At 42.8% G+C, this 235,979-nt stretch overlaps 3 protein-coding genes across 5 annotated transcripts; 2 read left to right on the forward strand and 1 right to left on the reverse strand.

Moving 5' to 3' along the window:
• Positions 1-25,427: 25,427 nt before the first annotated feature.
• On the forward strand, positions 25,428-31,934 carry LOC115136324 (transmembrane protein 26-like). The gene is made up of 6 exons (XM_029671910.2): positions 25,428-25,671; positions 26,395-26,491; positions 26,593-26,682; positions 27,662-27,870; positions 28,282-28,361; positions 29,461-31,934. The coding sequence occupies exons 1-6, from the start codon at positions 25,478-25,480 to the stop codon at positions 29,853-29,855; spliced, it is 1,065 nt and encodes a 354-aa protein (XP_029527770.1). The 5' UTR covers positions 25,428-25,477; the 3' UTR covers positions 29,856-31,934.
• Positions 31,935-34,931: 2,997 nt separating this feature from the next.
• On the reverse strand, positions 34,932-40,797 carry LOC115135037 (cyclin-dependent kinase 1). 3 transcript variants are annotated; one of them, XM_029669233.2, is made up of 8 exons: positions 40,589-40,797; positions 40,082-40,124; positions 39,713-39,869; positions 37,799-37,922; positions 37,095-37,265; positions 35,917-36,080; positions 35,545-35,686; positions 34,932-35,300 (listed from the first exon to the last, which is right to left on the reverse strand). In XM_029669233.2, exons 1-8 carry the CDS (start codon positions 40,610-40,612, stop codon positions 35,187-35,189), a joined length of 939 nt encoding a protein of 312 aa, XP_029525093.2. In that variant the 5' UTR covers positions 40,613-40,797; the 3' UTR covers positions 34,932-35,186. The 3 variants fall into 3 exon arrangements, with proteins under 3 accessions (XP_029525093.2, XP_029525094.1, XP_029525095.1); XM_029669234.2 differs by having other exon boundaries at positions 40,627-40,796; XM_029669235.1 differs by having other exon boundaries at positions 40,615-40,796.
• Positions 40,798-69,335: 28,538 nt separating this feature from the next.
• LOC115135038 (ankyrin-3-like) lies at positions 69,336-233,362 on the forward strand. The gene is made up of 51 exons (XM_065023142.1): positions 69,336-70,030; positions 167,792-167,893; positions 168,407-168,505; positions 169,220-169,318; positions 172,059-172,157; positions 173,605-173,790; positions 174,317-174,340; positions 176,269-176,367; positions 177,002-177,100; positions 177,716-177,814; positions 178,047-178,244; positions 181,048-181,146; positions 181,357-181,455; positions 181,758-181,856; positions 181,982-182,179; positions 183,932-184,030; positions 185,048-185,146; positions 187,061-187,258; positions 188,081-188,179; positions 188,923-189,021; positions 189,322-189,420; positions 189,768-189,863; positions 190,935-191,007; positions 191,238-191,294; positions 196,765-196,888; positions 199,547-199,558; positions 202,384-202,486; positions 203,545-203,595; positions 204,123-204,229; positions 204,983-205,015; positions 205,983-206,207; positions 206,331-206,485; positions 206,629-206,840; positions 207,320-207,527; positions 207,702-207,798; positions 208,493-208,721; positions 208,839-208,964; positions 209,382-209,504; positions 210,011-210,040; positions 211,108-211,189; positions 212,130-219,290; positions 220,131-220,205; positions 221,701-221,832; positions 223,647-223,790; positions 226,965-227,895; positions 228,161-228,347; positions 228,666-228,737; positions 229,223-229,306; positions 229,489-229,611; positions 230,510-230,580; positions 231,425-233,362. The coding sequence occupies exons 1-50, from the start codon at positions 69,965-69,967 to the stop codon at positions 230,558-230,560; spliced, it is 13,461 nt and encodes a 4,486-aa protein (XP_064879214.1). The 5' UTR covers positions 69,336-69,964; the 3' UTR covers positions 230,561-230,580; positions 231,425-233,362.
• The last annotated feature ends 2,617 nt before the right edge of the window (positions 233,363-235,979 follow it).

The raw sequence follows: 235,979 nt of genomic DNA on the forward strand, positions 1-235,979 counted from the left end.
GTTTTCTCAAAGGTAGTCTAATGTGGGAACAAAGTCGTTCGGTTGTGCTCTCGAACGAAGTAGCCTATAAATAATAAGTGACAAGTGTTCAAAGACAAATTTGGCCGAGTTGGTAAATCCTAGCGTCACGAGTGCCTACGGACATTTATGAAGCATGCCATTATACTGAAATAACAAGCATAGCCTCTCTTATTAGGTTACAGGCTGTGCATAGACTATAGGCTAATCTCAATTGTGCTGAGGACCGATATGCAATAATCGATTAGGAGGACTATTATTATTTGAAATGTGAGACTTGTAAAACATGCCTGATATTTTTCTACGGTTTTAAAATCAGTTGAACCTTTAAACCGAGAACTGTGTAGGGGAGAGACCGGGGGTAACAATTTTGGGATGCATGTCTTACACTGAGGTAGATATTTCCTACGATTTGTGCAAGTTTCAAACAAATGTAGCTAAAGGCACTCATACTAGAACCGTTTGTTAATTAACACGATTGTCAATGGTGATTTGACTTAAGATCATGAGAAGTGGTTATTGCTGATTGAATGGGTCATTCATTCATCGACTCCAGCTGCCAACTGTTTTTTCATTCGTTATCCACCCTTGCCCCCCTCGCCGGGAATAAGATCAGAGCAACAGCGACATATGACAACGGCTATTTTTAAGCGCAGTTTTATGCAGTAAACTCTTTGAAATTATGGAGGCAGGGCGTATTGATCCCATTCCAGTTATCAGCATTACTTTTGTCCTTCTCAGAAATTGACTGATTTGGGGAAAGTGACGTAAAGCTTTTAGTCAGTGAGTGGATAAAAAAAGACACCAACAGATAAAATGACTGACATTATACAGTATGCAGTCCTACTTGTACTGTTGTTGACTCACAATTACATTGTTCCCGTGACACAAAATTATTTTTTTAAAGTGTTGCTGTTAATTAGACAATAATAAACGTGTTTATGACTACTTTTGATTTCAATGAAAGTTTTCAACTTCTCTGGGAAGACATAATGTGAGTTTTTTGCAGTATGTTTTTACTACAGTGTAGGTTTAGATTGAATCATGCCCTCAGTCTCACTATTCACTATTATCTTTCCTGAATCTCCAAACTATTTAAATGACAAAATCAATGGACCTTTATTAACGACAGAGGACATAATGAAGTTCCTGGTCAATCAATGAGACTACTTTGCCCCTTATCTAGTAATTGAATGTGCCTGTTGTCAATAGAGATGACTCAACAGTGATCACCACAGTGTAAGACAAATTCCCAGTTTGATTTGCTTTGTAATGAAATTAGTCATAAATGTAAATCTTTAATCACAGTAATTATGAATAATGACTTGAGAGGCAAGATACATTGAAGGGTACAATGCTGCCTTATAACACTTTTACTAATAGGATACATTCCAATCCTATTGTATTCACACTGCCCAGGGGTGGCATAGCGTTTAAGACAATCCCAGAGCCGACTAGGTGTAAAATCTTTCGATGTGCCCTTGAGCAAGGCACATAACCCTAATTGCTCCTGTAAGTCTCCCTGGATAAGAACATCTGCTAAATGACTATAGTGTAAATGTTTTTAAAAATTGTAACAACACTAATGGTTATAGAGACTAATTGAATTGTGGAATCACCATTAGAGACATTGACTTTTGGACATTTCTACCATGCTGGCAGAACGTATGATAGCAATCATACTGTATACACAGTGCATTCAGAAAGTATTCAGATCCCTTGACCTTTTCCACATTTTGTTACAATATTATTATTATTCTAAAATAGATTTTTTTTTAAATCCTCATCAATCAACACACAATACCCCATAATGACAAAGCGAAAACAGGTTCTTAGACATTTTTGCAAATGTATTAAAAATGCTAAACATAAGTATTCAGACCCTTTGCTATGAGACTCGAAATTGAGCTCAGGTGCATCCTGTTTCAATTGATCATCCTTGAGATGTTTCTACAACTTTATTGAAGTCCACCTGTGGTAAATTTAATTGATTGGAGATGATCTGGAAAGGCACACACCTGTCTATATAAGGTCCCACAGTTGACAGTGAATGTCAGAGCAAAATCCAAGTCATGAGGTCGAAAGAAGAGACAGGATTGTGTCGAGGCACAGATTTGGGAAAGGGTACCAAAAACAAACTGTAGCATTGAAGGTCCCCAATAACACAGTGGCCTCCATTGTATTTCCATGTCCTTGAGTGGTCTAGCCAGAGCCCGGACTTGAACCCGATCGAACATCTCTGGAGAGACCTGAAAGTAGCTGTGCAGCGACGACCCCCATCCAACCTGATAGACCTTGAGAGGATATTCAGAGAAGAATGGGAGAAACTCCCCAAATACAGGTGTGCCAAGCTTTTAGCTTTTACCCAAGAAGGCTTCGAAGCTGTAATCGCATCCACAGTACTGAGTAAAGGGTCTGAATACTTATGTAAATGTGATATTTCCATTTTTTTGTGCAAAATTTCTAAAAATCTGTTTTTGCTTTGTCATTATGGGGTATTGTGTGTAGATTGATGAGGATTTTTTAAATGAATTTTAGAATATGGCTGTAAAGTAACAAAATGTGGAAAAAGTCAAGGGGTCTGAATACTTTCTGAATGCACTGTATTTTCTAGAATAGAGTATGGGAGCTACCGAACCTCACAGTACCTTCTTCAGCATGTTTCACTACAATAAGATGGCACCGTACATACATGGCTTACAGAGTGGTTTATAAAGACGCATGATTTGATAGCCTACTTTATAACACATTTGGGAAGTTATTGTATGGTCTTTGTAGTGCCTATGTATTTTAGATTGCACAACTCTTTCATTCAAGGACCCTACAGAATCGGAACATAACTTTAAATCACTTATGTCAATAACGGCGAATATGCTACTGCTACTGCATCTGTATCTGTGCTGGGTGTTGGAATAAGCTGACATTTGCATTCATGAATTATGAATGTGCGAGGTAGTTTAGGGCCATGCCCATGACACTAAATTGTTTGTCATTGACAGCTAGTAGCTGTTATTATACCAATAATAAGCATCACATAAATCACATACAGTACATTTACATCAATCTCGATAGTGATAGTACTGTGTTTACATGCATTGTGATGAATGTCAAATTATAGCATTTGACAGGTCTCCTCTGTGAGAATAGGTTTATATTGGAGTTTGGTTTATAAGTATCTCCCTCTCCACACAGCCTCATTTATAAATGCACGGCTGATTAGATATCTCTTTACAATGGGCGCCTGTTTTAGTTTAGGACTATCATTAAAAATCCATCAGGCAAATTTGTTCCTCCACACACGTTCCAGCTGTAACCATAGACTTGGCTTTGTGCTTGCATAATTAAATGACAATGGCATGGGTCAGTAAGATGCATTCAGAACAGGTAACAGGAGACCTGAATAGCGTTGCAGGCTAAGTTTAGCACATAAGAGCTTCATTATGAGGTGGTCTAGCATTTCTTACTTGATCATATAAGACCTGTGCATACAGTCTCACATTCCCCATCCTTTGCTTTGGGGGCAGCATGATGAATTGGATTGATATAGCTAGCATTTTCCAAGTGCTAAACATGTTTTGCACTGGGGTAAGGGGGGTGGTCTCATCTATAGAAATATAATTAGTTATATTTCTATGGTCTCATCCACCACCAAAGTACATTGCTACATCTGTGTGTTATCCATTTTTACCAAGTCCTTCAACATACAAACACAAACCCACTCACAATCAAGTTGAATTATGTTTTGCCATTTTAGATTGTGTTTAGGTTGTGCTCCTTGTACAGGTGTTTAACCTTGGTTGACATTACATCAGTACACAGATTCAAACAACTTTATCTACCATTTCCTACCCTAAATAATACGATTATACATTACTTCTGCTTGCATTTCCTTTTCTTAATCATATAAATCCATCTCACTATATTTCTCTGTTAAATCCACCCTTGGAAGTCAACATGGACACGCTCCAGCCACATTTTCACCAACATGTGACCTTGGGTCTATAATGTTCTATCTGTGCAAAGCATAGTCCTGAGATATTGAGAATCCAAGTTCTCACATCTCAGAACTGTTTTGTAGTGAATTATTTTTTTCATAACCCATTAAGGTACTCACTTTTTAATGGTACCTAAAGTACAGAGTATCCAAATCCTGAGACATTTGTAAATCCGTTTTTTTAGAGGGTGCAGTAGCAGATTGACATTTCAGAGCCATAAGGTTCTATCTGGGTTCAACCAAAAGGTTCTATGTACAATGATCATCAGATGAATTACTGTCATCACTGAACAACGATGTGACAACATCATTTACTTTAAGATTTCTGCCGGTGTTGTTTTTTGCTTGCATGTCATTATTGCTGGCTAGGTTAGCCTAGACCATACGTAAGAGGGAGATGGTGTAACGCCCGTCCTCTTCTTCTGACAGAGAGATCGGACCAATGTGCAGCGTGGTAAGTGTCCATAACGATACTTTATTTACATGAACACTAAACTACAAAATAACAATGTGAATAACCGAAACAAACGAAACAGTCCCGTGTGGAAACAAACACTGACACGGAAAATAATCACCCACAACTCAAAAGTGAAACCAGGCTACCTAAGTATGGTTCTCAATCAGGGACAACGATTGACAGCTGCCTCTGATTGAGAACCATACCAGGCCAAACACAGAAATCCCAAATCATAGAAAAAGGAACATAGACAACCCACCCAACTCACGCCCTGACCATACTAAGCAAAGACATAACAAAAGAACTAAGGTCAGAACGTGACAGATGGCAAAGACATGTGTTCTGATTGGTCCGTCTGTATTTGTTCAGGATTGTAATTGGATTGCAGATATAACTTTTTTTCTTTTTTTTTACTTAAAATGTACTTTAAAAAAATATATAACTTCACAGACATACGAATAGCTATTATATGTGACTAACTCTTTCGACACAAATATCAGATAGAACCTTGTAGTCCTAACATCTCAAACAGGTCATTGCATCCCCATTAGGATCCGTAGTCAATGTTGTACGTCTAAATGCATCTTACTTATCATCATTTATAACATAAACATTGGATGAAATTATTCTCAAATGTGGTCTGAATGGCTGCCATTATAATGAATTAATTGACTGCAAAATGCAATTTAATATTCACAGCCCTTATTACAGCTGAATTGTTTGATAATGTCAAGTGAGTCATTTTATTAAGCGTCACAGGAATGTAATCATGCATCACAAAACACATATTCTAGTGAATATAAGTGTTAACATCACTGCAGATGTATTGCAGCGATATAATATGCAAATTACATCAGGAATGAAAGCACTGCGTAAATCTGAATTTGCTAACTACCTACAGAATACTACCCAACCATACACACTATCTCTCCATCTGAAATTGGGATTAGCGGAATAATGAATAATGTATTATGCAAATATCTGGTGTTTAACTCTAGAAGAGGAGAATGATTGAAGAAGGTTGTTGCCTTGATTTACAGCTGCTGGTAAATTGATAATTTACAAGACCCTGATGACTCAAAGACTTCTACTGTGAAAACATAATTAAAAGGAACCATCAAAGTTGACTTCTGAATGCTGCCTTAGTTGTATATATTTAGCATTTTTATTACTCTCTGGCAGCTAATATAATACAGTATACTGTGTATAGATCGTCAGTAGTAGTAGAACCAAAGTCCTGGTGAACTGGGAGGTTGTGGGATTTGAATTGGACTTTAAATGTGGTCACTGGTGGCGAGATTCAATGTCTTTTCATTTCTACACTGAGTGTACAAAACATTAAGAACACATGCTCTTTCCATGACATAGACTGGCCAGGTGAATATAGGTGAACTATATGATCCCTTATTGATGTCACTTGTTAAATCCACTTCAATCAGTGTAGATGAAGGGGAGGAGACAGGTTAAAGGAGGATTTTTTTAATCCTTGAGACAATTGAGACATGGATTGTGTATGTGTGCCATTCAGAGGGTGAATGGGCAAGACAAAATATTTGAGTGCCTTTGAATGTGGTATGGTAGTAGGTGCCAGGCACACTGGTTTGTGTCAAGAACTGCAACGCTGTTGGGTTTTTCAGGCTTAACAATTTCCCATGTGTATCAAGAATGGTCCACCACCCAAAGGACATCCAGCAAACAATATGTGGGTGATGTGAAATGGCTAGCTAGTTAGCGGTGGTGCGCGCTAATAGTGTTTCAGTCGGTGACGTCACTCGCTCTGAGACCTAGAAGTAGTTGTTCCCCTTGCTCTGCAAGGGCCGTGGCTTTTGTGGCACGATGGGTAACGATGCTTTGTGAGTGACTGTGGTTGATGTGTGCAGAGGGTCCCTGGTTCTTGCCCAGGTTGGGGCGAGGAGAGGGACGGAAGCTATACTGTGGGTAGCATTGGAGTCAACATGGGCCTTGTAGAGGAGTCCATGCCCTGACAAATTAATGCTGTTCTATGGACAAAAATATTAGGAGGGTGTTCTTAATGTTTTGTACACTCAGTGTATATTATACAGTATGTTCAATAAAGTACAAGTGATAAAAATGAGTGGCCTCCTCAACTTCAATAGTCATGTCACACCTCTGTAGGAAGTCTTTATGCAGAATCAATTAAGGTTTTTGTAATATGTTTAATCAAGGTGGTACATTTCATAGGGAGTGACAGTGATGAGGAAACAAATTATGAATTATAGCTATAGTCCAAATGCAGAGGAAATGTGAAAACAGTGTTCAGAACAAAGCACATAAGCAAACCACTCAGCATTAATAATTTATCCATTTTATATGGCAATTTAGAACTCACTTGAAGTTGCTATGGTGACAGGGTATTTTGAGACAGCTAATGACCTATGCAAAAACCATTCACTGTAAACTTCACTCAAGCTAAATTAGATGGTAGTACTGCTGTCTAATTGGTTGAGAAGAACATAATCCCTGCTAAGCTTCGGTTTTTCAACAGAGGGCAAATTTAGATCGTTAATATCAATGTTAAACATCTGTGAGCTGTTTACTGTGAGGGAACATGAGCCAAGTAGCAACCCTGAGCCTTGTTTTGATTTCTAATGCTGACAGTATAAGAGTTGTCAAATTCATAATGATTCAACAAGGAGTAAAGGAAAAATGTACATGGAACGAAATACATGGAACACTATTCTTTACAGCAAATCCCCTCTCTGTCTCTTTATTTCATATCCCACATTTGAAAAGCTTTGAGGAATAGCTTTGAGGCAAATTATATTTGTCCAATAACTCTGGAGCCAATGCAGCTGTAGGGCTCGACGAATGAGTCATGTGTTAACCATTTATGTCCAACTTCTCCCATGCAAATGCTTGACATGTGTTACTTTATACAGTTTAAACAGAGCCCTGTGACTAGGCAGAAGATCAAGGCCAGTGCAATCAAACCATTAATGCCACCTGCTCACCCTTGACCCTGCTGTTTAAAGAAAGGTAATATAGAAGCAGCCTATTATCTTTACGATGTTCATTTCGGGACATCTATCATGAACCTAGTTCATATACAGCTAGACAAACGGATAGATGGTTCACTGTAAGGATCATCATTATGACAGGGTCATGTGATCCTTTGTAGCTCAGTTGGTAGAGCATGGCATTTGTAATGCCAGGGTAGTGGGGTTCAATTTCCAGGACCACCCATACATAAAATGTATGTATGCATGACTATAATTCGCTTTGGATAAAAGTGTCTGCTAAATGGCATTTGTTGTTATCATTTTCAAACGTGTGCTCTAATCTAGATGTCCTTCCCTGAGAAACATATGTTGTTCATAAATATGTCCTCAGAGAGCTTATTGCTGGCACAACAAATTCACATCAAACCAACTGGCAAATGTGTTGTGGAGTGCTTTGCTGACTATTACATGACAATCAATAGAATTTAAATGAAATACCTCCCATTTAACAACCACTCAATATCTACATGTTTCAAGCAGACAGACCGTCATAGTCCCTGTGCCCAAGAACACCAAGGTAAACTGCCTAAATGACTCTCACCCTGTAGCACTCACATCTGTAGCCATGAAATGCTTTGAAAGGCTGGTCATGGCTCACATCAACAACATCATCTCAGACACCCTTGACCCATTCCAATTCGCATACCGTCCCAACAGATCCACAATGACGCAATCACTATTGCACTCCACACTGCCCTTTATCACCTGGACAAGAGGAACACCTATGTGAGAATACTGTTCATTGACTACAGCTCAGCGGTCAACACCATAGAACCCACCAAGCTCATCACTAAGCTAAGGTCCCTGGGACTGAACACCTCCCTCTGCAATTGGATACTGGACTTCCTAAGGGGGCGCCCCCAGGTGGTGAGGGTAGGCAATAACACATCCACCAGCGTGGTGCCAGGACAACAACCTCTCCCTCAACGTCAGCAAGACCAAGGAGCTGATCGTGGATTACAGGAAATGGAAGGCCGAGGATGGCCCATTCACATTGAGGGAGCGGTAGTAGAATGTGTCAAGAGCATCAAGTTCCTCGGTGTCCACATCAATAAGCATCTATCATGATCCATACTCATCAACACAGTCGTGAAGAAGGCACCACCATGCCTCTTCCCCTTCAGGAGGCTAAAAAGATTTGGCATGATCCTTGAAAAGTTGCACAGCTGCACCATTGAGAGCATCTTGACTGGCTGCATCACCACTTGGTATGGCAACTGTTTGGCATCTGACCGCAAAGCGCTTACAGAGGGTAGTGCGTACAGCCCAGTACATCACTGGGGCCGAGCTCCCTGCCATCTAGGACCCTCTATACCAGGACATGTCAGAGGATTTCTCTAAAAAATGATCAAAGACTCCAGCACCCAAGTCATAGACTGTTCGCTCTTCTACAGCATGGCAAGCAGTATTGATGCACCAAGTCTGGAACCAACAGAACCCATAACAACTTCTACCCTCAAGTCATAAGACTGTTAAATAGTCTGTTAAATAGTTAATAAAATAGCTACCCAGACTTTCTGCAATGACCCTTTTTGTAAAAACGTCTTAACTCATCACATACGCAGCTACTACTGTTTTTGATCTATCCTGTTGCCAAGTCACTTTATTCCTAGTTATATGAACAGTACCAGTCAAAAGTTTGGGAACACCTACTCATTCAAAGGTTTTTCTTTATTTTTAATATTTTCGACATTGTGGAATAATAGTGAAGACATCAAAACTATCAAATAATACCTTTGCCTTGATGACAGATTTGGACACTCTTGGCATTCTCTCAACCAGCGTCACCTGAAATGTTTTCTACCCCTACCTTCTGTATACCACATGTACCTTGTCACAACAAGGCACACCTGCTAATTTAAATGCATTACAGGTGACCTAATGAAGCTGGTTGAGAGAATGCCAAGAGTGTGCAAAGTTTTCCTCAAGGCAAAGGGTGGCTACTTTAAAGAATCTCAAATATTAAATATATTTAGATTTGTTTAACACTTTTTTGGTTACTACATGGTTCCATGTGTTATTTCACAGTTTTAACATCTTCACTACTATTCTACAATGTAGAAAATAGTAAAATAAAGAAAAACCCTGAATGAGTAGTTGTGTCCAAACTTTTGACTGGTACTGTATGTAAATAAGGTATTTCTGTCTTGCATTTTTTATACATTTGCAAACATTTCTAAAAACCTGTTTCTGCTTTGTCATCATGGGGTATTGCGTGTAGATTGATGAGGAACTTTTTTTATTTCATGTGTGTTATTTCATAGTTTTGCTGTCTTCACTATTATTCTACAATGTAGAAAATAGTACAAATAAAGAAAACTCCTTGAATGAGTGTATCCAAACTTTTGACTAGTACTGTACATATCTACCTCAATTCCCTCTGTATGTCAATTACCTCTGTACATCTCTATTTTCTGTCTCTCTGCATTGTTGGGAAGGGCCCGTAAGTAAGCATAAAATGTTTCTTGATTTGACCTTGCAGGCCCCTTTCCTAAAAGTCAAGGAAATCACTGCCAGCTGTTTGATCACAGAACAGAATTGTATGCCTACCGAGTGGCGCAGCGGTCTAAGGCACTGCATCGCAGCGCTTGAGGCGTCACTACAGACCTGGGTTTGATCCCAGCTGACCGGGAGACCCATAAGGCGGTGTACAATTGGCCCAATGTTGTCCGCTTTAGGGTAGGGTTTGGCCAGACAGGATTTCCTTGTCCCATCGCGCACTAGCGACTCCTGTGGTGGGCCGGGCGCATGCTCGCTAACTTCAGTCGCCAGTTGTATGGTGTTTCCTCTGACACACTGGTGCGGCTGGCTTCCGGGTTAAGAGAGCGGTGTGTCAAGAAGCAGCGCGGCTTGGCAAGGCCATGTTCCGGAGGACTCATGGCTCTCGACCTTCGCTTCTCCTGAGTCCGTAGGGGAGTTGCAGCGATGGGACAAGACTGTAACTACCAATTGGAGAGAAAAAGAGTACATAAAATAAAAATGAAGAGAATTGTGTGTATTTTTTCTATTAATAATTATGTAGTTACATTCTCCAATCATAATCGGATATGCTATTGAGAATTTGTCATCAGAACTCTCCCTGTAATACACCAAAATATAATCATTTATCAGTTACACAGTTATAACATCAATACAAAAACATGCAGATTGATACATTCTACTGTAATTCAAACCTCAACAAGTATATTTTTCTGAACTACCCTGGCCAATTCCCCAGAGTTCTAAAACCACACAGTATCCCACAAGACCTCAATAAGGTGGAATCTCCTAGTATTTTTTCCTTGAGGCAGAAGCCCTTGCACACAAAACAAGTTAGGTGGATGCCCTTTGCTCCTTTATGCAAGATCATTCAGTTTTTTTCCCTGACACAGCAAATGACAATCTTCATTAGTGTCATTATTATTACTAAATGAAGCACAGAAGCCTTGTTATTGCAGGCGGGAATGTGGCAGCTGGGAAACCTATCTCTGTTTACATGTCAGTGGTTTTGTTTCTTTGCTCCGCTCCCGATCTCTCCCAAGGAATTATCTGGACCATTCCAATGGAAAGTACATACCAGTGCTAAGTAGCTACCAGACAGGGAATGGGATATCACTTTAGACTAAAGCTAGATGGAGATTTTGTTCACTAAACTGTAACATACAGTACATTTCACAATCCAAAAAGAATCTTGCTGAGATCCTCTATGCAAAACAAATTGGAGCTTTAATATTTATTTTCATTTACAAAGCATTTTACATTTATTCTCAACCCTGTTGTGAATATTAGCAGATGGGTAGTTTGAATGCTCCCATCCTCGTGGTGTTGCAATTATCATTGTAATGTCATATTATGGAAGTTCAAGTAGACAGACAATTTGGAACAAAGACAGGAAAAGTCTGTCCCGTTTCCAAGGTCACTACCCTTCCTACTGTTTCCTCTTTCACTGGCAGGGAATTGATTTGAATTAGAATCAGCTCTGCAGCCAAATAGGCAAAGAGAACATTGCATCCTGTGTGTCTTACCATCCCTCGCTGAATTGAAAGTGGTGAATAATTTCCTTGGGAGCTCTACCGATATTGAATTTGTGTTTGAATATATAAAATTGTAATCACCGTCAGAAATATCCATTTGTATATATTATTCAAATTTTGCTTCAAATATTAAAGGTTCAGATAGAGACATATTTTGTTATTGGAGGAAAACCCATCTAACCAAGGGTATATTTGTTGTGTTATAAGTGGTTTAAATATGTAGGCCGTATACAGAATGTTCATGCATAAAAAAATCAAATTAATGCAATGGACCAAAGGGACTTCATCACTTTAAAATAAGGATTGCAAGCCGTTGATTTGAATCAAAAGTCTGTGTCTGGTGCATATATTTATGGATGTCTCAGTCTTGCATGTTGTATTTTGATGAATGATTGTATTTCAGGCCCTCAAGGCTGGATATTCTTGCACTGTAACGGTCGTCGTATGAAGAAGGTGTGGACCAAAGCGCAGCGTGGTAAGTGTTCATGTTATTTTTATTTAAACTGAACACAAAACAAAATAACAAAGAGAATGAACGGAAAACGAAACAGTCCTGTTAGGTGCAGAAACACAAAACATAGAATGCCCACCCCAACTCACGCCCTGACCAAACTAAAATAGAGACATAAAAAAGGAACTAAGGTCAGAACGTGACAGTACGAGAGACTCCTGCGGGGCCGGAGTGAAGGGTAACTCTGGCAGCTCTGGAGTGAAGGGCGACTCCGGCAGCTCTGGAGTGAAGGGCGACTCCGGCAGCTCTGGAGTGAAGGGCGACTCCGGCAGCTCTGGAGTGAAGGGCGACTCCGGCAGCTCTGGAGTGAAGGGCGACTCCGGCAGCTCTGGAGTGAAGGGCGACTCCGGCAGCTCTGGAGTGAAGGGCGACTCCGGCAGCTCTGGAGTGAAGGGCGGCTCCGGCAGCTCTGGAGTGAAGGGTGGCTCCGGCAGCTCTGGAGTGAAGGGCGACTCTGGCAGCTCCGGAGTGAAGGGCGGCTCTGGCAGCTCCTGACTGACGGGTGGCTCTGGCAGCTCCTGACTGACGGGCGGCTCGGGCGGCTCTGGCAGCTCTGGACAGGAGGGCGGCTCTGGCAGCTTCGGACAGGAGGGAGAACCTGGAAGCGCCAGACAGGCGGGAGAACCTGGAGGGAGGAGACGGAGAGACAGCCTGGTGCATGGGGCTGCCACAGGACCCACCAGGCTGGGGAGACCTACAGGAGGCCTGGTGCGTGGAGGAGGCACCAGATGGACCGAGCTGTGGGGGAGGACTGGAGCTCTGGTGCGCAGTCTTGGCACCACTCCTCCAGGCTGGATGACCACCTTAGCCCAGACCCTCCAGAGTGCAGGCACAGGTTGAACCGAGCTGTGGGTGAGCACTGGAGATCTAGTGCATACCGCTCGCACCTCTCCCTTAGGCTCAATGCCCACATTTGCCCAGTACGGGCGGAGCGCAGGCATAGGGCGCACTGCACCCTCCCAGCGCCCCGGAGACACAGCACTCGGAGCCGGTGCAGGATACCCTGGGCCGAAACGGCATACCGGAAACCAAACACGCTGAGCTGGCACAACATGCCCTGGCTGGATGCCCACTCTCGCATGGCACTTGCGGGGGACTGGCCTATAGCGCTCCGGGCTATGAGCGTGCACTGGTGACACCGTGCGCTTCACCGCATAACACGGTGCCTGACCAGTACTACGCCTCTCCAGGTAAGCACGGGGAGTTGGCTCAGGTCTATCGCCTGACTCCGCCAATCTCCCCATCTCCCCGTCTCCCCGTTTTTTGGGGGCTGCCTCTCGTGCCTGTTGCGCTGCCTTACCTCATATCGCCACCGCTCAGCTTTCGTTGCCTCCAGTTCTTCCTTGGGGCGGCGATATTCCCCAGCCTGTGCCCAGGGTCTCTTAACCGGCCAATATCTCCTCCCAAGTCCAGGAGTCCAGAACCCTCTGCTCCTGGTTACCTGGTTACTTGGTCCGTTTGTGGTGGGTAGTTCTGTAACGGTCGTCGTATGAAGAAGGTGTGGACCAAAGCGCAGCGTGGTAAGTGTTCATGTTATTTTTATTTAAACTGAACACAAAGCAAAATAACAAAGACAATGAACGAAAACGAAACAGTCCTGTCAGGTGCAGAAACACAAAACATAGAACTCACGCCCTGACCAAACTAAAATAGAGACATAAAAAAGTAACTAAGGTCAGGACGTGGCATGCACATCATGAGCTGGGCCGGCTGCAGGTGTAAGCAACATCAGCAGTCGCTTAGGGCCCTATTTTCACATAGTATGCTCAGATAGCAAATACAGCCTGATGGTCACAACGAGATCCAGTTGTTTAAGTCGTTCATTTCATAATTGAACAGTAAATAGGCCAGTTATTTTCTTCATTTATAAAGGCATTGACTGGAAAAGGCAAGCTTAATCACACACACTAAAAAGGCATACTGTGCAAACATCTTCATTAGATTATTTTAATAAGTCTGTAATACCAACATGTTTTAAGCAGACCACCATAGTTCCTGTGCCCAGGAACACTAATGTAACCTGCCTAAATGCCGACTGACCCGTAGCACTCAAGTCTGTTGCCATGAAGTGCTTCGAAAGGCATGGCTCACACCATTATCCCAGAAACCCTAGACCCACACCAATTTGCATACCACCCCAACAGCTCTAAAGATGATGCAATCTCTATTGCACTCCACACTGCCCTTTCCTACCTGGACAAAAGGAACACCTATGTGACAATGCTATTCATTGACTACAGCTTAGAGTTCAACACCATAGTGCCCTCAAAACTCATCAATAAGCTAAGGACCCTGGGACTAAACACCTCCCTCTGCAACTGGATCCTGGACTTCCTGACGGGCCGCCCCCAGGTGGTAAGGATAGGTAACAACACATCCGCCACGCTGATCCTCAACACAGGGGCCTCTCAGGGGTGCGTGCTTAGTCCCCTCCTGTACTCCCTGTTCACTCATGACTGCACGGCCAGGCACGACTCCAACACCATCATTAAGTTTGCCGATGACACAACATTTGTAGGCCTGATCACCGACAACGACGAGACAGCCTATAGGGAAGAGGTCAGAGGCCAGGACTACAACCTCTCCCTCAACATGATCAAGACAAAGGAGATGATTGTGGACTATAGGAAAAGGAGGACCGAACACCCCCCATTCTCATCGACGGGGATGCAGTGGAGCAGGTTGAGAGCTTCAAGTTCCTTGGTGTCTTCATCACCAACAAACTAACATGGTCTATTCCCTCTCAGGAGACTGAAAATAATTAGCATGGGTCCTCAGATCTTCAAAAGGTTCTACAGCTGCACCATCGAGAGCATCCTGACCTGTTCCTGGTATGGCAAATGCTCGGCCTCCGACCGCAAGGCACTACAGAGGCGAACGGCCCAGTACATCACCGGGGCCAAGCTTCCTGCTATCCAGGACCTCTATACCAGACGGTGTCAGAGGAAGCCCCTAAAAATGGTCAAAGGCTCCAGCCACCCTAGTCATAGACTGTTCTCTCTGCTACCGCACGGCAAGCAGTACTGCAGCGCCAAGTCTAGGTCCAAGAGGCGTCTAAACAACTTCGAAATCCTGAACACCTAACCAAATGGCTACTCAGACTATACCTCAACTAACCGGTGGCCCCGCACATTGACTCTGTACTGGTACCCCCCGTATATAGTCTCGCTATTGTTATTTTACTGCTGCTCTTTAATTACTTGTTACTTTTAGTTTTTATTCTTATCCATATTTTTTTTTAACTGCGCTGTTGGTTAGGGGTTCGTAGGTAAGCATTTCACTGTTATATTCAGCACATGTGACTAATAAAATTAGATTTGATTAGATTTTTATTAAAGCACAATAATGTATGTTTATATGGTCATATCCAAATACTTCAAACGTTCACTGCTAGAATCAATTACTTGTGGGTTGAATTGTCTGTGCAGTATATATCATGTGTCTGCCTCAATCTCCCAAAGGTCCTGAAATATTCAGGCCTCAAATTATTGCAATATGTCTCACAGAACAGCTTGTCCTTTAATATAGTCCAATGCTTTTTCCTGTATATAACATTCTAAGTCACAGGAAATGAGCACATCTCTATTTCATAGTTGAATGTATCAGTGACTAATATATGGAATATAGGCCTAATAATTTCTTAAGAACGCCATACTGCAGATGTAATCAGATAAAAACTTACATTTGGTTATTATGTTAGGTCTTTCTCAATGTCCTCTCTTCCCTCTGTCCATAAATATATTTCAAAATACACAGACATGGTCACCTTGAGGGGGCCTAGGCTATCTCACTGGAGCAGAGACCATGGCCATCGTTAATTAAACTCGTAGATGCCAAAGTTTAATTTACGTTCAGTAGTGTGTCTGTAAAGTGGTAAACAAGTCAATATAGATGTTTATTTATTTATTTTTATTGAATGTTAATTTTCAAAATCATCTGATAAGCCATTCCAGTGAATATCTTCTGTGTTATCGTATTTTCCTTTGAGCCTGTGTATAGCCTAATTGAAATACATCTATCATAATCAAATAATTTATTGCCTAATATAAAAAATATATATAACAGTAGGCATTTTTTACATTTTAAACCCTGCAATGCTGCCCTCTTCAGTACAAAGTTGCACATTTAAATCCCTGACAATTCGATCAAATAAATAAATAGCCTTTTGGTTGTGTACACAACATGTAGCCTAATTGTGTTTGGCTGCATTGGATGTCACTATTGTCATGCAACACGTAAATCAAAAACGAAACCCCATTTTGGGGAGGAGTGTAAACTTTGGTCGCTGTGTGATTACCGTACTCCTAGCAGCAGGATATTATGCTGGCAGCACGATCGTGGATTTTTTTTTCTCAAAATAAGAGTCCCACAGCAAAGACATGGTAAACGTAGGAAATATCGATATTTTTTGCACTCTAGTTTTTCAGAGCACTGCAACTGTCTTTAAAAAAAATGAATGGATAATTTGACCCAATTCTTTTTATATATTGTATCAGCATTTCTTTTGTAAGTTGAAAGCTATTGTGTAGGCTATATTTAAAGAAATACACTTCTAATAAAATACAAATATATGTTATTAGAATTACTCAATAGAGTCTGCAAAACTTAAATGAGTCTCTGGTGACTCCTTACTTCCACCCACACCTGTCAATGCTTATTGGCTTGTAGAGAGAACTTTTCTACAGGTCTCAACTAAAGCGGGGTATGACATACTCAGTAGGGTCTCTACTAACCAAATATGGTTCATTTTTTAAGGGGGCTGTGTTGCACATCCACAGCAGCACTTTGTTCTCCAACCCCTCCATACAGACCCCAATGCAATACACTTTAATACACTGAGTATACCAAACATTAGGAACTTGTAGAAAATAGTAAAAATACCTGTCTCACTTAAAGTGGGGTGGGAAATACTCAGAAGGGTCTCTACTAACCAAATATTGTTAGTTTTGGAAGAGGACTGTGTAGAACATATCAAAGGCTAATGACTATCAAATCTCTATAGAATCTACAAACATTGAGGACACAGCAGGAGTTTTTATGAATAATGTAATGACGGCTTTCACAGAAGCTCTGAAATCAGTGCGCAAGTACAGTCCTGTGAGTCAGATTAAGATATTTATGTCATGCATTCGGAAAGTATTCAGACCCGTTGACTTTTTCCACATTTTATTACGTTATGGCCTCATTCTAAAATTGATGAAATAAAAAAAGTTCCTCATCAATCTACACGCAATACCCCATGATGACAAAGCAGAAACAGGTTTTTAGAAATGTTTGCAAATGTATAAAAAATGCAAGACAGAAATACCTTATTTACATACAGTACTAGTCAAAAGTTTGGACACAACTACTCATTCAGGGTTTTTCTTTATTTTACTATTTTCTACATTGTAGAATAGTAGTGAAGATGTTAAAACTGTGAAATAACACATGGAACCATGTAGTAACCAAAAAAGTGTTAAACAAATCAAAATATGTTTTGTATTTGAGATTCTTCAAAGTAGCCACCTTTTGCCTTGATGACAGCTTTGCAAACTCTTGGTATTCTCTCAACCAGCTTCATGAGGTAGTCACCTGGAATGCATTTCAATTAACAGGTATGCCTTGTTAAAAGTTAATTTGTGGAATTTCTTAATGAGTTTGAGCCCATCGGTTGTGTTGTGACAAGTTAGGGGTTGTATACAGAAGATAGCCCTGTTTGGTGAAAGACGAATTCCATATTATGTCAAGAACTGCTCAAATAAGCAAAGAGAAACGCCAGTCCATCATTACTTCAAGACATGAAGGTCAGTCAATATGGAACATTTCAAGGACTTTGAAAGTTTCTTCAAGTGCAAGAACCATCCAGCTCTATGATGAAACTGTCTCTATTGAGGACCGCCACAGGAAAGGAAGACCCAGAGTTACTTCTGCTGCAGAAGATAAGTTCATTAGAGTAACCAACCTCAGAAATGGCAGCCCAATAAATGCTTCACAGAGTTCAAATAACAACAGACAAATCTCAACATCAACTGTTCAGATGAGACTGCGTAAATCAGACCTTCATGGTCAAATTGCTGCAAAGAAACCACTACTAAAGGACACCAATAATAAGAAGAGACTTGCTTGGGCCAAGAAAAATGAGCAATGGACATTAGACCGGTGGTAATCTGTCCTTTGGTTAGATGTTTTTGTTACCAACCACTGTGTCTTTGTGAGACGCAGAGTAGGTGAATGGATGATCTCTGCATGTGTGGTTCCCACCGTGAAGCATGGAGGAGGAGGTATGATGGTGTGGGGATTCTTTGCTGGTGACACTGTCAGTGATTTATTTAGAATTCAAGGCACACTTAACCAGCAAGGCTACCATAGCATTCTGCAGCGATACGCCATCCCATCTAGTTTGCACTTAGTGGGACTACTGCCAAGTTGATTCAAAATACGACATTTCTGAATTTTAACAACGAAAATCTGAAATAAACCTTTTTTCTCATTTATCGTGTCAAAATTGGACATGTAATAAACAGCAACAAAATCTATTACATTTTTGGATTTTTGTGTTTTGTTTTGTTCATAACTGGAAGTACACAGCCCCTCATCAAATATTCACGAGGCTTGAGGAGTGTGTTTACTGCTTAGTTTTGCAGCACAAAGAATGGATTCGATTGTGGGAGTGTCATAGGAAGATAAAAAATACTCATGTTATCTAAGATGCAGGAGTTTTGAAGCAAGTTCTTAAAATATGAGCAAATTCACTGCCCATTTAACAAAATTCAAGCAGAAACTCACCCCCAACCTGAATTAGCATTTCTTTGCACTTTGCTAATAGAAACTAAAGACAGGAAAACACACCCAGATACTAATCTAATCAACTAAATTTAAATGATAGGCGCGTACCCCTGTATTGCTCCTCTTTGAACTATCCACCGTCCAACTAACAAAATAACACAGTTTCCCTGTAACAATACATCCATAGCACTCACTGTACAATAAAACATATCAAAATGCTTCCATCTGGCCACTCTACCATAAAGGCATGATTGGTGGAGTGCTGCAGAGATGGTAGTCCTTCTGGAAGGTTCTCCCATCTCCACATAACTCTGGAGCTCTGTCAGAGTGACCATCGGGTTCTTGGTCACCTCCCTGACCAAGGCCCTTCTCCCCCGATCGCTCAGTTTGACTGGGTGGCCAGCTCTAGGAAGAGTCTTGGTGTTTCCAAACTTCTTCCATTTAAGAATTATGGAGGCCACTATGTTCTTGGAGACCTTCAATGTTGCATAAAGTTTTTGGTACCCTCCTTCAGATCTGTGCCTCGACACAATCCTGTCTCGGAGCTCTAAGGACAGTACCTTCGACCTCATGGTGTCACACCCTGATCTGTTTCACCCGTCTTTGTGCTTGTCTCCACCCAGGTGTTGCCCATCTTCCCCATTAACCCTTGTGCATTTATACCTGTGTTCTCTGTTTGCCTATTGCCAGTTCCTCTTGTCTCGTCAAGCCGACCCGCATTTTTCCCCCGTACTCCTGTTTCTTTTTAGTTTCTGTTCTCTAGTTCTCACGGTTTTTGACCATTCTGCCTGCCCTGACCCTGAGCCTGCCTGCCGTTCTGTACCTCTTGACACTGCTCTGGATTACTGACCGCTGACTGCCCTGACCATGAGCCTGCCTGCCGTTCTGTACCTCTTCACTCTGCCATGGATTACTAACCTTTACCTGCCATTGATCTCAGTAACCCAGCTGTCATCAGCGCGTCTCTCCCGGCCACCCTGGCAACCCGGCTTACCTCCTCCGGAACACTTCGCTGGAGAGTCGGGAACCTGTCGGGCGTTTCTCGCTCAGTGTTCCCTCATCTTCGAGCTGCAGCCCTCCTCCTTCCCCTCGGACTGCTTGAAGATGGCGTACCTCATCACGGTGATTCCCGGGAGCTCCTCCAGCAAGACTCCCGCAGTGCGGCAGACTATGCTGTGGATTTCCACACATTGGCTGCTAAGCCTGGAACCCGGAATCTCTGTTCGACATGTTCCTGCACGGATTGTCGGAGGAAGTTAAGGACGAGCTAGCAGCCTGGGAACTACCAACGGATCTCGATCATCCGGATCGATGGGCGGCTATGGGAACGTAGGAAGGAGAGGAGGTCTGGACTCTGCCCTGGATTACTGACCTCTGCATGCCCTTGACTTGTCATTTGCCTGCCCCCTGTATCATTATAAACATGTGTTATTTCAAACTGTCTGCATCTGGGTCTTGTCCTGAGGTCTAATACATGGCTTGGTTTTTGCTCTGACATGCACTGTCAACTGTGGGACCTTATATAGACAGGTGTGTGCCTTTCCAAATCATGTCCAATCAATTGAACTCAGCAAATGGTCTGAAATACTTATGTAAAAAAGGTATTTCTTTTTTTTAACTTTAATACATTTGCTGAACTTTCTAAAAACCCATTTTTGCTTTGTCATTATGGGGTATTGTGTGTAGATGTAATGGGTGCGTTTTGGTGGCAGAGAAGTCAGGCGCAGAAGAATCGAACTTGGTATAAACGGAGTTGTTTAATCAGTGTTTCACAAAACTCCAAAACTAAAATACAAAAATAATAAAAAGTGGGTACAAAACCCACACATACTACACAAACATTCAATCAAACAATCTCCAACAAGGACATGAGGGGAAACAGAGGGTTATATACACAACATGTAATTGATGGGATTGGAACCAGGTGTAAAGGAAGACAAGACAAAACCAATGGAAAATGAAAAATGGATCAGTGATGGCTAGAAGGTCGGTGACGTCGACCGCCGAACACCGCCCGAACAAGGAGAGGGACCGACTTCAGTGGAAGTCATGACAGTAGATTAATGAGGATTTAAAAAATATATATTTTAGAATAAGGCTATAACATAACAAAATGTGGAAAAAGTCAATGGGTCTGAATACTTTCCGAAGTTGCGTTTCATATGGTATGTATTCCTTTGCGGATGTCAATCATTCCTTATGATATGCTAAGAATTGTAATTTGTATGAATGCTTACGAATTCTCAAAACATACAAAATGTTAGGAATTTGCTAAACTTACGATATGTTAAGCTAAACATACTATTTGTTATGAATTTGCTAAACATATGATATGTTATGAATTTTAGTTAGGGGCAAACATTAGCTAGCTTGCTAACGTTAGCTAGACTATCGGTTAGGGTTAACTTTAGCAGTTAGGCTAAAGGGTTTAAGGTTAGGGTTAGGGGAAGGGTTCGCTAAAAGGGTTAGCTAACATGCTAAGTCGTTGCAAAGTAGCTAAAAAGTAGTGACTAGTTGAAAAGTTGCTAAAATGCGAAAGTAATTAGATTCGACCTCGCAAATTTGGGTTGATCAACATTTGCGTAATACTCAACCCATTCACCTCTACTGCCCACTCTACATTCGTTTTTGCCTTATAAAACTTCTTATGGCTTAGATCCCGCTAACAGGATCGATATGAGCCAGTGAAAGTGCAGGGCGCCAAATTCAAAACAACAGAAATCTCATAATTAAAATTCCTCAAACATAGAAGTATTTTACACCATTTTAAAGATACATTTGTTGTTAATCCCACCACAGTGTCCGATTTCAAAAAGGCTTTATGACGAAAACACACCAAACGATTATGTTAGGTCTGCACCTAGTCACAGAAAAACACAGCCATTTTTCCAGCCAAAGAGAGGAGTCACAAAAAGCAGAAATAGAGATAAAATGAATCACTAACCTTTGATGATCTTCTTCATCAGATGACACTCATAGGACTTCATGTTACACAATACATGTATATTTTGTTCGATAAAGTTCATATTTATATATAAAAATCTAGGTTTACATTGGCGTGTTACGTTCAGTAATGTTTTGCTTCCAAAACATCTGGTGATTTTGCAGAGCCACATCAATTTACAGAAATTCTCATAATAAACATTGATAAAAGATACAAGAGTTATACATGGAACTTTAGATAAACTTCTCCTTAATGCAACCGCTATGTCAGATTTTAAAAAAGCTTTTCCCGAAAAAGCACACCATGCAATAATCTGAGTACAGCGCTCAGACAACAAAACGAACCATACAGATATCCGCCATGTTGTGGAGTAAACAAAGTCAGAAATAGCATTATAAATATTCACTTACCTTTGATGATCTTCATCAGAATGCACTCCCAGGATTCCCAGTTCCACAATAAAAGTTTGATTTGTTCGATAAAGTCCATCATTTATGTCCAAATACCTCCTTTTTGATCGCGCATTTAGACCAGTAATCCAAATTCATGAGGTGCGATCACTAGGTCCAGACGATAAGTCAAAAAGTTCCGTTACAGTCCGTAGAAACATGTCAAACGATGTATAGAATCAATCTTTAGGATGTTTTTAACATAAATCTTCAATAATGTTCCAACCGGAGAATTCCTTTGTCTTCAGAAATGCAATGGAACGCAAGCTAACTCTCACGTAAAGGCGCGTGATCAGCTCATGCCACTCTGGCAGACCTCTGACTCATTGAGCTCCCATTCCCCCCTCCTTCACAGTAGAAGCATCAAACAAGGTTCTAAAGACGGTTGACATCTAGTGGAAGTTTTAGGAAGTGCAATATGACCCCATAGATACTGTATATCCGATAGGCAATGAGTTGGAAAAACTACAAACCTCAAATTTCCCACCTCTTGGTTGGATTTCTTCTCAGGCTTTTGCCTGCCATATGAGTTCTGTTATACTCACAGACTTCATTCAAACCATTTTAGAAACTTCAGAGTGTTTTCTATCCAAATCTTCTAATAATATGCATATAATTAGCAACTGGGCCTGAGTAGCAGGGAGTTTACTCTGGGCACCTTATTCATCCAAGCTCCTCAATACTGCCCCCAGCCATAAGAAGTTATAAGTAACTATCTGTCTTAATGTCTTAAGTAACCATCCCAAACGTAAAATATTATCATACTAATTTGATTGTCTCGGATTTACGGTTGCTATAAGACCAGGCTGTCCCAGCAGCTAATGTTAGGCTGTTTTTAGCTTGCTAAATAAATAGCTGCATAAATAAATAGTTTGATTTGTATTGACATTCGCAGCCTTAGTTAGCTAAAGTTACATTAATCAGTTTTGTCCATAATATTGAGTGAAACTGAAAGTGCATACTGAATGGCTGGAGGACGCAAACAATGTACCATGCCAGCTGTGATTTACAACCTGATAGCAATATTTGTTAGACTACCAAGAAATGTATTGGTGAATTATATTGATCATGCATTGAACTGCATCCATCTATTCTGGCAACAATGCCTTACTATACATCATGGACTTTTGAGTAAAATATAACCTATTTTTAGAACCTCTTGCAAAGTTTGTTTTGTAGCATAAACTGGGATTTTGATATTTTTTTACTGATATTATGATTGTCTGTTTCATATCTGTAAGTACACTGAAAAACAAATATAAATGCAACATGCAACAATTTGAAAGTCAGTTTATATAAGAATATCAACAAATTGAATACATTCATTAGACCCCAATCTATGGATTTCACATGACTGGTATATATATGAATCTGTTGGTCACAGATACCTTAAAAATATAGTTAGGGGAGTGGATCAGAAAACCTGTCAGTATCTGATGTGACTACCATTTGCCTAATCTCCTTCGCATAGACTTGATCAGGGTGTTGAATGTGGCCTGTGGAATGTTGCCCCACTCTTCTCAATAGCTGTGTGAAGTTGCTGGATATTGGCGGGAACTGGAACACGCTGTCGTACAATTTTTTTTTTTAAGTTGACTTTTTACAAATGTAACTAGGCAAGTCAGCTAAGAATGGGCCAATTGTGCACCACCCTACGGGACTCCTAATCACAGCCAGTTGTGATACAGCCTGGAATCAAACCAGGGTCTGTAGTGACACCTCTAGCACTGAGATGCAGTGCCTTAGACCACTGCGCCACTCGGCCCAGAGCATCCCAACATGCTCAATGGGTGACATGTCTGGTGTGTATTCAGGTCATGGAAGAACTGGGAAGTGTTCAGCTTTCAGGAATTGTCTACAGATCCTTACAACATAGGGGTGTGCGTTATCATGCTGAAACATGAGGTGATGGCAGCGGATGAATGGCAGGACAATGGGCCTCAGGATCTCATGACGGTATCTCTGTTCATTCAAATTGCCATTATGCCTGCCCATACATAACACCACCGCCACCATGGGGCATTCTGTTCACAATGTTGACATCAGCAAACCGCTCCCCCACACAATGTCATCTGCCCGGTACAGATTCATCCATGAAGAGCATGTGGCCATTGAAGGTAAGAATTTGCCCACTGAAGTCGGTTACGATGCAAAACTGCAGTCGGGTCAAGACCTTGGTGAGGACGACGAGCACTCAGATGAGCTTCCCTGAGACGGTTTCTGTGCAGAAATTCTTCAGTTGTCCAGGTGGTTGGTCATAGATGATCACGCAGGTGATGAAGCCGGATGTGGAGGTCCTGGGCTGGCTGGGTTACACGTGGTCTGTGGATGTGAGGCCGGTTGGACGTACTGCCAAATTCTCTAAAACAATGTTGGAGGTGGCTTATGGTAGAGAAATTAACATTCAATTCTCTGGCAACAGCTCTGATGGAAATTCCTGCAGTCAGCATGCCAATTGAACGCTCCCTCAAAACTTGAGACATCTGTGACATTGTGTTGTGTTCCAAAACTGCACATTTTAGAGTGGCCTTTAATTGTCCCCAACACATGGTGCACCTGTGTAATGATCATGCTGTTTAATCAGCTTCTTGATATGCCACACCTGTCAAGTGGATGGATTGTCTTGGCAAAGGATAAATGCTCACTAATGGGGATGTAAACAAATGTGTGCATAAAATTGGAGAGAAATAAGCTTTTTGTGCATATGGAAAATGTCTAGGATATTTTATTTCAACTCATGAAATATGGGACCAACACTTATCCTGTTGCGTTTATATTTTTGTTCAGTGTAGTTAAAACGCTGTCACTTCCACTTTACGTATTGCTTTTTGCGCTTCAGAGGGGGCAGAGTGAAAAGCCAGCAGCAGGCCGTGCAACACAACCCCTCTCCAAAACTACACATATTGGTTAGTAGAGTCCCTCCTGAGTATTTTACACCCCACTTTAACTGAAACAGGTAGAAAAGTTTTCAATCTACAGACCAATATCCTCAACATGTATGTCAACATTGTATTTTTTCATTATTGGTCTATTTTGAAAGACATATTTTTTAAATTTGCTTTCATAAATTACCTATAGCATTTTCTTGGCACAATTAAAGTGGCCATTGATTAAAATGCAATATAATTTGAATGCGTTATCCACATTGCAATGTTTTGGAATGCAGGCTTTTATTTTGAAGTTTTTATATTCCCATACTAAAATGACGTCAATGTTTGTGCTGCTACTGGAGTACAAGTGGCTGTGTGTGGGAGTTTCAGGAATAACGGGACACTAGCTGTCGAATCTTTATTCTTAAGTATTATGGCGTTTGTGGTCAAATTTTCGTGTGCGGTAGTTACTAGGTTGCTTTTCATTCTTATTTCACTCATCGGAGTTTGGAGAGTGACATTGGTTAAAGATGACAATATCTACTGGTTTATGACATTTCTCTTTCTACCTCTCGTTGTCGAAATGATAGTAACTTTGAAAAGAAGAAAGGGAAAAGATTATAAATGGTAAGATGTTGTTCATTTATTTAGTCTTCTGAGTAGGCTTCGTACACTATTTTGCACATCATCATACTGTGCGTAATTTGTCATGTGAAGGCTATCCAGATATTTTAATCCTAAAGACATAACAGACAAATTAACAAGATAAAGTGATAAATTATTTTTTTCTGGGGAAGAATCCAATTCATTATTTTTTTTACTGTACAACTGACTACATCCCCCTTCCCCCTCCCTAGAGAGTCCTTATCCAGCTGCTTATCCCATTGTGCTAATAAAATGTCCTGGGACAAATTAGGATAGGGTGGTACCCCTAGACTGAAGAATGACATGTCTGTCTGCCACATCTCCCTCTGAGAGAACACTTCCTGTGCTCCCAAAATAATATTTGATTGTTTTGTCAAACATTATGATAAAGTCATAAAGAGGATAAAGTGGTTAGGAATATTTTCATTCTGGCATGTGTTGGTTCTATTTGGTGTTAATTGTTTTACCACTGTGTTTTTTTGTTTGCACTTCACATTTTTTGTTGTAATTTTACATGCATTTTTTTTTTCTCACTGCGTTATCATTTTTATGCTATTCTGTGGGCATAAGATATAAAAAAATATATATCCACAGAATATTGACCATGATTTGTGGATCACTTTGGGTAGGTGTGTGAATCTCTAAAATGCATGTGAATGGAATAAAGAGTTCATAAATAAAGTTCCTTTTCTCCTCCAACCCGAGGTTCTCGCCAGCCATTATGTTGTTCCTTGTCAGTATCATTCCATCCATCTGGATTCTGGAACTACATCATCAGCATCACAACTCTAGTGACCTCCAGGTACAGAAAACAGAGAAGGAGAGAAATCCCACAACTCCATGTTCATGGTATGCATGACAGTTATCAAACATTTACTTACAACTTCATTTATCTAATTTCAGTGCAAGAAACTGGACTCATGGGAAAATGTGAGAAGCATGATTTCTCGGAACGAAACGGTGGGGAATTTAACGGTTCAAACCTATCTAAAGGTAAATACTGGAACTGGTTTTAATTTCTTGACTATTTTGCCTTTTACCCTTTTGTATATACGCTACATGACCAAACATGGGCCGGCAGGGTAGCCTAGTGGTTAGGGCATTGGACTAGTAACCGGAAAGTTGCAAGTTCAAACCCCCGAGCTGACAAGGTACAAATCTGTTGTTCTGCCCCTGAACAGGCAGTTAACCCACTGTTCCTAGGCCATCATTGAAAATAAGAATTTGTTCTTAACTGACTTGCCTAGTTAAATATATGTTGACTTGTTGGAAAGGTGTCATCCTGTGACGGTGCCACTTTGAAAATCACAGACCTCTTCAGTAAGGCCATTCTACTGCCAATGTTTGTCTATGGTGATCGCATGGCTGTGTGCTTGATTTTATACACCTGTCAGCAACGGGTGTGGCTGAAATAGCCAAAAACCACTAATTTGAATGGGTGTCCATATACTCTTGTATATATATATATATATATATATTCAGTGTATATTCTGACCATTCACTCAATATTTCATCATAGCATGAATCAAGTGACCAGAGTCTTATTACATTTATGTTGTTGACTGTATAATGGAAAGCCCCGTGTTTGTCATGATTTCTAACCAAATGTTTTTTGCCATTGTGCGTACCCAGAAATGCTTGTCTAGTGCAAATGTTTCCTTGCAATTAGGGCCAGGACCCTTGACCTTAATCGAGAAATAAACATGCAAATATTCAGAAGACAAGTCCTTATGAAATCTATTCAGAAGGCCTTTCTGCACAGATGTATTTGGGAATACACGGTCAACGAGGGTGACATCTAAGTATACTTTTCGTTATTAACATATAAGGTTATTTCTATGGCAGTGACATGGCTCTTAGGGGGTAATTAGCGGACTCTTCTTCCCTTCATATCCTGAGGCTTTCCAAAAGTACATTTTCTAGTGCTTATTATCTGTGGTTTGAACCTCTGTTCCTTCTCTTGACATTCAAGGGTCTTGACCAACTCTTGTCCACGGTTTGTCCCAACGACTGGATCCTGGCCCTCCATCAGGTCCTTCTAATCCTACTCATCATAGGGAAGTGGCTCCTCCCACTGGGGGGTGGGGTCACACGGGAGGAGCTCTCCCAGCTTCTGCTCATCTTCGTTGGCACAGCAGCTGACATCTTGGAGTTCACCAGTGAAACACTGTCTGATGTCAAGTAGGTGTCCGACCTTTCGATTGACTTTACTGACTGAGGCTAAAAGCTTGTCAGAGTATTTAAGAGCCTTTAGCAGATCCCAGTGTTCTCACATTAATCTGGTGACCTAACTGCCTTTAGTGGTGTGTTGAGTTTTTGACTCCATATAGACTTTTGTATCACAAGGAACGACAATACTGCAGTGCTACTTAAATATTTACTAGTTACACACTTACTAAGTTACTACTAAGTGCGCATGCAACGTTTTACTTACTAGTTACTAAATTGTAGCAGTAATGTAGTGGAATTCTCTCAAAATCACTCAGAGAATTCATCAATGTAAAATCCTAGAATGCACCTAAAAAACTAAAACCGTTAACAACAGTGGACATGCATTGACTTGTTGAGCTGTATGTTCCGTATTCCTCCCAGGGAAAACAGCCCTCAGCTGGTGTACATCATCTTGGCGGTGTGGACCTGGAGCATGTTACAGTTCCCTCTCCATCTGGCCGGTGGGTCTCTACATTTCATAATATTATTAATATCAGCAGTGAACTTAACTATCCTTGACTTTTGGCCAACAGACACAGGCTATCGGTATCTGTCTGAATGTTGAGGTTCGTATTCTTTAGGGTGAATTACAGATTTGATGTATTTTATATGCTGATGCCAATACTTTCATGGTGGATTTGAGGGTTCATTTTGAGTGGTACAGCCATATCATAGACAACATTGTGGATGTCACATCTTTGAAGGCAAACCTTTCCTTCTCTGTTGTAGACATAGACCTGCAGAGAGCCTCCCCCCATGGCCCCACCAGCTTTCTCAAGTTATCTGTTTGTAGCATGACTGTGGCCAGAAAATACTCTTGTCAGTGGAGTATTGATAATGTTTTAGGTAAACTCAATATGGGATCTGTTTAGACTTTGGCTAAACATTTGAAAGGAGGCAAACTAGCTCTATCGTGGCCATGTTGCTACATAAACAGTTGAGCAGATTTGTTTGCTATCACCATTTTTACTTCCTACACAAACTGCAATGATCTCACCATTGGTTAAAGCAAACTTTATTTAGTACAGTTGGAAACTCAGTTTTATCATCAGTATGGCTAAAATTGGAAAATGCAGCAACACATATGGACTCTTATATTGCGTACCGTACAGTGATTTGATCTGTCAGCTTTATAAACAGATTAAGGCTCACTTCTTCTTCGGTTCTTCATTGCTTGGCGGATGGATTAGGCTATTGACAGGCAAACTGCCAATAACCCAGACCTCCTGAAATCCATTATAGCCATGTGGCGAAACAATTCAGTGTTGAGGATCATAAAGAGTTCATTGCAGCCTCCCTTGTTCTCAGACCACACCTTATCTACTGAATTATTCACAACCTGAAATGATTTACCAGAAGCGGATATGTAACCATCCACTCAACACACATAATATTAAGAGGATGCACTTAGAATATGTAATTCTATATATCTACAATTAGCCTGTTGAAGACCTCAATGGAAAATACTTCAGGCCTTCAGCCCTAGTTTACAACAATATGTGAAAATAGTTTTTGAAACTCAACTCGCGTGTGTGTGTGTGTGTGTGTGTGTGTCCTTAGTGGTGAACTCAAAGCCAGAAAGTGAGGGTGAAGGCCAAGGCGATTCCCTCCTGACCAAGCACAGCACAGACATATGGAGCATCATTGAGAGCCTATTCATCCAGGATGGCCCTTTCCTTGTGGTCCGGCTCACCGTCATGACCTACTTTGATGTCTTTCACCAGATGTTGGTGTTCTTTACCATTAAAAACTTCCTGGTGGTCATCCTGAACTTCTACCGGCTGGCCGTCATATGCCAGAACTACAGACCTGTAGTCAGGTCCAGAAGCAGCAGTAACATCCCTGATTGTAGTAGGGTAGAGGTGGAGAGGAAGTATGGGGAGGGGAGGTTGGAGAGAGACATGGTTCCTGCCTCTGCTTTGGAGGAAGTTAATACAGAAAGTACCATTACGTAGTGCACTGTTTATACAATGCACAAGTTCAATATTGGACAGGATTTGTGAGTTCAAAAGCTGGAATTAATTATCTGACTTGACATTTCCATGCGTAAAGAGAAGGAGAGACAGAAACCGTTTAAAAGTCACAAGCATATATTCAATTTCAGCTCAGCTGATTTTCTACAGTATTTTAACATTTTTTGTAATGTTTTTACCCCTTTGACAAAAATGACATGGCTTAGAAGTTTACCCCCAAAGGTATGTGAAATAGAAAAAAAAAATTGTTAGCAAACAAAGAGTATGACTGAAAAGGTAGGCAGCCAAATGTAACTGTCCACAGCTGACAAAATCTACCCAATTTTGTTTTCCAATGGGTTGCTTTTGACGATGGGAAAAGGTGTGATTATGCAGTGGATTCGGAAAGTATTCAGACCCCTTCCCCTTTTCCACATTTTGTTACGTTACAGACTTATTCTAAAATTGATTAATTAAAATGTGCCTCATCAATCTACAAACAAAACCCCATAAGGACAAAGTGAAAACAGGTTTTTGGGAAATACCTTATTGACATAAGTATTCAGACCCTTTGCTATGAGACTCGAAATTGAGCTCAGGTGCCTCCTGTTTCCATTGATCATCCTTGAGATGTTTCTACAACATGATTGGAGTCCACCTGTGGTAAATTCAATTGATTGGTCATGATTTGGAAAGGCACACACCTGTCTATATAAGGTCCCACAATAGACAGTTCATGTCAGAGAAAAAACCAAGCCATGAGGTCAAAGGAATTGTCCATAGAGCTCAGAGACAGGATTGTGTCAAGGCACAGATCTGGGGAAGGGTACCAAAACATTTCTGCAGCATTGAAGGTACCCAAGGTACAATAGCCTTCATCATTCTTAAATGGAAGACGTTTGGAACCACCAAGACTGAGCAATCGGGAGGGAGGTGACCAAGAACCCGATGGTCACTCTGACAGTGCTCCAGAGTTCCTCTGTGGAGATGGGAGAACCTTCCAGAAGGACAACCATCTATGCAGCACTCCCCCAATCAAGCCTTTATTATAGAGTGGCCAGACGGAAGCTACTCCTCAGTAAAAGGGACATGATAGCCACTTGGAGTTTGTCAAAAGGAACCTAAAGGACTCTCAGACCATGAGAAACAAGATTCTCTGGTCTGATGAAACCATGCCAAGCTGAAGTAAACCTGGCACCATCCCTACAGTGAAGCATGGTGGTGGCTGCATCATGCTGTGGAGATGTTTTTCAGCGTCAGGAACTGGGAGACGAGTCAGGATCGAGGGAAAGATGAACAAACAAAGTACAAAGAGATCCTTGATGAAAACCTGGTCCAGAGTGCTCAGAACCTCAGTCTGGGGTGAAGGTTCACCTTCCAACAGGACAACAACACTAATCACACAACCAAGACAACACAGGAGTGGCTTCGGGACAAGTCTCTGAATGTCCTTGAGTGGCCAAGCCAGAGCCGGTCATGATCTCAATCGAATATCTCTAGAGAAACTTGAAAATAGCTGTGCAGCGACACTCCTCATCCAACCTGACAGAGCTTGAGAGGATCTGCTGAGAATGGGAGAAACTCCACAAATACAGCTGTGCCAAGCTTGTAGCGTCATACCCAAGAAGACTTTAATTGCTGCCAAAGGTGCTTCAACAAAGTACTGAGTAAAGGGTCTGAATACTTATGTAAATGTGATATTTCAGTTTTTTATTTTTAATACATTGGCAAAAAAATGCTAAAAACATGTTTTTCTTTGTCATTATGGGATATTGTGTGTAGATTGACGAGGGGGGAAAAAAACAATTTAATCCATTTTAGAATAAGGCTGTAACATAACAAAATTTGGAAAAAGTCAAGGGGTCTGAATCCTTTCCGAATGCGCTGTATGTTACTGTACTGTAATACGCCTGGTTGAATTGAGCTTAGAATTTCATAGGGGTGAAATGGCAGGCAGTTTCATTTGTATTTTCTTCGTTTAAATGTATTCATATTCTTTATTTCCATGCAGGTAGATGTTTTTTTGTATTTTACGTTATTTCAATCATTGAATAAAATGTATTCAGTGTTTTATTCAGTGAACATATTTTAGACTTGACCATTTGTACTATCTGGGTAGTCAACATACAGCAGATTTGGGAAGTCTTTATTGTTTGCATTCATTTTTAACAAATGCTGCAAATCAATTCAAAGTCAAGACCTTATCAATTAAGCCTCATTGTTGGGCATTGTTTCTGGGTGCTTGTAGGTGTCTGTCCCTATTCTTCCACATCACCTAAGAGCCTGTACGTTATTTATGATGAGGGATACCTGGAGAATGTCAGACCTCTCTGAAATAATAATGTATGGGCTAATAATTCAAACATAAACTGGACAGCAAAATGCATGCCTACTGTTTACCCTCAACCCTAGGACAGACCAGAGCATTAGATATGCAGTTTTAGAACTGTTTTTGTTTTTTAAGCATTACATCGCAAAGTAACCAGAAGGTTGTGGAGCTGGGACACCAGGTGGGTGCAATTCATTACCAGGTAGAACATAAACCCTATGAGGGCTGGAGCCTGCTGGTTAAGAGTTGAATACACATGGCCTATAGCATCGGGCACACATTGAGATATAATAAGCAACTTTGAGCAATATGACATTTAATTGATTACAAATTACACGACCCTCCCCCTCCTCTGACTCAAATTGAGAAAGCATGACATCCCCCATTTTCCTCTGGGTAACAATGTTGTACATTTCGACCACTCCCTAAATGGGGTCACAGCCTGGGTTATCTTTACATCACAGAATGACTGTACTCTCTCTATGGTGTCCTCAGTGAGAACATTGCAGTCAAACTAGGGGCTCTAATTCAATGCATATCACGGAAGTTCAGCGTTACAGCGTGATTGAAATTTAAAGGCAATGTTCTCGGCAAAGGCTGTATTTGTCAGCTCAATTGGAAATGATCTTAAAATATCTATCGCGCAATCTGTAACGCTTCTGGGTCTGAAGTCCAGATACTGTACGATAAATGTCACGTTGTAGATATCGCTTCACATTACATTCATGTTAACGGCTCTCGTCAGAATGTAGGTCAATGTATAAATGGCATTTTATTCTGGGTGAGGATGATTTATGAAAAACAAACTGAATATATTCAATAGAAATACATGATTCTATCCCTCATGCAGCAACCTTTTGTTTTTAAATTGAAAGCTGTTTTATTTTCAACACTTACCATTTATAAACAATGAGTGACAGGCCAAGAATACAAAAGACCAAGCATCTAGAATGCCACATAACAAATCAGTATTCATGTGAATTCACTTCACTCCCACTCAACTGTGCTTCTTTGTTGGATGTGCCTGCAGTTTAGCCCAATGCATGAAGGAAACGAAGAAAATACCTCTTCCTGCACAACAGTGATCAATTAGGCACAAGAAGGGGAGCGTTCCAGAAACAAATTCTGAGGAAAATCAGAGATTATTTTATAAAATTCCTACACTTCTCTAGGCATTGTCCGATAACCTGCCCAGTCATGCACAAAATGTGTATCTGGAAGAGACTATTTCATGTATCCTGATATCGGAATTACACTAGCATTACTTAACTAAATATGGTAGGATACAATGAGCTAGTCCACTTTAGAACATTGCTTAACCCATTGCAGTCAACATTCTGTATCATATTGTACAACAGCTGATGAAACACTGTAAAAGTGTGAAAAAAATGTGATCTGTGTTATTTTGCATGGATGGCGTTTTGGCTTGCCAGGTGACATCACCAGGTGGTATAAATTAATAGGCTAACAACAACTACAGTTCCAAACCGCTCTGCCAATAGAACAATTTCACGGCCGTGTCATGAAAAGTTGCACCAGAAAGGGGTTTACATTGAAGTGAATAGAGAATCCTCCAACCTCAAATGCAGCTGGTGTAAATTAACACTTAATTCGATGGTTATGGTCAACATCGCAGATGTCATCGGAGGATTGATTACCTAGCAAGTTAGCAAGCCAGCGAGGCAAGAAATCACTAACAGAGGTAGATAAACCCAGAAAAATAATATACTTGAACATACTGTAGCTATTGTCATCACTCACTTAAGTTTGTCAAGGTCCCGCAATCAGCATTCACTATCCTGCTAGTTTAGTGAGAATGCGTGCTTGTAAACAATATTGCTATAAACAGCTGGTTTTCAGGTTACATATGCCTCCTCCACTCAGAATATTGATTCACACTGGTTAATGCACCGCTTTGGTGCCCTTCCCCCTGAGAAATATCACATTTTTATAAACAATTACGGAAAAAAACTATTAGAGTAAGGCACTTGTCATCCAGAAACTATTTGATATTGAGAACTGGTACAATGGACATTTAATGTTATTAAAATCAAATGGTCATTTCCTAGTCACCAACGCATCCTTTTAACATAGCAGGAAGGGGAGGTTCCCCCTAGGGAAGACATCCACAACTGACCACCCTATTTACATTTGAGTCCTGTAGCAGATGCTTGCATACAGAGGGATTCATAGTAGCAATTGGGGTTAAGTGCATTGCTTAAGGGTACAGACAGATTTTTCACCAAGTCAGCTCATGGATTCGAACCAGCGACCTTTGGGTCACTGGCCCAACACTCTTAACCGCTAGGCTATATGCCGCCTCAATGGAGGACCATGTATGACATCAAGTAAAACCAGGCCGGATGCACACGGACTTAATTCCAGTTTGGGAATATATGCAACTGTCAAGAAAAGCATTACACAACTTTAAAACAAATGCAGTATAGGTTGGCCAACTAAAACTCACTCTAAAAAGGAATCTAACAGAGTCTCCTTCTACCAGCCAGACAAAATACTGTGTTGGAGGAACGGGTTAGTTTTTAAAATCCCAGTATAATACATTTTCTCACTCCAGCTCTTAAAACAAATGGTTTGGTACTGGTTTTAAACAAGTCTAGAGGAAGAATTATGTTAAAACCTGATACGGCATGCCTGGCAAAAAAAATACACTTGAAAGCATCAAACGACGCAGGAATCCTGCAACAGTAACAGTTATTATTCCCCAATAAAAGAAATTACAAACACACAACTTAAAAGTAACGGATCTAGAAAAGTGCACTTTATTGAAAATATACTACTTTTGAATGTAACCTTTAGTACGTGTCACTTTAGATCCAAACCGGTTTCGTTTTTTAAACGCTATTTACAGAATAATGATTAATATTACCGGTAGATAGAAAAAGGACAAACAAAGAAAAAAAACATACAAAAACAAAAAAAAGACGATCAATATGCTTCCATAATTGTACTATTTTTCAGGTCCTTTGAGTCGAGCTGTGTGGCGTTTACAACTTGACCGTGCTGGCAGGTAGAGTGGTTTTGTCCAGGTCGTCAAAGTATGGATGGCTCATTGCCTGTCTGGCAGAGATCCTCTTGGGTGGGTCATAGATTAGTGTTTTCTTTAAGAGAGGGAAAAAAAAGAAAAAAAATCACTTCATAACCTTCTACAGAAGGTAGGACATGGTCATATGTATCCTAAAGGCTACTGCTGGGCTGACGGAACAATAGGTCACGTCAATATCACTAATGCTACCCCCCCAAAAAAACACAACCAGCCGCTTGAAAAAGACATGTGAGCACAGGGCTTCTACAGCAACAATGTTTCAATCTAAATAAAAATCAAGGAGAATGGTGAAAGCTTACAGCGAGCAGATCAATGCCTTTCTTGTCCAGGTTCTTCACCATGGAAGACAGGTTCCCAGACTTCCACTTGGGGAATGTGTTCTTGTAGTCAGGCAGAGACTCAACCTCTGGCCAGATGTCATTGTTGGGAGTACCAAGGGTCCTGAAACAGGAGGAGACAACGATGCTTGATAAATACTTCACTCAAGCCAATGTGGTATGTCCATCATGGAGCAATTGTCTGTTGACTGTCAATAATTTGGGATGGCTTGTTGCTCACAACAGATCAAGCAAATGTCCTAATCTAGCATCAAACATTGATTAACCAACCTAGATATTGCTACTAGTAGGATTGGGTATATTACAGATGTGTATACTATTATGCAAATAGACCTGAAGATCCTGAAAAGCTGGTCTATCTCTGAGTCTCCGTGGAAAAGTGGTTTCTTTGTAGCCAACTCTGCAAAGATGGTCCCAATACTCCAGACATCCACAGGGGTGGAGTACCGTGGGGCCCCCAGCAGCACCTCAGGAGCCCTGTACCACAGTGTCACAACCTGGAGACAAAGACACAGTTAATGACCTTATTAACATGTGCATACACACCCCTTATGATAGCTTAACTTTACAATGCTATCTGCTAATTAGTGACGTGCAGCTGGCGGACAAGTAATTATTTTTGAACAACTTTTTAATGACTCGAGACTCCAAATACATTTTTCAGAGTAACTTGTTCGTTTCAGTTTTTTCGTTGGACCTGCTGGACACAATGAATTCTACAACTGGGTTAATATGGGCTCCTCCGCCTCAGTGGCTCCGGAGACATTGCTCCGACCAGCAAATGTCCATCATGCGCGCTAGGGAAATTAGATTATGATGCAGGCAGCATAGAGGAGAGAAACATATTTAGAACTGATAACTTATAGCATGGAGCAAAAATGTATGATATTAATTGATTATTGAATTTTAACTCGATGGACACAGCTTTGTAGAACCAAAATTCACAGCCTGCCTTTGCGCAACACTCGGTTAAAATCTATAATAATCTGATTGCGGACACAACTAGACCTCGTTTAAAAAAAGGTATCAGTAAACAATATGTTTTGTATGCCTAGCAATCACAAATGTACATTGTCTGAAGCAAAGATATACAAGTCTGTCACAAATGACAGGTCCAATAACAAGCCACCTATGGTGAACGAGAGGCTTGTAGAATCATGATTATATCTAGTTTTTTTGTTCATCCTTTGCCAGTAGGGGCTTCTGCGTGCTCTGGGTATTACTAAATCAAAATTGTATTTATTTAACTGACTTGCCTACTTAATTAAAGGTTAACAAATTCTTATTTACAATGACCGCCTACCCCGGCCAACACTGGGCCAATTGTGCGCTGCCCTATGGGACTCCCAATCATGGCCGGATGTGATACAGCCCAGATGAATGAAATGAGTCGAAAGATCTGTTATTTTGACAGAATGAGTTGAAAAGATCTGAGTCAGTAAAAATAGCCCAACTTCCCATCACTACTGAAATTGCTCTTTGGTAATGAACTACGTGGTGTTCTGGCTTACCTCGTGGGTATATACCCGGACTGGCACCCCGAAAGCCCTGGCCAACCCAAAGTCTGCCAGCTTGATCACTCCCTTGTTGTCAATCAGCAGGTTCTGAGGTTTCAGGTCTCTGTGGAGGACCCTTCTACAGTGGCAGAACAGGATGCCTTCCAAGATCTGGTACAGATAGCTCTGGATGGATGGGAGATTGCAACAGAGGGTTAAAATGAACCTACGAGCAAGAAAACAATTTGTTTAGTCTGACAACTTGGACTAAAACACTAAGTTGGTATACCGTAAAACTTTCAATGAATAGCCTGGGCATTTATTTGCTTCAATCACTGAGCACAACCGGTACCTATTTCAACAGTAGCGTGCAGTCTGAGTGAAAGCCCAATTTGTCAAGCCTGTACTAAAAGCAAAGTCGGAGGCCCTACGGTCACTTAGTGTTGTTCCATCTCCTTCGCTTTCACCCTAATCATTTTGTGAGAATATCAGAACTGTGTCCATGGTAACCCCGTAAACAATTCATTTTGACTCTGTGTTTATTTGCCGAATGTGTGCAGATACCCGGCTATTAAAAGGGTCAGGTGGCTATTTGAGACTTTGCGTTTAATTGAAGTTTCACAGTACTCAGTAGTATTAAGAGCAGATCGTGAAAAAAAAAGGACATCAAAACAGGGTTGTGTGCCTCATGACTGTCATGCCCTCAGTGGGGCCCATACCTTCACAAGCATGGGGTCCATGTACTGGCCCGAGGGGATAGAGTCTAGGTATTTCTTCAGGTCCATGGACAGGAACTCAAAGATGAGGTACAGTCTGGACTCCTGCATCAGCACATCTAGAAGCCTGTTTGGAAACAAAACACATGGGAAACAAACAGGCTATTTATTTACAGTTGAAGTCAGAAGTCTACATACACTTAGGTTGGAGTCATTAAAACTGGTTTTTCAACCACTCCACAAATGTCTTATTAACAAACTATAGTTTTGGCAAGTCGGGTAGGACACAAGTAATTTCCCCAACAATTGTTTACACAGATGATTTCACTGTATCACAATTCCAGTGGGTCAGAAGTTAACATACACTAAGTTGACCGACATTAAACAGCTTGGAAAATTCCAGAAAATGATGTCATGGCTTTAGAATCTTCTGATAGGCTAATTGACATCGCTTGAGTCAATTGGAGGTGTACCTGTGGATGCATTTCAATTCCTACCTTCAAGCCCGCTTGGCTTGACATCATGGGAAACTCAAAAGAAATCAGCCAAGACCTCCGAAAAACAATTGTAGACCTCCACAAGTCTGGTTCATCCTTGAGAGCAATTTCCAAATGCCTGAGGGTACCACGTTCATCTGTACAAACAATAGTACACACGTATAAACACCAGGGGACCACGCAGCCGTCATACCGCTCAGGATGGAGACGCGTCGCCTAGAGATGAATGTACTTTGGTGCGAAATGTGCAAATCAATCCCAGAACAGCAAAGGACCTTGTGAAGATGCTGGAGGAAACAGGTACAAAATAACCTATATCCACAGTAAAACGAGTCCTATATCGACATAACCTAAGTCCCCTCAGAAAGGAAGAAGCCACTGCTCCAAAACCTCCATAAAAAAGACAGACTGCGGTTTGCAACTGCACACGGGGACAAAAAAAACATACTTTTTGGGGTAATATCCTCTGGTCTGATGAAACAAAAATAGAACTGTTTGGTCATAATGACCAGCGTTATGTTTAGAGGAAAAAGGGGAAGCTTGCAAGCTGAAGAACACCATCCTAACCGTGAAGTACGGGGGTCGCAGCATCAGTCCCTCCTGCTTTGCTGCAGGAGGGACTGGCGCACTTCACAAAATAGATGGCAACATGAGGAAGGAAAGGTATGTGGATATATTGAAGCTACATCTCCAGACAGGAAGTTAAAGCTTGGTCGCAAATGGGTCTTCCAAAGGGACAATGACCCCAAGCATACTTCCAAAGTTGTGGCAAAGTTCCTTAAGAACAACAAAGTCAAGGTATTGGAGTGGCCATCACAAAGCCCTGACCTCAATTCCATAGAAAATGTGTGGGCAGAACTGAAAAAACATATGAGCAAGGAGGCCTACAAACATGACTCTGTTACACCAGCTCTGTCAAGAGAAATGGGCCAAAATACACCAAACTTATTGTGGGAAACTTGTGGAAGGCTAACCAAAACATTTGACCCAAGTTAAACAATTTAAAGGCAATGCTACCAAATACGAATTGAGTGTATGTAAACTTCTGACCCACTGGGAATGTGATGAAAGAAATAAAGCTGAAATAAATCTATTATTCTGACATTTCACATACTTAAAATAAAGTGGTGATCCTACCTGAACTAAGATAGGCGATTTTTACTAGGATTAAATGTCAGGAATTGTGAAGAACAGTTTAAATATATTTGGCTAAGGTGTATGTAAACTTCCTACTTCAACTGTATGTATACACTAGACAGATAAATATGATATGACAAATACTAGACTTGATCTGGCCTTTTTTGGCATAACGATGTCTAAGTTTTGAACTGATAAGACAAACCACATGTTTACTTCTCTTGCTGCCTGACTACTGTAAACACTTTAAGAACCCCACAGACACAAACAGACTGTTACATACTGTACAACATTAGGGTGCGCTAGCTCTTTGAGAAGAGAGATCTCTCTAACAGCAGTGCTTGGCACTCCCTCCTCCTCACTCTCCAGACGGATCTTCTTCATTGCCACCACCTGGCCTGTCGTCTTGTGTCTGCCTTTATACACAACCCCATAGGTACCTGGAAATCACAGGCACAACTCATTCTTTACTATGGTGTGTAGCAAGTAATTGACGTGATGAATAAGGTATAGTGAATAGGTTGTCATAACTAAAGGAAGACAATCAAATGACATGCACATAAGTCTAACTAGAGTTGACTCCGAGTGGAGTTTTGGGGAAAACAAACGAAAGCTTCTTTTTTTAAACGAACCAAAGTTATACATAACTTACCCTCTCCGATTTTCTCTATTTTCACGTAATCGTCCATTGTTCCCTGAAAAAAAAACAGATAAGGTTTGCTACAAAACAAACCAATTATGCCATTTCAAATGAACGACAAGTCAAAAATAGCAAACTGTTTGTTTTTGTTAACACGTTTCATAGCTAACGTTAGTGCTAACTGTCCATCTTAAAAGTGATAGGAAATTAAGCAATACGTTCAGCGATTGTAAAAAAAACAGATCTAGCTAACGCGTTAGCTGGCTAATTTAACTAACGTCACCGTAGCTAGCTAGACAACTGAACTAGATAGACATTTCATTAACTAGCATCATTATTCGATAGCAAAAACTAAACAGTAAAACCATGCATTACTTTGTGACGTGACACCTTTAGTAATAATTTTAAATATCCTTGTTTTTACATGCTGTGCAAATGTTTCCTCAATGCAAGCGAGTTAACTAGCTAAATTGTAAATGGCATGATGACAACTGCTACAATACATTCGACCAAACAAACCTTGTAGCTAAAAATGTGACACATACATATATAGCTACCTTCCAATATCGTTGTGTAACTTGACTGTAGCTAAGTTAACTAGCTGGGTGGAAAATGAGTGTGGCTCTCTTGCAGTCAGCTACGTTTACAGTACTGAAGTGGGTGCATTCTTTTCGAATTGGCCGCGGCGCTTCAGGCTTTCAAAACCAAGCAATCACGTCGCTCGCTGTCTTTCAAAAGCACCAATCGGGAGGAGTCCAGCTCGAAGCGGGATTTTATGGTTTTAAAGCGCGGTGGTGTCGGGAAATGTTTATGGATGAATAAATAATTAGGATTTTTTTTTAGGGGAATGTACCTTCATTTGCCTGATTATTGAAAGAACTTGTTAGCAAAACAGTTTTCACTCAAAAGCATTTTGTCAGACATTTAAAAAATAAAAATTCCATATGGGTTCAACTTAAAATCGTTTGAAATGTAGATTGGTTACCAGTATATTCATTAATTGTTTAAAAATATATATAATAATCAACCCTGGTCAAAGTAAAATCAAATATTTTTTTATAAATAACCTCACTATTCTATTAGTGGTAATAGGCTACAACAGCGTTTCCCAAACTAGGTCATTCCACATAATATTTTCAGTAGAGGACATGTTGGTTCACTGGTCACATGTATTTAGAGCACACAGATGACCCGGAAGTAGGCATACTAGGGATGCACAGGTATGAAGAGCACAGAAATAATTTTATGCTCTGGGATGCTTTTATGGAATTTTTACTATGTTACTATGTTTATATCTTTGCTGCTAATAAATGAACAAAAGACCCAACCAAACAGCTACTTGCATTTATGAACATTTGCAGATTGAAATTCCGTGCTAGAGTGGCTATAGGAGCTTTTGACTAGGTAGCCACTGCAATACCAATTAAATTCCCCCTGAGCTCTTTTGGGTTGACCCTTTTTAGACTATGCACCCTTTTCAAGTAGTCAAACCTATGGGTCAAACACCCGGGGCCATGTCCTAACTTGTCAAAAATGCCTGGCTTCAGGAAGTTTAACAGTCAACAAATGGAGAGAGAAAAATGTGACCTGAGTTTCCCCCCATATTTTGAATAATTATTAATCTCTTACAATGACACAAAATGTGAACAATTACATGAAAATAACACTCCATCTGCAAATAAATTTTGTTATGCATTTTAGAACGAAGGAAAACATCTTAGAGTTAATTACAAAAGAAGATGAATAAAGGAGTTCAACAGAGCATAAATTATTGTTGCTTTTGGGGTTACATTAATTATGCATAGTGAAGTGCTTTCTAATAACTCATTATGCAAAATGCTCAAGGATAAAACATTAGCTAATGATTAAAACACTCCACACTCAGCCGTATGAATAATGGAGATTAATCTTCTGGCTGGGAGCATAGTTAGGAAAGTTCACAGTGGAACGTAAATGATTGTCACTGGTTACCACAGCCACAAAGTCATAAACCCCACCATGTTGTATTTGTAGAATTGATCTTCTTAAAATCCGTTTTTTTTGCCTAACCATAAATTAAGACCAAAAGGTACATTTTTGTTTTCAGGAATTTGTACGATTTAGCCAATTTCGACTATGACTGTGCTATCTAGTGGAAACAAACATCACATCTGTGTACTCATCAATTGTTCCAGTGACTTTCAAAGTATAAACAACAAGATGGAAATTCAATCAGCAGCATTAGTAGGGTAGTGATCAATTACTTCCAATTATCTGCTTGTTTCTTTATGTAATATGCAGTATTCCTAACCATTGATATAGGTTTCAATGTGTCATGTTTCAGTGGGGATATGTCATATTTCTCACATTCGATGATAACTATCTTATAGGAGGGAAGGACCAAGTATAGCTTATAGGCTAGTGGCCAATCCTCAAAAAGCACAACCATGTTTTTCCATATCTCGAAGGTCTCCCATATATGAAATGGATGTTTGTATAACAATATTTTACTGCAAAAGTGGTTCAATTGATAGATATTTTTGGCACACTCCATTAACTCAAAACGTGCACAATGATGACTGGCTGGAAGGGGGTGGGCAACCTAAGCTCATGTAACACAATATTGTAACCTCTGATATTGCTCAAATGTAGAATACAAGTAGTCAGTTGTCTGCCCTACATACACATACAAACATTAGGATATCTTAATGCACCTTGGAAATGTAGACCTGTAAAAACATCGATACAATAGTTAGAAATACCAACTATGAATATTTATGATGAATGTAAACTTCACTTTTTGGTAGCTGTTCAATAGACAACTTTCCAAGTCAAATTTGCTCTCAATAAGTGCTGTATGGTCCTGCCTGACAAAAATGCATACATTTATTCAACTAGTGTGCCCAAAGACAGAATAACACAATCAAAATGAACAAGGGCTACTTATATGCAGGCTAAGGTGTTTGAGTGCAATCATGTTGGCCATATTGGATTCAGGATCAAATTGATTAACACCAACAGTCTTTAACCTCCATCAAATGTTATTATGGCAGCCATATTTGATTTTGGACAACATATTAGATTTGAGGCAAAATATGAAGAGATTTTATGATTGCCCCTTTGCCTTTATTGCAAGACTAGGGGCTAAAGATACAAAATCCTTCAAAGAACCATGGACCCCAAAACATTTCATTTCGATGTCTGAGCGAACCGTGTACCGTTCATTCAATCAATATCCCAACTTAAACAATGAAGACAGATAATCATTTTTACTGCATTAATACATTTTTCTAATGTCATCCACAATATTTAATTAATGAATAGAGACGTATGGGCGTTGAGAGGAAGGGCTGCAACTGGATACGTGTGCTAGTGGTTTTCAAAGTAAAAGCTGTGTAACCATCTGACTATACCTGACCATCACTCCAGCTAGTTAGCTTTCGCCGGGTTAGTTATTCCCACTGGGAATGTATAGTTATAATAAGGACCACTAACAAGTGGGAGGAGGTCAGCTTATAGGGAGGAGGTCTAGGTCCAAAAGTTCTAGGTCCAAACAGTGTCTACCCTCGAGCCATAAGACTCCTGAATAGCTAATAAAGGGCTAGCCAGACACCTCTTTTACGCTGCTGCTGCTCTGTTTATTATCTATGCATGGTCACTTTAACTTTACATACATGTACATATTACCTTGACTAATTACCTCGACTAACCGGTGCCCCCACACATTGACTCTGTACCGGTACCCCCGCTATATAGCCTCACTATTGTTATTTTACTGCTGCTGTTTAATTATTTGTTGCTTTCTAGTTTTTACTTACAGTTGAAGTTGGAAGTTTACATACACCTTAGACAAATACATGTAAACTCAGTTTTTCCACAATTCCTGACACTTAATCTTAGTAAAAATTCCCTGTGTTAGGTCAGTTTGGATCACCACTTTATTTTAAGAATGTGAAATGTCAGAAAAGTAATAGAGAGAATTATTTATTTCAGCTTTTATTTCTTTCATCACATTCCCAGTGGGTCAGAAGTTTACATACACTCAATTAGTATTTGGTAGCATTGCCTTTAAATTGTTTAACTTGGGTCAAACGTTTTGGGTAGCCTTCAACAAGCTTCCCACAATTAGTGGGTGAATTTTGGCCCATCCCTCCTGACAGAGATGGTGTAACTCAGTCAGGTTTGTAGGCCTCCTTGCTCGCACACATTTTTTCAGTTCTGCCCACAGGATTGAGGTCAGGGCTTTGTGATGGCCACTCCAATACCTTGACTTTGTTATCCTTAAGCCATTTTGCCACAACTTTGGAAGTATGCTTGGGGTCATTGTCCATTTGGAAGGCCCATTTGCAATGAAGCTTTAACTTCCTGACTGATGTCTTGAGATGTTGCTTCAATATATCCACATACTTTTCCTACCTCATGATGCCATCTATTTTGTGAAGTGCACCAGTCCCTCCTGCAGCAAAGCACCCCCACAACATGATGCTGCCACCCCCGTGCTTCACGGTTGGGATGGTGGTCTTTGGCTTGCAAGCCTCCCCCTTTTTCCTCCAAACATAACGCTGGTCATTATGGCCAAAGAGTTCTATTTTTGTTTCATCAGACCAGAGGACATTTCTCCAAAAAGTATGATCTTTGACCCCATGTGCAGTTGCAAACCCTAGTCTGGCTTTTTAATGGCGGTTTTGGAGCAGTGGCTTCTTCCTTGCTGAGTGTCCTTTCAGGTTATGTAGATATAGGACCTGTTTTACTGTGGAAATAGATACTTTTGTACCTGTTTCCTCCAGCATCTTCACAAGGTCCTTTGCTGGTGTTCTGGGATGATTTGCACATTTCGCACCAAAGTACGTTCATCTCTAAGAGACAGAACGCGTCTCCTTCCTGAGCGGTATGATGGCTGCGTGGTCCCATGGTGTTTATATACTTGCGTACTATTGTTTGTACAGGTGAACGTGGTACCTTCAGGCGTTTGGAAATTGCTCCCAAGGATGAACCATACTTTTTTTCTGAGGTCTTGGCTGATTTCTTTTGATTTTCCCATGATGTCAAGCAAAGAGACACTGAGTTTGAAGGTAGACCTTGAAATGCATCCACAGGTACACCTCCAATTGACTCAAATTATGTCAATTAGCCCATCAGAAGCTTCTAAAGCCATGACATAATTTTTTTGAATTTTCCAAGCTGTTTAAAGGCACAGTCAATTTAATGTATTTAAACTTCTGACCCACTGGAATTGTGAAACAGTGAATTATAAGTGAAATAATCTGTCTGTAAACAATTGTTGGAAAAATGACTTGTGTCATGCACAAAGTAGAAGTCCTAACCGACTTGCCAAAACTACAGTTTGTTAACAATACATTTGTGGAGTGGTTGAAAAACGAGTTGTAATGACTCCAACATAAGTGTATGTAAACTTCCGAATTCAACTGTATCTATTTTTTACTTAACACTTATTTTTCTTAACTGCATTGTTGGTTAAGGGCTTGTAAGTTAGCATTTCACTACACCTGTTGTATTCGGAGCATGTAACACATAAAATTTGATTTGATTTGATATTGACCCCACGCACAGTGAGGAGGAGGGTTTAAGAGGCCAAAAAATCTCCAAGCATCACAGCTGGATAATTGCAGATGTTAGTTGTGTCTTGTGGTTAGAAAGTCTCCAAAACTACGATCAGACGCCACCAACATAACCACAAGTTATTTGGGAGAGTTGCCATAAAAAAGCCTTTGATGTCATCAAACTACAAACTCAAGCTCCTACAGTTTGCCAAAAGCTACTGGAACTTTCAATGGAACCGGGTTCTATGGTCAGATGAGACCAAAATAGAGCTTTTTTAGAAACAAACACCAGAGGTGGGTTCGGCATAGACAGAAAGATATCTATGCAGAAAAGTACCTCATCCCCACTGTGTCACGCCCTGGTCTAAGTATTTTGTGTTTTTATTCATGTATTGGGTCAGGCCAGGGTGTGGCATGGAGTTTTTGTATTGTGGTGTGTTTTGTCTGGGGGTTTTGGTGTGTAGGTTAGTGGGATTGTAGCTTAGTGGGGTGTTCTAGGAAAGTCTATGGCTGTCTGGAGTGGTTCTCAATCAGAGGCAGGTGTTTATCGTTGTCTCTGATTGGGAACCATATTTAGGCAGCCATATTCTTTGGTTGTATTGTGGGTGATTGTCCTTAGTGTCCTTGTTCCTGTCTATGTTAGGTTACACAAGTATAGGCTGTTTCGGTTTTCTTTACGTTTATTGTTTTTGTAAGTATTTGTATTTAGATTCGTGTTACGTTTGTTTATTAAAACATGGATCGCAATATACTCGCTGCATTTTGGTCCGACTCTCCTTCACCACACCTAGAAAACCGTTACACACTGTGAAGTATGGTGGTGGATCTTTGATGTTGTGAGGCTGTTTTTCTTCCAAAGCCCCTGGACAACTTGTTAGGATACATGGTATCATGGACACCATCAAGTACTATCAGATATTAAAACAAAACCCGTGGTTGGATCTTCCAGAAGGACAATGATCCAAATCACACCTCAAAATCAACACAAAAATGTTTTCACAGAATCAAGGTTTTGCCATGGCCATCCCAGTCCCCTGACCTAAACCCCATAGAAAACCTGTGGGATGAGCTGAAGAGGAGAGTCCACAAACATGGACCTTGGAATCTTTAGGATCTGGAGAGATCACTTGCCGTGTGTTCTCCAACCTCATTACGCATTATAGGAGAATACTCAGTTGTTATCTTGGAAAAGGGAGCACAAAGTACTGAACATATGAATTAATTTTTCCATTTTTTTTGTTCAACTTTAAAGGTTTGATTTTTGTATATATTTTGAATGAAAGACCAAGAGGATAAACAATAAAGAAAACATTTTCACAGCCGTTTTGCTCATATTTACCAAGGGTGCCAATATTAGTGGAGGGCACTGTAGACAGGTGTGTGCCTTTCCAAATCATGTCCAATCAATTGAATTTACCACAGGTGGACTCCAATCAAGCTGTAGAAACATCTCAAGGATGAAAGATGGAAACAGGATGCACCTGAGCTCAATTTCACGTCTCATAGCTATGGGTCTGAATACTTATGTAAATAAGGTATCTGTTTTTTATTTTGAATACAATGCAAAAATGTATAAAAACCTGTTTTTGCTTTGTCATTATGAGGTATTGTGTGTGGATTGATGAGGATTTTATTTTATTTGTAACATAACAAAATGTGGAAAAAGTCAAGCGGTCTGAATACTTTCCGAATGCACTGTACATACCCTCTAACAGAGAACATCAGAAAATACACAGAAATAAAGCTTGTTATATTCTCTGTGCAGACTTTAAGCTTTTCTATGTGGAAATTATGAATGTGTGTGTGTCTGTGTGTGTCATCCATGGCTATGGATGTTACCTGTAGGAGGTGGTCTACCTGCTGCAGCAGCTCCATGTCTATGGATGTTACCTGTAGGAGGTGGTCTCTCTGCTGCAGCAGCTCCATGTCTATGGATGTTACCTGTAGGAGGTAGTCTACCTGCTGCAGCAGCTCCATGTCTATGGATGTTACCTGTAGGAGGTGGTCTACCTGCTGCAGCAGCTCCATGTCTATGGATGTTACCTGTAGGAGGTGGTCTCTCTGCTGCAGCAGCTCCATGTCTATGGATGTTACCTGTAGGAGGTGGTCTACCTGCTGCAGCAGCTCCATGTCTATGGATGTTACCTGTAGGAGGTGGTCTCTCTGCTGCAGCAGCTCCATGTCTATGGATGTTACCTATTGGAGGTGGTCTACCTGCTGCAGCAGCTCCATGTCTATGGATGTTACCTGTAGGAGGTGGTCTCTCTGCTGCAGCAGCTCCATGTCTATGGATGTTACCTGTAGGAGGTGGTCTACCTGCTGCAGCAGCTCCATGTCTATGGATGTTACCTTTAGGAGGTGGTCTACCTGCTGCAGCAGCTCCATGTCTATAGATGTTACCTGTAGGAGGTGGTCTCTCTGCTGCAGCAGCTCCATGTCTATGGATATTACCTGTAGGAAGTGGTCTACCTGCTGCAGCAGCTCCATGTCTATGGATATTACCTGTAGGAAGTGGTCTACCTGCTGCAGCAGCTCCATGTCTATGGATATTACCCGTAGGAAGGAGTCTACCTGCTGCAGCAGCTCCATGTCTATGGATATTACCTGTAGGAGGTGGTCTCTCTGCTGCAGCAGCTCCATGTCTATGGATATTACCTGTAGGAGGTGGTCTCTCTGCTGCAGCAGCTCCATGTCTATGGATATTACCCGTAGGAGGTGGTCTCTCTGCTGCAGCAGCTCCATGTCTATGGATGTTACCTGTAGGAGGTGGTCTACCTGCTGCAGCAGCTCCATGTCTATGGATGTCACCTGTAGGAGGTGGTCTACCTGCTGCAGCAGCTCCATGTCTATGGATGTTACCTTTAGGAGGTGGTCTACCTGCTGCAGCAGCTCCATGTCTATGGATGTTACCTGTAGGAGGTGGTCTCTCTGCTGCTATGGATATTACCTGTAGGAGGTGGTCTACCTGCTGCAGCAGCTCCATGTCTATGGATATTACCTGTAGGAAGTGGTCTACCTGCTGCAGCAGCTCCATGTCTATGGATATTACCTGTAGGAAGTGGTCTACCTGCTGCAGCAGGGAAGGCAGGGAAGGGCAGCAGTGTTGTGCCAGCCTATATGTCACTGAGTGCCAACACTGCCAGCTTCAATCTCACCCAGTCGTGCAGGTGTAGTGGTGGCCATACGCAGGCATGCGCAGTATGTCCACCTACAGTAATTCTCTACAGATATACTCACCTATACTAACTAATTGCCATTGTGAATGATTGAATGATTGGATGATTGAACATCCATCTTAATTCCTTTAATCTCTGCCATTATTAGGTGGAGGGAAGGTCCAGCTATAGCTAGCTACCGACACCATAAAGACAATTGCTGATAATGAATTAGTTCTTACCTGGTGGCAGAGAGATGGTTATGGTCAAAACTTGGTACAGTATGTCAAGCCGTGTTAGCTGGGGCTGGATAGGCTTGAACGATCCTTGGACAGTGTGTATATATATATATATATATATATATATATATATATATATATGTACACACACGCACACGCACACACACACACACACACAGTTACACACAGTTACACATTTTTCCTAAATGCTTTAAGATATCATAATGTTGTTTGTTTCTGTTTGTAGGGCAGTCACCTGACTACTTGTTTTCCACATTTTAGCAATATCAGAGCTTGCAATATTGGATTACGTGAGCTTATGTGGCTCCTCCAGCCAGGCATTACTCTGCACTCTGAGTTAAAGGGGGTGTGTCACAATACCAATATATTTAACCACTTTTGCAGTAAAATATTTGACACAACCATCCATTTCATATAGGGAAGATCTTAGAGATATGGAAAAACATGGTTGTTTTTGTTATACCTCGGGTAGGGTTATCAAAAAAATTGTGGGCCTTGCCAATGGCCTATTCTTATCCAACACTGGTTTCTTCAGTTATCAGTACAACTTTCTAACACATGGTGTCACCATTGTACCATCAGGAGTTTTGTGACATGTCTGATGTATCATGCTCGATTGGCTATCACTCAGCCATAGCTGATATTACTGTCCTATAAAGGAGATTATAAATTGGGTGGTTCAATCCCTGAATGCTGATTGGCTGACAGCCATGGTATATCAGACTGTATATCACGGGTATGACAAAACATGTATTTTTATAATTGCTATAATTGCTATAACTGCTATAATTGCATTGGGAACCAGTTTATAATAGCAATAAGGCACCTTGGGGGTTTGTGGTATGTAGCCAATATACACAAATATAAGAACAGCCCTTAGCTGTGGTATATTGGCCATATACCACACCCCCTCGTGCCTTATTGCTTAAATATAGCATGTCTTTTGTGCCCACACCTTTAATTAAAATGTGTTTTATAACAGTCTATTCAGTTTTATAATAGCCTAGCAGACTATTCGTTTTGTAGGCGTACATATTGTCATGGGAGAGGGAGGAACCTCAACACAAATCCCAAGGTAAAATGAATATTCTCTACTGTCCTATTATTGTCCTATTAAAAACAACAACCCCAACCCTTTACAATACCTTCATGTGTTATTTCTACCCTCCTGACAGGTCAATTCACTGTTTGATGGAGCCCTGCTGGACAAGCCTGCTAGAGAGAGATAGAGTTTGTTTACCTAATATCCTATTCAGAGAGTGTGCTGTACCTCTCCATCCTGACAGAGTGGATAGCCTTTGGTTAAAGCACAGCTAGAGAGCAAACATAACATTATGCTGAAGCTAAAGGTTGAGCTGTCAGGAGATAAGATCATTAATGAAGACACAATGGGCTTTGTGTACACAGACAGAACAAAAAAACGCCACATTTCCTACCAAATGTTACTTTTTTCTTGTTGATATTCTATGGTAATGAAAGACGCATGAGAAATTGAACGATCAGGAACCAAATGTTGTCAGCCAGACTGCATCCATGTTACATTTCATAGACATTTCACAGACAGGTGAAAATAAAAACACAGGAGTGTAAAAAACCGCCCCTCGACTGAAACTATGTGAGCTCCTCATCTATTGAATCTCACAGACTGGGACCATGTCATTCCCTCCTCTTTGGAGCTATGTGCTTTTCCTGTTGAGGCAGTAAATCTCACAGACAGCAACAAGTGAAAAGAAAACATGATTGTTTGGTCTGTGTTTTGATCTGCTATTTCACACATTGACCTCTCCACTGGTCCTCTTGTACTGTTCAGCCTCTTACAGCCTGTGGTGTTTGTCCTATTCCTCTTTCCCTGGAAGACACTTAGTAGTCTCCTCTTGAGCTGTCTGAGGGCCGCGTCAGAGTTTTCTTGCAATGTTGTGTATTGTTTTTGTTTTCTATTTACAGTGTGAGTAGGTTTTTCCACTGTGTTTCCAGATACTTATAGCATATTCATATGGAAAGACCTTAACAGATAACCCTTTCAACTATTAAAGGGATGAACCTCTGCTGATATCTTCATGATCAAAAATGTATTAAAACAACATGTAACTTAATGTTAAACTCAAATAAAAAATAAATAAATTCAGCAACAGTCCTGCGCTACATCATTGAAGGGTGAATAACTGCATGTTCAGTTACTCTCTGTTTTATGGCATAGATTTTCAAGACCATGTTCAAGATTAAAATGGAAAATGTATTACTGCCAAGTGAGAGCCCATTAGTTACATTGAAATGGTACAGTCTTGGTAAAAGGTGACTAGTCAGAGCGATTAAGTCAACAAAACTATTTTCCCTCGCTAAAGCTAGATGGAGACATTGAGTCGAGTTGGCGTTGTTGTTAAAGTAAGCTGGGCTCCCGAGTGGCGCAGCGGTCGAAGGTACAGCATCTCAATGCAAAAGGTGTCACTACAGTACCTGGTTCGAAAACAGGCTGTATCACATCCGGCTGTAATTTGGAGTCCCATAGGGCGGTGAAAATTGGCCCAGTGTCGTCGGGGATTGGTCGGAGTAGGCTGACCTGCCTAGTTAAATAAAGGTGAAATAAATAAAAAGGTACCACACCCACTCAGTCACTACACTTAAGCAAAAAGGCACAAGGGGGTGTGGTATATGGCCAATATACCACAGCTATGGGCTGTACTTATGCAAGACGCAACACAGAGTGCCTGGATACAGCCCTTAGCCGTGGTATATTGGCCATATACCACAAACCCCCGAGGTGCCTTATTGCCATTACAAACTGGTTACCAACGTAATTAGAGCAGTAACAAGAAATGTTTTGTCATACTTGTGGTCTGCGGTCTGATATACCACGTCTGTCAGCCAATCAGCATTCAGGGCGCGAACCACCCAGTTTATAATAATGTATAAACCCTTACGTTATACTAGGGAAATTGTGTTTGTATAGCTAGGGCTGACAGTGAGACTTGTGAAGAGCAAAATCAACAACCTCTGCATAAAAAAACAACTGCTTTGTAAGAAGGTGTTAAGTTAACCATTGTTATGTAAATCTGAAAAGTACCAGTAGCCTGGCTTTGGCCCCAAGTGAGAGCAAGTCCACTGGTGCCAGCCCACGTAGATGTAAAACACCGGGGTCAATCATGTATGGAAATGCACCTCTGTAGTGTGGCACCAGACACTTGCTCCACAGTGACTGTAGAATAGATCAGAGGAGACTTAAGCATTCTAGCACCTCCTCAGATCTCTTCTTCTACCTGTGGAATGGAAATGGCACTTGGAGTTTGTTTTATTTTATTTGTTCAATGATTCTGGACTGAAAAGATGATAATGCTATCCAAATTGAAGATAATGGACAAAAATAACCATTTGTACTGTACCTGCAATGTGGTGGTGTAGAATGTTGTAACCTTATGCTTTGCTTGTAACCTTATGTTATGTAACTTTCATTCTTAACTCATTACTTAGCTAATCAGTCACCTTTAAATGCAGGTGTTTTTGTGCTACTGCGAGTTTATGCCGTACACTTCAAATTACTCAAGAAGACAACTTCATCCCAGCTTTACTGACAATGAACTCAGCCAAGCACTACGAGCTTTAATGACTGTTAAATTGAACAGGCTTAACTAAGGCTGATAATATCTCTTTGTTTAAATGTGCCTCTTCTGTATTCTGTTGAATTAGAGCTATGGTTAAAAAGCCTTAAATACAGTCATGCTCATTATGAGTTCTCTTTAAATGGAATGTCTGGTTGATATGAAACTAAAAACGCAAGTCATTGCAGGTACTCTAAGTAACCAATGGAAGGAGCTTTTTTAGAGGGTGGGGAAGTATTTTGACATGGAGGTACAGGATGTGCCTGTATAGAACAACAGTTGGGAGCTTTTTGAAGTGGTGGATTGGTGTAAGGGTTATTGCAAAGACCATTGTGGATTTTTAAGCCTGATCGGCAGCTTTATGAGTGTGAGATATTGTTGTGATTGTAAACATGTCTAGGCCACTCTGTGTTGATATACACTGAGTGTACAAAATATTAGGAACACCTGCTCTTTCCATGACATAGACTGAACAGGTGAATCCAGGTGAACGCTATAATGCCTTATTGATGTAAGGATCCGTCCCTTTTTTAAATTTTCACCTAAAATGACATAACCAAATCTAACTGCCTATAGCTCAGGACCTGAAGCAAGGATATGCATAATCTTGATACAATTTGAAAGGAAACACTTTGATGTTTGTGGAAATGTTACAATGTAGGAGAATATAACACATTAGATCTGGTGAAAGATAATACAAAGAAAAAAATGTGTTTTTTTGTATTTGTTTTTATACCATCATCTTTGAAAGGCCATAATGTATTATGCCAGCCCAGGCACCTGTTTAGATAAAGTCCACTAGAAGGCAGCAGTGTATGTGCAAAGTTTTAGACTGATCCACTGAACCATTGCATTTATTTTCAAAATGTTATATTAAGTTTATTGATATATTTTCAAGTTCTTTCAAGTAACTGTGCACTCTCCTCAAACAATAGCATGGTATTCTTACACTGTAATAGCTTCTGTAAATTGGACAGTGCAGTTAGATTAACACAAATTTAAGCTTTCTGCCAATATCAGATATGTCTATGTCCTGGGAAATTTTCTTGTTACTTACATCATCATGCTAATCACATTAGCCTACGTTAGCTCAACCGTCCCGCAGTTGAGAGGTTTTAAATCCACTCCAATCAGTGTAGATGAAGGGGAGGAGACAGGTTAAAGAAGGATTTTAAAGCCTTGAGACAATTGAGGCATGGATTGTGTATGTGTGCCATTCCGAGGGTGAATTGCAATGCTGCTGGGTTTTTCACACTCAACAGTTTCCCCGTGTGTATCAAGAATGGTCCACCACCCAAAGGACATCCAGCCAACTTGACACAACTGTGGGAAGCATTTGAGTCAACATGGGCCAATATCCCTATGGAACACATTCGACACCTTGTGGAGTCCATGTCCAGACGAATTTAGGCTGTTTTGAGAGCAAACGTTGGTGCAACTCAATATTAGGGCAGTGTTCTTAATGTTTTGTATACTTACTGTATGTTATAGGGGTTTCTCCTTACCTGCATGAAGAGTGTACTGCATACAGTAGGACAGCCTTGAAGCAGCTCTTCAATCAGATGGGCTCTTTCTTCCAGGCCCACTGTCTGTAGCTCTATTAACCAAGACCTATCATGATACATTGTGTCTGGTGGACAACCAAGGCTGTGTGATTATGTGCCTGTATTGTTATTGTAAATGATTTTACATGATTATAAACGTCACTTGTAAGCATTCAAAGGTATATTTGGACTCACTTTTAGTTAAACACCCAGTCATGTTTATAATTTCCTCACAAAACATGTGACAATGGTAAAATGTTTGAGTAAATATTCTTTATTCCTGTGTTTCAGAAAGCCAGAGGCCAGATGGCGTGCACCAGTATTCCCGAGTCGTTTTAGTTGCCATGGAGAGTGCATGCCTTTGAAATGGTTAACCGTTACCATGGGGACTCCCTATCACAATATACCTCAAGCAATGTTTTTTTTTTCATTTGAATTTTTATGCCTCTCTTGTTGCTCATGACTCAGGGGACAGTCATTTGAGATCAAATGGGGAAAAAACTCTGTAGGCTTCCCTGACACTGATTTCACTATTCACTCAACGCAATGACACATTCTAATTTCCATGATACGTTTAGGAAAGCTGATGAACAGTTATTCAGAACAATCTGCCTCATGCTTATTAATGAGTAGTTTGCCGGGGGCTGCCAGAAAGCTATAAACCCCCACTAATATCCAAGATAATGATTTCATTTAGCTTGTTGTTCCATCCAACAATACTCGTCTGTACATCTCTTTCATATTCCCAGGTTACTGTGTGTGTGTGTGTGTGTGTGTGTGTGTGTGCGTGCGTGCGTGTGTGTGTGTGTGTGCGTGCGTGCGTGCGTGAGTGTGTGTGTGTGTGTGTGTGTGTGTGTGTGTGTGTGTGTGTGTGTGTGTGTGTGCGTGCGTGCGTGCGTGCGTGTGTGTGTGTGTGCGTGCGTGAGTGTGTGTGTGTGTGTGTGTGTGTGTGTGCAGCTGTGGTTGTGTAGGTGTCATAATGGAATGTGCTGCTCTTCAAACAGAAAGCACGCAAAAAAAAGTGATGTTTTCTCCAGTCATTTCAAAAGGACTGCACTGATAATGTGGTAGAGCAATTCCCTTCAGATCTGGGGCTTGACATTTACTATTGTCTGCTAGCTTCTATAGTATGTCTGGGTTAGAATGAAGTTTCTGTCAAACCTAGCATCAATAATTAATACTGTACAATCTATTTCTTATTTTGAAGACTACATTGATCTTTAGATAGACCTACATGGTTTATCGCAGTTCTTTGAAGGACCTGACCAGTTAATCCTTCCTTATTTTCCTGACATCTCTCCCCAGTCCTCTGTTCCAACCTGTTACGGCCTAATTAAACAAGCCCGAGTCCCCAGAGGCCTTGTCAAACCTAGCACTTATATGTGCCTCCAATCAACAACACTGACAGGAGAGAGATACGGATCTGGGCTTCACTTTCTTCAGGGTTTCGTTGTAGACCATCCTACAAGTGTTCTTCTTCCTGAAGTTTGCATGTTTTACGTTGTGCTGCATTCCTGGCCTGGTTCTTTTTTTAGAAATGGCCATGTATAGAGTAAGTGAACCATGAAAAGCCATTTCTGTTGACAGGAATGAACATGGCCCTGTATGCCCTTCTCCAATATAATTCCCCTACTTAAACAAGCTCTTACACACAATGGAATGTCCTCATGCCTTCTGACCTATTTGAAAGGGTGACTTCCTGTGTAATAGTACACACGCGTGGTATGGCATGCATGCATGTTGAGTGTGCTGGTAGATGTATTTATATATGTGTGTATGTATATGAGTGGCTGAAAGGGAGCGTACAGTTTCCTTCCTAGGACTCCTCTTTAAGGCGAAGGTGCTAAGCTGACGAGGTGTGGCTTTCCTCTCTCTACAGTGAAGTTGATAGTATCTTCTACCTGCCACACGGCCATTACATCCTCACTGACCACTCTAAACACTTTCCAACATTGACTTGACTGTGGAATTGTCCAGCTGGTAGACATTTATCACACAACTTATAGCTGAGTCCCACTGGCTTTCTGCAGTGTTGACATGGCAAACCACAGGATTTTTCCTTGACTCAACAACTGGGGTCAGCCCATTATCAGAACCCTAGTCTCTCCCTCTCAGACCATTGCTAAATCATGACCCCCCCTTTCTCATTAGCGTTAGCTGTGCTTCTCCTCTGTGGCTGCAGTTCTATTCCGGTCAGCCATAGTGGACAACACTAGCTCAGCAGTACTGCAGCTTAGATTGGGGGAAATGGTCAGGCGCCAATATTGTTTATGGTTTTAAATGGAAGGTCTCGCTGCTTATGATTCCCTTGAGTAAGGTGCTTTACCTGGAATGGCGTCAGTGGATGGATATATCCAGAAATAGAATGAACAAGGGTGTAAAATGTGAACCATGTAAGTGGCTTTGGGTAAAGGCAAGAGGGAGCGCAAGGGAGAGATATAGAGGGACTGAGTTAGTGAGAGATAGAAAGGGACTGAGTTAGTGAGAGATATAAAGGGACTGAGTTAGTGAGAGATAGAAAGGGACTGAGTTAGTGAGAGATAGAGGGACTGAGTTAGTGAGAGATATAGAGGGACTGAGTTAGTGAGAGATATAGAGGGACTGAGTTAGTGAGAGATATAGAGGGACTGAGTTAGTGAGAGATATAAAGGGACTGAGTTAGTGAGAGATATAAAGGGACTGAGTTAGTGAGAGATATAGAGGGACTGAGTTAAGTTAGTGAGAGATATAGAGGGACTGAGTTAGTGAGAGATATAGAGGGACTGAGTTAGTGAGAGATATAGAGGGACTGAGTTAGTGAGATATAAAGGGACTGAGTTAGTGAGAGATATAGAGGGACTGAGTTAGTGAGAGATATAGAGGGACTGAGTTAGTGAGAGATATAAAGGGACTGAGTTAGTGAGAGATATAAAGGGACTGAGTTAGTGAGAGATATAAAGGGACTGAGTTAGTGAGAGATAGAAAGGGACTGAGTTAGTGAGAGATAGAGGGACTGAGTTAGTGAGAGATATAGAGGGACTGAGTTAGTGAGAGATATAAAGGGACTGAGTTAGTGAGAGATATAGAGGGACTGAGTTAGTGAGATATAAAGGGACTGAGTTAGTGAGAGATATAGAGGGACTGAGTTAGTGAGAGATATAGAGGGACTGAGTTAGTGAGAGATATAGAGGGACTGAGTTAGTGAGAGATGTAGAGGGACTGAGTTAGTGAGATATAAAGGGACTGAGTTAGTGAGAGATATAAAGGGACTGAGTTAGTGAGAGATATAAAGGGACTGAGTTAGTGAGAGATATAGTGGGACTGAGTTAGTGAGAGATATAAAGGGACTGAGTTAGTGAGAGATATAAAGGGACTGAGTTAGTGAGAGATATAGTGGGACTGAGTTAGTGAGCCTGGGTGAGAGAAGTCAATAAGATCCTGCTTCCGTAATGGAGCGGAGATGAGAGTGGGCAAATTGTTAATTTCTCTTAGCCCCAATAAACTATACAACCAATACACAACCAACTATAAAAGAAGAATCCTATTTCTGCCAGAAATAATCTGCTGTCTAATAATGTGACTACTGAATAATTTGGGCAGTGACCACAATACACACTCTTTCATGTTATGGAAACCAACATTACAATGTCCAGAGGCTCTATCTTCCTCTGTCTGGGCTGTATGACCCCTTCTTTCCCATGAAGCCCCTCTTCCCAGATTCTGTGTGCTCATTCACAGCGCTCTAGAACCCAGCCGGCCCTCTGGATGCCCGTCTCCATGGAGACAGGGGTAGGAAGGAGAGTGATGATGTCGTGTATAACAGCACAGCAGCCTGCCTGCGTCTGAATTAACTGTGTTGTGTGATTGCTTCGCTTCTCGCTCAAAGAGGGCCGGATAATTGGCCCATGGTTGTCTAGCACCATATGTAAGCTACTTCAATTCAAAGACAATTGTTTAACTTGTGAATGCTTGAAATTGAAAACTGAATCATTTTGATAAGCACTTCACAATTTCTGTCATTGCAGACATGACTGGTGACCCCAGGCATGAAGTAGCACTCATTTTGAAATAATTCTGTATTCTGAGATCTCAATGCACCAAACAAAACAAGATTGATCAACTGTGTCTTGACGGACCTACCGTGAAGAAGAGCTGTCAACACAACAACACACGCAGTATTAATTTCAGTACCAGCTCTCCCACTGTCATATTAAACAGTGATGACACAGATACAGGCAAAGATGTGGTTTAGACACGGTGCACCAGTAAGTACCAGAACACAAAGCCCAGCCATTATGTGGGATGATGATGCTCTTCTGTCTTCATTCCTATAATATATTGTGGCCATCAAACGCAGTGCAGAGGAGTCTGAGTCACATAAATAACAACCTGAAATTGTTGTCATTGATGACCTACCCTCGACCCAGACAACCAAACTGAGGCACTGGATACCATGGCGACAGTGGCTCTGTACATAGAGAGAGGTGATAATAGAGATTAGAGAGGTGGGGTGAAGGGGGAGAGAGGGGGGTTACTGGCAGGAGTGGACTGGGACCAGGAATCGTCCCTGGCATTTCTAACACACCGTTCCATTTTTTCCTCCAAGGCTCCCACACTCTACGAGTAATTTCCTCAAGGCCCCCATTATTAGCCAGATAATGATAATTTTGCACAAAAAATCTAAACAAGTTAGACAGACCCACTGGGCAGAAAATGGACCAGCCCACCAGTCCGCCCCTGGTTACAGGGAATTGGTTAGTCACACTGTCAGAGGTGTTTCTCAAAGGACTGAAGAGTGTTGGGGGGTATAGCTGTGAAAACGTCCACTGATCAGAAATGAGCCAGTCAAATGTCTGAGTTACAGCAATGACAGACTTATGGTTACAGCAACACTATTGAATGTAGCCTCTTCTGTACCATTTGGCTCATTGTCAAAAGATTTGTATTAGAGTCCCATGATATAATGCATTTCATTATTATCATTACCAAACCAGAGGAATGTCATGCTGCCAGTCAGGGCAACAGCTGCGGTTAAGTTCTTGCTGGTTTGTGGTGGATCATTTTTGTAGCGTTCCGATGCTGTTGAAGAGATGAAACCTGGAATGATGTGTTGTGATTGCTGTAGTTTGTCTTAGTCACTCTCATTACTGGACTGTATTCTGTCTGTTTGATCACAACTTATTTATGAATACCACTGTCCTCACTATCCTCCGCTTCCCCTCATCTCTCCTCCATCTTACTAAAACAGTTGACTGACATTAATGTTCCACTTTAGAATGTAAATGTAATGTTGTCAGTTTTCCAAATAAAGTTATGTAAAAATGTAATAGCACATAATGGGTTGTATGGCATGCTGAGTCAGAGTGAGACGTAAATCTTTTGTTTCCCAATATAGCATGCCAGGAGGAGTGGCCTAACATTGCCTGATATTTCATGCAATGAGACGAGTAGGCGCTAGGCAACAATAAAGTATCCAATAAATACATAACGCCTTGGTTATTATTGGACACACCAAATTGTTTTGACCAATGGTTTATTGGTTTAAGCATTAAAAAGCCCTAACATGAGTGGCTGGTATCCAACAGACATCAACAATAAAGCACTGCAGCTCGTTAGCCCATTTTGTAATTATTATTTTATTTTGGGGTGGTAATGAATTATCACAGCAGATTCTCACTGTTTTACAAGTTTACATGAGGAAACTGGTGGTGACTCACACTTCCATTAGATCGTGAAGCAGATATTTTGGCTCAACAGTGATTGAAATTCAAAAAGGCTTAGTGTGCTGTTACCTTTCTCTCTCAACAGAGCTCAGGGCCAAAAATAAAATAATGCTAAGCCATTTGTCTGTCTGTCTTGATTATGATCCCTCATTTGGTTTGATAGAATGTGTTGTCTGTTTGTGTTGCTGACTTGTTTGTTTAGAACTGTGAGGCGAGGGTGGGGTTGCCAGGAGTTAAGGTTGTATGTGCTGAGTGATAGCAGTTGCATTACAGCTATTATTTTCTTCCAGAGCTTCATAAAGAAACTCTAACACATTAACATTACCAGGGAATGAAAAACTAAAAACCAAGAGAAAAGCTTCACTGATCTCATGAGCTACTGCATCTAGTGCTGAAAAACAACACAAACATATCTCAGATGAATGCACTTCAACTGCATGCCGTTGCATTTGTCAGTTTCGCAAGGCCACCTGCACGGTCCGAGAAAATGTCCTTTGCCAAATGTTTTTTTTTTTGTATTTTTGGAAACCAGTTAATAACCTCCTGCAATTCTACACATTTTGCCATGAGGCTGAGAGAAAATGTTGCAGTTTTAAAGTACATTTCCTGCTATTCTACACATTTTGCAATGAGGCTGAGAGAAAATGGTTGTAGTTTTAACCCTTTAACTGTCGCTTCTGGCCACATCGATGCGTGCGCATCATTTCCGTGACGTTGTCAGCCAATACCGCAATGTCCCCCCCAAAAGTGTTTTCTTGAATTTCAAATGATCCAGGTTCAATCGCATTGAAGTACTACATTTTGAGATAAGAAATGACAGTGTTTTTAATACTATTATAAGCATGACTTTATATGCATTTTTACTATTACAGGCATTGCTTTATATGCAATCTTTAGTCTGAATATTGATTTATTCACCCCATGGGGAATTAAATGAGTTTTAACCCATTTATGTTGCATAATAAACAGTAGTATGTTATCAACAATTCAATCATATTTTTCACCAAACTAAATATTTAACAAAGGAAATACCTCGGGGGTGCTCCCAACCCTGATCCTCGGGGCCCTACGCCTTGCGGGGGTGTGTGGTACACCAGTGACGGTATCAAGTGTTTGCTCCTGTTTTCCTGTGGAGGTAGTGTTTATGAATGGCTATAAAGGTTGTCGTCTAGCCCAATCAATACATTGAGAACTAGGAAATATATCTCAGCGTTATCTAGCCCAGTGGTTCCCAACCAGGTCTACTTGGACCCCTGGGAGTACTTGGCCTAAAATGCACATGAGGGGGTTAGTGGTGGTCAGTGCCATTTAATATGAGGGAGGACAATTTATTTTTCATGAGCTTGGCCTTATTTTTTTCTATTACAGCAGATTGGATGACTCTCATTCATATTCCATTCACCCAGTTCAATGTAACAGTGATTTAGGCTGCTACATGATCCTCAAATTTTCCCTATACCAATCATGAGGTTGCTACAACCTAACCTATGAATGAAAGTTTACAACGTAGGTGCACACTGGTTGAGAGACAAATTTAAGTTGACAGACAGTGACATTCAATACATCCTTGCACACTCTTGCCTGCATCTAGCTGATATAGAGTGTAATAATTAGTTCAACAGTTGTAAACAAGAGTTTCAATTGGACATATTCAGTTATGTTTATCCCCATTTTGTTCCGTTTGCTTCCGTTTAAGAAAAATTTTTTCAACAGGAAATAAATGTATTTGTTCAAAACTGTTCAACTATTGCCTTTCTCTCTTTTTGAGTCAACTGCTCACCACATTTTATACACTGCAGTGCTAGCTAGCTGTAGCGTATGCTTTCAGTGCTATGTTAATTCTCTGATTCTTTGACAACATGTCAGTTCATGCTGCAAGAGCTCTGATAGACTGGAGGACGTCCTCCGGAAGTTGTCATAATTACTGTGTACGTCTATGGAAGGGGGTGAGAACCATGAGCCTCCGAGGTTTTGTATTGAAGTCAATGTACCCAGAGGAGGACGGAAGCTAGCTGTTCTCCGACTACACCATGGTGCTACCCTACAGAGTGCTGTTGAGGCTTCTGAAGACCCTCTTTGCAAAATAGTGTGTTTTAATCAGTTATTTGGTGACATGATTATATTTAGTATAGTTTTACCTAAAAAGGATAACTTTTTAAATGTTTTACAATTTATATTATGAAATTGACTGAGGTGGATGGTCCTCCCCTTCCTCTGAGGGGGTAATTCAGGGGTACTACTGGCAGAACAAATTAATTTGGTGGTACAGTAACCGAAATGTTTGGGAACCCACTGGTCTGGCCCAATCAATACTTTCAGAACTAGGAAATATGTCTCTGCGTCGTCAAGCTATACTCAATAGTTACTCAATACTTTCAGAACAGCAGGAAACCTCCTCACCCTAACAGTGTTCCGTATTTTTTCAATTCTCAGACAGTAGGTAGTTGGATTTATCATCAATTTTCACCTTTTTGGCATCCCAATTATTTGCATCTGGAATATGACTTCCTGTTTCTCAGCTGTCAAGGGATACTCAAAATAATAGTTTTTCTACCACAGCTGGAGTTGTTCATATGCCAATATCCAGGAAAGTACCTTTTTGGTTACTTTTCCCCTTTGTTTATGGAACTTCAGTACACGTTCCCCAGGCCTGTCTAATCCCCTCACCTGCTGCCATTTTGGAAGGCAGTGAGGCAGACAGTTCTATGCTGTTCCTCTTGGCACCTCTGACACTGGGAGACTGTAGAGTACAGTCAGTGTGATGCTGGACATTGCTGAGTCAGCTGAGTGCACGGTTTTCCTGGTCCCAGATCTGTTTGGATGATTTAGGCATAGAGATCCTATTGAAGTGTTCTAATTCCTAATTCTATTGATTCAGCCAACTCCTATGATCATTGTCATTGTCACATCCTGATCTGTTTCACCTGTCTTTGTGATTGTCTCCACCCCCTCCAGGTGTTGCCCATCTTCCCCATTATCCCCTGTGTATTTATACCTGTGTTCTCTGTTGGTTTGTTGTAAGTTCGTCTTGTTTGTCAAGTCAACCAGCATTTTTGTGTTTCAGCTCCTGCTTTTCCCAGTCAAGCTTTTTCTCGCCCTCCTGGTTTTGACCCTTGCCTGCCCCTGACCCTGAGCCTGCCTGCTGACCTGTACCTTTGCCCTTCCTCTGGATTATTGACGTCTGCCTACCCTGAGCCTGCCTTCTGTCCGGTACCGCTGTCCCTACTCTGGTTTACTGACCCCTGCCTGCCTTGACCTGTCTATTTCCTGCCCCTGTTGGATTATTAAACCACTGTTAATTCGACGCTGTCTGCATCTGGGACTTACCTTCATACCTGATAGTACGAACTGTCCATGACTGACCCAGCAGACCCGGGCAAGCTGCGCAGCGCCATCTCCTCCATTGGTAGGCACAAGGAATTGCTTCAATGTTTTATGGAGGAAGGGGGGGGGGATTTTCGAACTTCATCCCTCCTCCTTCTCCTCGGATCGCTCCAAGATAACCTACCTCATCACGCTGATGTCTGGGAGGGCTCTCACCTGGGATACCACTCTATGGGAACAACAGCTGGCCATGTGCGTGAGTCTGGAGGGGTTCATAGGAGTGACGAGGAAGGTTTTTGATGCCCCGTTCTCTGGGAGAGAAGCCGCCCGGAAGCTAATCCGGCTCCGTGTGTGCTAAGACGCACACTGCAGGTGTGGCCGAATATGCAGTGGATTTCCGCATGTTGGCAGCGGAGAGTGAGTGGAACCTGGAAGCACAGTTCGACATGTTCCTGTACAGCGTCTCGGAGGAGGTTAAGGATGAGCTTGATGCACGAGAGTTACTCACGGATCTTGACTCCCTCATCGCTTTGACGATCTGCATTGATGGGCGATTGCGGGCAAGGCGGGTGGAGAGAAAATTTGATTTCGCTCGCACGTCCAGGGATTTCACCTTGCCTCTGAGTCATCCCAGAAGTCCCTGACAGTCCCATTGCCGAGAGCAGGTTGAGTTGAGTCACCCATAACACCACTCCCATCAACCTACATGTGTCACGGAATAACCACTGCCTGTCTTTCACCATTCCTGGTCCCATATATGTCTGGATTTCATCACAGGTCTCCCCCCGTCTGAGGGCAACACTGCCATCCTGACTGTGGTCGACCAGTTTTCCAAAGCCGCCCACTTCATTCCTCTCCCCAAACTACCCTCGGCCAAGGAGACGGCCCAGCTTATGGAGCAGCAAGTCTTCCGGACTCAAGGTGGACATGGTCTACGACCGGCATCCGCAGTTCTCGTTCTGGAAGGCGTTCTGCACGCTCATTGGGTCATCTGCCAGCCTGTCCTCTGGATTCCAACCCCAGTCCAACGGCCAGTCGGAGCGAGCCAACCAGCACTTAGAGATGACTCTTCCCTGCCTAGTCTCCGCCAACCCTACCACCTGGAGTCAGCAACTGGTATGGGTTGAGTACGCTCACAGCACCCTTCCTTGCTCTGCCATGGGTCACTTGCCCTTCAAGTGTTCCTTGGGATATCAGCTTCCACTCTTCCCGAGCAAGAGGAGGAAGTCAGCAATCCCTCTGCGCAGATATTCATCCGCCACTGTCGCCATACCTGGAAGAGAGCACGGGCCTCTCTGTTGAAGACCACTTCCAGGTATAGGCGACAAGCGGATCACCACTGGACCCCTGCTCCACGCTATCAGCTCGGGCAGAGGGTGTGACTCTCCACCTGGGATCTGCCTCTCCAGGTGGAGTCCCGTAAACTTTCCCTCCTTTTCATCGGCCCTTTCCCCATCTCTAGAGTCATTAGCCCCACTGCTGTTTGTCTTTTGTTACCCCGTACCCTCCGTATTCACCCTACTTTCCATGGGTCTAGAATTCTAGGGGTGGCAGGCAGCCTAGTGGTTAGAGCGTTGGGCTAGTAACCGAAAGGTTGCAAGATTGAATCTCCGAGCTGACTAGGTAAAAATCTGTCATTCTGCCCCTGAACAAGGCACTTAACCCACTGTTCCTAGGCTGTCATTGAAAATAAGAATGTAAAATGAGAAGTCATTTTGAAGGCTGCTCAGGAAAGCAGTCTTTCTGCATGCTGAACATAATAATGCATGACTGTCCTATGGGGAAATACAAGAAAATCAATGGTACCTTTTTCATGTTTGCTTGTTGTATTAATTTACACATTACAGCCAGAACCTTTTTGATTCATACAGAGTGACGAACCAAAGTCAAGTTTTTAGAACAATAGTCGGAACAATGACATACAACAACAGATCAACTTGTCGAGAAATATGTTTTATAGGCTCATATTTACTGGCTTTCACGTTGGGATGAATTTCATGAGCAGCTTATATGATCTTATAACTGACTATAAATGTTACTGAACAGGTTCTTAACCACCAGGAATTGTGTGGAGGATTTTGCAGAGATCTGAAGCTCAGGGGAAGCTCAGTATGGCGAGAACTGGAGATGTTTGTACTTTGACCATTGTGTGTATGCATGTGTTTATGTGTGTGTTGATCTGCATGCATTTGTGTGATTTTCTCAATTATGTAAGCTACTGTATGATGATGCGTTTTGACCCTTGTCAGTCTTCTGTGCCGTGCAGGCTTGGAGGGAACTTGAAACACAACAGTACATGGTGAAGCCTCCTTTGTGCCGATGCCAAAAGCATAGTCGTGGGTTACCATATTGTTCATCAACCAGTCTTGAGCAAATGCATTCTGACTTATTAGAACATCTAAGGTGGCTGCAGGTTTCCTCCTCTCCTCTCTAACTATTATGTAGCTCATCATGTATCATTAATGAGTGCGTACATAAGTCATCCAGTATCGTTGAGAGCTGAGCTAATGGTCCTCAGGGTGCTCCTCTAACAGTCTGTAACTGTACCTTTTTATCAGCAGGGAAACACTTGTCAAGGAGTGACTTCCTTAGTGGGGAAAGTAGGTCTGAGTTTAACCTGCCTTGTGTTTAACTCTCAGTGAACTGACAGAGGCAAATGAACTCCTCGGCTGTAAAGAGCGCTAGCAGCTACAGTAATAGAGCTGTGTGAAGGGAGTGGGAGAGAGGTAGGCTGTACCTCTCTGGAGGAGCTGAGGAGCTGTGAAGGTGTGGAGGTGATGGAGTATGTGGGGGGTCTACCTGTCCTAATATTGTTAGACTATATCTGGAAGCCTTTCTGTCCCTGCTAGCTCTGCAGCTGAACCGTTTCCAGGGTTTCCAAGGGAAGTGCCATCAGATTTGACTTGAACTGCCATTTTCTTGGTCAAAGCCCTTTTCCCTGATTTCATTCACATTTACGTCGCTTAGGTTTTAACACCTCACGAAAGAAACACAAGGTCTTAGATCAATGTGTGCACCATGTCAAATCTTAAAGACATGCCATCTAATCAATACAATAAGTACCGTACAGATATAGGATCTTAATTTGATCACTCTTTTGCAGGAGAACTTTCCTGAAAGGCAGGACATTTTAAACTTGTAGTGTATTTGAGGTTTAAAAAGGCTTATATAGTTAATAATTTCCACTTTGAAATTTCAGTCTTGATTTCCCCTTATGAAAACTGTGTCCACCACTACAAACATGTCCATTATTATAATCCACATAATAATTCACATTTCCTGTTCCACCTGGATTATTTTCCTGCTGTAGGAGACTTGTTCAAATTAAGATCCTAGATCTCTATGTACTGCCAATAAGTCATTCATCTAAGTAAAAGGACACAATGTCTCTGCCAAACAGCAGATAAAAGAGTTAACTAATTAGTGCCAATGAAGTGCCACCTTGGCCAATATTTGAGGTTCTCAGTACAGCTTTATGGGTCTTTTAAAAAGGGAGATATTTCATTAATTTGCTTACGAAGCCATAATAAACAAGATGCAGTGGTTGCAGTTGCCTTTAGAGAGCCATCTGCTTTTCTATGTTAACACAGAAAAATTATAGTAGCTGAACAAAATTAATCAAAAGAAATGTCAGATTAATATGGATTTCAGATAAGTGCAATTTAAGTGGATGTTAAACAAGCCATCTAAATATGAGATAGTTTTGTTGTTGATTGTGCACTGACATCCTCATTGGCTTCAGGTTAGGTGAGCTGATTCATTTGAGTTTCATTGGGAGAATACAGTTCATCTTGTGTGATGATTGATTTGTAGGGAGAGCTTTGATTGTATTGAGCCCCTCCAGTCAGTGTTGACTTCAGGCGGTGAAATCCCCTAGTGGGATGTCTGCACCAATCTGCCTGAGTATCCATGGATCGATCTCTGGGCTTCGTTCTAAGCATGACGGATGGGAGAGGAGACTTCCTTGGAGTGGTATGGCTAAGTTTAATGATAACAGCGCACGCTCACAGCTTATGGGATACCTGCATTCAACTGAAATGTGTCCTCCACATTTAACCCATTCCACATTTAACCTTTGGTTACTGGTCCAACACTCGGACCACTAGGCTACGATCATATGGATGCACTGTTCGATTGGAGTAACTCTATGTCTCTATCAGACCTACAGTATATGAGTGTTGTGTTTTGGTGCGTGGGAAAGACTGTATATTCTATATAGGGGTAAAGAAAATGATGAAAAACTACAATGGCCTCCCGACAGGCTAAGATATGTAGTGAGGATGTTTTGTTTGTGTGATGGCACACTGTGACCAGTAGAGAGCAGACAGGAGAGTCAGGGCACTCCCATCCACAACCAGATTTAAAGAGCAGCAGTACCATGTGACTGAATATATATAATAAATGATCATGACTACTGTAATCAATTACACATGTATTTAAACATTACGCAATATTTTAACATGATGATCCCCTTTCATTTGTGCCACATCATACAATCCACATGTAATGACCTCTAAATCATATACTGGTCGGTCAACTTAAAAATGAATATTTCCATATAGATAATGTACCATGTAGTTTTGATCATCTCCTTCCTTTTGAGCAGAGAGGAGTCAGTCTATATTGGAGGGAGTCGTTTAGAGACGGCCTACTCAGTCTGTATGTAGATTAGTCTCCCTGTCTGTCTCTGTATTCCTTTCCAGCCTGCCACGTTATCTGAGGGTGCTACGCTGATTCCGCAACGCCAAGCTCTCACAGGATTACTGCTGTGGGGAAAAATCACCCTTTTGAAATGGAAATGAACATGAAAAACATAAAAGCACGTGAAATCATGGGATGCGTATATGTGAGTGCCTGCAGGTAAACTGCCAGATGTATAGTTAACATGCATCTTCTGCCAGTAAAATACAATTTGCTTTAAGAACTGGATGTTACTCAATAAGAGTAATTACTGGCCTTACGGCAAAATCAATAACCACTAGTCCGTCTCCCTTGGCATGGACTCAGTAAGAGAGGCCACGCCCTTTGACATTAAAACAGTGACAGAGGTAAGAATATCGTCCAAAACACGGTGTAACCCAACCCCTTTTCCTAATTCTGTCTGTCTCCCTTTCCACCTGAGCTCAGGTCAGCCACAATCTGGATGTAGCTGGCTCTGTGGGTAGAGGAGCGAGGTGGAGAGGGAGATGCTAGTGGTTGTGGCATTATGTCTGGTGTTGTTGTTGAGGGATGGCAGCTCGGTGTTGGCACACTCCCTCTGCTGGTGTAGTGTTTGTGATTAGGGGAGCATGGCTGGTGGCCGACGGTGGAGACTGTAGTAGAGTCACAACCCAGAATAATGAACCTGCTCTTTTACTGCCCACTGAAGGAGAACAATCACAACAAACCTATCTCTCTTGCTATCTCTCTTGCTATCTCTCTCTCTCTCTCTCTCTCTCTCCTTTTCTCTCTCACTCTGTCACTTTCACTCTCCTCTGAGCCTGTGTATTTTTCTCCCTACCTTTTCTCTCTCACTCTGTCACTCTCACTCTCCTCTGAGCCTGTGTATTTTTCTCCCTACCTTTTCTCTCATCACGCTCTTTATTTCTCTGTTACCTGGGACTTTGTTTTCTCCTTTCTCTCCGTTTCTCCTGTCTTATTAGATGTTTAACTGCTCAAATATGGCCTTCTTGAGGTTAAGAGGGTGCGGCCCCTCTTTCTTTCTCTTTCACTCTCTCTCTGTCTCTCCCTCTCTCTCAAGATGTTTTGTTATATGAACATTGCCTCCTGTTGTGGTCTGAGAGAGGGTGGGCTGTCTCTCTCTCCAGTGCTCTCCTCAGTAAGCTGATCCTGCTGGCACAGGGTGTGGGGAGACTTCCTTTTCTGGAAGGACCTGATGCGTCATGTTAATGATCCGCTTCTCACTCCTCTCTCCCCAGCCTGCCAAAGGAGCAGGGTTCTCATTTGATATCGCAGCCCCGTCTGGGAACAACATAAGCAGCCTCTTACCGCTCAGGAAGCACTCAACGCTGGAGTCAACCGTCCACTGATCATTTGGCTCTCTGTGTTCTCTGTCTAGCTTTGTTTAGCTCTCTTTCCTCTCTCTCTCTCTCTCTCTCTCTCTCTCTCTCTCTCTCTCTCTCTCTCTCTCTGTAACTGTGTGGATCACGCCCCCACTTCTCTCTCTCTTGCGTGAGCTCTCTGTCTCTCACTAACTCCCTCACTCCCTCACCCATCTCTCTCTCTCTCTCCCTCTCTCTCTCTCTCCCTTTCTCTCTCTCACTCTCCCTCACCCTCCATCAGTTTCTCCATCAGCTTCAGTCAGACTAGAAGGGAGTTGGAGGCTACTGGGTCTACTGTCAGATAGGCAGCACTAGATCCAACAACCCACAGGATTATTTACCTTTAAAGGAATATACTATTTTCCTTGATTCTACCTCTTGCCTTTCTGTCTTCCTTCATCAACATCCACATCCTACTCTTACTCTTCTTCCTCCCCCTCGTCCTCCTCCTGCCTTTCTTTCTCCTGCTTCCACACCCTGCCTCTGAGTGTGTTGGAGAGAGGCACCGTTCGCGCGGCAAAGCGGTTCGAGTGGACCTCAGTGTGAGTGTGAGTGTGTGAGTGTATGTGTGTGTGTGAGCCTCTCCAGTCCACTCTCTCTCGCTCAGTGGAACAGCCCTTTTTAAATGGACTTTTATATTGGTTTGAGACTTTATCACCATTGAAAGCAACACCACTGCCGAAGCACTACTGTACATGTTGGAATAAAAACAGATCAGAAAATCTTTAGTCCCAAGATGAGTGAGGAAGCTAAAGATAAAACCACTGGCAAACCAGCGCATCGTAAGAAGAAAGGCAAAAAGGTATGTAAAGGAACCAGCTTTTGGCTGTCTTTGTAAAAGCTGTGAAATGTGTTTGCATGCAGTGGTTGGTTTACACAAATGACTCCTGCTAGTTGTTTGTCTGGGATTTTAGAGTAAGTTTAAAGAGATCAAAGTGGTACGTTTCATAAAAAAACAAGCCTCAAGTAGGATGGTGTGTGTGTCTTCACGCGTGTTCCTGCACGTTAACTTTGGTTAGACATTTGGAGAATGGAAAAATACTTTTGTTTGTTTCTTGTTTCTTCAATGCAGAGATCATAAAATGTTAATAAATACATAGACGTATTCAACAACAGAATATATTGTACAAAGCAGTTCTGCATATAATTGTTTTTGTGTGTGTGTGTGTGTGTGTTTGTTGTAGTGTGTATTTGACTCACCAGGAATGCAAAGCCATCATGAAAGGTCTGACTCACAAATCACTCATTGTGACCACTGGTTGCTCTGGTATTTCCAGTGCACCTGATGATCTAAAGCAGCCTCATTATTACCTAAGCAGCCACTGTAAGGATGAAGGGGTAGGGACAGCCTCAGGGTTTGGGTGGAGGGAAGAATCCGTTGTTGTTTCTCTTCAACGTCGTCAATGTGAGTCCACTGCTGTACTTCTGACACTGTCCTTCTGTCCCCAGAGGCCGTGATCAAGCCTTTGGATTAAAGGTGTTCTTAGGCACAGCACAGTGTTTCTGTCATGAAAGACAATATGTTTTTGCGAGTGTGTGTGTATGTGTGTTTGTAAGCAGTACTAAGTTCTGTTGTGCTGTGCTTCTGGGGCTTTGTTGTTTTGTCAATGGGGTAAGCCCATGATAAATAGGATGCAGCAGGTTCCACTGATCCCTACAGGGCAGGACAGAGACAGAGATCCCTACAGAGCAGGACAGAGAGGAGGCCTTGGCCCGGGGCCGGAGGCAGGGGACTGGAGACCAGGATAGGGGAAAGGCTAGAGGATTAGGGAAGCTTTGAGGGTATGGCTTTGAACAGGGGAGGGTTATCAGGTTGGGGTAATTGTTTTGGTATGAATCTTTTGGCAGGGCCATGGCTGATACTGGGATGAAGTAAGTTCCTTTGTTGCCCCCCAATATCCCTTAGTGTGTGATGTGAGAACTGATATCACTCTGCTTTGGTTTAATCATACATCAAATTGTTGTTTTTGTCCCCAAAATACATGCAGCCACATGGGAACAAAATTCGGCTGGCATTCTTCTTGCTCCCTCTAGGATGCACATATCAATTGCAGACACACACACACACACACACACACACACACACACACACACACACACACACACACACACACACACACACACACAGAAATCAATGGCCACAGCTCAAAGGGTTTCTAAAGCACAGAAAGTGAAAGAGCTGGTTACACAACTGAATCACAGGAAAACTCTAACCTCTCCCTTTTGAATTTCATAAATGTACCACAAAACTTTCAAAAAAGAACAGATGGCTTGTCTGCCTAAATTCCTCTGGCCAGGTATTTGATTTGTTTCATATAAGCAGTGATGTAATGTGTAGTAATCATCACAGGAAATACTGCCCTCACAGGAAAAACACATGATTTAGTTCCGTTTTTATTGTTATTGTTTAGTTTCTTATCCTCTTATGTTTGTTGTGTACTAAATATAAAAAAACTATGAAAATAAAAACTTTCATGAGTTTTTTTTCCTGTGAAGCATATTGCGTTGCATTCCATTTCTGAAATGTGCCGTATAAATAAAGCTTGATTTGATTTGATCACATGAAAACATGTGTTTTTGGAACACTTCACATGTGAAATTCATGTGGTTTTGCAACACTCCACATGTGAAATTCATGTGGTTTTGGAACACACCACATGTGAAATTCATTAGGTTTTTCTGTAAGTGTGGTGTTCTATGGCAAGGAAATCCCTTTACCTCTTGCCAACTATGCATGTCAGTCGTGCTTTGGAGACACGAGCACCTCCCTTATAGCTAGGTTGGCGTCTCTATTCAGCTACTGCATTCCACTCATTGCCACTCCTGTCATTTGCCAAAGAGACTGAGATTGCCGAAAGGTCAGCCTCTTTGGCAAATGAAAGGAGTGGCAAGGAGTGGAATGTTAGCTAAAACTGTTACCCAGACTCAGTGGCGACCAGTCATTCGGAGCATTGCACTGCGTTTGGCTCAGTGTTCTGTCACTCATGGGGACACTACATCACCACCAAGTCTAAGGGTAGAGCTCGAAAATTCTAGTCCCTTGGGTCCCTTTTGCGATTTCCAACTTGTTGTGTAATGTTTATGTCCAATGGCCAATGAGCACCGATACGTTTTATCTATAATTTCTCTTCATTATTTATCTTTATATGAAAAGGATTAAAAATTATTTGCCAGTAGATTGTCGACTTGATTCATGATGATGACTGCTAGCTAAGATTTAGGAAGTATGATGTTGACATGGTCAGTCCAATCAAAGCTACTGTACATAACATGATTTGACGTCATTTTATCTGTGGACAATGATCTTGAGCCTTCTTGGATAGAAGGCTCAAGGCCCATGTTCTGAATTCTGTCGCTGTACATTTTAAAAGTGTAATATTGACTGTGTCTGTCCTAGCTCGCTCATTAATGTCTTAATCGAAATTACGGATGGCCTCTTATCTGCTTGTCATCCCCTTATGTCATAGTTTGTACGTCTCAATTGTCATTAGAAGCCACATTTGTTTAAGCAAGTCAGCCATATCAGCTATGTTTTTTTAAAAGGCAGTAAATTAGGCTGAATGAACAGACAAGGCTTCGCTGATAGCCAACTGTAGAAGCGGTAAGATGTTGGGACTGCTGTTGGGACAGCTTTATGTAGGCCGTTTGTGGACACTGTTTGTTACTGTTAAAGTGCAATTCATGTATTTTTTGTGTTGTGTAGTGGCTTTGCTGGCATGCATCCCACTTTTCTTTTTTGCCCCACCAAGATATAAGATGCTAAAATCGCCACTGCCCAGACTACCTCCCCTACTGCATCTAACCAGACCCGTCACTCCAAATCAGTGGAGGCTGCTGAGGGGAGGATGGCTCATAATAATGGCTGAAACGGAGGAAATGGAATGGCATCAATCACATGGAAATTGTATGTTTGATGTATTTGATACCATTTTACTCATTCCGCTCTAGCCATTAGCACAAGCCCATCCTCCCCAATTAACGTCCCACCAACCTCCTGTGCTCCCAATGTATTCTATGGTACAAGCAAACATCCAGTAGAGCATTGATAACATCAGGACCTAAATCTAGAACATTGTCAACATTAGTCACCTCACACCTCAGGATCCACAAATAGGCTCTACCATTGGGAGGATAATCAGTACAACTACTGGTGAACGATCTCTGATGAGGGCATGATACTGAGAATACCTTCTCTACCATATGCATACAAATGTATTCCTGTGATGGAATGTTAAAGTGTGTGTGAGCAGCAGATAAGCATGCCAGATGTGTTAATGATTGTAGCCATGGCAACTACTGTTCAGAGAGCGAGGGATGTAGAGGGCGAGAGTGAGTAGAGGGAGAGTGAGCAGAGGGGGCCGGTGTTCTAGTCAACCCTGTAGCGATCAGGCCAAATATATATTTCATGAGACTCCTGATGGGAAATATTCAAGGATGCAATCAAGTACAGTATATTTTAAACAAAGGCTGCTGACTTTGACGATTATGGAAATGTTATAAATCAAACTGAAATGTAATTTGTGTCTGTGTTTATGTGCAGCTTCAGATCCCAATGCCTGTCATTCAAATTCAAATGATGTAGGATCCTGGAGAGAACTTCAGAATACAGTAAAATAATTTGATTGATAAATGAAGATAACTAATATGATACTCCTCCCTTCTTCAGCATCTAGTTAGCATTTATTCAAAGTATATTCAATGTATTTCTTCATGTAAATATACTGTACATAGGTGAAGGATGTACATACAGCTGTGGGTTTGCTCCAGACACAGCTCCTATCATTGGAGGACAGTGGGGATATCCACTGTCACCTCACATTGCAAGAGGGGACAGCAGGTAATCTGTCTGTCTCCGTTGTCATGGCAATGACCCAACTCTGTGATGCTAAACTTCTGCAACTCAGTACTAGAAAGGTGTTCCTAATGCTTGGTATACTCAGTGTATAATAATAATATAATAATAATATAATAATATATGCCATTTAGCAGACGCTTTTATTCAAAGCGACTAACAATCATGCTGTATGGTTGGTTATTGTCTGACTTTGACAAAGGCAGTGACACTTGGAAATATGGTTATCTATGTGAGACAAAATTACGTTATTTTGTAAGGTCAAAGGTGAGGCATTGGTTTATTTAGGAAGGACAAATATGATGTAGGGGACTGGAATTACTCTGTAGAGTTTTGCCATTTCTTTCTTCCATCTTTTGTTTTAAATGATGGCCCAATGCCTTGCTCCGTGGCAACGGGACTGATAGTGCAGTGCTCTGGTATTTGTCTTAGTGAAATAACTCTGACAGTGACTAAGAGCCCTGTGTTTAGAAGATTGGTGATATAATCCCATATCAGAGCATTGTCGATAACAACACAGTCTTTCTGAAAGTGCTGACAGAATTCTCCCATGCAATACGTTGAAGTACCAGTCTGTGTTTTTTCTTCTAGATTAAGTTAATGGATCTGGCACAGAGTGTATCCTTAAGCAGAATAGGTTTACGCTTTAGATTACAAAGTATATCAAGAGGAGCAGGATGTGTGTGTGTGTATGTGTGTGTAAGAGAGAGACAGAGAGAAAGACAAGACAAGAAGAGAGAGTAGCCCAGACCAATGAGAATAGAAGAAACAAAGTGGGGGGGGGGTGGGGGGGGGCGCACTGTGACATACTGATGTATCAAATTAATATTTGGAGATTTTTTTAATGTGTAATGTTAGTAATGTTGTGGGAAAACATTGTTGGTGTCTGTGAGAGATTTTCCTTTTCCTTCTCCTACGTCACCCCTCCACCTCACATTTTTGAAGCTCATGGGTGTGGCATGATAATCATACACCACCGTCCTTAAACGTGTGCACGCAGACACACACACACACATCTTCTTCTGGGATCTTCCTTGTGCTCCTCCAGGCAGATGGGCCCCAGCACAGCTGCATGCCCTGGGGAGAGGGCAGAGGGATCAACCTGTCAGCCAGTCAGAAGAAAATCAGACACAAATGAACTGTATCCGTCTCCCACAGCGAGAGAACGAGAAGGAAGGCAGAGCATGGAGAGAGACAGAGATAGACAGACATAACGCACATTATATGGAGAGAGGGAGAGAGAGAGAGAGAGAAAGAGAGAGAGAGGAGGACAGCAAGATCATACGAGAGAGTGAAATAGAGTGAGAGAAAGAGAGCATAGAGCGAGAGAGAGAGAGAGAGAGAGAGTATTTATACAGCAGCAAACTGGCACTAAATCATCGTCACGGTGTGTGGGTCTGTTGCCATGGTTGTGGAAGCGTTTCTCTGAAGCGAGGTAGGGGGAGTTAAATAAATCAACATTAGCCTGACCCCCACCCAATGGCATTAGTGCCATTTTCCGCTGGTGATGTAAACCAATTCTAGAGCAGCAGGATGGCTCTTTCCTTCTCCTGCACCCCAGGCCTTTAGGGCAGGAAGTGAACATGAGGCGCCGTCGCTGGTAGCTCTAGAAACCAAACCCCTGGACCAGAAATATGATTATTGTCACACACAAACATACACATATGCACAGAGACACATATCAGACACTCTTGGAAAAAAGGGTTGCAAAAGGGTTCTTTGGATGTCCCCATATGAGAACACTTTTTGATTCCATGTAGAACCTTTTTTGGTTCCAGGTATAACTATTTTGGGTTCCATCTAGAACCCTCTGTGGAAAGGGTTCTACATGTAACCCAAAAGAGTTCTACCTGGAACCAAAAAGGGTTATTCAGAGGGTTATCCTATGGGGATTGTTTTGGTTCTAGATGGCACCTTTTTTTCTAAGAGTGTAGGTATCCAAGCACATACAATATCAGATATAATGAACCAGGAATTCCAGGAACAGGTGTCTTCCACCCACAACAGTCCACCTTTTTAACCTGGTCTCTGTTCTCTTCTCCATCAGTGTAGAACAATTCTGAGAAAATGTCACCCTTTTGTAAGTTTCATGGTCAGCACCTGAGAGAGTGAGTGTACCAGCTTGTACTCAGCTCAATAGAAACCAGTGTCTTTCTGTTCCTCTCTTTGTGCATGGTCACAAATGAATGCCGTGTCAAGGTATCCCCTGAAATGTTGCTGAATGCTTTCCAAATCCGAGTGCCACAAGGCAACTGAAAGGCCCACATTTCAACCTGTTCTGGCTCAGGCTTTGATGTCTTTGAGCCTATTCCAGAAAGCTCTTTACAGATGTAGGATCTTAATTTGAACCAGTTTGCTACAGCAGGAAAATAATCCTACAGCAACAGGAAATAGGAACTATTGTGTGGATAATAATGAACGGATATTTTTGTAGGGGTTGATACATTTTTTGTAAGGGATAATCGAGTGTGAAATTACAAACTTCAGAAGCCTTTAAAAACCTCAAACCAGGAAAGTTCTGGGTGATCAAATTAAGATCCTATATCTGTATGTGGTCCTTTGGCAGAGTTGCTGAACCTCTGGCATTGCCTCCGTAAGATCATTCTACAAAAATGTCTTCATGTTCAATGTCTTGCTTCTTGCTCACTCCGCCTGCCACCTCATCGACTCCAAAGAACTGTCAGTCCTGGTCTGAGTCACCAGGACGCAAAAACCCTTTTATCAAGTCTGAGATCTTCTTTAAGCTCTCCTGAGTGTCACCATGGCAACTGTAAAAGCTATTGAAAAGAATATACTGAGCTCTACCAAAAGTCATTTATTAAACGCTGTACATTGACAGTGAATAATTTCAGCTTCAGTATAATTTAGCAGGGAGCAATGTATGTCATGATATTAGTCAACCTATGCTTTTTTTTAAATAATTGCTTCCAACACTCTATGCCCCCCTCCTTTGGGGAAGAGCACATTTGGTTAATACAGGAGTAATATAGGAATGTAGCTATAATCTCGCAACTCTTCCCTGGGGGAAGCTCTTTGCCGACTAGGCCAAGGCAGACAGGTCCCTTCGCTCCGTCCTCAGGTTGAAGGATGGCTGTAATCCCGGTGGATCCCCAACCCACTCCAGAACATCACGTCACGTCTCTGCTTGGAGCCACAGCGTTTTTCCCAGGCTCTCTGGTGTCGGCGTAGGAACCCGATAGGCTGCTCCTGAGACAGGAGGCTGGGGGTGGAGAATGTGGTCTGGAAGAGCATTTAAATGTCCCAGCGCTCCCGAGGGACGTAGATCTGGGGGTGACAGCGATGTAACATGACCCCACAGGGAATAACATCACCTGGGACAGCCAGCTCCCACACAGTGAGGGAGAGAGATATGGTGGAGGAAGGAAAGTAGGGACAGAAAGAGAGAGAGACAAGCATACAGACAGAGAGAGAGACAAGCATACAGACAGAGAGAGAGACAAGCCTACAGACAGACAGAGAGAGACAAGCATACAGACAGAGAGAGAGCGAGAGAGAGCGGGGGGGGGATAGGGAGAGAGAGAGAGACAAGCATACAGACAGAGAGAGAGACAAGCATACAGACAGAGAGAGAGACAAGCATACAGACAGAGAGAGAGACAAGCATACAGACAGAGAGAGAGCGAGGGGGGGATAGGGAGAGAGAGAGAGAGAGAGAGACAAGCATACAGACAGAGAGAGAGACAAGCATACAGACAGAGAGAGAGCGAGAGAGAGCAGGGGGGGGGGATTGGGAGAGAGAGAGAACATCTTAAGCAGAGAGGGATGTCAGCATATAGAGAGAAAGGAAGCCGTGAGAGAATGTGAGTTCAGAAGTTGAATTGGAAAGGGGAAAGATAGTGAGAGGTCGATACTCACACCTAAAAAAAAACTCCTCAGTCATGCGATTCAAATTCCCATAGGATTTTATACAGAGCAATGACATGACCAGCTAATGACACAGTAATGTCACAATATTCATAGTGTTATTATTGCAGACTGGCAGTAGTGATGCTGTTATGATATTTTTAGCTCTCTGAAAACTGAGTAGAACAGGAGAGGAGGTGCCCCTTGTCATAATTTATGGTGTAGTCTAAGTGACCGTTTTGAAGAGCCATACTGAGCCTTCACTGATTCAGCTACTTTACCCAACACTGTGTTTGGCCTGGGTTCACAGACACACACACTCACTCATGCATTACAATTATCTTCACCTCACTATTCATAATATAATGTGTGTGTGTGTGTGTCTGTGTGTGTCTGTGTGTGTCTGTGTCTTTAATATTCTTTAAAAGGAAATGGATATTCGATTGGCAGATCCAAAAGTTCACTTACATAGCTAATAGAGGAATGAGAAACAGGATGAGAGAGAAAGTGAGTTCTCTGGTAAGCAGAGATGGTGGAGAAATGAAATGAGAAATCAGAGTGATAGGTTCAGGGTTAGGGTGAACACAGTGAGCTACATCCACTCTATGCTGACATGCTTTTAGCATATAGATGTGATTCATCAGATTTTCCTTTGAGCCTGGGATAGTCCATTCCCCCACCATAGGCTTTAATGAGGAACCCAGAGGCGGTTTGTTCTGTTCTGTCATTACTTCCCTCTTTTCACAGCAACAAATTTGAGATTGTATTGCTTCTGTAAGAGTGCTTTGCAAAAAACTTACCATTACAAATCTGTTTTTAACAATAGAAACATGCAATACTGAATTAAAGGCTCAATCACAGAATAGATCACTGAGTACTTCTCCTTCAGTTTATTTTATAAGCCTGTTTTGTGTGACATAGCAGCCTTTTTGAAGAGGAGTAGTCGAGGTTGGAAGGGGGTAGTCTCAGTCAGAGGGGGTGTGAAATTACTGCAGGGATAGAAGGCTAGGCCAGGGAGGGCTTTGGGGGGTTTGTAGAGGGCTAGTTTGGTAGTTCGTTGTTGTTGTCAGTGACACATTTCTGGAGCCTGTGGTCAATAGGAGTGTGGAGTGTAACAACCTCCCACCAAGACTGTGTGAGACTGTTAACGAGAAAGCAAATCAACAGTGGGTGTAAATGTATGTGTGTGTGCTTGCATGCACGTGTGCGTGCATGTGGTGTGCCGAGAGCATGTGTACATGCGTGAGTGTTGTATGCGTGTGTTTGTTTGCTTTGAGGACTGTGAGGAGTGTGAGGACTGTGAGGATTGTGAAAACTGTGAGGAATGTGAGGAGTGTGAGGAGTGTGAGGACTGTGAGGAGTGTGAGGACTGTGAGGAGTGTGAGGGTGTGTGCTTCTCTATTTATATGTGTGTGTGTGTCAGAGAGACAGGCATCAAAAGCAAGAGGCCCCTTTTCTAGGTACAAAGAGCACACCATAGATCTATCCTACTTAACAAATATGGATGCATGTTGCATGTTGGCGTCTTCTGTCAGTGTTCACTACGTCTGTGATCTTACAGACTCATAGATACAGTTTCATCTCTGGGTGGAGAGGCCCGCCCATTACCCTACATATAGAACAGGCCAGGGTGCCGGCAGGAAGGCATTAGCCCGGCCAATCCCTCAGCCAGACACTAATTGAAGACAGAGAGTCAAGCTGAAGCCAGAGCAACCAGAGCAGCCATCGTAGCTTGTTGCACCAAATGTCTTGAGTTGTGCCTCACACACACATACAGTGAAAATGAATTCTCTCTGACACTTAAAGGGATACTTTGGGATTTTGGCAATGAGGCCCTTCATCTTCTTCCCCAGAGTCAGATTAAGTGATTTATGCAATGTTTTGTCTGTGGGTCCAGTATGAAGTAAGTTGCTAACAATTGCTAGCACAATTTCAAACTAGCGTTAAAGCAATGAGTGGAAGTCTATGGGTATCTGTAGCACAATGATTGGAGCTCTATGGGTATCTGTAGCACAATGACTGGAGGTCTATGGGTATCTGCTAGCACGGTTGCAGATACCCATAGACTTTCACTCATTGCGCTAATGCTAGTTTGCAATTGTGCTAGCACTAGTTAGCAACTTCCTTCAAACTGCATGCAGAGACATACAAAATCTGACTCTGGATAAGTAGATAAAGGGTCTCATTGACAAAATCCTGAAGTATCCCTTTAATGATATGTGATTAATGCGAGCGGAGAGAACAGGGAGGGAGGGTTGGAGGAAACATCAGAGGGGTCTGAAGATGATATAATGGAGGCCGGGAGGGTAGAGTGGATGGGTGAGAACTGGTGGGGGAGGGAGGCTCTTATCCATTTGTGTCATGAATAAATCTCAGCAGATAGGAGCAGCAGCAAAGCCCAGTTTGGAAGAGAATGGTGGCCTTTTCCCCCTCAGGATACTGATCACTTCTTAGACCGGCAAGGTCAGCTTTGGATGTCATCTCTTATTGGGATTGGGATTTGGGTAGGATAAACTGATCCTGGATCTGCATTAGACAGGTGACCTTTCCCTTAAGGAAGAGGCTATCCCTTTCCACAGGCAGGCCAAAGGGAGATCCTGGTGGTGCCCGTCTATGAACCTGGTAGAGCTCCAGAAGCGCTCCAGATCTGATGGGTGGCTCTCCAGACTCTGGGCAAAGGCGGTTGGTCCATGGGGACAACAAAAAAAGTGAGAGGTGTCAGTGTGGCTGAGTAACAAGTGTAAAAACCTGAGTGGGAACATAGGGAGAGATCTTTGCATTTAGAAGACCTTCTTGTCCAGTGTGATTTACAAAAATAAGTGCATTCAGGGAGGAGACAACCACAACACAAAGCTTAATAATCACCCTCTTCAATATAACACAGAGGAAACACAATGGAAATCTCTGATCTCTGGAATTACCACATCGAAAAGGTGTTACATAAAGCTGTGTGGGAAGATGTGATCAACTCTGAAAGTCAGAGTCCACATGATGAAATACAGTCAGCTAGGAGTACTGCTGTGGAGGCTGGGATTTGACTCTGGGTGTGTGTGTGTGTATCTTTGTGTGTGCACGTGCAAGTACAAAATATAGTTGGATCTCTCCCTCTAGATTCTCCAGACACGAACACTTTACTAGTGGAATTCTACAGGCTCCAAGTCTGAGCACTTAATAACACACTTCCTAGACCAGCAAAGTCAGCACAGCCCAAGATCACTGTCCGGAGGCTGAAACCCCAACAGTGCACAATACAGCCACGACTGTGAGAACCATCTCATACACGCATGCACTCACTCACACACACACACACACACACACACACACACACACACACACACACACACACACACACACACACACACACACACACACACACACACACACACACACACACACACACACACACACACACACACACACACACTATTTCTCTATTACACTACAAACAAGCTTATATTATACCTATTCTATTGAGTCAAGTACTGTATATCTAGACATGTGCAAATAAATCATGTAAAGGAATAATATGGCAGAGAAACCTCTATGTGATATGTTTTGGATATCTTGGTTTAAGAAAATCATTGTAATAATGGGTGGTTTTGTAATCCAAGCCACAGCTGCGATTAGCTGAAAACCACATTGCTATTGATGGGGCTTCGTCCTGTGAATTGGTAATGTAATGAGATGGTACTGATACTGAGACAGCCAGAGAGGAAATTGAGTTAGCATGAATTCTGCTCACTTTAAAATCAGTTTTAAGTTGGGTTTATGCAAAGAACCTAGGCAGATATCATCAGATCTTCAGACAAGGAAATGTGTCCTTTTAGTGGGTGCTTTGTAAAAATGTCTGTCTATTCCATAATGCTATCTGAACTCTTCCATCATCCTCTCAGCCTGTTTGGGAGGGGATATACTCTGGTCTTTCCAGGGATAAAGGAGGAGAGTGGATCCAGCTTCTATAGTGGGGATTTACCTTATTATTCTGCCTATAATGCCAGCTAATTAGAGCTGTCGAGCTGCTGATCATTTGAATTAAGGAACACTGTCTGAAGAGCCGAACAAATGTCAGATTTTCTATAGAGAGATGGTTAGGTCCCAGTTGAGTGTGCTGCTGAGTATCAGGAGATCACGCAAACACTGTTTCACTGTGGATAAAGGCAACCCCAGAATGAGCCTGACAGAACATGTTATGTGATAGAATTAGATTTCTCCAAACAAATTCTTAGAGTTGACTCTTTCAAAGGAAGAAAAAGAGACACGGAAAACAGCTGACGCCTTACGAATATTGTCGAATCTTATCTTAAAACCCTTCTCACCACTTATCTTTGGTCTTTCACTGAATACAGTAAAAACAATCATCTAAACCTATACCCTCATTCACTGTGTGGTGAAATAAGGGGCAGGTTGCTTCACATCTTGTATATAGACCATGTCATAGAAATACAGTATAATTGACGTATTTATATGGACCATGTATCTCTCTGCTCTGAGTAGTGCACTAATGAACCAGCATAGTGTTATGAGTCAGGGTCATGGTAGTTGTAATGTAAGGAATGAAGCTGGATTAGAAGCAAACACTTCATCTATCACCCATCCGAGTGCCTCTGCCCTACTCACATTGACAGATAAAAGACAGGTGGAACATTCAGCGGTTCTCACATGGGTTCTCACTCTCCCTCATCTTCATCCCTCTCGCTGTCTCTCTTGCTCCCTGCATATGTTTCTCTATGGTCCTTTCTCCCTCGATCACTCCATACGTCTCTTGCTTTGTTTACCTTTCTGCTCTATCTGTCAACCTCTTACTTACTGATGACTGGGTGACAGACACTCCAGCCACCCTAGTCATAGACTGTTCTCTCTGCTACCGCATGGCAAGCGGTACTGGAGCGCCAAGTCTAGGTCCAAAAGGCTTCTAAACAGCTTCTACCCCCAAGGCGTAAGACTGCTGAACAGCTAATCAAATGGCTACGCAGACTTTTTTTTACGCTGCTGCTACTCGCTGTTTATTATCTATGCATTGTAACTTACCATTACCTACATGTACATATTACCTCAATTACATCGACTAACCTGTACCCCCACACATTGACTCGGTACTGGTACCTCCTGTACATAGTCTCATTATTGTTATTTTATTGTTGATCTTTAATTTTTTACTTTAGTTTATTTACTGAATATTTTTCTTAATTCTTATTTTTCTTAAAAACTGCACAGTTGGTTAAGGGCTTGTAAGTAAGCATTTCACTGTAAGGTTTACACCTATTGTACTTGGCGCATGTGACAAATAAAATGACATTTTATTTTATTTGAGGCGGGTAGAGATTCTACACACAGTCCTCCCTCTTTGTACACATGTACAGCACACACTGGCACACGTCTGTACATCAAAGCCTTCATTATCCTCTGCCTGCCAACAAGTAGGATCAGTGGCCTAGAGAGTGAGAGAGACAGAGAGAGCAAGAGAGAGAGAGAGAGAGAGAGAGAGAGAGAGAGAGAGAGAGAGAGAGAGCAAGAGAGAGAGAGAGAGAGAGAGAAAGAGAGAGAAAGAAAGAGAGAGAAAGAGAGGTACCCCCCTGAGTGTGTTGATAGCTTTCATAAAGCCTGAGCGGAAGCAATGAACACTTGCTGTTATGTCCGACTCTACATCTATTTCCTCTCCTGGAGACGTGCCACTGAACCCTGCATCTGGAGCATTTCCTGGAAATCTGCTTTAACAAGCTCCCAAGAGTGTGTGAAAGTATGATTGTGTATTTACAAATGTGTGTGCCTGTTTATGTGAGTGTGTATGTGCTGAGAGGGTACACACTGTGTGTGTTAAATGAGCCCTTAATTAAAATGAAGTGAATAGCTTGAGGAGTGATTTGGGTCAGACAGAGAATGGGCTCTCCTGCTGTTGACGAGGGAAGTCTCTCTCTATGACCCAGATAATGATAGTTCAGCTCAAAGCACCAATCAATGTGGGAGTGTCTCATTGCAATGGCATAACCCCATTAACAGCCTGTTTGAGTTGGATAAGTCATCTCTGAACCAACCAACCTCCCCAAATGGCACCTTCTTAATTTCTAACTGAAAGCACATGTCAACTATAACTATACGCATCAGTCTCAACTCTGGAGCAGACAAAAATACCTTAACATAATGTTGAATGTTAATAAGCAACAATGCTCTTTATTTAATCTCTGTGTAGACAGACAGACAGTCATGGCAGAGAAACACAAGCAAATAATCCTTTATCATGCCATCCAGTGTGTCTCTCTGACTGTGTCTCAGTACAGATAATCTTCTAACAGAACTCAAAAGCTGGAAATCTCAGACATGAGTGTAGTTCCAATATCAATGTCTGTCGCTGAAAAATGCCAAACACACTGGAAAAGTCCGTTTGACTAAGAATAAGAACAGACTCTTTAAAACAAATCTGTAATCACAGGAGATTAAAATGACTGGCAGCCGGGCAGATGCATTTCAGATGTTTTTAAATCTGGTAGGTTTAGCTAAGAATGTGTGCCAAATATGTGTGAATGTGTTTTTTGTAGCTCAGTAGCCTGCCATTGAGGTAGTCTACTCTTCTGTCTTCTATTTGCGGCTCTGTGCCTGCGCGCCCCTGTCAGTTGCCTAGGAGACCGCGCCAGGCGCGCTGACCCCTCCAGACCAAAGCAAGCGCACGCAGAACGTCGGTGTAAGCTACAGGTAGCCTAACCTCAAATTGATATGAATTCACAGAGCGACACACGGCGCATGGATTCAAACTGTTTTACTATTTCTCAACATCTCCTTTTAGTAGATAAACAGGTGGGTCAACTGATTTGTTCTATTAATTAATGTATTTTATCCCCCTACTGCCCATTGCTTCATTCATCTGACCCACTGTTGTCTCATGGGTTGCATCCTTTCAGGGTGAAGCTCATTAGTTGATCTCCTAACTAGATTATCTGAGCCTTTGGGTGATTAACTCACTGTAACCCTTATGTCACTTGTTGCTAAAGTGTGCCGAACAGCCTGCTTTTTCCATAATGCCATAGTTGTGTAGGCCTTCCAGGTTAGGTAATTGTTCTGTTTGTAGCCTTGTAGGTCTAACAAACGTTGGTGTTGCTTTTCAGTTCTGATATGTCTGATACTGTTGTAGGGGATGTTAGATTATTGTCTTATCTTTTCAGATTCTATTCCCGAACAGAAATTCTCCCTTTCTGTTGTTAGTTTATCTATAGGCCATACTCAACGGTAGAAGAACCAATGAGATTCCTCTGTGGATCTGTATTTGAATGCTCAACTTTGACCTCTCAGCTTTTCATTTCCCCTCTGGCTGAGTAGCAATGACAGTATGGGGTCAGTGGAGAAGGTGAAGATACAGCCAGGGTGGCTGCGGTTATGGGGATTTAGAGTGATATACGCATCGGTGCCCAAATGTTATCTCAGCGTTGAGGTGGAGATGATGACAGCTTTCATGTGGGGGTGGGAGAATGAGAGGGGGGGGGGGTCTTATCCCCCACCCCCACAAGGACTCCACTGGAGTGACATTTGAAATTTCCATTTATGTGTGACTGAAGTAGCAGCATTTGAAAGGAGTAAGAGAGGGGGATGGCATGAGGAAAGGGAGGGGATGAGGAAGGGTGTTGCTTATGAGGTTCGCCCTGGATCTCATCTCAGCGCTATAAGGCTTGTAGGGAACATTGATAAGTGCCTGCATCTTCTCTCTCTCTGGGATATTGTGTTTCAGAGATGGAGAAGATGATTGCATCTCATTGATGTATGACTTGGTTTAATGTTGTTGCTCTGAAATCCCAGCTAGCACATTTGGATCCTTTGAAGTTGTGGGAACATATGTTTTTCATTTCCCATTCAGGTAGTGACACTATAAGTTTCCTGACCGGTAATAGAATGTTCTCTGAATGTTACTAAAGTTCTTGGTACAATTTGAGAACATTACTTGAAATAGAACCATGAGGTAACCTGTAGGAAACATTATGCTGAAGTACTGAAATTTCCAAATGAAGAACCTTGTTTCTTAACGTTCTCTGAACTATTTGAGAAGATTCCCAATGTCAAACCAGTTGGAGAACGTTCCTAGAACATTACCGTAATTGAAATGAAATGTAACGGTGTTTTGAACTTTTAGGAAACGTTCTTTTTAAGTAATGAAATCAAGAAAATTATAATATTTTGCTAAGTTCCTTAAATGTGCTGAGAATTTTCCAAAGTCAAGCAACTATCCAGGGCTGAGTTTCCCAAAAGCATCGTAGCACTAAGATCATCTTAATTCCATTTAAACTAAATGGACTGGACGAAAGATGATCTTAGCGCTACCATGCTTTTGGGTAACCCAGCCCTATTCCATTCCCAGAAAGTTGTATGCAAAATAAGAAACCGTTATGTGCTAGCTGGGATGCATCGATCACACATTTTTGATCGACTGATGTTTACTTTAGGTCCGTTTTCAGATCCACGTAATGTGAAAACTAAAGTAGAATTGACAGCAATGTGTTTCTTGTAGACCTCAGAGAAGAGGCTATGCTGATTTGCAGTCATTTCTGGGGATCTCATGTCTGGAACTCCTCACTGTGTTTTTCTCGATTAAGGAAGTTGTCTGTGTGGAGATCCATAATTAGTTACCAAAGTGCATGCTGGGAGTTTATCCAATCAGCAGACTCCCTGATTAGGAGTCTTGTTTATCAGTTTTCAATCGTCAAGGAACAGGATAGTCAGGTAACGATTGCTGTTACAATTCATACCACGGTAATTCTAAGCATAGCTGTCCGTGCTGATTGATGCATGATTACTGTACTTGAATCCACAAGTGCATCGCCCTGTATTTCATTAGAATAGACCTCTATGTTGATGCAAGGTCTTGAGGCGAAAAGAAGCCCTGCCTGTTCGATCAGAGGCAGAAAGGCAGTGAAGATTTTAACGCACACACACCGCTGCATGACTTTGCGATACAGCCGGATTAACTTCTCAAAATTGAATTTACATGATTAACTGTTACAATTTATGATATTCTCATTTGTCGTCTATATGAATTATATGGGCAGGAAGAGGCATAATGGATCCGTATCAGCTACAGTTGCATCAATTCAGTTTGTGTGGATTACAGCTGCAACTGGCATTAATTGCATTTTCCCTTCATCTGAGTAGTGTTGATTGACTGACACACACACACACTGATGTTTGTGTGTGTTATAAATATGGCCCTCATCCATGGCTCAGCTCTGCCTCCATGTAGGGCTGTGTAGGACAGGGGCTAGAGTTCATGCGAGGCGTGTCAAGTCCTTGAGTCTGGAGGAGAGGGCACGACATTTATGCCACTTCTTGTCTCTCCTCTTATCTCCGTCTTAGTGTGAATATGAGAAAGAGGGAGTGTGTTAGAATGTTTATCACATAGGGTATGCATAACCTTACCCTTCTTAAACGTTGGGCTTGATTGTAGTGTGTTATGGCAACAAATGCATTTTTTTCAAAGAACCTGTTACAATATTGGAATGCATTTTTGTATGCGATATCATTCATTGGACCCTGTAACCTTATCCCTGTCAACGTAAGAGCTAACGTAGTAGTGGAAAAACTACAGCCAGCCTTGGATGCCCAATGTGTCCTTCTTGCCAATCAGTGAAAACTAAACCTGCATGCCATAGGCTGTCCTATGTGAACAGAAACTAGAGTACCGGCATCTTATGAAGCCTTGGAAGACTTGACATGGCGCTAGTTGGGTTGAAGGTTGCAGGAGTTACTGCCTGGCTGTATTTTAGATTAGTTTGAGTGGTGTCTACCTGCATGTCATCTGCCAAAGACTAACACACAGAGTGATGACTCAATTAAGATCCTCGTTCTCCTACTGCAAATTTGGGGCCAAAGTGAAATCTTTAGGTACTCCCAACTTCTGCTTTCAACTCTTAGTCCAATAACATCACCCCACCCAACACACCCTTAATGGGAGCAGAGCTTTCCTTTATGGAGAGGAGTAAATGTGTGTGTGTGTGTGGTTCAGGAGTTCTCTGTGTCCCTACAGTGCTGCCCAGCTGTTTGCTGATACGCTAATAAGGGACAGGACGGGAGTGGTACTTTAGAGGGGAGGGAGTGCGAGAGGCTCCCCAAGCTCTCAGGACTTGGCACCCCTCTGTGAGCCCATCGTGATGGGAAACTGGACACTCAGGATATTCCACTGGCCACTGGCTTAAGCACGCTTATAAGAGTAATAGGTTTGGTAAGGGTACGCCTGCACTTACACATACGCTCTGACATTTTCACAACCGCACACTCTCACAAACTAGCCTGTCTGCAATCATGCACAAGCACCTGCATAAACATGAGCACATGCTTACACGTACATTTGTCAAATAAGCGTAGGTGCTTACAATTTGAAACACATTCAGACACACACACCATTCTGATCTCGTGACCACACCGTACGAATGAAGTGTCCCATCCACAAGCAAGATGATTGGCACAGAGAAAGCATTACACCAGCAGCAAAAGACATATGGCATTGCAACCCAGTGGTGGGCATATGGCGCTGGTGGCTTTTGCTACACACAGTATGCAGGGAGGAAGGTTCTTGTGTTTGATGAGCATCCAAAACCCAGAACAGCGTGGCTAAAATCGACACGGTTTTACAGTATGTCACGTAGCTACCAACGATAGTTATCAATTCAAAATGAATGCATTTGCACAGCATACATCCTCCCCTTTGCAATAAACTGTGCCCTACAGCTTGACTGTGTCCAAAGGATTGTTTGAGCAACGGTATTCTACTGTATAAATTGATTGTCTGAAATGTTTTTGCTATACTCAAAATAAATATTTTCCAGAAGGTTATTTGCGTAACAGATGTCTTGTTGATTGTTGTGGAACACTAGCTGTATTTCTACATCCACTGGATGGCTGGACTGGACTACGGTCAGTTTTAATATGGATTCCATACAGTGGAGCGGAGGCGGTAATGGATAGATAGACTGGACTACGGTCAGTTTTAATATGGATTCCACACAGTGGAGCGTTGGCGGTAATGGATAGATAGACTGGACTACGGTCAGTTTTAATATGGATTCCACACAGTGGAGCGTTGGCGGTAATGGATAGATAGACTGGACTACGGTCAGTTTTAATATGGATTCCACACAGTGGAGCGTTGGCGGTAATGGATAGATAGACTGGACTACGGTCAGTTTTAATATGGATTCCATACAGTGGAGCGGAGGCGGTAATGGATAGATAGACTGGACTACGGTCAGTTTTAAATATGGATTCCATACAGTGGAGCGGAGGCGGTAATGGATAGATAGACTGGACTACGGTCAGTTTTAATATGGATTCCATACAGTGGAGCGGAGGCGGTAATGGATAGATAGACTGGACTACGGTCAGTTTTAATATGGATTCCATACAGTGGAGCGGAGGCGGTAATGGATAGATAGACTGGACTACGGTCAGTTTTAATATGGATTCCACACAGTGGAGCGTTAGGCGGTAATGGATAGATAGACTGGACTACGGTCAGTTTTAATATGGATTCCACACAGTGGAGCGGAGGCGGTAATGGATAGATAGACTGGACTACGGTCAGTTTTAATATGGATTCCACACAGTGGAGCGGAGGCGGTAATGGATAGATAGACTGGACTACGGTCAGTTTTAATATGGATTCCATACAGTGGAGCGGAGGCGGTAATGGATAGATAGACTGGACTACGGTCAGTTTTAATATGGATTCCACACAGTGGAGCGGAGGCGGTAATGGATAGATAGACTGGACTACGGTCAGTTTTAATATGGATTCCACACAGTGGAGCGGAGGCGGTAATGGATAGATAGACTGGACTACGGTCAGTTTTAATATGGATTCCATACAGTGGAGCGGAGGCGGTAATGGATAGATAGACTGGACTACGGTCAGTTTTAATATGGATTCCACACAGTGGAGCGTTGGCGGTAATGGATAGATAGACTGGACTACGGTCAGTTTTAATATGGATTCCATACAGTGGAGCGGAGGCGGTAATGGATAGATAGACTGGACTACGGTCAGTTTTAATATGGATTCCATACAGTGGAGCGGAGGCGGTAATGGATAGATAGACTGGACTACGGTCAGTTTTAATATGGATTCCACACAGTGGAGCGTTGGCGGTAATGGATAGATAGACTGGACTACGGTCAGTTTTAATATGGATTCCACACAGTGGAGCGGAGGCGGTAATGGATAGATAGACTGGACTACGGTCAGTTTTAATATGGATTCCACACAGTGGAGCGGAGGCGGTAATGGATAGATAGACTGGACTACGGTCAGTTTTAATATGGATTCCATACAGTGGAGCGGAGGCGGTAATGGATAGATAGACTGGACTACGGTCAGTTTTAATATGGATTCCACACAGTGGAGCGGAGGCGGTAATGGATAGATAGACTGGACTACGGTCAGTTTTAATATGGATTCCACACAGTGGAGCGTTGGCGGTAATGGATAGATAGACTGGACTACGGTCAGTTTTAATATGGATTCCACACAGTGGAGCGTTGGCGGTAATGGATAGATAGACTGGACTACGGTCAGTTTTAATATGGATTCCATACAGTGGAGCGGAGGTGGTAATGGATAGATAGACTGGACTACGGTCAGTTTTAAATATGGATTCCATACAGTGGAGCGGAGGCGGTAATGGATAGATAGACTGGACTACGGTCAGTTTTAATATGGATTCCATACAGTGGAGCGGAGGCGGTAATGGATAGATAGACTGGACTACGGTCAGTTTTAATATGGATTCCATACAGTGGAGCGGAGGCGGTAATGGATAGATAGACTGGACTACGGTCAGTTTTAATATGGATTCCACACAGTGGAGCGTTGGCGGTAATGGATAGATAGACTGGACTACGGTCAGTTTTAATATGGATTCCACACAGTGGAGCGGAGGCGGTAATGGATAGATAGACTGGACTACGGTCAGTTTTAATATGGATTCCACACAGTGGAGCGGAGGCGGTAATGGATAGATAGACTGGACTACGGTCAGTTTTAATATGGATTCCATACAGTGGAGCGGAGGCGGTAATGGATAGATAGACTGGACTACGGTCAGTTTTAATATGGATTCCACACAGTGGAGCGGAGGCGGTAATGGATAGATAGACTGGACTACGGTCAGTTTTAATATGGATTCCACACAGTGGAGCGGAGGCGGTAATGGATAGATAGACTGGACTACGGTCAGTTTTAATATGGATTCCATACAGTGGAGCGGAGGCGGTAATGGATAGATAGACTGGACTACGGTCAGTTTTAATATGGATTCCACACAGTGGAGCGTTGGCGGTAATGGATAGATAGACTGGACTACGGTCAGTTTTAATATGGATTCCACACAGTGGAGCGGAGGCGGTAATGGATAGATAGACTGGACTACGGTCAGTTTTAATATGGATTCCACACAGTGGAGCGTTGGCGGTAATGGATAGATAGACTGGACTACGGTCAGTTTTAATATGGATTCCACACAGTGGAGCGGAGGCGGTAATGGATAGATAGACTGGACTACGGTCAGTTTTAATATGGATTCCACACAGTGGAGCGGAGGCGGTAATGGATAGATAGACTGGACTACGGTCAGTTTTAATATGGATTCCATACAGTGGAGCGGAGGCGGTAATGGATAGATAGACTGGACTACGGTCAGTTTTAATATGGATTCCACACAGTGGAGCGGAGGCGGTAATGGATAGATAGACTGGACTACGGTCAGTTTTAATATGGATTCCACACAGTGGAGCGTTGGCGGTAATGGATAGATAGACTGGACTACGGTCAGTTTTAATATGGATTCCACACAGTGGAGCGTTGGCGGTAATGGATAGATAGACTGGACTACGGTCAGTTTTAATATGGATTCCATACAGTGGAGCGGAGGCGGTAATGGATAGATAGACTGGACTACGGTCAGTTTTAAATATGGATTCCATACAGTGGAGCGGAGGCGGTAATGGATAGATAGACTGGACTACGGTCAGTTTTAATATGGATTCCATACAGTGGAGCGGAGGCGGTAATGGATAGATAGACTGGACTACGGTCAGTTTTAATATGGATTCCATACAGTGGAGCGGAGGCGGTAATGGATAGATAGACTGGACTACGGTCAGTTTTAATATGGATTCCACACAGTGGAGCGTTGGCGGTAATGGATAGATAGACTGGACTACGGTCAGTTTTAATATGGATTCCACACAGTGGAGCGGAGGCGGTAATGGATAGATAGACTGGACTACGGTCAGTTTTAATATGGATTCCACACAGTGGAGCGGAGGCGGTAATGGATAGATAGACTGGACTACGGTCAGTTTTAATATGGATTCCATACAGTGGAGCGGAGGCGGTAATGGATAGATAGACTGGACTACGGTCAGTTTTAATATGGATTCCACACAGTGGAGCGGAGGCGGTAATGGATAGATAGACTGGACTACGGTCAGTTTTAATATGGATTCCACACAGTGGAGCGGAGGCGGTAATGGATAGATAGACTGGACTACGGTCAGTTTTAATATGGATTCCATACAGTGGAGCGGAGGCGGTAATGGATAGATAGACTGGACTACGGTCAGTTTTAATATGGATTCCACACAGTGGAGCGTTGGCGGTAATGGATAGATAGACTGGACTACGGTCAGTTTTAATATGGATTCCACACAGTGGAGCGGAGGCGGTAATGGATAGATAGACTGGACTACGGTCAGTTTTAATATGGATTCCATACAGTGGAGCGGAGGCGGTAATGGATAGATAGACTGGACTACGATCAGTTTTAATATGGATTCCACACAGTGGAGCGTTGGCGGTAATGGATAGATAGACTGGACTACGATCAGTTTTAATATGGATTCCATACAGTGGAGCGGAGGCGGTAATGGATAGATAGACTGGACTACGGTCAGTTTTAATATGGATTCCATACAGTGGAGCGGAGGCGGTAATGGATAGATAGACTGGACTACGGTCAGTTTTAATATGGATTCCACACAGTGGAGCGGAGGCGGTAATGGATAGATAGACTGGACTACGGTCAGTTTTAATATGGATTCCATACAGTGGAGCGGAGGCGGTAATGGATAGATAGACTGGACTACGGTCAGTTTTAATATGGATTCCACACAGTGGAGCGTTGGCGGTAATGGATAGATAGACTGGACTACGGTCAGTTTTAATATGGATTCCACACAGTGGAGCGGAGGCGGTAATGGATAGATAGACTGGACTACGGTCAGTTTTAATATGGATTCCATACAGTGGAGCGGAGGCGGTAATGGATAGATAGACTGGACTACGATCAGTTTTAATATGGATTCCACACAGTGGAGCGTTGGCGGTAATGGATAGATAGACTGGACTACGATCAGTTTTAATATGGATTCCATACAGTGGAGCGGAGGCGGTAATGGATAGATAGACTGGACTACGGTCAGTTTTAATATGGATTCCATACAGTGGAGCGGAGGCGGTAATGGATAGATAGACTGGACTACGGTCAGTTTTAATATGGATTCCATACAGTGGAGCGGAGGCGGTAATGGATAGATAGACTGGACTACGGTCAGTTTTAATATGGATTCCACACAGTGGAGCGTTGGCGGTAATGGATAGATAGACTGGACTACGGTCAGTTTTAATATGGATTCCACACAGTGGAGCGGAGGCGGTAACGGCCAATTCGGGCTTGGATTGTCATGGCAACCATTGTTTGCCTGCTGCTTCTTTGTGAGTAGGTTCCGGAGTATCCTGGTGACAGTGTCTGGTCCCTACAGTGACTCTGGGGTTTTGTGACAGTTTGTTTGGTGACTCTCGTCATAGAGACAAGTCACCATGGAGACATGCTCTCCGTGAGGTTCCTGAGTGCAGAAGTGAACAGCGCTCCGCTGGGGTGTTGGTCATCTGTCGTGAGTGGCTGGAGTGGCGGGGGGTGTGACCCACCTCTCTACTGTACTCCACTCTAACCACTATACCCTTCAACCTCCCCATCGCACCCCTCACACCCCAGTGGCCATTTGGTCCATATTTAGCTTGCCTCCGCTCTCTCCTCTCTCGCTCTCTCTTCCTCCATCTCTTGCTCTCTCTATGAAAAAACCTTGAGCTCCTTGTCTCACAGCTTTTGTCCTTTTGTGGTTCCGACTCTAGTCGAAAAGCAATCAGACAATCTACTTTATGATCGTCATTAGGACAATGACTTGGGTTTTAATGCACTCTGATGGTTTCTCATCTGAATCATCTCATCCTGGTCTGAGAGCCTGTCCCGGACAGTAGGCTATGATTTAATTGGACCCAACACATTACTTCTGTGCCATATGGAAATAAAAGTTGTGTAGATGACTTGCGGTTGACTACCACTTTCTCTCAGCCTATTTGATGTTGTCTCATGTTTTATGCATTCAGGTGGTGACAGATTATAGCCGGATTACTTTATAATGATCCAAGGTATTGGTAATGAACCTCTGTTTCACTGCAGTAGGAATCGTTAAATAAACCCGTGTTTGAATTGGAATTCGACCGTGAAATTGTTTATTCTTTTGCCATTTTCATGTGAAACAGACACAATTACCTAACATGCACAGCTAGCAGCAATGGATGTGTCATTTATATGGGCCAGAAATGAGCTTTTTGAAGAAACGCTTAATCGAGGAACAATTCCAATGTTTTGTTATTCATTGACTATCCCTTGGGATCCTATAGCATCGTACAGATGCCTGGCTGCGCTAGGGGGGAAACATCTACAAACGGGAAAGGTCTTTCACCAAACCCATTAGACAGTATGACCCACCATCCACTGTCAAAAGACAAACTGTGCTGCTTCAGTTGTTCTTCTCTTCCTATTGACTCATTCCACCCACAGGAGTACTAGTACTAGGATGTGGATAGTAACAGAAATCATTCACAGCTAGGCTATGACTTATTCCCCCCCATCTGTCCTGTTGACGACAGCAGAGGAGCATCTGGGCTTTCAGACTGTCTGCGACTGTTGCAAATAAATAAGTGAATTCCGTGTCATGTACAACTAAAGATCACCTAAGATCACCTGATGTTATGTTACACGTGTTATGTTACACATCTCCAATATCTTCTTAACACATCTTTTGATGGTAATAATGCTTCAAGAGCCCTTGGCACTGACTACACTCTTTAGAAAAAAGGGTTCCAAAAGGGTTCTTCGTCTGTCTCCTTAAGATAACTATTTTTGGTTCCAGGTAGAACCCTTTTGGGTTCCATGTAGAACCCTCTGTGGAAAGGGTTTTACATGGAACCCAAGAGGGTTCTACCTCGAACCTAAAAGGGTTCTTCAAAGGATTCTCCTATGGGGACAGGCAAAGAACCGTTTTAGGTTCTAGATCAAAAAAAATTAAAAAGGTGCTAAGACTCAGTCTGAAACCTGCTGGAATAATACATTTTTAAAACTCTTCTTTTGAAGATGAGTACTTGTTTCATCTCATTGATATAACAGTGCTGAACTCCAGGTATTACGTATCCAAGTATACTAATTCTCTTAGAACATCCACCAATGTGTACATTTGGTCATTCTCTTGAATTATTCCTTGGGATAATAAGGCTATACAACTGTTAGTTCTGATCCTGGATGCTGACAGTCTAACTGAGAGTCGATATGTCGGCCGGTCATTTTCACAGACAAACAGAATGTATATACCGTGCCTTCAGAAAGTATTCACACCCCTTTTTATTTATTTTACCAGGCAAGTCAGTTAAGAACAAATTCTTATTTTCAATGACGGCCTAGTGGGTTAACTGCCTGTTCAAGGGCAGAACGACAGATATGTACCTTGTCAGCTCAGGGATTCGAACTTGCAACCTTTTGGTTACTAGTCCAACGCTCTACAGTTACAGCCTGAATTTAAAAATGTATTAAATTGAGATTTATTTAACACTTGCCTTTACAAAATACCCCATAAAGTCTACGTGGAATCATGTTTTTCGAAATCTTGACAAATGAATCAAAATAATTCAGCTGAAATGTATTCAACCTCTTTCTTATGGCCTAAATGTAACCTTTATTTATTTAACTTGGCAAGTCCGTTAAGAACAAATTCTTATTTACAGTGACGGCCTACCCCAGCCAAACTCTAATCCGGACGATGCTGGGCCAGTTGCGCGCCCTATGCGACTCTCAATCACGGCCGGTTGTGATACAGCCTGGAATCGAACCAGGGTCTGTAGTGACACCTCTAGCACTAAGCTGCAGTGCCTTAGACCACTGTGCCAATAAGTTCAGCACTAAAGAATTGCTTAACAAGTCACATAATAAGTTGCATGGACTCACTCTGTGTGCAGTAATAGTGTTTAACATGATTTTTGAATAACTACCTCATCTCTGTACCCCACACATACAATTATCTGTAAGGTCCCACAGTTAAGCAGTGAATTTCATATACAGATTCAACCACAAAGACCAGTAAGGTTTTTCAATGCTTCACAAAAAAGGGCACCTATTGGTAGATGGGTAAAATAAAAAAGCAAGCATTGAATATCCCTTTGAGCATGGTGAAGGCATTGATTGGTGTATCAATACACCCAGCCACTACAAAGATACAGGTGTCCTTCCTAACTCAGATGCCAGAGAGGAAGGAAACCGCTCAGGAATTTCACATTGAAGCCAGTGGTGACTTTAAAACAGTTTAATTGCTGTGAGAGGAGAAAACTGATGATGGATCAACAACATTGTAGTTACTCCACAATACTAACCTAATTGACAGAGTGAAAAGAAGCCTGTACAGAAAGAGAAAAATCCTAAACATGCATCCTACAAGGCACTAAAGTAACACTGCAAAAAATGTGGCAAAGCAATGAACTTTTTGTCTTGAATACAAAGTGTTATGTTTGGGGAAATTCCAATACAACACATTACTGAGTACCACTCTGGCTGCATCATTTTATGGGTATGCTTGTAATTGTTAAGGACTGGGGAGTTTTTCAGGATAAAAAGAAATGGAATGGAGCTACCGTAAGCACAGGCAAAATCCTAGAAGAAAACCTGCTTCAGTCTCCTTTCCACCAGACACTGGGAGATGAATTCAGGCCAAATTTACATTGGAGTTGCTGAGTGGCTGAGTTACAGTTTTGACTGAAATCTGACTGAAATCTGCTTGAAAATCTATGGCAAGATCTGAAAATGTTTGTTTAGCAATGATCAAAAATCAATTTGAGCTTGAAGAATTTTGAAAAGAATAATGGGCAAATGTTGCACAATCCAGGTGTGGAAATCTCTTACCCAGAAAGAGCCACAGCTGTAGTCACTGCCAAAGATAGAATAGGTGAATACTTATCTAATAAAGATATGTGTTTTATTTTTCAAAAATGTTAGTTTTTATTCCACTTTGACATGAAAGTATTTTGTGTATATCGTTGACAAAGAATGACAATTAAATCCATTTTAATCCCACTTTTTAACACAACCAAATGTGGAAAAAGTTGTGGGGTTTGAATACTTTCTGAAGGCAGTGTGTCTAAGGAGCTGACTACAGTGGCTGTGTGTCGGCTATACTGTGTGGCTGCCACTCTGTGGGGAAACCTGGGAAATACATTTTGGTCTGATTTCAAAGAGGCCAGTTGTGACATAAATGTAGGTAGGTTACTGGCTTTTAAATGGGTTACATTTCAATTGCATTATTCCAAACGGAAAGGCTCACATTAATAATTTGATATATACATTTGATATATGAAGCTAAGAATGGACTTCAGGAGAAAAAAACACTTTTAGTAGAAGTGGACCCTGACCTACATTTAGTTCAAGATGACCACAGTGGAAGTGTTAATCATGGGAAAACAGCATAAACAGCAGTTTGTCCTCAGCATGGAGATGACCTGAATGTTTCTACGTAATGTATACTTCGTCACTGCAAGTGTTGCACCAGAGAGTTGGGGCTGACTGAGTTTTGATTAGGTTTTGATAAAAAATATATATATATTTCTGTCTCTCTTTGTTAGGTCCCTTCATTTGTCATCTGCCTCTTATTTTTGTGTCCTTTTATTTATTTTATATTATCCCTTGTCATTAACTGCCCTCCCCCCACCCCCCCATCCTTTTTTTTCTCTCTCTACCAATCAGGTCAGAGTGGTTAGATGTCTAGGTGGATCTAAACTCAGCAAAAAAACAAACGTCCTCTCACTGTTAGCTGCATATATTTTCAGCAACTTAACATGTAAATATTTGTATGAACATAAGATTCAACAACTGAGACAAACTGAACAAGTTCCACAGACATGTGACAAACAGAAATGGAATAATGTGTCCCTGAACAAAGGGGGGTTCATAATCAAAAGTAACAGTCCGTATCTGGTGTGGCCACCAGCTGCATTAAGTACTGCAGTGCTTCTCTTTGTGGACTGTACCAGATTTACCAGTTCTTGCTGTGAGATGTTACCCCACTCTTCCACCAAGGCACCTGCAAGTTCCCAGATATGTCTGGGGAGAATGGCCCTAGCCCTCACCCTCCGATCCAACAGGTCCCAGAAGTGCTCAATGGGATTGAGATCCGGGCTCTTCGCTGGCCATGGCAGAATACTGACATTCCTGTCTTGCAGGAAATCACACACAGAACTAGCAGTATGTCTGGTGGCATTGTCATGCTGGAGGGTCATGTCAGGATGAGCCTGCAGAAAGAGTACCACATGAGGGAGAAGGATGTTCCTTGTAATGCACAATGTTGAGATTGCCTGCAATGACAACAAGCTCAGTCCGATGGTGCTGTGACACATCGCTCCAGACCATGACGGACCCTCCACCTCCAAATCGATCCTGCTCCTGAGTACAGGTCTCGGTGTAACGCTCATTCCTTCAACGATAAACGCAAATCCGACCATCACCCATGGTTAGACAAAACCGCGACTCGTCATTGAAGAGCACTTTTTGCCAGTCCTGTCTGGTCCAGCGACAGTGGGTTTGTGCCCATAGGCGACGTTGTTGCCGGTGATGTCTGGTGAGGACATGCCTTACAACAGGCCTACAAGCCCGCAGTCCAGCCTCTCAGCCTATTACGGACAGTCCGAGCACTGATGGAGGGATTGTACATTCCTGGAGTAACTCAGGCAGTTGTTGCCATCCTGTACCTGTCCCGCAGATGTGATGTTCAAATGTACCGATCCTGTGCAGGTGTTGTTACCCGTGGTCTGCCACTGCGAGGATGATCAACTGTCCGTCCTGACTCGCTGTAGCGCTGTCTTAGGCGTCTCACAGTACGGACATTGCAATTTATTGCCCTGGCCACATCTGCAGTCCTCATGCCTCCTTGAAGCATGCCTAAGCACGTTCACACAGATGAGCAGGGATCCTGGGCATTTGTCTTTTGGTGTTTTTCAGAGTCTGTAGAAAGGCCTCTTTGGTGTCCTAAATTGTCATAACTGTGACCTTAATTGCCTACCTTCTGTAAGCTGTTAGTGTCTTAACGACCGTTCCACGGGTGCATGTTCATTAATTGTTTATGGTTCATTGAACAAGCATGGGAAACAGTGTTTAAAGCCTTTACAATGTAGATCTGTGAAGCTATTTGGATTTTTACGAATTATCTTTGAAAGACAGGGTCCTGAAACCGGACGTTTCTTTTTTTTAAGGGTCAGTTTTAGATTTTGGTTTTACAGGTCAGGAGTGTCCCTATAACGTCTTGCTCTGTGGTGGTGGTATAATTACAGCATACCTGAGTAGTGGTTGCTTCAAGCCAACAGCTGAATCGGTTGTTGAGTCTGAGCCAAACTAATTAATTAAGAAGAGTTCTGTTGAAAAGCCCAGTCCAACACATATTATATAAATGAAATTGGCCAAATTACCAAGTGTGTAGAACTTCAGTGCTTTCCTGGATATCAAAGACAAAAAAACAATCTGGCAGCAGACAGACATGCTGAGGATGTTTACTATTTGCCAGCCTTTTTGACCTTTGACCACTAGAGGGACTCAGAGAACAGAGAAAGAACACAAACTGCCTTGTTTCAAGGAGCAAAATGTAGTATTTGCTATTACTCTCATTATGTAGTTGACATAACAATAAAAGTCAATGACCACAAAATATGGTGAGGCATAACAATAGCCATTTAACTTATTTGAATTGAATGGAATTATTTAAATGAATCACACATTTAGTGTGATTCATTTTCAATAAATGTATGGCAATATTCAAGTGTACTTAATTTGATTTTAAGAAAGCTGGTGGGGACCTGGAGTTTTTCCTCATGACCTGGTCAGGTAAAACTTTGCGTCCTATTCATAGGCTATGACAAAATATTATTATTTTAGATAGCTTCCCTTTTCATCAGGTCATGTGAATTGGAAACACTCCTGGCCTAAGGTGGATCAAACCATCACAAACCTTGTTACTATTCATTCTGAATCTGATATCAAACGAGCTAGAGACAACAACTTCAATGGACAACATACTCTGTAGTTTAGTGAACTACTATAGCAGGGCTGAGCGTTATGCAAAGAATGGTTACAATGTCTTTAAATATTAATTTCACTCTATACACACAATGTTAAGCAGTTGACTAGATAAACAAGACAGACGGGTTTCAATGTAGAAAAGTATTTTTGTTTTTTTATAAAACCTATTATTTGTTCCTCAGATCAGTGCTCTTCTGCAATTATTAATCCTGTAAGCTTTATGTAAGACAGGGTTACATTTAACACTAAACACAGTAGACTTTGTAACAAGGCAGAGTTACATTTAACACTAAACACAGTAGACTTTGTAACAAGGCAGGGTTACATTTAACACTAAACACAGTAGACTTTGTAACAAGGCAGGGTTACATTTAACACTAAACACAGTAGACTTTGTAACAAGGCAGGGTTACATTTAACACTATACACAGTAGACTAACAAAGCAGGGTTACATTTAACACTATACACAGTAGACTTTGTAACAAGGCAGGGTTACATTTAACACTATACACAGTAGACTTTGTAACAAGGCAGGGTTACATTTAACACTAAACACAGTAGACTTTGTAACAAGGCAGGGTTACATTTAACACTATACACAGTAGACTAACAAGGCAGGGTTACATTTAACACTATACACAGTAGACTTTGTAACAAGGCAGGGTTACATTTAACACTATACACTGTAGACTTTGTAACAAGGCAGGGTTACATTTAACACTAAACACTGTAGACTTTGTAACAAGGCAGGGTTACATTTAACACTATACACAGTAGACTAACAAGGCAGGGTTACATTTAACACTATACACAGTAGACTAACAAAGCAGGGTTACATTTAACACTATACACAGTAGACTAACAAAGCAGGGTTACATTTAACACTATACACAGTAGACTTTATAACAAGGCAGGGTTACATTTAACACTATACAGAGTAGACTTTGTAACAAGGCAGGGTTACATTTAACACTATACAGAGTAGACTTTGTAACAAGGCAGGGTTACATTTAACACTATACACTGTAGACTTTGTAACAAGGCAGGGTTACATTTAACACTAAACACAGTAGACTTTGTAACAAGGCAGGGTTACATTTAACACTATACACAGTAGACTTTGTAACAAGGCAGGGTTACATTTAACACTATACACAGTAGACTTTGTAACAAGGCAGGGTTACATTTAACACTATACACAGTAGACTAACAAAGCAGGGTTACATTTAACACTATACACAGTAGACTTTGTAACAAGGCAGGGTTACATTTAACACTATACACAGTAGACTTTGTAACAAGGCAGGGTTACATTTAACACTAAACACAGTAGACTTTGTAACAAGGCAGGGTTACATTTAACACTATAGACTTTGTAACAAGGCAGGGTTACATTTAACACTATACACAGTAGACTAACAAGGCAGGGTTACATTTAACACTATACACAGTAGACTAACAAGGCAGGGTTACATTTAACACTATACACAGTAGACTTTGTAACAAGGCAGGGTTACATTTAACACTATACACAGTAGACTAACAAAGCAGGGTTACATTTAACACTATACACAGTAGACTTTAACAAGGCAGGGTTACATTTAACACTATACAGAGTAGACTTTGTAACAAGGCAGGGTTACATTTAACACTATACAGAGTAGACTTTGTAACAAGGCAGGGTTATATTTAACACTATACAGAGTAGACTTTGTAACAAGGCAGGGTTACATTTAACACTATACAGAGTAGACTTTGTAACAAGGCAGGATTACATTTAACACTATACAGAGTAGACTTTGTAACAAGGCAGGGTTACATTTAACACTATACACAGTAGACTAACAAGGCAGGGTTACATTTAACACTATACACAGTAGACTAACAAGGCAGGGTTACATTTAACACTATACAGAGTAGACTTTGTAACAAGGCAGGGTTACATTTAACACTATACAGAGTAGACTTTGTAACAAGGCAGGGTTACATTTAACACTATACACAGTAGACTAACAAAGCAGGGTTACATTTAACACTATACACAGTAGACTGTAACAAGGCAGGGTTACATTTAACACTATACACAGTAGACTTTGTAACAAGGCAGGGTTACATTTAACACTATACACAGTAGACTTTATAACAAGGCAGGGTTACATTTAACACTATACACTGTAAACCATGTAACAAGGCAGGGTTACATTTAACACTATACCCAGTAAACCTTTTTATGTGTAAATTTTTACTTTGTGTTGTCCTGGTCTCCATCTGACCCATCAGAGGCTTGTTCCCAGGCACTCACTGTAGGAACTGATTGCCTGTAAAATCCATATATTTAATCATTAAAGGAACTACTTTCAACATTTTTATTGAGAATAATGTCCCCCTTTTCACGAAGTATATTTTATTGAATGTCACTCATTCTATTGTGTGCTATTCTAACAAACCTGCATTACCAGCTCTTATCAGTAGGTGTCACTATGCACTAGGTAGTCAAAAAAGACTGATGCCATGATAGCGGTCTGTCTCTTTAATTATGGAAGTTATGGTGGTTCTAGAATCCATCAATTTTCTCTTTCTGCATTAGCCATCCATCTTATGGTTGGACAAGTGTGTTCATGTTGTCTGTATAGACTGCTCTGTGGCGGGATTTGTAGTTTTTTAAACTTTTAAGACGGTGAAATTTGCGCCACAGACATTTGTGAATAATCACCAGCAGTGGAAATAAAATAATATTCAAACATTACTGGACTAACAAACTGACTGACTAACCTTTTCAGGAACTTCAGTATCCGTTGGCCTTGGGCCTTGGGTGGCAGCAGTAGATTGTTTCATCTTCTTTATCTTGTGCTAAACCCATTTATTCAGTAGCTAGGTTTCCATCCAATTGGCAACCGATGTTCATGCGAATATTCTAAAATCTGCATAAAAACAATATGCGCATTTTTCCACCAGAGATGTTTTCATCAAATTTACTTACTGATAAAAGGCTGTGCGTGATGACGTAGTGCACATGAAAATACATTTAGCGGTTAAATACCCATGTACCGAATAACAAATACAAGTGAAATGGGTTTCCATCGCATTTTCAACTCTACTGATGGTTATGTAGTCGAGTGTTCCCACTCTGCTATTGGCACGTGTGCTCTAGCCAACAGTTCACAATACACCTACATTAGTGGTTTCCAACCATTATTGGTTACTGTACCACCAACTGAATTTTACTCTACACAGAGTACCACCTCATGTGAATTTTACCAGTAGGTCTATGGTCTCATGAGTCTTCGTCAAGTACCCCCTGTGGATAGGCCAAGTACCCCTGATTGGGAACCACTGGCCTACACAAGGAGATTATTATGGACAAAAGAACAAGATAATTTTTATTTGTCAAACGGTAGCCAAGCATTGATGATCATGTCACAAGAATAAGACCCTCAATCTTTATTGGAAAGGAGCATCAAGCTCATCACCTTGAAGTTAATAATAATTTATTTCATCTGTAGCCTAATAAAACTCATGCTTTCCTGACCAGTCATGGTGGGACTACACACAACATCGCGTGACTCCAAGCTTGCTTCGATATAATGGTTATTATATCAATATTTGTGCATAAAAACATTTCAACCGACATTTCTCGCATAATTCATTTTACCAACACAAAAATATCCCACCTTGTCGAGTGTATTTTGTTTTTAGACATTTGGAAAGTTTACCAGTAAATGTTCTATTTCCATCAGGCAAGTCCATGAGATGTTTTTATCTGACATGTACTTTACTCACATAAAAAGGTTGGATGGAAACCTGGTTTATGAGTCTAAATCATTAACGTTAGCTGTTTGATTGCATCAACCTAACTTGCCAATGTTAACTAGCTGGCTATCTAGCTAGGCTACTAAACCTAACTTTAGTAGTTTTGTTAGCTAGCTTTAGATTGGATCATTCTACCTCATTTTAGATTACTAAACTGCTTTTATTGATTAACTGCTTTTATTAACCCATACCTTGTTGTCCATGAAAATGTGTGTTTGCTCTGTCATGAGGCAGGCAACCAGGCAGGCAGGAGAGGAGTGTGAGCGAAGAAAGAAACCAAGTGGAGTTCAGTCAAACAACATGCTCGTGCAACCAAACATACACTGCTCTAAAAAATAAAGGGAACACTTAAACAACACAATGTAACTCCAAGTCAATCACACTTCTGTGAAATCAAACTGTCCACTGATTGACAATAAATTGCACATGCTGTTGTGCAAATGGAATAGACAACAGGTGGAAATTATAGGCAATAAGAAAGACACCCCCAATAAAGGAGTGGTTCTGCAGGTGGTGACCACAGACCACTTCTCAGTTCCTATGCTTCCTGGCTGATGTTTTGGTTACTTTTGAATAGTGGCGGTGCTTTCACTCTAGTGGTAGCATGAGACGGAGTCTACAACCCACACAAGTGGCTCAGGTAGTGCAGCTCATCCAGGATGGCACATCAATGCGAGCTGTGGCAAGAAGGTTTACTGTGTCTGTCAGCGTAGTGTCCAGAGCATGGAGGCCAAGATTGGCAAATTCGCCACTGGCGCCCTGTGCTCTTCACAGATGAAAACAGGTTCACACTGAGCACATGTGACAGACGTGACAGAGTCTGGAGACGCCGTGGAGAATGTTCTGCTGCCTGCAACATCCTCCAGCATGACCAGTTTGGCGGTGGGTCAGTCATGGTGTGGGGTGGCATTTCTTTGGGGGGCCGCACAGCCGTCCATGTGCTCGCAAGAGGTAGCCTGACTGCCATTAGGTACCGAGATGAGACCCTCAGACCCCTTGTGAGACCATATGCTGGTGCGGTTGGCCCTGGGTTCCTCCTAATGCAAGACAATGCTAGACCTCATGTGGCTGGAGTGTGTCAGCAGTTCCTGCAAGAGGAAGGCATTGATGCTATGGACTGGCCCACCCGTTCCCCAGACCTGAATCCAATTGAGCACATCTGGAACATCATGTCTCGCTCCATCCACCAACGCCACGTTGCACCATAGACTGTCATCAGGAGCCTGCCTAGGCGTTGTAGGGAGGTCATACAGGCACGTGGAGGCCACACACACTACTGAGCCTCATTTTGACTTGTTTTAAGGACATTACATCAAAGTTGGATCAGCCTGTAGTGTGGTTTTCCACTTTAGTTTTGATTGTGACTCCAAATCCAGACCTCCATGGGTGATAAATTTGATTTCCATTGATCATTTTTGTGTGATTTTGTTGTCAGCAAATTCAACTATGTAAAGAAAAAAGTATTTAATAAGAATATTTCATTCATTCAGATCTAGGATGTGTTATTTTAGTGTTCCCTTTATTTTTTTGAGCAGTGTAGTTGTTGAGAGGCGTGGTTGATGAGGCTCTGTAGGTTGTAGCTAGGAGACCACTGTGGCCAACAAGTGAATCCACAGCGAGCGTGGGGGCTACTGTGTGAAATCCCAGGGACAGGGGCTGTGGTTCAAACCCCTTGTCCACTTACCCTCGCCTTATGCCCTTGGGGGAATCACCGTCACCATCTTGGAGCGCAGTCCAAGTGATTAGCCAAGCAAGGGAAGTTTGCAATGTTAGCCCCTCAGCCCTCATTTTTAGTCAAGTTTGCGAGTGTACAATTATGTTCAATTCGGGGCCTGAAACTCCTGTGATTGAATTCGTGCCGATTGTACATCCGCTAAGAAAAGCAGACAAAAATTAAAACCTCAATGTCAATATATGGAGTCAACATACAAGTGTAAGTAAAAACGAATGTAAATAAGTTTGAAATTGTGCCGTCATGTGCATTTAGTAACACAAAAAATGTCTCGTAAAAGTAATTATGTTTTTGTTTGGTTAGCTTTTGGAAATTGTAACAATATATATTTTTTCCTTTATCAGAAGTTCCAGCTAGGCAGGCTAACGTTATTTAGCTAATTAATTTGCTAGCTATCATACAGTATGCATATATTAATAATTATATATTTAATGTAAGTAGACATGCAATCATAATTGACTGTAGCGCATATAAAGCACCCACATTCCTTCCTCCCTCGCCCCAAGCTACCGGTGGCTGAAAACATAATGAACAAGTGACGAATTTCTGGGCAAGGGCAGTCCGTTTAAAAATCATTCTTTCCTCCCTCGTCCCTTACCCTGCAAGTGTATACTCGTCAGACGTCATGATACGTCATCAGAAGTGTCCACTTAATTTGAGGGCTGAGGTGATAGGGTGTGTCTTTTAAGTGTTTGGACTGCAGCCAGCGTTCTATTCACTAGACAAAACAGAGGCAAAAGGGCTGAAATTGGGGAGGGTACAGTGTCAACTTGTCCAATAAGAAACGTCTGCTTTCTTTTCCATTTTTCTCAGTTTTTCTATGATGTGAACTATTGAATATGTCTGGTAAACAAGTTTGGTGCTGCTGCTTTGAAAGTGGTGTAAATGCTGTCTCGCTGCACATTTTCTGTCGGCTCTGCACAGGCTGTGCAATAGAGTTCCTGAAAGATAATTTCCCTCTGGAGACAAAGGAAACCTGTCATACTAAAGGACTAATTGAACATGTGTAAATGTGCCAGTTATCAACCTGTAGGTCTGTGCTTTAAGAGTTCTGGCATTAGACCAGAGAACAATGACCCTTTCTTCCTTCAATTAGACCTTGTGAACGTATTCAGTGTCAGAAACAAACTTTCTGCCTTTGAACAGTGTCAGCACCACTTTCTATTTAGAGAATGTCTCTTAACCTCAGTTCGACCTACTTCAGTCTCTAACAGATGCAGTGTTGTTGGATTTATCTTAGCCTGTGGGCTTGGTGTCAACCAGGACAAAATGTTGTGGAGGTCAAAAGGTCAATGCGACTGAAAACAGGGAACAGGGAAGGCTTCTGTTACACCCAGGGGAGAAATCACACGCATTCATTATTAATCAAAAAAAAGGGGGAAAGCAAGCTACGGCCTAAACACCGCTGTCACTCACTGAGGTGCATGTTCCAGTAAGCCTAGATGGTCTAACTTATTGGCTTAACCCATACTAAATGACAGGCTGGCACAAATTGTGTCTAGCTCATCAATGGGGGTGCAACTAGTACTTCAGCTGGACACTTTAATTTGAGATCCATACTAATGTTGCCAAGGAGGGGTGTAAAAATATGCACTCATTTATAACTGACTTTCCTGATGTTCAAATCAAGAGATTTTCTTCAAATGATTCTTTAAAGTTTTTCTGTACATCAAATTTATGTTTTCTGTCATAGAGATATTTAGCTGTTCATAACTTCTAGTTTAACTGGCAAAACATGGCATCATTGATTATCCACAAAGCAGCAAGTATTTCCTGTATTTTTGTTTAGTCGTTTACTGTCCTATTAAAACTCTTCATTTCAGTTGCTGTATTGATATGGCTTGCTGCCTGGAACGAAGGTGAAATGGGCCTTTTAAAAGTCCATTCCTGGAATCAACCCAGCTCTGTCCAAGGTTGTTTTAGTCTGGACACATTTAGTCTGATGCCAACTATAAACTAATTGGGATTATTGGAGGCCCTATGTGTGACTTTGACCACTGAATACGGGTCTGTGTAATGGTTATGGATGTCATTGTCGATGGTTGTGAAATGTAGGCTAATACAACATTAAGTTCAGTTATTGACTTTTAGCAAGCATTGCATTCAGCAATATTCCTCTTTACGCTGTATTAGACTATATTACAAAATATCCGTACAAATGTTATTTATGTTTCATATATCATTCCAGCGCAAGGTTTTCATTGTATGGATGATATTTTCTTCTCCATTGAGAAACATTTTATTTTGTGGCAGGATTTTTAGGAATGGCGGTTGGTTGTCTTGTGATTTCCAAAATGCAACCCCCAACTAGTGTTGTTACCTTTCCACCAGCCTCCCCGAGCAACACCATTGGTCCTCACCTAGCAACAACATGATGATTTGACACCCCCTGATGCATGATGGGGAGTGAGGGCCCCGCCCCTGAAACTGGTGTCTGCGTTGTTGTTTAAAAATAAAAACATTTTAAAGGGATGAAAGAAAAATAGATTTCACACTCATATCATTACATGGCTGGTGTCTAGAGAATAAACCTGTTCTGTGTCCCATGTGTGTGGCAGCTCTTTCCTTGACAAGAAAGAGGAGTGATCCTTTTCTCTCTCTTCTACTCATCCTCTCGAATACACATACGGTCACACACACAAAGCAGAGGCAGAAACTGCCAGGCATGCGCCGGCGCAAGACCCATGCAGCTACTCAGGTGCTGAAGCACAGACAGAGAAAACAAAGATGGCCGTTCCTTTTCCACGTTGCCATGTTTGACGTGAGCAACGGACGTGAAAAACATTGTAAATAAGATGTGACTGTACTCACTCACTCACTCTTTTTGATCCCTGAAAAATCTAACCCAGTCTATTGTCGTTTCTTACACTACTCTGGATATCCTCCTCTTTTATTCCTTTTCTCTCCCTCCCTCTTCCTCTCGGTCTTTTTAAACAAAGAGCCATTCGATTTGGTGAAACAAATGGCCCCCTGATACCATTTGACCCCTCCATCAAAATGTCACTGGCCTCAGATGAAATAATGACCACAGTATAGGGACCGAGAATCTCAGCTATTTTATAAGCACATTTGATTAACTGATGTAGTTAACTGCTTTCATCAATTTGTTTTCCTCTCAGCATTACCATTAGTATGTAGGTTTTCTCTCAGCATTAGTGTGTTAGTTTCCTCTTAGCATTAGTATGTCAGTTTCCTCTCAGAATTAGCATATTTTGTCAGTTTCCTCTCAGCATTAGCATTGTTATGTCAGTTTCTTCTCAGCATTAGCATTAGTATGTCAGTTTCCTCTCAGCATATGTATCAGTTTCCACTTAGCATTAGCATTAGTATGTCCGGTTTCCTCTCAACAGTAGCATTAGTAAGTCAGTTTCCTCTCAGCATTAGTATGTCAGTTTCCTCTTAGCATTAGCATTAGTATGTCAGTTTCCTCTCAACATTTATATATCAATTTCCTTTCAGCATTAGTATGTCAGTTTCCTCTCAGCATTAGCATTAGTAAGTCAGTTTCATTTCAGCATTAGCATTAGTATGTCAGTTTCCTCACAGCATTAGGATTAGTATGTCAGTTTCCTCGCAGCATTAGCATTAGAATGTCAGTTTCCTCTCAGCATTAGTATGTCAATTTCCTCTCAGCACTAGTATGTCAGTTTCCTCTCAGCATTAGTATGTCAGTTTCCTCTCAGCATTAGCTGATGTAGTTAACTGCTTTCATCAATTTGTTTCCTCTCAGCATTACCATTAGTATGGAAGTTTTCTCTCAGCATTAGTATGTCAGTTTCCTCTCAGCATTAGGATTGGTATGTAATTTCCCTCACAGCATTAGTATGTCAGTTTCCTCTCAGCATTAGCATTAGTCTGTCAGTTTCCACTCAGCATTAGCATTAGTATGTCAGTTTTCTTTCAGCATTATTATGTCCGTTTCCTCTCAGCATTACCATTAGTATGGAAGTTTTCTCTCAGCATTAGTATGTCAGTTTCCTCTCAGCATTAGGATTGGTATGTAATTTCCCTCACAGCATTAGTATGTCAGTTTCCCCTCAGCATTAGCATTATTATGTCCATTTCCTCTCATTATTAGTATGTCAGTTTCCTCTCAGCATTAACATTAGTATGTCAGTTTTCTCTCAGCATTGGCATTATTATGTCCGTTTCCTTTCAGCATTAGCATTATTGTCAGTTTCCTTTCAGCATTAGCATTAGTATGTCAGTTTCCTCTCAGCATTAGCATTAGTATGTCAGTTTCCTCTCAGCATTAGCATTATTATGTCCGTTTCCTTTCAGCATTAGCATTAGTACGTCAGTTTCCTTTCAGCATTATTATGTCCATTTCCTCTCAGCATTAGTTTGTCAGTTTCCTCTCAGCATTAGCATTACACGGAACCCAAACCGGCTGCATGCATGAGCCATTGTGCATACATTTATTTTGTCCCCCCACATAAAATGCGATCACGACATGCAGGTTAAAATATCAAAACAAACTCTGAACCAATTACATTAATTTGGGGACAGGGCGAAAAGCATTAAACATTTATGGCAATTTAGCTAGCTAGCTTGCACTTGCTAGCTAATTTGTCCTATTTAGCTAGCTTGCTGTTGCTAGCTAATTTGTCCTGGGATATAAACATTGTGTTGTTATTTTACCTGAAATGCACAAGATCCTCTACTCCGACAATTAATCCACACATAAAACAGCCAACCAAATCGTTTCTAGTCATCTCTCCTCCTTCCAGGCTTTTTCTTTTTTGAACTTATATGGTGATTGGCATCTAAACTTTCATAGTATTACCACGACGACCGACAACAGAGTTCATTGTTAAATCACCCACGTGGGTATAACCGATGATGAGATGGCACGTGGATATCTGCTTCTATAAACCAATAGGGAGATGGGAGAGGCAGGACTTGCACAGCGATCTGTGTCACAAATAGAACTGACTTCTATTTTAGCGCAGACCAGTGTGGGTGCAATAATTGAATAATATAGATTTCTACATTTAATTTGCAATGCTCATGCACGCGACGTGAGCATTGTAGTCAGGGTGTTAGAGTGTCAGTTTCCTCTCAGCATTAGCATTAGTATGTCAGTTTCCTCTCAGCGTTAGCATTAGTATGTCAGTTTCCTCTCAGCATTAGCATTGGTATTTCAGTTTCCTCTCAGCATTATTATGTCCGTTTCCTCTCAGCATTAGCATTGGTATTTCAGTTTCCTCTCAGCATTATTATGTCCGTTTCCTCTCAGCATTAGCATTAGTATGTCAGTTCCCTCTCAGCATTAGTGTGTCAGTTTCCTCTCAGCATTAGTATGTCAGTTTCTTCTCAGCATTAGCATTAGTATGTCAGTTTCCTCTCAGCATTAATATGTTAGTTTCCTCTCAGCATTAGTCTGTCAGTTTCCTCTCAGCATTAGTATGTCAGTTTCCTCTCAGCATTAGTATGTCAGTTTCCTCTCAGCATTAGTATGTCAGTTTCCTCTCAGCATTAGTATGTCAGTTTCCTCTCAGCATTAGTATGTCAGTTTCCTCTCAGAATTAGTATTAGTATGTCAGTTTCCTCTCAACATTAGCATTATTGTGTCAGTACTCAGCAGGACCTTTTCTAGTTTTTTTCATAATGTATGACCCAATGGAAGTTGTCATTCTTTAATAGACACAGTCAGCAATTAGTATTCCAAAGTTATAGGATCAGCCGTCTGTTGTACATTAACAGATTTTATAGAAAAAAAGGATGGATAGGTATTTTGCCTCTTCCCTTCCCACCTGTGTGAGAGAGATACAGAAAATTACCATCAGCACCATCCAACCTCCCCCTTCAGTCCGTCCTCTACACTTTCTCCCCTATCCCATCTCTCACTTGGGCACTTCCAGCTGGTGGGTGGGGGAGAAGTACACACACACACACACACACACACTTATAGCCGTACGATCCCTCACATTCCCTCTATCCCCCCCTCCCTTCCTACCCCAGCTGGCTCCCTCACACCATTCATACACACAGACACTCACTTACACTCTCTTTCTCTCTCTCTCACACACACACACACACACACACACACACACACAGACAGATCCACGCGGAGCACCGGCCCAGGTACCGCCATGGACCAGGAGGGGAACCTGAAGAGGACGGCTAGAAACAGAGCGTGGTTACCGTAGTAACCGTTTCTCTTCTCTCCACCTCTGTGCCTGGTGATGCTCGTGGCTCTCTTGCTCCTGGATTCTACACTGACTGAGGTTGACACAGAAACAGGAGGAGACGTTTCCTCATCATTTCTCCTGCCTACCCTTATCCTCCGACACTCTCCTTGTCAGCAGGACGGAACTCTTTTTCCCTTTCCTTATCTTTTTCTCTGAGATCGTTGGCTTCCACTTCCCTGGGATTTCTACCGTTTTTTTGTATTCCGCCATGGCTCACGCAGCCTCCGCATTGAAGAAGAACCGAGACGTGGATGTCAATGCTATCGAGGATGAGAAAGAAAAGAAAAGGAGAATTAAGAAACTAGCGTCCCGGGAACAAAAGAGAAAGGTACTTTCACTGGAGCGAGACTCCCTGCTCAGCCACATCCCCATTGTGTTCATATGGGCAGCACACACACACAGAATTCTCTCATGTCGCTAAGCTGCCATGCATTCAATGTAGTGTGTGTGCGCTCGCGTGCACGTAACCTTGTTGAATTTCACCTGTTAGTTAAGCATCAGCCTGGGGCCTTGTTCGTGGTGCATAGTGGTAAGGTCGTACTTGGCATCTGGCACTTATGCTGTCTAACACTATTGTCTAATCTACAGCTAAACACGGGGCTCCCCCAAATACTACAGCATCACCGCCACTGTTATACTCCAAAATCAGCATCTCTCAGTGTGCGGATTCAAAAGCCTTGATCTTACAGCTTATCAAATGGACAGGGGTATGGTACTGATACAAACTACTCCTGGTTCATTAGTGATCCAAAGAGTTCTGTACTGTTCCTGGCATGTGGTTATGTTGTGGTCCAGTCGAGAGCATCTGTGTGCAGCTGGATACACAGACGTCCATATATAATGCATATTTCTGTTATTTATTGATGGAAAAGCTTTCCATATGATGGAGGAGAATACATGTGGTTTAATGCTTGCTCTTTTATCTGCTATATGCACATAGTTCTGGTTTTGCTGGACAAATAGGTTGAAGTCATAAATATCTAGAGAATGTCTTGCTGGACGTAAAGCATCCACTGCTTGATGTTTACTGGATGCAATTATTTCACCCATGAGATCTATTCAATAGAACTGACATTTATTGTCTTTGCTTCTATTTATGCACAATAGATTGTTATTTGACAATGTATTTTTTACATCTATGAAAATATTATTTTTGAACAAAAACCTTAAAGGTGACTGATTTAATTTACTTGATCGTGTACATTATCTTTGTGTGTGTGTGTGTTCCTGGCGTCCATGAGGGATATTATTATTATTATTATTATTATAGAGACTCATGTTTCATGTCGGGCTGAGGGAGCTCTTCTCCATTTATTGATTGCCTGCAAGTATAGCACGCTCCATTCAGATAATCAGTTTCCCCTTTCTCCTCTGAGCTGTGTCCTTCCTCCTGTCCTCATGCTTCTTCCTCCCTCCCTCTCACAAAGAAATGCACAGACACCTCACATGCTCCTTTTGTTGCTAGGTAGAAATGGAAATGTGTTTAATGCACATGTAATTTTATAATTGTATTTTAGTCATTTAACAGACACTCTTATACAGTAGTGAGTGCAATACATTTTTCATTTTTTGTACTGGTCCCCTGTGAGAATCAAACCCACAACCCTGGCATTGTAAGCTCCATGCTCTACCAACTGAGACACAGAGGACCCTCATAACAAACACACAGGACCCTCATTACAAACGCACAGGACCCTCAAACCTTTGCTTTTCTACACTACAGTATTAGCCAGTCTATCTCAGATCCTGTTCTATTCTACATTATAAACTGGTTGGTTCGAGCCCTGAATGCTGATTGGCTGACAGCAATGGTATATCAGACAGTATACCACGGGTATGACAAAACATGTATTTTTACTGCTCTGATTACATTGGTTACCAGTTTATAATCGCAATAAGGCACCTCTGGAGTTTGTGGTATATGGCCAATATACCATGGCTAATAGCTGTATCCAGGCACTCTGCGTTGCGCCGTGCAATATAACCTCCCTTAGTCGTGGTTATATTGGCTATACCACACCCTCTTGTTCCTTATTGCTTAAGTACCTGATGGGCTTGGCTGAGCTTGGCCTGCATCATTTACTACTGTCTGGTGGCCCTCCAACAATACCTGATGGGAGAGAGAAAAAGAAGGAAAGAGTGGGGGAGAGAGAAAAAGAGAAGGAGCGAGAGAAAGATTAGGAGAGAGAGAAAGAAGTAGTGAGAGAGTTGGTGAGATAGAGGAAAATTGCTGACTGAGGAGCCCGTCTGCCTCTCTTATCAGCCTTCACTCAGTGCTGTACGGGCCTAATGGAGTGGAGGTGTCTGGAGGATTGCTTTTGGCGGAGGGGACCACTAACCTTCCTCACCCCAGAAGGAGCTGCTGTGCATGGAGGTATAGTAGCCTGCCAGTGGAAAGAACACCTCCTACTGACACACTGAGGGGGATCAGGGGAGAGGTCAGGGTATTCAAGCCCAGAGCTGGCACTAGGAGCTAAGGAGGTAGGAGAGGGGTCACCGTTTCCTTATCATACAGGTTATCATACCACCTTTACTTAAATTGTTATTATCTCTGAGACATAGCAAAAAGCTTGCGGATTCCATAAGAGCTTGGCTACAGCAACAGTAGTAAGAAGAGACTGCTGTAGGTGTTAGAGAGGAGAAGGAGAGGAGGAAGCAGTCTTGAGGGACGACTGGAGGCACTCATCGTCCTCTTACCAGACTAAGCACGTGTAGCTCACAAAATGGGAGTCTCCAATCCTCTCTCTGTCTCTCTATCAGGAATCAAGGTAAGACCCAGATGCAGACTGTCAAAGTAACACTGCTTATTGTAGCAAACGGGGCAGGCAAAGACAGGTCAAGGCAGGCAGGGGTCGGAAATCCAGGGTAAGGAAAAGGTACAGGACGGCCGGCGGACTCAGGGTCAGGGACAGGCAGGGTTCAGTAATCCAGAGGTGGAGCAAAGGTACAGGACGGCAGACAGGCTCAGGGTCAGGACAGGCAAAGGTCAAAACCGGGAGGACTAGTAAAGAGAGGCTGTGAAACGATAGGTGCTGACAGGAAAAATGCTGGTAAGCTTGAACAAACAAGATGAACTGGCAACAAACAGACAGAGAACACATGTAAAAATACACAGGGGATAATTGGGAAGATGGGTGACATCTGGAGAGGGGTGGAGACAAGCACAAGGACAGGTGAAACCGATCAGGGCGTGACAGATTTCTTGAGTTATTTTAGATTAATTCAAACTATTTTCTGTCTACGGCATCTCAAAATGGACAAAGTACTATTCAGTACAAACTGAAGCATGCTGATGCCTTTACTCGCACACATTTCTCTCTGTTCTGGAACAAGCGAAACAAAGGCAGAACGAGCATTCATTCCTCTCTGTCCCCCTCCCCCTCCCACAAGAGACTATAATATGTGTAGAGCGAGAGAATGGTCCATCCTTAACCCGCTATGGAGAATTGCTGTGTGTGTTGTGGCTGATCGAGGACCAGTCCCAGGGGGGCAATTGTGACCAAGAGAAAGCCCTCATCAGTCAAATGGGCAGGCCACTCATCAAACTGAAATGCTAAACTGAAACTGCCCCACAGGCACACAAACCTCTGTCCAGCACTGCTTTTCAGAAAGAGTCTACTGTGCTAGTGTACTTCAACAATTCTGGTTAAAACGAAGGAACCCCTTTATTTGATCTCATCATTGATTGCTTTTGTTCAGTTGCATTCAATATGCTGACACCTCCAAAGTCCTTTAGCCATTTCTTTACAGCGAACAGTAGACTGTTACCCATTGGTCCTTGAAATGCTGTTCCTCAATCCTTCAATCTACAATACATCACCCTATTCTGTATATGGCTATCTATCTCACTGCAATATATTCCGTCTCCAAGGGGCCTGTGAGACGCTGTAATAGGGATAATTTTAATTATCGATCGAGCGGCTCAGTCGTCTGAGGGGTCCTGGAGAGCTGAGTGCTGGGGTGATTTACCAGTAAAGATGTAACTGGATCTACACCAGTGTGTTTGTCCTACTGGGATGGTACGCCATAACCCATGTATTCTCTGTGGTACACTCGAGATTGGAAGTGACTAGAATTGGTTCTGGTGTAGTGGAATAGAACACAGAATATGTTACCATAAAAAATGGTCTATTGTGTGGCTTTCATGTTGTTATCAAAATCCGCCATGTTCTGGGTCTTGCCTCAGAGATGGACAGTGAGAGAGAGGGAGAGCGCGATGTTACTAGGCCTTAAGGTCATTTGAAGGTGATTGGCGTCCTCTTCTTTCTTATTTTCTCTGCTCCGTGGTACGTTGTTATTCTGTTTCTGCTGTCATCACTCTGTCTTGTAGAGGCTGCCTCTGTCTTGTAGAGGCTGTATTGAGTAGGAGATGCTGATGCTGTGTGCACATAAACTCTGGATCTCTGATGTAAGTCTGGTATGAGCTGTAGCAGATTTCTGTCTACACAAGAGAGCTTCAACTGCAAGATTCTCCATCTTGTCTTTTTTTCTTGTCATTTATTAAGACTTCAGCTTCCTGACATTTTCTCTGAAGAGTGAAAATACAAACATGAAGTCTTGGCATAATCCTTTAATGATGTGCCCAGGGTCGGACATGATGGGGGCAAGAAAGGAGGGATGGCTGAGGAGATGAGAAGGCAGGACAGAAGAAGAATGGAAAGGTGAAAAGATGAGGAATGAGGAAGGAGGTGAAGCAAAGAGAAGTACTGGTGCGGTAGTGAACTGAGGAGAGTAGAAAATGTGGTAGAGGAAATGACTAGAACTGGGGAGTAAAGAGCTGGAGGCAGGCATTAGGAGGGGGCTGCTGAAGTACCATAAGGATGTTCTGCATTTGAAGAGTTGAGCTCCCACACACCACACTCGCACGCACGCACACACACACACACACTCACACACATGAATTCAGTGATGAACCCCCATCAACAGTATCTACCAGCTAAACCCACCTCCCCCACAGCCTGTCTGCCTGCGCTTCCCGGCACGGGTCCCCCAACCCCCCTTTCTCCACTCGCCCTGAAACCCCCTCTCGTCTTCTCTCTTACAAGGACTGTCCTCCATATGCACTCGCTCATACACACACACATACACACACACACACACACACCCATACAGAAAGTAAAATCCCAGATCTTGGGGCCATTCATCAGCACCCACCAAAGATAGAAGCAGGGCATGTGCACCGATGCTTGTGTTGTAAGTTTCCCTTTCTTCCCCCGCCCCACCATCATCACAAGCATTAATCCCCCATGGTGCATCAAGGCCGCCTCCATCAGGCTGCTAAACATGCTGGCCCAGCCCCAAACACACAAATGCCCTCGACCATGCTCCCCCATCCCCCTCACTCTCCAGCCAAACCCCTCCGCTCTATTGTGTGTGTGTGTGTGTGTGTGTGTGTGTGTGTGCGTGTGTGTGTGTGTGTGTGTGTGTCTATGTATGTGTGTACAGAACATGATAGTCCCATGCCCTCACCTCTCTAATAACCCCTCCTGTTGTAGTTATACTGTCCCTCACACCAGTATTCTGACCCATGGGACACATTCTATGTGCCTGCATTGGTAGAGGCAACTCTATCCACCCCCTCCCCACACAACCACCCTCCCCACACATACCCTATCCTCCCTCCCCACCAACACCCCACCCTGCCTCCCCACACATACCCTATCCTCCCTCCCCACAAACACCCCACCCTATACTCCCTCCTCCCCACATACACCCTCCCCTCCCTCCCCACAAACACCCTCCCCTCCCCTCCCTCCCTCCCAACACACACCCTCCCTTCCCACACACACCCTACCTGACCCACCCCACACACCCTGCCCCCCACACTCACCATACCTTCCCTTCCCACACCCACCCTACCCTACCCTCCCTCCCCACACATACCCTACCTTCCCTCCCCACACACACCCTACCCTCCCTCCCCACACACACCATACCTTCCCTCCCCACACACACCCTACCCTCCCTCCCTCCCCACACACCCCTACCCTCCCTCCCTCTCCACACACACCCTACCTTCCCTCCCCACACACACCCTACCCTCCCTCCCCACACATACCCTACCTCCCTCCTCACACATACCCTACCTACCCTACCTTCCCTCCCTCCCCACACACACCCTACCCCCATCTGGCCTCTGTCTACCTCAGCTTCATTTGTAGCTAACCACCTGCCAGTATACCATCAGTAGCACTACTAAAGCAAGACTGTTTGTCTTGTAGGTTTTCCTTTACATATTTCATGTGTTACAGCATAATTGGCTTCTCAATTGATCTGTTGTACCACAAGGCGGAGGGAGAAAAAATAATAATAATTGCACTCGCACCATAATACTTGACTAGCCGTCTGTGTTAGAGCCATGCAAGATGATGACAAAAATCCCTAAATATTTTCACTATCTTTTGTATCATTTGAACATTATTTAGACTCTAGACCTATATTTGATCATTTGACCTTGTGCTTCTAAAACCCTGGTTCTACCACCCACTCTTGGTGTCCTTGGTCACCAGAAAAGGCCTCTATTTGTGGGCAGAGTCAGCCAGTCGGAGCCTGACCCTGTGTCCTGACCGGGGCTGGAAATGGGTTGTGTTGAGGGCAGATCGATGATAATCATAGAGCAGACACTCCTCCACAGTCAGCTCCCTCTGGGGGGGATCAGAGACTTTCATGCTTAGAGAAAAATGCATTCTGTCTCTCCAGCTACCTCCTTATCTATTACTCCCAGGTGTTTGTGTTGCACAACACTCAGGATGTCTCACACAATGGCATCCATTTTTTCAGTATTTATTTGGTTTGTCTTTGTTTCTATTTTACATATGAAGAGATTGCTTTTCAATTTGATTCTGTGATCCTAGTTCCTCCTAGCATTTGACAGCTTTAAAGGTCCATCCTATTAATAGATGTTTATTTTTGTATCTATTTGTACCACCTTATTCGTTGGTCCTTGATAGTCATGTTGAATAGAGAGCTGGGTCCATTCTGCTTTACATCTATCATGCCCTGCTCTTCACCAGACTGCCTCAATTGATTGGACATTTTTAGGCTATATCATTACCTGGTTTTGAGTTTGTCTCAGACACAAACTTCTGTATTACTGCATGGACAAAAGCTGCCTTTTGTGGACGACAACCCCCTCAGGGAATAAATCATGTTTTCTCTTGGATACAATTGAGCATGGAATGGACAGAGTCTTTGTAGCGGAGTAATTTGATACAGCATGGAAATTGTAACATTTCTAGAATATGTGTCACATGAGAGTACAGCGATAGGTGGAGAAAGAGAAAAGCAGTGGGTTTTGTCGATCAGCAGATAACACTGACCACAGAACTACACTGTGCTTTTCTGTGCTGTAGTGTAGAGTCCCTGGCCAATGCTCAGATTACAACGTTTAAACTTCTCATTCTGTTTTAATGAGCACCAATCTGGTTTTAGCACTTTTCCAGCAGCTACGCTTGTCTATGTTGTTTAGACCATAAAAATCATTGTGTTTCCTTATTTATTGACCTGTCGAAGGCTTTTGATACGGTTGACCATTTCTTACTTGTTCATAGATTGTCTGAAATAGGCCAAGATCAGGCATCTTGCAATTGGTTCTAGTGCTATCTGCTTTAAAACGTTTAGATTCACTCAGCACTGTTTTTTTATCACTGGGGACAATTTTCATACACATCACTGCATTTTGCACAGTTCTGTTGGCTAGAAGTCTCTGACTGCCATAAGGGCCCAGCATTTATCTACTTTGTGTATATTAAGCAGTTCTTCAGAGAACCCCCCCACTACCTCAGCTCACCTATTAACTGGAAATCCAGACATTTTCAGTCCAGCTCTCTGGACTTGCTGCTTCTGGAGGTCCCGCGGGTCCCCACTGACCTGGGGAAAAAATGATTGAATAGACTTCAGGCCACCTTGAAATCAGACTCGCTGGTCTCCATTGGACAGTTTAGGTGGAGGTCAAAGGAGGTGATATGTGAGAGTTGTTTGTTTTGGTGAATCTTGTTGTATTTTCTGTATTGATATTCTTTATTGTATGCTCATGTTCACAGGGCTCCTTTGCAAATGAGACCCTGGTCTCGTTGGGGACCCACCCTGTATCAATAAAAGTTCAATAAAATAAAAAGGATTTACTGTTAGGGAAAGGTTGATTATGGCTTCAAGGTGGGAATGGTATTACCATTGTTGTGTATAAAGTATTCTTCCTTATGTCATATATCAGTGAAATGAGCCTGTGGTGACTGCCGTGTTTGAGTCCTTACTATGCACACGCGCACACACTCATTCTCACAGTACAATGACCGGCGGGGCTGAACAAATTTAGACAGAGCCTCAGTCCAAGCCTCATCAGTTGTGTGGGAACAGCATCTGCCAGAGAGAGAGACAGAGAAAGCAAAGCACTCAGGCTAATTCATGTTTGATGCTGAATTATTCAATACCAGCACTTTCAACAGATGCTACAGAGCCTCTGGTCAACAGTCAGTGCTTATTGTTTGATGGTGTTGTATTTAAGAAGTGCAAAAACACAGTGAAATAGATGTGTGAAATGACTGTACAGAATCCTTTCTACAAAGTAATGACTGTTACTGAGTATTTACTAAGGAAGGGTATAGGTTCATCTTTTTTCTTTTCTTTTCATTACAGTAGTTCAAAACAAAGTGCCTGTGTAGACTGGTTCTCTGGTCTCCATAGGCTTGATGGATGTTTGGTTCCTTTGGCTTTACAATGACCAGAATTTATCTTTTGTCTTTGAGTTCAAATGCCCTCTGAGCTCACTGGTCTGTGTTAGGAATCAATCAATGATAGCAAGGGCAAGTATAGAGTGTGAAAAGAGGCAGAGGAACATGAAGGAAAAGACTTGGCAAGAGAAAGGATAGAGAGGGGAGAAACAGATGAAATACAGAGAGGGGAGATGGATAAAGGAAGGGAACCAGGTTGATACAAGGAGAAGGTGAGTATCCAGTATTGGACACCCATACATATCTGAGGACATTGGGAGATGACATGGAAATCGGCCACTAGGGGCAGCAGTGAATGCTGTTACCTTCAAGTAGGTTTCAGATTTGCTAGGGTGTTGGGGATGGCGGATGGGCGTAAGCATTTGCCTCTGATTCCAAAGGTTGCCAGTTTAAATCCAGCAATATCACTTTTTTATATATATATATATATATATATATTTTTTAAGCCGATCCCAAACCTTAATCCTTACCTTAACCATTCGGAGTTAATGCCTAACCTTAATATTAGGGAGTTAATGCCTAAACTTAATCCTAACCTTAAACATTTGGAGTTAATGCCTAAACTTAATCTTAAACACTCTTGAAATTTGACATTTGGAACAACTGTGAAATTTGAGCAACATGGATGAACTTCTAATTCTGATGTGAGACTGTGAGAGCTTGTTGAACTAAGCACATAGCCAGGAGTAACATTTACAGAAAACCACTCACTATTCCAGCATATAGGCGTAGATGGTGCATCATCTCAGAATGACAATCATGGATGCTATTTTCGGCTCATTCTTTGAGAGTGTGCTGTTTTGGGTGCTGTGGTGTAGCTGTTCATAGTAATGAGAGGGGAATCCAGTGTGAGGAATATTTTAACCCTGGGCTCATTTATTTCCATTCTGTCCTGTACTCTTACATTGTATTTTCTGTTCCTCCCTCTGGTTATCTCTCCATTAGCCCATGAGTCTTAAAGGGGCACACACTCATTTAACATGAACATCACAGTTAGACTGTATTGTGACTGCTACAGCTCTGCCATCATCAATGTACAGTAGCCTATATTGAGTGACACCTTGCTGTGAGAGAAACAACCGTAGGCTTGGACAACAGTCACTACTACTGTAAGTATGGATGTCGTTCATACAGTGAGATTTGAGTGAAGGCGTTAGTGCGGACTCTGTCCGTGTCAGCTGTCAGCCATCTTGAGAGTGTGACGGCTCTTGACAAGCAAATGGCTGGGCCAGTAGCAAGGGTTGCATTGAAGATGCTTTAATCACCTAGGTCCTTCTAAATTAAAACACTAACCAGGTTTCCAAGGGTAGAAGAAACACTATAGCCCTCGTGCTGCCAGGAGTTTCTTTTTGATCATTACTGTTGGCCTACTTTGTTGATTATATGAATTTCAAAATGGACCCTATTCTTTCAGGGCAATAATTAAATAATGGCCTAAGATGTAAGATATGAAGGCTGAACTGAATGACGGGGTAATGATCCTCGTGCTCCATGAGTGCCAATGAAACTAGTAACGTTGTTAGCCAGAAGGCTGCCATTTTGAGCACTATGTGTCTGGGGGCTGCAAATGGCTGATTGTATGCGAGGGTGCTGCTGTGTGTATTTCCTATAGGAGACATTTGAAGGTGAGCTGCGATAGGGGTGGGGTAGAAAACAGGACGTGACCTGACAGTTTGAGTGTCTGTTTTTCTGACAGTGGCATTATGGTACCTATCTTGATTTAGCAATGATTGTTAAAATGTATGATTTATTGTCATTTCGTTTCCGAATTATGTAGTTTTGGTGAGCAGACCCATATAGGCATATGAAGGACAAAATAAACCTGATGTCAAACGATAGGCTTCATGTGATTCAGCTGTACAATTGCATGCTTGGCTGGCTGTCTGTTATTAACATGTGAGGTAGTGTTTCATTATAGGCCATTACTCTTCCCTCTCTGCTGCGACCTTGCCAGTGTAACATGCTATAGCAGACAGAGCAGGCCATATGGAAGCACATATGCACACACACACGTACAGAGGCATCATACCCATAGAGGGCACCGGAGCATGTGCCCCCTCAGATTTGTCCTGTGTGTGTGTGTGTGTGTATATATGGCCTAGAATAAGGCTGTAACGTAAAAAAAAATGTGGAAAAAGTCAAGGGGTCTGAATATATTTATATATATTTTTTTTTTTATATTTACATATATATATATATATATATAGTGCATTCGGAAAGTATTCAGACCCCTTGACTTTTTCCATATTTTGTTACGTTACAGCCTTATTCTAAAATGGATTAAATAAAACATTTTCCTCATCTACATACAATACCCCATAATGACAAAGTGAAAACAGGTTTTGAGTTTTTTTTTAAATGTTTATACCTTAGTTACATAATTATTCAGACCCTTTGCTATGAGACTCGAAATTGAGCTTAGGTGCATCCTGTTTTCATTGATCATCCTTGAGATGTTTCAGAAATTGTAGCCCAAATAAATGCTTCACAGAGTTCAAGTAACAGACATCTCAACATCAACATTTCAGAGGAGAATGCGTGAATCAGGTCTTCATGGTCGAATTGCTGCAAAGAAACCACTATTAAAGGACACCAATAAGAAGAAGAGACTTGCTTGGACCAAGAAACATGAGCAATGGACATTAGACTGGTGGAAATCGGAACTTTTTTGCTATTTTTGGTTCCAACCGCAGTGTCTTTGTGAGATCCAGAGTAGGTGAACGGATGATCTCCGCATGTGTGGTTCCCACCGTGAAGCATGAGCTGGTGTGATGGTGTGGGGGTGCTTTGCTGGTGACACTGTCCATGATTTATTTAGAATTTAAGGCACACTTAACCAGCATTGCTACCACAGAATTCTGCCATCCCATCTGATTTGTGCTTAGTGGGACTATCATTTATTTTTCAACAGGATAATGACCTTAAACACACATCCAGACTGTGTAAGGGCTATTTGACCAAGAAGGAGAGTGATGGAATGCTGTATCAAATGACCTGGTCTCCACAATCACCTTACCTCAACCCAATTAAGATGGTTTGGGATGAGTTGGACCACAGAGTGAAGGAAAAGCAGCCAACAAGTGCTCAGCATATTTTTATTTTTTTATTTTACCTTTATTTTACTAGGCAAGTCAGTTAAGAACAAATTCTTATTTTCAATGACGGCCTAGGAACAGTGGGTTAACTGCCTGTTCAGGGGCAGAACGACAGATTTGTACCTTGTCAGCTCGGGGATTCGAACTTGCAACCTTCCGGTTACTAGTCCAACGCTCTAACCACTAGGCTACCCTGCCGCCCCATATGTGGGAACTCCTTGTAGAAAATTGTAAAAATAAATAAAAACCATTGAATGAGTAGGTGTGTCCAAACCTTTGACTGGTAGTGTACATACAGTTTGTTTTTACATAATGATTATGCCTCTAGATTGCAGGAAAAAGCTGTTTGAGGTGTTTGTAAAATGCAAAATTCTCCAACTTCCGGACCGGGGCCCAGCCACCCTCACGCACTTTGTGCTCCCTCAGATTTTTGGGTGTAACACACAACACACACACACAGCTCAGCCTTGGCGACCAGTCAGTTCCCTGGGATGGATGAACTCTCCCAGGGTTATGTTGGGGCAATCTCTGCTCAAAGAGAGAGGGTGTAGCCTGTTGAGGATGTTACTCAGTCTCATAGACATACGGCAGGCAGTGATCCTAAATACTGTAGGCAGTCTCACAGAACCGACCCCTACTCTGGCTGAAGAATGGTACTTTCCACTCCTGTCTTATGCCATGCTAGAGACAAGCGAGTGACTGACGTCATCTAGTTAGCACCATTATTAGGCATAGGCTAGTCAGCAGCATGTGAGCCTCCGCTTTACTGTGGATCAGGTCCGCTTTGCATTGTCTGTCTGCAAAACAACAGCCAAACAAAACATTCAGGAGAGACTATATTCCTGTATCTCTGTATCGATTTGATCTCAAGTATCCTGAGCTAAACTTGGCACATTTGCAGAAACATTGAACACAAGGTGTACACAGATTAGGCAGACGGATGAAGCCAGCAGAGAGAGCATTAATAATGTGAGACAGGAAGATTCATCCTGACCAAGGCTGTTTCCATTGAAGCTGATGGTCTGTTACTGTCTGGCTGTGGAAATGCTGTTCAACTCATTGAGTTTCTCTAACTAGATGGAATAGATTGTCGTTTTGGTGCATCCTCTTCAACATATCAGAGTGAAGCTTAGTAGCTTCTTGACCTGACAACCCCTTGACCTGTCGACCCCAGGAATTGTTTGTGTAGCTATGATGAGACATCACTGTTACCTCAATGGAGATTGACTGTAGCTGTCGTTTTTATTTGATTTTTTATTGAACCTTTATTTAACTAGGCAAGTCAGTTATGAACAAATTCTTATTTTACAATGACGGCCAAACCCGGAGGACACTGAGCCAATTGTGCGCTGCCCTATGGGACTCCCAATCACGGCCAGTTGTGATACAGCCCGGGATCGAACCAGGGCCTATAGTGATACCTCTAGCACTGAGATGCAGTGCCTTAGACTGCTGCGCCTCTCAGGAGCAGCCAACCAATCAAGGTCTTCTCATATACAGTATGTAAGACCTTTGTTCAAGTCATGCTCAAAATAGCATAGGAATGGATCAAAATATATATCTCATGATATGCATATTTGTTATGAGGACAATGCTGATGGAATCCCTTAAAATATATTGTTGTTCATTTTTTTCTGCTCTTTTGCACACCAGTATTTCTACTTGCACATCCTCATCTGCACATCTTTCACTCCAGTGTTAGTGGTGAAATAATTACAATTTAGCATTATGGCCTATTTAATGCCTTACCTCCTTACTTCATTTTCACACACTGTATACTGATTTTCTATTGTGTTATTGACTGTATGTTTGTTTATTCCATGTGTAACTCTGTTGTTGTTTTTGTCACACTGCTTTGCTTTATCTTGGCCAGGTTGCAGTTGTAAATGAGAACTTGTTCTCAATTGGCCTACCTGGTTAAATACAGGTTAAATAAAATAAAAAATAATAATAATAAAATAAAAACGACTTCTACCCTAATTGAAGACATGATGTTATTACACCTTTGTGCCCCTCCCATCCACAAGCTTATGTTTTCTGTAGCTTAGGGGCAAACTGTTACAGACAGCCATTATCATACTTTTGTTGCTTTCTGTCCCAACCAGCACTCATTTCCGTCCCAGGTTAATAAAAAAGGCTGATAACCTTGCCTATGCATTTACATTGTCATGTAAAGCAAAGTATATGGAAGGTGTGGAGGATACGGTCCTTGTGATCAGTTTACAGGAAGGAACAGATAAAGAAGATCAATAAGAGAGGTGAAAGGAGAGGTTCACCACAAGTTAATCATCTGTAGTCTGGATGCACAGGAAAAGCAGAGCTCAGGGACAATGCACAGTTGTGTTCACAGTGTACCTATTCTCTCTCTCTCTCTCTCTCTCTCTCTCTGTGTCTCTCTCTGTCGGTCCCTCCCTCCCTTCCTCCCACTGCCCCCCCCCTCTCTCTCCCTCTCGCTTTCTATCTCACTCTCTCTCCCCCCTCTCCCACTCCCTCTCTTTCTCTATCTCGCTCTCTCTCTCCCACTCCCTCTCGCTCTCTCTCACCCACTCCCACTTACTCTCCCCCCGTCTCTCTCTCTCTGTCTCTGTCTAACACACTGAGATAGTATGCTAAACTCACACAGACATGATATAGTAATTATCTAAGACTAGGCCTAGTTAAGAGCAGTTGAGCTGTTTTGCTCTATGAAATGATTAAATATATCATGGTTTAATATTGGATGCAGATTTTTTCAGCCATTTTGAATGTGTCTTTGTGACGGTAGTGTTAGTCAGTGAGACCGAGACAAAGCAGATTAACTGTGGTGGTGTTGTGGTGAGACAGAGGGGGACAGATGGCTCACAAACCGCTCCCGTCTGCTGCCATATCCCTGCCAAAGTTCAGGGAGAAACACTTGCACACACTCCACTTCATTCACTTTCACTGATCCACATAAGCAGATTTCCACATAGTCGCTGACATGTGTAGGGCCCTATAAAATCTATGTTGTGGACGGAATCACGGAATCCAAATATTTAATTCAACAATATAAAATACATTTTTTGAAATTACTAGGAAATCAAATAAATTTATTGAACTTAATAGAAAATGCATTAATTTGCCCAAGTTAATAATAAGACATGAACCAAATGCATCAGTGATTTGTATTTTCCTCCATCTTTCTCAAACTCTGCAATCACACGAGTGCTACAGAAACATCGCTAACCCAACAACAGTCTCTAGCTGGTGCGCACTTGAGTTAAAGGGTAACTACACCCAAAAATCTAAATGTCAAGAGTTGTCTCCTGATGTGGTTTAAGCATTGTGTACTTAGAATATCTAATGTTGTTGTTTTTCTTTTTAAAAAAACGTGTGATTTTGAGAGTGAAAATCTGAAAAAAACGGAAAAACGGAAACCTTCAAAATCTCAACAGAACTGAATTTTGGAAAAAATGCAACAGATATTTTAGGGTCCTAGGTGTGCGAAGATTAGCCAGTGTTAAAAGTGAAAGGGTTTTTGGTGGTGGAGTTTCAATGTTCCTATTCTGCTATTATAAAATGTATTAAGCAGTAATTGTACTCAAGGAAAAAGCCTTCAGTCTGTACCTAGATTTTTAGACTGTCAAAATCTCAGTGCTGCGCATCTATTTGTCTACTCGATGCCTGCCTTATTTTAGTGGGGAGGCAGGTAGCCTAGTGGTTAGAGCGTTGGGCCAGTAACCGAAAGGATGCTAGATCGAATCCCTGAGCTGACAAGGTAAAAGTCTGTCGTTCTGCCCCTTTTATTTATGTTTTATTTCACCTTTATTTAACCAGGTAAGCCGGTTGAGGACAAGTTCTCATTTACAACTGCGACCTGGCCAAGATAAAGCAAAGCAGTGCAACACAAACAACAACACAGAGTTACACATGGAATAAACAAACATACAGTCAATAATACAATAATGTCATTCTGCCCCTGAACAAGGCAGTTAACCCACTGTTCCTAGGTCATCATTGTAAATAAGAATTTGTTCTTAACTGACTTGCCTAGTTAAATAAAGGTGAAATCATTTAAAAATGGTGCTGTCTCACAAGAGACTGCTGTTCTGCAACTCCAGACACAGTCGCAGACTTGACATTAAGTCAGAATGCTTCTCATCGTGGCAGTGAGAAGCACGTTCTTTTATGTTGTCCGCATTTTTTTCCACCCCCACTTTCATGCTGGTAGATTCAACCAGAGAATCGCTTTCATTTTTCTGTTTTCCAAAAGGACCAATCATCTGCAACATCACACAGGCTCAAAACAACACAATGACACATTTCTGCATGGTCATTATAAGCAGAGGGTTGATTTTTCGCAGGCTCTCAAAGTTTTTGAAGTTCCTTTCATCCTTGTTTCCAAGTGGAATTTCAAACAGAGGAAAATGTCATGCTCTGATGTGGCGTCCTAGACAGCTGTTATGCTCGATGTGAGATGATTGACAGTAATGTGTGATTCGGCACATCTATTTAGCGAGAAGTGATACTCTTGCTTGGCTCTCCCAGTTTGAGTTTCCCCATTAAAATGCGCCAGAGAGGAGCTTTCTTGTTGGCGAAGGTCTTTAAAGGACAAATGATTAGCACCAGACAGACACTCTCCAATAGGAGATAATGGGTGTATGTTGCACAATTAGACTGAAAGCCTTTAGGTTATACTCTAGTCTGTATGTAGTTAAGTTAGTTCTCTTAATGAGTCTAATGTACAACACTCGAGAGTTAAGGCTGTACTCTACGTCAACTCCAAGAGGTAAACGGTCTGTTGTTTGACAGAGACGAGAGAGAGCGAGACAGAGAGATACTGTCATCCTATAGAGCAGGTATTCCCAAACTGGGGTATGCGCAATGCCATTTCGATTTTCTAACAGGGCTATACAGTACATTTGGGTGAGTTTTTTTCTCTCGCCTGAATAGCCTTGTTTCTCGGCCAAAAATACAATTAAACCGTCTAGTGTTCAGCAAAATAACAACACAATGTCAAATACGGGTAGCCTAGTCAAATGATTAACATCCAATCACATTAACCGTTACTCTCTCGCTGGAATTCCACTAACGGTCGGTATGTAGCCAAACGTAGCTGCTGCTCATTCCGTTTGCTCAAATGGATAAATGGTTAAAAAAAAGTAAGGCTCGAGTCCATAGAAACGCATACCAGCTCTACTGGTAGTACTGCTACACCTGCACCTGTCGATGACACAAGTTGTTCTGCTTCCACAAGCACATCCAATGCTAGCATCAGTAATTCTACATTTGTTGTAAACCCAGCTAGCATGGACACGGACAGTTGTGAATCTGATGCAGCCGAAGAGCTACTGCCCCCTTACCCGGGAAAGCACCGAACAACAGACAGGGACGTTGGACCATTGAAGAGGCACGAATATAATGAGAACTATATTAATTTGGGGTTCACTTATATTGGGAGTAGTGCCTTTCCTCAGCTACCGTGTGTTATATGTGCAAAAGTACTATCTCACAACTCGATGAAACCTTCACTCTTGCACAGACATTTAGAAACGAAACATGCCAATTGAAAAATAAGCCACGCAATTTTTTTGAGTGAGAATTAAGACAACTTTCGAGTAGTAAGACATGTATAAAAGCAACAGATACCATTAATAAGAAGGGGCTAGAAGCATCTTATATGGTGAGCTACTGAGAGGCTAGGACAGGCAAGCCCCATACTATTGTGGAGAATTTAATTGTTCCTGCTGCCGCGGTTATGGCTGGGAGAAAAGGCCCAAAAAACTATACAGACAATAACTTCATCAAACAACACTGTTTCACGACGCATCAGTGACATGGCAGGAGATGTTTTGAAACAGTTACTGCTTCTCATACAAGTCAGTGATTTCTATGCGTTACGGCTGGATGAGTCAACAAACGTGGCGGGCCTGGCACAGCTTCTGGTATATGTCCGTTACATTTATGGGGGGTCAATTAAAACATCCTCTTCTGCAAACCACTAGAAACCAAGACAACAGGAGAGGATATGTTTAAAGTACTGGACAGCTTTGTGACATCAAATGAACTTTGGTGGTCAAGATGTGTTGGTATCTGTACTGATGGTGCAAAAGCCATGACAGGGAGACATAGTGGAGTGGTAACGCGGGTACAAACAGTTGCTCCTGACGCCACTTGGGAACACTGCAGCATTCACCGAGAGGCTCCTGTTGCCAAAGGAATGCCTGACAGCTTGAAAGATGTTTTGGACACTACAGTGAAAATGGTTAACTTTGTTAAAGCAAGGCCCCTGAACTCTGATGTATTTTCTGCATTATTCACTGATATGGGCAGCGACCATGTAACACTTTTACAACATACAGAAGTGCGCTGGTTATCAAGGGGCAAAGTATTGACACGTTTTTTTGAATTGAGAGACAAGCTTAAAGTTTTCTTTACTGACCATAATGTTCACTTGTCTGACCGCTTGCATGATGACGAGTTTCTCACACGACTGGCCTATCTGAGCGATGTTTTTTCTCGCCTGGTTGATCTGAATCTAGGATTGCAGGTACTCTCTTCAACTATATTCAATGTGCGGGACAAAATTGAGGCTATGATTTATGAAGTTGGAGCTCTTCTCTGGCTGCAGTAACAAGGACAACACACAGGTCTTTCCATCATCGTACAATTCTTTTTGTGGCAGCAGTTCAATCTGCTGCCACATGTTGCTTGGTAATAAAGTCAGAGAGACGGATGTGGCATCCTGTGTAGGTTAGCTACTCTACTGGAGCTGGGACCATTATCCACACCTCACTTATCGCAGACATTTTGCTGATATCGTTCATTACAATAAGAAGTAGCCTAAACTAGAGAAATGTGAAGTTTGAAATGAAATACATTTGCTAATATGGGTGATTTATTAATGGGACAATTAATGGCTACAACTATCAACTATCAAACTAGTAGTAGATTAAAATATAAAAAATTTCGCATCAATTCGCGATTATGGATTTTTTATTTATTTTAATTTTATTTGTACTTTTTCTCCCCAATTTTGTGGTATCCAATTGGTAGTTACAGTCTTGTCCCATCGCTGCAACTTCCGTATGGTCTCGGGAGAGGCGAAGTTCAAGAGCCATTCGTCCTCCGAAACACGACCCTGCCAATCCGCACTGCTTCTTGACACAATGCTTGCTTAACCCTGAAGCCAGCCACACCAATGTGTCAGATGAAACACCGTACAACTAGTGACTGTGTTAGCGTGCATGAGCCCGGCCCGCCACAGGAGTCACTAGAGCGCGATGGGACAAGGATATCCCGGGACGGCCAAACTCTCCCCTAACCCAGACAACGCTGGGCCAATTGTGCACCGCTTCATGGGTCTCCCAGTCGTGGCTGGCTGCGACATAGCCCGGGATTGAACCCGGGTCTGTAGTAATGCCTCAAGCACTGCGATGCCTTAGACCGCTGCGTCACTCAGGAAGCCATGCGATATGGATTTTTGTCCATATCATCCAGCTCTATACTCTACTGTATTTTATTGCACCTGGTCCATCTATTTTACCCTGACCTCTTCCTCCCCACAACATACTGACAGACCCTCAACATCACCCTCCACCACATCACCCTCCATCACCTTCCACCACCCTCCACCACATCACGCTCCAACACCCTCCACCACATCACCCTGCATCACCCTCCACCACAAACTAATCAGCCTGAAGTTATCATATGAATACTACTGATGAAGGACTACTATTGCTGTACTCTAACTCTGTCTTAGGAGTGAATTGTGAGAAAACACTATGTCTGTGAGTGTTTTAGAGTTTAATGACCTTATCAACTCCACAGGGTCTCAGCTGTGTTGAAGACTGAGTCCATAAACAACGAATGTCCCTGACAGATTGGTGTGCGTGTGTATGTGTGTGTGTTTGTGTGCATGTGTATGTGTTTGGGAGGTGGCCTCTTGTCTCCACCCCCTATCTTCCATAACCTCCCACTGTCATCATCCTGGCTGTGCCCCATCGGAGAGGCAGCCGTCTAGGACAGAGAGTGCCAAGAGGGCCCTGGATAGAGACAGCAAGAGTGGATCCAGGTGTGCCATCTGTGCAGATAGGGCCGGGGTGGGTTGGGGGCGTAGTTAGGGCATCATCTGGAGTTGGGCACATCACTGATACACCACTGCACTTCCATTCGGGACAGCCAATCAGCTGGGGGATGAGTAGCAGGGTATCTCTAGGCTTGTAGCATATCTGAATGGCGAACTCATCTGCTGTGTTCTTGTCATGGCAAACATATATGGCAACGAGTGGAAAAAGACTTGGCAAATGCACACATACAGATCTGAGACCAGGCTAGTTTATATCTGTGATCTTGATTGAAGTTGTCCGTAGGTTCAGATCTATAGGATCAAGATACACTTAATGATATCATGCTTAGATCACTGTCTAGAGGCATCTTCTTCCAACTCCTGTCTCAGCTAGAGGGATATCGCACCTGCTGAACATTATGATTTTAGGATGGCCACGGTGTTAGAAAGAATAGACAGTGAAACCTTTATTTAAATACATTTTTCCAAACCTTAGATTTTTTTGTTAAAAAAAAATCCCTCTTTTTCTCCCTAATTTCGTGATATCCAATTGCGATCCAATTACAATCTTGTCTCATCGCTGCAACTCCCCAACTGGCTCGGGAGAGGCAAAGGTTAAGTAATGCGTCCCCCGAAACATGACCTGCCAAACCACACTTCTTAACCCGCTCGCTTAACCCGGAAGCCAGCCGCACCAATGTGTCGGAGAAAACACTGTTCAACTGACGACCGAAGTCAGCCTGCAGGTCGCCCGGCCCACCACAAGGAGTCGCTAGAGCACGATAAGCCAAGTAAAGCCCCCCCCCCCCCGGCCAAACCCTCCCTAATGAATGCTATGCCAATTGTGCGCCACCCTATTGGACACCTGGTCATGGCCGGTTGTGACACAGCCTGGTGTCAAACCCGGGTCTGTAGTGATGCCTCTAGCATCTTAGACTGCTGCGCCACTCGGGAGGCAGTGAAAAGCTTTTGATCAGAAGTTAACCACAGTGCTCCATCTAAGCCCTGCTAAAGTCTGGCTCTGCTGTGAAGTTATACAGGCATGATAATGGATCTGGGAGTGAATAGATGAGTACACCTGGAAGATGGTCTTCTTGCTGTGGAACACATAGTGTTGATAGATATTACAGTCCCCCACTGTAGTGCTGTTTTGGTATAGCGCAGTACAGCAATCCCCTCAATGGCTCAATTGACTTTTGATTCATAATCATACTGCCATTAGGAAATACAGTCAAATGTATGGGTCAAGATTTATGTAACAACAGGCCATTCCAGTTACCAGACTGAAAACAAAGTCATGTGTTGTGTGCAGTTGTTGGCCTCGCACCAGAGCGGACAGTAGTGTAGAGCAAGGGTTCCCAAACCTTTTCACTCTGGGCCCCCCTCCCAGAATTGGGGAACATCCGGCACAGTTTGGGGAAGGCCCTGTCCTGTTCCAGCATGACAATGTACACGAAGCAAGGTCCATAGAGAAATGGTTTGTTGAGATCGGAGTGGAAGATCATGACTGGCCTGCACAAAGCACTGACTTCAACCCAATCAAACACCTTTGGTATGAATTGGAACGCTGAATGTGAGCCAGGCCTAATTGCCCAACATCAGTGCCCGACCTCACTAATGCTCTTGTGGCTTAATGGAAGCAATTCCCTGCAGCAATGTTCCAACATCTAATGGAAAGCCGATGTAGAGAGCAAATGGGGGAAAAGGCAGAGAAGGGAGAGGATGTGTGATTCTCTGAGGTGTGTCATGGGAAAAGCAGTCGGCCGCTGCAGCTGTGTGATAGCAGAAGGACTCTGTCTTTTTCACTGTCTCCTCTCGCTCTCTCCCACACGCGCTCGAACAGACACATACGCACAAACACATGCTCAATTGCTCCCTTACACTCCGTACTCACCCAAGATTGGGTGTAATTATTGTCCCTGGTTAGGAGTAATTTCCTTTTATGTAGTGCACCAAGCCTTCATGGTTTTGCAATGTTATCGTCACAGTTATGTGTGGACCTTCTTTAAAAAGATAGTGTTACAGAAAGCTTGTTTGCCCCCTAGAGAGTATCATCCATGGCACCATCAAGCCTAGTAGGAGCAGTCAACAGCAGCTTTGTTACTTCCGCATGGTACCTGGCTGACTGGGAGAGGATGATGCATTTCCATTGGCAGGTTGTTATGTTATGTTAATGACGGCATTGTCATGGATCCTCCACTAGAGTCCGGTGTTCCTCCGCTCAGCACACACACTGCCCTGCAGGTCACTGCACTGAATGTGATGATGTCACTGGATTCCTGCCATACCGTACCACTATGCATTCTAGGCTAAATCTTCTCTTCCTTTCTCTCCGGCTCCTGATAAGAGTCCAAAAATGCAGACCATCCATTCTCAGTTCTCTCTCTCTCTCTCTCTCTCTCTCTCTCTCTCTGTCTGTTTCTCTCTGTCTCTCTCTCTGTCTCTCAATTCAATTCAATTCAATTCAAGGGCTTTATTGGCATGGGAAACATGTGTTAACATTGCCAAAGCAAGTGAGGTAGACAACATACAAAGTGAATATATAAGGTGAAAAACAACAAAAATGAACAGTAAACATTACACATACAGAAGTTTCAAAACAGTAAAGACATTACAAATGTCATATTATATATATATATATACAATGTACAAATAGTTAAAGGACACAAGATAAAATAAATAAGCATAAATATGGGTTGTATTTACAATGGTGTTTGTTCTTCACTGGTTGCCCTTTTCTCGTGGCAACAGGTCACAAATCTTGCTGCTGTGATGGCACACTGTGGAATTTCACCCAGTAGATATGGGAGTTTTTCAAAATTGGATTTGTTTTCGAATTCTTTGTGGATCTGGGGGAAATATGTATCTCTAATATGGTCATACATTGGGCAGGAGGTTAGGAAGTGCAGCTCAGTTTCCACCTCATTTTGTGGGCAGTGAGCACATAGCCTGTCTTCTCTTGAGAGCCATGTCTGCCTACGGCGGCCTTTCTCAATAGCAAGGCTATGCTCACTGAGTCTGTACATAGTCAAAGCTTTCCTTAATTTTGGGTCAGTCACAGTGGTCAGGTATTCTGCCGCTGTGTACTCTCTGTTTAGGGCCAAATAGCATTCTAGTTTGCTCTGTTTTTTTGTTAATTCTTTCCAATGTGTTAAGTAATTATCTTTTTGTTTTCTCATGATTTGGTTGGGTCTAATTGTGCTGTTGTCCTGGGGCTCTGTAGGGTGTGTTTGTGTTTGTGAACAGAGCCCCAGTACCAGCTTGCTTAGGGGACTCTTCTCCAGGTTCATCTCTCTGTAGGTGATGGCTTTGTTATGGAAGGTTTGTGAATCGCTTCCTTTTAGGTGGTTGTAGAATTTAATGGCTCTTTTCTGGATTTTGATAATTAGTGGGTATCGGCCTAATTCTGCTCTGCATGCATTATTTGGTGTTTTACGTTGTACACGGAGGATATTTTTGCAGAATTCTGCGTGCAGAGTCTCAATTTGGTGTTTGTCCCATTTTGTGAAGTCTTGGTTGGTGAGCGGACCCCAGACCTCACAACCATAAAGGGCAATGGGCTCTATGACTGATTCAAGTATTTTTAGCCAAATCCTAATTGGTATGTTGAAATTTATGTTTCTTTTGATGGCATAGAATGCCCTTCTTGCCTTGTCTCTCAGATCGTTCACAGCTTTGTGGAAGTTACCTGTGGCACTGATGTTTAGGCCAAGGTATGTATAGTTTTTTGTGTGCTCTATGGCAACAGTGTCTAGTTGGAATTTGTATTTGTGGTCCTGGTGACTGGACCTTTTTTGGAACACCATTATTTTGGTCTTACTGAGATTTACTGTCAGGGCCCAGGTCTGACAGAATCTGTGCATAAGATCTAGGTGCTGCTGTAGGCCCTCCTTGGTTGGTGACAGAAGTACCAGATCATCAGCAAACAGCAGACATTTGACTTCGGATTCTAGCAGGGGGAGGCCGGGTGCTGCAGACTTTTCTAGTGCCCGCGCCAATTCGTTGATATATATGTTGAAGAGGGTGGGGCTTAAGCTGCATCCCTGTCTAACCCCACGACCCTGTGTGAAGAAATGTGTGTGTTTTTTGCCAATTTTAACCGCACACTTGTTGTTTGTGTACATGGATTTTATAATGTCGTATGTTTTACCCCCAACACCACTTTCCATCAGTTTGTATAGCAGACCCTCATGCCAGATTGAGTCGAAGGCTTTTTTGAAATCAACAAAGCATGAGAAGACTTTGCCTTTGTTTTGGTTTGTTTGGTTGTCAATTAGGGTGTGCAGGGTGAATACATGGTCTGTTGTACGGTAATTTGGTAAAAGCCAATTTGACATTTGCTCAGTACATTGTTTTCATTGAGGAAATGTACGAGTCTGCTGTTAATAATAATGCAGAGGATTTTCCCAAGGTTACTGTTGACACATATTCCACGGTAGTTATTGGGGTCAAATTTGTCTCCACTTTTGTGGATTGGGGTGATCAGTCCTTGGTTCCAAATATTGGGGAAGATGCCAGAGCTAAGTATGATGTTAAAGAGTTTTAGTATAGCCAATTGGAATTTGTTGTCTGTATATTTGATCATTTCATTGAGGATACCATCGACACCACAGGCCTTTTTTGGGTTGAAGGGTTTTTATTTTGTCCTGTAACTCATTCAATGTAATTGGAGAATCCAGTGGGTTCTGGTAGTCTTTAATAGTTGATTCTAAGATCTGTATTTGATCATGTATATGTTTTTGCTCTTTGTTCTTTGTTATAGAACCAAAAGATTGGAGAAGTGGTTTACCCATACATCTCCATTTTGGATAGATAATTCTTTGTGTTGTTGTTTGTTTAGTGTTTTCCAATTTTCCCAGAAGTGGTTAGAGTCTATGGATTCTTCAATTGCATTGAGCTGATTTCTGACATGCTGTTCTTTCTTTTTCCGTAGTGTATTTCTGTATTGTTTTAGTGATTCACCATAGTGAAGGCGTAGACTCAGGTTTTCCGGGTCTCTATGTTTTTGGTTGGACAGGTTTCTCAATTTCTTTCTTAGATTTTTGCATTCTTCATCAAACCATTTGTCATTATTGTTAATTTTCTTCGGTTTTCTATTTGAGATTTTTAGATTTGATAGGGAAGCTGAGAGGTCAAATATACTGTTAAGATTTTCTACTGCCAGGTTTACACCTTCACTATTACAGTGGAACGTTTTACCCAGGAAATTGTCTAAAAGGGATTGAATTTGTTGTTGCCTAATTGTTTTTTGGTAGGTTTCCAAACTGGATTCCTTCCATCTATAGCATTTCTTAATGTTACTCAGTTCCTTTGGCTTTGATGCCTCATGATTGAGTATTGCTCTGTTTAAGTAGACTGTGATTTCGCTGTCTCTCTCTCTCTCTGGCTCTCTGTGTGTGCGTAAAGCTACATAGTGAGTGATGTGTGAAGTTTTGAAATGATATGACGCCCATGTCAGCATATTTCCCCTCTACTCCCACTCAGCCTGGATGCGTAGTGACAGTAGAACAGTTCCTCCTGACTTCACGTTTTCTCCTGATACAGAATATTATTTTGCTTCTCTATCATTTGCTCTCTGTTGTTTTGCTGTGTTGCTTTGTACCCCTCCAGCTTAGTACAAAAGGAAGATAAATCAACATAGGTTGTATTTACAATAGTGTTTGTTCTTCACTGGTTGCCCTTTTCTTGTGGCAACAGATCACAAATCTTGCTGCTGTGGTATTTCATCCAATAGATATGGGAGTTTATCAAAATTGGATTTGTTTTCTAATTCTTTGTGGGTCTGTGTAATCTGAGGGAAATATGTGTCTCTAATATGGTCATACATTTGTTAGGAAGTGCAGCAATGTTTCCACCTCATTTTGTGGTGCACAATCTTCATCAAACCATTTATCATTGTTGTTAATTTTCTTAGGTTGTCTGCTTGACATTTTTTGATTTGATAGGGAAGCTGAGAGGTCAACTATACCGTTTAGGTTTTCTACTGCCAAGTTAACACCTTCGCTATTACAGTGAAACCTTTTGTCCGGGAAATTGTCTAGAAGGGATTGATTGGATTTGTTGTTGCCTAATAGTTTTTTGATAGATTTCCACACTATTTTCCTTCCATCTAAAGCATTTCTTAATATTATTCAATTCCTCTGGCTTTGATGCCTCATGATTGAGCATAGCTCTGTTCAAGTACAATGTGATTTTGCTTTGTTCTGATAGGGGTGTCAGTGGACTGACTGTGAATGCTTTAAGAGACTTTGGGTTGAGGTCAGTGATAAAGTAGTCTACAGTTCTACTGCCGAAAGATGAGCTATGTCGTGTCTTTACTATCATTAACTGAAGACTGATAGTTTTTATCAAAGATTCTCTGTAATTAGTTATTACGCTAGGAAGTCGGGGCACCAAGGAAAAATATTCAGATTACAAAGTGAGCATTTCCTAAAATACGTTTTCAGATATTTATCTGATCAATTAGTCTTCGAATTAATGAATTATTTACTTTACCTCACGTTAGTCTCATTCCAAACGTCGTAAATTGTTGGTTATCTGCACGAACCCAGTCTTCACTATGAGTCATCCAAACATCAATTGTCTTAAATTATTTATTTATTACTAACTAAGTAATTCACAGAATTGAAATGATAGGAGAATGTGGGCTAAACCGGCATGGCGGCTTGTTAGACAAAAGGGGAAATGGAGGTCGACTAAGAAGTCACTACAGAGTGATAATTCTAACAATTGAAATGCTAACCCTTTGCACATGAACGCTCACTCATTCGGGAACAATTGCAATCAATATATATATATTTACGTTCAGTGTGTCGTCTTGATCGCTGGTGAAAAGTTCATTTATTTTGTAGAATTGTCCGTCTCTCTCCCTCTCTCTCTCTGTCGTGGTTATAGTGGATAGTTCAGAGTGACATTTGTTATAGAATGGATGTTTCGTCGGTTGTCGTTCTTCGCATTCAATGATACCGAATTCCTAGCTGCAGACTAGTAATTAATATCAAAGACTTGTTCTTATTCAGTCGGTATCGATAGTCTAACCACGTGGTATGGTTAAAAGATTCAGCAATGGTCTACAACCTTTGTCCCTCCTAATTGAGGTAAGCTCGGTCTGCTGATAATTTCTCAAAGTTGGGTTTTATTCGGAATGGCAGAAAAGGTGCTGTCCCAGGAGGCCTGACCCTAACTGGGCTCAGGGGCGGTCCTCTGATTTAGTTCAAATCAAAAGGGAATTGTATTTTTCTTCATTAAACAGTCCAAAATCATATTACACAATTATACAAACGGTATCATACTCACTCATTCATATTATACAACAATTAGATGTAAACCTCATATCTGAGGCTATTATATAAACAGCGTTATGGTAATGTGGCCACACCGTCTCCCATGAGCTTTCCCAAGTTGTGACTAACGGACCAGTTCGTATCTGGATTCTTCACCGGTCTTTTCTACTTTCTCCGGAACATGAAATTTGTTCGTACCTCAAGTTCTGTGGGGTGGGATTTCCTTTGTTCTGCATGAAAATCTACTCTCTCTATACTGTGTGTCCATGAGGAGATTATCAGGCAATTACAACGTCTCTCTGACCACGAGCAACCTAGTTTAAGGAGGAAAGGGGGAGGCAGGGAGAGGGGGATGGGCTTGCTATACCCAAAGAGGCCAACGTCATGACACCTACCATAGGAGTCCCCTCGAAGCCTACCATTGACTATGTACATACCCAACGTCCAACAGAGCTGCAGGAGTTGTGATCCGTTTTTGTTGGTTATGTTGTCGCCTCCAGGTAGGTGTTTGTCCCCCTGTGTGCTGAGGGTGTCTGTCGGGTTCTTGTCCAGTTCTGCCATTTAGATCGCCACAGACTAGTACATGTCCCTGAGCCTGGAAATTGTTGATCTCCCCCTCAAGGAGGGAGAAGCTGTCATCGTCAAAGTATGGGGATTCTATTGGGGAGGATATAGGTAGCACACATGTGGACATTTTTCTCTGTTGAGATAATTTCCTTATTAATTTCTAACCAGATGTAAAATGTTCCTGTTTTGACTCATTTAATAGAGTGGGTTAGTTCTGCTCTATACCAAATTAGCATACCCCCTGAGTCTCTTCCCTCTTTCACACCTGGTAGTTTGGTGGATGGGACTACCAGCTCTCTGTAACCTGGTCTGTCCATGTTTCTTGTAGGATGACAATGTCTGTATTTCAATAAAATTAAAAAAATTGAAATAGCTCTGCTCTTTAGGCCAAATGCAGATGACCTCAGACCTTGTATATTCCAGGATGAGATAGTAAAAGCTTTGTGTTCCATAGTGCCTAGTGTTGTTTGTGTGTGGTTTAGGCCCAGACCATCACAGTAGGTGTGAGCAGAGCATGTTGAGCATCTGATACATACCTCCTAAGGTTGTAGGATGGGACTTGGGCGGGTTTAATAGTGGGGGTTGGGCATGTTGCTCTGCTCACGGCTTGGGCATATGTCCTGCTGTCATGTTGAGGTCCTTGCCACAAGGGCGGGGGGAATGGGGTGGGCAGAAGGGACATAGGTCTGATATGGGGGTATATAGGGTTTGGCCAGGGTTTGGTTGGGGTGTGCTGGTGATGCTATTGTCTGGGTGTAGGTCCTCTTGGCGTGGGTTCTCTCGGTGCAGGTCCTTCGGGAGGGCGTCTTTCAGGTCTGGACCGGGTGTCCGTTGCTCTGTTGCTCCTGTGTGAGGTGCTGAGGCTACGGTTGAGGGTGACGTCCTTCAGGGTCCTGGCAAAAGTTGGGATTGCTGCCTTGTAGAAGTGGACCTAGTCGTAAAGGCTGTTCAAGTTCAGGGTGGAGTGGTGGGCCAGGTAGACATTAGGTTTTGAGGCACAGTCTCGCAAAATGCTTGCTTTCACCTAATAACCTGCCCAGGGACTGCGGTTGAAAATTAGCCGGCTGGCTAAAACCGACACTTTTACTGAAACGTTGATTAATGTGCACGGTCCCTGTAAAAATAAAATAAACTCAACCTGCTGTATGGAGGCAGGGAGAAAGTATTTTTGTGGTAACAGGGTGGAGACAGGAAAGTGGAAGAAGCTTTTTCAATCACTCCCTTGAGTGCTGTTGCCACCCTTTTCCTGCTGGGCCCTCAGGTCATTTGTGCCCGTGTGAATTATGATGTGGCTGGGGGACGCTAGTCTGTCCTCTGACAACAGCTCCAGGGCATGCCTAGTATTTGGGCACCAGAGTGTAGCCACTTTGTGTTTGGGAAAAAGTTTATTCTCTTGAATGTAATTACCATTTGAGTCAATGAGGAGCACGATCTCTGGCTTTTGTGTGTCCTTAGTGGATGTCGGGGGGGTTGTCAGAAGGGGGGGGGGTTGTGCTGGTCTGTTTTGTTGGTTTTGTCCTGTCTGGATTGTGTGGACTCCTTCACTGAGCTCCACCATGACTCTCTCTAGCTCTGTGAATGTATCCCTCTCAATGATGGAGGAGCAGTCAGTTGTGGGTCCTGGGTGTGTTCAGTGCTGGGGGGGGGGGGGTTGACTATCCTCGTCTGCAGGGCAGTTTGAAGAGGTGTGATCAGAGTGACTCAGGATGGGGGAGTCGTCACACAGAGAGAGAGCGTTTCCTGCTGTGTTCTCTCTTTGACCCCGTACAAGTCCTGCTGGAACTGCATGAGGATTCCCTGCACCATTACTGTCCCAGACTTGTACACGTTGAGGAAATTGAAACAACCTCTGTCAATGTCTAGTGTTCTGAGTTTCCTCTCTCTTGAAATAGGGGTTGTGTACTCTTATAGCACTGAGCCATGCCAAGGAATGGTCTGTGGCTTTCTCCTCTCCTCTCCACCCCCATTTCTCTGATGGGTTCATGTCCCTGGTGTATTAGTGTTGTTGTGCCCTTCAGCCAGATCCCTGCATTAAATATATTGGTCCTCTGGTTGGTTCTCTACACAAGTCCTGTCCATGAGTATTCCTCCTGGATGGCTTCTATATTTAAAATCTAGATTTTGTGATGTTTTATTTTATAGCCTATATCCCTTTCTATAGTTTGGATTCATGTTTGTTCATCCGAGGGGTAAAAAGATCCCTATGAACAATACTATAACTGACTGATGTTTTTCACAGATGCTGTGTTCTAGAATTCAATGATGGACTTTCTGGAAGACCACACTGGTAGAACCTTTATTAAAGGAGGTGCTTTACGGTGAGGTTAATATCATGTTGGGTATTCTCATAGTTTGGGGTTTTGTTGTCTTCATATTGAGCTGCTACCAGTGAGATCCAAGATGGCGTAGCAGTCAGACGTCTTTGTCCTGTCGTGTCCCTTGTATATATAGTTTTTTACATATTTTTCTTTGCATATCTTTTAAAATATTTTGCTAAACCTCAACATCTAAATACTCTCCTGCAACACGCCTCACCCAATGTAGCGTGGATCTGCTTTTTTCCCCTAAAGTATCTATATTTACTTCGGATCTGGAATCCCTCAACTGAAGCTAGCCAGCTAACTACCAGCTATCAGTCAGCAAACCATTGCCAGCGGTCATCAGCTAACCTTCAGCTCGAATAGCTCTCGCCAGTTCGAACAACGTGACTCTAACAGAGCATAACGGACCTATTATTTTTATCCCCGGATTCCCACCGCAAACTGAACATTTTCATCTGGATCTTCACAACTAGCTAACCGCAACCCCGGATGACTACTCCTGGCTAGCGTTTCCATCCACTTAGCTTGAAGCTAGCCCGGCCAGAGCTCCTGTGCTACCACAGAAGCATACTCCTGGGCTACAATATCCGGACCCCTTCTACAGCCGGTACGGAGCATGGAACCCCGCAGATTCCCTACGACTGGAATACCATCATAATCTGCCCGAGGACTCCAACAGGCCCCTCAGGCGCAACGCTCGCTGAAGGCCCATTATGCTAACCAGCTAGGCCTGCTAGCTACCTAGAGCTACTTGGAACCCTACTAATTCCACGACCGGTCTATTGACGTCACCGCATGTAGAGGCAAAAACAGACTTAACCCCATCGCGACGTCCCCCAAAGGCTAACTTTATAGCCCCTGCTATCTGCTTGCTTAATAACCCGGCCTGCTAACTGCTAGCCTGCCCCGGTCTACTAACTGCTAGCTTGTTTAGCCCCGGTCTGCTAACTGCTAGCTTGTTTAGCCCCGGCCTACTAACTGTTAGCTTGTTAGCACAGGCCTGCTAACTGTCTGAAACGCCGTGTCCCCAGCCAGCCCAACAACTCACTGGACCCATATTTATTTTCAATCTCTTTCCGATTTTTAATTTGATTAAACCTTCCGGTAACCTGCCTCACCCAATGTGATACAGAATCGCTATTATTTTTAATTTTAGAATACATTCAAGAACCTCCAGAAGCTAACCAGCTAATTAGCTACAAGCTGTTTAGTCATTGTTAGCCACTGCTAGCGGCTTTTACCTTCTGCACAGCCAGCCCTGTTTTTAGCCTGGATAATACTCGTCAGTCTACCAGTATCGAACTGTCTCTCCAGAACAACGCCGGATTCCTACCCTAATCCCTGGACCACTACTTCTGATCTTCACAGCTAGCTTGCATCCAGTACCGAAGCTATCCCTGAGGCCCACCTCCCGGCCTACTCAGCTGTTCACCCGAACCCCACTCATACACGGCTAGAGCCCAATACTCCACCGGATCCTTGCTGTAAACTCTGGACCTTGGCTAACGCCACTGCCACGAAGCTAGCACCAGTTAGTCGTGAGCCAGGCACATCTCCCTGCTAGCAAACTAAATTCTACAATACCTCTTTCGCCATCTGGCTTGGATTCTCTGTCGACACAGCCCCCCGCCGCACCACCACGACTGGTCTGCCGACGAATACTCCATCCGCTGTGTCTTCAACCGGTCCCGTCTGAGCAGACCCCCCCTACCACCCCCGGGCTACTAACTTTAAACTTTGTGTCGCCCGCGTCCTAGCATAGTGGCGGCTTCCCTGTTCCATCTGCTGCTGCCCCCTGGACACTATGATCACTTGGCTACATAGCTGATGCCTGCTGGACCGTCCATTAATCACGGTACTCCATTCTGTTTATTTATTTTTTATCTGTCGGCCCCAGCTGCGAACTCAGGCTCTGTGTGTAGTTAATCTGACCCTCTCTGCCTAGTCATCGCCATTTTACCTGCTGTTGTTGTGTTAGCTCACTAGCTGTTGTTGTCTCACCTGTTGTTTCAGCAAGCTCTCCCAATCAAGACCTGCGATTACTTTATGCCTTGCTGTATGTCTCTCTCAAATATCAATATGCCTTGTATACTGTTGTTCAGGTTAGTTATCATTGTTTTAGTTTACAATGGAGCCCCTAGTTCCACTCCTCACACCTCTGATACCTCCTTTGTCCCACCTCCCACACATGCGGTGACCTCACCCATTATAACCAGCATGTCCAGAAATACAACCTCTCTTAACATCACCCAGTGCCTGGGCTTACCTCCACTGTGCCCCCCCCCACCATACCCCTGTCTGCACATTATGCCCTGAATATATTCTACCACGCCCATAAATCTGCTCCTTTTATTCCTTGTCCCCAACGCTCTAGGCAACCAGTTTTGATAGCCTCTAGCCGCACCCTCATCCTACTCCTCCTCTGTTCCTCGGGTGATGTGGAGGTAAACCCAGGCCCTGTATGTCCCCAGGCACCCTCATTTGTTGACTTCTGTGATCGAAAAAGCCTTGGTTTCATGCATGTCAACATCAGAAGCCTCCTCCCTAAGTTTGTTTTATTCATTGCTTTAGCGCACTCTGCCAACCCCGATGTCCTTGCCGTGTCTGAATCCTGGCTTAGGAAGGCCACCAAAAATTCTGAGATTTCCATACCTATAACTATAACTATAACACTTTCCGTCAAGATAGAACTGCCAAAGGGGGAGGAGTTGCAATCTACTTCTGGCCCTTCCTTGGACACTGTGCTATCTAACCTCCAAACAAGCTTCAATGCCATACAACACTCCTTCCGTGGCCTCCAACTGCTCTTAAATGCTAGTAAAACCAAATGCATGCTTTTCAACCATTCGCTGCCTGCACCCTCACGCCCGACTAGCATCACCACCCTGGATGGTTCCGACCTAGAATATGTGGACATCTATAAGTACCTAGGTGTCTGGCTAGACTGCAAACTCTCCTTCCAGACTCATATCAAACATCTCCAATCCAAAATCAAATCTAGAGCCGGCTTTCTATTTCGCAACAAAGCCTCCTTCACTCACGCCGCAAAACTTACCCTAGTGAAACTGACTATCCTACCGATCCTCGACTTCTACAAAATAGCTTCCAATACTCTACCCAGCAAACTGGATGCAGTTTATCACAGTGCCATCCGTTTTGTTACTAAAGCACCTTATACCACACACCACTGCGACCTGTATGCTCTAGTCGGCTGGCCCTCGCTACATGTTCGTCGCCAGACCCACTGGCTCCAGGTCATATACAAGTCTATGCTAGGTAAAGCTCCGCCTTATCTCAGTTCACTGGTCACGATGGCAACACCCACCCATAGCACGCGCTCCAGCAGGTGTATCTCACTGATCATCCCTAAAGCCAAAACCTCATTTGGCTGCCTTTCCTTCCAGTTCTCTGTTGCCTGCGACTGGAACGAATTGCAAAAATCTCTGAAGTTGGAAACTTTTATCTCCCTCACCAACTTTAAACATCTGCGATCTGAGCAGCTAACCGATCGCTGCAGCTGTACATAGTCCATTGGTATATAGCCCACCCAATTTACCTACCTCATCCCCTTACTGTTTTTATTTTATTTACTTTTCTTCTCTTTTGCAACACCAGTATCTCTACCTGCACATGTTCATCTGATCATTCATCACTCCAGTGTTAATCTGCTAAATTGTAACTATTCACTCCTATGGCCTATTTATTGCCTACCTCCTCATGCCTTTTGCACACAATGTATGTAGATAATTTTTTTCTACTATGTTATTGACTTGTTTATTGTTTATTATTTACTCCATGTGTAACTCTGTGTTGTTGTCTGTTCACACTGCTATGCTTTATCTTGGCCAGGTCGCAGTTGCAAATGAGAACTTGTTCTCAACTAGTCTACCTGGTTAAATAAAGGTGAAATAAAAAATAAAAATAAAGAGCTCTACAAACCCAAGAGAACAACCTTATCTTCTGAGTCCTGGACGCTGTTATACAGTGCATGCTCTCAACTCGTTGTGAAGGCATATTTTCTTTAGAAATGTTTTTTATCTGGGTTCAGCACACGCAAAGGCCACCAGTCAGTTCAAATTCATTTTTTAAAAGGCAATGTTCTGTTTTTGGCCTGATTGCCCTAAAAAAGGGTTGTGCGTCATGTAATTTTTATTGATCACTATTACATGATTTTCTATGTAATTTGATCAGACAGTAGGCTACAGTACATTGAAATCATATGACATGATACTGCATGTTGTCTTCAAGGTTGCTGTGCAGAGTTGATTCACTCGTGTAATGGTTGTTGATTTACAGTGAGTGTGTGTGTGATATAATGTCTTGAAAGTAGGCTTGACTCTATTCCTCCTCTCTTCCTCCTCCACTGACTCTCTTCCTCCTCCACTCCACTTATTTACAATGACAGCCTAGGAACAGTGGGTTAACTGCCTTGTTCAGGGGAAGAACGACAGATGTTTACCTGGTTAGCTCGGGGATTTGATCTATCAACCTTTCGGTTGCTGGTCCAACACTCTTACCACTAGGCTACCTGCCGCCCACCTGTGATCTACAAGTTTCGTGTTCCAGCTGACTGTTCCATGGCACACCATAGTCTGTTACTTACTCCGCTGTGTGCTTTTTAAGCAGACATTGTACTTACCCAGAATGCATGGGAGGCCATTCTTCTAGAGCTGTGACAGCCAATGACTGCCCAGCTGAAGGATTGGACGTGTTGGGGGGATGTGTCTTGTTGGCAGAACAAAGACTTGCTGGCCTATAAATAAGTGCCTCTAGTCTCATGTTGATGAACTGCGTTTGTCAGAGGTGGTCCAACAAAATCACCTTGGAGAGAAGATCAAGCGATATTCCATCAGTCTGATGCTCTCCAATGTTTTCCATGGCTCTGATGGTATCCGCTGAGCAGAATGAAGCATTTATGATCAGAAACATGGCTTTCAAAAGGGGTACATTTCCCTTAGCTCTTGTTAGTGCATCTTGGAGCTGTGCACTTACACATTGCAATACAGTATTGATGCCTAACAAACAAAATAATCCCCAAACTATAAAAAAGGAATGTTCAAAGCTGAAACAAAACCAAGAATCATTGTTTGTAGCATCGATATGGAAACATATATAGTATGGTGATGGGGGGGTGGGGAGTAGTGATAGAGATCAGCCTGGGAGTTGATGCAAAATAGTGGGGCACAGGCTGTCTCCTGGCTGATCTACAGTATGTGGGGTGTGTGATAAGGGGTTGGTGGGAGGATGGTGTGTCCTTAATACCGGGGGAAAGCCCCTTAATCCTACCTCAAACTGTCCCCATTGGCTACTTGTGCCTCCCAGCCCCCTAAAATAGCGTCTGGCGGCATTGTTCTGCCCTGCAGGTCCCCACCAGTCCCCCCCACCTCCCTGTTGTTTGGATAGGGAGCCCCCTGATACACACACACATGCATGCACGCATGTACACACACTCCCTTTGTGGGGAAAAAGAGCTGATAAGCAGGATGACAATAAAGAGCCTCATGCTGGCAGTGACGGAGGAAGAGGGAGAGAGAGTGGGTTGACATGGCCCAGTCAACCCCTTTTAGCAAAAGTATTTGTTTCAGCTGCTATTTTCAGTGTTTCCCTCCCTCCCTATCCTTGGATATCATGATTCCATTGACCCCCCTCTGAGAGAGCCTTAGAGAGAGAGAGACAGGAGGAGGAAGTGCTATCTACTAATATGGTAAGTCAGGGTGTACTTCCTGTCCTCTACCCTCCCCTCTCTAGGGTACATTCTGGGTGAGCTCTGGGAAGCAGAAGGGATCTGCCCTTGTTTACATAGAAAGAGAGGGGAAGAGGGAGGGAGAGGGAATAGGGGATTTGCCCTTGTTTACATAGAAAGAGAGGGGAAGAGGGAGGGAGAGGGAATAGGGGATTTGACGTGTGTCCTTTCTTATGTCAGAGAGAGACAAACACTGACAGAGGGGATTGTTTACTTCTCCTGAAAGGTTAGATACAGAAGCCCACCTCTTCTCCTCTCTGCCTCCATCCCTTCATTCTATGGTGCATCGACCACGCGGTGGAAGGAAGCATTATTTGGGGTTTTGCTAGGTTGGCTATTTTTTGTTTTTTTTACTTGGTCACCTGACACAATGGTACCTTGTTCTTCTGTGTCCCACTCCCTGTTCTGTGTACTGTGTGCTGTGTGTGGTGCTGCCTGGGCCAGAACTAATTGATAGCTCAGGTTTCACTCCTGAACTGCAAAGCGAGAGGGGGAAACATGGCTGTGGAAGAGGCAGCAGACTACCTGACAATAGTAAGTGTTCCCTGGAATTTTCTCAATACATTTTGCAATCACTACTGCCTTGTGAGGAGTTGTGAAGGGGAGTTGTGGAGAGGAGTTACTATGGCTAGTATTGATTTGATTTGATATCCTGGACTGTGAAGAGCTCAGAGGTCATCAGCCCCTGTAGTATAGCCTAGCGGTGCAGCGGTAGTGGATAGAGGATGGTTACAGGACACAAATATGTCTATCTGTGTTGGAGAGGCTGATTCTCCTACTACAGAGGACATCTTGGTTTTCTGGCATCAGTGCATAAGTGAAATATCCTGGTGACAATATGAGTTTTTATCATTTACTGTGTGTGTTTGCACTAGAGCGAACTTTCTAAAGGATGCTGTGTGTCAGGTTCCAGTGCACAGCTGCTGACCTTGACAGGTAATGTGATAAGGGGAAATCAGATGAGCAGCGGAGAGCGTCCTGCTGCTTGCGCAGGGGATTTCCCAAGCCTTTTTTTGGATCGCTGGAATTTGGTGGATAATCTCTCCACACTGATAATTGTCCTCTGATCTGCTATAAGTGCGTGCGTGTGAGTGCGTGTGAGTGTGTGTGCGTGCGCGCGTGTGTGCACACATACCATTGTAGCACTGACCTGGGGAGAACTTCCTTCCCAGTCTTAACACTTATATACACTGAACAAAAATGTAAACAAAACTTGTAAAGTGTTGGTCCCATGTTTCATGAGCTGAACTAAAAGATCCCAGAAATGTTCCATAGCACAAAAAGCTTATAAAAAAAGAATTGCACCATTTTTTTCAGCCCTGTTAGTGAGCATTTCACCTTTGCCAGGATAATCCATCTACCTGACAGGTGTGGCATATGCAGAAGCTGATTTAACAGCATTATCATTATACAGATGCACTTTGTGCTGGGGACAATAAAAGGCCACTCTAAAATGTGCAATTTTGTCACACAACACAATGCCACAGATATCAGAAATTTTGAGGGACCATGCTGACTTCAGGAATGTCCACTAGAGCTGTTGTCAGATCATTTTATGTTCATTTCTCTATCATAAGCCGCCTCCAATGTCATTTTTTTTTATTTGGCAGTGCGTCCAACCAGCCTCAAAACCACAGACCACGTGCATGGCGTTGTATGGGCGAGCGGTTTGCTGATGTCAAATCAAACTTTATTTGTCACATCCCCCGAATACAACAAGTGTAGACCATACTGTGAAATGCTTACTTACAAGCCCTTAACCAACAGTGCAGTTCAAGTTAAGAAAATATTTACCAAATAAACTGAAGTAAAAAAACAAAAGAATTAACACAATAAAATAACAATAACAAGGCTAGAAACAGGGGGTACCGGTACTGAGTCAGTGTGCAGGTTAGTTGAGGTAATTTGTACATGTAGGTAGGAGTGAAGTGACTGCATAAATAATAAACAGTGAGTTGCAGCAGTGTACAAAACAAAAGGGGGGTGGTCATTGTAAATAGTTCGGTGGCCATTTGATTAATTGTTAAGCAGTCTTATGGCTTGGGAGTAGAAGCTGTTTCGGAGCCTTTTGGTCCTAGACTTGGCGCTCCGGTACCGCTTGTCGTGCGGTAGCAGAAAAAACAGTCTATGACTTGGGTGACTGGAGTCTCTGACAATTGTATGGGCTTTCCTCTGACACCGCCTATTATATAGGTCCTGGATGGCAGAAAGCTTGGCCCCAGTGATGTACTGGGCCGTACGCACTACCCTCTGTAGTGCTTTCCGGTCAGATGCCGAGCAGTTGCCATACCAGGCGGGGATGCAACCGGACAGGATGCTCTCGATGATGCAGCTGTAGAACTTTTTGAGGATCTGGGAACCAATGACAAATCTTTTCAGTCTCCTGAGGAGGAAAAGGTTTTGTCGTGCCCTGTTCATGACTGTCTTGGTGTGTTTGGAACATGATAGTTCGTTGGTGATGTGGACACCAAGGAACTTGAATTACATCTTAATCCTGTATTGACGCTTTGCTTGTTTGATGGTTCGTCTGAGGGTATAGCAGAATTTCTTATAAGCGTCCGGATTAGTGTCCCACTCCTTGAAAGTGGCAGCTCTAGCCTTTAGCTCGATGCGGATATTGCCTGTAATCCATGTCTTCTGGTTGGGATATGTACGTACTGTCACTGTGGGTGTCGTCGATGCACTTATTGATGAAGCCGATGACTGAGATGGTATACTCCTCAATGCCATTGGATGAATCCCGGAACATATTCCAGTCTGTGCTAGCAAAACAGTCCCGTAGTGTAGCATCCATGTCATCTGACCACTTCCGTATTGAGTGAGTCACTGGTACTTCCTGCTTTAGTTTTTGCTTGTAAGCAGGAATCAGGAAGATAGAATTATGGTCAGATTTGCCAAATGGATGGCATGGGAGAGCTTTGTATGCATCTCTGTGTGTGGAGTAAAGGTGGTCTACAGTTTTTTCTCCTCTGGTTGCACATGTGACATGCTGGTAAAAAATTTGGGAAGCTGATTTCAGTTTAAGTCCCTGACACTAGGAGCGCCGCTTCTGGATGAGCATTTTATTGTTTGCTTATGGCCTTATAGAGTTGGTTGAGTGCGGTCTTAGTGCCAGCATCGGTCTGTGGTGGTAAATAGACGGCTATGAATAATATAGATTGTCGTGACGCTGTATTAGTTAATGTGACTGTTGCTCATCGAATGATTAAAGGTTACTAATTGCGTGATTAACTGAATCAAGCAATTATTAACTCATTAACTTGGGGCACCATGGGAAAATTAGTTTTATTGAGTTTCTATTTCCCAAATTAACTCAAAGAATATCAGAATATCGATTTTACAACAGCTGCTAATTAATCAGTTACCTCGACAGTCTCATTCTGAATGTCGCATAATCCGGGAATCTGCACTGACCCGGGTCTCACCAATGAGTTCCTACCACACCAATCTTAGTTAAGTATTTATTTACTAGAAAGCTAAAATTATGATAAAAGATACACATACACAAAAACACATTCTAGGCTATTGATTAGAACTTAGAATAACGGGCCAACACACTATGCCGCGTGTTACCCAAAATGGGGATTTAAAAGAGAGAGAAAAAGAGAAAGTACACGAGAGAAATATACATTTGGGTGAATTTGTCAGCTATGTTTATTCTAACCCTAGCCTTGCCCCAAACTGCCACTCTTATGGGTCAAAATATAATGATGTAATTACGTGGGGAAGGTCTCCGTGGATTCTCCACGTGGACCGTTCAGGCTGCTCATTGACACACTTCTCCAGCACAACTCTCTGGTTGTCCTCACGATGTCAGTGTCCTTTTGGCTTAGGAGTCTGTTCCCTCGCCCTTGCTCTGGAAGGGCTTTTCTGAGGACAGACAGCTCTGTAGCTCAGAGCTCACAGCATACGAATGAAACAGTGTAGATACCACGATTCGATGGGGAGTGGAGGCTAGGTGGTGTTTATACCCTTGGGTCAAAAGTGGGCGTAACCGCCTTTAGGGAAATTCTCTGGGCGTACCAAATTAAGGGCAAGGTCTAGATTTGACTCAAATCCAATTTTAGACAACTAACTTCACATTTCATCTTTACCAAAACATTCTCTTTGATTTGGACATTTTCCACACAACGTACAATGTATAAACATCAAACATATACTAGGAAAACTCTTAACGTTAAAATGTTTTCATAAAAACGTAATCTATTAACAAAACAGAAATTACATACATTTTCATATTCCATCTATCGTCATGACCACCATTGTGGCTGACGGAAACCATTGTTCCAAAGTCCCTTTATTTCATGTTTAATGTTCTGAGGCTGGTTCTCCATAGTAACAGGACAAAGGAATTTGTCTGTGGCCTGAGATTTATCAGGGGTGTGAGGGGTCATAAACCCCCCCCCCACATCTTCAGACCCCTAGATCTCTCCTCCTCTGTTGGGGTTGAGAGATAATCTGTAGGGTTGTGGTCTCCTGTAACCTAACCTGATCAGTACAGTCATGACAAGATGATAACTCTTGGTAGATAGTGTGGTCTACAGCTTATCATAAGGTACTCTACCTCAGGCAAGCAATACCTCGAGACTTCTTTAATATTAGACATCGTGCACCAGCTGTTATTAACAAATAGACAAACACCCATACCCCTCGTCTTATCAGACGTAGCTTCTCTGTTCTGCCGGTGCATGGATAATTCCGCCAGCTCTATATTATCCGTGTCGTCGTTCAGCCACGAATCGGTGAAACATAAGATATTACAGTTTTTAATGTTTTAATGTCTTAATAATGTAGGTCATCAATTTTATTTTCCAATGATTGCACTTTATTCAGTAGAACGGATGGCAGTGGGAGTTTACTCGCTCGCCTACGGATTCTCAGAAGGCAGTCCTGCCTGCATCCCCTTTTCCTCCGTTTTTTCTTCACGCAAATGACAGGGATTTGGGCCTGTTCCCGGTAAAGCAGTATATCCGTGAGTAATCGCTGTTCTGATGTCCAGAATTTATTTTTTCGGTCATAAGAGACGGTAGCAGCAACATTATGTACAAAATAAGTAAAAACATCAGTTACAAATACTGCAAAGAAACTAACAAAATAGCACAGTTGGTCAGGAGCATGTAAAACATTGGCCATCTTCTTTGCTCTTCGGCGCCATCTTATCTAATTGTCTTGTCACAGCCTAGGGCCACATTAACGTTGTGAACAGAGTACCTCATGGTGGCGGTGGGGTTATGATATGGGCAGATGTAAGATACAGACTACGAACACAATTTAATTTTATCTATGGCAATTTTAATGCACAGAAATACTGTGACGAGATCCTGAGGCTTGTTGTGAGGCCCATTTAAAAAAAAGTTTCTGTTACCAACAGACGCATATCTGTATTCCTAGTCATATGAAATCCATAGATTAGGGCTTAATGAATTTATTTCAAACGACTGATTCATATCAGCTGCATCTCAGTAAAATCTTTTCAATTGTTGCATGTTGAATTTATATTTTTGTCAAGTATAATTATCTCTCCCCTATATTTGGTTCCTGGGTGTGGGCTCTCAGCCTACATCAGGCCTTAAGACAATTGAGATGGATTGTGTATATGTGCTGGATGTGTGGATGTGTGTGTATGTGTGCCATTCAGAGGGTGAATGTGCAGGACAAAAGATTTAAGTGCCTTTGAACGGGGTATGGTAGTAGGTGCCAGGCGCAAAGGTTTGAGTGTGTCAAGAACTGCAACGCTGCTGGGTTTCGCAACAGTTTCCTGTGTGTATTAATAATGGTCCGCCACCCGAAGGACATCCAGCCAACTTGACACAACTCCGTGTAGCATTGGAGTCAACATGGGCCAGCCTTCCTGGTCACATACAGTACACATGGTTAGCAGATGTAATTGCGAGTGTAGCGAATTGCTTATGCTTCTAGATCCAACAATGCAGCAGTATCAAACAGGTCATATCTAACAATTCCACAAAAAAAACTAATGCACATTGGGATGAGAATATATAAGTATAAAATATATGGATGAGCAATGACATAGCAGCTAAGATGCAATAAATAGTAAAGAATAGATAGTGAAGGATACAGTATATACATATGAGATTGATAATGTGAGATATGTAAACATTCTTAAAGTGGCATTATAAAAGTGACTTGTGTTCCATTTATTAAAGTGGCAAATGATATCAAGTCTGTAGGTAGGCAGCCGCCTCTCTGTGCTAGTGATGGCTGTTTAACAGTCTGATGGCCTTGAGTTAGAAGCTATTTTTCAATCTCTCTGTCCCAGCTCTGATGCACCTGTACTGACCTCACCTGCTGGATGGAAGCAGGGTGAACAAGCAGTGGCTCAGGTGGTTATTGTCCTTGATGATATTTTTTGCCTTCCTGTGACATCGGGTGTTGTAGGTGTCCTGGAGGGCAGGTAGTTTTGTCCCCGGTGATACATTGTGCAGACTGCACCACTCTCTGGAAAGCCTTACGGTTGTGGGCGGTGCAGTTGCCATACCAGGCGGTAATATAATCCTGGTTTAGGAAGGCCACCAAAAATTCTGAGATTTCCATACCCAACTATAACATTTTCCGTCAAGATAGAACTGCCAAAGGGGGAGGAGTTGCAGTCTACTGCAGAGATAGCCTGCAAAGTAATGCCATACTTTCCAGGTCCATACCCAAACAGTTCGAACTACTAATTTTAAAAATTACTCTCCAGAAATAAGTCTCTCACTGTTGCCGCCTGCTTTACCGACCCCCCTCAGCTCCCAGCTGTGCCCTGGACACCATTTGTGAATTGATCGCCCCGCCTCTAGCTTCAGAGTTTGTTCTGTTAGGTGACCTAAACTGGGATATGCTTAACACCCCGGCAGTCCTGCAATCTAAGCTAGATTCCCTCAATCTCACACAAATCATCAAGGAACCCACCAGGTACAACCCTAAATCTGTAAACAAGGGCACCCTCATAGACGTTATCCTGAACAACTGGCCCTCCAAATACACCTCTGCTGTCTTCAACCAGGATCTCAGCGATCACTGCCTCATTGCCTGTATCCACTACGGGTCCGCAGTCAAACAACCACCCCTCATCACTGTCAAACGCTCCCTAAAACACTTCTGCGAGCAGGCCTTTCTAATCGACCTGGCCCGGGTATCCTGGAATGATATTGACCTCATCCCGTCAGTTGAGGATGCCTGGTCATTCTTTAAAAGTAACTTCCTCACCATCTTAGATAAGCATGCTCCGTTCAAAAAATGCAGAACTAAGAACAGATATACCCCTTGGTTCACTCCAGACCTGACTGCCCTCGACCAGCACAAAAACATCCTGTGGCGGACTGCAATAGCATCGAATAGTCCCCGCGATATGCAACTGTTCAGGGAAGTCAGGAACCAATACACGCAGTCAGTCGGGAAAGCAAAGGCCAGCTTCTTCAAGCAGAAATTTGCATCCTGTAGCTCTAACTCCAAAAAGTTCTGGGACACTGTAAAGTCCAAGAGCATCTCCTCCCAGCTGCCCACTGCACTGAGGCTAGATAACACGGTCACCACCGATAAATCCATGATTATCGAAAACTTTAACTTCTTGCGGCGAGCCATCCCGGATCCGGGATCGTGAATACAGCCTCAAGCTCATTACCATAACGCAACGTTAACTATTCATGAAAATCGCAAATGAAATGAAATCAATATGCTAGCTCTCAAGCTTAGCCTTTTGTTAACAACACTGTCATCTCAGATTTTCAAAAATATGCTTCTCAACCATAGCAAACTAGCATTTAGCGTTAGCATTTAGCATTAGCATTTAGCGTTAGCATTAGCAGGCAACATTTTCACAAAAACCAGAAAAACATTCAAATAAATCATTTACCTTTGAAGAACTTCGGATGTTTTCAATGAGGAGACTCTCAGTTAGATAGCAAATGTTCAGTTTTCCTGAAAGATTATTTGTGCAGGAGAAATCGGTCCGTTTTCTGCGTCATGTTTGGCTACCAAAAAAAAATGAAAATTCAGTTATCCAAACGCCAAACTTTTTTCCAAATTAACTCCATAATATCGACTGAAACATGGCAAACCTGGTTTAGAACCAATCCTCAAGGTGTTTTTCACATATCTCTTCAATGATGTATCGTTCCTGGAAGAGTGCTTCTCCCTCTGAATCGCATGGTAAAATGATTGCCACTGAGAATTACGCACCAACTGAGACAAAGGACACCGGGCGGACCCCTGGCAAATGTAGTCTCTTATGGCCAATCTTCCAATGATATGCCTACAAATACGTCACAATGCTGCAGACATCTTGGACGAACGGCAGAGAGCATAAGCTCGTTCACGGCACATTCACAGCCATATAAGGAGACGATAGTAAAACAGAGCCTCAAAAATCCTGCTCATTTCCTGTTTGAAGTTTCATCTTGGTTTCGCCTGTAGCATCAGTTCTGGGACAGTCAGATAATATCTTTGCAGTTTTGAAAACGTCAGAGTGTTTTCTTTCCAAAGCTGCCAATTATATGCATAGTCGAGCATCTTTTCGTGACAAAATATTGCGCTTAAAACGGGCACGTTTTTTAATCCAATAATGACATAGCGCCCCCATAGGTTGAAGAGGTTAACAAGCATTTCTCAATGGCTGGCTATGCCTTCCTCCTGGCTACTCCAACCTCGGCCAACAGCTCCACCCCCCCCCCCCCCCCCCCCCTCCGCAGCTACTCGCCCAAGCCTCCCCAGCTCCTTTACCCAAATCCAGATAGCAGATGTTCTGAAAGAGCTGCAAAACCTGGACCCATACAAATCAGCTAGGCTTGACAATCTGGACCCTCTATTTCTGAAACTATCCGCCGCCATTGTCGCAACCCCTATTACCAGCCTGTTCAACCTCTCTTTCATATCGTCTGAGATCCCCAAGGATTGGAAAGCTGTCACAGTCATCCCCCTCTTCAAAGGGGGACACACCCTGGACCCAAACTGTTACAGACATATTTCCATCCTGCCCTGCCTATCTAAGGTCTTCGAAAGCCAAGTCAACAAACAGATCATTGACCATCTCGAATCTCACCGTAACTTCTCCGCTGTGCAATCTGGTTTCCGAGCCGGTCACGGGTGCACCTCAGCCACGCTCAAGGTACTAAACGATATCATAACCGCCATCGATAAAAGACAGTACTGTGCAGCCGTCTTCATCGACCTGGCCAAGGCTTTCGAATCTGTCAATCACAATATACTTCTCGGCAGACTCAGTAGCCTCGGTTTTTCTAATGACTGCCTTGCTTGGTTCACCAACTACTTTGCAGACAGAGTTCAGTGTGTCAAATCGGAGGGCATGTTGTCCGGTCCTCTGGCAGTCTCTATGGGGGTGCCACAGGGGTCAATTCTCGGGCCAACTATTTTCTCTGTATATATCAATGATGTTGCTCTTGCTGCGGGCGATTCCCTGATCCACCTCTACGCAGACGACACCATTCTGTATACTTCTGGCCCTTCCTTGGACAATGTGCTATCTAACCTCCAAATGAGCTTCAATGCCATACAACACTCCTTCCGTGGCCTCCAACTGCTCTTAAACGCTAGTAAAAACCAAATGCATGCTTTTCAACCGTTCGCTGCCTGCACCTGCACGCCCGACTAGCATCACCACCCTGGATGGTTCCGACCTAGAATATGTGGACATCTATAAGTACCTAGGTGTCTGGTTAGACTGTAAACTCTCCTTCCAGACTCATATCAAACATCTCCAATCTAAAATAAAATCTAGAGTCAACTTTCTATTCCGCAACAAAGCCTCCTTCACTCACGCCACCAAACTTACCCTAGTAAAACTTACTATCCTACCGGTCCTCAACTTCGGCGATGTCATCTACAAAATAGCTTCCAATACTCTACTCAGCAAACTGGATGCTGTTTATCACAGTGCCATCCGTTTTGTTACTAAAGCACCTTATACCACCCACCACTGCGACCTGTATGCTCTAGTCGGCTGGCCCTCGCTACATATTCGTCGCCAGACCCACTGGCTCCAGATCATCTACAAGACCATGCTAGGTAAAGCTCCGCCTTATCTCAGTTCACTGGTCACGATGGCAACACCCACCTGTAGCACGCGCTCAAGCAGGTGTATCTCACTGATCATCCCTAAAGCCAACACCTCATTTGGCCGCCTTTCCTTCCAGTTCTCTGCTGCCTGTGACTGGAACGAATTGCAAAAATTGCTGAAGTTGGAGACTTTTATCTCCCTCACCAACTTCAAACATCTGCTATCTGAGCAGCTAACTGATCGCTGCAGCTGTACATAGTCCATCGGTAAATAGCCCACCCAATTTACCTACCTCATCCCCATACTGTTTATATTTATGTACCTTTCTGCTCTTTTGCACACCAGTATCTCTACCTGCACATGACCATCTGATCATTTATCACTCCAGTGTTAATCTGCAAAATTGTAATTATCCGCCTACCTCCTCATGCCTTTTGCACACAATGTATATAGACTCTTTTTTTCTTTCTACTCTGTTATTGACTTGTTTATTGTTTACTCCATGTGTAACTCTGTGTTGTTGTCTGTTCACACTGCTATGCTTTATCTTGGCCAGGTCGCAGTTGTAAATGAGAACTTGTTCTAAACTAGCCTACCTGGTTAAATAAAGGTAAAATAAAAAATAAAAAATAGCTTGACATTTGTGCACCTATAAAAGTTTGTGAGGATTTTCAGTGACAATCCCCCAAAAAATCAACCTCCTGTTGCGCCTTCTTCACCACACTGTCTGTGTGCGTGGACCATTTCAGTTTGTCGATGATATGTACACTTAGGAACTTAAAACTTTCGACATTCTCCACTGCTGTCCCGTCGATGTGGATAGGGGGTGCTTCCTTTGCCGTTTCTTGAAGTCCACGATCATCTCTTTTGTTTTTCTGACATTGAGTGAGAGGGTATTTTTCTGACACCACACTCCAAGGTCCCTCACCACCTCTCTGTAGGCTGTCTCATCATTGTTGGTAATCAAGCCTACCACTGTAGTGCTGTCTGCAAATTTGATGATTGAGTTGGAGGCGTGCATAACCACAAAGTCATGGGTGAACATGGAGTACAGGAGAGGGCTGAGAACGCACCCTTGTGGAGCCCCAGTGTTGAGGATCAGCGGAGTGGAGATGTTGTTTCCTACCTTCTCTACCTGTGGGCGGTCCGTCAGGAAGTCCAGGACCCAGTTGCACAGGGGATCTCAAGTTGCACAGGACCCAGGGTCTCAAGGTTAATGATGAGTTTGGTGTTGAACGCTGAGATGTAGTCAATGAACATTATTCTTACATAGGTATTCCTCTAGTCCAGATGGGATAGGGCAGTGTGCAGTGTGATGGCGATTGCATCGTCTGTGAACCTATTGGGGTGGTAAGCAAATTGAAGTGGGTCTAAGGTAACATGTAGGGAGGAGGTGATATGATCCTTGACTAGTCTCTCAAAGAACTTCCTGATGACAGGAGTGAGTGCTACGGGGCGATAGTCATTTAGTTCATTTACCTTAGCTTTCTTGGGAACAGGAACAATGGTGGCCATCTTGAAGCATGTGGGGACAGCAGACTGGCATAGGGATTGATTGAATATGTCCGTAAACACACCAGCCAGCAGGTCTGCTCATGCTCTGAATACACAGCTAGGGATGCCTTCTGGGCCGGCAGCCTTGCGAGGGTTAACACGTTTAAATGTTTTACTCATGTTGGCCACAGAGAATGAAAGCCCACAGTCTTTGGTAGCGGGCCGTGTCGTTGGCACTGTATTGTCCTCAAAGCGATTAAAGAAGTTGTTTAATTTGTCTGGGAGCAAGACGTCCGTGACGGGCTGGTTTTCTTTTTGTAAATGGTGATTGTCTGTAGACGCTGCCACATACGTCTCGTGTTTGAGCCGTTGAATTGCGACTCCACTTTGTCTCTATCCTGACGCTTTGCTTGTTTGATTGCCTTATGAAGGGAATAACTACACTGTTTGTATTCGGTCATGTTTCCAGTCGCCTTGCCATTATTAAATGCCGTGGTATGTGCTTTCAGTTGCACGAATGCTGCCATCAAGCCACGGTTTCTGGTTAGGGAAGGTTTTAATAGTCACAGTGAGTACAATATCTCCGATACGCTTCCTTATAAACTCGCTCACCGAGTCAGCGCATATGTCAATGTTATTGTCTGAGGCTACCTGGAACATATCTGTGTCCATGTGATCGATTCAATCTTGAAGCGTGCAATTCAATTGGTCAGACCAGCGTTGGATAGACCTAAACACGGGTGCTTCCTGTTTTAGTTTCTGCTTATAGGAGGGGAGCAACAAGATGGAGTCATGGTCAGATTTGCCAAAAGGATGGCGGGGACTCGAGTGCCTTGTATACATCGAGGAAGTAGCAGTGGTCAAGTGTGTTACTTGCTCCTGTGCTGCAATCGATATACTGATAGAATTTAGGTAGCCTTGTTCTCAGATTAGCTTTGTTGAAATCCCCAGCAACAATAAATGCAGCCTCATGATATATGGTTTCCAGTTTGCATGAAGTCCAGTGAAGTTCCTTGATGGCCATCTTGGTATCCGCTTGCGGGGGGGATATACACGGCTAACCGAGGAGAGTTCCCTTGGGAGATAATATGGTCAGCATTTGATTGTCAGGAATTTTAGGTCAGGTGAACAAAAGGGCTTGAGTTATTGTATGTTGTTACAATTACACCATGAGTCGTTACTCATGAAACATACACCTCCGCCCTTCTTCTTACCGAAGAGATGTTTGTTCCTGTCGGTGTGATGCACTGACAATCCTGTTGGCTGTACGGACTCCGACAGCATGTCCCCAGCTAGCCATGTCTCTGTGAAACAGAGTATGTTACAATCCCATATATCTCTTTGGAAAGCAACTCTTGCCCTAATTTCGTTGACTTTGTTAACTAGGGACTGGACATTAGCGAGTAATATACTCTGAAGTGGTGGGTGATGTGCGCACATCCGAAGCCTCACTAGAAGACCGCTCCAGGCACCGCTTTCAACACCTTGTAGAGTCCATGCCCTAATGTTTTATACACTCTTAGTCTATGAGCTTCCATCAATTATATTAATCTAAATAGCTATGCTACACGTCATTGTCCATGTGCAATATAGATCTACACTGAAGCCGCATACCATCCTCTGCATGAAGGTCACTAGACTGATATTACATGTAGCATAGTCACTTATCACTAATTTCCCTTGCATCCTTTACACTTCAACATCATCCAGGCATAATGATATTCTGTTTTGGCTTTGACAGTTTTTCCCCGGGGTTAACCATTATGTAGCGCCAGTAAATGTCTTTGAGACCTATGGGGATTTGTATTGTAATGGTTGTTCACAATCGACCAATGTGAGTTAATGCAAACAAATGGAAGTGCTTCCAATCCTGCTATCAATACAACCCCATTATAATTCATTCACTATTCTAGTATGGGTCCACATCCATCCACACCAACGGGCCTTTAGAAAAACATCCATTTGTAACGATTTGCAATTATATCTATCTAACAGCTCCACAATGTATGCATTAACCTGTCAACCGTGTTGTTTTTCCCCTGTGGAAAGTGCGTGTCTGTGTGGTGGGGCGATGCTCTTTGGCACTGGTGGGCGTTCTGAGCTCATGTGGCCCTAGGCTGTGTTTTTGTATTGATGGGGGGCCAGGGATAAATGAGACAATGCAACGGGTTCTGGGCTCCAACTGAGCTAACCAGCCGTCTGGAGCACAGACGTGTGTGTGTGTGTGTGTGTGTGTGTGTGTGTGTGTGTGTGTGTGTGTGTGTGTGTGCGTGTGCGTGTGCGCGTGCACGTGCACAGAATCTATAAGGTATCGGTCTGTTGATGCGTTGCGGTGCCTCTGTGTGGGGGGGTGTGTGTTTTTGTTCCATAATACTACCTACGTGTCAGTTTGACATCATGTCAGTGGGAGATATTGGAGAGAAAATCACTCCACACAAAACAGTAATCCCCGGACTCAATGATGTCATAAGTGAAATCTGGGCCAAACACTAATTCAGCAAAAAAATCTTTGCAGCTCTACTCTGCCTCGATACAGGAGGATACACACAGCAGAGCACATTCCTAATAAGCATACTGTACATGAAGATATTGATGGTCATTTTTACAGCAGCTTAACATTAAATGTGCCACATGGTTGCCATTGTGAGATGCTGTAAGTAAGTAAAGCTCTAATTTAGACTGAATCAGTAAATTAGAGCTTTTTCTTTTAACAGGGAATCAGAACGACGGAGCCTCCGTTCCTTTGACATCCAGCTTTATCTAACTGTAGATTAATGTGATTCCTTCAGGCTTAGCCTACTCTTTAATGGCCTAATTTCTTTGAAATTCTTCTCTGCAAAGTTCAATCATATTTTCAAAGATAATCTGTCTCCATCCTCTGTAAGGCTTCATACACAAAGACGGTTTTCTCTCTCCGACTTGAATGTGATGGGATGATATTTGAAATGACTGTCACTCGTGTCACTAGTCATTTGCCTGGGATAGAGCGAAGTGACTGTTGCCTAGTTGCCTTTGTATACTGAGTGTACAAAACATTAGGAACACCTTCCTAATATTGAGTTGCACCCCATTTTGCCCTCAGAACATACTCAATTCGTCGGGGCATGGATTATACAAGGTGTCCCATAAGAATGTTGCCACAGTTGTGTCAAGTTGGCTGGATGTCTTTGGGTGGTGGACCATTCTTGGAAACTGTTGAGCGTGAAAAACCGAGCAGCGTTGCAGTTCTTGACACACTAAAACTGGAGCGCCTGGCACCTACTACCATATCTCTTTCAAAGGCACTTACATATTTTGTATTGTCCATTCACCATCTGAATGGCACACATACACAATCCTTCTTTAACCCATCTCCTCTCCTTCATTTACACTGATTGAAGTCAATTTAACAAGAGATCATAGCTTTCACCTGGTTAATCTATGTCATGGAAAGAGCAGGTGTTCCTAATGTTTTGTACAGTCCATGTACATCAGGGGCGGTCAGTGCCGTTTAAGATTAGGGAAGACGATTATTTATTTTTTATGCGCATGGCCTTATTTCTATTACAGCATGTTGGATGACTGTCACTCACATTCCATTCACCCAGCTCAATGTAACAGCGATAGGTTTAGGCAACTACATGATACAAACATTTTCCCTATACCCATCATGAGGTTGCTACAACCTAGCTTATTAATGAAAGTTTACCACGTAGGTGTAAAAATGTGAGTAATCAATGTGACAGACAGTGACACATTGAATACCGCCTTGCACACTCTTGCCTGCATCTAGCTGATCTAGGGTGTAATCATTTCTATTGCACAAATTCAGGTATTTTTATCCCCGTTTTTGATCTGTTTGCTTCCATTTAAGAATGTTTTTTTCAACAGAATCGTCGGAATGAATACTCCCCTGATCACCATCACATACAGTTCACTTTCATAGCAGCAACATACAAACAGCATGATCACTTTGCTCGTTGTTTAATTATTTCTCACATCTACGCGCTCTCCTCCTCTCACCTTTTTTCTTCGCTTGTGGACTTCAGTGTACAACACAACAGCTGTCTGTGACCAGGGAAAAAACCTTTCCAAGCCAAACCTTCATACCATAACGGCTTACCCCTATATACAGCCTCCATTGTTGTCACCATATTAGCTAACGTCATAGTCAACATAGCTACTAGAACTAACGCTTTAGTAAACCCGCTACAATCATGCAGTACAGTGTACAGCAAGCAGTTAGCAGTTACACCGGCGGGCTCGTTGGTAATAAATTAATAAAACCTTGACTTGGAAAGTTCCAGTGCTGGATAGCCATAGCCATCTAGCTAATATAGCATCCATCTCTGTTTGAGCCGGGTGTTTATGTAGGCTAAACTAGCCAGCTGCATTCGCTAGCTAAGTAAGTGAAAGTGAAAAAAATCTCTCTCACTCTTGCTCTCACTTCTCCTTTGTTTAAAACTCTTCAACTATTGTCTTTTTCTCTTTGAGTCAACTACTCACCACATTTTATGCACTGTGGTGCTAGCTAGCTTTAGCGTATGCTTTTAGTACTGGATTCATTCTCTGATCCTTTGATTGGGTGGACATGTCCCCAGCATACCACCCTGCGTACCACTGCTGGCTTGCTTTTGAAGCTAAGCAGGGTTGGTCCTGGTCAGTTCCTGGATGGGAGACCAGATGCTGCTGGAAGTGGTGTTGGAGGGACAGTATGAGGCACTCTTTCCTATGGTCTAAAAAAATATCCCAATGTCCCAGGGCAGTGATTGGGGACACTGCCCTGTGTAGGGTGCTGTCTTTCGGATGGGATATTAAACGGGTGTCCTGACTCTCTGAGGTCATTAAAGATCCCATGGCACTTATCGTAAGAGTAGGGGTGTTAACCCTGGTGTCCTGGCTAAATTCCCAATCTTGCCCTCAAACCATCACGGTCACCTAAGAATCCCCAGTTTACAATTGGCTCATTCATCCCCCTCTTCTCCCCTGTAACTATTCCCCAGGTCATTGCTGCAAATGGGAATGTGTTCTCAGTCAATTTACCTGGTAAAATAACGGATAAATAAAAATTGTCAGTTCATGCTGCAAAAGCTCTGATAGGTTGGAGAACGTCATCTGGAAGTCCGGTCCGACCTGCCAGCCAGATAGGTCCGGATGGGACCTTGTAAGGCCGGCCGGCCAGTCGGTCCAATCTGGCCAGCTAACCCTATCCGGTCATTCTATGCCAGATGGGACAGGTCCTCAACGCTGTGTGGAGGTGGGACCTTGGGTCCGGTCAGTCCAATCTGGCCGGCCCTATCCGGATCCTACCTGGATGGCCAGATAAGTCCGGATATGGTGGGCTGGCCAGCCGGCCAGGTAGATCCGGCAAGCCGGCCAGATAGGTAGTCTATGGAAGGGATTGAGAATAATGAACCTCCAAGGTTTTGTATTGAAGTCAATGATCCCAGAGGAGGCCTGAAACTAGCTGTCCTCCGGCTAAACCATTGTGCTACCCTAGAGTGTTTAATTGCAAAAATTGTAGACCTTAGTAGACCTTAATTGCAAAAAATGGGGGGGGGGGCACTTCAATTTCCTTGAGAGGTTATCCCCTTTAGATACGTTACAGCAGAATGTTGAAGAACAACGGGGAATCTGAGTGATTCCCTTATGGTGAATGATAGACATAGCAAAACGTCTTCAGGGAAACACTGCACGTGATCACTTCATCAATGTCTTGGTGAGAGTGGTGACCATGGAGAGAGTTTATAGCTTGTGAAATAAATGTCTGACGAACATAAGTCAGTTATATAGGCTTAAATGGGCGGGCTCTTCAATTAATGTGGCACAAGGCTTCAGAGGAGCACTAACACAGTATCCTGCATACCACCATCCATGATCCTGTACTTTTAAAAACTCCAAATTATATTCTGTATAATGAAATTGCATAGGCTACAATAAGTACATTTAGCCTGGTGTGCTTGTCTAGAAAGTAAAAGAAGGATGGTACTTAAAAATGCATGTCTTGCGTTTTGTATGTCGACGTCATGGCTTGACAAGTAAATGAATGTGTCGTTGTCTGACTGTCAACAGCAATGAGACAGCGGAACAGTAAGAGGCCTCACATGTTTATGTCAGAAGTCTGAATCAAGCATCTGACACTGAACAAATACGCTATTCTCAGAGATCCTTGACAGTCACTTACAGCCACCATACACTGTGGGAAAGTTTGTATGCTTGTGTATTTGCACAAGAAAAAAAAATCCTCATGTTTTGTTTTGGATATTTTGGTGTCCAGAGCTCAATGTCACTACAAATCATTGAGATAATGTGTTGTCTCTAACTGAGAAAATACCAATTGGCGCAAGAGTTCCAGGGGTAATTTAATGACGTGGTCTGGAGTGGATGGGATAGTTAAATGGGCGAAGGAGTCTGCCAGCTGGCTGAACAGTTCACGGTGAAGGACAGGTGTCACGTAGTGTTTTAGGCTAAGGAGGAGTTGTCCAACACTGGAGAGATCATAGGATGGTCATCACTTTTGATATTAGCCCTCCTCAGATTCACATTCACAATTATTGCCTCTGTTATGTACAAAACAATGCTCTTTACCTATACTAATAAACATAGTCACTGCACTACGGTTTTATTACTGAAAATATTTAAATGAGAAACATGGCATTTTTCCATACAGTATGTACCACTAATCTCTTCAAAGACGAAAGCAAAGAAATGACACGAATAGCTTACTGCCACTGTTCTGTCCTAGGGGCTTGTGTTTGGAAAATGAAACGGGCATTTATGTATTCTACAGCGGAGATACTAAGATACTACTAGATCTCTGCTAATGTGTTTTACTTCAAGGAAATGAATAGGTTCTCCACTCACTTGTGGGATTCACACACACACGCTTCTTCTGAAATTGCTCCCACAGTCCACTCTGATTCCCTATCACTGGAGCAATCTGGAAAAATGTCTTGGTCATTTATATTTTGGCTGTTTGTCAAGCCAGCTTTTGCCCATCAGTTATTCCTGGAAAAGTATGTGGGTGGGGAAAAGGTTGTGACATTCATGTTGTTTGGGTCTGCCAGTTTACTGTAAGTGTCTCTGGAAACGTGCTAAAATTAGAAGGTCTGGGACTTGGTTTAATTCAGGGGTATTTTGTCTCTGAGCTCCTGTTATGTAGCAGTCTGTCTCAACTGCATGCTCTGAGGACATGTGCACTGGTGCTGGGTTTTAGAAATCAACTTCATACAATTACAGCCAGCAAATATGCAGACTCTGCTATGTGTCGGTCTCTGTCAAGTATCCCAGACACAAACAGAACAATCTGACGTGAGCTGATAAGACGGATTCACACGCGCACACACACGAATACACACACACACACACACACACACAATTGTTTAATGGGCAAAATCAAAAAATTGCTTGTTGTCATTTATTTTTATGCACAAAGCCCTCTTTCTATTTTAAATTACTGAAGAGCCAAGCAGAAGAGGGATAATGCAGTTATTCTACGGTAACAGAGTGACACTGAGACTCCGATATTTCACATTAAAATGTATGTCAACAAAACATAGTGACTGCAAAGTTAAACACACCATGCAACTATATGCACAGTGGCTAATTAAAACATTTTCCAAACACATTTTTACAAAAACACATTTACTTTGAAAAACAGTGCAGATGCAAAATTTGGTAACAGAATGATAGCACAAACATTACAAACCGTCATTCTGTTACCAAACTTTGCAACTGCATTGTTCTTCAAGTAGATGTGTTTTTGTAAAATGTTCTGTGGAAATTGTTCAAACTAGTCCTTGTGCAGAGTTGTATTGTTTGTTTAACTTTGCAGCCATTGGTTTTTGTTTGACATTCATTTTTAAAGTGAAAAATCAGAGTCTCAGGGACACAGGGAATTGCCCTTCTCTCTGTCTAGAGGAGGTCTTCTGAGTGTCTCTCTTGTCTGTACCAGAAGAGAGAAGTCTCGGTAGTGACAATCAGGACCACCCACCATTGTGTTGATTCAGGAGTCATGGGATATAATGTGTTTGACACGCTGCTGGCATCACAACGTCCTGGTATGGGATAATAAGAAAGGATGACGTAGAATGACATCATTTACTAGGATAAAAGCTCAATTGGTTTTGCTTGATCTTTGGGATGTCTGTGTTATTTTATCTACTGATACAGTATTTTACAATACAGTTGAAATGTAGCTATAATTCTACAGAAGGTCAAGGACATTTTGAGAAAAACATGACTGGTCCGGTATCTGAGATTTTGTTATATACTTTTTGTGTGTGAGTGTTTATCGCTGTGACTACTGAGAATGTGAACCGGTGCTTTCGTTCTAGCCCTTTGCTATTCAGCAGTAGGAAAATATATTGTATGTACACTCTACAGTATGTGGCCTGGATTTGACCTATCTCTCTCTCTCTGTCTCTCTCTATCTCCATAGTCGGACAGCAATGCCAGTTACCTGCGAGCAGCGCGGGCTGGGAACCTGGAGAAGGCCCTGGACTACCTCAAGTCTGGGGTAGAAATCAACATCTGCAACCAGGTGGATTGCTATTCATCCAACATCTGCTCTTCAGTTTATTCCCATTTTGTACACAATATGCACTTTTAGAAAATAAAGGTGCTATTTAGAACCTAATAGGGTTATTTGGTTGTCCCCATAGGAGAGCCTTATGTAGAACCCTTTTTGACACTAGGTAGAACCCTTTGGGTTCCAGGCAGAACCCTTTTGTGTTCTACCTGGAACCAAGAAGGTTTCTACCTAGAACTCAAAGGGGTTCTCCTATGGGGAAAGCTGAAGAACCATTTTTGAACCATTTTTCTAAGAGTGTATCAGTCAATGTAACTTAAACTATTTCCATCAAATACATTGAATCCTGCGGCTGTGTGATAAATTTGTCAAAATTTAAATCAAGGCCACAACATCAATTAGTCATTTGAATGTACTTGAAAGTCTGAGTAATCTCACACCATTGGACACAACCTGTCTCTCTTTCAGAGAATGTAGGCTGGGTGCCATAGATGTATTTAAACTACTTTCTTTCATTTCATTCAGAATGGGTTGAATGCTCTTCATCTGGCCTCTAAGGAGGGTCATGTAGAGGTGGTGGCTGAGCTGCTGAAGCTAGAAGCCAATGTGGACGCGGCGACCAAGGTGCGTCTCACTCTGCTTCTGTCACTGCTTTGTTGCTGTCAGACAACACCGAGGGGATGATTCAGTGAACTACAAGCATGATGAGGAACCTTTTCTCATGGTAGCTCCTAGGGCTGATATTCAGTGAAATGTGCAGAGGACCCAGGTTCGATACCCAGTTGGTCACAAACACAACATGAGCTTAGCATTCAGTGGTCAGCATCAGTGTGGTCAGCATCAGTGTGGTCAGCAGCATGTCCATGTTTGTTCATAGAAAGACTTGGAGACTGTAGCTACCATTTAGTGTTCAGTGTTCCCTCTCTCCCAATGGGAGCAGACACTAGTTATATGTCAATTCTGCGCACTGTGAAAAATGCAACACTAAGGAGAGTCTTCAAACTACTCAACATCAAACTCTTCAGCTCTTCAAATGAAACCTCAGACACTAGTTTAAGGAGGCACAGTAAAGGTCATGTTTGGCTGAATGGGCATGATATCTGCACTCCTGCTTTTTTGTTTTCAATGTTGTCATCAAGACACCTGTCTTCAACTCATTCCTTCTCTACCTAGAGGGGAGAGATATATCTATGTCCTTTTAGTAGACACAGCATATGCCACTACTGTCATCACAATGCAAACAATGCGCTGGGGGTGCAGCCATGAGGTACACGTGGACACTGGGACATGTGGGGGAGGGATTAACTGACATGCCTCTCATTCTCTTCTCTAATCCAGAAAGGAAACACCGCTCTTCACATAGCCTCCCTGGCCGGCCAAACGGAAGTGGTGAAAGAGCTAGTGACCAATGGAGCCAATGTGAACGCACAGTCTCAGGTAGGATATCCATAACACACACACACACACACATACTATACATAAGCTCAGGTCATAGATACAGAGCACATCAGAACCCATCATTATACACACATTCTAATGATAAGGAATCTGTACAGGATTCACACTGTAGGCCATCCCCTCACATAAACATTTAAAGGCCCAGTTCAGTCAAAAATGTGATTTGCTTGTGTTTTATATACACTACCGTTCATAAGTTTGGAGTCACTTAGAAATGTTCTTGTTTTTGAAAGAAAAGCACATTTTTGGTCCATTAAAATAGCATCGCTTTTCTGTGATAGGAGTAGTACGTAGTGTTGTACGAAATCTTCAGTTTTTTGGCAATTTCTCACATTGAATAGCCTTAATTTCTCAGAACAAGAATAGACTGATGAGTTTCAGAAGAAAGTCCTTTGTTTCTGGCCATTTTGAGCCTGTAATCGAACACACAAATGCTGACGCTCCATTGCTTCTTTAATCAGAACAACAGTTTTCAGCTGTGCTAACATCATTGCAAAAGGGTTTTCTAATGATCAATTCGTCTTTGAAACTGATAAACTTGGATTAGCTAACACAACGTGCCATTGGAACACAGGAGTGATGGTTGCTGATAATGGGCCTCTACGCCTATGTAGATATTCCATTAAAAATCAGCCGTTTCCAGCTACAATAGTCATTTACAACGTTAACAATGTCTACACTGTATTTCTGATCCATTTGATGTTATCTTAATGGACAAAAAATGAGCTTTTCTTTCAAGAACAAGGACATTTCTAAGTGACCCCACACTTTTGAACGTTAGTGTATATTTCCACACTATGAGGTTGGAATAATACTGTGAAATTGTGGAAATAATAATAATGTCGTTTTACTGTAAGAGCTGTTTGAAATGACTGCCTGAAATTTCTGCCTGTTTTGTTGGGATGATTTTGGCCTGCCTGGCAGTCACCAGGCGGTATATGTTAATAGACCAATAACAAAGAGTTTCAAACCACTCTGCCAGTAACAGCTACACTACATGGCCAAAAGTAGGTGAACACCCCTTCAAATTAGTGGATTTGGCTATTTCACCCACACCCCGTTGCTGACAGGTGTATAAAATGGAGCACACAGCCATGCATCTCCATAGACAAACATCGGAAACGTCTAGGAGCAACAATGGCTCAGCCGTGAAGTGGTAGGCCACACAAGCTCACAGAACGGGACCGCTGAAGTGCGTAAAAATCGTCTGTCCTCTGTTGCAACACTCACTACAGAGTTCAAAACTGCCTCTGGAAGCAACGTCACGTCAAGAACTGTTCGTCGGGAGCTTCATGAAATGGGTTTCTATGGCCAAGCAGCCGCACACAAGCCTAAGATCACCATGAACAATGCCAAGCGTCGGCTGGAGTGGTGTAAAGCTCGCTACCATTGGACTCTGGAGCAGTGGAAACATTCTCTGGAGTGATGAATCACACTTCACCATCTGGCAGTCCAACGAAGGAGTTTGGCGGATGCAAGGAGAACACTACCTGCCCAAATGCATAGTGCCAGCTGTAAAGTTTGGTGGAGGAAGAATAATGGGCTGGAGTTGTTTTTCATGGTTCGGGCTAGGCCCCTTAGTTCAAGTAAAGGGACATTTTAATGCTACAGCATACAATGATGATCTAGATGATTCTGTGCTTCAAACTTTGTGGTTTGTCGGGATTGGTGTGGAAGAACTTGACTGGCCTGCACAGAGCCTGGACCTCAACCCCATTAAACACGTTTGGGATGAATTTGAACGCTGACTGCGAGCCAGACCTAATTGCCGAACATCAGTGCCCAACCTCACTAATGCTTTTGTGATTGAATGGAAGCAAGTCCCTGCAGCAAAGTTCCAACATCTAGTGGAAAGCCTTCCTGGAAGAGTGGAGGCTGTTATAGCAGCAAATGGGGGACCAACTCCAAGCAGGTGTCCACATACTTTTGGTCATGTAGTGTATATTCTTAATTAAAAAAATTCCACGAGTGCTTATTTTCACTAAGCACAGTTACTGTGGAAGTTGTGTAATATACTTTGTATGGTACTGTATAATTCTCTGAGCTCTGGTATGATAAAGTATGATATATTTTTCTATGTAAGGGATAATCAACGAGGGGCAATGCTTTTTATGGAAAATAATGAACTAGGTGTGTTTCATGATGCGCTAGGGAACCCCCCTTCCACAGAGTTGCATTATTTGCCAAAGAACCCATAGAGCACCGAGTTGATTAATTGTTTCATACCATGGCTACACCATGGTTCTAATCTAATGTGTTCACCATCCACTGAAGTATCTAGCAAGTTTACTAGATACAGTAGCTACAGTAGTTGCCTTGGTAACCAAACAAAAATACTTGATTGTTTAGCTAACCAAGCCTTCAGTTATAGCTTGCTACTATGAAAATCTAATTCAACCATGCCAATAATGTATTCAATTCGACTTTTGCTTTCAAAAGCAACTCAAACATTGAACATGCTAGATTTAACTATAGACATTGAATTCTACATTGCTGATTTACATTTACATTTAAGTCATTTAGCAGACGCTCTTATCCAGAGCGACTTATAAACTGTACCTTGTATTATTTGGAAATAATGCACGCTTTAGAATGCTCTCAAGCCAATCAGAAACGAGTATTCAACAATGCCACGTTATAACATAATATAGGCTACTCTGTGTGCTTTATGGTTGATTGTTGCTGTTGTAATGAGTTTCCTGCTGGTCCTCTCTTGTAGAATGGCTTCACCCCGCTCTACATGGCAGCCCAGGAGAACCATATTGAGGTGGTTCGCTTCCTCCTGGAACACAACTCCAGCCAGAGTATGGCCACCGAGGTACCTGTGTGTCCCCTCCATCCCTCCCACCCTGCCTGTTATGTTGTTTACTGCCCTCTCTCTCTCTGTCTCTCTCGCTGTCTGTCTCTCTCTCTCTGTCCTTTGCTTTCTCGCTCGCTCTCTCTCTCCCTCTCTCTCCCTTCCTCCCTATTATCTCTACATGTTTACCTCCATCCTCCTCTTTTTTCCTCTCTCTCTTCATCCCCTCCCTCCTCCTCCTCTATTTCCATCTCCCTCTTTCTATTCTCTGTTACTACCTCCCTCTCCTTCCCTCCTTTCCTACCTCACTCTCTCTATTGTAAACTGCCTCCCTCCCCTTCACTCACTCTCTCCCAATCTGGTTCTGTCAGTCTCTCTCTCTCTCTCTCTCTCTCTCTCCCTCCATGCTGCATTCAGGGACTTCAGCAGGCAGCGCTTCATTGATTGGTAGTGTATAGTAGAGCTGAATGACCTTGAGCAGGCCGGAGATAAAGTCCTTTATCCCCCTGCCAGCCTCTATGGCCCATTTACACGGAGAGCTGCCTGCTGCTGGAGCCAGGAGCTGCTGCCTCTGATGAAAATCCACCAGTAAAAACCACTGGTCTGGTCCACTGGTCCAACATGAGAAAGAAAACTGTCCTTGAGAAAGCAAATGGTCCACACACACACACACACACACATGCACATTGTAACATGTAAGTGATGTATGATTGTGGGAGAGAAGTGTTCTTTACTGTTATGTAATGTATGCAGTACATGCTCCTGCTTGCTGTCAGATGTAATGGATATAGTGTGAAATGTACATCTTTATGTTTTAAGTACAATACATTTTGGCATGTTGGTGTTGTCAACAGATTTCTTTAAAGGATATAAAAAAGGAAAAAATACAAATATTTGGTTGGACTTTGTGTAATATAGATTTTACAGCTGTCATTAAAATGTAATCGAGCTAATCGCAGGATTTGCTGTGATTAATCACGATTATTGAGCTGTAATGTAAGATTTGTTTATACAAAAGCATTACAAGAATTTTGACATCTTGATTTTATGCTAAGTAACGGTTAGCAAAATCAGGTACATTCATAAAGCACTCTTTCTTTAACCTCAATGTCAACATATATATGTATTCATTATTTTTTTGGGGGGGGGGTTGCAGTTTTTAGATGTATAGATCATGTATTTTGGATATTTTCATTGTATTTTCAAGGCTTTCAGACAATGCGATTAATCAAGATAATGAAAAAAAAGTGAACTCATGTTATTGGATTAACTCTGACAGCCCTACTAGATTTCCATAATATTTTCAATTTGCATGAGGTTCTATGACGTCATCTATCCGAAACTGATCTAAATGGCATACAGACATCAAAGAGCATAGCAGGCATAGCTGTTCCCATAGCGATACCCCATTGTTCTTGTAACACATTGTCTTTTGTAATACAGTACTACCCCTATCCCCCTCTAACAGGACGGGTTCACCCCTCTGGCGGTGGCACTGCAGCAGGGGCATGACCAAGTGGTGTCTCTGCTCCTGGAGAATGACACCAAGGGCAAGGTGCGTCTGCCCGCCCTGCACATCGCCGCCCGCAAGGACGACACCAAGGCTGCAGCGTTACTGCTCCAGAACGACCGCAACGCAGATGTGGAGTCCAAGGTGACCACTACACCACATTCTGCAAATGTTGTCTCTCTCCCTTTGTTTCTCACCTCTGTCTTTCTGGCTCTTTTCTTATATGAGTAGGATCATATGTTTGAATCAAATTGTTTAAATGTGTTTCTTTGTTTATTTAATTGTTTTCTTATGTTTTTTTACTTTGAGGTTTGTGTGTAATAATGTGTAGGTGCATGTGTGATAATGCATTACATTATTCTCAGTAAGACAATACAGAGAGGAGAGAAGGAAAGCTGGATATAAAGAGACATAGCTGATTCTGTACTGTGACCTTATATCCTGCAGAACAATTTAACCACAACTGACAGTTTTGTTTGGAACTTTGCAACTTTTACTCTTAACATTAACAACAGTTTCTGTATAAAGTTGAGCGATTCAAAACCTCTCTGGCCCACTAGACACCTACTCCAGTAACTCCACCTGTAATCTCTCCTCGTTGTGGGATGTTGTGCACACACTAACCACACATTCTCTCCTCTCTTGGCCGGCCTTGTGCCGTCTCCCCTAGATGATGGTGAATAAAACGACAGAGGTATACCTGTACACTGTACTGTACTTATTCTATCCATCATAGCTTAAACAAATCCAGAAAACAACCTCCTGTATCATGCACCAGTGTTGTTGCAGCCCCATATCTCCCTTCTTTTTCTGTTTTTTTTTTGTATTTTCCCCATCACTTCATTCATGTAGCGTGTCTCTTATTACTGGTAGATAGAGTAATATTGCATCATGTCTTACTAATACTGATGTGGACTGTGGATATCTGTAGCTGGAGGCTAGGAGGGTTCCATGGGTTCCAAGACCGATATCCTGCCATAACATGGTTAATGATAAATAATGTTATGACACAATACTAACAATACCTAAGTGTTACTGTTTATCATACTGTATTTTGATCATAATCTGGCCTATTAGATTTGTTAAAGAACCCAGCCTCCCAGCAGCAGAGAAATTGTCTACTTGTTAGTTTATTAGACTGCATTTACAGTAGCAGTCAAAAGTTTGGACACACCTACTCATTCCAGGGTTTTTCTTTATGTTTGACTATTTTATACATTGTAGATTTAAGTGAGGATATCAAAAGTATGAAATAACACATATGGAATCATGCAGTAACCAAAAAAGTGTTAAACAAATCAAAATATATTTTACATTTGAGATTCTTCAAAGTAGCCACCCTTTGCCTTGATGACAGCTTTGCAAAACTACCTCATGAAGTTGGTTGAGAGAATGCTGCATGATTCCATATGTGTTATTTCATAGTTTTGATGTCTTCACTATTATTCTACAATGAAGAAAATAGTAAAAATGAAGTAAAACCCTTGAGTAGGTGTGTCCAAACTTTTGACTGGTACTGTATATCTTAACCTCCCCAACCTCCATAGTAGTGCATGGGACATGAGTTACCTCTTGTTGGTGCTGTTTCCAAAGTAAAAATGACAGAAGGACTCCACCACACCAAATTATGGCAGAGAGGACTGCCCTCTCAGAATGCCTGTTTTGGCCGGCATGGCTAGTATCTTTACTTGGCTTTGTACATGTAGATATTTGAGCCTTAACCGCACTGCATGATAGTAGATGCTAAAAGCATTGCCAATCAATAGTTTGGATAGTTGGATTAGCTCCTAATGTGTTTTAAACGTAATGGAACCATCTGTGTCGTATGGTGAATGACAGAGATATTGACACAGTTTATGATTAAGAAGTGTTTAATGCAGAACTATGTCTTATTTGTATGAAACCTCAGAGGTCAAGCTGATTTGTTTATCCTTTTAGAATAGAAATAGAACAGTTTTTATAATGCTCACAACTTTAGTGGTTTATGTGCAGGAAGCTTTGGTGACCACCTGCTTTGTGCAGGATGATTGGCTTTCTCTTAAATGATCTCCCTCATTAGATAGCTTTATCTAAAAGTTCCTCCCTGATGTGCCCTTTCCCATTATATTCCTCTTGCTTAGACAGCTGTTTCCCTCTAAGCCATGGTTTTATGATGAAATCACCATTGAACGATATACGTTACATTGACATGTGAAGACGTAACCTATTTATGGGACGTTTGTGCTTTGACACGACAAGGTCTCTTGGCTGTTGTTGAAATTCGACATAAACTACAGTCTGTAACTGGGGACTTCATGCCACTGTGTCTAACCTTATTGTGTGGTAGGTAACGTGTTATGGTCCAGTATAACACTGTGGTAAGGGTGAAATAATCATGAAAGCTCATGATCTCTTTGAATGGTATGTCATATGAACGTCAACATAGGCTACTATTCACATTCTAGTCGGCAGGATCTGCGTTTGGGTTTTGAAAACAAAGAGTTGCTCTGCCACAGTGAGAATTGTTGATGTGTACAGTAGCAGCCTGTAAACTTACGCGAGTGTAATTTGAGAGAGTGATACCAGTCCCGTGGTCATCTCTGACTCCTGTGTCGTTGTGTTTGTGTGCTCTGCTCTCCTCAGAGCGGCTTCACTCCTCTCCACATCGCTGCTCACTATGGCAACATCAACGTGGCCACGCTTCTGCTGAATCGGGGGGGAGCTGTGGACTTCATGGCCAGGGTAATGCTGCTCCGCCCTCTGCTGGACAGGAGGAGCTACTAGCAACAGTCCACTACACTCTATGGAGCAATACCCACAACAGTCTTACACCACAACCCAAATTACTCACACAATGCTCAGATCCTCCCCCACACACCCCTTCCACAGCCTGTACTCATGTCATATTGTGATAGTATTGCAATCATAACAACACATAACAACGAGTGTAACAACAGACCCAACAGCGTTAGAGGTTAGCTTAATGGGCATCAGAGACAGCCTGTAATTATATGAAACGGAAGCGTCTGGCTGTAATGTTTGTGTTTCTGTTTGAAGTCGACAGTAATTAATGATTAGCTCCACAGTAAATTACACAAGAGATGGCTTATAAATAATACTGAACAATGGACAGCTTTACACCCCCTTAGTAATACACACCACACATACCATTCAGAATACTTTGAATATCAGCTTATCAAATGATTGTTTGTAAAATGATGTTTTTGTAACAATACAAGGCTGGCATCTTTCTGTTACTGGATTCAGATGCTGTTTTACTCACAGGGCTAAGTATTACCATATGGACGACATCCAAATAATATTCACAGTTCTGTATTGTGTGGCTCACTCCTACCTCCTCTCTGTGTTGTAACAGAATGACATCACACCTCTCCATGTGGCATCTAAAAGAGGCAATAGTAACATGGTCAAACTGTTGTTGGACAGAGGATCCAAAATAGATGCCAAGACTAAGGTGAGTGCCTTCACAGAATTAAATGCAGGTTGGCATTTATTGAGATGACACATGTACTGGAGGCAGCTCTGCAGAGTGGTCACTAGCTGGCACAGCCACAAAGTCATACAATCTGATTTTAAACCTGACCCTACCCATAACCCTTATCACACAGCTAACCCTGATGCCTAACCCTACCCTTAAATTAAAACCAAAAAGCACTTTTTTGTTTTCATGAATTTGAACAATAAAGCCAATTTTGACTTTGCAGCTGGCCCCTCTAGAGGAAATCGCTCAGTTCTGCCTCCAGGGCAAGACTCATGACAATAAACGTCAACCTGCAAATGAAATACAGCGCTGTGTATATATGTCTATATGATGGCCTGCCCTTCTATATGAGGTCTACAGGACTTGTTGTTAGTGGTAGCAGTAGGCATGTTGTCATGTATATACCTAACTACCTAACATGCACTACTTTGTCATTGTTATATGTTTTAACTCTGTTCTATTACAGTATGTATGCGTTCACTTAAATATTATCAAGATATGCGCTTTTCTGCATTCAGTCCATAGTGGGCTGAATGTTACATAAGCTCCACCGCTCTGTGTTCTTATTGACTGTGTTGTTGTGTGTAGGACGGACTGACACCTCTTCACTGTGGAGCGAGGAGCGGTCATGAACAAGTGGTTGAGATCCTGCTGGACCGCGGAGCCCCCATTCTGTCCAAGACAAAGGTAGCGCCTTCTCTTATCATATACTTGGTTACTAAAATGAGAACACTTGCATCTACCTTATTGTTAAACACATGTTCATCCAGGTAACATTTGCAGAGCATTGATCTAAAGTTGTGTTTGCAAATATCTCCTACCACTGATAGAATTGTGATTGTCACAGAACGTTGCTGTAATCGAACATTTTCAGCTGCTACGGAACATTGACATACCATGATGTCTGTAACCCTTTCAGAACGGGCTGTCCCCCCTGCACATGGCCACTCAGGGCGACCACATCAACTGTGTCCAGCTCCTCCTTCAGAACGATGTCCCCGTTGATGATGTCACCAACGACTACCTGACAGCGTTACACGTGGCCGCCCACTGTGGACACTACAAAGTGGCCAAGCTCATAGTGGACAAAAAGGCCAACCCTAACGCTAAAGCACTGGTGAGAAAGGGGTGGAGAGAAAGTCAGGGTGTACAAGTTCAAAATACTATTGTCCATTTGAGTTAGAAATGGACATTTATTAACAGCATAATAAATAGAGCACCACCGTAAGTGTTAGTTAAAAAGCAGCTTTCAGTGCCACATGACACTGGTCCACATTTCAGTGGTCTCCTTTTGTTTGCTATTTAGCTGTGTAATTGCTGTGGGTATCTTTCATAGCAGCATGTCCGTGCACACAGAACCGTGAAACTGTGACCTGAGAGGTGGGAGAAGGTGGGACGGATTCGTCCCGTCATTCTGCTGACTGCTCTTGTTTATTGTTCCGGGAGTTGTGTCTGTTTGTGTCCTCAGCCCCTGGGTGGGGCCGACCCCCTGGGTGGGGCCGACCCCCTGGGTGGGGCCGACCCCCTGGGTGGGGTCGGCAACTGTCTTTTTCTTCAGCCAGGCTCACTTCCTGACTGCAGTAACTTCCCCTTTTCATACTGATAAAAGTCATCAGAGCTGTGACAATGCACGTCCGTCCTTCAGTACTGTACCATTCACAACAACGCAGTGGATAGATTCTTACAGTTCGCATTATTCTAAAGTTGATTAAATAAAAAATGTTTTGTCATCAATCTACACACAATACCCCATAATGACAAAGCGAAAACAGGTTAAAAAATAAACGTATTTACATTAGTATTCAGACCCTTTGCTATGAGACTCGAAATTGAGCTCAGGTGCATCCTGTTTCCATTGATCATCCTTGAGATGTTTCTACAACTTGATTTGAGTCCACCTGTGATAAATTCAGTTAATTTGACAGGATTTGGTAGGGGACACACCAGAAGGTGACCAATAACCTGATGGTTACTCTGACAGAGCTCCAGAGTTCCTCTGTGGAGATGGAAGAACCTTCCAGAAGGACAACCATCTCTGCAGCACTCTACCAATCAGGCCTTTTTGGTAGAGTGGCCAGATCAAATCAAAATCAAATCAAATCAAATGTATTTATATAGCCCTTCGTACATCAGCTGATATCTCAAAGTGCTGTACAGAAACTCAGCCTAAAACCCCAAACAGCAAGCAATGCAGGTGTAAAAGCACGGTGGCTAGGAAAAACTCCCTAGAAAGGCCAAAATCTAGGAAGAAACCTAGAGAGGAACCAGGCTATGTGGGGTGGCCAGTCCTCTTCTGGCTGTGCCGGGTAGAGATTATAACAGAACATGGCCAAGATGTTCAAATGTTCATAAATGACCAGCATGGTCGAATAATAATAAGGCAGAACAGTTGAAACTGGAGCAGCAGCACAGATGGAAGCCACTCCTCAGTAAAAGTGGAAATTCCTATACAGGGACACTTGAAGTCAATCTTAAATAAATCACCCTTTATTTGTCATCACACTAGAGAGGTTCCAACCAACTCAATGCACCATAGTACACGTCAATCAGAAGCTCTGCTTGGGCAGTCCCAGCAGTTGTCTTGTATATGGCTATACACAGACAAGTTATATTTGCATGATTTAGTAAATTAATTCATCATTACCGTTTTGTTTCATTCATTTGACTGACCAATACTGGTTCATAACATTTGACAAACCAACACCTCACAAGGCTTCTCCTCTCTAAGCTGAGACCTTGAAACTAAGATATCTTTAGTTCGTTTACAAAACAAGGTCTGGGCGTACTGCCAAATTGCAGATACTGATAAGTGAGGATGTGTTAAATCAGTCACTTGCATGAACACAGAATTTGATTATTAGAACACCACATAAATTGAACACAGACATTAGTTATAAGAAAAGCACAAACATTAAAATTCCATTACAGGCACGTGACAGCCTGCTTGGAGTTTGCCAAAAGGCATCTAAAGCACCAACAGACCATGAGAAACACAAATATGCTCCAGAGCACTCAGGACCTCAGACTGGGACGAAGGTTCACCTTCCAACAGGACAACGACCCTAAGCACACAGCCAAGACTATGTAGGAGTGGCTTCGTGACAAGTCTCTGAATGTCCTTGAGTGGCCCAGCCAGAGCCCACTCGAACATCTCTGGAGAGACCTGAAAATAGCTGTGCAGCGACGCTCCCCATCCAACCTGCCAGAGCTTGAGAGGATCTGCAGAGAAGAATGGGAGGTACTCCCCAAATACAGGTGTGCCAAGCTTGTAGAGTCATACCCAAGACTCAAGGCTGTAATTATTGCCAAAGGTTCTTCAAGAAAGTACTGAGTAATGGGTTTGAATACTTATGTAAATGTGATATTTTTTTATTTTATACATTTTCAAAAATGTCTAAAAACCTGTTTTTGTCTTGTCATTATGGGGTATTGTATGTAGATTGATGAGGACATGTTTTTATTTAATCCATTTTAGAAGGCTGTAACGTAACAAATGTGGAAAAAGGGAAGGGGTCTGAATACTTTCCGAATGCACTGTACATACTCCCTTCAAATGGCTTAGGTTTGATAATCTGCAGAGCTACATTGTGTGTGTTTGAGAGTGTATGTGTGCACGCCTGTGTGTATGTGTGTGTGTTTTGAGAGAAAAGACTGTCTTGGCACACATCACTAAGTATGTTGTCATGCTTTGTGGTGACTGAAACCATGGGTGTGGTGACTGAGGTTTACTGGCAAGAAGAAACTGTGTGGACAGTTGTAACACTATTGGGGCATAAAACTCAGTTAGGTTAACAATAAGATGTTCCTCTCTCACATGTTTATACTACAGACAAAATAGGGGTAAAAGGAAACTGCTGTTTTCCTTAGAAACTAAAACCTGTGCCAAAATACCTGAGGAGTTGAGTGGTTTGTGTTTATAGAACGGCTTCACCCCGCTTCACATCGCCTGCAAGAAAAACCGCTCCAAAGTGATGGAGCTGCTGCTGAAACACGGAGCATCGATCCAGGCTGTGACAGAGGTACTCTAGGGTCAGAGGGCTGGGCTGTGCCTGGGGTAACACAGGGCGTTAGGGGTAGGAAGAACAGACTGGGCTGGGAACTTCAAAGATCATAGACAATGAATCATTTTGTTTAGGTACAGCTGTGTGTTTCCCTTACTCTAAGACATACTGTAGGTACAGCTGAACCCAGGCTATTGATTATTGACTATCATTGTGATTTTCTTGCAGTCTGGACTCACTCCTATTCACGTGGCCGCTTTCATGGGACATGAGAACATTGTCAACTCACTGACGCATCACGGAGCTTCGCCCAACACCACCAACGTGGTAGGTGTTACACTACACTCAGCTCTTCAGAAATTAAACCCAAAAGAATTAGCTAGTCAAAATAGAGTAATACATACCATGCAGGTTAAGTGTGTGTGTGTGTGTGTGTGTTTGGTTTTACTATCCTAGTGGGGACAAGAATTTAGGGCAATTTTAGGGTTAGGAGTTTGGGGTTAAAGCTATGGTTAAGATTAGTTTTAGGGTTAGGGAAAATAGGATGTTGAATGGGAATCATTGTTTGGTCCCCACAAGGATAGTAAAACAAACGTGTGTGTGTGTGTGTATGTGTGTGTGTTTTCCAGAGGGGGGAGACAGCGCTGCACATGGCAGCCCGGGCAGGTCAGGCTGACGTGGTGCGATACCTGCTGCAGAATGGAGCGAAGGTGGAGACTAAGGCCAAGGTGAGCAGAGGTTAGGGGTCAGGGAGTCCTTCATTGTCTAACTGGGCTGTGAAACGATGTGGTGTCACTTCTTTTTACATTGTGAAGTGAATAGACAGAGTATAATAGTATTTGTCTCCCTCCAGGACGACCAGACAGCGCTGCACATCTCCAGCCGGCTGGGGAAGGCCGACATCGTCCAGCAGCTGCTGCAGAGGGGGGCTTCTGCTAACGCTGCCACCACGTCAGGCTACACACCCCTCCACCTGGCTGCCCGCGAAGGTCACGAGGACGTAGCCGCCATGCTGCTGGACCAGGGTGCATCGCTGTCGGCCTCCACTAAGGTCAGTGTGATTGAGTTAAGGTCCAACCAGAAAATGAAAAGCCAGCAGTCACAAATAAAGAATTAAATGTATTATTATCAGTTCAACCATGGTGGTTGTGGTTTAGTCAGTTGTTGATCAGCAGAGTCAGGCTAAGGACAGTGTGGATTGCACATTACTACTATTGATTGGAGAATAATAGTCATTTGAAGTCGCTGTTCCTCACCACTGGTGTTTCTTGTTCATTTCCTAAACCTAATCAGGATGAAAATGACATGGAAGCTAATTTCCTTGCGCTTCCACACACATAATTGAGCTACAGATGTAGGATCGTATTTTAACCTATATTGTTACAGACAAATAATCCTGCAGTAACAGGGTTTGAACATTTAGTCCATAATGTTGCTTGATCGGTGGTTAGGCTATTAGCTGGCTAAAAACAGTCTACATGAAAAGTGCAATACTGTTAATATAACCATGTTAGTAGGGGTTTTCAGTGAATTTATGTAAATCACAAAGCTCATGCGGTACAGGAAAAATCTCACCAACAAAAGAGTGATCAAATTAAGATCCTACATCTGTATGATCTTCTTGAAGGTCAAAGAAGAGTGTTTCATAGACTTTGGGGAATTGGTGTGTGCGCATGTATAATGTGGCAGTGTATATTGCAGAAGGATGTCCTTGAAGGTGACACCCTGTCAGAGGAATAGATTAATGAAGGGTAAACCCCACTGTGCCTCTATCTCTCTCTCGCTCTCCCCCACTCTGTCTGTCTGTCTGTCTGTCTAAAACACACACACTGTATATGAGGGGACAGTACCTTAGACAGCTGTCCAGAGAGATGACGTCAGGTCACAGCTGTCCAGTTGATTGGCTGTGTTGGTACTGCACAGTGCACCAAACCGAAAACATTTTGTTCCATTTGGCTTTTTCAGTGTAACAACTTGTTTTAACAATAACACCATGGAGGATCCTCTTTGGACCAAAAAAGTAGAATACCTTTGGAGATGTTAGAAAATAAACAATGGCATCTGAAGAAAAGTTGGCCATAACGGGATATCAAAATCACATGGCAGTATGGAGCATGAATTACGACATAAGGACAATTAGGCCAAACGTTGCTGTGTGTGAAATGGGAGTTATCTGTGGGAGTTCCACATCACTCTGGAAAATATGACCTAATGTCTTAAAATACTTTTCCTAACACAGAGAGACTTAACAAAGAGGGACGCCAAGATTAACATGACCACATTATGCGCTATCCTTTTATAGATGAGGAATAGGATATGAGAAACAGACCCAGTGACATATTCTCACAGGGTGAAACATCCCACTGAGCAAGACAAACACCTTGTCCACCCACCATACTTTCTTTCACATGGCCATGAAGCTAATGTGAACGAGACCCTACTCTAAGGTTATTTAACTTCTTATGGTGTCCCATCCTTTCCTGTTATTGAAAGGTTTGCAACGTTGCACAACCTTGCACATCTTGAATGCTTTCAGCTCTCCTTTATAACAGATAGTGCTGTCAGTTAGGTTAGAGCTACCCGGGATCCTTGGGATGTCCCTAACCTAAACCCCAAACTTAACCATAACCCTTACCTAACCTGAACCTTAACCATTTTAAATTTAAACTTCAATGGGATGATGTCAGAGTTGGATGTCCCAAGAATCCCATTTAGACTTTTCCCCGTCAGTTAGGTTGCCAGAGCAGCTCTGTTCTCCCTGGCTGTCTCAAGTTGATGATGTGTCTCCTGATGTCTTCTACAGAAAGGGTTCAGTCCTCTTCACGTGGCAGCCAAGTATGGGAAGATGGAAGTGGCCAGCCTGCTTCTTCAGAAGAGAGCATCTCCGGATGCAGCTGGAAAGGTGGGATGTGTGAAGAGAGCAACTCCTGAAATCCAATAACATTCGCTTGGCCATAGAATTAGAGTTGCTTCTAGTTCTATGAGATTGGTTGTGATGTTTGAGACAATATCATTCATTCTAATAGAGTGAGTGAAATAGTAGAGTTCCACCCTCCCCTCTCCTCTCTCTCTCTCCTCCCCCCTCCTCCCCTCCCCTCTCCTCCCCTCCCTCTCTTCCACTCTCCCCTCCCCTCTTCCCTCCCCTCTACTCTCCCTCCCCTCCTCTCCAGTCTCCCCTCCCCTCTACTCTCCCTCCCCTCCCCCCTCTGTTCGAATGGATGTCATGTGTCATCCTGTGGGCCTTTGGCCTCCTTTCCTAGTCTCATCCCGTCCCTCTGAAAAGGAACAGAACACTACTGAAGCTAGACTGTAGGAGCTGCAGCTGGACTGAGGGAAATCATAACTTCTCTCAAGATGGCACAGCTTACAGATGCTTTTCCTTCACTAAAGCATTATGGCATGCACTCGTTCACCCTCTTCTAAGACACACAGATGCGTACAGACAGACACATACAAACACACACACACACACCATACTTACTGAATGAGGAGCCTACTGGTACTAATTATGTGTCAGATCAGTGTCTGTCCAGCCATCTGAAAGTGCTTAACATAATGGCAAGCAGGTATGGTAATGAAGATGGAGGAGACTCGTAAAAATACATGTTTGTGGTTTAACAGTTCTTGGTGGTGTCACGCTAAAACAAGTCCCCATCTAATGGTGTATCCAAACTGCAGAAAAATTATATGCAGGCTGTCAGGCACACACAATTACATCATTCGGTTTCCAGGGTGCCTATGTCACTAGAAATACCTTTTTCTGTAGAAAATATTTCTGTTGAAGTGTTCTGCATTTTGCTAGTTGTGTGGATGCGCTGTAGATGGGCTTAATTCAGCGTTGTGTGCTCATTGGTGTCATGCTTAAACTGCTTTGGTGTTTGGGCTCCTTCTAACGTGGTGGTGTTTGTGTGTGTTTTAGAGTGGGCTAACTCCACTGCATGTAGCTGCTCACTACGATAATCAGAGAGTGGCTCTACTGCTTCTGGATCAGGGAGCATCTCCCCACGCCGCCGCCAAGGTACTTCACTCCGACACACACACAGTGTCATACACCGTGTGTCACACACACACACACACTAGATCAGACATAATGTGACTAGTACCATACTGGTTTGGGTTCATTGATCTGATTAAAGCAGGCATGAGGTAGATTTTTGACCTTTTGGCCCATAGTACCAGCTGATTAACATTACGGTACCAGCTGATAACACACTGATTAACCATTAACTCATGTGTGTCTCTTATATGCTTTTTCTTTGTCTCTTGTCCTTGGCCTGTTTGGATTGGCTTAACTCTAAAGACAATGACTTTTTACTGAAGTGTGTACATCCTGTTACATACTGAATATTTTAACCAACGAGGATGAGAGCAGAACAGGAGAGGATAGAAGTGATTTAACTTTCATTGCTGTCTTTCAAAGAGGAACCATGGATGTACTGTAGACTAGCCTAGTATGTGCTAGTGTGTCATAGGATTCAGTGCTCTTGTTTGATAGGATTCAGTGCTCGTGTGTGATAGGATTCAGTGCTCGTGTGTGATAGGATTCAGTGCTCGTGTGTGATAGGATTCAGTGCTCGTGTTGAATAGGATTCAGTGCTCCTGTGTGATAGGATTCAGTGCTCGTGTTTGACAGGATTCAGTGCTCGTGTTTGACAGGATTCAGTGCTCGTGTTTGACAGGATTCAGTGCTCGTGTGTGATAGGATTCAGTGCTCGTGTGTGATAGGATTCAGTGCTCGTGTGTGATAGGATTCAGTGCTCATGTGTGATAAGATTCAGTGCTAAGTCGACTGATTCATACTGCTTTTTTGACTATTACACCCCACTGCCCTGCTTCCCAGGACTATTACAACCCACTGTCCTGCATCCCAGGACTATTACACCCCACTGCCCTGCATCCCAGGACTATTACGCCCCACTGTCCTGCATCCCAGGACTATTACACCCCACTGCCCTGCTTCCCAGGACTATTACACCCCACTGCCCTGCTTCCCAGGACTATTACACCCCACTGTCCTGCATCCCAGGACTATTACACCCCACTGCCCTGCATCCCAGGACTATTACGCCCCACTGTCCTGCATCCCAGGACTATTACACCCCACTGCCCTGCTTCCCAGGACTATTACACCCCCACTGCCCTGCATCCCATGACTATTACACCCCCACTGCCCTGCTTCCCAGGACTATTCATGGAGTTAAAGCCCCACTGCCCTGCATCCCAGGACTATTACACCCCCACTGCCCTGCTTCCCAGGACTATTACACCCCACTGCCCTGCTTCCCAGGACTATTACACCCCACTGCCCTGCTTCCCAGGACTATTACACCCCCACTGCCCTGCATCCCATGACTATTACACCCCCACTGCCCTGCTTCCCAGGACTATTCATGAAGTTAAAGCCCCACTGCCCTGCATCCCAGGACTATTACACCCCACTGCCCTGCTTCCCAGGACTATTACACCCCCACTGCCCTGCTTCCCAGAACTATTCATGGAGTTAAAGCCCCACTGTAGTGTCATACCGCCAGTGGAGCTCCACTAAAGATCCTCTCCAGGGAAACCCTTTGGGAATGTTGGGATGGATCCGGCTTTAACACCCAGCCAAAGACTCTTTCTGCCTGCCTGGGGCTTTTGTTGTTTAGTAGTGTCTCCAGTGAAGGGAGAAGAGGGTGAAACATGTTGTTTCTGTTAACCAAGGCCTTAAGCTAAACCATGCATCTAGCTAAGACTATGGGATGTTTACAGTGTACTGTGTGTTATCATCTCTTTATCTAGAACCCTAATGAGAGTAGAATAGACTAGAATAGAATAGAGTCGTAGAATAGAGTAAAGCAGAGCAGAATAGAGTAGAATAGAGCAGAATAGAGTAGAGTAGAATAGAGGACACATAGAGTGCTGAATACATTTTCTCTGTGTCTCATCCTCTCAGAATGGCTACACACCCCTCCACATAGCTGCCAAGAAGAACCAGATGGACATCGGGACCACCCTACTGGAGTACGGGGCGGACACCAATGCTGTGACCCGCCAGGGCATCAGCCCTGTTCACCTGGCTGCACAGGAGGGCAGTGTGGACCTGGTCTCTCTGCTGCTCACCAAGAACGCCAGCGTCAACATGGGCAACAAGGTAACACACACACACACACTGTGTATACACAGCACAAACGGTTCACTATACTACATTCACATAAACACATACACACACACTCTCACCTGGCCTCACAGGAGGGTTAACTTATGTGAAAAGGATAATTGTATAACTCATAGGCCTTAAGACCGGACATCATCAACACTGAAACTAACACACTTATACAGAATACTACTGTTCACATACACACATGCACAACCACAGACACATGTGTTACCAAAGGCGCATACACACACACCAATGGCCAGGCTTTTCAGAGGCTGATTTAAGCCCACTGATATGAGCCTAGAGGGCCTGTGTCATCCTAATGAGTTGAAGGCAGATGACACTTCTCAGTATAGCGCCGTCTTTAGCATGGCGGATCAGACCACAGCTGAGTCTCTCATTTTCACTGACACTTTTCACTGAGTTCAAAAGGAGCCACTGGATTTACCAAGTCCTTTAAAAACAACCTCCTAGCTAGCTAACTATCCCTGTGACTCTTTAAAAACAACCTCTTAGCTAGCTAACTATCCCTGTGACTCTTTAAAAACAACCTCCTAGCTAGCTAACTATCCCTGTGACTCTTTAAAAACAACCTCCTAGCTAGCTAACTGTCCCTGTGACTCTTTAAAATCAACCTCCTAACCAGCTAACTATCCATGTGACTCTTAAAAAACAACCTCCTAGCTAGCTAACTATCCCTGTGACTCTTTAAAAACAAAGATGAATAAAGATGCATTGCTTTGACATGGCTATGATAACCCCCCGGCATGGAAAATGAATTCTAAATGTGTGTGCGATTGCGCCTATCTCTTTCAGAGTGGTCTCACACCTCTCCACTTAGCGGCGCAGGAGGACAAAGTCAACGTGGCGGAAGTCCTGCTCAACCAGGGGGCGGACGTCGACCCCTCAACAAAGGTGAAGGTCACGCTGTTTCCACGGCAACCACAGGGAACAGACTGTACAGACTATCAGAGTGAAAGCCTGTGGGACAGAGATGCCCTTGATTTCAACTCTCCTTGTCAATGATAGACCAGGGGTTGTAGATGGTTAATTCATGTGTTTAGAATAGTGATAAAGACCCACAACACAATGAAGTTACAGACATAATGTATTGATGTTGCGTGTGTGTATGTATTGTCTCCACCACACTGGTCGATAAAATGTTGAAGGAAAGATAAACACCTGCCCCCACACACACTTGGCTGCAGCACTGTGTTCTCAGGTGTGGGATGAATAAAGGATTAGAAGACACCTGAGTGGCAGGTGTTTGTGTCTGTATGTGCGTCACTACCAGTAACCTCCCCAGCTTGATGCAGCAGGCTGCCCATCGGCTGCTCGCGTTCACTAGACAGGGACACAGACAGAGAGAGATCTGCAGTAGCACAAGGTCACACACTGTGTTGTGCTGGCAGCACACTGGTTTACAGCCAAGGCTGTTCATTCATTCATATTTTCTATCAGGTGTCTCTATTAGAGAAGTGTTATGAAGTTCTTGTTGTATAATAGGATTTTTGTGTCACACTTGTGTAAATGTAATGTTAGTTACTTCCTGGTCACACAAGGGCTGTGATGTTACAGGACGAGAAGTAAAAAGCTTACATCTTCCTTTCTTCTCTCTCTCTCTCTCTCTCTCGGTTCCTTGTCCTTGGGTAAAACAGATGGGATACACTCCGCTGCATGTGGCTTGTCACTATGGCAACGTCAAGATGGCGGACTTCCTCATACAGAACCAGGCCAGAGTTGATGACAAAACAAAGGTAAACAACTGAAAGTCTGTCCCATGTGGTGTTCATGTGAGCTGAGCTTATTTACCTTTGTCAGTTTGTGTGTTTTTCGCTGGCTGTCCCTAACACTCTCTTTGTTTTGATACCACTCCCTCCTTCCCCGTCCCTCAATCCCTCTCTCCCTCCGTCACTCTCTTGCTATCCTCCTGTTTATATCTTCTCCCTCATGTTTTCACTTTGCATCCCCTTTCCCCACTCCCCTCAATTTCTCTCCATCTCGTTCTACCTCTCACTATCATCCCTCCCTCTCGTTCTCTCTGTCACTGTCTGCAGAACGGCTACACGCCCCTCCACCAGGCGGCGCAGCAGGGCCACACCCACATCATCAACCTGCTGCTGCAGCACGGAGCCTCTGCCAATCAGCTGACCGTGGTGAGTGAGGCATGATGGGAAAACCTGCTGTCTCAGCAGCTCTCTTCCAGAGGCCTGGATCAGCAGGGCTACACAGAGCAGCAGGACACATACAATAGTATACAGTACATACATAGTAATGGACACACACACACAGACACACACACACACACACTAAAAACAGACTTCTACACAGAAACACACACACATACATATACAGTATCATTGTACATTCACAAAGCACAGAAATACACACCCACACACAGCACTAAATACACCCCCACACACAGCACTAATGTTGCCACACTAACAAAGTAAAAACAAACGCATATTATAACCTACATCATTTCTTTCCCCCCTCTTCACAGAACGGGAGCACAGCCTTGTCCATCGCCTGTCGTCTTGGTTACATCTCAGTGGTCGACACTCTCAGGCCAGTGACTGATGAGAATCTGACCTCTGTGGTAAGACGCCATGTCTGTCTGTCTGTCTGTCTGTCTGTCTGTCTGTCTGTCTGTCTGTCTGTCTGTCTGTCTGTCTGTCTGTCTGTCTGTCTGTCTGTCTGTCTGTCTGTCTGTCTGTCTGTCTGTCTGTCTGTCTCTCTCTCTCTCTCTCTCTCTCTCTCTCTCTCTCTCTCTCTCTCTCTCTCATTGGTCTGTATATTTAGGTTTCTGTAGGTTTGTTTGTCTGTCTGTTTGCCTGCTCGTCTATGTAATTTAATGTGGACCAGTGGGGCCTAGCCCCAATGTTACAGCTTGTCTTTGTCCAGTGAATATTGCTTCTGGCGCTCAATTTGACTGTAACTCATGAAATGGAGAGTCCACTCACCTGGCATGAACACAGGCCTTTATCTCAACTGACACCGCAGCGGTGGAAGACTTGATTTGTGTTCCATTGCTGTACAGGTAGTAGGTGTTGATCACAGGGTCACACACCCAAACAGTAGGCCGGGTACCACTCTTGAGGCAGTTTGCAGTGCATAGCATGCTGATCTCTGCGTGTGTGTTATGGTGACACAAAGCAAACGGTCGATTTGCATTCCTAGTGGATGAAAAAACATGCCAATCCAGACTAGTGGTCTGTCTCCATGTACAGTATGTGTTACTGTCATCTGACCATGTGCTTGCAGTTCACTAACCTCATGTGTGTATCTGTGTGTGGGGATCTGAAAGTACATAATACATGAATAAACAGTTGTTTATTCCTCTGATGACATGGGGCTGAATCCTAACATGAAGTGTGCACATTGTGTACAACTCAAACCTTGACATCACTGGATGAGTTACTGTATGCGTATCTCAAATTAGTACTTGGCCCTGAAACGGTATACAAGAGTAACTGCATGTGATTCCAGGAATGCTCTCTCACATGCTTAACTGTGTGAAAAGCCCAGGTTGAATATCCTGTTGCTCCTCAAATAGATCTGTCGACGTGTCAGGAGGGATTTAATAATAGTGACCCCCAGGGCCAATCAGGGGCCACTGGGCACAGTAGCATTCATCTGCATTACTCATGTCGGACTCTTTTATCAACAGACTGCGACAGAAAAACACAAAATGAACATCCCCGAGACCATGAACGAGTTTCTGGACATGTCTGACGATGAAGGTATGAGTATAAGTGGTTGATATATGACTGTATCAAAACTTCGCTGACAACCTAAGCCGTGCATTACCCCATAAGCTGACAGTGAGTTGACCGGTCGGGGTTAACCTGTGTTTTGTGTATTCAAGGCATGTGAATCATATAGTATGCGTGGCTGCATCTCATATTAGTGAAAGTGTGCCATTTGATGCCATATTAATATTCCATTAACTGTATGTATTCAAATCACACAGCTAAGGCTAATGCGCCGGAAATTCTCAATGACGACTGTATTTCAGATGTTGACGAAGGTATTTGCCCCATTTTTCTACTCAGTAGTTTTGTTTTTGTTTCACTCTTTTCACGTAACCCCATTCCTTCACCTGCACCTCACCTGTTGGAAAGCTAACCATCTCGCCATCATTGCTGATACGCTGCTTCACTGACTGTCCGCTGCTGCTAGGAGTTTGCCTGGCAATCTGGAACACGCTAGCCAGAACCCACCTCTTTCTCTCTGCTTCCTACACTGAGATGCAGCTTTCTCTGAGTATCTTGTTTGATCCACATATCAGAAGTTGATGTCAGCAAATGTAAATCAGCAGAGAAAGTAAGCCTCGGACACAAATTACATTTGTGTTTGAGCTTTTGGACTTTTATTTTGCTTGTGATAAGATACTGTTGGTTTGGTGTGACTTATCCACAGTCATTCTGGTTACATTGCATGTAGCTAAGTATTCGAGCCCTAGAGCAATTTGTGCTTTGAGGGACAGGCCTTCCTTTTACATTTTATTTTTTACATATTAGTCATTTAGCAGACACTCTTATCCAGAGCACCTTACAGTCAGTGCATCTTAAGACAGCTTGGCGGGACAACCACATATCACAGTCATAGTAAGTACATTTTCCTTCAATAAAGTAGCTATCAGCAATGTCAGCTATCAGCAATTCCCCTAGAAAAGGGGAAAAAAGTGAGAGTGTCAGTTCACAAGCCTTTTTTTTTGGGGGGGGGGGGGTTAATTGAAGAGACTTTTTGACGAGGTAGGGTTTCTGGTGTTTTCAGAAGATGGGCTTCCTATTGTAGTAAAGCTGAGTTTCATGGTGCTTTTAACTTTGTTGCCACAATACCATGCATGGTAGTTACATGGTATTTCAATATCTTGGGTAAAAATACAGTAATAAATTACTATACATTACTTGTAACTATACAGTTACCCTACTTGTAACTAGTAAAGTGTGTGGGACAAGTGTTGCTACAGGTTACCAGTCTCAAATTGCACTCTTATGCTGACTGTTTGAATACCAATGTATCAATAGTTGTTAGGAAAAGCTTTGTTATTCATTGCTTCAAAAACACTGGGTGACAACTGAAATGCACTGCAAAAGAGTGAAATCTAAGCAAGACTAAGTAGCTTATATTGAGTGATAATTTGTTTTTTTCTTACCAAGCTAAATTATCCAATGTCATTGGCTGTTAATATTTATGTTTTTATCTTTAAAAAAGGCTTAATACAAGAAATGTATCTTATTTCAATATATTTTTCAAGATATTTTACCTTAATACCTTTTTTAAATTTTTTTATTGAACCTTTTTAACTAGGCGGGCCAATAAGACAATATAAGATATTTAATCTTGCTTAGATTTCTTTTTTTTTGCAGTGCATTTCAGTTGTCACCCAGTGTTTTGGAAGCAATTAACAGACACTACTGTAAAATGGATACATTTGTCCATGGAGTGTTGCTTAGGTAACTGTAGAGAGGGGTGTGGAGTTTCTATGTCAGATGATACTGCTGGACTCAACAAGTTCCACACACTCACCTGCTGACTGATCAGAGGTAGTGCTTACGGTGTCTACGTCGGGGCTGATAAACACACACTGCAATGTTTACTGCTCTCCATGTGCAATGCTTTCCACATTGTAATGGCCTCTCATACAATACTGTCATGCTATAATCAAATTGGTAACAAATAGTTTACCTCATGTCAGCTGTTGAGGTTATCCTCACAGTTTACTACATTGCTATATGGCCTTAGGTGTAAGATTGACAGAGGCAGATATGGTCCCATGTGGCAACGTTTGTAACACATGGTGCTTGCAATGCCAGGGTTGTGGGTTCGATTCCCATGGGGGACCAGTACATAAGAGTACAAAATTGTATGCAATCACTACTGTAAATGGCTCTGGATAAGAGCATCTGCTAAATGATAAAACATGTCATGTAAGCTCTATGCTGAAAACCTATCCTCTGGGAATGTGTTATTGACAGTCTTACTGAATAATGGCGTTACATTTGACCATGCATTACACCAGTAATCTGTCACAGTGCATGCCATCTCGCTTATGGAGGGCAATCCAATTGGCCATGACAGGTCATTCCTGTCCTGCTGTAGTCAGAGTGCAGTGGCATGCTGATCCCACTACGCATTCCTTAGATCACCCTGTCTAAAAGAGATCATTAGTCATGATTTTAGAGGAGTAATGGTTTAGGGAGGTACAGTGGGGCAAAAAAGTATTTAGTCAGCCACCAATTGTGCACGTTCTCCCACTTAAAAAGATTAGAGAGGCCTGTAATTTTCATCATAGGTACACTTCAACTATGACAGACAAAATGAGAAGAATAAAAATCCAGAAAATCACATTGTAGGATTTTTAATGAATTAATTTGCTAATTAAGGTGGAAAATAAGTATTTGGTCAATAACAAAAGTTTATCTCAATACTTTGTTATATACCCTTTGTTGGCAATGACAGAGGTCAAACGTTTTCTGTAAGTCTTCACAAGGTTTTCACACACAGTTGCTCCATGTAGATCTCCTCTAGAGCAGTGATGTTTTGGGGCTGTTGCTGGGCAACACGGACTTTCAACTCCCTCCAAAGATTTTCTATGGGGGTGAGATCTGGAGACTGGCTAGGCCACTCCAGGACCTTGAAATACTTCTTACGAAGCCACTCCTTCGTTGCCCGGGCGGTGTGTTTGGGATCATTGTCATGCTGAAAGACCCAGCCACGTTTCAACTTCAATGCCCTTGCTGATGGAAGGAGACTTTCACTCAAAATCTCACGATACATGGCCCCATTCATTCTTTCCTTTACACGGATCAGTCGTCCTGGTCCCTTTGCAGAAAAACAGCCCCAAAGCATGATGTTTCCACCCCCATGCTTCACAGTAGGTATGGTGTTCTTTGGATGCAACTCAGCATTCTTTGTCCTCCAAACACGACGAGTTTAGTTTTTACCAAAAAGTTATATTTTGGTTTCATCTGACCATATGACATTCTCCCAATCTTCTTCTGGATCATCCAAATGCTCTCTAGCAAACTTCAGACGGGCCTGGACACGTCTGGCACTGCAGGATTTGAGTCCCTGGCGGCGTAGTGTGTTACTGATGGTAGGCTTTGTTACTTTGGTCCCAGCTCTCTGCAGGTCATTCACTAGGTCCCCCCGTGTGGTTCTGGGATTTTTGCTCACCGTTCTTGTGATCATTTTGACCCCACGGGGTGAGATCTTGCATGGAGCCCCAGATTGAGGGAGATTATCAGTGGTCTTGTATGTCTTCCATTTCCTAATAATTGCTCACACAGTTGATTTATTAAAACCAAACTGTTTACCTATTGCAGATTCAGTCTTCCCAGCCTGGTGCAGGTCTACAACTTTGTTTCTAGTGTCCTTTGACAGCTCTTTGGTCTTGGCCATAGTGGAGTTTGGAGTGTGACTGTTTGAGGTTGTGGACAGGTGTCTTTTATACTGATAACAAGTTCAAACAGGTGCCATTAATACAGGTAATGAGTGGAGGACAGAGGAGCCTCTTAAAGAAGAAGTTACAGGTCTGTGAGAGCCAGAAATCTTGCTTGTTTGTAGGTGACCAAATACTTATTTTCCACCATAATTTGCAAATAAATAAATAAAAAATCCTACAATGTGATTTTCTGCTTTTTTCCCCCCTCATTTTGTATGTCATAGTTGAAGTGCACCTATGATGAAAATTACAGGCCTCTCTCATCTTTTTAAGTGGGAGAATTTGCACAATTCGTGGCTGACCATATACTTTTTTGCTCCACTGTATATGTAGGCTACTTTCTTTGAGAGACAAAAAGATGAACCAATTATCCATTTTGGGGGGCAGTTTTGGTCCACCCATTTGGATTGCAGCCATATTTCCACTGTCCACCCCCCTCCGCAGGAAAAAACCTAGTGGGTTGTTCTTCAAAGACTCTTTCTCCGTTCATTCTCCCCAAACTGTTTATCCTGTGTCCTAAAATAAGTATTTGTTTACATTCTGGAATACACTCAGATTACTGCGCAACAGACAAACCACAAACAATATTCAAACGCGACCTATCTATCCCTCTGCCACTGTGTTTTCGGTGCAATTCAGCCTGAATTGACGGAGATGCTATCCGGACTGGTGGACTTTCTCTCCAAATCCAATGATATGAGCTTTAGCTGAGCCGACAAGCAAAGAAACCTCTTATCGCGAATTTAAATGGCTTCTACTTTTACTTTTTCGCTCAGGGATGTGCTCTACCCGGAAAACTCCGCATAGTTTAAACTTTGTTTGCAGCAAGAGACGGAACGGCAGCGGCAGAGGTGCAGTTGCAGCAGTTACAGTAGGCTTTCGGACAGACAATCGGGACAGTTCGATTTCGAGTTCTTTCAGCCGCAACCACATGAATGGATTTGATTTTTTTTTACGCCTCTCGTCTCTCTGGATTTATTGGTGGGAGTTAACTGTTCTGCAGATAATTGGAAAATAAATACAAACACGGGAATATAATAAGAGTGGTGACGGACATGGCTGTTTTTCTATGTAAGTCATAAAGGCCATATTTCATGGAGAAGTGCTGTCGAATGGAGGTGATACAGGGAACTGGTGCATAAAGCCATTTCGTCCGCAATCGAGTTATTGTAGGCTACAGCGTAGCTGAGGCGGGAGAGAGCCGTGTGAGTGAGTGAGAGAGAGCTGGGAGAAGAGAATCGCTTGCTTGCTATGACGTACAGTATAGCCTTCAGTACTGCATTGGCTTTGAAAAACATTACTCACCTTTGACGTTCTACAGTCAGTGTGTGAAAGCGAGCGTGTTTGAAGGAACCAGTGTTGCAATGTAGCAAAGCGCTGTAACGACATTGTAGCCCATCCGAGCAAAAGTGCGGCATTATCTGAGGTACTGGGGCTGCCGGGGGAGGGGCTGCGGTGGAAGATTGATGTGTTGCAGGCTGGGGTCGGTCAGAAGGGGGAAAGGGGATACATTGTCGCGGCAAGGATTGCTGTTTTTTTCACCTTGATAATCTAGGTGCTCTTGCTGCTTGAGTTCTGCTAGCGTCTAGGCTTTTTGGCCTGAGTGTCAATACAAACTGCGTTTGGTTTTACTGGACAGAAGAGCTATGCTGCAAGTAGCTTTTGTCTATCTCCAAGCTAGTGGACTTCGTTAGCCTATGAATAGATTGTAACGGATTTCTTACCATGTCATCCATGTCGAACTTGTTCTCAACTTGCTTACCTGGTTAAATAAAGGTGAAATAAAAAAATAAAATAAAATAAATTCATTTCAAGTAGCCTAGATCTATGAGTGTTGATGCTGCTATTTAGCTTCACTATAGCCCAATGAGTAGCCTACCAACTGAGCATAGGGCCTAGTACTCTGGCCCACTAGTCATCAGAGTGACACTGATGAATTATCCAAGGCCTGTTATAATGAAGTGGTGGTAAGATTTTTCTAGGAGTACTGCAACACTCTTCTTGCTGGGATTGCCTTTGCAGTAATGATTGGGGACTTTTCCACCAGGTGAGGATGCAATGACCGGCGACACTGACAAATATCTGCGGCCCCAGGACCTCAAGGAGCTGGGGGACGACTCTCTCCCGCAGGAGGGCTACATGGGGTTCAGCATTGGAGTCCGCTCAGCGAGGTATGTGACACTCTTATGGCATTATATGCTCTTGACCGCGATGTCATGTTTGGCATTGCCAGTGCGTTTGTTTAGCCCATATACACAGGTTTAAGATGTGCTGATATGTTGATGATACTGTATGGGAGCAGTGAAATTGTAAGAAGTTGTGGTGAGTTAATTGTCCTTCATAGAAACATATGTTATGAAGATGTAATAGAGATGTTATTACCACTTGCTTCAGCATGTTTGAGTATTCTACGGGCCATAGAATGACTATTGATCAACGTCACTGATACCTACACGAATACATACGGCCTTTGGTCAGATATGTATACATTTTTGCCCACTACAGTATTCAAAGAGAGGATGACCAGCTGTAGGCTAAGAGTTGAGTACCCAGTAGAAAACTGGCAAGCTTGGGTGAAAACGGCCTTAAAACAGAACCACTGTTTTACAAATCAAGAAAGAGGAGTTAGATCCGCTTTTAGGCTATAATGGATGGTGTGAGATGTTTAACACATCATTTCAATATGAAGCGTGAACTCATTGCAGCTGTTCCTGGTTTGATGAATCAAGTCCGGGTGTTTGAATAAGGCTGTGTCACTTTTATCATCTCTAGAGAAGCTTTCGGAACTTCATGTCACCAATTCCCAAAGCCATGTGACAAATGTATTGACGGCTGCTTAGTCAGTTAGTGATGTCTAAATCAAGGACTTTCTCTAATAACGTTTTGCATCTATAAACTATGTTACCATGTACTATCCTGTATACTGTGCTATGATACACCTGTGCCATTATGCTGTCATTTGAATCGCAAAGTTAACTGGTTGAATATGTGTGGTGAAAAGATATTGCTGACATGATTCTTTGCAGTGCTGGAAATGTTCTGCTTTTCTATTGATTGGTTAATGTATGGTGCCGAGCAGCTGCTTTCTTTTCCCCTTACCTTTCTGTTCATGACATCGGCCTTGCATGGTTTGCTCTCGGACTGGGCCACACACTAGTCTATACACACTCACATACATTCGTAAAGTATTCAGACCCCTTCCCCTTTTCTACATTTTGTTACGTTACAGCCTTATTCTAAAATGGATTAAATACAAGTATTTAACCCCTTTGCTATGAGACTCAACATTGAGGTCAGGTGCATCCTGTTTCCATTGATCATCCTTGAGATGTTTCTAAAAGTTGATTGGAGTCATTGGACATGATTTGGAAAGGCACACACCTTTCTATATAAGGTCCCACAGTTGACAGTGCATGTCAGAGCAAAAACCAAGCCATGAGGTCGAAGGAATTGTCCGTAGAGCGCCGAGACAGGATTGTGTCGAGGCACATATATGGGGAAGGGTACCCAAAGCATTGTCTGGAGCATTGAAGGTCCCCAATAACACAGTGGCCTCCATCATTCTTAAATGGAATAAGTTTGGAACCACCAAGACTCTTCCTAGAGCTGGCCGCCCGGTCAAACTGCACAATTGGGGGAGAAGGGCCAAGAACCCGATGGTCACTCTGACAGAGCTCCAGAGATCCTCTGTGGAGATGGGAGAACCTTCCAGAAGGACAACAATCTCTGCAACACTCCACCAATCAGGTCTTTATTGTAGAGTGGCCAGACAGAAGCCACTCCTCAGTTAAGGCACATGAAAGCCCGCTTGGAGTTTGCAAAATGGCACCTATAGGACTCTCAGACAATGAGAAACAAGATTTTCTGGTCTGATGAAACCAAGATTGAACCCTTTGGCCTGAATGCCAAGTGTCACGTCTGAAGGAAACCTGGAACCATCCCTACGGTGAAGCATGGTGGTGGCAGCATCATGCTGTGGGGATGTTTTTCAGTGGCAGGGACTGGGAGACTAGTCAGGATCGAGGGAAAGATGAATGGAGCAAAGTACAGAGAGATCCTTGATGAAATCCTGCCCCAGAGTGCTCAGGACCTCAGACTGGGGCCAAGGTTCACCTTCCAACAGGACAACAACCCTAAGCACACAGCCAAGACAATGCAGGAGTGGCTTCGGGACAAGTCTCTTCATGTCCTTGAGTGGCATAGCCACGGACTTGAACCCAATCGAACATCTCTGGAGAGACCTGAAAGTAGCTGTGCAGCGACGCTCCCCATCCAACCTGACAGAGCTTGAGAGGATCTGCAGAGAAGAATGGGAGAAACTCTCAAATACAGGTGTGCCAAGCTTGTAGCGTCATACCCAAGAAGACGCAATGCTGTAATAGCTGCCAAAGGTGCTTCAACAAAGTACTGAGCAAATGGTCTGAATACTTGTGAACATGTTATATTTCAGTTTTGTTTTTTACATTCTATAAATGTGCAAAAATGTCTAAAAGCTGTTTTTGCTTTGTCATTATGGGGTATTGTGTGTTGATTGATGATGGGGGGGAAAAACATTTAATCCATTTTAGAATAAGGCTGTTACGTAACAAATTGTGCAGAAAGTCAAGGTGTCTGAATACTTTCCGAATGCAGACACACTTTCAGACACAGAAAGAAAGAACGACTATAAGCCCAGGCTTGGAGCATACCCCATGCAAAAGCAGAGCATCAATGTCACATGAAAATAAAAACACCTCTCTGCTTGGACGTTTTCAAAATGCTTGGCTCTTCACCACTCTTCTACTTTCCTTTTCCTTTTTTTTTCTTGCACTCTCTGTTTCTCACTCTAGCCCTAGGATCAGGTAAGAGCAGAAAGCACATTTCACCAAACATATTTCCCTCCCCTGACTCATCCTCTGTGCGTTGTGACTCCATGAACCATAGTCAGTCTTTCTGGTATACTTTCTCTGAGTTTTTTGGTGACTTTATTTGGGAAACCTTTTTCGACCTCACTAATATTTTTCATCACCTTATTTTCTCATCAGTCAATATAAACCCCTCATCATTTGCAAATAAACCAAGTAATATTTAATACAAGTTATGAATAGAGTACATTAGAAAATGAATGTGACTGTTTTGTGTTATGTCTTAATAATGGCAGGTGCTTTGGTTAGAGTTGATTAACCCATCTTTTTGTATGGTGTGGTTCAAGGTGACACCCTCCCCTTTGTCATTTCTTTGAAGGTGTCACTTTATGTAACTTCCAGGGATCAATATGTTTCAGTCCATGTTCAGTCAGTACCAATCAAACAGTACTGCAGTATTGCTTACAAAGGGATTGGAGATATTATAATCCTTAAAATGACCCATTCTGGTATGCAGAGATGGAAACCTCAAGGCCTCAATGGCTTATTGTCTAAAAATCCCGCATTGACTTATCTGACAGACACTTGCACACTCACACACACACACACACACACACACACTTTACCTTTTATCTATCTGATGAATGACAGAGCAATCATCCGCACAACCAACTCAACTCTTTACACTGAGACAGATAAGCAAATGTTAACTTTCTTTCCAGATCAAATAACACTGCTTCGTCTTAAAATGTAGGCTATGTGGAGAGACTGTAAGAGTGAAATAGAGATGGTGAGAGAAGGCAGAATGCATTGAGGGAAATAGGCATGGCAGTGTTTAGAATAGCAACGAGGGAAGGGGTGAGGGACAGAGGCAGATTGATCAAAGTGACTGAGAGGCATGAAATGGTACAGAATGAAGCCGGAAGGAGAGAGTAAGGGAGGAGGGAGGGAGTGAAGGAAAAGAGAGGAGACTTCTGGTAAGTGCACCCATGAAAATGTAACTGTGAAGCAACTCTGCACAAATAAAACAAAATGGAATTGAATTGGCAAGAGAAAGATTGGGGGAGAGGAGGAAAGAGATTAAGGGGTACTAAAGAGGGAGGGAGGAGAATTGTGAAGAGCAAACACAGGCATCAACACAGAGAGAGTAGGCAAAGCAGGTTTGGGATGCCAGACCATTCAGGCTGAGTGGAGTTGCTTAGAAACTTCAGCTGCAGTGCTGAATAAAGGGCTTCTCTCTGTGCTGAATAGCATGCTCACTCAAACACGCTGAGCTCTGCGTTTTTGCTCTCCCTTTCTCCACACACACACACATGCGCGCACACACACACACACAGTTCATACGCATGGGCACACACACATACACAGTGCAGTCCCACACTCGTGACTAGGTTAAACACACATTTATTCTAAAAGAACATGGCTACATTGTTTAAAGGCCCAGTGCAATCAAAAACATGTTTTCCTGTGTGTTATATATATTTCCACACTATGAGGTTGAATAAATAATTCTCTGAAATTGTGGAAATTATGATAATGCTCTTTTAGTGTAAGAGCTGAAAGACCACTGAGCTTTTTGAAAGACCAAATTTCTGCCTGGTTTGGTCGGACTGAGTTTTGGCCTGCCTGGTGACATCACCAGGCGGTAAATTAGTTAATAGACCAATACGAAAGTTCCAAACCTCTCTCTCAATAACAGCTAGTTTTTCGCTCAGATGTCTTTTTTTGACACCCAGACGACTCTCAGAATTGTATTTCTCCCACTCAGACCACTCCCAGACATTCCTAGCAAAATTCTTGATTGAGAAATTGCTCTTTGCTAACAAGCTATTTTTGTTACTGTTTGACCATTTTAATTAAAAACAATCACATTAAGGAACTTAATTGTTAACCAGAAAGGATTTGATAGTTGGATAATAAAAAAAACAGCTGCGTTGGAACTTTAAAACAATCAAGTAAGAAGAGTTTGAGAAAAAGCCAAAAGGGAGCAACCAACTGCATTCAGTCAGTATGTCTGCAACACCAGGAACACATCACAGCACAGCTGAGTGCAGTAAGACAGAGAGGACCATCATCTCTGTAGCACCCAAACTAACACAGATAAATAGTACACATTTGGTGGGTGCTTATATTTGTCATATTTCACACGTGCAGGTGTGTTTTATTACGGATGTGTGAATTGCCTGCCGCCCTACCTGCCGATCCAAGTCATTTGAGAATTTAAAGACAGAACTTTGCCCATCCTAAAACAAATATTTAATTGAATGAGCTACATTACTTTAATTGAATACAAAATAGGATACTTCAAAGTAGTTTGAGATTATTTTTAGGGACCGTTACAACTAAATCTTTATTTAATAACCATAACGAATCTGGATGTTTTAGTTATTGAATTGAGTTAGTTCCAAACTCTATGTAGTGTATAGTTACCACCTTATTGTTTGTTAGTAGATCAAAAGTGATTGTTCATCCAGTGTCCTCTCTGAAACATCTAGTCAGGCTCTATTTGACCTCTTATGTCTGTGTTCGTGATAAACAGACACACCTACAACTCCTTTACCTCTCTCTCGCTGTCTCTCTCTGTTAAAACTGACTGACCTCACTCTCATTTCCATCTCTGAATAACTCCTACCTATCCGTCTATCCCCAGCTGTGGGACTCTAATCTTGCTCTGCACTACATACGGTACGTTGTACAGTCCGATTCAGTTCCCTGGAGGTTGCATGTAGTAATGGATTTGTTTTACTTTTGCTTTTCTTTTGGTTTGGGCCTGCTGTTCATTGTCACCCGCTGTGTTGCGTGGTAACATTTAAACACCCCAGCCTCCGCTCCTTCAGTTCGGATAGGTCCAACACCCTCAACCGCAGCTCCTACGCGCGAGACAGCATGATGATAGAGGAGATCCTCGCCCCGACCAAGGACACGGTACGTACTCCTAACATTTCTTTACCCCTTTCTTGTATCTCTTTTTCTGTGGTCTCTCTCTCGGTTTCTCTGTGTCTGTCTCTTTCACCTCTCTTCTCCTTGCTCTGTTTCTGGGTATTGCATGAAACGATTAACATTTTTATGTGAACTCTGAGATGGGGTCAATGATTGATTTGGCCTCCCCCAGGATTGTGGTAACAGTTTATTTCCAGTGCCTATTTTTGTATTTTTTGTTAATTTGGTTTATGTTGGGCACTTGTAGTGCTGAGTCCATGTAGGACATTTTCTGTTTAAAACTTCCCTGTGGCCACTGAAGGTTTCCAGCTGCCTTGGGAAAACCAAACTGCAGTGTCCTCATTTGTCCTGTTTTGGTGATCACTGTGCAGGATCTAAAACAGGAACATTAACCTGATGTACCGTAAATAATATTTGCAACTTCACTGACATCATGTTCAACAAACAAATTCCCAGGATTCGCGACTATAGAAAGCGAAAATATGCACAACTTCCACCACCTCTCTTGCAATGTAAGCAAAGATGTTGGGTCAAAGAGGAGCCTTGTATTGGAATGCGTGTAAAATCTTGTTTTCTCAAATAGTAAAACATTTGTTTCCTCAAACTTGGTCGTAAAAACGGATTAAAGCGACGTGTCCTGTGCTTTTTCCACGGCTCGAGGCATCATAGAACGCTCTGTCGTTTATCTGTTTCATCATGATGATGATCACATGTTGCATTCTTGGTGTTTTGTGATGTTTGTGGCACAATCAGATCTACTTATCAGAAATAAGGTTGTCTTTATGAAACCTTAAAAGGCCACTCTTTGCTAAAGACAATCTTGTGGTAAAATCTACTGCAACATCTTCTCCGTGTTTGAGTTGTTAGCCAATGACTGCCCACTGGGCACACATTGGTTGAATTGAAGTTGTTTCCATGTAATTTCAATGAAATTACATTGAACCAACGTGGAATAGACAACGTGTGCCCAGTGAGTAGGGACTGGTAGAAAAATCTCAAGGCTCTTCAAGTCCCAATTGTGATTTCTCATCTGCCCTCTAAAGCTTCAGAGTGTCTGTAAAGACCTGTCCTACTTGATTGACCCTCTCAATAAGGTATATGATGACGTCAATAGAGGGTTACCTCGCTCTGCTCATGCTCTATGACCATCTTTCTGGTTTCAATCATGTTTGTTTGTTTGTTTGAGCTCTGAAATTCTCATTCCATTCATTGGTCCTCATCTCAGTGAGGTAAATAGTTGTTTATTTTCCCATGCGACTTCTGGTCACTGTAAATTCCCATGATTCATTTTTATACAAACAAATTATTGTTTCATTTGGACTTTTGCCACTTGTTGTGGTTAAATGGATCATCCTATTTTGCATGTTTCATTGAAGTGATGTTGAATGTTTTAGATCACAATAACGTGTTTCTGTGAGAATGTTATGTTAGATCACTTGTCTGTAAGGGTAAGGTGTTTTATTCTCTTATTGTGTGTTAGAAATGTAGACGGTCACAAAAGGTATCACTTCTTCTGTCTGTCTGTAGATCAGTGAGTGTCACCGTCAGGTTAGGTCGTAAACCATTAAGTCTCCTTCACAACTCACCCAGTGACCATCCTCCTGCATGTGCTTTTTCACAGCACCTGGCTGTAACCCGGGACTACGATGCAGAGTGTCTGAGGCGCTACAGCTGGACCCCAGACACAATAGATCACAGTAACACTGTGTCCAGCCCCATTCACTCAGGGTAAGAACCAGGCCTCTGCCAGCCAGTCTGACACCCAGCCACAGTGAGCTCTAGCCATGCCAGACTACAGCTAATCCAGACACAGGAGAATGTTACTCTTCATACTCCATTTCACCAGCCCAAGAAAGACCCAGCTAGCAGTTGTCTGCAGTGAAATACTGTTATGAGGTTTTCCTTTCTGCAGTCTGTTGTGAAATTTTCATTTGCTGAGCCACAGGGATGAATAGTAATGGACTTGCACTGTAGACTACATGATTTAGTCTTATTGGAAATGTACTTGACAGTCCAATGTCCTGCCCTGGGCTCAGTACCGATGGAAGATACCGTGTTTAGGGTTTTGTCAGGGCTCATGAACTGGGGTTGAGTGAAAAGATGACGTCTTCCTTTCTAGTTGCTTTAATTTGAATACAAGCTAGGCCAATCGCTGTTGTAAAAGTGAACTTTGGTCTTTCAAATGAACCCTGCAGTGTTTGCTTAGAATTTCATGTGAAGTACATATGATGAAGTGTATGTGCAGGAATCTGTCTTGTCCTTTTTGTTATACTGTCCTTTTTCTGTTATCTGTTATGCCAGATTTCTGCCCCTTCCGATGCCCTCCATTTTTCCAGTTCTCTTTGATTTCAGTCCCACCCTTTTCATCCTCTCCTTTGCCTTACATGACGAAATACGTCAGACCCTGAAAAACTACATTGATTGTGCTGTATTACTAAATCGTTTTTTGCCTCCTGCACTGTTTTGTTTTTTATTTTGCAGCTTGTCCTCCCCGCTCCCTCAGTATGACTCCAGGTGATGATTGTGTCTGGTGATGTCACCGTGATGTCACCGTTTCCACTATTTTCTCTTTGCTCTCCGTGCTCGTGTCATCTGTGCGGTCTGGTCTCTCATCTGCGCTGTGTAGCTGTAGTACTAGTGATGTGTTTGGGATTTTCTCACTAAGGTGCCTCTGACATTGCATATGTGGATAAAGCCCCTCGAAAATGTATGAGCGGGCCTGCCGAGTGAACATAGACGATGCCGAGCTTAGGCAAACATACAGTACTATGTAGACAGTCAAATACTCCACTGCACTGTACATAACATTGTGTATGGTGTTAGGTTAGAGACTATTCCTGTAACAACTCCGCCAGATCAGCCATGTACGGTATCTTTATTATAGTGCCTTTATCTTAGGTAAGGTTTTATGGCTTTATTGCACCTAAACAGCTGGCATACTATACGAGGCATTTCACTTTAGCATTCCCTTGTTTCCTCTACTAATACCGGTGCCAGTTTCCACAATTCATGGGAAGCCCAAACTGCATTTATTTATTAGAATGTAACACCTCATGTATTAAACACATTCTTTCATTTGTGAATTCATTTAGTTTCTACTTGGGGTGAAACATTTGTAACGTTGTTTAATATGAGTCACTAATCACTGCTTCAGAGGGATTGATCTTGGCAGGAAGTTCCCCTTTACCCTCTATTACATCACCTCTTCGTTCTTTACAGATTCAGTGTCTTAAAGGTTGTTCTAAGACATTGTTAAGTGTCAGAGGTGAGACCTGCCAAGTTTGAGAATTCGAAGCGCCATATCCTATCTCTGTCTCTCTCTCTCTTGTATTTTCTTTCTACTCTCTCTCTTTTCGGAGTGTTTGGGTGTAAGGTGGTCACAGCATGGGATTCGTCCGTCTCACGTGTCATTGGTTATAGCCTCTCTCTCTTTTCCCGCTTCCCACTTCCTGGTCTAATATTTGTATTTCTGCGCCGGCAGATTCCTGGTCAGCTTCATGGTGGATGCCCGTGGGGGTTCCATGAGAGGAAGTCGAAGCAACGGCATGCGTATCATCATCCCGCCCCGGAAGTGCACGGCTCCCACCCGCATCACCTGCCGCCTGGCCAAGAGGCACAAACTGGCCTACCCCCCACCCATGGTGGAGGGAGAGGGTCTGGTCAGCCGCCTGGTGGAGGTCGGCCCCGCAGGAGCCCAGTTTCTGGGGTAGGTTTTTCCTTTCCCGAAGCCACGGAACTCTATTTCATTTTTGCTCTTTGAATGTGAAGATCCACCATTTTGGCTCTATGGGGGCTCTGAACTAGCTCTGGCTGTTCTGCTCCCTTCTAGACCTGTGATCGTGGAGATTCCTCATTTCGGCTCCATGAGGGGAAAGGAGAGGGAACTGATCGTGCTGAGGAGCGACAACGGTGACACATGGAAGGAACACCAGTACGACTGCCATCCAAGTGACATCACAGACATTCTCAACGGGATGGACGAAGGTACGTTACACACAGGTCAACATTGCTAATGTATTTGAAGACCCTCTCTGACACATCCAATCATTCCTTCGTCATTCACACATACATAACTGATTGGATATATTCCTTCATCCATCTATGTTTGTTAATGTGTTTTCCAACAGAACTGGACAGCAATGCTGAGCTGGAGAAGAAGCGTATCTGTCGAATCATCACCAGGGACTTCCCCCAGTACTTTGCGGTGGTGTCCAGGATCAAGCAGGAGAGTAACCACATGGGTCCAGAGGGCGGGACTCTGACCAGCCTGACCGTGCCCATGGTCCAGGCCTCCTTCCCACAGGGGGCGCTCACCAAAAAGATACGCGTTGGCCTGCAGGTCTGAACACCAAGTCAATCAGTTAGCTGTACTGTTTAGGAACTCCTTTAGTCTCTGTTTTGTGTTATGCTTTGAGCTTTGACCTAATTTCGCAACGTTTTGGCTAAGAGCATGGTTTTGATTCATGATGAATTGACTACTTTCATTCTATTGCAATTTCTTGACATTTTAATTTTATCTTTATTTTACTAGGCAAGTCAGTTAAGAACAAATTCTTATTTTCAATGACGGCCTAGGAACAGTGGGTTAACTGCCTGTTCAGGGGCAGAACGACATATTTGTACCTTGTCAGCTCGGGGATTCGAACTTGCAACCTTTCGGTTACTAGTCCAACGCTCTAACCACTAGGCTACCCTGCCACCCCAATGACATTCTTGTAAACGATAATGGCTTTTCTCAGTGCTACAGGTATTATGCTAATTTAAACAAATGAGAGAACATTGATTCACTTCTTTCATCCCTCGTTTCCCCCCCTTCAGGCTCAGCCCGTCCCAGATGACATGGTGAGGAATCTCCTCGGCAACAGGGCCACCTTCAGCCCTATCGTTACTGTGGAGCCTAGGAGGAGGAAGTTCCACAAGCCCATTACCATGACGATCCCTGTACCGCCCCGATCGGCAGAGGGCCACCCCAGTGGACCCAGGGGAGACTCCACCCCCTGCCTGCGCCTCCTCTGCAGCATCACAGGCAAGTCCATGTTCTGAACAACCTCTGTGGCTGAGAACATACCTCTATTCAAATTGGTTCAGACCTTCAATGATAATAAGGTTCACTCCTACTTGGAGACAGGATGGGAGGACAGGGTTTGCAGTAGGTGGATGAAAGGTTAACCAGGGTCTTTTCCCGTGGTTTTCCATCCAGGTGGAACATCTCCTGCCCAGTGGGAGGACATAACAGGAACTACTCCGCTGTCCTTTGTCACAGACTGTGTTTCCTTCACCACAAACGTGTCGGCCAGGTAAGGCCATGCTTTCTCACATGCTCCCAACCAGTTAACACGCCGCCCAGGTATTGATTTACCTCGCTAACAAGTCTTAACCAAGTGGCCACAGTGAATTCTGGGTTACTGTGAATAAGGTCCTGTGTATTCTAACAGGATGGGAAGCATGTGGCCAGTGTAGAACCTGATATTATCAGAGAGCACTGCTTGGCTTTAGTCAGTAGATTATTTTAGTCATGTGCCTCAGCACTTTTCAATGTCAGACCAAACTGATATGATTTACACCTTAGACCTTCATTGAGAGGGTTGCTAGGCTGCAGAATGTCCTCTGATTTGATAAACATGGAGATTTGAAATATGTAGTGACTATTTTTGTGCGAGCTGGTGAAGATATTTTAGAGCATAGAATGGAGGTGAACATTTCAGCTCAGAGCAATATAGTATCACCCATCTAAACATTACGTGCCATTTGATGTAGTAAGCACCAATTCTTCTTACTCCAAGAGTAAGCTATAATAAGGCCTCTCTATTGAAAGTGTAGCCATCCGCTCATTGGCAAGTCTGGATTTAGGTCAGTAGTTATCAACAAAGTTTTGTGAAGCTTTTTTATGCATTATAATTATTATGGCCCTATCAACCAAGCTCTTGCCAAAAAGACACTGGTTGGCTTCAACAAATGAAGCTTTGCCCTCTGTTTCTTCCTTACCTCCAGGTTCTGGCTTGCAGACTGCCACCAGATTCCTGAGACGGTCGGTCTGGCCTCTCAGCTATACCGGGAGCTGATCTGTGTGCCGTATCTGGCCAAGTTTGTGGTGTTTGCCAAGATGAACGATCCTGTGGAGTCACGCCTCCGCTGCTTCTGCATGACGGACGACAAGGTGGACAAGACTCTGGAACAACAGGAGAACTTTGAAGAGGTGGCCAGGAGCAAAGACATTGAGGTGGGTCTCACTTGCACCAACACACTCGTCTGCACACATGAGCAAAATATGTTGACACAGGTCACAGATACATAGTTTTTCTGAATTGACATGTTCTTGTTGATAATGATTTTACAGGTCTTAGAGGGCAAGCCTATCCATGTGGATTGCTATGGCAACTTATCTCCTCTTACCAAGAGTGGGCAGCAGCTGATCTTCAACTTCTTCTCTTTCAAAGAGAACCGGCTTCCTTTCAATGTGAAGGTAGCGTCACATTTTCCTCCTCTTCTTATATGTAATAGGGTCACACTTTTCTATTATAGAGGTGTGCCAGAGTTTGATCGTCCTTCAAACCTACTGACATGTTGCAAGCTCTAATGCTCATTTCCATTTTTAGCACGTATTACTTTTTTAAGCACCAAAAAAAGAATGTCAGACTACTCTAGGGCTGTTCAATGTCAGTCCTGGAGGGCCGAAGGTTTTAATCCTCTCCTTCTAATGAGGGACTGATTCAGACCTGGGATTCAACACATGAGTGCAATTAACTACCAGGTAGAAACAACAAACAGAAGTGTTTTGGCCCTCCAGGACCAGAATTGAATAGCCCTGATCTACTCTATTGTATATCTTGTATAGAAATCAATGAATGTTTTTATTGGACATGTTGTTGTTGATCCTTAGGTCAGAGACATGGGCCAAGAACCATGTGGTCGACTCTCATTTTTGAAAGAGCCGAAAACCACTAAAGGTCTTCCACAGACTGCCATATGCAATTTGAATATCACACTGCCAACTCATAAGAAGGTAGGTGGATATTTGAATGATATCTTCTCTGGGCCATATCATGTCATCCTCATGTAAATGAATTGAATGACCGAGTACAGTAACAGCAGCGATACCAGAGTGGAGAGGTTGTCCTCCGTTTGGTTAGAATGCCTGCTGCTTGTGTCTTTTATTGCCAATGCCAATTATATTCCCCCACAAAACACACATTCAGTCATACACAGGATATTCCTCATTTGCCTGGCTCAAATTGTGGGAGAGTAATAGACCTACATTATGGAGGCATTTCTCTATGTGGTGTTCAAAAACTCTGAATTACATTGCTGTGCTTTTTGCTGCTTTTCTGGATCTTTGGTGGGCTGTGGACTATTTCATTCTATGGTTTTGTCCAAGCCCATATGGTTTGCTGCCCTCAGCTGCTACATTTTCATTTCCTGATGTTTATTTCCAACCACACCCATTATAAACCACCCGCTGTCATTGTGTCATCTTTCCCCTTCTCTGCAATGCATCTTGGGAACAAACAGGACATGATGGAGTCTGATCCTGATGATGAGGTAAACACATGGTTGTTCATCGCATGGACTGCTTTGAGGTTTTTCCGTTGCTTTGTTATTGTGAACGCTAGCATCAGTAGTGTATATGAATGTGTGGTGATTATTGTTATTTGACTGATGATACATATAGGCTTCTGCAGCCTAATGGATCTATATCATTGCTTAAAAGTCAGGTGACTTTGTGTAATGCATGAATGACAGTTCAATTCAACAGGTTTCATTATTATTGTCCTCATCCCAAGCCAAGTGGAGCAATTTGTGTACCACACCCTGGCTTATTTTCCATATCTTTCGTTCCATATGTGTTCAGTAGGTAAGGCTAGTAGGAAACACCATCCCTCCACACTATTTTCAGAGAGCGTGACATACAGTACATGTGCTTTCGGAATGGCAGATAGAGGATAAACCGCGCCGTAGTGCATAGTACTCCAGCTTAGTTGTGGTTTCAGCCATCTTCTGCCAATTCTTTGTTTACACCTATACAAGACCAATGAGTTATTCGTTGCATGAGGAAAGCTCAACATGACCTAGTCAGCAAAAGAGGACATGAATGTTTCATGTTTTATAGCCATAGCTCAAGAGTGTTTTCCTTCATTTACATTACGTCTCATGATCTCAAAAGAACATTCATCCATGACTAACGGAGTGAGTCCTCTTTAAATAATTTCTTTTAGAGATCAGGTGCATTCTCAGTGTCAGCTTGTGGACATCTCACCAGAGTTCTCCAAATCTAATAATCACATATTGCATGTGTTTCTTCAAAATTAGAGAGATAAATACACTTTAAACCGCACCACCAATGCTACACTTAATCTATCTAATCAGAGGAAAGCATGGATATTTTAGTCATCAGCCGAAGGTGACGTACAACACTGTGACCTGCAGTGCCTACTATCTCAACAACATGGACTTCAGAAAATCTAAATGCATCATCTTGATTTTATTTCAAAACCACAAAATGGGAGAAATTCTGGCGGTAGTGTGAAAAAGGGGAGGATAACTTTTTGGCCTTTAAATCCAATCTATATTTTATGTTAAAACATCTTTTGTTGTTTTTGTTGTTGCAGACTGAAAAACCAGACCGACGTCATACCTTTGCCTCCTTAGCTTTGCGTAAGCGCTACAGCTATCTGACCGACCCTGCAGCGAGTGAGTTTAACATCTTTACTTTCATAAATCTTCAAATGATGCAAAATATCAGTCATGTTGTACAACTTCATATGCAGTGTAAGATATTGCCTTTATGATATATCCATACATCCATAGTGTAGAATTATGAGCACTTTGCATAATGTCATCATGGACGTCATGATTCATATCCATCCACGACAACACCTGCATGGTTTTACTGTGTCTTATACTTTGCAGACCCTCTCCATTTTGTGAAATTTATTTTCCAGTTTTTTGTTGTCTCATCACATTTGTGGGAAAACAACTGGCATTGCAACGTCCAAATGTTAATTTATTATTTTTGAAAAAGATTTTGAACCTTGTGTCAAATGAAATTATTGTCTTGTATCTTTTTCATCCTTTTGAAGAACACCTCACTCTTATGGGCTTTGCGATTGTTCGGGGCCACTTTCATTTTGTGTAAACCAATCAATAAGTGAACCCTTGAGACAGTTATTGCACCAATAGTCTACCAAAATGATTGTGGGATCATTGTTGGCATTGAAAACATATGATCATGAAGTGCACCAAGCATATAAAAGGCACTGTAGCAAAAAGGCAAACGGACAAAGCACATCGAAAGTCACACATGGTTAGAATGGTTGTTGTCTTGGTACATTTCTAATATTTTCTTCTCCACTGTTAGCTATCTCAAGCATTTCGTTGCCTCACATGCTTCATCATGTGTTATCTTGTATCTTTTCTATTTGTGACAGATCATTGACCTCAAACAATCACTTTTCATCCAACCTTTGTTTAGATAGTAATTGACATTGCATAAATTCACCATTGTATTATTCTTACTGCTTTGATTAATATTGGCCTACTGACGCCAACTTTCTCTCTCTGGTTTCTCTGTTTTATTATTTCAATTCTTTTTTGTTGAATTTATGTTCAATCTTTGGTTTGGTTATTCAAGAAACAACTGATCGGAGCTCGCAGAGAACACAGCCTACTGGCTACGCTTACAAACCTGTCTTTTCAACGAGATCTTATCAGGCGTGGTCGGCTGTTCCTGTCTCCGTCTCTGAGCAAGCCAAGTCTGGGTTCGGTTCCCACTCCAGTTCATCGTCCAACACGCCCAATGCCTCTCCACTAAAGTCCGTGTGGTCCATCACCTCGCCGTCCCCCATCAAGTCCAACATAGGCGGTTCACCGGCCCATTCCATCAAGTCAGTCAGCGACGTAGCATCCCCCATCAGGTCGTACAGGACAATTTCATCCCCAATTAAGACTGTAGTTCAGCAGACCCAGTACCCAGTTCAGGTCACCCCCAGTCTCCTTTCATCGCCAGTCAGAAGTGTTCCAGACTCCGTTTCCATCAAGGGACTGGCAGCATTGTCTTCTAGAACCTCTCCCATCACCACTGGTGTGGGGTGTCTGCTAGAGAGGTCATCAATCGCCATGAGCCCACCTGCTTCGCCCAAATCCTCACTGAACATGTACAGTTCAACTCTGCCATTCAAGGGTGTCATGGTGGGCACTGGCACCACAGCATCGTCCTCTCCTATAAAAACTGTTCCTGGCCTCTCCTCTGTCCGGTCCAATGCAGACCCCTTAAGTCTATTTTCCTCCCTTTCCTCACCAATTAAAGCCAACACTCCTCCTAGTGCTGCAGCTCTGATCAATGGAACAGTGTCCCCTACAAAGTACCGCTCCTCCTCGCCCACATCCCTACTCTCCAGCAGCTTACAGGAGAGGATACAGGCAACCACCAATGCAGCAACGACAAGCGTAAATGCAGCCTTTGACGAGGTTGAAAAGACTTTCAATTCCTGCTCTGCCTCTGGATATGGCACTCTGAAGTCCATGTCCTCCTCAGCGTCATCATCTTACCAATCCATAAGATCCTCAGCCTCTAGTTCCCTATATGCCACTCTAAGGTCCCCACCAAACTCTACCACCACTGTCACATCTGGCACCATGACGGTCCCAGTGTATTCGGTTATAAATGTGTTGCCAGAGCCCCAATTTAAAAAGCTCCCTGAAGTGTCAACGCCAGCTGCTGCCCTCTCGTCCTCTCGAAAAACTGTGCCTGCTGAGACAAACTCAGCCCAGTCTTCCTTTGCCAGAACTCTGTCACCTATCAAATCCTCCTTATTTATGCCCCCGACTGCCCTGAAATCCACCACCTCATCCCCGCTGTCCTCCAGCCAAGAGATACTGAAGGACGTGGCAGAAATGAAAGAGGACTTGATACGGATGTCTAACATCTTGCAAACAGAACCAAGTTCAGCCTCCAAAGGTTTCCAGTCTGACTCTCCCAAAGAGGCTAAAATAGAGGACGAGGAGCCTTGCAGAATTGTAGAGAAAGTTAAACAGGACCTGGTCAAAGTTAGTGAGATACTGACCAAGGATAGCAAGACGGCTATTAAAATTAATAAAACAGATGAGGCACAGTGCTCTAAACAAGCACCAGTGGATCCCCAGCCAAGCAACTGGAGTTATCCACCAAGATATGAGACAGTGGTTCCACAAATCAAAACTAAGACTATACCAGACAGAGATTTCAATCTATTGAAGGTAGTAGACTACTTGACAAATGACATTGGCAGTGGCTCAATCTCAAAAACTGCAGATGCAAAGCATAGATCCGATGATGTTAGAAGGGAAGGAGAGGAGAAACAAAAACGAATGCTTAAACCTGAGCACAAGCTGAAAATGCCACCCGCAAACATGCGGTCCTCTGCCTCAGAAAAGGAGCTCTGTAAACTAGCAGATGTGCTATTTGGGCCTGATGCCATGTTAGAATCTCCAGATGACATTTCACATGACCAGGACAAGAGTCCCCTCTCAGACAGTGGCTTTGAGACGAGGAGTGAAAGGACACCCTCTGCCCCACAGAGTGCGGAAGGCATGGGACCCAAGGCACTTTTCCAGGATATTCCACCAGTAATCACTGAGACAAGGACTGAGGTTGTTCGTGTTATTAGGAGTTATGAGTCTCCTGAAGATAACAAGCAACCAATGATGGAGGATACAAGAGCAGTTCGATACACTGATGCAGAACCCAAAGGTCTGAATGCATCCAATGTGGACCAAACTAAATCATTTCAGATGAAAATCAGCCCGGACGATGACTCAATGGGCAAGAGCATGCGTGTGAAGGAAGAGACCCACATCACGACTACCACACGAATGGTGTACCACAAACCCCAGAGTAAAGAGAATACATCTGAGAGGATGGAAGAATCAATGTCAGTGCATGATATCATGAAAGCTTTCCAGTCCGGCAGGGATCCCTCCAGAGAACTTGCTGGACTGTTTGAGCACAGGGCCAGCAATGATGACACATCGCAGAGGGATATAAACGTAAAGCCCAAAGTTGAAAGAATAATCGAGGTTCATATTGAAAAGGGCAACAAAACTGAACCAACTGAGGTCATCATCCGGGAAACAAAAAATGACCCAGAGAAGGAGATGTACTTCTACCAAGGGAATAGTGGCCTGTCACGACAGGGAGAGGAGGAGCCTGAAGAATCGCTCCCCTGTTACCTAGAGTCTTCCAGAGTAAACACGCCCATGTCACAGGAAGACGACAGTCGTCCAAGCTCTGCACAGCTCATGGCAGATGACTCGTACAAAGCCCTGAAGCTTCTCAGCCAGCAGTCAGTGGAATATAATGATGATGAATCATCAGAACTCAGAGGGGAGTCCTACAACTTTGCAGACAAAATGCTTCTCTCTGAGAAACCAGACTCTTCTCACTCTGACACCGAGGAGTATTTGAGGGACAGGTCTCATTTTCACTCCCCAGATAGGAGTAGTTATAGTCAGGAACGGTCTAGTGGATCAAGGCAAGAATATATTTTGAGGTCATCAAACATTGACAAATCAGGTCAAATTGCCAATGTAGATGATAACTTTGACAAACTAACATTATTGCAGTATTCCTCAGAACCTGGTAGCCCAAAGCACTCTGTTTGGATGCGTGTCACTGATGACAGACAGAGTCAGAATAGAGAAAAGCTAATATATGAAGACAGAGTAGACAGAACTGTTAAGGAAGCAGAGGAAAAACTTAGTGAGGTCTCTCAGTTTTTTCGTGATAAGACAGAGAAACTGAACGATGAGCTCTCATCCCCTGAGAAGAAGTCCCGCAGGTCAGACTTTAGGGAAACACGATCTGGGCCTAGCTCTACGCACAGCAGTCCTGAAAGATCAACCTATAAGAATGGGAGCAGTGGTGAGGAATGTAGAGAACGTTTCAGGGACAGGTTTGGCTCCAATGATAGAAAATGTGCTAGTTTACCGAGCAGCCCAGAGAGGAGAGTGCTGCTACAGTATAATGATGACAATAGAAAACCAGGTGATGTCACTTCACAGGGCAATGTGGGTGACGCCTCTAAACCATTTCAAATGTCATCCTCCAAAGTCAGCGCTGTTAGGCTAAAATTTGAACAAGAGGCTCAGAAGCAAGAAAAGGGTCCACAATGGGGACAAACATCAAATGCCCCAGTAAGAAAACTCCAGGAAAGTACACTGCCTGTGTTTCAAGTCTTTGCTGGCTCAAATATCCCCAAATCACCAGACAGTCCAGGAAGTACCAGGAAAGTTCTAGAAAGTGAGGTTAGAGGATCTAGTAGACCAAGCCCCAGTCCAAATAGGTATATATGCTCATCTCCTAAACACGACACAAACGGAAATGAACAGGAAGAAAAAAAGTCCTTCAAAACTTGGGAATGTCATGGAAATGGAAACTATAAACCCCAAGTGTCAAAACTAGCTCACACATTAGTTCAAGATGCGCATGGCAATGACAGAAATTCACAAAGAGAACTGCAGGGCTTTAGAGATGGAATAACCAGTAAAGAAGAGACAACCAAGAAAACTATTTACACAGAGCTTGTGGTTCGAGAAAACCCAAATAGTAGTGATGTACGTACCGGTAGTCCAAAAAAAAACTCGGAATCGCAAATTCCTGTTAGAATGCCGTGTAGTTTTTCAGAGAATGATCAATCCATATCATTAAAGTTAGATACCTCTGTTAAACTGTGTGAAAGGGCAGGATCACAAATACCTACTTTAGCTAGAAATCGGTTGCATGGCAGCTCTGAAGCCAACAAATCTACAAACGACTCATCGGTAGAAAAATCCTCCGATTCTTATGATAGTAGTCAGTCAACTGTAGTATGTAATGGTATAGATAGCGACCAAGTAGAATACTTGGAAAACATAACCCCTGTAGTTGTCACGGAGGGTTTCAAAGACATCAAACCATTGCCAGTTTATGTAAACATCCAAGTGGGCAAGCAATATGAAAAAGAAACATCTGGACTGCTGGGAACGTACCAAAAAATAGTGAGTCACGAGAGCCGAACAGTACACGAGACACGGGGAGCATTTTATACTGTCAAACAAAAACAGCCCCCATCTCCTCAAGGCAGCCCAGAGGATGACACTCTAGAGCAAGTAACTTTAATGGACAGCTCTGGCAAGAGTCCTGTTACTCCTGAGACACCAAGCTCTGAGGAGGTGAGCCTTGCCTCCAGAAAGACAGATTCCGTGATTGGATATATGCCCGGCATGCCCAGTCCAATAGCAGAGGAGTCTGAGGAAGACGAAGGAAAGACCTTCATCTACAGGGAGTCTCTGCCAGAGAAAACCAAGCCTGCCTCATCAGAACCCTCCAACAGAAACCAGGAAACATTGAAACGACCCAAAGAGAAACGAGTCGCTTACATTGAGTTTCCCCCACCTCCGCCTTTAGAGGCAGAGCATTCTGACCCTGAGAAGAGGGGGTCTTGTGCCTCCTCAGAAGCAGAGACAGAGATGATGGAGTTGAACCTCCAAGAGGAGCATGATCAGCACCTCCTTGCAGAGCCCATCATCAGGGTTCAGCCTCCGTCTCCAGTTCCCCCTGGAGCAGATGACAGCAACTCTAGCGATGATGAGTCTATCTTCCATCCCATCCCCAACAAAAAGTACACCTTCAAGATGAAGGAGAAGGAGGAAGGAGAGAAGCGTCTGAAACCCAAAAAGCCTGAGAGGAACGGAAACAACAAGGAGTCAGGTACTAATGGCGTTGTTAAAGCAGAGGAGGAAGACTTGGAGCAAAATGACCAGTCAATCACAGACTGCTCCATAGCCACAACTGAGTTCTCTCATGACACAGATGCTACTGAAATAGACTCTCTCGATGGCTATGACCTTCAAGATGAGGATGATGGGTTGAGTGAGCAAGACCCTAAGACATCCAGCCTGTCCAATGATGGCAAGACATGTGATCGTTCCTTTAGTCAATCAAAGCTTGAAGTCATAGAGGAGGAGAAAACACCAAGTGAGGATGGAGGGGATAATGGGAAAGCAAACTCAGATCAAAACATTGGAGATGAAAAAGACTACACTCTCGAGGGAAGACATCCAGATAGACAGTGCGATAGACAAGGCTTTGCAGATAACTTCTTTGGCTATCAACTCGAAGAGGAGTTAAACTCTACCTTCAAAACTGTTGCCACGAAAGGCTTAGACTTTGACCCCTGGTCAAGCAAAGGGGGTGAAGGAGTTTTTGATGCCAAAGCGAAAGAAGAAGATCCCAAGCCTTTCGGTTTGTCTGTGGATGACAAGTCGCAAGCCACCACTCCAGACACTACCCCTGCTAGAACCCCGACTGACGAGAGCACACCGACTAGCGAGCCTAACCCTTTCCCCTTCCACGAGGGGAAGATGTTTGAGATGACGCGCAGTGGTGCAATTGACATGAGCAAGCGGGACTTTGTTGAAGAGAGACTTCAATTTTTCCAGATTGGTGAGCATTCCTCTGATGGGAAATCAGGGGACAAGGGGAGAGGGGGTAAGAGTCCGGGGGTAGTTACCTCTCAGTCAAAAACAGGGGAGAGGGGTGAAGGGGTGAAGGTAGAGACTGCCACAGACAGCAGCACATCAGCAAAGTGCATCCCTGCACAGACTGGCACTGGCTGTAGCGATTCTCCTTCTGGTCTCACTGTAGCCGAGACCACATCCTCATGCACCATTACGGCCTCTAAGGTTGACCCCAAATTACGCACACCCATTAAGATGGGAATAGCCGTCTCCATTACAGTGAAAAAAGACTCTGGGGATCTCAAAGAATGTAAGGCAGAGAGGTCAGAAAGTCAGATGGCAGAGTACATTAACTTGGAAAACCAGTCAGTGGAGAGTCAGTCTAGCGGATACACAGACCAAAAGCTGTTAGAAAGAAGAGATAACCCTGCAGAGAACTGCAATAACAACAATAACCTTGAGTCCTCAAGCGTGCAGGCTAACTATATACAGTGTGGCAGTGTCGTGTTTAATTTGCAGTCATCTTCTGAACCCACACTTCAGAAAGCCAGTAGGATTGAAGCTTTGTTCTGTAGTGACTCTGTAGAGAGAGTAGAAGAAAGCAGTGTTCAGGCTGAACAAAGAGAAAGTGAAGCCGTCAAGGAAGCTGAGACGAAGCAGCAAAAGTCTAGGCTGCCTGTCAAAGCGCCAGGGTGGTCTTTTCGTACACAAGACACAGCAATAGGGAAGCAAAAACCCAAACAGGTTGTCAAGGCTGAGGTCAGGAGAAGAGCAGAGCCTGTCATTGCCAAAGTAGAGCCCAGGTCTAGAATCCCAATCAAAGATATTAAAAAGAGCAGCACAACCAGCTGCCCAATATCAGTGCAGGTAACAGCTCAGTCTACCAGGGAGAGAGTAACCATACAGTTACCCTCCAGGTTCCCCATTAAAAACAGATCTCAGGTTAGCTCGGCAGGTGAGACGAGTAGGGAAAACGGCAGCGAGGTTTGTAAACGCACCATCGAGTACTTTAAGGGCATTAGCGGGGAGACGCTAAAGCTGGCCGACCGCCTGTCAGATGAAGAGAAAAAGACACAGGGAGAACAGTCCGAGGAAGACAGCACCTCCAGGAGCACCTCTCTGTCGGCCCCCTCTCAGCCCTCCCACTCGTCGAGGTCTGGTAGAGGCTCGAGAGCTGAGGCCGGGACCTTGTCCGTAAGGGCTAAGGTCGACAGGGCCTCCGGCAGTGAGAGGAGCAGGAGGAGTAGGCGGACTGGTGGGAAGGAGGGCAGTCAGGTTGCGGGGCCTCGGGCGCCCCCCGTCGCGGAGATCAAGCCTAGTTTGTAAAACTTTCACACTTGTTAAAACCTTAGTTGCATGAAGTCGTTGTGATTGATTGCCTGTGGCGTGTTTATTCTCTTAAAATAGTAGCCGTCATTCTGTCATCGTCATCTATGTACTGTGTACTGTACTTGTCCTTGTCAGACTCTCCTCCTTCTCCCCCCAATCCCTTAGTTGTCAGATACCTCAGCATGCCAGAGTAGTGACTGGTGCACTGGCACAGCCAGTTTCCTGTTGACGGCTACTGAGTCTGTCTATCTGTCTGTCTGTGCAGGGTGGCTACTGAAAACAGCAGTTCTAGTTTATTCTATTTCATGTTCAAGTTGTGTCACTGAGCTAATTAGCCTTAACAGAAACACAAGGTTGACCGCATGTGTACTGTGTAGTCCCATTAAGAACTGTGAGTCCACTAGAGCTCCTACGAGTACATGACTCTTTTGACCGATGTTTTTACTTTATTTTGTTTGTGTAGTTCTTATGACAATTACTGCCTGCTTTGAGGATACATATTCACAAACATTCACAGAGCACCTGTGTCTAAATAACACACTATAGTCGGTCATATTGTGTCTAGTCTGCCTTTTCTTGCCATTCTGGAAACCAAATCTGAAGTGTTGTCAGCCTATCCAACCCATTGAGTAATACAATTCACATTCACAGTAAACCTGTTGATTAAACATGTCTATATTAAACCCAGAGGAGAGGCTGCATAACACTCCGTATGAATTTGGAAAATTCCACGCTTGGCCAAAAAAGGAATGAGTCCTCTGTACTCCAATTTCAGTCAGTAGAAAATATACTGAACAGTGTTGATTAATAGATGTTCTCTGCCCTTCAGGTCCTCAGAGTCCCTGTGAGCGAACAGACCTGCGGATGGCCATCGTGGCTGACCACCTGGGACTTAGCTGGACTGGTAAGAAAATGGTGCTCCATGGTCTTAGTGCCATCTGGCCCTCTATCCTCCTGCTTTCCCCTCTCTCAAGAAACCAACACGGTATTATTGTGAGGAAACTGTGCCCTTTTCAGAGTGACACTTCCTGCACTGCAGCTCTGCATACTAGTGTTTTTTATTTCTTTTTTATTTCACCTTTATTTAACCAGGTAGGCCAGTTGAGAACAAGTTCTCATTTACAACTGCGACCTGGCAAGATAAAGCAAAGCAGTGTGACAAAAAAACAACAACACAGAGTTACACATAAACAAACATACAGTCAATAACAGAAAAGAAAAATAGAAAGATCTATGTACAGTGTGTGCAAATGTAGAACAGTAGGGAGATAGGCAATAAATAGGCCATAGAGGTGAAAAAATTACAATTTAGCATTAATACTGGAGGGATATATGTGCAGATGATGATGTGCAAGTAGAGATACTGGCATGCAAAAGAGCAAGAGGCTAAATAACAATATGGGGATGAGATAGTATGGTGTGCTATTTACAGATGGGCTGTGTACAGGTACAGTAATCGGTAAGCTGCTCTGACAGCTGATGCTTAAAGTTAGAGAGGGAGATATAAGACTCCAGCTTCAGAGATTTTTGCAATTTGTTCCAGTCATTGGCTGCAGAGAACTGTAAGGAAAGGCGGCCAAAAGAAGTGTTGGCTTTGGGGATGACCAGTGAAATATACCTGCTGGAGTGCGTGCTATGGGTGGGTGTTGCTACGGTGACCAGTGAGCTGAGATAAGGCGGAGCTTTACGTAGCAAAGACTTATAGATGACCTGTAGCCAGTGGGTTTGGCGACGGATATGTAGTGAGGGCCAGCCAACGAGACCAGAGGTCACAATGGTGGATAGTATATGGGGCTTTGGTGATAAAACTGATTGCTCTGTGATAGACTACATCCAGTTTGCTGAGTAGAGTGTTGGGGCTATTTTGTAAATTACATCGCTGAAGTCAAGGATCGGTAGGATAGTCAGTTTTACGAGGGTATGTTTGGCAGCATGAGTGAAGGAGGCTTTGTTGCGAAATAGGAATCCAATTCTAGATTTAATTTTGGATTGGAGATGCTTAATGTGTGTCTGGAAGGAGAGTTTACAGTCTAACCAGACACCTAGGTATTTGTAGTTGTCCACATATTCTAAGTCAGAACCGTCCAGAGTAGTGATGCTAGTCGGGCGGGAGGGTGCGGGCAGCAATCGGTTGAAGAGCATGCACTTAGTTTTACTACCATTTAAAAGCAGTTGGAGGCCATGGAAGGAGTGTTGTATGGCGTTGAAGCTCGTTTGGAGGTTTGTTAGCACAGTGTGCAAAGAAGGGCCAGATGTATACAGAATGGTGTTGTCTGCCTAGAGGTGGATCAGAGAATCATTAGCAGCAAGAGCTACATCAGAGAAAAGTAAGCCTGTATGATATAGAAATGGATGTCTTGAACTGATGTGATGTAATGTGCTTTTTGATGTGTTTGCAGAGCTAGCTCGGGAAATGGACTTTTCTGTCGACGAGATCAACCACATCCGAGTGGAGAACCCCAACTCCCTGACAGCGCAGAGCTTCATGCTACTAAAGAAATGGGTCAGCCGGGACGGTAAAAACGCAACGAGTGAGTGTCCCTCTTTCTCCCAAAAGTATTTATACCCCCTGTGACTTTCTATTAACAGTTATTATATACTCATTCTCACTCTATTACACTTGTATGATTGTGTACCACAGAGCTTCACAACCCGGTTTCATCCCACTCTCCTGAACTCTCTCTCTCTCTAGCTTAATTTGTATCTGTGAAGGTTTCATAGTAAATTACATTCTGAGATGACTTACAGTACCAGTCAAAAGTTTGGACACACCTACTCATTCAAGGGTTATTTTTTATTTGTATTATTTTCTACATTGTAGAATAATAGTGAAGACATCCAAACTATGAAATAACACATATATAATCATGTAGTAACCAAAAAAGTTAAACAAATGTTGTTAAACAAATCAAATATATTTTAGATTCTTTAACGTAGCCACCGTTTGCCTTGATGAAAGCCTGTCACTCTCTTGGCATTTTCCCAACCAGCGTCATGAGGAATGCTTTTCCAACAGTCTTGAAGGAGTTCCCACATATGCTAAGCACTTGTTGACTGCTTTTCCTTCGCTCTGTGGTCCAACTCATCCCAAACCATCTCAATTGGGTTGAGGTTGGGTGATTGTGGAGGCCAGGTCATCTGATGCAGCACTCCATCACTCTCCTTCTTGGTCAAATAGCCACAGTCTGTAGGTGTGTTGGGTCATTGTCCTGTTGAAAAACAAATGATAGTCCCAGTAAGGGCAAATCAGATGGGATGGCGTATCGCTGTAGAATGCTGTGGTAGCCAAGCTAATTAAGTGTGCCTTGAATTATAAATAAATCACCAACACCATCACACCTGCTCCTCCATGGTTCACGGTGGGAACCACATATGCGGAGATCATCCCTTCACCTACTCTCACAAAGACATGCCGATTGGAACCATAAATCTCATCTGACAGAAAGACAGATTTTCACAGATCTAATGTCCATTGCTCGCGTTTCTTGGCCCAAGCAAGTCTCTTCTTATTATTGGTGTCCTTTAGTAGTGGTTTCTTTGCAGAAATTCGACCATGAAGGCCTAATTCACGCAGTCTCCTCTGAACAATTGATGTTGAGATGTCTGTTACTTGAACTCTGAAGCATTTATTTGGGCCGAAATCTGAGGTGCAGTTAACTCTAATGAACTTATCCTCTGCAGCAGAGATAACTCTGGGTATTCCTTACCTGTGGCGGTCCTCAATGCCAGTTTCATCATAGCGCATGATGGTTTTTGCGACTGCACTTGAAGAAGCTTGAAAAGTTCTTGAGATTTTCCAGATTGACTGACCTTCATGTTTTAAAGTAATGATGCTGTCGTTTCTCTTTGCATCTCAAATATAAAATATATTTTGATCCGTTTAACACTTTTTTGGTTACTACATGATTCCATATGTGTTATTTCATAGTTTTCATGTCTTCACTATTATTCTACGATGTAGAAAATAGTACAAATTAAGAAAAACAGTTGAAGGAGTAGGTGTGTCCAAACTTTTTACTGGTACTGTGTGTAGAAGCAGAATGGCCTCTATGTTTATTAAGATTCCAACAGCTGCATATGAAGTCACCTATCCTTGTCATGCTCCAACATTCTTTTAGAACTACTAAGTACATTATGTTCAGTACAGGAAAAGGACATTTGACCTATTTTCCTGGTACAAGAGAAGAGGACAACGGCAATCCTCTTTCCCTCTTCACACACTGCAGTGTGATAGTAAACTATTTATATTGATTACATCGCGCGTATTGTACAAACAACTGCCATATTGTACAATAGTGTCTTGTGTTTGTTTGACTGACTTTCGGGTTGTCTGTTTTTCTTACAGCGGATGCCTTAACTGGAGTGCTGACCAAAGTCAATCGGATGGATATTGTGACTTTACTGGAGGGGCCGATATTTGACTATGGTAACATTTCAGGCACGAGAAGTTTTGCCGATGATAACGCTGTTTACCTGGATCAGGCTGATGGTAAAGTTTAGCTCCATCTAGCTGACCTCTTACCTCTGCTGCCACTCTTTTGTTTTTGCATTAGAACTGTAACAAAAATAAGAACAAATTGCCTGGCTATACTATTGAATGCAATTTGACTATAGAGACTACAGTACCCTATCTTAGATAGGGTGATGTATGACCCTTCGTTTTATGGCTTTATTTCCAGCTTGAGTGTACCCATTTTCTGACATGCACTCAAATGAGTGTGAGGAAATGTTAGCATGCAGAGTACCATGGGTTCACTTTTAACCTAGTCAATTCAGGAAATTGATTATAATTCACGTTATGAAATGACTGGGTTACTATTAAATTGACATCAACCCTGATGATGAAGGCAGCATGTCAAACCCAAAACGTTTCTAAAGAGGTCTTAATTGCCATGACCCGATCACCACTTTGATATTATTTAAGCCCTCTAAAAATGCATTTGCATTTGTGCATGAAGGATGTTGAAAGATGAATTGATGGCAAACACTAAAACAATCCATGATGCTAACCAGGTGCATTCTGTAAGACACTGCTTTTACCTGATTACCTTGTACCTTTAACAGGACACTACTGTATAAACACCTTTGTTCCCTAATGCATGGAGTAGCCATAGACTCAGCTGTCTGAATTCATCAATACCTCTAGATCTGTTTAGTTCTCTAGTCTCCAGTACCTCCAGTTCCTCTGAGCCGTCCCTGGATAGAATGACAGAGCTTCCTCCTCTGTGAAACCAGACTACCTTCCTCCCCTCATGCTCTCGATCATCGCCACAGCCCAACCTCCAGGGCAGCTTATAACAGCTCTTAAGCGCTTATTAAGAGTATTGTGCTGTCATCTCGGCTCTTCCCAATCCCCTTTCCTTCCCTGTTTCCTAATCTCTCAAAATCACCTCTGTCCTCTCATTCATAATTGTCTTGTGTTGCTAACACGTTTTTGTATTTTGTTAGATTTTTTTGTATGTCTTTGTTTCTCTTTAATCGTCTTTCCTCACCTGTAGCATGTTTTCTTGTTCCTGAGAGCTCCTCCATCTCTTCATTCCCAGTTTCTCCCTCGATTGAGAAATTGAGAATCATTCCCTCAACCCTGATTCCCCCTTGGTCTTGCAGACCTCCACACCCCACTCCCTTACTAAGTCCACACCCCCACATTGTCCATTATCTCCCGGCCGATCCCCAAGTTAATGGTCCTCTGTCTTACTCATAGACCAGAGACCTCAGCAGACATTTATCCCCGTCCCCACCGCCTGATCCAGCAACCTCTCCTCTTCCATGTCTCCTTCTCGACCCCCAGTCTTCAACCCACTGGGGACCCCAGTCAACCCACACACCTGTCCTCTACTCCTATACCCCAGCTAATTCCCTCACCTCCTGCTCAGTCACCAAGTCTTAAACCTACTGGGGACGCCACAGTCCTCTCCTCTACTCCCACCCCCCAGCTGTCTCCCGATGTGACCCCATGCCGGTCCCAATTTCCCCCTTCGTCCCACCCCATCTCCTTTGCCGTCCTCCCCCTAATATCAGCTGCAGGGTCTCACTGCCCTAGTCCTGGCCCTTCCTCCCATCCATTCCCAGTCCCCCTTTCCTGTGTGTCAGTGTCCCCGTGTGTCTCCCGTACCTTCTTCTCCTCTCCCTTGGGTTGGCATCGACACCTCTATCCTGGAAATATGAATCTAGGCCCCCTCACCCTCTCTTCTTTTATCTTTCTGTGTGAGCATGACTGAACACGCACTCAAATCTTAACTAATAAAACCCACTCATCGCACATATGCAAAATCGTATTCCTGGCATGCCTCACATACACTACCATTCAAACGTTTGGGGTCACTTAGAAATGTCCTTGTTTTTGAAAGAAAATAACATTTTTTGTCCATTAAAATAACATCAAATTGATCAGAAATACAGTGTAGACATTGTTAATGTTGTAAATGACTATTGTCGCTGGAAACGGCTGATTTGTTATGGAATATCTACATAGGCGTACAGAGTCCCATTATCAGCAACCATCACTCCTGTGTTCCAATGGCACGTTGTGTTAGCTAATCCAAGTTTATAATTTTAAAAGACTAATTGATCACGAGAAAACCCTTTTGCAATTATGTTAGCACAGCTGAAAACTGTTGTTCTGATTAAAGATGCAATAAAACTGGCCTTCTGTAGACTAGTTGAGTATCTGGAGCACCAGCATTTGTGGGTTCGATTACAGGCTTAAAATGGCCAGAAACAAAGCACTTTCTTCCTAGACTCATCAGTCTATTCTTGTTCTGAGAAATGAAGGCTATTCAATGCGAGAAATTGCCAAGAAACTGAAGATCTGGTACAATGCTGCGTACTACTCCCTTCATAGAACAGCGCAAACTGGCTCTTACCAGTATAGAAAGTGGAGAGGGAGTTTCAGGAGAAAGTCCTTTGTTTCTGGGCATTTTGAGCCTGTAATCGAACCCACAAATGCTGGTGCTCCAGATACTCAACTAGTCTACAGAAGGCCAGTTTTATTTCTTCTTTAATAAGCACAACAGTTTTCATCTGTGCTAACATAATTGCAAAAGGGTTTTCTAGTGATCAATTAGCCTTTTAAAATGATAAACTTGGATTAGCTAACACAATGTGCCAATGGAACACATGTAGGTATTCCATAAAAAATAGTAATTTACAACATTAACAATGTCTACACTGTATTTCTGATCAATTTGATGATTTTTAGTGGACAAAAAAATTGCTTTTCTTTCAAAAACAAGGACATTTCTAAGAGTCCACAAACTTTTGAACGGTTGTATATATAATTGATTTATGTTTTCTTATCTCATCTCAAAGGCTGCATATGAATTCATCCCTTTAACAGAAGAAACTTGTCATAAAACTGTTCAAAGCTGCCACGGACATAACTATTGATCCTTTTAAATAAATATATTTTGTTTTATCACAATTTTACCTTGAGTTTCTCTAAGATAGCTCTCAAGTGAATCAAAAGTGCTGAGTATTGTGCTGGTGATTTGTGACACCAGTGTCCCCTCTGAGTGTCACCACAATTAGTGGGTGTTTTTCGTTGCATGCTCTATTATCCGTCTCTGTGCATTTGTCCTTGTCACTCAGTCCATGTGGTGTGTGTTTTTTGTGGGATTTCTTGTGTCAAGTGCTTCCATGTGCTTATATCATCTCCCAACAGATTATCACAGCATCCTAGCGGAGCTGCAATCCCCAGTCCAACTGCATTCTGACCCTCCCTTCACGGAGCTCCACTCTGAACCCCCTACCCTCACCATCGACCCCACCCCTGTCCAGCTCCACCCACACCCCCCTACCCTCATCCTCACCCAGTCTGAGCCCTGGACTGGCCACATGGAGCCTAGTGTGGAGCTTGACACCTCCACTAGAACCCACCTTAGGCCCTGGGAGCTGTCCCTGTCCATTCACACCCTTCACTTAGATCCCACCGCTGCCACCAACACAGGAATGGCTGAAGGTGACCAGGTGCTGATGGTACAAGTGGAAGAAGAGAAAAAGGAAGTGGACATAAGCCTCCAACAGCAGGAGGACAGCAGACAGACAGGGGCATCAGCGGTGGAGGCTGAGGACGTCGTAAAGGGAGGTGGTGAGGAAGGGGTAGAGGTGGGTGAGATGGCAGAAGAGGGGGATAAAGTGGTAGAAGCAAAGATCGGGGCTAAGGTAGCGGAAGAGGGGACTAAGGTGAGGGTGGAGGGGGGTAAGGTGGGGGTGGAGGGGGGTAAGGCAGTAGAGAATGGGGCTGAGGTGGTGGAAGAAGGGGGTGCATATCTCTCCCCCCAGGCCTGGGCTGAGGCATTGGGGGAGCAGGGTGTGTCTGGTTCCACCGAGGAAGAGGATGGAGACGAAGACGAGAAGACAGAAGATAAGTTAAAGTCGCTGTTGGAGGATATTCATTTGGAGGAAGGCTCAGAGGAGGAGGACGAGGAAATGACGGAGACCAGGGTTCAGGCGATTCTTAGTCAGGTGCAACAGGCAGAAAAAGACGTGTGTTCACTTCCAGGTTGGCACAGTGACACATCCAGCGTCAACGTGGAGCCCCCCACACCCGGCCGCAGTGTGAGCTCAGACCTGCTAGACCGCCAGGAAAATAGGTACACAAAACTAAATTATTCCATCACAGTTATGGATTAAGTATAAATACACTTTCATGTATATCTACAACTGGGATTTAATATCTTCGCCTCAGTCTTTCTGCCTTCGTCACAATTTATTCATTCAATTTGATACGAATCCCATCCTATTCTCAATCTAACTCTTTATCTTAATCCATGTTGATCTCAATCATAATCCTAAACCATTCATCTGAGATTTAATCTCAGTCTCAAATTTAAAAATGTTCCTAATCTCTCCCCACAGCCAGGAGAACTCCAGTGACTCCATCACCTCTTCCTCTAGAGGAGAGCTAGCGAGGTCTAGGTACAATGGCGATAACACGGAGCTACCACCTCAGGACGGGTCACTTCCTGTATCGCAGGACTCAGCCAACGGAAGAACTGGACGTGGGAAGGAAGAAGGCACGCTTGTATCTGAGAGGAAAGTCCAGGTAATTGCAAAGACTATGCAAGATAGTGTACTGTAAATGTTTTTTTTTAGAATGTGTGTCTACTACAGTGAATACTGCTCATCAGGTGCATCGCTGTTCCCTTTTTACAGTGACACATGAAGTGGATGTCTATACTTTCAAATCAACTGTAAATTTAACTGGACCAATTTTTCCAGATGTGCCATTGTTTATTTTTGTAGGTGTTAGAAGAAAGATCCTTGGGATTGTGTGAAGCAAAAAATATTCTCTACCACCTACGCATTTTGTGTGTCCATCCCCTTTTCAATATCTGTAATGTTACTTAACTGCATTCATCAGCAGCGTTTTAGTGAGTCTGACGAGGAGCGGACTGTCACCACCAGGGTGTTTCGGCGCCGGGTCATTTTCAAGGTACCCTGCTGAGACTGGGTGAAGTTTGGTTTGGGTTGGCGGTAGACAGTTCATTTAACTTTGCCTCCTGGTGTGCAGTGGACTGGTGTGGCTCTCTTAACTGACAGCAAACGATGGGAGATAAAGGAAACGCCTGAAATGTGTGTTTGCAAACAGTGTGTGTACAGTGTTTGAATGGTGTGCGTGCGAGCGTGTTAGTGTGTCCTGGCCTGGTAACCTGCTTTCATGGCTTGACTTTAAATCAAGGAACATTCTGTGTCTCACTGTTGCCTCTGTGATGCCATTTAAAGGGACACTTCACTTTGATTTTGATTTTCCTTGACTCAACAACTCTTGGGGAATTCAAAGATATTCTCTCTTCTCTAGAGGTTTGCTTGCAGTTTGATGGTGCTGGTGATGTAAAGTGTGTTAATGGTTTGCTGTTACACTGGCTGAGGTGAATTTGGACCAGTTCTGATTGTAGTCCTAACCATGAACACTTACAGGGAGAACAGGCAAAGAATATTCCGGGCGAATCAGTGACAGAAGAACAGTTTACTGATGAAGACGGTAACATCATCACTAGAAAAGTAACTATCTGCCTTCACTCTGATTCACCCGTCTTCCTAAGAACACACCTCTGAATTATCATACCCACCTCCTCTAAACTCTCCTCCCAAAATGACCTAAACCCTCTCTTTGTGTTTGTGCGTGTATCTCGGTCTTACTCTCTCCTTCTTGACCATGATCATTATCTCCCCCCATTTCCCAGGTCATCAGAAAGGTTATCCGCCGGGTGTCCACACCCACGCCTGACGACCAGGGCGGGGACAGGGGGAGTTGGGACCGAGGAGACCCCTGGCCCTGCCCTTTCTTACTGGAGGAGGAGTTAGAGGTTGGCATGACGATGGAATAGGCTGCATAGAGAGTTGCCCCAGGGGAGGTTCTAGGGTTCTGAGCCTGAACAGAAAACAGGCGGGTCAGAACCTTTGGACCTTAACTCAGTATGGGGTGCTGTGATCTGATGTGGAGTGCTGCGGCCAATGCTACCAGTGTGTGTATGTCTGTTTTGAGTGTCTGTGTGTTTGTGCGTCTTTGTGTGTGTGTGCGCATTCAATGGGTGCTCAGTGACTAGGATGTTGCCCCAGCTATTGTTGCAGGTTGACATTTATTGTCACGAGTCTTGTCCTGGAGGCAGAACTGAGAAACTTCCCTGTAGATAAGCCAGCTGCGAAGTCCAAATTGGCTATATTGTAAAAATGTATGGGGATAAAATGAGCTTTTTGGTCTTAATTTAAGGTTATGGCTAAGCATTAGGGTTAGCAGTGTGGTTAGGGTAAGGTTTAAAATCAGATTGTATGACTTTGTGGCTGTGCCAGCTAGTGACCACTCTGTAGAGCTGCCTCCAGAGCAAGATAAATGATGTTAACTTGAGCTATTGTTTGTGGCCCACATTCAATTGGAGAACTGATTGTTCTGACATGAACCAGGTGCACACTGCCTCGACACTTTATTTTTTCTTGTTTCTGGTGATATAACTCCTCTGGGCTATTATTTTATTTCCAGGAATTTGCCTCTAGTATGTTGTGTGCTTTCACTTCATGGTATCCTGCTAACTGTGTGTAATGCTAACATTTGCTTCTGTGGTGGGGTTTACTGCTTTCAGGTTGATGGTTTCAGGTTGCTATTGTTACAACATCTCACCTCTGGTCTAGTTGCACTCAGGTTGCTGCTTGTCAGGATAGGCTTCTGAGATTGGCTTTGCCTCACTCGTATGTGTATGTGTGTTTCAGCAAGGAGATGGAGCTAAAAGCAGGTCGGAAGAAAAGAAGCTTCAATCGTAGGGGTAGCTGTGCTCCACCAGGTACTTTACCAAGTAAAGTACTTTACTCCCCCCACTTCTCTAATAAAATCATCATTTTTATACCCCACACTGTTCAGTGGTAGTGCTCAATATTTTCTGATCCATTCCATGTACATGTCTAAACCTGGTACAGCTCTGCTCCATTTCACTATACTTGTTCTGTTTTCCAATCTACATTCCTGCTCTGATTAATGTACTTCATTCTACTCCAAACAGTACACACACGCGAACAGACCTTCATGTTTCCAACTGAAAGTCTGACTCTAGTCTGTTTTGATTCTGGCTGTGTTTTGTCCTGTCAGCTGTGTGTGTGGTGACTAGTCACAAAGGGTACATGGATGATGTTCAAAACACACCTATTGTCACACAGATACTCTCTCTAACTCTCTCTTTGTCCATTAAATCCCCCCTCCCCCACAGGCCAGCTCATAGACAGCCCATTCTATAGGAATTACATTACAAAGAGAGGTGGCTATCTGATTGGTTACTGTTAATCCCTGTAAGGTGTTGTTAACTATATGCATCAGTGAATTATTCAGTTTAAGCAAACCTGAGTAAAAAAAGTAGTGGCACTCTAATGAACTGTGGCTCAACGGATGGTTTCCATGACAAACAGGGTGACCATGACAATTGTAGCCCACAGACCTCTTGATGCTCTCTAGCATCGTCGGGTGATTGCTCCCGTAGATTTGTGGGTGGCTTGTAAAAGTCCGTAAACTGAATTAGTAAAAACTAAGGGACTCGTAAGCATTAGTAAATGCATGGGTTATGTCCTCTATAATGGCTACCTTCTTTCAAACAGCTGCCAATATCTGATATATTGTAATATTTTCTTAATTTTCAGGTGTGCAGGAATTCTTCTCATCTGTTTCCAGGGCAGAAAGTTACAAACTGAAAAACTCAAGAAATTTCAGCCAGGACTTGATCCGTCTGATTTCAATATGAGCATGAAAATCTCACTCCCTGTCAATTGAGGGACCTGGAAGGTTCTCACCATGGAATCTGAATTCTAATTGTATGGCTCTCACTTCCTGTGGTCTATGGACCAGGAGAATTCTGCTTCCTGTTTGTGACTCGTAACGTGCCATTGGTGTCGTGAGAGCTTTTGAGGAGTAATTGTGGTGACAACAAAAAGGACTCCCATCACAGAAAAACTACAGGTTCAACTGAACATACACCTGTGACCAAAGATGGCACAAAAGCTCAATTCTAGTAGTAGGAGAAAGAAAATCAACAAAATTACACAAAACCTAGAGGAACACTTCTGATCCACCTCCAACACTCGCCTTATAGTTTTTTCTTGGACCCATAAATGTCAGGTTGTAAATTGCTGTGGGGTTTGTTTTCCTTTTTAAAACTAAAAATAATACACAGCTTTTTCCTGTATATAAATTACAATGTGTACAATAGAAAAATGATGAGTTACAGGATGATAATGCACAGGAGAGAACTTTACAAGTGCTTTCAACATTATTATCAAAATGGTTCCACTTTTAAGGAAGATTTGAGTGTAACTTCACACGTTCTTGTATAATTCATTATTATAGCAGGTATAATGTTTGTATATGAAAAAAGCTGGTTAGATTTTAACAGAAGACATTTCCAGAAAATCTTCTGCAAATTTAAGTGATTCCTAAAAAGGGGATGTATCTAATTCTGCAAAAGCAGAGTACTCATATTTTCATGCATGCCGTTCACATTATTTTAAGTACAATTTTTACAAGTTTGCAAACACTGTATTAAAATGAGAATTAAAACCCTTTATCTGTGTACACATATAGTCCTTACATTTGTCACCAGTTTTATATTTGAAATGAAAAAAATACCATAAAAGCATTTATTGTGTCGGGGACTAGGAACAGTATGAAGAAAATTTGTTCTATAGCTTCTTGAGGGTTTAATGTAGTCTACCGTTTGTCTATGTAAAACTGAACGGCAGCTTCTGCTGGCATTAGCATAAATGCTATGAGAAAGAAGTTATCTGAATGTATATGCTAGTAGACTGGCTCGCCGTAAAACTATAACTGTATTGTGTGTATTGGCTATAAGGTGTAGAGGTCTCTGTAAGACTGTTTGTAATCATTTTAGCGGTGTGTCATTTGGTTTTATGAAGGCTGCTGTGGTTTTAAAGAAAAGGTGTCATTTCCTTTTGGGCTTTGGTGAAGTACTTCCTTAAATTTAATCTACTCACTTAAAGACATAAGACATTATTTGATTGTAGCTCTTAATAGAATATGTATGACAAAAACACTGGATGGTCAAACGATTATTTAAGCATCAAATTGTGTGATCTTTCTTGGCTTGAGAATCTGTATGCGGTGTCTAACTAGCATTCATTTGATAGCTCATTGGCGATTACTTTGCATTAGATCTTCACTTTGTATTGGTTTGACTAGAGGCCCATGTAGTTAAAGTGTGGTGTTATTCTGGTGTGAAGGCTCAGACTTAGTGTGATGATGTTTATGCTGTGGACATGACAACCAAGTAAAGGACTTTATTTTTAGACAAGTGAAGTCATTTAGGGTATTGTATCATATCTCCCATCCTACATGTCAATCAGGGGGTAGAGGCTAATTTGATCAATTTTGTTTGATATGTGTTTTCACCTGAGCTGATTTTTCGATGTACAATTCTTACTAACAGAGTGAAGCCATTGAAATGTAACTATTCTAGCACTTTGGTTATTCAAAGTCTTATTTTAGAGGCTATAGCAGTAATGACGCCACCACAATGTTTCAATTTAAAAACAAAATAACAAAATAAAAATGCATTGATTTTGCAATCAGTTGTTTCTGTTTTATCTCTGTGTTTGTTTATTTGATGTTGAATCTCTTTATGTTTGGAAGAAATTCCAATGGATTGTCAAATGTTTAGGCTAAGGGATAAGAGGTTGGCAGATCAAGTCAAATTTGATTGGTCACATACACGTTTATGTATGATTGAGCAATTAGCCGGACACAAGAAGAGGTGGTACATCAATAACAAAATCACATTTTCAAAAATTGAAATCTTCTATAAAGTGTCTTTCTAAGCCCTGTTAATACAACACCACAGTGAAAACCTGCTATTAGCACATTCATTATCCTTTTAAAGAAGTTAGCCTAAATGCAGAAAAAATGGCAAAAATCAGTAGCCAAGCCAGAGATGAACACGTCTTTCTCAAACTATCATAGCCTTGGGTAGGTGGGGTGGGTTCTCAGGCTATAGTCTTTTCAGATCTACAAAACCCAAGAAGCCATCAAGAAGTGTCTGTTATATGGGGACAGGCTGGGGGGGTTCCACTATTGTTAAATCCATGCGAGAAAGTGTGGCAGTGCACACTTTGGGAGAAGGATGGAGAATCGGGAGTTTATTTAAAATGTTGTCGCAGACATAACTGGTAAGATGATATAAGGGGTCATATTCAATCAAACCCACACTGCAGAAACATCCTGTTCATGCATTGTGCCTTTTTGTTAGACTACTGTTGGATAAAGCTAAACATCAGTGGTTTTAGTTTCCCCCAGTAATATTGTCCACTTAATTGCAATATACTACACTTTAACTTTTCTTTATATACTTTTCTGTATCCTATGGCATCAATGAGCATTGGCACAAAATAAGACAGAGCTAGCTCTTCTTCAATGAGGTTTAATGGCGGTTGGCATCCAATAAATGTTGCATTACCGCCACCTACTAGACTGGAGTATAACTCCCTTATACTTTGCTTATTTTTTTTATATCAACACATTTTTTTTAATACAACAAATACTCTACCATCTAACACTACATTAATAATAAATACAGTACTCCACTATATACATCTATTTAGTCCTACTTCAGGCCAACAGCCTGAAAGGATGAAACACCACCCCTTACTACACCCTGTACCTCTTCTGATGTCAAGTTTTGCACACCCAAATACCACCACAACCTCTATTTTCTGTGACTTATGTTCCACCCCTGAAGTACAGTTGATAACAATTACTACAAATGCCAAAAAAATCCAATATTATAGAAACATATCACTTGTTGGTTTATCCCTATGTACTCCTCTCAGGATGCCTCCCCCTTGACCCATCTTCCTCTATTTTCTTCACTGCCTCAGCATATGACAACTTCTGCTCTTCTCTAACCCTGGAAACATCAACCTGCCTCTCTTGCACTGGACATTTCTGATCCCCAGCCCCATGGGGCACCCCTACTACTACTTTCCCCAATGTTACACATTCCTTTGTCTCATTCCCTTCTGCACACTTCTCACACCTAGGAACCTCCCTCCTACACACTGTAGCCACATGCCCATAAGCTTGACACCTGTAACAACGTAATGTAGTCGGCACAAAAGCTCGTACAGGATAACTTATACAGGTGAAGTCGGACGTTTACATACACTTAGGTTGGAGTCATTAGAACTAGTTTTTCAACCACTCCACAAATGTCTTGTTAATTAACAAACTATAGTTTTGACAAGTCGGTTAGGACATCTACTTTGTGCATGACACAAGTAATTTTTCCAACAATTGTTTACTGACAGATTATTTCACTGTATCACAATTCCAGTGGGTCAGAAGTTTACATACACTAAGTTGACTGTGTCTTTAAACAGCTTGGAAAATTCCAGAAAATGATGTCATGGCTTTAGAAGCTTCTGATAGGCTAATTGACATCACTTGAGTCAATTGGAGGTGTACCTGTGGATGTATTTCAAGGCCTACCTTCAAGCCCTCTTTGCTTTATGTAACAGTATAACTTTAGACCGTCTCCTCGCCCATACCCGGGCACGAACCAGGGACCCTCTGCACACATCAACAACACGAAGCATCGTTACCCATCGCTCCATAAAAGCCGCGGCCCTTGCAGAGCAAGGGGAACTACTACTTCAAGGTCTGAGAGCAAGTGACGTCACCGATTGAAACGCTATTTAGCACGCACCGCTAACTAAGCTAGCCGTTTCACATCCGTTACATTTACAATATGGGAAAATCAAAAGAAATCAGCCAAGACCTCTGAAAAAAACATTGTAGACCTCCACAAGTCTGGTTTATCATTGGAAGACATTTCCAAATGCCTAAAGGTACCACGTTCATCTGTACAAACAATAGTACGCAAGTATAAACACCATGGGACCACGCAGCCGTCATACCGCTCAGGAAGGAGATGCATTATGTCTCCTAGAGATTAACGTACTTTGGTGCAAAAAGTGAAAATCAAACCCAGAACAACAACATAAAAAGGAGACTATGGTTTGCAGCTGCACATGGGGACAAAGATCGTACTTTTTGGAGAAATGTCCTCTGGTCAGATGAAACAAAAATAGAACTGTTTGGCCAGGAAAATTATATGGATATATTGAAGCAACATCTCAAGACATCAGTCAGGAAGTTAAAGCTTGGTCACAAATAGGTCTTCCAAATGGA

Source organism: Oncorhynchus nerka, linkage group LG10, assembly GCF_034236695.1.
Source record: "Oncorhynchus nerka isolate Pitt River linkage group LG10, Oner_Uvic_2.0, whole genome shotgun sequence".
Taxonomy (NCBI): domain Eukaryota; kingdom Metazoa; phylum Chordata; class Actinopteri; order Salmoniformes; family Salmonidae; genus Oncorhynchus; species Oncorhynchus nerka.

Excerpts from the sequence above, each read along its gene's own strand:
- LOC115136324 (XM_029671910.2), top strand. The coding sequence starts at position 25,478 with ATGGCGTTTGTGGTCAAATTTTCGTGTGCGGTAGTTACTAGGTTGCTT. Across the intron at positions 25,672-26,394 it reads AAGGGAAAAGATTATAAATG|GTTCTCGCCAGCCATTATGT; the intron begins GTAAGATGTTGT and ends CTCCAACCCGAG. Across the intron at positions 26,683-27,661 it reads CGGTTCAAACCTATCTAAAG|GGTCTTGACCAACTCTTGTC; the intron begins GTAAATACTGGA and ends TTGACATTCAAG.
- LOC115135037 (XM_029669233.2), bottom strand. The coding sequence starts at position 40,612 with ATGTGTCACATTTTTAGCTACAAG. Across the intron at positions 37,923-39,712 it reads GCGCACCCTAATGTTGTACA|GCTTCTAGATGTGCTGATGC; the intron begins GTATGTAACAGT and ends GTTTCCAAACAG. Across the intron at positions 36,081-37,094 it reads TCCGGGTATATACCCACGAG|GTTGTGACACTGTGGTACAG; the intron begins GTAAGCCAGAAC and ends CTTTGTCTCCAG.
- LOC115135038 (XM_065023142.1), top strand. The coding sequence starts at position 69,965 with ATGAGTGAGGAAGCTAAAGATAAAACCACTGGCAAACCAGCGCATCGT. Across the intron at positions 178,245-181,047 it reads ACCCTAACGCTAAAGCACTG|AACGGCTTCACCCCGCTTCA; the intron begins GTGAGAAAGGGG and ends TTGTGTTTATAG. Across the intron at positions 228,348-228,665 it reads TATCTGAGAGGAAAGTCCAG|CAGCGTTTTAGTGAGTCTGA; the intron begins GTAATTGCAAAG and ends TGCATTCATCAG.